Source organism: Dasypus novemcinctus, chromosome 3 (assembly GCF_030445035.2).
Source record: "Dasypus novemcinctus isolate mDasNov1 chromosome 3, mDasNov1.1.hap2, whole genome shotgun sequence".
Taxonomy (NCBI): domain Eukaryota; kingdom Metazoa; phylum Chordata; class Mammalia; order Cingulata; family Dasypodidae; genus Dasypus; species Dasypus novemcinctus.
The window spans coordinates 149,981,694-150,224,372 of record NC_080675.1 but is presented as its reverse complement, the minus strand read 5'-3'; the positions used below and the strand labels follow the sequence as shown (position 1 = coordinate 150,224,372).

Sequence of the window (242,679 nt, the reverse complement as noted above, 5' to 3'; positions counted from 1 at the left end):
ATACAGTGGGGAGGCACCATTTTTTTTTTGCCTTGAGAGCCACAAGAGTCTAAAGATATACGACCCTTCTGATCACCTTCTCTACTAACCAGGACTGATTGTTGAGGATGCAGAGGGAAGTGGGAATATTTCCTACCCAGGAAAAGAGAGGGGGCTGTCAGAGAAGGCTAGAGAACTGTCTCTGAGAAAGTTTTATTTACAAGGCTTTTAGATGGCAGGCAGGAAGCTTTATCACATTGATCCCATCTGTGTTGCAACAAAAGCACTCCAACCAGGCATTGAACTGAGATCAGATGCCAAGACATCAGCAAAAAATTACAAGCCAAACTAAGAAAATGGAAGACAAGGCCCAAGAAAAGGAAGATATCAAAACTCCAGAAGAGACACAGGATTTGAAAGAACTAATTAGCAAGATGTGCACAAATTTCCAAAATCAAATTAATGAGTTGAAAGACAATACAGCTAAAGAGATAAATGACATCAAGAAGACTTTGAGTGAAGGCAATGAAGACTTTGAAATCATGAACAGAAAAGTAACAGAGCTCATAGGAATGAAAGACTCAATAGGTGAGATAAAAAACACATTAGAGGCATACAACAGCAGACTCAAAATGATAGAAGAATGAATGATACAAAGACAGAACAGCTGAAATAGAAGAGAGAAAAGAATGGAAATAATTGAGCAGGGGCTCAGAGAGTTGAATGACAACATGAAACACAACAACATATGTGTCATGAGAATTCCAGAAGGAGAAGAGAAGGGAAAAGGGCAGAAAGAGTGTTTGAGGAAATGATAGCAGAAAATTTCCCAACTCTCACTAAAGAAATGAACTTATATGTCCAAAAAGTGCACCATAACCCAATTAGAATAAATATGAATAGACCTACTCCAAGACACATACTACTCAGAATGTCTAATGTCAAAGATAAAGAGAAAATTCTAAGAGCAGCAAGGGAGAAGCAAACCATCACATACAAAGGACATCTGGTAAGAGTCAGTGTGGATTTCTCATCAAAAACCATGGAGGCAACAAGACAGTGGTATGATACAATTAGGATACTGAAAGAGAAAAACTGCCAGCCAAGAATTCTTTATCCAGCAAAATATGAAGGTGAGTATGAAATATTCACAAACAGTTCATAAAAAAGAATCCACCTTTGCAGGAAATATTAAAGGAAGTCTTAGAACCTGAAAGAAAAAGACAGGAGAGAGAGGCCTAAAGGAGAGTATAGAAGAAAGAATAGCAGAAAGGATACCCAAGAGTAAAAACATGGAAAAAGAGTAAAAAGACAGAAATAAGATATGACATATGAAAACCAAAGAATAAAATGGTGGATGTAAATAATGCATTTATAGGGATGCAGACTTGGCCCAGTGGTTAGGGCATCCGCCTACCACATGGGAGGTCCGCAGCTCAAACCCCGGGCCTCCTTGACCCATGTGGAGCTGGCCCACACGCAGTGCTGATGTGCGCAAGGAGTGCCGTGCCATACAGGGGAGTCCCACGCGCAAGGAGTGCACCCCATAAGGAGAGCCACCCAGTGTGAAAGAAAGTGCAGCCTGCCCAGGAATGGCGCTGCACACACGGAGAGCTGATGCAGCAAGATGATGCAACAAAAAAAGAAACACAGATTCCCGTGCCGCTGACAACAGAAGTGGACAAAGACGAACACGCAGCAAATAGACACAGAGAACAGACAAATGGGGTGTGGGGAGAAGGGGAGAGAAATCAATCAATCAATCAATCAATCAATCAATCTTTTTAAAAAATAATGCATTTATAGTAATATCTTTGAATGTGAATGGATTTAACTTCCCAATCAAAAGATACAGGCTGACAGAATGGATAAAAAACATGAGTCATCCATATGCTGCTAAGAAGAAACTCACCTTAGACCCAGGGATACAAAACAGTTGAAAGTGAAAGTTTGGAAAAAGATACTCCATGCAAATAGTAACCAAAAAAGAGCAGGGGTAGCTATACTAATATCAGACAAAATAGACTTTAAATGCAAAAATGCCCAAAGAGATACAGAATGCCATTATCTATTAATAAAAAAGAAAATCCACCAGGAAGAAAAAATAGTCATAATATCTATGTACCTAACCAGGGAGCCCCAAAATACATGAGGCAAATTCTGGTAAAACGGAAGGGAAAAATAGATATCTCTACAATAATGGTTGGAGACTTCAACACACCACTTACATCATTAGATAGAACAACTAGACAGAAGATCAACAAAGAAAGAGAGAACGTGAACAATATGATAAAAGAGTTAGACCTAACAGACATACGAGGAATGTTGCACTGAAACTCAGCAGGTTCTACACTCTTCTCAAGTGCTACTGGATCTTTCTCCAGGTTAGACCACAGGATAGGCCACAAGGCAAGTCTCAATAAATATAAAAAGATTGAAATCATACAAAGCACCTTCTCAGATCATAATGGAATGAAACTGGAAATCAATAATAGATAGGAAAGAGGTAAATTCACAAATGTGTGGAGGCTGAACAATACATTCCTAAATAATCAGTAGGTCAAAGAAGAAATTGCAGGTGAAATCAGTAAATACACTGAGACAAATGAAAACAAGAACACAACACAATTTATCAAAACTTATGGGTTTGGGAAGAGGATTTGGCTCAAAAGATAGAGCATCCGCCTACGACATGGGAGGTCCAGGGTTCAAACCCAGGACCTCCTGACCCGTGTGATGAGCTGGCCCATGTGCAGTGCTGATGCACGCAAGAAGTGCCGTGCCATGTAGGGGAGCCCCACGTGCAAGGACTGTGACCCATAAGGAGAGCCATCCAGAGCGAAAAAAGTGCAGACTGCCCAGGAATGGCACTGCACACACGAGAGCTGACGCAGCAAGATGACGCAACGAAAGAGACGCAGATTCCCCATGCTGCTGACAAGAATACAAGCGGACACAGAAGAACACACAGCAAATGGACACAGAGAGCAGACAACTGGGGGTGGGGAGGGCAGGGAAGGGAAGAGAAATAAATAAAAAATAAATCTTTAAAAAAAAACAAAAAAACTTATGGGATAAACCGAAGGCAGTCTTAAGAGGGAAATTTATAGCCCTAAATAACTTTATTAGAAAAGAAGAAAGAGCTAAACTCAAAAGATTTAACTGAACAACTAGAGAAACTAGAAAAAGAACAGCAAACCAACCCCAAAACAAGCAGAAGGAAAGAAATTAAGGTAAAGATTTCAGCAGAAGTAAATGAAACTGAGAACAAATACAGTAGAAAAAAATCAACAAAACCAAAAGCTCGTTCTTTGAGATCAATAAAATTGACAAGTCTCCTAGCTAAACTACAATGAAAAGAAGAAGATGCAAGTAAACACAATCAGAAATGAAAGGCAGGAAGTTAACGCTGACCCCACAGAAATAAAAGGATCATAAGAGGGTATTATGAGCAACTGTATACCAACAAACTAGACAACCTAGATGAAATGGACAAATTCCTAGAAATGCATAAACAACCTACACTGACACTACAAGAAATACAAGAACTTAACAAACCAATCATATTTAAAGAGATTGAATCTGTCATCAAAAATCTCCCAGCAAAGAAAAGTCCAGAAGCTGATGGCTTCACAGGTGAATTCTACCAAGCATTTCAAAAAGAATTTACACCAATCCTGTTTAAACCCTTCCAAAAAATTGAAGAGGAAGAAAAATTACACAAGACATTTTATGAAGCAACGTCATCCTAATACCAAAGCCAGATAAAGATATTACAAGAAAAGAGAATTAGGGAAACGGACTTTGGCCCAGTGGTTAGGGCATCCGTCTACCATATGGAAGGTCCGCGGTTCAAACCCCGGGCCTCCTTGACCCGTGTGGAGCTGGCCATGCGCAGCGCTGATGCGCGCAAGGAGTGCCTTGCCACGCAAGGGTGTGCCCCGCAAGGGTGTGCCCCGCGTGGGGGAGCCCCACGCGCAAGGAGTGCGCCCCGTAAGGAGAGCCGCCCAGCATGAAAAGAAAGAGCAGCCTGCCCAGGAATGGCGCCGCCCACACTTCCTGTGCCGTGACGACAACAGAAGCGGACAAAGAAACAAGACACAGCAAACAGACACCAAGAACAGACAACCAGGGGAGGGGGGGAAATTAAATAAATAAATAAATCTTTAAAAAAAAAAAGAGAGAATTAAAGACCAATCTCTCTAATGAATATAGATGCAAAAATTCTCAACAAAATATTTGCAAATCGAATCCAACATCATATCAAAAGACTTATATATCATGACCAAGTGGGATTTACTTCTGGTATGCAAGGCGGGTTCAACATAAGAAAATCAATCAACATAATATACCACATTAACAAATTGAAGGAAAACAACCACATGATCATCTCAATCAATGCAGAAAAGGCATTTGACAAAATCCAGCATCCTTTTTTGATAAAAACACTTCAAAAGATAGGGAAGAAGGAAAATTCCTCAATCTGATAAAAGGCATATCTGAAAAACCCACAGCCAACATCGTACTCAATGGGGAAAGTTTGAAAACTTTCTCTCTAAGATTGGGAACAAGACAATAATGCCCAATGTTACCATTGTTATCCAATATTGTACTAGAAGTTCTAGCTAGGGCAATTAGATAAGGAAGAAAAAAAAATTAAAGGCATCCAAATAGGAAAAGAGGAAGTAAAATTCTCACTGCAGATGACAGGATCCTATATTCAGAAAATTCTGAAGTATCCACGACAAAGCTACTTGTGCTAATAAATGAGTTCAGCAAAATGGTAGGATGGAAGATCAACATGCAAAACTCAATGTTTTTTTTTACACTAGCACTGAACAATTTGAGGAGGAAATTAAGGGGAAAATTCCATTTACAATAGCAATGAAAAGACTCAAATACCTAGGAATTAATTTAATCAAAGAAGTATAGAAGCAATATGCAGAAAACTATAAAACAATGCTAAAAGAAATCAACAAAAGCCTAAACAAATGGAAAGATGTTCCATGTTCATGGATTGGAAGAGTAAATATCATGAAGATATCAATCCTACCCAAACTGATTTATAGATTCAATGCAATATCAATCAAAATTCTTTCAGCTTACTTTACAGAATTAGAAAAGGCAATTACCAAATTCATTTGGAAGGGAAAGGGCACCCAAATAGCCAAAAGTACTCTAAAAATGAAGAGTGACATGGGAGGAATTTCACCTCCTGACCTTGAAACATACTATGCTCATACAATGCTCAAAACAGTATGGTACTGGCATAAAGGTAGACAAATCAATCAGTGGACTAGAATTGAGAACCCAGAAATACACCCTTACCTACACGGTCAACTGGTTTTTTGTTTTTGTTGTTTATTTTTTTATTTCTCTCCCCTTCCCCATGCCCCCTCCCCCCAGTTGCCTGCTCTCTGTGTCCATTCACTGTGTATTTTTCTTTGTCCACTTGTATTCTTTGTCAGCAGCACTCAGAATCTGTGTTCTTTTTGTTGCGTCATCTTGCTGTGTCAGCTCTCCATGTGTGCAGCACAATTCCTGGGCAGGCTGCACTTTTTTTGCACTGGTCGGCTCTCCTTATGAGGTGTACTTCTTGTGTGTGGGGCTCCCCTACATGGGGGACACCCCTGCATGGCATGGCACTCCTTGAGCGCATCAGCACTGTGCATGTGCCAGCTCATCACATGTGTCAGGAGACCCTGGATTTGAACCTTGCATCTCCCATGTGGTAGGTGGACACCCTATCCATTGGGCCAAATCTGCTTCCCTCAACTGGTTTTTGACAAACTTACCAAGTCCATGTTAATTGGACAAAACAGTCTTTTCAACAAATGGTGCTGGAGAACCGAATATCTATAACCAAAAGAATGAAAATGGACTTCTGCACTTCACAGGACTTTGTCAAAAGGGTGAAAAGGCAGTTGACTCAATGGGAGAAAATATTTGAAAAACACATGTCTGATACGGATTTACTACCCAGGATATATAAAGAGATGTTACAACTCAACAATAAAAAGACAAACGGCCCAATTTAAAAATAGGCAAGAAATCTGAATAGACATTTGTCCAAAGAAGAAATAAAAATGGCAAAACAACACATGAAAAAATGCTCAACATCACTAATGATTAGGTAAGTCCAAATCAAAACTACAATTAAATATCATTTCACACCTATCAGAATGGCCACTATTGAAAAGAGAACTACAAGTGTTGGAGAGGATGTAGATCGATAGGAACACTTATTCACTATTGTTGGGACGCAGAATGGTATGCCACTGTGGAAGACTGTTTGGCAGTTGCCTATAGACTTGCCATGTGACCCTTTAATACCATTACTAGGTATGTACCCAGAAAAACTGAGAGCAGTGACACAAACAGACACCTGCACACCTATGTTTATAGTGGCATTATACACAACTACCAAAGTTGGAAACAACCCAGGTGTCCATCAACTAGTGAATGGATAAACTGTGGTATATTAACTTGATGGAATATTATGCAGCTATAAGAAGAAATGAAGTTGTGAAGCATATGACAACATGGATGAACTTGGAGGACATTATGTTGAGCAAAGGAAGTCAGACACAAAAGGACAAATACTGTATGATTGCATTACTATGAACCAAACATATTGTGTAACATATTGTATAACTCAAAAATAATTTATATGTATCCAGAAAAAGAAATTAAAAATAGATACATTCCTGAATAGTTGCACAAATTGAATTCATATAAATCCAATTTTCAAAAAAAATTTTTTTTCATTTTTTAGAGCTTCATTTTCTTTCTGATCTTCAATAAACAATGGTCAGGGTTGAAAAAAAAAATCTCAAAGAATTCCCACGAAGAATTCCAAGGAACATTAGCTCATAATCAAAAATCAATCAACTCATGAGGAAACAAACCAGAAAGAGCAAGAGTCAGCAGAAACAGAAAATTTGAGAGACAGACTACAAATACTGTATAAAATGGAAATATAAGTTACAGAATAAAATAAGTAGTTTAATATGTTTAAAGAGGTTAAAAAGGATACTGAAAAGATGATGGCAGAATTTAAAAATTAACAAAATTAACTAGGTGTGCTTTGAGATGAACCAAATAAAACTTCTAGAAATGAAACCTGTAATATTTAAAATTTAACACTCAAAAGACAAGTTAAAAAAGCAGAATAGACAAAGTTGAAGAGAGAGTTCATAAATTGAAATGTAAAGCTAATAAAACTACCAAGAATTCCACAAAGAGTGATTAAAAGATATGGAATATGAAAGAGAAGAAACATGGAAAAAAATTCAACATTTAATCATGATAAACTCTTGGCAAAGAAGAATGAGATGGGAAGTGGATGTGGCTCAATGGATAGAACATCTGCCTACCACATGGGAGGTCCTGGGTTCAAACCCAGGGCCTCCTGACCCATGTAATGAGCTGGCCCACATGCACAATGCTGATGCCTGCAAGGAGTGCCGTGCCATGCAGGGGTGTCCCCTGCATGGGGAGCCCCACACACAGGGAGTGCACCCTGTGGGGAGAGCTGCCTAGTGCGAAAAGAGTGCAGCCTGCCCCTGAGTGGCACCACACACACGGAGAGATGACGCAACAAAAAGAGACACAGATTCCCGGTGCCGCTGACAAGAATATAAGCGGATACCGAAGAACACACAGTGAATGGACACAGAGAGCAGACAACTCGGGGGGGGGGGGGGGGGGGGAAGGGGAGAGAAATAAATAAATAATAAAATCTTAAAAAATAATAATTAGAGAGAACTTCTTCTACCCAATGAAGGACCTCTACAAAAACCCCACAGTTGTGAATAAAATTGTTTAAAAAAAACAACTATAGTTATTGTCATACCTTATGGTAAAAAACTGAATGCTTTCCTTCTAAGTTCAGGAATAAGCAAGGATGTTTGCACTCATCACTCATTCAACATTGCACGAGGTCCTAACCAGTGTAATAAGTCAAGAAAAAGAAATAAAAGGCACACATATTGGAACAAAAAATAAATAAAACTTTATTAGCAGAAGAGCATGGTTATGTCGAAAGTTGCAAAGAATCTACAAAATGGCTATGATAAATGAATTTAAAAAGTGTGATGGTTTGGAATTGTATAAACACCAGAAAAGCATGTTCTTAAACCTAATCCATTCCTGTGAGTATGGACACATTGTAAGTAGGACCTTTTGAAGAGGCTACTTCAGTTAAGGCCCAGCGTACTCAGGATGGGTCTTAATCCTCTTACTGGAGTCTTTTTATAAAAGGAATGAATATGTGTGTGTGTGTATAGAGGGGAGCGGAGAAAGAGAGAGAGAGAGACAGAGAGACAGAGAGAGAGAGAGAGCACCAAACAAACAAAGCAGCAAAACCTGGAAGAAACCAGCAGATGCTGCCAAGTGCCAAACCATGTGGCAGAGGAGTCAAGGATTGCCAGCAGTCAGTCTTCAGGAAGAAAGCATTGCCTTGACGATGCCTTGATTTGGGCATTTATCAGCCTCAAATATAAGCTATTAAGTTCACATTGTTTAAGACAACCATTTCATCGTATCTGCTTTAAGCAGCATAGCAAACTAAAACAGCAAAGTTACAGATTACATATGAAAATCACTTGTGTTTCTATATATTAGCAATGAACAATTTAAATGGAAATGTAAGAAATGGTATCACAATAGTATTAAAAATATGCAATACTTAGGTATAATTCTAACAAAACATGTGAAAGAATGGTATAATGAAAACAACAAAACACGTGAGAGAAATCAAGGAGACCTAAATAAATTTTTTTAGTTTAGAAAAATCAATATTAAGAGGTCATTTCTCCCCCAACTGACCTATAGATTTAATGCAATCTCAATCAAAGCCACAGTAGGCTTTTTCATAGAAATTAACAGGCTGATTCTAAAATATGTATGGAAATGGAAATGATCTTGAACTTACAAAAAATATTTGAAAAAAAAGAATAAATTTGGAAGACTTACACTACTTGGTTTCAAGATTTACTGCAAAATTACAATATTCAAGACTGTAGTAATCACGAAAGGATAGACACATAGACAAGAAAACAAAACTGAGAGATCAGAATCAGGCTCACACATATATGGCCAATTGATATTTGACAAAGAAATAGTCTTTTCAACAAATTGTGCTGAAACCTCAACCTACACCTCCCACTGTATTAAAAAATTAACTCAAAATGGATCATAGACATAAATGTAAAAGCTGAAACTATAACACTTCCAGAAGAAAATATACAAGAAAAATCTTTGTGACCTTGGTTCAGGCAAAAATTTCTTAGATATGACACCAAAAGCCAATCCATAAAAGAAAAAAATCAATAAACTGTATTTCATTAAAATTTGAAAATTGTGCTCTCTAAAAGACACTGCTGGGAAGTGGATTTGGCTCAACAGGTAGAGCGTCCACCTACTACATGAAAGGTCCAGGGTTCAAATCCAGGGCTTCCTGACCTGTGTGGTGAGCTGGCCCACGTGCAGTGCTGATGCGCACAAGGAGTGCCATGCCATGCAGGGGTGTCCCCTGCATAGGGGAGCCCCACACACAAGGAGCGCGCCCCTTAAGGAGAGCCTCCCCATGCGAAAAAAGTACAACCTGCCCAGAAATGGCGCTGCACACACAGAGAGCTGACGCAGCAAGATGACGCAACAAAAAGAGACACAGATTTCCAGTGCGGCTGACAAGAATACAAGCAGAAAGAGAAGAACACACAGTGAATGGACACAGAGAGCAGACAACTGGGGGGAGGGGGAGGTAGGAGAGAGAAATAAAAATAAACAAACAAACAAATAAATAAAAGACACTGCCAAATAGATGAAAAGGCAGTGGAAGAAAGCATTCACAGTATGAATATCTTACAAAGGACTGGTATCCAAAATATATAAAGAACTCTCAAAACTCAATAATAGGGACACAGATTTGGTTTAAGAGATTGGGCTTCCACCTACCATATGGGAGGACCTGGGTTTGATCCCTGGGGCCTCCTGATAAAGGCATGCTCACACAGCAAGCCAGTGCCCATGCAAGTGAATCATACAGCAACATGATAACACAAAAAAAGAGAGGAAGGGGAGTGTCAAGGTGAGGCACAACAGAAACCAGGAACTGAGGAGGTGCAATTGACAGGGAACCTCTTTCCACATCAGAGGTCCGCAGGATCGAATCCCAGCGGAGCAAAATGAGAAGAGAAGACAAAAAGAGAAACAGACACGGAAAATCACACAGCAAATGGACGCAGACAGCAAAAACAACAGGGTGAGGGAGAGGGAGAGGAAAAAAACCCTCAATAATAGAAGGGGGTACTTCTGGCTGTGGGGGCATAAAGAGGTTGACAAATTCTCCCCAAAATGAGTATAAAACTGGACAAAATTTCCAAAAAAAAACCTTTACAGTGTTCTGGAAATTAACTAAATGCAAAAAATAAATTGAAAAACATTTGTACAGGAAAAACTGCTAGAATTTTAGGTAAGAAAAGCAGGATTCTGCAGCCTTCATGCTTAGGGCTGCTCCCATTACTACCCAGTTCCGTCACAGATAGTTTTAACAGAGAAGGGGGCTGGTCATGAACGTCAGAAGCTCTGCTGCCTGAGGGGTAATACTTGAACTGAGTTAGAGGGTCAGAACTCAACCTGGCAATATTGCCAGTAAAAGTAGGAAATAAATGGGGAGAAAGTCACAGCTTTGCCAGCTTGGTTGTGGTGAGCAGCAGACCAGACAGAAATTTAATGGGAAGAGCCAGGAAATTAGAGAGCCATAGAAGGGATAAATTAGCATTCTTATATGATTGACTGACTAGAAAAGTATGTACATGCACAGGAGAGATCCAAGAGAGCCTTTCCACTCTAGTGAAAAGTGAAAGTCAAAGTAGCCCTGAGAACGAGACCAATTTTGCATGCGCTTCACAACCCATGCAGAAATCAATTGGCAGAGAGTGGAAACTTCACAAGTTCAAGGTATTTGAGCACAATCTCTGCCCAAATAATTTCCTGTCACTAAGCTATGAAGACTCACATCCAATCCCTAGGAAACCAGGGGAAAAAGGAAGAAAGGAAGGATAGAAGAAAGGAAAAAAGGGAGGGAGAGAGGGAGAGAGGGAAAGGAAGGATGCAAACAGGCATACAATCAAGCAAACAATTCCTAAGCAGAGACATCACCAGATACACAACACAGGGAAGTCCAAATCTGCAGTTTAAGTAAAGCAAAAAAAATTTTTAAACCTTCAGGAAATATAAAATCAGAATCCAGGGTTTCTAGAAAGTATTATGCATAAAAAATTAGGAGATGCACAAAAAACAAGGCAGTGTGACCCATAATCAGGAAAAAAGAAGCCAATAGGAAATGACTAATTAGGTGCAGGTATTGGATTTAGCAGACAAAACCTGCAATGTTCCTATTGTAATTATGGTAAATAATTAAAGAGAAATATTATGACAGTGATTCAATAAATAGGGAATCTCAATAGAGAAACAGAAAAAGTTTTAGTTTCTAAAACTTTTCATTAGATTGGAAAATCTTGAGCAGACTACTACAATAACTTAAATAAACTCAATACAAAGGCTGAACAGCAGATTTGAGATAGCAGAAGAAATGGTGAACTTGGGGGAAAAAATCGATAGAAATTATCCAATCTGAAGAACATAGAGAAAAAAAAATCAAAGAAAAATGAATACAGTTTGTGTCAGTTTGAATTTTGTGAATCCCAAAAAGCAAAAGATTATGTTTTAAACTACTCCATTCCTGAGGGGGTAAAACCCATTTGACTGGATTATGTCAGTGGGGCATGATTCGATGTTGAGTCTCCACCCTTTTGTTGGGTCTAATATAAAGGGAGACACAGGAAAAGGGGACCACCATGTTTGATCTGCCATGTGAAAGAGAGGACTGCAAGAAAACAGAAGCCCCCAAGAGGCTCACAGAGCTGAGGCCCAGAAAGAGACAAGCCCTATGCCCGGTTGCTCACAACTGAGCTCCAAGAGACAGTAGATTCTGGAGGGGAAGGCAGAAACCTCTGCAGAGATCGGTGGCCATCTTGCTTCACCATGTGGCAGCAATTCCAGGATCAAAAGTAGCAGACTTTGCATTTTTTAAACAAATGGAAAACACAATTATCAAATTTATCTGGAAGGGTAAGAGGCCCCGAATAGCCAGAAACATCTTAAAAAGGAAAAGTGAAGTTGGAGGACTCTCACTTCCAGACTTTAAATCATATTACCTAGCTACAGTGGTAAAAACACCATGGTATTGGCATAAAGATAGACACATAAACCAATGGAACTGAACTGATAGTTTAGAAACAGACCTTCACATCTATGGCAAAGTGATTTTTGACAAGCCTGTCAAGCCCTCCCAGTTGGGGCAGAACAGTTTATTCAACAAATGGTGTTGGGAGAACTGGATATTCATAGCCAAAAGAAAGAAAGAAGACCCCTACCTCACACCTTTTACAAAAATTAACTCAAAATGGATCAAAGACCTAAATATAAAAGAAAGAATAATAAAGCTCCTAGAAGAAAATGTAGGGAAACATCTTCAAGACCTGGTGGTAGGTAGTGGATTCTTAAACCTTACACCAAAAGCACAAGCAACAAAAGAAAACATGGATAAATGGGACATCCTCAAACTTAAACATTTCTGTGATTCAAAGGACTTCATCAAGAAGGTGAAAAGGTAGCCCAGTCGATGGGAGAAAATATTTGGAAACCACTTATCCAATAAGGGTTTGATTTCCATTCTATATAAAGAGATCACACAACTCAACAATAAAAGAGCAAGTAATCCAATTTAAAAATGGGCAAAAGATTTAAATAGCTATTTCTCCAAAGAGGAAATACAAATGGCCAAAAAGCACACGAAAAAATCTCCCATATCATTAGCTATTAAGGAAATGCAAATTAAAACAATGAGAAATCATCTAACACCACAGAGAATGGCCATTATTTAAAAAAAAAAACAGACAACAATAAGGGCTGGAAAGGATATGGAGAAATAGGTACACTCCTTCACTATTGGTGGGAGTGTAAAATGGTGCAGCCTCTGTGGAAGACAGTTTGGCAGTTCCTCAGGAAGCTAAATATAGAACTGCCATATGATCCAGCAATTCCCCTACTAGGAATATATCCAGAAGAACTAAAACTATGACACGAACAGATATCTGCACACCAGTGTTGATAGCAGTGTTGTTCACAATTGCCAAAAGATGGAAACAACCCAAGTGTCCATCCACCAATTAATGGATAAACAAAATGTGGTATATACGTATGGTGGAATATTATGCTGAAATAAGAAGAAATGAAATTGGGACATATGTGATAACATGGATGACTCTTGAAGACATTATAATAAGTGAAGAAAGTCAGACACAAAAGGACAAATATTGCATGGTCTCATTAATATGAACTAAATACAAATAATAAACACATGGAATTAGAACCTTGAGTACATGTTATAGGGAGATAAGAGGAGGGTTGAAAAGAACTATGGATGCTTAATGTACGTAGAAGTTTTAATTAACTTGACTGTGAAAGTGTGGAGATGGATAGAGTTGATAGTAACACATTATAGTGAGTAACAACTGGTTTATAAACTGGAGTGTGACTAAAAAAGGTAGTCTGGGGAAGTAAATGTCAATAGAAGGAAAGCTAAAGAATAATCTGACTGAATAACACAGTGAACCCAGAGGTGGCTGAGAATTGTGGTTAAGGGTACAAATGCAAGAGAGTCCTTCTGTGAGCTAGAGTAGATGTACATCATTATTGCAGGGTAATGGGAATATTGAGAAACATGGGAAAAATACAAATGGTGTGACCTATAGACTGTGGTTAACAGCAATACTATAATATTCTTGCATTAATGCAAAACTATACTGTGGGGTTTTTTGTTTGTTTTTTTTTAATTTTTTTAAATTAATAGATCACAAGGAATATACTGTGTTGATAATGGAGGTGTATGAAAAAAATGTGCCAAATGTATGCTATGGATCATGATTGGTGGTAATAGTCTGATGATATTATCTCATAATCTGTAACAAATGTTCCACCAAATGTAAGATAAGGACTATAGTTGGTAGACTATTTTGACAATGCTCCTGCAGAGTTTGCAACAAATGTTTCATGCCAATGCAAAGAGTTGGTGGAGGAGTGATGTATGAGACCCCTGTGTGATGTTATATATGTTTATTTTGTAAGTTTGTTATCTTTACTATACACTCATTGTTTATGTGTGTTCAAGTATGAATGATATACTTCAATTTTTTAAAAAAAGCTAAAAGAAAAAGTAGCTGACTTTGGTGAGAAAGCATCTCTGCTAATCCCTCTGTTGTGGTCCTGCAACTGTAAGCTTTTAAAAGCCAACAGATTTCTGGTACTCTGCATCAGCAGCCCTTTGGCAAACTAAAACACAATTTCAGAGACCTGTGGACAACATGAAGCCTATCAACAAACATGTAATGGAAGTCCCAGAAGGAGAATTGTGAGAGAAAAGGGTAGAAAAAAATGTTTAAAGAAATAATGGCTAGAAACATCCCAAATTTTATGAAACACCCTAATCTACAGAACCAAGAAGCTCAATGAACCCAAAGTAGGATAAACCACAACAAAACACATTATAGTCAAACTAATGACAGCAGAAAACCAGGAAGAGGAAATGATTCGTCATATATAGAAAAACAATACAAATAGTGGCTGACTTCTCAAAAACAATGGATATCAGAAGACAGTGAGACACCACATTCAAAGTGTTGAGGGGAAAAACACATGTTAAAAAACAATTCTACCCCCAGAAAAATTATTCTTCAAAAATGAAGTGAAAAATAAAGATATTCTTAGATAAACAACAAAGAGAATTTGTTGCCACAAGTCCCATGCTTTAGAAATAATAAAGTAAGTCCTTCTGGGGAAAGAAGTGATAGTAGAAGGTAACTCAAATCCTCAAGAAGAAATGAGCAGCATTGGAAATAATAAATATTTGAGCAAATATAAGAGACTTAAAAAATACTAAATATTTCTTTTAAAATATTAAATAAATTATTTTATATATATGTTTATAAAACATGTAATTATAATATATAACAATAACACAAAAAAGAGTAAATGGAGATAAACTGAAGCAAAGTTGCTGTATTTTAGGAGAATTAAGACAAAAGTGGATACTAATAAGTTAGGATTTAAATCCTCAAGCAACTACTAAATAACTTTAAAAAATAAGTAGAAAAAAATCAACAAAGAAATTAAAATAGAACACTAAAAATATTTGTTTAGCCCAAACCAAATCAGTAAAGTAGGAAAAGAGGAACAAAAATGACATGAGACATAGAGAAAAAAATAGCAAAATGGGTTAACATAAATCAAAATCATATTGATTATTACATAAGTATTATGTTGGAAGTGAGTTTTTCATAGATGCTCTTTATCATATTGAGGAAACCCTCTTCTACTCCTCCTTTGCTGAGTGCTTTTATCATGGAAGGGTGTTGAAATGTGATAAATGCTTTCTCTGCATTAATTGAGAGAACTAATAAATGAATTCACCAAAGTTGTAGGGTACAAGATAAACACACAAAAATCATTTGGGGGAAGCAGATTTGGCTCAATGGATAGGGCATCTGCCTACCACTTGGGAGGTCCAGGGTTCAAACCCAGGGCCTCCTGACCCGTGTGATGAGCTGGCCCACGTGCAGTGCTGATGCGCACAAGGAATGCCACACCATGCAGGGGTGTCCCCCACGTAGGGGAGCCCCAAACGCAAGGAGTGCACCCCATAAGGAGAGCCACCCAGCGCAAAAAATGTGCAGCCTGCCCAGGAACAGTGCCGCACACATGGAGAGCTGACACAACAAGATGATGCAACAAAATGAGACAGATTCCGGGTGCCACTAACAAGAATACAAGCAGACACAGAAGAACACACAGTGAATGGACACAGAGAGCAGACAACTGGGGGGGGGGGCAGGGAAAGGGGAGAGAAAAAATAAAATGAAATAAAAATAAATCAAAAACACATTTTAAAAAATCATTTGGATTTCTATACACCAGTAACGAACAATCTGAAAAGGAAATCAAGAAAACAATTCCTTTTACAATAGTATCTAAAAGAATAAAATATCTAGGAATAAATTTAACAAGGAGGTAAAAGACTTTGAAAACTACAAAGAACTGCAGAAATAAATTAAAGAAGACCTGAATAAATAGAAAGATACTCCACGTTCATGGATTGGAAGACTTAATATTGTTAATATGCTGTGATGGATTGAATTGTGTTTGGACATGTTCTTTGTCTAGTTCCACATTCTAGTGGTATGGACCCATTGTTAATACGATCTCGTCATGATGTTACTTCAGTTAAGGACGGGCTTTAATTGAAATTACTGGAGTCCTTTATAGCCAGAGTGGAAGTTAGATGGAGAGAAAAGCCACAGGGAGCAACCAGAAGCTGGAAGTCAATGGAATCTGGAGGAGAAAGGAGAAGACACCACCATGTGCATTGTCATATGATGGAAAAGGCAAGAAACCCCCCAAATTACCGGCCAGCCAGAAGATACCAACCCTGAGAGGAAGCAAGTCTTATAGTCACAGGAACCATGAGCGAATAAATTCCTGTTGTTAAGGCAAAACATTGTATAATATTTGTTTTAGCAGGTGGGAAACAAACACAGATGCCAATACTACTCGAAGTAATTTACAAGTTCAATGAAACCCCTATCATAACTGCTGCAGCCTTTTTTTGAAGAAATTGATAAGCTGGTATTAAAATTCGTATGAAAGGAATGGATGTAGCTCAAGCAGCTGAGCACATACCTCCCACATGGAAGGTTCTGGGTTTGGTTTCCAGTGCCGCCTAAAGAAAAACAAACAATGAGCAGACAATGAGCAAAAACAATGAGCAAACAAGGAGCAAACAGATGAGGTAGCCAACTCAGGGGAGCCGATGTAGTTCAGTGGTTGAGCGCTGGCCTCCCACATACAAGGTCCCAGATTCGATCCCCGATTCTGAAATCTCAAAAAAAAAATTTCACATGGAGGGGAGCAGATGTAGTTCAGTGGTTAAGCATCTGCTTTGCATGTACTAGGTCCTGGGTTCAATTCCTGGAACCTTCTAAAAAAAAATCATATGGAAATGCAAGAGACCTAGAATAACTAAGACAATCTTGAAAAAGAAGAATAAAGTTGGAGGACTCACACTTCCTGATTTACTACAGGGAAGCATTTGTGACTCAAGCAATTGAGCTCCTGCCTACCACATGGGAGGTCCATGGTTCAATTCCCAGTGCCTCCTAAAGAAGACAGTGAGCTGACACGACAGGCAGGCATGGCAAGATGACGCAGCAAGATGATGCAACAACAGGCACAAGAAGAAAAAACATAAGGAGAGACAACAAAAGTAGGGAACGGAGTTGGCTTAAGTGATTAGGTGCCTCCCTCCCACATCAGAAGTCCTAGGTTCAGGTTCTGGTGCCTCCAAAAGAAGCAAGAAAGATGAACAGACACAGCAAGTGCAAACAACAAAAGGGTGGGCAGAAATAAACAAATAAAATACATAAAGATAGACATATAGACCAATGGATTAGAAGTGAAACTCCATGGCCATGGTAGCTGTTGAGGGCAGGGAGAGGGAAGAAGAGATGTGAAATGGGAGCATTTTAGGGACTTGGAGTTGTCCTAAATGATATTGTAGGGACAGATGCTGGACATTATATATCCTGCCACAACCCACTGAATGTACTGGGGGAGAGTGTAAACTACAATGTAAACTATTATCCATGTGGTGCAGCAGTGCTCCAAAATGTATTCATCATTAAATGCAATGAATGTGCCACAATGATGAAAGACGTTGTTGATGTGGGAGGAGTGGGGAGAGGGAGGGTGGGGGGCTATGGGAACCTCTTATATTTTTTGAATGTATCATTTAAAATAAATAAATAAATAAATAAATAAATAAATAAGGAGATCATAGAATCAAAAAAAAGAAGTGAAAGTCCATAGATAGATCTACACATCTATGGCCAGTTGATTTTCAACAAGAGTATCAAGTCCATTCAAAGGGGAAAGAATAGTCTCTTCAACAAATGGTGCTGGGACATGTGCAAAAGAATGACTTTAAACTCCTCTCACCATATACAAAAATTAATTCAAAATGGATCAACAACCTAAATATAAGAGCTAATACTAAAAACTCTTAGAAGAAAATATAGGGGAATATCTTCAGGACTTTGTGGTTAGCAATAAATTTTTAGATTTTATTCCCAAAGCACAAGCAACAAAAAATATATAAATAAAATGGACATCATCAAAATTAAAATTTTTGTGAATGAAAAGACATTATCAAGAAATCAAAAAGTATTCTTGTAAAAGTGAAACTTAACCTAATAACAACTAATGTCTAAGAGTTACCTCATGTAAACCTCCTTGTTACTTCAGTGTGTCCTCTCTCAAAGCCAAACTCAGCAAATAAACTCACTATCTTCCCTTTGACATGGGACATGACTCACGGAAGAGCCTCCGTGGCACTATGGGATTACCACCAAGTGTTAACCAGTGGTGCATTTGGAAAAAGATCTTGACCAAAAGAGGGAAGCATTAAATACAAAAGAGTTTTTATGGCTAAGAGATTTCAAAGTGAGTCGGGAGGTCATTTCAGAGGTTACGCCTACGCACATCAGGTAGATCTCACTAACTGCCACAGTAAACAGAATCTCAAACAGGGGTGCTCCTAAGGGCTCTAGAAATGTCCAGAAACTATAGGTAAGGCACAAACTCATGAAACCAGCACCCTCGGTGGGCCTTATCCTGGAATATGATCATCTGTTTCCCCAGTATAACAGAGGTAGACTCATTTATAATTTCCCTACTCATGATTCTTCCACCCCTTTTATTCGAACCTAAAATTAGCACTATACCCAATAAATATATGTCTCAGAGAACTTAAATCTTCAGTCTGTTCATGTGCTGGTTGAGCCCTGAATCTCAGCAGAGTTGCAGCCAATACCTACTCTCAGGTTCATCGGACTTGCCCAGGACAACCAACAAAATGATGATGATGGACTGTTCCTGTCACCAAAAACAAAGAGTTATGTACAACTGCAAGCAAAAGAATTCCTTCCATCTGCTCCATAAGATCTAAAACTCCTCCCAGTCTGAAGCACAGTGGGCAACATCATCCCAAAAGCCTCAAAATGGAGGAATAAACAAATATAAGGGGGAATGGAACCACAGACCAAAGTAGACTTCTTAGTATTGTATAATAGCTGCTCTGTCACACCCCCACACCTTTCTTCAAAGTCAGGCTCGGGGGTCAGTGTACTGTAGACATTCTTAAATGAGTAGTGTGGTAGGACAGTTAGGGTAAGGGGAGGTTTGAATATTAGGAAAACAATTTTCTCTGCTATATAAGTTTTCATTACAAATCTGTTACAAATTAGAGATGATATTTTATATATCTTCACTGGAGAAGCTCTACATAGACTAAATTATTATTATTAATTTTTAAAGATTTCTTTCTCTCCCCTTCCCCGCCCCCCCCACCCCAGTTGTCTGTTCTCTGTGTCTATTTGCTGCGTCTTCTTTGTCCACTTCAGTTGTTGTCAGCGGCACGGGAATCTGTGTTTCTTTTTGTTGCGTCGTCTTGTTGTGTCAGTTCTCCGTGTGTGCAGCGCCATTCCTGGGCAGGCTGCAATTTCTTTCGCGCTGGGCGGCTCTCCTTACAGGGCGCACTCCTTGCGTATGGGGCTCCCCTACGCGGGGAACACCCCTGCGTGGCACGGCACTCCTTGCATGTACCAGCACTGTACATGGGCCAGCTCCACATGGGTCAAGGAGGCCCAGGGTTTGAACCACGGACCTCCCATGTGGTAGACAGATGCCCTAACCACTGGGCCAAGTCCACCACCTAGACTAAATTATTTTTCAGCATTGGAAGATAATGTGAAAGAGAAAGCCACACCTGGATGAGGAACTGGTCTCTCTTTTATTTAGCTTAGAAAATCTTCAATTTTGTTTCCCTGAGAAATGTTTGAGTCTGCTGAAAACATACTTAGGCCAATGCCTCCTATCCCTTCAGCAAGTCGTCATCTTTTTGCTGGTGGAGGGTCTTCCTCAATGTTGATGACTGCTGACTGATCAGAGTGGTGGTTGCTTAAGGTTGGGGTAGCTGTGCCAATTTAATAAAACAAGAGTAATGAAGCTTGCCATATTTCTTAACTCTTCCTATTGTGGAAGATTTCTCTGTAGCATGCAATGCTGGGTTTTTTTTCTTCTTCTTTTAGATTTATTTCTCTCCCCTTCCCCCCTGTTGTCTGCTGGGTGTGCCCATTCATTGTGTGTTCTTCTGTGTCTGCTTGCATTATCTGGTGGCACTGGAAATCTCTGTCTCTTTTTGTTGCATTATCTTGCTGTGTCAGCTCTCTATGTGTGCGGAACTACCCCTGGACGGGCTGTGCTTTTTTCATGCGGGGTGGCTCTCCTTGCAGGGCGCACTCCTTGCTTGTGGGGCACCCCTACACGGGGGCGCCCCTGCGTGGCACAGCACTCCTTGCGCACAGCAGCTCTGTGCGTGGGCCAGCTTACCACATGGGTCAGGAGGCCCTGGGGGTTGAAGCCTGGACCCTCCATATAGTAGATGGACACTCTATCAGTTGAGCCATGTCTGCTTCCCTCAATGCTGTTTGGTAGCATTTTGCCTACAGTAGAACTTCTCTCAAAACTGGAGTCAGTCTTCTCAAACCCTCATCCTGCTCTATCAACAAGTTGATGTAATATTCTAAATACTTTGTTGATGTTTCAACAATATTCACAGCATCTTCACCAGGTATAAATTCCATCTCAAGGAACCACTTTCTTTGCTCATTCATAAGAAGCAACTCCTCATCCATTAAAGTTTTATTATGAGATTGTAGCAATTCAGTCACATCTTCAGGCTCCAATTCTAATTCTAGTTCTCTTGCTATTTCCACATCTGCATTTACTTCCTCCAATGAAGATTTGAATCCCTCGAAGTCACCCATAAAGGTGGGAATCAACTTCTTCCAAACTCCTGTTAATGTTGATATTTTGACCTAATGTGAATCACAAATGTTCTAATGGCATCTAGCATGGTGAATCCTTTCTGGAAGATTTTCAATTTACTTTGCCAAGATTCATCAGAGGAATCACTATCTATGGCAGCTATAGCCTTATAAAATGTATTCCTTAAGTAACAAGACTTGAAAGTTGAAGTGATTCCTTGGTCCATTGGCTGCAGAATGGATATTGTGATAGCAGCCATGAAAAAAACATTCATCTTGTTGTACAGTTCCATCAGAGCTCTTGGGTGAATAGGTGCACTGTCCATGAGCAGTAATATTTTAAAAGATATCTTTTTTTCTGAGCAATAAGTATCAATAAAATATTCAGTAAACAATGTTGTAAATAGATGTTCTGTCATCCAGGCTTTGGTGTTACATTATAGAGCACAGACAGAGTAGATTTAGCATAATTCCTAAAGGGCCTAAGGATTTTTGAAATGGCAAATGAGCATTGGCTTAAACTTAAAGTCACCAGCTGCATTTGCCCTTACCGAGAGACTGTCCCTTGAAACTTTGAAACCAGGCATTGACTTCTCTCTAGCTCTAAAAGTACTTAGATGGCACCTTCTTCCAGTATAAGGCTGTTTAATCTACACTAAAAATCTGTTGTTTAGTGTAGCCACCTTCATCAATGATCTTAGTTAGATCTTCTGAATAACTTGCTGCAGCTTCTATTATCAGCATTTGCTGCTTTACCTTGCATTTTTATGTTAAAGAGGTTTCTTTCCTTAAACCTCATGAACCAACCTATTAGCTTCATACTTCTATTGTACAGCTTCCTCACTTCTCTCAGCCTTCAAAGAATTGAATAGAGTTAGATACTTGCTCTAGATTAGGTTTTGGCTTAAGAGAGTGTTATATCTGGTTTGATCTTCTGTCCAGACCACTAAAACTTTCTCCATACCAGTAATAAGACAATATCCCTTTCTTATCATTCATGTAACACTTTTAATTTCCTTTAAGAATTTTTCCTTTGCATTCACAATTTGACTGTTTGATACAAGAGGTCTAGCTTTTGGCCTATCTTGGCTTTTGGCATGCCTTCCTCATTAAGCTTAATCATTTCTAGCTTTTGATTTCTTTATTTAATTATTTTTAGTTAGGTCAGCAAAAATAATTTATTGGGAAAGGGGGGAAAGAACAGAGTTTGCTGTGAAATGGGAGCCAACACATTGAGATTTGGTGCAGGCTCCTCTAGGCAGAGATAGTGAGTTCTGCCTTGTATGGTTACCTTTTAAACTATTAATTATTTCTCCCCCTTGCTAATGCTAAGGGGAGGGGCCCCAGCTGCTACCGGTTACCCCACCAATGGTGGAGGGCAATGGTGATACCTGTTTGGATATCCAGGACCACGGGGAGGTTCCAGAAAGAGAAGGTCTCAGTGGGGTCTTGCAGCTGTGTTTTCTATTGGCCATGTTGTCAGTCATGCTGTGGCTCATCTTCTCCTTGTTTCCCAGGATAACATGCCTCAACTCCCCCCTCAGAGAGTTTACACTCTTATTCTTAAGGGGGTGCTTAGGGGTGATGGTCATTCTCTATAGTTACTTTCTGATGGTTAGGGCAATAGTCCCTGCCCGACAGGGCATAAACCTCTCTGGCTATTCTACTGAGGTTGAGGGAAGACAGGTCTAGCACTGTGGTTGGAACTGGATGAAATTCCTACATAACTAATAAGGCTTTGTTTCAGGACTTTTAACATGTTCTATATCCTTCTGCATATGATCTTTCTGTCTCCTGACTGGCTCGCCAAATTAAGATGGGGAAGTGTTGGATTCCTCTAGCTTCTGGCTATGTTGCATAAAAGAATTTAAGAACACACCAGTTTAGTTAGGCCAGTAAAAAGAATTTATTGACTTGCTGAGAAATGAGAAAGAAGGATGGAAATATGCACTGAGATTTGGTGCAGGCCTCTCTATGCAGAGAGATTCTCTAACTGTTGATTTAAAGCGAGAGACATGCAACTCTTCCATTCACTTTAACACTTAGAGGCCATTGTAGAGTTATTAATTGGCCTAATTTCAATATTATTGCATCTCAGGGAATAGGAAGGCCCAAGGAGAGGGAGAGATATGAGAGAATGGTTGGTTGGTGGAGCAGTCAGAACAGATACATTTATTGATTAAGTTTGCTGTCTTATATAGATGCAGTTTGTGGCACCCCCAAAACAATTACAAAACTAATATCAAAGATCACAGAACACAGATCACATAACAGATACAATAATAATGAAATTATTTGAACTATTGCAAGAATTACCAAAATGTGACACAGAGACATGAAGTGAGCACATGCTGTTGGAAAAATGGTGCTTGCTCAAGGCAGTGTTGCCATAAACCTTCAGTTTGTAAAATTGCTTGTATAATCTGAGCCTCCTCTTGACATAGAGGTGCAATGGACACAACCAATCCAATGTCCACATAGAAAAGGTGGCATTGGATTGAGAAAAGTGGACATGATGGCTGATGGGTATGGGGAAAGGCAGGAAGAGATGAGAGGTGGAGGCGTCTTTGGGACATGGAGCTGCCCTGGATGGTGCTTCAGGGGCAATCACCAGACATTGTAAATCCTCACAGGGCCCACTGGATGGAATGGGGGAGAGTGTGGGCCATGGTGTGAACCGTTGACCATGGGGTGCGGGGGTGCCCAGAGATGTACTTGCCAAATGCAATGGCTGTGTCATGATGATGGGAGGGAGTGTTGCTGGGGGGGGGGGAGAGGTGGGGTGGGGGTGGTAGGGTTCAATGGGACCTCATATATATATATTTTTAATGTAATATTATTACAAAGTCAATAAAATAAAAAAAAATAAAAAATAAAAATTGCTTGTATAAAAAGCAATATCTGTGATGCTCAATAAAGAAAAGCACAATAAAATGAGGTATGCCTGTATGTTAAGTGAAAGAAATCATTCAAAGACTGCATAATGTCGTTTTTTAGGAGGTATTGGGGATTGAACCCAGGACTTTGTACATGGGAAGCAGGTGCTCAACCACTGAGCTACATCTGCTTTCCAATGAGTTGTTTTATCATTTATTTTGTTTGTTTTTAGGAGGTACCAGGGATCGAACCCAGGACCTTGTACATGGGAAGCAAGCTCTCAACCACTTGAGCTACACCTGCTCCCATATAATGTTATTTTTTTAAGTTCAAGAACAAACAAGGTGGCGGACTTGGCCCAGTGGTTAGGGCATCCGTCTACCACATGGGAGGTCCGTGATTCAAACTCCGGGCCTCCTTGACCCGTGTGGAGCTGGCCCATGCGCAGTGCTGATGCGCGCAAGGAGTGCTGTGCCATGCAGGGGTGTCCCGCACGTAGGGGAGCCCCATGTGCAAGGAGTGTGCCCCATAAGGAGTGCTGCCCAGCGCGAAAGAAAGTGCAGCCTGCCTAAGAATGGTGCCGCCCATACGGAGAGCTGACACAGGATGATGCAACAAAAAGAAACAGATTCCCTTGCCGCTGACAACAGAAGCGGACAAAGACGACGACGCAGCAAATAGACACAGAGAACAGACAACCGGGGTGGGGGGAAGGGGAGATAAATAAACAAACAAACTAACAAACAAATAAATAAATCTTTTTAAAAAAAGAACAAACAAAACTAATCAATGGTAAAAGAAGTCAGAATAGTGGTTAACTCTTGGGTGAGTGAGTGTTGACTGGACAGGAGTAGGAGAGAAATTTCTGGTGTGATAGAAATGTTCTGTTTTCAGCTGAGTGTTGGTTACATGTATACAGAAATAAAATTCATCAAGCTATACACTCCAGATTTGTGTATTTTTCTGTGTGTAAATTATACCTCAGTAAAATACTAGTTGTCATTCACCCAAAAATGCCAGAAAGGTCAATCTACCAGAAAGCTATTAAAATTTAAAAGTTTAGGGGAGTGAATGTGGCTCAAGCAACTGGGTGCCTGCCTCCTACATGAGCAGTCCTGGGTTCAGTTGCCAGTACCTCCTGGAGAAGACAAGCAAAACAGCAAGTTGGCACAATGGGCAGGTGAGGTGAGCCAATGCAACAAGATGACACAACCAGGGGACACAAAGAGGAAAGATGATGAGAGACACAACACACCAGGGAGCTGAGGTGGTTCAAGCAATTGAGCACCTCTTTCCCACATGGGAGGTCCCAGGTTCAGTTCCCAGTGCCTCCTAAAGAGAAGATGAGCAGACACCAAATGCACACAGCAAATGGACACGGAGAGCAGACAGTGAGGGCAAAGCATGGGGCAACGGGAATAAATAAATAAAATAAATCTTTAAAAAAAACAATAAAAATTTTTAAAAATGAGCAGTGAGCAAAAACAAAACAAAACAAAAACCAACAAGCAGACAACAAGCACAAACAATGAGCAAAAAGAAACAAAGAACAAACTGACAAGGGAGCCATCTCAGTTTGGGGGCAGAGGTGGAATAACATTGTAAACAAATTAAATAAAACCATATTCATTTCACTTTTAAAAAGACAGATTAGTGACGTTACTGGATATAAGTTCAATATCCAATAAATAAAAGTAAAATGAATTTATAAACACACCAGCAACTAAGTTAGAAACTGTAATTTAAAAATTTACAATAGTAATGAAAAATATAAAGTTGGGAATAAATCTAACAACAGACTGCAAAACCTTTATGCAGAAGACCCAACAAAGTGGAGAACAATAACATATTCATGAATAAAAAGATTCAATACTGTAAAGTTGTTAATTCTCCCCAAATTGATCTATGGCTTTGTTACTATTTTTTTTAAAGATTTATTTTTTAATTTATTTCTCTCCCCTTCCCACCCCCTTACCCCTCGTTGTCTGTTCTCTGTGTCCATTCGCTGTGTGTTCTTCTGTGACTGCTTCTAGCCTTACCAGTGGCACAGGGAATCTGTGTTTCTTTTTGTTGTGTCATCTTGTTGTGTCACCTCTCCGTATGTGCGCACTCCTTGTGCGTGGGGCTCCCCTATGTGGGGGACACCCCTGCGTGGCACAGCACTCCTTGCGTGCATCAGCACTGTTCATGGGCCAGCTCCACACGGGTCAAGGAGGCCTGGGGTTTGAACCACGGACCTCACATGTGGTAGGCGGACACCCTATTCATTGGGCCAAGTCCGCTTCCCAGCTTTGTTACTATTGTAGTCAAACTCCTACGGAATTTTTCGCACATACAACCAAAATAAGATTAGCACCCAGATTCTATAAATCAATTAGAAAGACAAACAATTCAATGGAATAATAGAAATTTCCACAAAAAATGAACTGTATGAACAGGTATTTCACAGAAGAAGAAACAAAAATGACCTATTAAATATACGAAAATATACTCAACCTTATTAGTATAAAGGGAAATGCAAATAAAACCACAACTTACCCCTTCATAAATAAATGAAAATATACTCAAACTTATTAGTAAAAAGGGAAATGCAAATAAAACCATAAGTTACCCTTTCATACCAAGTAAAGTGGAAAAATATTTAAAGACTGACAAAACAAAGTGCTGGTGAAGCACAACTATCAAACACTGCTTTGGGATTAGAAATTAGTACAATAACTTTGAAGAACAATTTTGCAATATTTGGTAAAGGTGAAAGTTCAGATAGCCTGTGACCCAGCAATTCCACTCCTGGATACATATCCAGAGTATTCACAGCATTACTGTTTACAATAGCGAGAAATGGAAACACCCCAAATGTCAATTACAGTACAATGGATAAATAAATTGTGGTTTAATCTACAAGAGAATATTCTATTCTAGTGAAATAGAATGAACTAAACTCCATGCATCAAATGGATGTGGCAGGTGATATTTTCCAAAGATGGGCTCCGCAATATATTCCATTCCACATGCTCTTCTGTCTTTCCACAACTCCAATGACCTAAATGTTAGATGCTTTTGTTATGGTCCCACAGGCCTCAACTAACTGGAGAACAATATCATGTTAGTCTTTATTTTTGTTTCAGTCTATTTTCTCTGCATTGTTCAGACTGGGTAATTTCTATTGTTTCATTTCCAGTTAACAGATACTTTCTTTTGTCCTCTCCATTCTACTGCTGAGCCCATCCACTCAACTCAATTAAAAACTGTTTTCAATTTCAGTTATTATACTATCAGTTCTAAAATTTCCATTTTAAAAATACATGCCTTGTATTTCTTTGCTGAAATTTCTCATTTGTGTCAAGCATCATCACAATTGCTCTTTTTTATTTTTAGATTTTTAAATTTTTCTCCCCCCACCCCAGTTGTCTGCTCTCTGTGTCCATTCGCTGTGTATTCTTCTGTGTCCGCTTGTATTGTCAGTGGCACCGGGAATCTGTCTCTTTTTGTTGTTGTTGCATCATCTTGCTGCGTCAACTCTCCATGTGTGTGGCGCCACTCCTGGGCAGGCTGCACTTTTTTTGCAAGGGGCTGCTCTCCTTACGGGGCACACTCCTTGTGCATGGAGCTCTCCTACGCAGGGGACACCCCTGTGTGGCACAACACTCCTTGCGCACATCAGCACTGTGCATGGGCCAGCTCACCACACAGGTCAGGAGGCCCTGAGTTTGAACACTGGACCTCCCATGTGATAGGTGGATGCTCTATCCCTTGAGCCAAATCTGCTTCCCCATAATTGCTCATTGAAACATTTTATGATGGCTGCTTTAAAGTCTTCATCAAATAATTCTAACACCTCTGTCATCTTGTTGTTGGCATTTAAACATTATCTTTTTTCATTCAGTTTCAGATCTTTCTGGTTCTTGGTATTATTAATGATTTTCTAATGAAACCTGGACATTTTGGGTATTATGTTATGCAATTCAGTCTTATTTAAACATTTTGTTTCAGCTGGCTTCCTCTGGCAAAGGAAGGGTACACACTTTGCTAATGCCAGGTAGGAAGAGAAGTCCACTAACCTGGCCTTGCACTCTCTTTTAAAATTTGTAATTTCTTTCTATTTTTCTACTTATTTTACAATTTCACCTCAAAGATCTTTTTAACAGCTAAAAAAAGCCATTGATTAAACACTTTGGATAGATCATATGGTATGTGAATGTATCTCAATAAATCTGCTTAATAAACAAATAATTGTGCAAGAATAGCCAGAAATAGCAGCTATGTACAGCAGGGAAAACAGAGAGATTGAGAGGGGAGGAAATTTCCTTGTTTGTCTGTTTTTCATTTATTATTATTGAAATAATGAAAATGCTTTAATAATGATTGAAGTGATGAACACACAACTACATGATTCTACCAAATACCATTGATTGTACACTTTGGATACATTATATGCTTTATTAATATGTATCAATAAAATTGATTTGTTTAAAAAAAAAATAGGGGTAAGCAGATGTGGCTCAAGCAATTGGGTTCCCATCTACCATAGGGGAGGTCCAGGGTTCAATTCCTGGGACCTCCTGGTGAAGGCAAGTTGACCCACGTGGCGAGCTGGCCCAAGCAGAGTGCTGGCCCACACAGGAGTGCTGGCCTGCACAGCAAGCTGGCCTGAGCGGAGAGCTGGCACAGCAAGACAACACAACAAAAAGAGACACAGAAGAGAGACAATAAGAGATGCAGCAGACCAGGGACCTAAGGTGGCACGAGAGATTGAGCACTTCTCTCCCACTCTGAAAGGTCCCAGGATCGATTTCCGGTGCCACCTAAAGAGAAGACAAGCACACACAGAAGAACACACAGCAAATGGACACAGAGAGCAGACAATGGGCAGGGGAAAGAAGAAATAAATAAATAAATCTTTTTAAAAAATAGGGTGGGTGGGGGGAAAAATACACCAAATGTAAGATATGAACTATAGTTAGTAGTAATATTTTGACTATGCTCTTGCATAGTTTGTAACAAATATACCACAATAATGCAAGGTGTTTGTGGAAGGGTGATGTTTGGGACCCCTGTATGATGTTATGCATGTTTATTTTGTAAGTTCACAACTTTTACTATATACTAATTGTTCATGTATGTTCATGTATGAATGATATACTTTTTTTTTTTAATTTTAAAAAAGAAGTCTAGGTTCCCCACTCAACTTCTATTGACTCTTTTTTTGTTTTTTATTTTTGTTTGCTATCCATTCGTTCTTTTGTTCGTTGTCTTGCTCATTGTTTTTTCTTGTTATCTGCTCATTGTTTGTTTGTCTTCTTTAGGAGGCACTGGAAATTGAACCCAGAATCTCCCATGTGAGAGGTGGGCACCCAACTGCCTGAACCACATCTGCTCCCCCATTGACTCCTGATGCTGGGGTAGAAGTGTGTGGGCACTCATTACTGCTGGGCAGGGGTGGAGTTCTTCCTCCCTGCTAAGCCTTTACTGATACTTCCCTGGCTGGGAGTAGGAATGCCTTGTAGCTTCTATCCACGTGGCCTCCATTTACACCAAGTAGGGGAGTGGCTTTATTACTGCTGGCTTACTTTCTATGAAAAGTAAAAAAAAGGATGATTCAGAGGGCTGAACCAAGAGCCCAGAAAGCAGAGCCAAAAGCCATGGTGACCAACTTACAGACAGTAGGACAGAGGCCTAATCAAGGAACAACCAATACGTGCCAGGCTGGCTTTCATAATTGCTCTTAACCAGTGACACCAGCATGCCTCATGTTTCTTCCCTTTTTAAATTGGAGTGTCTATAACGGTTATGCTATGTTTTTCCCACCATTGTATGTTAGGTTTGTGGGGGGACAATAGCTTGTCTTTTTAGTTCACTGGTCTTCAGATTGAAAGCAATGATATTCAAGGAGCTTTGCTCAAGGAACCTGACCTGAGGAATCTTATTTATTTATCTATATATAATATATAGATATTTATTTTTATATATTTATTTATAAATATAAATATATATATATATATATAAGCAGATTTGGCTCAACTGATAGAGCATCCACCTACCACATGGGAGGTCCAGGGTTCAAACCCAGAGCCTCCTGACCCATGTGGTGAGCTGGCCCATTTGCAGTGCTGATGTGCGCAATGAGTGTTGTGCCATGCAGGGGTGTCCCCCACATAGGGGAGCCCCACGCGCAAGGGTGCGCCCTGTAAGAGCTGCCTTGTGTGAAAAAAGCACAGCCTGCCCAGGTGTGGCACCACACACACAGGAGAGCTGACACAGCAAGATGACACAACAAAAAGAGACACAGAATCCCAGTGCTGCCAACCAGAATCCAAGCAGACACAGAAGAACACATAGCAAATGGACACAGAGAGCAAAGCAGGGGACAGAGGGAATAAATAAAAAATAAATCTTTAAAACATATATATATATATATATGGGAAGTTGTGAACTTATAAAACAATCATGTACATGTGTGAAATTCCCATACAACACCCCTCTACCAACATACCACATTGTTGTGGAACATTTGTTACAGATTGAGATAATTGCATCAGACTATTAGCACTAACTATGGTCCGCAGCACACATTTGCTTTGTTTTTTCCATATCCCTCTATTATTAATACAGTACATCTTTGGTATTGATGCAAGAATATTACAGTATTGTTGTCATGGGTTACATTGTTGTATTTTTTCCATGCTTCTCCACATTCTTACTACCTTGCAATAGTGATGTACATTTGTTCTAGTTCATAGGACTTTCTTGTATTTGAACTATTAACCATAATTCTTATCCACCTCTGGGTTCACTATGTTATTCAGTACCTAAATTATTCTCTTTCTTTCAATTGACATTTACATTTCTTGACTACTCTTTTCAGCCACAATCCCATTTATAAACCAGCTGCATTAGTTCTACTCACTGTAATGTGTTACTATCAACTCTCTCCATTTCCATACGTTAACTATCAAGTTAATTAAAACTTCTATATACATTAAGCATCAGTATCCCTTCTCAACCCTCCTCCTATCTTCTAATAACCTATACTCTATCACCTGAGGAATCTTATCCATACCTGTACTTAATTTAAATGATGAGCTCCTGGACTTAAAGATGATGCTGAAATGAGATGTGACTTGGAAGTCTTGGGGTGGGATGGGATGTAAGAGAGATGTAACCTTTTGTAGACAGATGCTAGGCTGTGGCTGATTGTATTTTCTAAAGATGGCCATACAAATATATCTCCCATTGCACATGTGACATTGATACTCCTTCCATCTAGAGGTGGGGTATATGTCTCCTCCCCTTGAATCTGAACTCTGTGATTGCTTGACCAATAGAAACAATGGAAGTAACATTATGCCCATTTCTGGGACCAGGCTTTAAGAAACTCGCATATTCCATTCCTGTTTCTTGGGACATTCACTCTTCAAAATGAGCCACCATACTGTGTGTCAGCCCAGGTAATAAAGGTCATATGTAGGTGTTCTGGCCAATAGTCCCAGTTAAGTACCAAGCAATAGTCAAGTGTCAATCACAAAGCATATAAGTGAATATGCCTCTGTCAATTAACTATAAAGGGTCTGGAATTCTACCCTACTTATAAGCTAACAAGCTAGAATGTTACTGTGTCATAGATCCTGGCAGAAGATATGAGGCTCCTGGGACAAAAACAAAGAACTTTCTTACTGATGGTAAAAGAAGTAGCCAGAACTTTATGTTTGTATCAGGCTCTCCCTTGCCACCCCTCCACCCCCTCCAAGTACCAGTAGGTCAATGCAAAGGGCCCATAATAAATGTCTTCATATGCAGTGAGTTGAATTATAACAGAGGAACACCAAACTTGAGAGATTTACTGTTTTTATACTAAGTGAAATCAAGTCTTTTCTTTGTCTTGAGATTGAGGTTACCTCATCCCTCCAGGTTACTCACTGCAAGTACAGCACCAAAAAGTGGTCTGGGTAAAGAGAAGCCAGGGCCTTGCATTCTTCGGATAACCAGCAAGAATACTCAAGGACATTCAGGGCCCACAGTAGATTGCTTCTCCCGACAGCCTTCAAATGATAACAGCTCCCAGGCTTTTGAGTCTTTCCAGCTGAGGCCCTAGACATTATGGAGCAGAGACAAGCCATCCCAGATGTGGTCATCCTGACCACAGAGTTTGTGAGCATAATAAATTATTGTTTTCAATCCCTGAAACAATGGGTGAATCATTAAAGCATAGGATTTAGAGGGGAAAAAAAGTCATAGAAGAATAGAATGAATGTGGTTCCATTTACATAAAGTTCCAGAACAGACAAAGCCAGGCAATATGTTTAGTTCTGCAAGCATATAAGGTAAAACTATAAAGAAAAGGCAAGAAATGATTAATTCAAAATTCAGGATAACAACAACTTCTGAAGTAAAGGGAAGAGATATGATTTATTATTTGAACTATACATATATGTTATATAGGGCATAATCTTTTCTATATGTGATATATTCTAGAATTTTTTAAAAATTAAAAAACAGAAAAACCCAACCACAAAAAATTAAAATATGGTCTCTGTACTTAGCATATTTATAATATAGTTGAGGTCCTTAAAAACAACAATATCTACCATCTGTAGATTAAGCATTTTCTATGTGCCAGACATTGTGCTAAGCATTTCACATACATCATCTTATTTATTCCTTTTAACAGTCCTGGGAAGTAGATATTAACCTGTTTTATAGATGGGGAAGTTCACCTTCAAAGAGGTTAAGTCACTTGCTCAGAATTACAGATTAGAACGTGACAAAAATGGAATTTGAGCCCACATCCGTCTGTAGGACCCATATTTTTCAACTCCATAGTACCTGAATGAGGTTGAAAACAGTATCATTCATCTTAATCATGACATGTCACATACCTGCCACAGCTGTTGAAGTCTGACAGAGAACTTTAGATTCCAACAGGACAGGTAATATCTCTTGGGAGAAGCTTGTAGGAAAGGTGAATACAAGCGATGTAGTTCCTTCCCATCTTTAGTGCTATTTTTGTCATATATTTTGCTTTCATATATGTTAGAAATCCTATGAGACATTATTGTTGTTTTAAATCATCAATATTAATTTATAATTATATACATTTTACCCTTTCCTATGGCCTTCATCTCTTTCTATAGTACCATCTGAGATCACTTTCCTTCAGCCAAAAGAACTCCTTAAATATTTCTTTTGTGCAGATTAGTGACAAATCAAATTCTTTCAGCTTTTGTCCATCTGAAAACATGTTTATTTTGACTCACTTTTTTTTTTAGATTTTATTTATTCCCCCCTTCCCCGTTGTTTGATCTCACTCCCCGCTCTCTGTGTCTATTTGCTGTGTGCTCTCTGAGTCTGCTCATCTTCTCTTTAGGAGTCACATGGGAACTGAACCTGGGAGCTCCCATGTGGAAGAGAGGCACACTCAATCACCTGACCCACCTCAGCTTCCTGTTTTTTTTGTCTTCCATTGTCTTTGCTCTGTGCTTCTTTTGTTGGGTCATCTCGTTGCATCAGTTTGCTGCACCTGCCCACCGTGCCAGCTCGCCTTCTCCAGGAGGCACTGTGAACCAAACCTTGTACCTCTCATGTGGTAGGTGGAAGCCCAATCGCTTGAGCCACATCCACTTCCCTTTTGACTCACTTTTGAGGGATTTTTTTGCTGGGCATAGGATTCTAGATTTTTTTTTTTCAACACTTTAAAGATGTCATTCCATTGTCTTCTGGCTTGAATACTTAGCTATCAATTGTATTGTTGGTCCTCTTTTTCTCTTCTTTTTTTTTTAATGTGGTTGCTTTTAAGATTTTCTACTTTGTTTTTCATTGTTGGTAATTTAACTATGATAGGGCTAAGTACAGTTTTCTTTGTTCTTATCCTGCTAGAGTTCATTGATATACCTGAATCTGTGACTTGATATATTTCATCATATTTGGAAAATTCTCAGCCATTGTTTCTTCAAATATAACTTCGTCCTGATCTCTCTTTCTTCTTGTGGAATTCCAAGCATATACATTAGGCCTTTTGAACATGTCCCATATAGCTCATATCTCAGTTGCTTAGTTCCCCTATTCTTTTTTGCTCTCTTCTTCAGTTTAGTTTCTATTGACTTGTCTTTAATTTCACTTCTGCTGTATTCAGCCTGCTGTTAAACTCATTCAATGAGTTCATAATTTCAGATACCATATTTTGCAGTTCTAGAATATCAATTTTATTTAACTTTATAGATTCTAAATTTCTATTTAAATAATCTTTTCACTCATTTTGCCCATCTTTTGCTCTATTTTCTTTAACATATAAATCTTATTTTAAAAGCCTTGTTTGCTAAATCCAATATCTGGATCATCTTTGGGTCTGCTTATATTACCTCTCTATATTTTGATTGTCACTCTTCCCCACTTCTTTGCATATCTAGTAATTCTTGATTGCAAAGGCTCTGAATCATGTTAACTTTCCCTAAGGATTATTAGATTTTATTCTGGTAAGCAGGTAAATTACCAGTGGATCACCTTGATGTTTACACTTTGTCAGGGTAGGTCATTTAACATTTTCCCTTTCCCCTACGGCATAGCATTTACTCCCTAAGTGGTGAGTTTCCGGAGTCCTAACTAAAGACCTGGGGTGTTCACCCAGGCTCTGCCTGGGCCTGAAATTCAAACTCTCCTCAGCACTGAGTGGCCTCTGCTGTCTCTGCCCAGATCTCCAGGTTCTCAGTAGCTGTTCTCTGCAAGCCTTCCCAGAGTTTCACCCTGAACATGTGCAGCTTAGGAGTCAACCAAGGTCCCAAGGGGAATTTTACACAGAATTTTTTGTATCCTATACTCAAAATCCAATTGCAGATATCTATTTCTTTGGCCCAGTGAGACTGTCACTCCCTACTTGATTCACCTTCTTGCACCCCAGTTTGAAAAATAACCCCAGGGAGAAAACTGGGGTAAATATGGGGCTTACCTCTTGTTTATTCCTTCTCTCAAGGATCAGAGCCCGACATTGGCTACTGTCCAATGCTTGCACAAAGTTGTTGTTGTATATGTTTTATCCAGCATTTATAGTTGTTTGTCATGGAAAGGTAAGTTCAAAACCAATGACTCTGCCATGGCTGGAATTAGAAGTTCCTCCTTTAGAGATCTGAGAAGTTGAGCCTGAATAACTTGAAAGGCTGTGTATTAGTGAGGCCTCGAAGCTATGCCTGGACTCTGAGGCCATGCCCAGAAAACTAAAAGATGAAAAAGTAGAAATAATGAGTTCGTGGAAGCTGTGAGAAATATAAAAGCTGATCAAACAGGAGATGATGGTGAGAGAAGGGGACAGACCCTGAGGGAGTCAGGAAGTGCCATAGGACCACCTGCCATGCCCTGTTGTCTTGATCTAAACCCAACGCCACACTTCAGCTCCATGGTTCATGCCTGGATAAAGTCCATGTCCCCCTCTTAGGGTCCTGTGAGGCTCTGTCTTCCTTACTGACCACAAACCCTAAGCACCACCTTCCCCCAGGGAGCTTCTGCTCCGGCATCCAAAATGGCCTGGCAAAGACTCAACTCCCACCATCCCAACAGGTGAAGAAACCAAGGCACAGAGAGATTAGGTTAACTTCTCAGGACCATTCAGCAATTAAGTGATAGAAAGAGGATGAGCACCCAGGTAATCCAAACTCTTGAACCACTGAGCCCTCTTGCCTCCTATAAGCAAGTGCAGTATCAACCCCTTCCCCTGGAGGGATGCCTCCTGGACAGTTCCCAAGGCCTGCCTCTGAGCTCTAGCAGCCTATACCTCCCTCATCTCTCAAAGTCATGAACTGCCTTGGGCCTGGGCAGAGAGAGGGCAGTGAGAGGCCTGGTTATGGTCCCTGTTGTGTTTATGACACATTAGGAAACCTCAGGCAAGTTAGTGTCCTTTTCTGAGCCTCAGTTTCCCACAAATACTTGCAGAGTGTTTGTGAGCTGTTGAGAGACCCATGTGTGCAACAACCCTGGTTGCCCTATATGCCCAACAGCGCAGTGACTGCCATTGCCATTGCCATTGCCTTGGGATGGTTCCACAAAGACATGATGAGCAGTAATCCAGAAGACCCCTTGACTGCAGCAGGGAGAGCAGAGTGGCTGGGTGGAGGTGGGGGATGAAGTGCCAAGCCTCAGGTCTCCATTGGGCAACAGGGGCCTCTGTGGGTGGCTGGGAAAGAGAAAGGAAGCAAGAACAGTCTTTGGGCCTGGGTGGGAGGTCTGCCAACCAGGGGAGCTATGGGGGACACCCTGGGAAGATCTCAGAAGAGGACAGGGCAGCTCTCCTGGAACCATTCTTCATCCACAGGGAGCCAGTATCCCATGTCTATCAGTAGCACCTTATTTCTTTCTGCACGTCATTTGTCATTTGCATGGGACCTCATTTTGTATAAAATTCACAGTCTCTACTTATTCCTTCCTATTTGGGAAGGGGAAAGGTGGATTGTTAGCTAAATCCTCCTTGTGGAGTTTCATTTTAACTCTTGGTATGCTGTCAGGGTCCATTAGACCTAATTTTAAGCTTACAGGTTACTTTTTGAGTAGTTTTAACTATTTCTAAGGACAAATATTATATGATTTATAGTTTTTCATAGAGATCTTCCTAAAAGCAGAGAGAAATTTTCCTAATTATTTTTAAACTAGAGTGAAATTCATTCTACCTTGCGATTACCATGTGGGTCCATTGGGCCCTTTTATAAATCTAAAATACACTATGAGACCATAGGGATCTTTTTTGTTCCCTTATATCTTGAAACATTTTGCTATTTCATCATCCTAGGAAATATTTCATAATTACTCATCAGTTATTCCCAATTGTGGGAAAAATGACTAAAATAATAAGAAAACAGAATGATGGAATTGCCTAGAAGGATGATGCAATAGTGACCTGAATCACTGCTGTTAAAACCATCTTCAATTTCCTATTGCTTCGTCCAAAGCATCAGAAAATCTTCTAGAAGGTATCAAGTCTGGAGATATCTTTGTGATTTTTTTTTTTTTTATTACACAGTTGAGAATTCTGAATTTTTCATTTTCCTATCATAGTGGCAAAGAGAAGAAAATTAACAGAGGAAGACATTCCACAATTATTAGAAGGATCAGTAGATAAATGCAATGAGACAGAAAATAGCACTCTAGACTCTGATGATACGGGGAGATTGGCTGTATAAGCAAAGTCACAGACTACAAATCTTCAGATGATGATATCATAGATGAATTTTCTCAAACTCAAGAACTGTCCCCATTTTACTGGGTCAAAGAGAGGAGAGCCAGAGAGGAATGTTTTTTTGCCCAAGGTTACCCAGCTCTTGCTCTGCCCTGTTGTGCAAAGATTTGTGACAGAGCCAGCCTTCCCCATGGCATGCTGTAGGCACTACCCCTATAGGATGGGACAGAGCTGGGTCTTACGATGAGGAGGTATCCGAATCCCCCTTCCTGAATACTAGCTCTCGGCCCAACCCACCTGTGACCCTCCCTTGTGCTGTGGGGCTACCAAAGCTGTGGTTTTCCTCTGGGTGGTGGCTTATGTCTGCGGCTCACCCTGCACGCCATCCTCCTCTTTGCTAGGTCTCACTGACTGCCTAAAGCAGCAACCATGAACTGCCAAGCCCACTCCACCTACCCTCCACTCCCCACTTCAGCTGGGGCCCTAACCCCACTTCAGGGAGTCAACTGAGAGAGAACTGGAGAGGCTTCATACATCCATGAGACTTGATGTTTACAATGAGTTTTGCCTTTCACAGCATGAGTATAGATGTTATCCCCATTTAATAGATGGGGAGAGTGAGGCCAAAACATTTAGGGGTTTCTTTCAAAGCAATCTAGTCCTTCATTCACTCACTCATTCATTCAATAAGAATTCCTTAAAAGCTCACTAAAATTTTATAGGGTAGACACAGATATACACTGATCAGATCCTCCTTCAAGGAAAGACTTGTGCCCCAGCTGCAGAAGTACTATGGACACATAGTCTTTGGCTGTCATTCCCTCCAGAGCAGGGGTTCTTAAACTTTTTTGTTCTAAAGACCCCTTTGCCAGTGAGGTGAAAACCACTGACTCCTCAGAATGTAGGGGCAGAGAGTTTTATCACACTCAACATCAGAAGTCAGAGAAAATAAAGATAAGTTGATTTTTTTCCAATTCTAGCTCACAGACCCCCGGCTAAGAACTCCTGCTCCAGAGATTGTCTCAGCTACAGAAACTTCCCTCATCCAAGGTCATTCCTTTCTCTGGGTGGCCCAAATCCAAGAGCTAAGCCAGTGAAGGATATAAAGGCATAGCCATTTTAGCCCAGTGTGGGACTATGATGGGCCATTCCCATGCCAGAGCTTTCAGGTTGGGCCTGCATGGCCACTCAACTTTTCCCTCTGCCCAATTTCCACTTCCTTCCCCTCCTTTCTACATGATTGGTTTCAAGAGCTCTAAGTAATAAACATCTTGCATACTAAATTCTGAGTCAGTCTGCTTTCAGGGGAACCTGCCCTAAGACATCTGGCTTTCAAAGAGGTGCCAGTCTAGTGACAGAGACAGGTGCATAACAAAGCAGGGAGGAGAGAAGGGCCTGGGGTGACAAGTCACCAGAGGCCCAGAATGCAGGCTCTGGGGCTCAGGCAAGGAGGGTCTAGGAAGCTTTGTGCCTTGTGGGGTGGATGGACCCTAGAGCTCAGATCTGGGGAGAGGCCTCCAGGCAAGAAACCAACAGCCTTTTTCCACTGAAAGCCACAGCCTATGCCCTGTGGCTTGGAGGAAGGGCAGCATCCCTTACCTGTCTACCATGATTTTCTCAGACCCAGCCTCCTCTCATAAGCAGCTCCCACCAGGTTGAACCCTCTTCTAACCTCTCTTCCCAAATATATACTCTTATTGAGGATCTAGATTCTTCTCTATCTTAGAGCCTCATGGCCAACCAGGGGTAGCTGCCAATCTCCAGGGCTACCCAAGAAAGTTGCTCTGCATTCAGAGGACTCAGGAGTGATAGCAGATCCTTAGATCAAGCAGAGGAACCCCAGGATTGTGAGGAGCTCACACAGGATTGTGTGGTTCCAAATCCACAAAGGCAAACATGAGTAAGAGAGCAACCAGGTTGCACCCACCGTAGGACTGGGGAGTGTTCACACACTAGGTCCAGCATGTGCTTGTTAAGCCTCTGGAGTTGAGGAACTCATGACCTCACTCCCCCTCCCACCAGAGGTCCTGGAACTGGACAACTCCGATCGTTAGGAAGGTCTTCCTTCTCTGGAGCACTTCCCTCTGTCTCCCTGGCCCTTCCTCCAAAGCCCTTGTCTGACTCAAGAGCCATGGGGCCTGCTCCCTCTGCCCAAGACTGTTTGTAGCACCAGGAATCCATACCCAGGCCCCCTCTCTGCTCCCAATTCACCGTGGGATCTCAGAAAAGTTCCTCCGCCAGGGGCCTCAGTTCCCCAGCAGTCCAACACAGGGGGTAGAGGAAAGGAGCTTGTTTTTCAGCTTCTATGCACGCTGACATCTTATGACTTAAAGTTATATCAAGACCACAGTCCTGTTCCCTCTCTACTGACCCTCTTTGCCTTTTCCCAAGTCTTCCACTGCATCCCCACCCCAGCCTTCTACCTCTGCTGAGGCTGTTATGAGATGAGAGTGGTTAGGAGTGGGCCTTGCCTCCCACCTGACCCAAGAGGACTGCCTGGAGGAGGTACGGGTCACTAAGAGCAGGGCAGCAGCTATATGAAGCCAGTGCTCTGGCAACTTCTGGGAATCATGTTGGAAAAATACTGGCCTGGGGAGGGGTGGGAGTGAAGGGTCCAGAGTGGAGAACAGCCAGTTCACTCAGATTGGTGGGGTTACTCATTTGTAGCAGAAAAGTCTGAACAAGTGCTGTCCATGGCCAGACTCCTCTGTTCTGAGCAAGGATGACTCATTTTAGAAAATATCAACTCAGTGTCCATTACCATGAGCCCCACAATCCCCACACTCACACGGAAGGGCAGTGGGAGGGGACAGAAATGGACAGGGCATGGCTGTGGCTTTGAGTCTGGTGGGAAACTATGTCAGAGTGTTTAGCCAGGCTGCAGCTGCACCAACTTTGCCTCGCGACAGGATTTCTGCAGTACTGGGGAGACACTGCATTCAGCATCCACATCCTCTGGGTTAGGCCCAACTCCCGATTTGTGTTCAGTTGTATAAATTATTAAGGGAGTTAGTGGCAAGGGGTTGGGGCTCAGTCTGTGGCCAGGATGAGAGCTAGTCTGTGAGGAGATTGAGGGCTCAGTCTACAGCTCAAATTAAGGTCACGCTCCAGGTGGGGCTTTGAGCCAGGGAGACTGTAGAGTATCTGAAGGCAAAGTAGGGCAGCTGGGGAGAAGAGAGTTGGCTGCTAGGAGATACCTGGGCCTGAGGCCAGTTAGGTGGAAACAGGACAGGGAGAATTCCAACTCTGCCACTGACTGGCTGTGTGATTTTTTGGGGGGTGGGGGTGACTACTTCCCTTTTTGGGTCTATATTAGTTAGACAAAAGGGGTGCTGATGCAAAGTACCAGAAATCTGTTGGCTTTTATAAAGAGTATTTATTTGGGGTAAAAACTTAGTTACAAGGCCCTAAAGAGTCCAGCTCAAGGTTACTTCCTTACCAAACTCTGTTGCCACGTGTTGAAGCAAGATGGTGGCCGATGTCTATGAGGGTTCAGCCTTCTTCTTCCTTCTTAAGGCTCCATGGGTCTACCTTCCAATCTCAGCTATAGGCTGGCATAGGGCTCATCCCTCTTCCCAAGGTTCATTTCTTTCCGGGCTCAGCTGCTCTGGTCTCTTCATAAGATGAGCTGTAAACTATCAGGCAAATGACTCATCTCTCTTCCTGAGGCCGCAGGATCTCTTCCGGGTCTATGGAGCTTCCTTCCTCTTTTCTTACATATCTCCTTCTGCTTCCTTCACTGAATGTCTGTTTATATAGTCCAGCAAGGGGGTGTGGACTCAACCGTGAATGCCCTAATGATGTGATCGAATCAAAGACCTAATCTTAACATAATCAAGTAAACGTAAAACCTTTGAATTTAACACAATCAAAAGGTATCATGCCCAGAGGAACAGACTGGTTTATAAACATAATCTCTCTTTTCAGAATTCATAAATAATTTCAAACTGCCACAGGGTCTCTATTTCCTTGTCTGTAAAATGGGGTATTTATTTCTGCCCTGCCTAACAGCCATATTACCAATATGCAACTCCATATTGGTCTCTTTTGATTCTCATGAGAACCTTTATCTCAACTCCTGAATCTCAGGGTTGCTTATAAGGATGGGAATGCATTTATGAGTCAACTGAAAAAAAAATGGATAGGCTTGTAGGATTATTTTGTTCAGTCTTAAAAGGGAATTGGTTCAGAGAGGAAAATCTCAAAAGGGAATCCTCTTACTGTGATGGTGGTTTCTCCTCATATCCCTTTAAATTAATTTCTATTTTCCCAAAGTAATGTATGTACAGTGTTTACAGCATCAGACTGTGCTAAAGAGCACTCTCCTGCCCCACCCCATTCTGCTCTCCAAAAGCAACCACTTCAACTCATTTAGTTGTTTCTTCTGGTTTCTACCTCCTAAATAAAGCAGTTATTGCTATTTCCAGAGAGGTCCAATTTCGACACTGTTTCTTGACTCATGGCAGATACTTGTCACATGGCAGATGAGGATCACTTAAAACATGCCTTTCCCTGGGCTGTTCAATGTCATAAGACCACATTTCTTGGTTAAATCCCCAGTCAGTAAATAGTGCTCACTGCCGACTAATATGCTATGACTATATTTTCTTTTCAATTTAACTTTGTTTTCCCCTCAGAGTTAACTATCATCTTGTTTTTTTTTTTTATTTGCTTATTTTCTTTAACCCATAGTTAAGACTTTCCACATCCTTCAAAAGCCCTGTAAAACTATTCTCAATACACATTTTCACTATCAGTTCCAGTTCCTTTTTAACTTTTTTGTCCCTCTTGGTGCTTCTGGTCCCATCTAAACTGTAGCTTTCTAGATCAGTTGTATAGCTGTCATCCTGGGACTTCCCTTTGCCAACACCCTGAAACTTCTTTTCTTCTCTTTCCTCAAATGAAGCTCTGGTTTCCCTGGATTCCACCTCTTCTTCCTTGGTTTATGTCCTTATATGGGTGGAGCACATCTTCCAGTAGCTTCTTGAGAAAGTATGCATGGAAGATAAATTTTTTTCGAAGTCTTATACATCTGAACATGTCTATATTTTACCTTTATAATAAACACATACACTGGCTAGGTATAGAATTTTTGGTTGAAAATAATTTTTCCTCATATCTTTAAGGCATTGCTTAATGGACTTCTAGATGTTAATAATATTGTTGTCAAGTTTGATGTTGATCTGATTCCTGATCCTATGTATAAGAACTGCTGTCTCTCTCTGGAATCTTTTAGGATTCTCTCTTCTTATTAAAAAAAACAAAACGCTTTATTGAGATGAAATTCACAGATCATATAATTCATCCATTCTGAAGTGTACAATTCAATGATTTTTAGCATATTCACAAAGTTGCATAACCATCACCACAATCAATTTTAGAATATTCTCACCACTCCAAAATGAAACCTTGTATTCACTAGCAATCACTTCACATTTCCCCCAAATACCCCCATCCCTAGGCAATCACTAATCTACTTTCTGTCTCTTTATATATTTACTTATTCTGGGTATTTCATATAAATGAAATTATATAATATGTGGCCTTTTATGACTGGCTACTTTCACTTAGGAAAACGTTTTCAAGGTTCACCCATGTTGTAGCATGTATCAGTACTTCATTCCTTTGTATGGCTGAATAATATTCCATTGTGTGGCTATAAAACACATTCTTTCTTCATTCATAATTGAAACTGCTGGCTCATACCACTTCACACACATTTAGGATGGCTAGAATAAAAAAGATGAATAAATGTTGACAGTGATGTGGAGAAACTGGAAACCTCATACATCACTGATGGGAATATAAAATGGTGCAGCTGCTTTAGAAAACAGTTTGGTGGTTCCTCAAAAGATTAAATATAGACCCAGCAATTCCACCTCTAGGAATATATCCAAGAGAAATGAAAACATTTGTCCACACAAAAATCGTATATGACTGTTGTAACAGCATTATTCATAATAACTTCAAAGCATAACAACCCACACATCTATCAGTTGATGAATGGATAAATTTTTAAAATTGAATTGTATACTTTAAATAGATGAATTCTATAGTCTGTGAATTATATCTCAATAAAATTGTTTTTTTTTTTTTAAATAAGGAGAGAGGATGTAAATAGGACCTTTTGATGAGTTTACTTCAGTTAAAATATGGCACAGCTGAATCAGGATGGGTCTTAATTCCTATTACTGAAGGCTTTATAGGGAAGGTTACAGAGAGAGAGAAGACAGAAGGGAGAAGTAAGAAGCTAAAAGCAATGGAACCTAGAAGAGAAAGAAAAGCCAGGAGAGATTGCCATGTGACAAAAAAGCTAAGGACAAAGGATTGCTGGCAGCCATCCCCAGAACACCACAGTCTTCTGAGAGAAATCATCACCTTGATAACACCTTGATTTTGGAATTCTAGTTACAAAACCATAGGCTAATAAATTCCCATTGTTTAAATCAACCCATTGCATGGTGTGGCAGTTTTATATTATTTATTAATTCTAAAAGAAATATTGATTATGTTTGTAAACTGTTCCTCTGGCATGATATCCTTTGATTGATTTAAACCCAAAGGCTTTATGTTTCCTTGATTAAATCAAGATTAGGGTGTGTTGGGTTGAGTCCCCACCCCCTTGGTGGGTTATATTAATGGGCACTCAATTAAGAAGACAGAAGTAGATACACAGAGGAAGATACAGAGGACTAGACAGAACTCCATAGACATGGAAGAGAACTTGTCAGCTTTGATCCTGCAGCCCCCAGGAAAAGAGATGAGCCATTTGCCTGACAGTTTACAGCTGACTTTGTGAAGAAACCAGAGCAGCTGAAAAAAATGAGCCCTCCAGCCCATAGCTAAGACGGGAAGAAGCTGGGCCCATGGAGCCTTAAGAGAAAAGAGGAAGGCTGAACTCTCACAGACATTGCCCACTATTTTGCTTCAACACATGGCAACAGATTTTGGTGAGGAAATACTTCTTATGGTACCTTGGACTCTTCAGGGCCTTGTAACTGTAAGCATCTATCCCAAATAAATACCCTTTATAAAAGTCATCAGATTTCTGGTACTTTACATCAGCACCCCTTTGGCTGACTGATACACATGGTATTTGATTTGGCAGCCAGGAAACTAAAACAATATTCTTCTCAAAGTTTTATAGTTTCAGGTCTATGATCCATTTTGAGTTAATTTTTGTATGTGGTGTGAGGTAGGGGTCCAACTTCATCTTTTCCATGTGGATATCCAGTTTTCCCAGTAACATTTGATGAAAGAGTATTATTTTCCCCATTGAATTGTACTGGCACCCTTGTCTTTGGTTTTGTTGATGCTCTCCATTGTTGTTCTATTCCATATTTCATTTACCTCCATTCTAATCTTTATTGTTTCCTCCCTTCCACTTGTTTCATGTTTAGTTTGCCCTTCTTTTTTCCAGGATCTTAAAATGGAAGGTTATTCATTTTTTTTTAATTTAGGCATTTATAGCCATAAATTTCTCTCTAAACATTGCTTTAGCCACATCCCATAAGTTTTCATGTGTCTTAATTTTCATTCATCTCAAAGTAATTTCTATTCTCTTTTATCATTTTTTCTTTGGCCCATTTGTTATTTAGAAGTATGCACCTAGTTTCCACATATTTGTGAATTTCCCAAGCTTCTTTCTTTTATTGATTTTTAATTTCATTCAGTTGTGGTTGGTGTTTATACTTTCATTATTTCGGTGCTTTTAAATTTATTGGGGCTTGTTTTATGGCCTAACAAGTGTTCTATCCTAGAGAATGTTTCATGTGCACCTGAGAAGAATGTGTATTCTGCTGTTTGAGTAGGGGGTTCTTTGGATGTCTGTTAGGTCCACTTGGTTTATAATACTTTTTTGTGTGGGTTCAAATTACAATCTGGAGTCACTTGCCTTCAGCCTAAAGATTTATGTTAGTATTTCTTGAAAGTTAGGTCTGCTAACCTACAAATTCTCTCAGTTTTTGTTTATCTGGGAACGTCTTTATTTTGCTCTAATTTTTGAAAGCTAGTTTTCTAGACATAAGATTCTTGGTTGCTTGTTTTTTCTTTCAGCACTTTGAATATATCACCCACTGTCTTCTGGCTTCCAATATTTCTGATGAGAAGGTAACTGTTAATCTTATTGGAGTTCCCTTGGACATGACAAGCCATTTTTCTCTTGGGTTTGCTTGCTTTTTTATTTAGTAACTTAGCTGGACTATTTTTTTTTTAAGATTTATTTTTTTTTTAATGTATTTCTATCCCCTTCCCCACCCCACTCCACTTGTCTGCTCTCTGTTTCCATTCGTTGTATGTTCTTCTGTGTCCATTTGCATTCTTGTCAGTGGCACCGGGAATGTGTGTCTCTTTTTGTTGCGTATTCTTGCTGTGTCAGCTCTCCATGCGTGCAGCACTGTTGTAGAATTTAAGAGAAGTTCAATTATTTGAGTATAGAGAGGCCAGGACTCAGGAATGATTTTGAGAAGGAAAAATGGTTTATTGACGGCCGGCAGGACTCGGGAGCTTTTTGTTTGAATCCCGAGCCCCGAACAAGATTTTCAAACATTTTTTATACAGAGAGGAAAGGCCAAATGGTCCCTTTGTTTCAGTTCTCAATAGGCTTCAATTAGCATATATCTCTTTCACATCTTAGGTAAGCTTTTAGCATGGACTCCAGATATTCTAGATAAGCTTTTAGCATATTTACTTTTTGCATTTCCCCTAAATACTTAAAGTTTATAGCCCTTGCATTGTTAAACATTTCCTGGGACTGGAGCCGCTGCCACTGTCTCTAAGGGCAGGACTGCAGCCTCTTACCGTTCCACACCCACAAGTCAAACAACTTAGTTATCTCTGAAGAGACAAAGAGCCTTCCACCCATAGCCCACATCAGCACCACTCCTGGGTAGGCTTCACTTTTTTTGCATGGGGTGGCTCTCCTTATGGGGCACACTCCTTGCGCATGGAGCTCCACTATGCAGGCGACACCCCTGCATGGCAGGGCACTCCTTGCGCACATCAGCACTGCACGTGGGCCAGCTCACCACATGGGTCAGGAGGCCCTGGGTAGGCAGACGCTCTATCGGTTGAGCCAAATCCAATTCCCTTGGCTGGACTATTTAGTGAAGTCTGTTTCCCTCAGGGTGCGGTCTCTGATGTTACCCCTAAAAAGGCACAGCCTTGCAAATAAGCACTGCCACCCTGGGCCTCTCTTTGATGGTCACATTCCTTGATCTCCCTATTAAGCTGTCTCTGTTGGTATCACATCCAGCTTTTAACCTCCACTAATTGCCAAATGTTTGCTCTATTGGTTTCAACAATGCCCTGGGCATAAAATGCTCCACAGTCTGATCCAATTAAATTAAGCCCCTTTGCAGAGATAGTCTTTTGGCCAGTCTTTGAGATGTAGGCCAATCGCAAGACGGTCTTCTTAGCTGGTTCTTTCTGAGAAACTTCTAGCTAATCTAAGGTCTAGTATATTTGCAATCATGGAACTACTAGCCTTCTCTTAATTGCTTACCACCAATATCTCCATTGCTTTCAAGAACACCCTTGGGCTTGAATTTCCCCATACAATGTTCCAAATAAAATCAGTTCCCTGGAGTGAACTTTAGAGCTCTCTGTGCTTATGGCCTGGCTTTATCCCTAGACAAAACTTCTGTCCTACTGCTCTGAGGCTGACTGGCCTCTTTCTGTTAGAGTGACACCACTGATTTACCAGGATGTTGCATGGGGTGATAGCCTCTAGTGTTCTCAGGTTGCCTCTCCTAGCATTGAACCTCTGCCCTATGAATGAACAAGGGCAACGGTAATCAGAACCCCAGTATTCTCAGCCTGCTTTGCCTGGTAGAGCTTCCACCCTACCCTACTGGTGGGGACTGGGTAGAGGAAGAGAGCCCCTGTCTCTTTGGCCAATCTTGCCTGGAAAAGAGCTTCTGCAACATGGAGCTGGGTTGTGGGTCTGAGATATGCTGGTGATCTGACACTTCCAGGGAGATACTGTAGCCTTTGCTTGGGAGCTGGAGGAAGAAAAAAACATTTTTAACTGTACATGTCTGGAGTGGAGCTTCTTTCATGCTAGGCTTTGATGGATGAGGGAGGAAACAGGTTGTGGCTCACCAAGATTTAGCAGATTTTCTTGAATAAATGGTTCTTCATTTGCCGCATGCCCTTAGGGCAAATTTCCAAAGACTTTAAGGGTTTGTTTGTTAATAATAATTTTTATCAGTTATGGTTGTTTCACTGTGGAGACAATCTGCAGAGCTCGCATACCACCATTCCAGAAATCACCTCTTTAGGATTTTCTCTTTAATCCTAGTGTTCAATAATAAGCCTTGGTGGGAGGTTTTGCTTTGCTTTGTATTTATTTATTATGCTGGGCACTCAGCAAAATCTTAATTAGAGACTTTTGTCTTTTGGTTCTGAACACTTTTATTGTGTTATTTAAGTAACTTTCCCCCCACTGTCTTCTCTGTTCTTTCAGGATATTGAATCAGTCAGATGTTGAACTCAGATTGATCTAATTTATTTATTATCCATCTTTGTGTTTCTGTTTAACTTTGTGGAAGGTTTCCTTGACTTTATCTTTCTACCATTTCATTATTATAGTTTTCATTTCCAAGCATTCTCACTTGTTCTCTGTTTGTTTGGTTTTTTTATGGCATCCCGTTCTTGTTTTATGGATGCAATATCTTTTCCAGTCTAAGATTACCAGTTACAGTTTCTTTGAAGTTTTCTTCTGCTCCTTGCATCCTCTTTGTTTCCTTGGAATTCCTTTTTACTGTTGTTTTGGCATCTCTCACATGTTGGAGGTTTCTCTCAAGTGTCTGGAGACGGGCTCTTTAGTGTGTGATAGGATATCTCATCCTGAAGGCATGCTCTTGGCACCTGGAAAGCACTTTCCATGAAGGAGAAAGAGAGCCTTGGAGTCATACATACCTAGTTCAAATCTCAGCTCCACATCTTCCTGTTTTGTGACCTTGATTGGGTAAATATCCCCATTGTCAGTTACCTTCTTAGTAAAATGATGATGATACAACCTTGCAACCTCCTACAAAGGCATGTCAGTGGTTTCCTATCCTTGGACATGTAAGAATAGGAGGCAAAGAGATGTGGACTTGGAGAAGTCTGGAGCCTGCTTGCTCCTCGCAGGCTCAAATCATCCTTTCCCACACAGGAACAAATAAATAAAATAAGATTTAAAAATAATACCTTGCAGATCACACATGAATGAGTGCTTGGCACAGAGTAGACACTTAGGAAATGATAACATTCCCCATCTTCCCCTTTCAGAAGTTGATCTAAGATACCTCAGTTGACCCTTATCATCTGCATTGATCATTCTTGATGTGTGTCTCTTCCTTCTTCCTTTACTTCCCTATTTGGTCTCATGTACTCATGATCATGCCTCTTCTGATAATGGAGGGAGAGGCCATCAATGGCAATAAGACCTTGCCACTATGATACCTTAAGCAAAATGGTTAAAAGGGCATATTTTTGGTGTTGGGTGAATCTGGGTTCCAAGCCCTGAGATAACAGATATGATGTAAAAGCAAAGATTCACCCAGTGGCCCTGAGCCAGATGAGAAGAGACAGGAACAATTTAGTCTGAGGGACTTAGAGCCCACTCAAGGGAAAGACCCCCAGTGACAACTGGCATCTGGATCCTAGAAAACAGTAACTCTCTGCTTCTCCAAGAGCTAGAGGTTGTGTACTAGAGCAAAGATAGTCTTTAAGTCCCATGGACATGATTCTCCAAAATAGCTATTGGACTTCAGGCACCATACCCTCAAACTACTCTGCTCCCCTACCTCCCTCCAACTCTCTCTTGCCAACACCATCTTGCTGCTAAGCCCAGGCCAAGGCTCTGTTCCCTTGGGGGTACCATGAGTCAAGGGGAAGGAAGGGACAGGCTCTCCTAGGCAGGGGAAGCCACCGGGGGAGGTATAGGCCTACAAGTGAGAATCTGTGCATTCTGGTCTCTGTCAGAGCGTTCTGCACCAAGCACCTGACTTCAAAGGCTTCCCTGAGCTCAACCTGACCCTATTCCTTCAGCTCTCTGAGCCTACCATGATAGGCATTCAAGCCAGATCTGGCTAAGGATAGGAGCTTTCCCAGCCCCAAACTGTAGTCAGTGCCCTCTGGACAGGGTGTCCATACCCGTAGTTCCACTTACCTGAGCACCTTGCTGAGAATATCTGCCTCCAGGCCTGCATGCATCATTCTGGGGGTGGTAGATCACCTGAGTAGAACCAGTACATGTGGTGCTCGAGGCCCCTCCTACACTCCAGTGACCCCATCCTTTGTCTCTGTCACTTCTCCCACATTTCTGAGGGGCAACCAGACACACATTTTGGGACATGACTGGCAAACTTATACTCCTTCATCTAATGAGCCTCAAGGGGCACCTCCTAGGTGGGGCATTACACTGTGCTAGGTTCAGGTGGTGCAAGGCAAAACAACCAACAGGAGTGGTCCCTGCTTTCCAGCTAGTTAGAATGAAAGGCAACACTTGCAAAGTATTTACTTCTATAGCTGAAGGAGTTTAAAGAATGGAGCGATATGAACGGGATGGACCTGGGAATATTGTCTATGTTGATCTGGGTGGTGGCTACACAGCTGTATACACATGTAAAACCCATCAAGCTGGACACTTAAGATGTAAGGATTTTACCATATATCTATTATACTTCAATTAAAGAAAATTTTAAAAAGATGTGACTGGCCTTAGCCCCAGAACTCAGCAGAGTGGCCAAGTGCTGAACACAAGGCAGGTGGCAAGACAGTTGGAAAGGCCAGGTCTGGAGACCTGGAGGTGGCAGTAGGAAGGAGGCAAGGGCATGGGTTGAAGCCACTATCAAGAAGGAAGGATAGGGGGGTGGGGGATATATGGGGACCTCATATTTTTTTAATGTAACATTAAAAATTAATTTTTAAAAATTAAAAAATAAAAATAAATTTTAAAAAAAGAAGGAAGGAGACAGAAACAGATGTGGCTCAACCAACTGGGCTTCTGTCTACCACACAGGAGGTCCAGGGTTTAATGCCTAGGGCCTCCTGGTGAGGGCAAGCTGGCCCACGCAGTAAGTGGCCACACAGGAGTGCCACCCTGCATAGGAATGCTGCCCAGCACGGGACAGCTGCTCCACACAGGAGTGCCAGCTGATGCAGAGAGCTGATGTAGCAAGATGACACAACAAGAGACACAGAGGAGGGAAGCGGATTTGGCCCAACGAATAGGGCGTCCACCTACTACATAGGAGATCCGCAGTTCAAACCCTGGGACTCCTTGACCATTGTGGAGCTAGCCCATGCACAGTGCTGATGCCCGCAAGGAATGCCCTGCCACATAGGGGAGTCCCACGTGCAAGGAGTGTGCCCCCTAAGGAATGCCGCCCAGCGCGAAAGAAAGAGCAGCCTGCCCAAGAATGGCACCGCACACACGGAGAACTGATGTAGAAAGATGATACAACAAAAAGAAACACAGATTCCTGGTGCCGCTGATAAGGATAGAAGCAGTCACAGAAGAACACACAGCAAATGGACAGAGAGAGCAGACAACTGGGGGGGAGAGAAATAAATCTTAAAAAAAAAAAATTAAAATTAAAAAAAAAAAAAGGGACACAGAGGAGAGAAAATAAGAAGACACAGCAGGACAGGGAGTTAAGGTGGCACAAGAAAGTAATCACCTCTCTCTCACTCCGGAAGGTCCCAGGATCGGTTCCCAGAGCTGCCTAATGAGAATGCAAGCAGACACAGAATACACAGCGAATGAACAGAGAGCAGACAATGGGGAGAGTGGGGGCAGGGTGGGGAGAAATAAAATAAATCTTAAAAAAAAAAAAAAAAAAGGAAAGAGAATAAAAAATTTTTTAAAAAAACACAAAACAATAAAAAAAGAAGGAAGAGGGCCTAGGGACTCCCAGGCCCAAAGAGAAAATCAAAGAGGAAGAGAGCAAGAGTGAGAGTGCTACAGTATGAGAGCTATGGAAGCCCTCTCTTTAGGGAACAACCAGAGAGGACTGAGGCCCTCGCTGGGAGGTCTCAACGTATATGGAGTTGATGGAGAACTGGGGGAGGGATTTGTTGTCTTCTCTGGTATGTGGGATCTGCATGCTGTGGTACCCAGACCATATCCTGTTGGGCCCCTGTCCACCTCTACCTTCACCCACCACAGTCTGCCCCACTCACGACTCTCCTTTCAGTGCCCCCAGCCAGCCTAAAAGGACTTCTCAGATAGTGTCAGGGTTTCCTCCATTTACTCATCTCTGGCGGTGGTTCCAGGGAAGAGGGGCATGAAAAAAGGTACCCCTTTCCAAGTGAGCTGTCCAAGATACATGGAGGGCAAGTGACTTGGACCACTCTCCCCAGCACACATGGGATAGAGCCAGAGTCACCCAGACTCCTGAGAACCATCTGGCCCTGGTCTTTACACACACTGCACCTTCTACTCCTGCTCTCACCACCCTATTTGCTAATGCCTACACCTCCCTCTGAACTCAGCCTTGGTAGAACCTCCTCCTGGAACATCTCCTGATTCCTAAGATTTCCTTTGCAGGCTGGGAGGGGTGCCCTGCTGAGCTCCTGAGTACTTTGGGTTTACTAAGCTCTATTCTGTACCCTCTCCCTGGGTTGGTCTATCTGCTCATCCATCTACTTCACTGAACTGGAAGCACCTTAAGGGCAGGACTGGGTCTTATCCAGGAGAGTGTCTGGAACACAGGATTTGAAAAATAAACAAGTGGAGAAACATGATCAGCCCTTGATTATGCAGCTTATGTTTGCAGAGGGCTCAGGCAGCTGTACTTGTGTGAGGCACCCCAGATACCCCTTATCAGCTTTGCCTTCCTGTACCTGTTCACAGTTGGATTCATGCAGGTTGTGTGGTCCACCTGGCTGGCTGACCAGTGGCCAATTCCCCGTCCCTCCTGCCTGTAATGTAGTAAGTCAAGAGACTTCAAAGACCATCTGAAAGTAAGTCACCGGAGGTGATCTCTGAAAATGGTTCACTATTCCCTTGACCCAGAAAACCCACAAAATTATGCAAATCAAGAGGTTCAAATCTTTGTGTTCACTTTAAGAATACCCGAGAAACTGCCCAGGCCATCAAGGGTATGTATATTAGAAAAGCCACCAAGTATCTGAAAGATGTCACTTTACAGAAGCAATGTGTGCCATTCCATCATTATAATGGTGGTGTTGGTAGGAGTGCCCAGGCCAAACAGTGGGGCAGGACACAGGGTCAGTAGCCCAAAAACAGTGCTGAATTTTTGTTGCACATGCTTAAAAATGCAGAGAGTAATGCTGGACTTAAGGGTTTGGATGTAGATTCTCTGGTCATTGAGCACACCCAGGTGAACAAAGCCCCCAAAATGCGCGAGCGTACTTACAGAGCTCATGGTCGGAGTAACCCATACATGAGCTCCCCCTGCCACATTGAGATGATCCTTACTGAAAAAGAACAAATTGTTCCTAAATCAGAAGAGGAGGTTACATAGAAGACAAAGGTATCCCAGAAGAAACTGAAGAAACAAAAACTTATGGCTCGGGAATAACTTCAGCATACAATAAATGCAAATAGAAGTTAAAAAAAACAAAGACCATCTGAGCTTTGGACTGGGTTCTCCATTGTCTGTGCTATGGTCACTGACTCACCCCTGGAAGGTCAGGCTGCCTGGTAAACATAAACTAACTGCAAATCAGGTCTTCCTAGGTTCACAAACCCTCCTCATATGCATGTTTACGCACACCTTCTGCCTCTAATCTAGGGTATTCCTGCATTTCAGACCTCCACGGTTCTCTTCCAGAGCCCAAAAGGGACCAAGCTGGGGCCACAGTAGGATCTGTAGACCAGAATAGTCCTGGCCCCAGGATAGCTGCCATCCAATCTCTAGTGTTCCTGTTTACCAATCTTAGAAATGGGGCAACTCATTGAATGACTTTTTCTTAGAAAAATCCCAACCAAATCTCTGCCTTGGCCACGCCCCGCCCCCCCCCCACACACACACACACACACTGGGGACCCAGAAGATCAGGAAAGGCTGCAGAAGTCTCTGGGGCCTTTACTCTGCCCCAGTCCCTCCACCACACACTCACTCACCTTCCCCAGCCCTTAGTCACATGCCAGCCCTGGGAGAGGCCACACAGAGATGGAAGGGACAGCCTAGTAAACGGTCTGTCACACCCAAGCCTACCAACCAGCCCCATTTTCTCCAGTTGGTCTCTTCCCCTAGTCTTCCTCCAAAGGCCCTGGGCCCTAGGAGGTTGCATGACTTGCAGAAAGAGCAAAGGCTTTGAGTCAGCCAGAGCATCCCCACTTACTAGTTGTGGAAACTTGAGAAAGTTAAGTAGCCTATTTTGAGCCTCAGTTTCCTCATCAATCAAAAAGGAATAATATCCACCTTAGGGTTGTTAAGTGGATTGTGTTTTAAATGGTAGTTATTACTCTCCACCAATAACCCGTGGCTTCCAAGCAAACTTACCTCTGTATGTGGGGTGACCACACATCCTGGTTTGCCCAGGGTAGTTCTCGATGGCTATTATACTGATGGGTTTACTCTTTTCACTCTCAGAAGTGCCTAGTTTGTACAACAAAACACAGTCAGCTACCTGTGCCCTTTCTATACCCAGTTCAGGTCCAGCCTGAGTCAGCTATACCACCCATTTCTACTCTCCTCTCTGAGACCATGACTTCGTTTGTGATGAGGAGAATTTTTATACCCTTCTCTCCAAGCCTAGGGCTCTTAATCCTAAAGGAGGGTAGTAATACCTATCTGTAAGGATGGTTAAGAAGATGAGATGGGACAAGGAAGCAAAGCATAGCATCAGGCAGAGGCTGGGTACCAGGTCAATGTGTGTCTCTCTCCCATGGTCTTTTCTCCCTCTTTCCCATCACGCTGATTTTCCCAGATTACCCCCAGGAGTGGTGCTCCAGAGCTCAACTGCTCCCCTGCTTTACAGGAGAGTGATTTTCAGAAGCTGCTGGGACACAGGGGAGTTCCAGGTGATATATGAGCTCCTAAGCCAGGGGCCGGCCATGATCTCCCCAGAGAGTAAGAAAGGCTCTTCACCCCTACTCCCTCCATTCTCCACTGCAGGCCCTGAGGACATCTCAGCCTCTTCTTCCCTGTGGGTATATATGTGCTTCTGCCAGTGCTGGCTGCTTCCAAGTCTATCACAGGAGCTGGAAACCCTCACAGATGAAGGCACCTTTGAACGCTCCCTACTTTTGTAGGAATACAAAGACCTGAATGGGAGTCTGCTGGGCATCCAATCCTTGGCGACCTGCTATCTGGGGCAGCAGGCAAAAGGTAACTGTGTAATCTCATAGATAAAGCCACCATGAGACCAGCCCATTGCAGCAAGAAGACAGCACGCTTGCAGATAGACCTGGGCCAGCGCCTTGTCCTCTGAAGCAAGCCCTGAAGCTCAAATCTCCCATTTGCCTCTTGCCTTCATTCCCACCTACTCTGGGACATTCCTTTGCCATTAGATAACTGACAGCTCTTCTGGTCTGATTCTTTGCATTGCCTTCCCCCAGGTGGTGCCAAACCTGCCTTGTGTATATGCTGTAGAATATTTGGTTCCACCAGGAAGCTCTCAGTATAAACAGACTGTCAATCAGCGGGATCTGACTCCAGGGCTCTTTGTTCAGAGGCAGTTGCGTGACATTTCTGATTTTCATGCTGCCCTAGAAACCACAACGTGTGGATGAAGGAAGCCATGGGAGGAAAAAGATAATGAAGCAGCTACTAAATTGAGACTGAAAATGCAGGTCCCTGGTGGTGGTGGTATGTGGTGGAGGAGGTATTTCATTTCTCTGAGCCCAGGGAAGTAAATGTTTATGGGGTGGGGCCCCAGCTCTTCGGAGGCAATAGCCTGGTCGGAAGTAGTTGTAGGGTAGAAACAGAAAATCCTGGCACCCTGCCCTGGCTCTTTAACCCTCAATTTATAGATCCTCAACTATAAAATGGAATTAAAAATACCAGTCAACTCTATCACAAAGCCTTTGTGTTAGGAGGATAAAATGAGGTCAAGGAAATAAAAACTCGCAGCAATATAGAGAGAGCTGGAGGAGCACACAACCTGAATATAACCTGGGGCTCCATGTGGCTCGATCCTGCACAATCTCATTCATAGAAGCAAAGGCTGGCAAACAAAAGGAACTTAAAAAGAACTCCACAAAAAATAAAAAAAGAAAAGGAAGTCCAACCTTGGCTTGGGTGTTTGGAAAAACACTAAAGTGTGTCCACCTTACAACAACCCTCAGCCCATTCCTCAGAAGGCCTTTTCTCCCTCACTCCATCCCTACATCTTCTATCCCTTAGCTGTCATGGAGACTCTCCTGAGCCAATCCCCAAAGCTCACCCCAACTCCTGGTTGGCCTGCATGCCAACCTCTCCTCTCGGGCCCCTCTTAGCTCTTTATTTTGCAGCTGACAGAGCCTCTTACTCCTTGCCTTAATTTCTTTCCACTTTATTTGCCACAACAAAGGAGACCCTGGTACCACCCCAAAAAGCAACACTCCTTCCCCCTTTCTTCCCATCCCAGTTCTATATTTCAATCCATTTTCATAATTCCACATCACAGGAACCATGAGGGCACACTGAATGCTCCTGTGAGATCAGGAAAGAGAAAAAAATTCTAGTAAGAAAAGCAAACTTCTCTTTACTAGGTAGGAATAAAGAAAGGATAAAGGAGGGTAATACTTTTGTTAATAAACCTTGCACCAATATGCACACAATTGTCATTAAGTTCCCTTCCCCCAGCTACCCACAAAGGAAGTGGTTTTTACGTTTCTAATTATGCTGATTTTCCTTCACACAGGCACCCACTTTTGCACTCCCCTTCCCTTCCCTTCTCAGAAACCCAAGTGGCCAAGGCCTTCAGTACTGGGCCTGGATTCCCCTTCTCTGCATCCTGGCTTCCTCCCTGGCTTGAGCCTCTCAATTCCCCAATCTGTCCTGTGCATACCATCTAGATGATCTTTACCACACTTCACATTCACCACGTGCCTCCTCTGCTGAAGAACCTTCAATAGCTCCCAACTACCCCTGCACATGGGTTCTTAAGTTCCCACCTGGGGCATCCCACAAGCACATGGAAGCAGGTCTTCACCTTTCACATCCAGTTTTAACTACATTGGTCCCCCAATAAGCACAAGCTTGAGTTCTGCTCCCTCCACAAAACCCACCCTATTTCTCGCTTCTGAAGATGACACTTAGAATCTATGCCACACAGTCTTTTTAATTTTTGCTGTCATTTGATTATTTGAATTATTTTATAAACTTGAGTCTTCTCATACCACCATAAGCTCCTTGAAGCCGAGACTCAAAAGTGATCTTTTTCTCTAAGTTCATGACAAGAAAACCAGACCCATCTATATTCTGAAGACCTTGATGGAAATAACTAGATGACCCTGTCATTTTTAACAACTTCTGGATAAAGGACAGAAGAAGTCCTTTTTAAAATGTGTGTATTTATTTTGTGGTATATAATATAATCATCTGGTTCAAAATGTAAATGAAAAGTCTGCCTCCTACCCTGTTCCTCAACCACCCAGTTTCCATGCAGACAGGCAAACAATGGACTGGTCTTTGTTTATTTTTCAACAGGTATTTGATGCATATACAAGCCAAAATGAATATATTCTCCTTTTCTCACTCCCAACGCGCACTTTCTTTATACACAAGATAGTACACAATACACATTGGTTCTGTACTTACCTTTGTTTAACACTGCATCCCAGGGAGACAGATGTGGCTCAAATGATAGAACTTCCATCGACCATATGGTGGGTCCAGGGTTCGATCCCCAAGGGCCTCCTGACCCGAGCAGTGAGCTGGCCCATGTGCGGTAATGTCGCGAGCACAAAGAGTGTTGTGCTATGCAGGGGCACCCCCACGTGGGGGTGCCCCATGCGCAAGGAGTGCGCCCTGCGTGAAAAAAAGAGCAGCCCGCCCAGGAGTGGCACCGCACACACAGAGAGCTGACACAGCAAGATGACGCAACAGAAAAGAAATGTAGTTTCCCAGTGCTACAGGATAATGCAGGCCAACACAGAAGAGCACACAGCAAATGGACACAAGAGAGCAGACAACTGGGTGGGGGGAGGGGAGAGAAAGAAATAAAAAAAAATTGTTTTAAACAAAAAAAACACTGCATCCCAGAATTCTCCCCTATCAGCACAGAGAGGGCTTCCTAACATTTCCTGTGGCTGTGTAGTACTCCTATGTATGAATGAACCTTAATTTATTTAAATCTCCTGTTGTTAGACAGTGAGGGTGTTCCTAGTATTTTGCTACCATATACAGTACAATGCTGCAGTAAATAGCCTGGTTCATACTGTTATATCACATATGTGAGTTTTTCTGTAGGACAAATTCTTAGAAGTAGAATGGCTGGATCAAAGAGTAAGTTGTATATGTAATTTTGAAAAGATATTTCTAGATCATTCTCCAAAAAGGTTGGCTCTGGGAAGCAGACTTGGCCCAACGGATAGGGCATCTGCCTACGATATGGGAGGTCCATGGTTCAAACCCCGAGCCTCCTTGACCCGTGTGGAGCTGGCCCATGCACAGTGCTGATGTGCGCAAGGAGTGCCCTGCCACGCAGGGGTGTCCCCCCGCGTAGGGGAGCCCCACGCGCAAGAAGTATGCCCCATAAGGAATGCCGCCCAGCGCAAAAGAAAGTACAGCCTGCCCAAGAATGGCGCCGCACACACGGAAAGCTGACGCAACAAGATGACGCAACAAAAAGAAACACAGATTCCCAGTGCCGCTGATAAGGATAGAAGCGGTCACAGAACAAAAACAAACAGTGAATGGACACAGAGAGCAGACAACTGGGGGAGGGGGGAGGGTGGGAGGGGAGAGAAAGAATCTTTGAAAAAAAACCAAAAAAACAAAAAGGTTGGCTCAATTTACACTCCTACCAACTATGTATGAAGGTGCCAGTTCCCCCACCCTCCCCAATCTGATAGGGGAAAACTTGCATTTCAGTGTAGTTTGATTCACACTGCTCTCCCCTTGACTGCAGTTGAGTAGCTTTTCACATTTAAGAGCTATTTGTGTGTTTCTTCTGTGAATGCTGTTTTTATCCTCCAGTCCTCTTGTGTGTTCTTGGTCTCTTTCTAATTAATGAGTAGGAGCTCTTTATATACTAGGGAAACTAGCTCTTTGTGATATAAGTTGCTGATATTTTCCCATTTGTTGTGTGTCTTTTGACCTTGCTTTGGGGATATTGCTAGGTAGAATTACCCATTTTTCTATAGCAAAATTTATCAATCTTTGCTTTTATGGCTCCTAGGTTTTGTGTCTTCTCAGAAAGGAGCACCTTTCTTTATTTTGTCAGTACAACATGCTTGGAATGACTTCCCAGGAATAGAGATGAATAAGGACAACTCCTGTCCTCCACTAGATCCCAATTTGGGGATACAAAGTAAACTGACAATTACAATTCTGTGTAATAATAAATAGCAGGGGGCATGTGGGAAGCTGGGCAAGAACCAGTTCGAGTTGGCCAGAGAAGGCTTCCCAAAGGTACAAGTGGAGGCAAGGATAGGAGTCAGCTGGGTAAAGAAAAGCCTTCCAGTAAAAGTGATAAAAGTGGCAGCCTGTGCCTAAGTTGGATGGAAGAAGCAACCTGATCTGTTGAAGGTTGTCCAGTCTGGCAAGAGGATGAGTGTGGGAAACAAAGGCATGTTGTTTCCATGGAAGCAAGTTACTTCCTTGACCACTGAGTCAAGCTGTCCCTTATGATTATTGGTGCGGAGCACAGTCTTGGCTGGGTCAGCACACCTGCAGGCAGAACAATACATATAGAACAGAACAACCTGGGTAACAGGATTTATGAGTATAGTTACTGATTTTTATAATAATAGTTCCAGTAAGGTTTGTTGGGTTTTCATCAATCACTAGTTAATATAGCATGAGGTAAGGGTAATAGGTAACTTGATTTTGTGCTGAATGTCACGTATGTTAGGGGTATATATACTAGCCCCTCGACTCAATAAAGTTGTCTGATGAGCTTGAGAAATCAATGCTCTCAGATCCCCTGAACCCAATCTTTCTTTGTCTTTCATTCCCGATACCTCGGGTCACCGAACAAGACTCCGACAGGTGGCGCCCAGACATGGGGCTCGAGGCAGAGGATTCATCAAGGCACGGCAGCGTAGGATCTTCCACCTCTGGATCGGGAACGCGGAAAGCTGAAAAGCCTTTTTTAAGGTAAGGAGCGTCGAAATTAATTAACCCGGGTAAATTGCTGCTTCATATTATTAAGTTTTGCTTTCCGTTAGCATCAGGGTATGGGTAATCAACCAGGACGCTTGGAAGAATATTCACAGGTTTTGAAAACACTGTTGCATAGTGTAGGCGTCACAGTTAAGACTGCAGATTTGTTAGAATTGTTTGCTTTGGTTCAAAACCATTGTTATTGGTTTCAACTGCAAGGAAAGAATTTGATGAATGTTAAGCAGTGGAGGCAAGTAATGAAAGAATTGCGGAGAGCATATCAGAAAGGAGAGAATATACCTGTATCAGTTTGGGCCTTAGGACAGCATATTGCTGCTGCATTAGATTCTTTGCAGTCTGACAAAGAGGATGAGATTGTTCTTTTCTCAAGGGAGGAAACGGCTATGAATGATACAGGTAAAGATAGGAATTCGGAGGAGGAACAGGAAGAAGAGGAGTTATTTGAAGTTAGAGACACAAATCCATTCTTAACTAAATCCATGTTGGAGCTAAATATTTCTAAGGTAAACATATATCCTAATTTGACTCATGAGGTTCCTTCTGCACCTCCAGAACCTGGAAAAGTACCTAGTGGACTTTTCTCTACGGACATGCCTTATGTTCGTAGCAGCTTTAAGCCAAATCCTGTGCCTGTTACTCCATTAATGAGATGTCTTTTACTGGGATCTAGTCAAGGTGAGCCTCTGGCTATGCAAGCTGTAGCAGCTTTTCCTGTAACTATTCAACAAATTCCTCCTGATGCTGGACACTCACAAGGGGGTGTCAAGTTTCATCCTGAGCCGAAAACTTTTAAACTATTGAAAGATTTAAAATGGGCAAAGATACTGAATAATGTCCTTGTTAGTGAAATCAGGCTTGTAAGAAAACTCTCTGCTAAAGTGTTAACTAAGATAAGGAAACTGTTCTGGCAGCAACTCTGCAACCCCCCTGCTGTCTACATGACAATGTAGCTGTGGGCTAGTGGGGGTTAATAGAGTTAAGCCACTGAAAAAAGAGGAAAACATGGCAACATTGGTGTTCTGTTTTATTTCCATGCTAATTCTAATTGGGCTTATTTAACCAAGATAATAAAATCAGTACAAAATTTTTATCAAGGTTTAAAAAGGAATTTTCAGTTTTAAATCAATAGTTTACTCCTGAACTTCAAGTCTCAGTATAGTCTTACAGAGTAATAATCCAAAAATGTGTGTTAACGGTCTGTCTAAACTGCTAAATTACAGTTTTAACTACATTTATGCTGCTCAAGTTATCTTAACTGATTGCTGATAACTAATAAAAATATTTCCAAGCACAAGCTTGCATGTTACAGGTAACATGGATTCCAGAAGAAATCTGAAGAAGTGATATTTAAAATGTGATATAATGGAGAGTTTAAAAGCAGCTATACCAAGAAAGTAAGAATTTTGAGTTAACTGTAAACTGTATGTTTCTGTTACTGTGTTGTGATTGTTCTGTGTTTGTTCATTCAATGTCAGTGTATATTTTGATACCTCCGGATGGTAATATAAATTAATAAAAATTTATAAAAGAGCTCTATTCAAATGGCCAAAAATTAAATAAGCGCTTATATTAATACATAAGTTTAAATGTTAATAAGATCTCTACAATGATAAAAATTGTGAGTCTTGATTAACAAAATTACTATAAGTCTTTATAAAAGGTTGTTCTTGCCTAGATTGAAATGAATAGCTTATTTTTCTTCACAGGATAATATGAAGGATGTAAAACTTAAATGAATATTAAAAAGGTTAAAAGTTTGTGAGAATGCTAATTGAAATTTAATAAGTTTTTGCAAAAAAGTGTGTTTTGCCCTAAAGTAGGATGGCTAATTTTCATAAACTCTTGGAACTTAAATGTATGTGGCAAGTTATAGAAAAAAAAAAATTTTATAAGTTGAATAAAAGGTGTTTTAAAGTGTTATAAAATTAACAAGTTTTTTCTTTCCTTAATCCCTCTTTTAATTAAAGTTGTATGAGTAAAAGGTTTCTATAAATGCTTAAAAGTGTATAAAGTTACCAATATTTGAGCATAATATTAGAAAGAAAAGTACAATGTGGTTAATTATGGTTTTAATTATTATAAAAGAGTGTGTGTCACAGAAACAACCTCTTATCATAGATTAAAGTAACACTGTAGTATGCAGAAATCCCAAACACTGCTAGTTGCAAAAAGTTAATGTCCAGCTGTATTGCTATCACTTTGTTTTAAAACTTGCTAAGACTTTCTTTAGTGTCTTCTTAGACAGATCAAGCCGGCTGCATTCCTCTATCTGTAAAAAATGCAACAATAAACTTTTGCAGTGCTTTTCAGGGCTATGTGCATAGCCCAACTATCTTGTACAGTATTTAATATAGTAATAGTAATAAAAAAGCAGCATACGTTACTTCTTGAAAAGAACAGGCTTGGCAGACTCCATTCACGTCTGCTCAGCGTACTGAACTTGCTGCCATCATTAAGGTGTTAATAATATTTAAGAAACCTTTGAATATTGTCTCTGATTCTGAATATGTATGCCTTACTGTTAAGCATACTGAAACAGCTCATATCTTTGTTACTGATGAATTATCTCAACTTTTTGCTGATTTGCAACATCTCATTAGATTATGACAGCATCCTATTTACATTACACATATACGTTCTCATACATCTTTGCCTGGTCCTATGACAGCAAGTAATGCTCGAGCTGATTTATTAGTGGGGTGTTTACAAAGTGCTCGTGATTACCATGCTTTAACTCACATTAATGCTAAAGGCCTGCGAGATAAATATCAAAAGTTAACAAGACTACAAGCGCAGGAAATTATCCGTATTTATTCTACCTGTGGACCACTGACAGCAGTGCCTTTTCAGGCTGGAACTAATCCCAGAGGCCTGACTCCTAATCAGTTATGGCAGATGGATGTTACTCACATTCCATCCTTTGGTAAGCTACAATATGTTCATGTTTGTATTGACACTTATTCTCATTTCATGTGGGCTACTGCTCAAAGTGGGGAACGGTTTCATCATGTTCGCTCACATCTCTGGTCTGCTTTTGCTGTGATGGGATGTCCTCTAAAAATTAAAACTGATAATGGACCTTCTTACATTAGGTAAATCCTTTGCTTCCTTTTGTAAAAATTATGCTATTGAACATGTAACCGGCATTCCCCATAATCCTACAGGTCAAGCTATTGTTGAAAGATGCCATCATACTCTCAAGACTATGCTTTTAAAACAAAAAGGGGGAGATGATGGTATGATATCACCTAAAGATCAATTGGCTAAAGCTTTATTTACCTTCAATTTTCTTAACGTTTATGATTCTATGACACCGGCTGAATGTCATTTTGGACATTCTCAAACATCCACAGAAATTGCAGACTCTGAGAATCAACCAGTATTTTGGAAAGATGTTTTAAGTAATGAATGGAAGAAAGGCAGGGTTAAAGTATGGGGGCGAGGTTATGCTCTTATCATTTCAGAAAATGGAGAAGAAATCTGGCTTCCGGCAAAAAGGATTAAACCTAGGACTGAAGAAGTGGAGTCTTCTACACATATGGATCCTACTGATAGTGAGTGAAACCGGCAATGGTAATTACACATATTGGCCTTATATCCCTAATCCCCCATTACTTCGAGTGTTAACCTGGAAAGATCCTTCTTTTCCTGTCTATTTGAATAAAACTATTATATTTCCTGGACCCATGGATGATAGGTTACCACTTAAGCCACGAGAAGAAGGACAAAGGATTTATAATCTCCTTCTTCCATTTGATTTCTGACCTCTTTGCATTGGCAATTGCCTACCATGTATGGCTGTGAAAAATAGAACTATGATCAATTTTAGCCATAATAATACTAAATCTTTGGTAACTTTATTCCCATCCTATCAATACCAAGAATATAAGTATCCAAGTTATAGTTGTCCTTAGAGGAATGCTGGTGATATGCAAAGATGGTATGAATGCCCTATGGGAAGAGGATCTGTCATTTTTAATGATTCCTATGGAATAGTTTGGGAAAGTGCCCCTATGGGGAATCCCAACAAATATAAGGACAGATTTATTTGGTATGGTATAAATAGTTTGGGACAACAAATTAGTAATATGCAGTATCCCTTTCTTGATTCCCTTGATTTGGATGAGAAAGTAATTTTTACCAAAAATAATAGTGATTGGAAAAATATAGGGAAATGGGTTCCTTTTCCATGGTGCAATAGCACTGGAATCCATGATCAAAAACAAATACGGAAAGTCTTCTTAGGAGTGGTATCTACTTCTGAATGGAAAGATAATAAAAGTATGGATGGACAATATTTACAATTAGATCAAATTCATCATTTTCAATCATGTGTCAGAGATCCATATGTGTTTGTGGTAGGGAAGGCTACCATTACTGAAAATGCTTTGTTCTATAAGGATGGCACTTTGTATACTTGCTTGTCTGAGAATATTTTACAGAATGGAGATATTATCACCATGGCTCGCCGAAGACGAGGAGTGTGGATCCCGGTGAAAATGAATCAGATGTGGCAGTCATCACCTGAAAGTCATCTTCTTTTCCACCTGGCTCAAGGACTGTTGAAATGATCTAAGAGATTTTTGGGACTTCTCATAGCTGGCATTCTTGGCCTCATTGGTGTCATCACTGCCGCTGCCACTGCGCTGTTGCATTGCATGAGATGGTGCAGACCCAGCAATACGTGCATGATTGGCACAAGAATGCAAGTGACTTATGGCATAGTCAAGAGCACATTGATGAAGGACTTAATAACAGAGTTAGTGATTTGGAATCTGCTGTTTTACACTTAGGAGATCAAGTTTATAATTTGAATTTGTTAAGAGGATTGAAATGTGATTGGAATGAAAGTAATTTTTGTATTACTCCTTTGGATTATAACATGTCTATGTTTCAATGGAATAAGATCAGAAATCATTTGTTAGGACATAAAGGAAATATGTCATTAGAAATTGAGGAATTGCAGAAAAAGATTTTAGAAATGTCTCATAATCAGATATACGTAGATAGTGATAAGGATATCTTTAATGATTTGATTTCACATTTGAATAAGTTTAATCCTGTTGATTGGTGGAAATCTCAACATTTCTTATCTGCCTTAGGAATAGGGATATGTGTATTAATCCTGTTGCTCATGGTTGTCGCTTGCCTGGGGAAAGGTGTTTGCCAGAGATTGCACCGTGTGGACACCATGGGACAAGCAAACAACATAGTACTTGCTAAAACTCTACAATAGTACCCCGAAGTCAGTGCGCTTGGCTGGTAGTCAGTGACGGGCAACTTGGCTAGCCTTTCAGTCAACCTAAGACAGGGACGTGGCCTTTCGCTGCCACGCTTCCCCAGGACGGGTAAGGCTGATTGTGCGTAGCCTCGACCTAAGACAGACATAGTCACCTTGACTAAAACAAAAAGGGGGAAATGTGGGAAACAAAGGCATGTTGTTTCCATGGAAGCAAGTTACTTCCTTGACCACTGAGTCAAGCTGTCCCTTATGATTATTGGTGCGGAGCACAGTCTTGGCTGGGTCAGCACACCTGCAGGCAGAACAATACATATAGAACAGAACAACCTGGGTAACAGGATTTATGAGTATAGTTACTGATTTTTATAATAATAGTTCCAGTAAGGTTTGTTGGGTTTTCATCAATCACTAGTTAATATAGCATGAGGTAAGGGTAATAGGTAACTTGATTTTGTGCTGAATGTCACGTATGTTAGGGGTATATATACTAGCCCCTCGACTCAATAAAGTTGTCTGATGAGCTTGAGAAATCAATGCTCTCAGATCCCCTGAACCCAATCTTTCTTTGTCTTTCATTCCCGATACCTCGGGTCACCGAACAAGACTCCGACAGATGAGAGCCCTGAGGGGGCTGGTGTGTGGTAAAGGGTGAGGCAAGGAAGGTAGGCTTAAGGGGCCAAGTGGTAGAAGGCCAGGTATACACTGCCCTGGAGTCAGGGCCTTCCCCTGAGGCGGTGGGAGGCGGCAGAGGGTAGTGGTCAGCTGTGAAGAGGAAGAGCTGGAGAAGAGGGCCCAGGGGAAGGCTGGGCCTGGCTTGGGGGCATCTGCATATGGCCTGGCAGTAGCATGGCAGACTAGAGAGGGTCTAGGCTGCTAAATGAGAGTAGTAACTGATTTCAGGGTATTGTTTTGTCAAATTTTAAGAATTCCACAAAAACTATCAAGGAAGCTAGCATTTCCTATCCAAGATGATGACAACTTTAAGAGCTTTGATGCTGGTAGGGAGAGCCGAAATTATCACTTCACTTCCACCCCAACATTCAGCCCTATGGCAGACAAGGTGAGAGACACCAGCCTCTTCCTTTTAGATCCAGTATGGCTCAGAAAACAACTGGGCTCCTCAGTCTCAGCTCCCCATCCCCAAACACACACCCCACATCCATCCAAAATGTACACCAGGGATGCAGGGCTGCCTAAGTGAGAGATGGAGAGGCACATCCCCATGGGAGGAGTCTCTAGGGGGCCCATATCTAAGGAGACATATCTTTCTAGCCAACAATGTGCTATGTGGCCACAGCTATTTTCAGATATGTCGGGCAGGGCTTGCAAACTCTGCTCCCATGGCCCGCTGAGGTCTTTTAAAACAGGCATTTTGTAGCTGATCTGCTTGGGCAACTGCTGCCCTAAAGTGCTTGGTACAGACCCTGGCATGCAGTAAGCATTCAGTTAATGGTAGCAGTTTCTGTTAAGACTGAAATGCTTCTGAGGAAAAGGAAAGGCGACATGGAGAGGAGAAGGGAAGTTTGAAACAACTTAAATGGAACTTTGGGCTTGTCTCTGCATTTCGACTGCCCAGGCTCTTCCAATGCCCCCGATCCCCAACCAGCTAGAGAGGTTGGCTCTAGATGCAACCATATTATTACATTTTCTTTAGTGCCCTAAGGCAATTAAATCCCAAATGGTCTACTGGTTAAGCCAAGTGTTATAGGAATAAAATCTCTTAGAGGCTGGCAGGAGGCCCTGGTTCTGCTCCGAGCACTTCCTGGGTCTCTTCAGGGCATGCCTGGGGCACCCCTGGCAAGAAGCTAGCCCAATCTCAGCTCCAAATCTGGCAGACAAGCCCCTCCCCAAAGAGGCCTCACCAAAAGGCAATTAGGTCAAAGGTGGGGCAGCTGGAAGACTTCTAGGCCAACAAGCCTGGCCTCCAGAGCCCTGATGAAGCCCACTTCCCTTGATCACAGGGCACAGACACCCAGACCCATAACTCAGGTGCAGCAAGGCTGAAAGGATGACAACAGAGAGGGGCCTGATTTCCAAGCAGGGTCTGACCCTGCTGGCTGTGTGCCTGCCACATTATAAAGGGCCCTGTCAGCTTAAGAGTCAGGAATTTTATTTTTCCCAAAATCAGATTAGGTCTATTTCAGTAAATGTTTAGGAAAGCCCCCTGTTCTGTATATACACATATCTAGTTGTAACTTCCATTCATTGAACATTTACAATCATCTCATTTCATATTCTCAAACACTTGATAGGGGAAAGCTTATGATACTGTTAAGGAAACCAAAGGTCAGAAAGGCTAAGCCCAGAGAAGGTCACGCTGCTAGTGAGTGGCATGGCCGGGATTTGAATTAGGGCAGTCTGGCTTCAGGATGCATTGCTCTTAACCACCCTGTGTGTGGGGACTAAAAAGTGCTGACAAATTCTCAGCTCTGACCCTCCCCCAGCCACACCTAATAAAACCCCTGATCTGAGGCCACAGACAGGATGGAGTCTCCAAAAAGTTTTATATTTTCCTTATTTCCCAGAGCCCTCGATCTCACAGTGTGGTCAGTGGGACCACTGATGGGTCCTGCCAACTTGCAGGTGTCCCTATGTGGCACCTGGACTCCCCACCAAAGAGTTAAAGCTCCAGTTAAGAGAAAAACTTTCCATACAAGGTAGGATCTCACGGCTTTATTGAATGATTCATCAATCAGGCAGCATTCCATCCAGAAAACAGAAAGGAGGTCCACCAAGGGAGTGGAAAGGGGAAGCTTATATAGGGCAAACGTGGAAGGGAAGAAATGCTCAGATTGGCTGATGTTAAGTTTCCATTTTACATATTTAACATACTTGTTACAGAGTGGGAAGCAGATACACAATGGTTAGCATGGTATGTCCAATCTCCGTCTACTGGACTGAAACTGGTTTATCACCAAGTGTTGCTTATCTGCAGTTCTGTAGCGTATGTTCCATTATTCCATTTTCTCAGAAAGAAGTTTTTGTCTTCTTGGAAAATCCTTTCTAGGAAAGGTGTCCTTCTAGCCATGCCAACTCTGACATTTTATTTTATTAACACTCTCAAGGCCTGGCCAGGGATGGGCCACTCTGGAGCTCTCCGGTTGTGGCTATTTCTAAAAGCAACTCCCAGATGAGGTATAGAATCAAAGTTTCTCAGCCACTCAGCCCTCGTCCCAGGAGCGCAGGGACAAGCTCAGGCATTCCAACACCTTGTTCCCTTGCCTGCAGCATCCACCTCAGGAGGTGGGAAGGGGCTCTGGAAAGCAGGAGTCTCCTACTGAAAGAAGTTGGGACCTGAGTCATGGGTCCAGTTTAACCTGGGGCAGGGCAGGCCTCTGGGGAGGCTTGAGAGTTGGTGCAGGCCAGACCCCCTTACTCAGCAAGTGGGTGAGTCTTCACTTCATCATGCCAATGTCCACTTTTCTCACTCTCTCCGCCTGAAACCATGCTGAGTGCAGAGGGACACGCAGATAGAAATCTTGGGTTCAACTCTGCTGGAGGCCACCATGCTGGGAGAGGATTTCTTTCACTTTGTTCACAATGGTCCCGACCTCCGCCATGGCCCCCAGACCTGGGAAGCAAAGTTCTGCTGTGGCAGGGGGCCCACCAAGTGAGCCAACAGTACTAGTCCTGCCCGCTCAGGCAGGGCGCTGGCCCAGAGACACCAGGGGAGGCAGGACCGGCTACACCTGAGCCAAACACATCAGACCCTTCGTGAGACAACCCAGGTAAGACCCCAGGAAAACTTATAGAAGCCACCCTTAACAGTGCATGGGCTGTGTGCCTGGGACTATACCAGGCACTTTGCATATTTATCTCACTACTCTTAACAATTCTGAGAGTAAGAGATTATGATTTCCAACTTTCAGGTGAAAAAGTTGAGCTCAGAGAATGATTTTGCCTGAGATCACAAAATGCTGGGATTTAAACCCAAATCTGACTCTAAGGCTGAGTCCTTTCCTAGGCCTTGGGCTATGAGCCTCGCAAAACCTCACCTTGGTCTCCGCACACCAGCTTCTTGGCTACACAGGGGATCTCAACATAGCCAAAGGCCTTGAGCTGGCCCACTTGCTGGGCGGTGATGGGGTGCTCCCACATGGCAGTGTTCATTGCTGGGCAGAAGAGCAGGGGCTTGCTGCGGTCCCAGGCCCGGATGACACAAGTCTGCAAAGAAGGCAGGTGTCCTGCTGCCCTGCCTGCCACCCTTCCCTGCCTTCCATATCTCAGGTATTCCAGGGCTCGGAATACCTGAGAGCTGCCTGTCTAAGGGAGCACACCCCTGGGTAGGGGGATGTGCCTCCTTGCTCCTCTCCACCTCCCCACAGGCTCTGGCCCACATTCCCAACACAAGACCAGCCACCTCCCCATAGATCTTTACTCCTCGCGTGCTGAAAGACCTCCTGGTGTCGAAGCCCATGCCTTCTCCACAGAGGGGCCACACCTCTCAGGCAGAAGCAGAAAGAAGGCCTTGTGGTCCAAGGAAAAGCTAATTAAGAACCAGATTTCTCACGCCTGGTGCCCATTCACCAAAACACCAGCTCTTCTCTAAGGACAAATAAAGCCTGTGAAAGCAATATTCAACACATGACAAAAACTCTCTTATACACAATCTCAGGAACCCTCATTGCATCCCTGTAAGGAAGCTACTGTTTCACAGATGAGAAAGCTGCAGTGCACACAAATGGTAAACCATGGCGTGAGGTTTGCCCACTGCCGTGTGCTCCTCCCGCCTTCCAGGCCATCCTGTTGAGTCACAGACCAGACAGGTTGTGGAAGGGACTATCCCACAGAACCCTTGGTAGTGTGCTTAAGAACCCAGGCTTTGAACTCAGACAGACATGGACCAGTCCTGGCTGTGCTCTTTAGTCTTACTCACATGAAAACACGGTCAAGTTATTTAATGCCAGGAGCTTCAGCTTCCTCACGGACGAAGACCAAACTCCCTGGAGAGCTGTGAGGTCTGAGTGTGAAAATGTCTACAAAGCTCCAAGCACAAAGCCTGGCACAAAGTACAAGTTCTAGAAACAGTAGTTCTTGTCATGATTCTAGGCAAGGGCTCCCTGGGCTAGGAGCTGCCTGGGGGAGAAATAGGCTCTGGGGCCCATAGGAGTGTGGAGTGAGTGCCTCTGTGTTCTGACAGCTTCAGGTGTCCTCCCAGGCCAAGGATCCCTTGTGAAGACAAGACTAAGCACCTCCTCCCCTGAGGTGGGGCTCATCTGGGAAAAGAGATGGGGAGAGTTCAGAGAACAATGCCATGAACAGGCCAGGCTAGTGCCTGCCACCCTCCATGTCCCTGACCTCTCCTGGGGACAGGGCAGGAGTAGGACAACAAACAGCCTCAGGATCTCGCTGCTTGCGTCATCTGAGACACCAGAGTCTGTTTCCCACCAAGTCCTCTCAATCCTGTAACCAGGCCATGAGTGCACAGTTTCAGTCCCATTTCCTCTTGGCCCAGTGCCCACCTGCTGCCTCTGTAGAAGTTATGAACATACCTCAAAGAGCCCCTTGACTGTGTGCAGGGATGAGGGGACTGGGGTTTCTAAGTGGCCTCAAAGTAAAGCACGTCAACCAGAGCTGAAAACCCCAATACCTCCACGTCACAAGTATATCTAACTTTCCCCACCTCATCTCAGAGCTCAGAGCTTTCTAGACAAACCACAGCTTCTCCAAACTGACCAGCAGCAGGAGGGAGGAAAGGAGGGCATCAGTTCCCACGGTCGGTTCTGTCTGGCCAATGCTGTGTTCAGCACCACTGCTACTGGGAATCCACTCGGGTAGGGGAGACTCAGGCCTGACTCCCAGTCAGGAGGCAAGCTTCCAGCCTGACTGGGGATCCAGGGAAGTCACCTTCTCTCTCTGGACCTGATTGCCTCTTTAGCACTAATGAGGGGCCAGGGCTGGCATGGAGCAGAGGGCACATCGAGATGGATGTCACTCAGGCCAAGGGCCTGGAGAACAGGGGCACAGGTTCCCGTCTAGCACAATGCTCCAACAGTACCTTAAGTTCAGAGCACTGTTAAGGAAAATGTGAAGAAGAGCGGAAGCAGGGTAACAGCCCTTTCAGGAAGACAAGGAAAAAACATGTACTGAGAGAGGGACAGGGCCACCAACTGAGCAGGACAACAGCACACAGTTATAAGATTTGAGATTCCTTGAAACATTTCTGCCTTTAAGAGAAACCCTTGAAGGCAAACAGTTTGGGGCTTGTCTTGAGAACATGTCCCTCTGCTCAGTCAACTCAATAGAAGGGAACACCAAGGCTTCAGATAGTAAAGAAGAAAAATGGAAACCAGAGCTTTTGCAAAGAAGGAACAAAGGAGCCCTCTGAGAGCAGGCCCAGGCCGGGCTTAACTCCCAGATGTCCACGTGCTTCATCATGTCAGCCGGCAGCTACTGACCAGCCTGTGGGTAGCTGGGAGGCTTGGTGAGATGGTACTGGTTACATATAACTCTGACCCACTTAGATGAGGTGGTCAGGACAGTCCTTCTGGATAATGCTGCCCCCAGGCTCTCCCCCTTCTCTGCACCCCCGTACCTCCCCTCCTGGTCACACATTTCTGAGTGTCTCTTCTTCCAGTCACCCTCTGCTCTGACTCAAATGATCTTAAATTAGCAGATTCTTCAGGAAAAGCAAGCATATAAGGAGACTAGTCTCAAGACTGACCCCTCCTAAAATCATGACCCAGTATCATTATTCACCTTCTTCACCAAATTAAACTCTGAAAAATTCCTGGCTGTTTGCAAAAGTAAAATTAATAATGACCTCCTATGCACAAGACATATTTATTGGATGCTAGGACATGCCCAGCACTGTGCAAGGAGCTGACTCCACCGTGGAAGGACCAAGAGGGCCCATGTAGGCATTAACACTGTACCACACACCAGAGCTCGTTCCCCTTCTATGGAGGGCTTCCGCCTGCATGAGTGATCCAAAGCCCCTCCTGAGTACCATGGATTCTGTGTGCCAGGCACACAGTAGGTAAGAGCTCAACAGACAGGGGTGGGAGGGGATCAAGGGAGTGGGAGGAGGGAGGAGAGAGCTCAAGCCTAATCACCCCAGGATGGTTATGTAAATAAAGGCAATTCCTCTTTAAGCGCAACAGCTTCCTAGGGTCCTTCAGGCCTACCACTTTATACAGCTGGGCTTCTGCTTCTGTCTGCTACCATCTATCAGCTCTCACCTTTTCTTTCTCTTCACTTCCCCTCTAAGCTTCCCTTACATATAGGAAAACTGCATCTCAGTTTTGTGGCTAAAGCTCTGGGAGAGATAAATGTGCATGAGACCCCTGAGGAGGTAAACACCCTTATCAGATGGCCCAAGTATAGATCCAGACCCTGGGGAGAAGGGAGAGCTGAAGGGGGAAGGTGATGGGGTTGGGCAGGAAGACCCATGTCCAGGGCAGCCCATGAATGAATGAAGGACAAAGACAGAGGGGCTAGGGGCCCAGAGCAGCACCTGTCTGAGAGCTGAGGGGCAGCTAAGAGGTGGGCACTCTCCAAACAGCACCAGTAAGTCAAGTCAATCCACCAGAATCAGGGAGGTCTGTCTGTCCACTTGTTGGAGACAAGGTGAGACAAGGTCAGGGGAAGGGAGGTCAATGGAGACTGGCATTCTCCCTGAGCAAGCCTGGGTCCTACAATAACAGATCCCTTAAGATAGGAACCTTGTACAAGGAACTCTGCAGCTCAGCAAACTGGAAGGGAGGGTCTGGGAGGGATGAGGACACCAGGGGGTCACTCACAAGCAAGTTGTCACAGATGCCACTGGCCACCTTCCCCAGAGTGTTGGCATCAAGAGGAGCCACTACCATGAGGTCTGCCCATTTCCGCAGGTCAATGTGGAGAACTGGGTCGGAGCGGCACTTCCATATCTGGCAGAAGGAAGTAAACAGGGTCACAGAGCCTGTCACTTTCTCTGTGTGGAGGGCAGGGTGTGTGGGGGGGGGGGAATCAATGTAGACTAGGTACATAAGTCAGGAGCTGGAGGGAAACCCCTGACCTAGCACTGCCCAAGTCCACTGCTGTTCCCTCTCACAGCAAAGCTGGCAGCTCTCGTCATGGAGCCAACAGCCTGAAAGAAACCAGGCCTGAGGAAACAAATGCCCCTTGTCTCTCCAAGCTATTCCCTTTATGGTTCGGTTTTCAAGAGAGCTGACATCTGGCAAGGAACTCCTGGACTGTCTGCTTGAGGCGGATGCTTGGGTTGTCCAAGCCAATGGAAGGACTCAGGCAGTGAGAAGTGGAGGGGGGTGGAGAAGACAGGACAGCCAGAAATGTTCTAGGGCTAAGAATGTTTTAAAATGCCTGGCAGGGCACCCCTGTGAGGCCCACACTCTATGTCTGGTGAATTGGCTGGTGCCCACCCCTCGGTGGGAGAACAGAAAACAGAGCCCAGCGGCCGTGGGAAGTGAGGCACTCTTGACAGCCCTGACACTGGGAGCCACGTGGACGAGGATGGTGGGAACAGAACTCCTCTGTGGTTTCATCAGCCCAGATAAGTACAAGGACACTCAACCTCAGGCACGGGGCCAAAACCGAGCTTTGCCTGGGGTGGGAGGAGACTGGGGCCTCCCAGAGGCCAGAAGCTAGACAGATGTTTTCCTCATCGCCTCTGCCCACAGGGCCCTGACCGCTGACTTAAGCCCGGCTTGTCTGCTCCAGCCGCCAGGACCACAGGCTGCAGGGAGCTGTCCTGTTGGTAGAAATGGGAAGGAACTCAGCCCTGGGACCCCCAGCACTGACCTCCCACTCATCAGCATCGCTGTAGAGGGTGACGGGAACATCCTGAGGACTGTAGAAGTGTTTGGCTCTCTCAGTTGTGATCACTGCTACTTCCAGCTGTCACCAAGTGGAGGCAGGGGGAGGAAACAGGAGAGAACATTACCAAAGCCACAGGCCCCGAGGCTGCCTAAGGCTTTCTTCCTAGGCTGGCTGTGGAGAGGGCGTCCCCCTTCTTGGCAGCCTGCCCATCTGCATAGCTACTTCCGCTGTCACCCAAAGGTCAGGCCCCACCAGGTGCCGGTTTCACTTCCCTGAAAGGGGCTGCTGAGGAATGAGTCACCTACTGCTGGTGTATATAAAGTTTTGTAGGCTTGGCCAAGGAGCAGAGGCAGGCAGATGACAAGAAGGGCCGTGGAGGGCCTGGCAGGCAGGAGGGAGACCCAGCCCACCCCAAGGAGGCTCATGGGTCCTCTGGGCCACACCATAGCCCTGCCCTTCGCAGGCCTGGGAGCTGGGGCTGTCACGTGGTATCTGCATCCATGCCCCATGCCCCAGCAAGAAAGTAGACAGAGCCCTTTCATGTATTTCTAGGAACAAGCCTCATGGGCTCAGGCTGCAGATAGGCTCCAGGAAAACCACATCTGTACATCCTACATGCATAGGGCAAGAACAAAGTTTACCTTCCCACCACCCATGAAAGGATTTACTGAGTAAATTAATAATGCAAATAAGGGGGGCACTTAACCTGCTTAACAGAACAAATGACAATGAGAAGCTGTACACAGTGGTGTGAAGGGCACTAGATGGGTTACTATCATTTGTAAAACAAGATTCAGAATAACATGTTAGCAAACTAAAGAGGCCCAGAGGAAGGCAGTGTAGGAAATCATGTATTTGGGGAAAACCACGAGTCAGGAGGGAACATTTATCCAGGAGAGGACAAGAGTTCGGGGTGACAAAGGCAGAATCAAATGACCAGAGTAGAGGTTCCAGGTGGAGATGTCTGAATCACAGCCAGCCTGCAGGCATATTTTGTTTGACCTGCACGGGATTATAAACATCTTTGAGCCAATATATACAAATCGGGAGATTTCACATATAAATTGCAATTTCCTAGCTTCTTTCGAAAACCTGAAAGCTCTGGTGATGCTGGACCCATGTTCCCACTAGATAACGACTCACTGGTGCTGAGTAACAGCTGCCCTGTTAGATGGGGCATGCCTATGCCAGTTCAACCCAGTCCCCCACCACTCCTTATTTTCTTTCCAAGGCCTCCTCTCCTCATTTGTTTCCTGCCAATTGTGTGACAATGGACAGCACCTGAAGCATAGCAGGGCTCAGGAGTAGATGTCTCTGAGAAGTAAATTGAAGATGACCTTTTTATCACCTATGGCTCTTCTGGGAGAAAATTAAGTTCTGAAGTTCCAGTTCTACTGGAGATCTTTCTGACTTGTATATTCTCCCTTTCATGGGCCCCTAAAATCTACCATCCACAGAACTTGTAACACAACCTCAGGAATGGAAGGGGTGTCTTAAAAGTCCTTTAAACCAAACCCCCACTTAGCCCTGGAGTCCCCTCTAGGACAACCCCGCCAGAGACACCCAGTTCCAAACAAGATGGCAAATGAGCAAGACTGCCACCTCCCTCTACCGAACACAACCCTGCAAATGCCACTGGACCAATACGGGGAGGTGGGATGGAACTTAGGTTCTTGGCCTCTTTATGAGGAATACACACAATAAGTTATAGAGCACAATGAGTTAGAGGTAATCATTAAAAAATAATGTATAGGGGAGCAGATGTAATGCAATTGGTTGAGTGTCTATTTCCCACATACGAGGTCCTAGGTTCAATCCCAGCAACTCCTTTAAGAAAAAAGCATTGAATTAAAATGGCAAAAGTAAATTCTAATATAATAGTAATTATGTAATAGGCTAAACTCCCTAATCAAATTCAGATTCCTATGTTGGATGTTTTTTTTTTTTTTTAAAGATTTATTTATTTATTTATTTAATTCTCCCCCCCCCCCCCCCCCCCACCGGTTGTCTGTTCTTGGTGTCTGTTTGCTGCGTCTTGTTTCTTTGTCCGCTTCTGTTGTGGTCAGCGGCACGGGAAGTGTGGGCGGCGCCATTCCTGGGCAGGCTGCTCTTTCTTTTCACGCTGGGCGGCCTTCCTCACGGGCGCACTCCTTGCGCGTGGGGCTCCCCCACGCGGGGGACACCATTGCGTGGCACGGCACTCCTTGCGCGCATCAGCGCTGCACATGGCCAGCTCCACACGGGTCAGGGAGGCCCAGGGTTTGAACCAAGGGCCTCCCATATGGTAGACCGACGCCCTAACCACTGGGCCAAAGTCCGTTTCCCATGTTGGGAATGTTTTTGAATCCAACAATATATTGTCTAAAACCACACATTTAGAACAAAAGGATATATAAAGGTTAAATTTTAAAAATGACTTTTCAGTTATATATGGTTGCTAAACTCTGCTGTCTCCCAAAAGTGCACTAAAATAAAAGTAAAAAAAAAAAAAATTTTGTCATAAGTATAAATCCCCAAGAAGGAAGAGAAAAGGAAAGAAAACAACAGCAATGAAGACATATCAACACATTTTTGGCAGATAGAGGCAGAAGGCACTAGCAGATTAGATTAGATAAAAACCAAGAACCTACAAAGTAAATGCAAAACAAGCCTATTAGTGACACCTACCCCAGGAAAGATTCTGGAGTTGGTAGCTGAGTTTGTCCCTGGCTAGCTCGGAAGGGAGTCATGAGGCAGGGCTGAATACAGGACACTAGCTCAACCTCTGGAAAAGGAACAGTTAAAGTCCCCCAGGTCTCCTCCCCCACCTCAGGCAATCAGATATATTCCATCTTTCAGGAATTTGAGTTGCCAAACTTGGGAACACTTGGTACAACAGAGGGCAAAGAAGCCCTGTAATTGCAGTGAAAATTTACAGGCCAAAGACTCTCAAACTTCTTCCCCCACTAGACTCTTAAGAACAAGGTCTATAAAGCAAGAAATTGGTAGTCTTTTCTGGAAAAAACATGATCCCAGGAGTAGGGGGCTATGTGTATGTAAGCATGTGTGTGGTAGGAAAGGAAACCTTCAGATACTAAATTTGGAGGTACTGTCCCAAAACATCTCACCCCCAGCTGAGTACCTGGCAAAGAAGCCCCTGACTGATGTGCCTCACTCCACAGACAGCTCTCAGTCAGCTTCTGATGCCCAAATAAGAGCTAAGGATTATCAGATTTTGAAGAAAGCCCTCTAGCAAGAAAAAGAGATTAAACAAACAACAGAAAATGGAAATGAACAGAAAATGTGGGGAGAAGAAAACTTAAAAATACAAACTCTATAATTAATATCCTAAGAAAAGAGATTGCACCCAAGAAACAAGAACCTAATGCTATTTTTAAAAATAAATAAATAATCAAGGGACAACAAAGAACTCCTGGAAATTAAAACTACAAATAGCAAAATTAAAAACATAAATTTAGAAGAAATCTTCCAGAAAGTAGAACAAAAATATAAAGAGAGATAATAGTACTACAGAAAAAAGGGGAAAAAAAGATAGGAATCAAAGAGGTCCAAAATCTGACTAATACAAATTCCAGAAAGAGAGAACAGAAAAAATAGAGGGAAAAACTATGACAGTAATAAAATGACACTTCCCAAAACTGAAGGACCCAGAGGAGGCAGCTATGGATTCTGCCTGTAGGGGTCTGAGAAGGCAATAAGGCGGCCCCACTGTTTGACTCAAGAAATTATCAGGTTCCTAGTACATGCCCGCAGCAGCTATACTGGTGGCCTTTCAGGGGTTTGCTATCAGCAAAAACTCCAAAGAGTTCTCTCTACCCAGGCTGCTATTAAGCCATAAACCCCAGACTGTACCTGAGCAGTTACTTTTCTGGTTCCAAATGTGGTCCCTCACACCTGCCTGGTAAATCCCACATTACCAGAGTTGCCGTTATTTGCTCAGTCTGTGGTATTCCTCCTGGTCTGCTCTCAGCCAGCCCCCCACCAGCATCCCCTTGAGACACTAATTCAAACCATGAATAGGGCAAGGTCAGGGGCAGAGACCTTCTGAAAAATCCCCAAGGATGTGGGGTAGGGGGAGGGCAGAATGAATGAACCCTTCCCAATACAATCATTCCCTAGTCATAAAGATGCTGACATCATCAGCTGATTCCATCAAAGACCTCACCTGAGTCCAAAAATATTTTGTCTAATATCTAAAAAATACAAATGGCATGGACTGTTCCTAGTGAACCCAGTCTAGTCCTAGTCATAACCATTTTCTTTTTTTCCAGGTGCTCACAAGTCTCGGCTGCAGTAATTTGTGGAGTCCTCCTCCGTTCCCTTTGTAAAATGGGACAACATTTAGCCATCTCCAGCCCCCAGCCCCTCTACTATTCTCCACACAACCACAACTTGGCGGCCTCAACACCCCGACAGAACTTGCCCAGGTCAGGAGATGAATCACCCAACCTGTGTTCAAGTCCCTCCTCCCATTGTTTGTTCTACATTTTCAAGCTCGAAGGAGAAGATGGAAACAAAATGAGACTCAAGGAATTCCCTCCCATCCCTTTTAGCCCCTTGCCACTGGCCTCTAACACCATTGTCTTGTTATTCTTTTACCAAACTACAGAACAACCCTCTTGGTCGTCCTGAGTTTTCCCACAAGCTTCAGCTCACTCTGGTGTCCTCCTTTTTTTTTCTTAAAGATTTATTTTTTATTTATTTCTCTCCCCTTACCTCCCCTCCCAGTTGTCTGCTTTCTGTGTCCATTCGCTGTGTGTTCTTCTGTGTCCACTTGTATTCTTGTCAGCAGCACGGGGAATCTGTGTCTCTTTTTCGTTGTATCATCTTGCTGCATCAGCTCTCCATGTGTGCAGTGCCACTCCTGGGCAGGCTGTGCTTTTCTCGTGCTGGGCAGCTCTCCTTATGGGGCGCACACCTTGCGCGTGGGGCTCCCCTATGTGGGGGACACCCCTGCACGGCACGGCATTCCTTGCATGCACCAGCACTGCGCTGTGGGCCAGCTCCACACGGGTCAGGAGGCCCTGGGCTTGAACCCTGGACCTCCCGTGGGGTAGGCAGATGCTCTATCCATTGAGTCAAATTCGCTTCCTCTCCTTTTCATTTCATTGCTTTCAAACCTTCCTCCTAAAGAGGATGTATTAGTCAACCAAAGGGGTGCTGATGCAAAATACCAGAAATTGGCTGGTTTTTAAAAAGGGTATTTATTTGGGGTAGGAGTTTACAGATACCAGGCCATAAAGCTTAAGTTACTTCCCTCACCAAAGTCTATTTGGAGCAAGATGGCTGCCGACATCTGCAAGGGTTCAGGCTTCCTGGGTTCCTATGTTCCTGGGGCTTGCTTTTCACTGGGCTCAAGGTTTCTTCCTTCCTGGTGCTGGCTTCTCTTTCCTCTGGGTGCTGACTTCCTGGGTCTTCTGTGAGTCCCCACCCACCAAGGGGTGGGGATGCAACGCCCTAATTATAACTAAATCATGCCCAGGTACAGATCAGATTGCAAGCATAAACCAATATTTCTTTCTGGAATTCATCAATTATATCAAACTGCCACAGAGGACTTCCCATGTAGACGAATCAGTCTCTAGCCTTACTCTGCCTTTGCTTCCTCACAGGACCATTTCTTGTCATTTTTGAAAAGAGTTTTCCAAACATCCTGAATCATTTTTCCATTTAAGAACATCCCCCCTTTCTCTATTCTGAAATTTGGAAAGCTGCTTCCTGAAGATCAGTACCCCCTACCCATTCCCAAATCCCCTGCCAATTCTCAAAGAAGACTACCTAGTGTAAGTCTTCAGGGCCTCCTCCTCTCTCTCATCTCTACCCTTTCTTTCCCCTTTATATCTCACCCACTCCCCACCCCCTAGGTCCCAAAGCCTTCATATTGTCTCCCACCCCACTGGCCCCTGGGGAACTCCAACTGGTGGGCCCTGTTAGGCCTCCCATCCTGGCCAACAGACCCAGCTTAAGATCCTCCCTCTAAACTCTTCCCCTAACCTCACAGTCAATCCTACTCTCTGGCTACCATGCTCAGGTTACAGTCACATGGTAAGGCCTGGGGTCAAGGTCTTCACCTAAAGGAGGATGTAGAGTGTGTGTTGAGAGGTCCTCCCTGATGCCCCTTCCCTAACTCAAAGTGAAGCAGCCTCCAGTCCTCGGTTGTGACTCTGACCCTAGTGCTGTCCGGCTGGCCCAGGCTAGTTTTTCAGGTTTTAGAGGGATGTCATTTGATCTGATTCATCAGCCCTACAGCCTTTGTTCTTTCATTTTATTTTCTTCTCTTTTTTTTTTTTTTTTTTTAAGGAGGTACAGGGGATTGAATCCGGGACCTCGTATATGAGAAGCAGGCGCTCCCCTTTGCATTTTCATTCACTCTGCCAAATGGTCCTGGGAGCCAAGAGCTGGGCACTGGGCCCAAACACATTTTTTAAAGAAAGAATGTTGTGTTATCTTGTGAGATACTAAATAACTCAGACTATTCATTCATTCACGTTGAACTTTTCCCAGAAAATGCAAAAGAGCCCTAGAAGGGCAGGAAACTCCTTGAGGGCAGGAACCCTCCTTGGGTTTCTCTGACACCCTCTTGGGTCCTGACCGAAGCAGGGCTGGGTATTAAAATAGCATCTCCCACACACTACAGGATTCCTGAAAGGCAGCTCTGTGCTTGGTCCCCTGCCCAGGCTCCTGCGAACAGTGTTTATATCTAATATTTTTAACCTGAACCTCTTTGTATGATGTGACCAAGGCTGGGCCAGGCCAGGCCCCATTATATAAGCTGCCTGCACTTTGTCTAGCATTTACAGAGATTCCTTCCTGAAACCAGCCGGGAAATCTGGTTTCCTTTTCTCTGCTGATGAGACATCACCTATCCCCATTCAGCAGGGACTTCTGGAGAGTCAGGGAGAGGAAATGCAAACCAAATTTGGCATGATACCTCCCCTTCTACTTTTAGACCCCTTGTCTGACCCAGGCTGCTTCTGGGGCAGATCATCAAAGGATCTTGTGAAGTATTTTGCAGCCCAACTCAAAACCAGGTTGTGAGTTGCCACCCTTGACCCCAGTGTGCAGCGGCCTTCCCATTCTCTCTCCAGGAATCCTCTGAATTTCTGGAGAAGACGCAAGGGAAGCCAAAGAGCTATGAGCAAAAAACTACAGGCTGGAATACTCAACAGCAGGGTTTCTCAACCTTGGCACTATGACATTTTTGGTCAGATAATTCTTTCTTGTGGGGAGTTCATTGTGAGATGTTTAGCAGCATCCTTGGTCTTTACCCACTAAATGCCAGTAGTTACCTTGCTCCAAGTCACGACAACCAAAAATGTCTTCAGGCTTTGTCAAGTGTCCCCCCGGGGAGGCAAACTCACCCCCATTTGAGAACCAATGCTCTAGAGCATCACCTAATCAAATTTTCTACAATTATTAAAAATGTCTCAAAAATGAAAAAAATAAAAAATAAAATAAAAATGTCTCTACCCTGGCGACATGGGGCTATTGAGCATTTGAAATGCAGTTGGCACGCGGACTTGGGCCAGTGGTTAGGGCGTCCGTCTACCACATGGGAGGTCCGCGGTTCAAACCCCAGGCCTCCTTGACCCGTGTGGAGCTGGCCCACGCGCAGTGCTGATATGCGCAAGGAGTGTCTTGCCACGGAGGGGTGCCCCCCGCGTAGGGGAGCCCCACGCGCAAGGAGTGCGCCCCGGAAGGAGAGTCACCCAGCACGAAAGAAAGTACAGCCTGCCCAGGAATGGTGCCGCACACAAAGAGAGCTGACGCAGCGAGATGACTCAACAAGAGAGACACAGATTCCCATGCTGCTGACAACAACAGAAGCGGACAAAGAACACGCAGCAAATAGACACAGAGAACAGACAATTGGGGCGGGGGGAGAGGAGAGAAATAAATACATAAATCTTAAAAAAAAAAAAATGCAGCTGGTGTGACTGAGGAACTGAATTTTTAATTTTCTTTCATTTTAATTAATGTAAAGTTTATCAAAACTTTCTATCAGCAACCTCTACAACAGCTTCTAACACCAAATACAAATACTATAGTAACTCAATTAATTCAATTCTGATTCTACCAGGAGTAAGGCCAAAGCCCAATGGTTTAGGGCTACCCTTCACAAGATTGGGTAGCCCTTCACAAGATTGGGTACTATTCGCAAGTTTGGTGACCCAGGCAACCCACACTTCTAACTAACTGGCTACAAATATGGGGATTCCCACTACTCCGTCAGGTTTAATAATTTGCTAAAACAACTCAAAGAATTCACTGAAAGTGCTATACTTATGATTAGTTTTATTATATTAAAAGGATACAAATAAGAGGAAGCCAAAAGAAGAGACACAGAGGGTGAGATCTGGGAGGACCTCCAATGCAAGTTTCTATCTTCTCCCACGGAGTCATAATGCATCACCCACCTGGCACAGTCATCATGTATTTTCTCACTCATGGAAGCTCATCGTGGCCTCGTGTGTCCTAAGTTTATAAAGGGTCTCATTATGTAGGCAAAATTGATCAAGTCGATGTCCACATGTTTGAGCTCAATCTCCAGCCCCCCTCACCTCTCAGAGGTTGGGAATGTCAAGCTGATATGATGTGGTTCAAACCCCCAAACCCCTAATCATATGGTTGGTACTTGTGGTATGGCCAGTCCCCACCCTAAGGCTGCAGGTGTAGTTGCCCCACCTTGTAACTATCAGGTATGGGCCTGGGCCCCCCATGAAAAACAAAAGCCACTCCTAACACAAGGAATTCTAAATATTGAGAGGTTGCTTCCCTAAGAACTGGGGATACAGACAGACAAGTTTTGTCATTATGCTGCAATTAATTTTAATTTAAATGTGACTAGAGGTTACCGAATTGGTTAGCACAGCTCTAGTATATACAAGTAAAGGATAAGCACCAGGATGGAAACCACAGCTGAATGGCCAGAGAAGAGCAGGTATTTTGAGTAGGGTATGTGATCATGCCCCCACAGGAGATTGAAGGGGATCCTAAAGAGGGATTAGCCACGGGCTTAACCTGAGAGAAGGCAAGGCAAGGAACTGGAGCTCTGGTGGTTCAGGTCTTTGGGCTGGCATGGACAGCAGGGACCCGGACATTGGGGCCTATTGGTGTTGACACTGGCAGTGGCCAGGGCACTAACCTGAATAAGGATGGCAGGCATCCTCTAGAAAAAAGGCCTCTTGGCCCAAGTCAGTCAGCACATAGGCGTGCAGAGCAATGCAGGAGGTGGTCCCCCTAATAAATACCCAAGGGAGCTCTGGTTTGCTAAGGGGGAATCACAATAGTGCATAATGATGTCTCAACTCAAGACGTAATCACTGGGCCTACTACATGCTATGGAGGATAGAACCGGTGAGATACAAGCTCTGCCCTCAGTAAGGGCTCAGTCTACAGTCTGTAACCCTTAACTATAAAGCCAGGCAGACTGACATAAGAGTCCACAATTTCCTGGGAATTCTCCAGGTCACTGCAATGGTTACCTTGAACAGAGAATGTTCCTGCTTCAGATCTGAACAACTCAAGTTCACTCACTGAATTGGAGTCAGGAAACTTAGCCTTAAGCACCAGTTCTGACTCACTGGGGGCCTTGGTTGAATCCCTCTTCCTCTCCAGCCCTGGTTTCTCTTCCAAACTATAAGCCATTTGGACCAGATGGTCTCTAGGGTCCCATCCAGCCCACTTACCATTGCAGTCCTTTTGTGACCCTTGCCCATTTCCACCAGGCTCTGTAGGGAACACCTACTCTATCATCTGCCTCCAGGTGGAGCTGGTATCTTGGACCTGTCAGCCTCTCCTGCCATTCAAGCAAGACCAAGCTGCAATCCTTTTTCTCCCCAACTTAAAGAAAGTTGACAAGAAAAAAGAGAGGTGGTCTGCAGAGGCTCTTGATAGGGATGAGGTTCTTGGGTGGAGGCAAAACAGCCTGGGGGCAGAGACCCTCTGCCTGAGCTGTGGGCTGCCTCTGAATAGCAACCTGAACAGTGTCCACAGCCACCCCCCAGAGCAGGCAGGTGGCCACACCAGGGAAGAAAGGAAAACCTCAAACCGGGTCCTTGTTTCTTTTGCTATATTTTTCTTTCAAGGAGCTCTTATTTAAAAAAAAAATGGGGGGAGGCTCTTATTGAAAAGTATATGGTTATAAAGAAGCAAACAAAAAGTAGGTCATAATCTTCTCATCAAAAGCCCCATTTACTTAAAAATAAGGTTAGAAAATTTAAATTGAACAGAATGGTACAAAATAAAAAATGAAAGCCTTGCTTTCTGCCACTTCCCTCCACAAAGGTGACCACTGGAGGCAGTGGTGGGAAGATGGTAGAGTAGGAAGCTCCAGAAATTAGTCTCTCCACCAGAACAATTATTAAACATAGAGGAACTCTCAGAATCAATTCTTTTGAAACTCTAGATTCTAGTAGAACACTACGCAGCATTTGGGGAACAGCAAGAGGAACAAGCTGATAAATTACAGTAAATACAAGTACATATTCACTCTCAGGGCAGTGGCTACCATTGCTCATCTCCCAGCCTTGCAGGAAGCAGCAATAATGTACTCAACCCCAGACTTTGCTGGTGCCAGGGTGGGATATAAAGGCCTAGTTCCCCAAGATGGGGAGAGGGGGATAAGGTCCAGTCACCAATCAATGCTTTTGATTAGCTACTTCAAATAACTGGGGGCCCAGTTCTAAAGGCAGCCATTATTTCCATGTACCTAGGGCAAAAGAGGCAGAGAAGACTTAAAGACAGCAACCTTCCTCAAACTAATGGAAAACAGTTAAAGGGCTGCATTTTCTGACCAGGTACCAAATCAAGAAAATGCAGCTTCAAAGAGCCATAGGAGGGGAGTGGCTGTAGCTTAGTGACTGAGCACTTGCTTCTCATGTACAAGGTCCTGTGTTCAATCCCTGGTATTGCCTAAAAGAAAAAGGAAAAATAAAAAAAAGGAGCCCTAGAAGTTCCTGGTATGTATGTACACACACACACACACACACACACACGGGCAGTGTGGAGCCAGCCCAGTGCTCCCTTTATGGGTCCCTGGCCTTGCCCTGGGTGAGAAAGACTGACCTAGGGAATACTCTCAGCTTGCCCCAAACACCCCACCCTCCCTGAATTTGCCCAGACAAAAGCAGCTTAAGACAGCAAAAGCAGTATAAGAAACAACCGAGTTGGAGAGAATGAGCCAAGGTTGACCTGCTTTAAGTCCTACCGTGGAGGGCTCAGAAGGAGAAGGTCTGTTTCCTGGGGAGTAAAAGGTATGTTCAAATTCCTGTAAACAGGAGAACTCCTAAAGCCAATAGAAAGTATAAGCCCAGGACAAGACACAGGCTCAGAAAAGACAGGGAGGACCTTGCACTATGCATTTGCCTTGGGCTGATAAAATAGACCTTAAGTCAAAAACTTTTACAAGGGACAAAGAAGATTATTATATACTGATAAAAGGGTCAATTCAATAATAAGACATAACAATTATAAATATATATGTACCTAACAGCAGAGCCCCAAAATACATAAAGCATTTTTGAAAGGTTTGAAGGGAGAAATACATGGCTCTACATTAATAGTAAGAGACTTTAATACGGCACTTTCAACAATGGGTAGAGCATCTAGACAGAAGATCAAGAAGGAAATAGGTAGCTTGAATAATATGTGAAACCAACTAGACCTAAAAGACATGTATAGAAAACTTCACCTCACAGCACAGAATACAAATTCTTCTCAAGTACACATGGATCATTCTGTAGGATAGACCACAGAACCTGTTAGGTCACAAAACAAGTCTCAATAAATTTTAAAAAATTGAAATCACACAATATATATTCTCTGTCCACAACAGAATGAAGCTAGAAATCAATAACAGAGAAAGAAATGGAAAATTCACACATACTTCAAAATTAAACAACATATTCTTAAACAACCCTGGGTCAAAGGTGAAATCACAAGGGAAATTAGGAAATATCTTGAGGTGAATGAAAATGAAAACACAACATAGCAAAACTTTAGGGATGCAGCAGGGCCGAGAGGGAAATTTATAGCTCTTTAAGCTTACATTAAAAAAGAAGAGCGAGCTTCAAATCAGAGACCTAACCTCAAAACTACAGGATCTGGTAAAAGAACAAACTAAACTCAAAAATGAACAGAAAGAAGGAAATCATAAAGATTAAATTAAATAGAGAATTTTTTTTAAAAAAAGAAAATTAACAAAACCAAAAGTTGGTTATTTGAAATGATCAATAAAATCAACAAACTTTTAGCTACATTGACAAAGGAAAAAAGAGAGAGGATGCAAAGAACTAAAATCAGAAATGATAAGCGGGATACTACTACTGACCCCAGAGACATAAGAAGGACTATTAGAGAATATTAGGAACAACTGTACACCAACAGATTAGATAACTCAGATGAAATGAACAAATTCCTAGAAACACACAATCTACCTACACTGACTCAAGAAGAAACAGATGATCTCAACAGACCAATGACTAGTAAAAAGATTGAACTAGTAATCAAAAACCTCCTAACAAAAAAAAGCCCAAGACCAGATGACCTCCCAAGAGTAATTTTACTAAACATTCCAAGAAGAAATAACACCAATCCTGCTCAAACTCTTCCAAAAGATTCCCTAACCCATTCTATGAGGTCAACATTACTCTCATACCAAAGCAAGATAAAGATACCACTAGAAAAATTACAGACTAAAATCTCTTATGAACCTAGATGCAAAAATCCTCAACAAAATACTAGAAAACTGAATTCCAACTGCGGTCACCCCTCGGGCTGAAGTGTGGTTTGCTGGCCTGGCAGGGGAGCGGCCGCGGTAGGCCTAATTCCGCTGCCCCCATAATAGGGTGGTTGGTCGGGCCCACCGCCACCCCTGAAGGAAGCTCGGCATGGGCGCAGAGTGCCCTCGGGTCTCCCCTTCTCGGCAGCCATGCTTCCGCGGCCGCCCCTCCTCCCAGATGGCGCCACCCGATGCCTTGTGGGGCGGCACCCTTCTTCTTCCTTCTCCCTGCGCAGGCGCAGGGCAGAAAATTCCAGCCTGCCCTTTTCCCTTCCCCCGACAGCAGCAACAGCCAGGCGTGGGCGGGAAACTCAAGTCTGCCCTCCACCCCAGCAACAGCAGCCACCAATCCCTAAACCCTGCCCCTTCCCCCAGCAACAGCGACAGCCAATCCCTAACCACCACCCCTCCCCCGTCCAGTACCGCCCACTGACCTTTCTCCGGCAACCAATCAGAACAGGGCATGGCTTCGACCAATCAGCCTTCCCCAGCCCCTATAAAACTGTTGCCTCTCCCTCAGTAAAGTGGACTTGCGTGTTTACCTTGTCTCCGCGGTAGTTCTTCTGCCGTGCACCCTCCAGTCCTGAGAGCCCCCGACAAGGGCCTGGCCTCCCTTGTCCCCAGTTCGTCGCCTGCTTCTCCGGGCGACCCCTTCGTCGCCGGCTTCGCCGGGCGACCCCGTCAGCCAAACCGCGCAACCCCTTGTGAGACCGATCCCTCGTCTGCTGCCGGACCGACCCCTCGTCCCAGGTGGGACCGACCCCTCGTCCCAAGCGGGACCGACCCCTCGTCCAGAGCTGGACCGACCCCTCGTCCGCAGCCAGACCCCACCTCTACCGACCGAGCAAACCGTCGCATCCAACAACACATAAAAAGAATCATACACCATGATCAAGTGGGATTTATCCCAAGTGTGCAAGAGGGGTTCAACATAAGAAAATCAACTTATGTAATATGCCATATTAATAGAACGAAGGGTAAAAAACACATGATCATCTCAATTGATACAGAAAAGGCATCTGACAAAATCCAGCAACCTCCTTGATAAAAACACTTAGAAAACTAGGAATAGAAAGAACTTCCTCAACATGATGAAGGGTATACATGAGAAATAGCTAACATCATACTTAACAGTGAAAGACCAAAAGTTTTCCCTCTAAGATCAGGAATGAGACAAGGATGCCCACTCTCCCCACTGTTATTCAACTTTGTACTATAAGTTCTAGCCAGAGGAATTGGCAACCAAATTGGAAAGGAAGAAGTAAAACTTTTCCAGTTTGCTGATGACATCATCCTATAAACAGAAAATCCTAAATATCCACAACAAAACTCCTAGAGGTAATAAATGAATTCAACAAAGTGGCAGGATACAAGATCAACATCCAAAAATCTGTAACATTTCTATTCACTAGTAATGAACAATCTGAAGAGGAAGTCAAGAAAAAAATTCCATTTACAATAGCAGCTAAAAGAATCAAACATCTAGGAACGAACCTAACCAAGGATGTAAAGGACTTTTACTCAGAAAAGTACAAAACTTTGCTAAAAGAAATCAAAAAAGATCTAAATAAATGGAAGGACATCTCGTGTTCAAGGACTAGAAGACTAAATACTGTTATGATATCAATTCTACCCAAAGCGACTTACAGATTCAACGCAATCCAATCAAAATTCCAACAACTCTTTACAAAATGGAAAACCAAACTATCAAATTTATATGGAAGGGTAAAGAGCCCTGAATAGCCAAAGCCATCCTGAAAAAAGAACAAAGTTGGAGGACTCACACTTCCCAATCTTAAAACTTATTACAGAGAAGCGGATGTGGTTCAACAGATAGTGTCCACCTACCATATAGGAGGTCCAAGGGTTCGATACCCAGGGCCTCCTGGCTCATGTGTGAGCTGGCTCATGTGCAGTGCTGCTGCACACAAGGAGTGCCAGCCCACACAGGGATGCCCCTGCATAAGGGTGCCCCCCACGCAAGGAGTGGCCCCTGCACAAGGAGAGCCGCCCCGCATGAAACCACAGCCCGCCCAGGAGTGGTGCCACACACACAGAGAGCTGACAAAGCAAGATGATGCAACAAAAAGAGACACAGATCTCCAGTGCCACCTGATGAGAACACAAACATACAAGTGGACACAGAAGAGCACACTGCAAATGGACAAAGAGAACAGACAACGGGGCAGGGTGGAGAATAAATCTTAAAAAAAAAACCAAAACCTTATTACAGGGGAGCGTCTATGGCTCAAGTGATTGAGTCAATGCTTCCCATGTACAATGTCCCAAGTTCGATCCCCAGTACCTCCTAAAAACAAACAAAAAAACAACTCTTATTGGGAAGCAGGTGTAGCTCAGTGATTGAGCACCTGTTTCCCATGTACAGGGTCCTAGGTTCAATCACTGATACCTTCTAAAACAAACAAACAAACAAAACCTTATTACAGAGTCAGTAATCAAAATGCAACTGGCAAAAGGACAGATACATGGACCAATGGAATCGAATTGAGAGTAGAGAAATGAACCCTCACATTTATGGCCAACTGATTTTTCTAGAATGATGCTAAGCCCACTGAATTGGAAAACAGCAGTCTCTTCAACAAATGTTGCTGGGAAAACTGTTATGTCCATATGCAAAATAATACCTCACACTATATACAAAAATCTGTTGCTGCCTCCCTCCACCCCTCCTCCCAGCCTTTGTTATCTTCTTCTCCCAGTCATTGCTGTCCTTCCCGCCAGTCCCGCCCACAGTGCCAACATATAATCTGCCTCCTCCCTTAGCCACCGCTTACCTCATAGCTGCCTGCCCAGTTCCGCCCATCCCCTATCACCCCGTAGCCAACCCACCCTAGCTCAAACCCCTCCCCTACCCTGCACTATAAAACCAAGTGTACTTCCTCAATAAAGCAGACCTGCGCATAGACCTCGTCTCCGTGGTTCATTTCACCGAACCGCGCGTCCCCTGAGCCTTGAGCCGCCCGCTGCTGCCCCGGTCCGGCCATGGCGTAGGCCCAACCCCCGGCAGCGACCCGCCCGCGTGCCAGCGACCCACCCGCGGCATCGCAGCGGCGGCCAACAATTGGCGCCCGAACAGGGACTCCGCTCCCTTCTGTATGCGGTGGAGCGACATCTTCATGTTCCTGTTTGGCCGGCCAGCCGCTCGACCTCCCGCACGGGACCCATCACCGTCCTCCCGTGCCGCCGCTCAAGGTAGGGACTCTCCGGCGCTGTTCCCTCCCTCTTCGCCATCCCAGCCCACCCGTGAACCTAATCCGGCCCTCAGCGACAGCGAGTCTACCCCCCTCCTAAATCCTCCGTCACAATGGGAGCCTCTCTCTCGTCCCGCCAAGTCCCTCAAGTACGTTTACTCGCGGCCCTTTTAGAAACTCACCACGTGAAGGTCTCTCTCCGTCAACTACAGCGGTATTGGGACCTTCTCCTGCCCTTTAACCCTTGGCTCGTCACCTGTGCTCTCTGGAGCCCAGAGACTTATGAACGTTTAATTCAGCGGGTAACGTCCGCTATGGAGCACGAACGCAAGCAGTTTCCCCCTGGCCTTATCCCGGCTCTCGTCGCTATCCGCGCCTGTCTCCAAGGTGTGCCCTCCCCTGCCTCCGCTCTCGCCTGTGAGCCTAGCCACCCTCTCACTTGCGACCCTGATGGAGACGACGATACTCGCTCTCTGCCCGCCCAGCTCGAGGCCGCACTTGAACTGAATCCCCCCACAGCCTCTGATCCAGACCCCATCCAAGATGGCGACCTTCCGCTTTCTTCCTCCCTGACCGCGCCCTGCAAACAATGCCAACATGGCGCGCTTCCTCCTTCTTCTTCCTCTGCGCCGTCTTCCCGCCTTTACCCACCTCTTCCTGTCTCGTCACCATCCGGCCCCGCCCCGGATGCCTGCCGGCCGCCATTTTCCGCTAAACCGGAAGAGCCTCCGGCGCCATCTTGGCCTCTGCCCGGAAGTGACGCGGCCACCCCGCCATCTTGGCCTCTGCCCGGAAGTGACGCGGCCACCCCGCCATCTTGGCCTATGCCTGGAAGTGACGCGGCCACTCCGCCATCTTGGCCCGAGTCCGGAAGTGATGTCAGGCGTGACGTCTCTGTGCCGCCATCTTGGCCAGTCAAAAACACAGTTACTGCCGCGCCATCCTGGCCGGCGCCCGTTAGCACTGCCAATGCCTCACCTCCATGGCCCGCTTCATCTCCCGCCTTCCCCAGCAATAGCGGGAGCATCGTGAACCCCCCTCCGCCGGCGTACGACACCGCCTTTCTTACCCCTCGCCCTCCCCCGCCTATTCCTCTATTCCCTCAAGCTTCCCCTTTTAAAAAACAGAAGGAGCAAAAATCAACTCAAAATGGATCAAAAACCTAAATATAAGAACCAAATCTATAAAACTCCTAGAAGAAAACATAGGGAAGCATCATTAGGACCTTGGTGCTAGGTAATGGTTTGTCAGACTTTACAACCAAAGCACAAGCAACAAAAGAAAAAAACAGATAAATGGGACCTCATCAAAATTAAAAACTTTTGTGTATCAAAGAACTTTATCATGAAAATAAAATGACAACCTACACATTAGGAGAAAATATTTGGAAACCTCATATCCAGTAAGAGTTATATTTTCAGAATAAATAAAGAAATCCTACAACTTAACAACAAAAAGATAAACAACCCAATGATGTGTATCCAAAGAGGATAGACAAATGGAAAAAAAACACATGAAAAGATATTCAACATCATGAGCTATTAGGGAAATGCAAATCAAAACTACAATAAGCTATCATTTCACACCTATTAGAATGGCCACTTTAAAAAACAGAAAACTACAAGTGTTGGAGAGGATGTGGAGAAATAGGAAAGCTTATTCATTGTTGGTAGGAATGTAGAATAGCGTAGCCACTGTTTGGCAGTTTCTAAGGAAGCTAAATATAGATCTGCCATATGAATCGGCAATCCCACTACCAGGTATCTACTCAGAAGAACTGAAAGGAGGGACAGGGAAGCGGACTTGGCCCAGTGGTTAGGGCATCCGTCTACCACACAGAAGGTCCGCGGTCCAAACCCCGGGCCTCCTTGACCCGTGTGGAGCTGGCCTACGCGCAGTGCTGATGCGCGCAAGGAGTGCTGTGCCACACAGGGGTGTCCCTGCTAGGGGAGCTCCACGTGCAAGGAGAGCGCCCATAAGGAGAGCCACCCGGTGCGAAAGAAAGTGCAGCCTGCCCAGGAATGGCGCTGCACACAAGGAGAGCTGACACAACAAGATGACGCAACAAAAAGAAACACAGGTTCCTCTGCTGCTGACAACAACAGAAGCGGACAAAGAAGAACATGCAGCAAATAGATACAGAGAACAGACAACTGGGGTGGGGAGGGAAGGGGATAGGACTAAATTAATTAATTAATCTTTTAAAAAAAGAAAGCAGGGACATGAATAGACATTTTTACACCAATGTTCATAGTGGCATTATTCACAACTGGCAAAAGATAGAAACAACCCAGGTGTCCATCAAACGATGAATGGATAAACAAACTGTGGTATATACATACGATAGAAAATTATTCAGCAATAAGAAAAGATGAAGTCATGATGCATATGACAACATGGATGAATCTTGAGGACATTATGTTTGAGTGAAGCAAGCCAGAAACAAAAGGACAAACATTGTGTGACTTCATTAATATGAGCTAAATATAATAAGCAAACTCATGGAGTTAACACCTAGAATATAGGTCACCAGAAGATAGAATGAGGATAGAGAATGGAGACCAGAGGCATATTTTGTGAAGAATTTGTAATAAGGTCGATTATAAATGTTTAGAAATGGATAGAGGTGATGAGAGCACATTATAATAACTGTAATTAGAAGTATACTGAAATATGGGTATGATAGTGGTTGAAAGGGAAAGTTTGAGGTCGAGTATGTCACTAAAGTTAAAGGATGAAACATGGGACTGTATAGCACAGTGAACCCTCTTGTGGACAATGATTGTGGTTACTAGTACAAGACTGTTTTTCCATGAAACAGAACAAATGTACATTAATATTATAAGATATTAACAACAGGGTGATATAAGGGCAAAAATACACCTAAGGGAAACCATGGATTTTAGGGAATATAATATATTAATATTTTCCATTAATTGTTTTTAAAAAAAAAGAATTATGTTAAGTGAAAGAAACCAGACACAAAGTACTACACAAAGTACAATACACAAAGTACTAATGTATGATTCCAATTATATGAAATGTAAATATAAATCAATTTATAAAGATGGAATTAAATTAGTGAAGAAGGATAAAAGGATTGAGAGGTGACTGCTAAGGGGCGTAGAATTTTTCTTTTTGGAGTAATGAAATTGTTCTAAAAATTTTTGTAGTGATAAATGCACAACACTGTGATTATACTGAAAGCCACTGACTGTACACTTTGGATAGACTGTATGACTATATCTAACTAAAACTGCTAAAAAAAAAAAAAAAAGAAACCTATACTTCAAACTCTGCCCTATTTTGCCTATACTGATAGTACGATATTTAATAAATACTTTAAAAGTTAAAAAAAAAAAAAGAGGCAGCACCTACAAAAAAAATAGTGACAAGAGGCAGACAAATAAAAAGATGGGCAAGGGAAGCGGATATTGTTCAAGCAGTTGGGCACCCGCCAACCACATAGGAGGTCCTGGGTTCAGTTCCTCGTGCCTTCTAAAGAAGATGAGCAAGACAGTGAGCTGATGCAACAACGAGATGACATGAGATGACACAACAAAGAAACACAATGAGAAACAAAAACAAGCAGGGAGCAGATATGGCTCAAGTGATTGGGCACCTCCCTCCCACATGGGAGATCCCAGGTTTGGTTCCTGGTGCCTCCTAAAAAAAAAAAGAATATGAGCAGGCACAGAGCGCACACAATGAACAGACAGAGAGAGCAGACAGTGAGTGCAAACAACAAGGGGTAGGGGTGGGGAATAAATAAATAAAATCTTAAAAAATAAAATAAAAGATAGGTAAAATACTTGAATTTAGGGATCCCAGAAACTCAAAGAGGAGTAGGATCTAGAAGTGGGGGTATGAGCTCTGGGAAGTCATGTCCTTTTGGCCCCACAGGGAAAGGCTTGGCTTGAGGGCAACCATCTAAAATATGGGGTCTAGGGCAAGGCCCCCATTGCCACAAAAGGACAAATACTGAATGATCACACTGACATGAAATTATTAGAATAAGCAAATTCAGAGTCAGACACTAGAATACAGGTTACTAGGAGACTGGGGTGGGGATAGGGAATGGAGAGTTAATGCTTAAATTGGACAATTTTTATTTGGGGTGACAGAAAAGTTTTGGTAATGGATGGTGGTGATGGTGGTATAACATTGTGAACCTAATTAACAACACTGAAATATATATGTGAATGTGGTTAAAAGGGAAATTTTAGGTAGAATATATGTAACTAAAATAAAAAATTTTAAAAAATCTATAGGACTGTACAACAAAATGAACCCTAAAGTAAACCATGGACTAGAATCAATAATATAGTTATAAAAATGTCCTTTCATCAATTGCAATAAATGTACCACCTTAATGCAGGGTGTCAATGACTGGGCAGTGCATGGAACTCTGTATTTTATGCAGAATTTTTCTGTAAACCTACAACTTTTCTAATAAAAAGAAAAAACAAGAAAACAAGGCACTAATACAGATATATGAATATAATGATATTATACAAAAGGAGTCATACTATATACCAGGGGTTAACAACTCTTTCCCGTGAAGGGTCAGATAGTAAATATTTTAGACTTTGTTGCAAATATTCAATTTTGTAATGGCACAAATGCAGCCAGAAACACTATGTAAATGAATGAATGTGGCTGTTTTCTAATAAAACATTATGGCTGTAATATAAAAATTAGAATTGTGTTATAATTAATTTCTATTATATTAGAATTATTATTTATATTTATAAATGTTTGATGCTATACCATTTCTTATAATTGATCATATTAAATCTAAACTGGCCTTGCACTCTCTTTTAAAAACTTACAATTTCTTTCAATCTATTTTTCTATTTTATTTTACAATTTTACAATAAAGTTATTTTTAACAGCTTTAAAAAAGGCATTGATTATACACTTTGGATAGGTCATATGGTATGTGAATATATCTCAATAAAACTGCTTAATAAACAAATAAATAATTGTGCAAAAATAGCCAGAAATAGCAGCTATGTAAGTAGGGAAAACAGAGAGATTGAGAGGGAAGGGGAGGAATTTCCTTGTCTATTTATTATTATTTTATTATTATTATTGAAATAATGAAAATGTTTTATAATGATTGACGTGATGAACACACAACTATGTGAGTATACCAAACACCACTGATCATATACTTTGGAAACACTGTATGCTTTATTAATATATATCAATAAAATGGATTTTAAAAAATGGAGTGGGCTGGGGGAAAAATAAACCAAATATAAGCTATGGACTATAGTTAATAATAATATTTTGACGATGCTCTTGCATAGTTTGTAACAAATGTATCACAACAATGCAAGGTGTTGGTGGAGGGTTGATGTGTGGGACCCCTATGTGATATTATGCATGTTTGTACTGTAAGTTCACAACTTTTACTATACTTACTGTTTATGTATAAATGATATACTTCAATAAAAATACATTTGAAAAAGGATAAGAGGAAAAAATGTAAAAAATATGTTGATAATCATGACTAGTATGATGGTATCACAGGCATATACATATGTGAGAAGTTATCAAATTGCATACTTAAATATGTTCAGTTCACTGTATGTCAAGAACACCGTAATAAAGCTTTAAAAATCGTTAAAAAAAAAACATATGGACACTGAATTTTGCATTTCATATCATTTTTATGTGTCACGAATTAGTATTCTTCTTTTGACACTTCAAAATATAAAAACCATTTGTAACTCTCAGGTAAGAGACTGATTTGACTTGTGGGTCCATTTGCCAGCCCCTGCTACACACAGTAAATGGCTCTGCACCTTGCTTTTTCACTTATACCTTGAGGACATCCCAAATTAGCACACAGAGATTCACCCCATTTTTCTGAACCGCCACTTAATAATCCATTGGGAGGCTGCACCATAACTGTTTTACCAGCTCTCTATTGTTGGACATTTGTCTATTTGCAGTTTTGTTTTGCTCTGAAATTCTGAACAATGCTATGATCAGCACTCTTGGTCTTAATGGTGAACATTCATAAACCATTCCACAGGGTTCGAGTCTATAGATGCATCAAGGGCTGTGAACACTTTAAATGTCTCTAGATAATGCCAAAAGGTCCTCCAGAAAACCAGAATTTTCTTCATTCTGTTTATGAGCAGGGTCCTCTCTCCCTCACCCTTGGCAGCCTTGAATGTCTTAGTGGGCATTCAAGAAATGTATTCTTCTCTAAGCACAATGCCTGATGACTCTCTTGAGTAGGAGACTCTCTCTACCTCCAGAAATCCCCTTTCTGGCTCTCAGCCCTGCTGACAGCTCCTTGGCAAAGCTAGAGGGCTCTTCCCCTCCCGAGTTTGAAGGGTGCTGGGTAAGGCTGCCAACTGAAGGGCCGAAACCACGTGAGCTGACAACTCAGATGTAAGCGCTGCATAATTACATGCCCATTATGGAACTGCAAAACTCCCTGAAGCCCTCCTGACTCCCAGACCTTCTCTCAGGCTGCCTTCAAGTCCTAGTCCTTTCCCGCTCACATTTAGAACCTTCTAACATCAGTGTCTGAAGAACCCCCGGAGATGGATTATTTGAGAACTGCCCCCTTCATTACACCGAAAAGAAAACTGAGACCATAAAGAATTGACTTGGGGAAGCAAATGTGGCTCAAGTGACTGTGCTCCTGCCTACCACATGGGAGGTCCTGGGTTCAGTTCCCGCTGCCGCCTGGAGAAAACAAGCAAGACAGCAAGCTGACATGACATGCAGGTGTGGCAAGCTGTCACAACAAGATGACACAACAAGGAGACATAAAGAGGAAAGAATGGGAAACACAACAAAACAGAGACTGAGCGCCTCTCTTCCATCTGGGAGGTCCCAGGTTCTGTTCCTGGTGCCTCCTAAAGAGAAGATGAGCAGACAGTGAGTGGACACAGAGAGATGACAGTGAGTGCAAACAACGAGTGCAAACAATGAGGTGGGGGGGGTGTTGGAATAAATAAATAAATAAAAATAAGAACTGACTTGCCTGGGACTGGGCATCGGAAATCCTCTCAGCTTAGCTGCCTCTCTGAGGGAGGACTGGATCACAATGTCCAACTCTCCTGACCCCAAATAAAGATGCGAAGGCTTCTATATTATGGCTACCCTCCTACACTGCTGGTTGTACAGCTAGACCTAAATCCACCCCTCTCTATCACCTCCTGACAGTCCCCTCATTTGGTTGTAGGGTAACAACACAGCTGTCTCAAGGTCAGAGGCCCTCCCGGGTGCCTGGACACACCGGTGACTCAGGAATAGTTGTCAGCCAGGAGCTTAGAATTGCTCAGCTCGCTGTAGCCCACACCCCAGCTGCTAGTTTGTAGTTGACATATGGGCACGCCTAAAGGAGCGCAGGGGAAGATCTGAGAATATGACCCCAAGACTCAGCAGGCAGAGTTGAGAATGACTGCTCCAAGGAACAAAGACTGTTCCTGGGGGTGACTCAGACACGGGGCACTGGAGAGATCAATGCCACCAGGGAGTGTGGTGGAGTGCTCAGGGGACAGGTCACAGCCTCAGCTGCCTCAGGGCCAACACACTGCAAGCCCAGCTCACCCCCTGGTTACGGACCCTCCCAAGGACCCCACAAAGCCGAACTAGGCTTGTTAGTGAGCTGCCTACCTGCAGGGTAAAGGGATGAGGGGGAGATGGGTGAGAGGGATGCAGACCCCCACACACAGCGAGGAGGAACAGGGCTCCCAAGTTCTTCCTCAATACCCCACACCATGTGGCTGGCCTGTAGAAGATGACAAGGGGAAAGGAGGGGGGGAAAGACAGGAAACAAACACTGTTAAGTGTTTCCTTGTGCCAAGCACTGCAACTAGGCATAAGGGCACAAGAGGACAAACTGCTTTATCTGTATCCCTTCCCCACCCAACAGCTCCTGGAGCCTGACAAGGGATGGAAGCGGTAATCACCCCCATTTTGAAATGTAAAAGGCAGACTCCAAGAGGCTAAGTCAGGGGAATCCTCCCTCCAGGTTCAGTGCCCTTCCAGCCACCAGGCCTTCCAGGCTTGGCCTGTTCCCCAAGGGGGCTGGGACTAAAAGCCCTGGGGTAGGCGAGAGAATCTCCCTGCTCCAGGCAACCCTTTTCTCACACCCCCACAAATGCTGGCTGCGTGGGATGGGAGGAAGCGGTGGAGTTGCCATTTCCTCTGCTCTGAGGCTGCCCATCTGTTTCCTGGGATAGGCCTCCTCACCCCTACCCTGCCCCCACTCCGGAAACTCACTCACGCTGGGGCTATGGGAAAAGGGAACTGCACAGCTCCCTCCCTCACTCCCCAGGGGGCATGGGCAGAGGCTGCTGCTGCAACCTCTCCAAGGCCTCCCACCCCTCAGAGTTCCAGCAGCTCAGCTCCTGCGGTTCCGGGCACTGGAGGCAGTGGCAGGCCCCAGGTGCCACAGCCTCAGCAGCACAGCACTCAGCTTCAGAGGGGCCATGAGACCTTCCTACCTCCACACTGCTGGCCTAGTTAGCATCCCTGGCAGGCTGCTTAACTGATTATTTCAGCCTAGGGGGCGGCGTGAGGGGGTAGAACTTGGGTAAAAAAGTGAAACAACGTCCCATTCCCTGCCTGTTGTACCCACAGGATCATCTATTAGTGAGCACTGCCCCCTGCTGGACACACGCCCTGCATTGCGTACTGTGCAGAGATGCAAAAGGGAAAACACTGCCTGAGACCCCAGTGGCTTAACACATCCCACAAAAATGAGAGTCCAACAATACCCCTTCATATTCTTAAAAGCTATCAGACTCAAAAAAAAACAAACAAACAAAAAAAAAATCTTTGTTTAGTTGGTTATATCTATAAATACTATGTTAGAAATTAAAACAGATAACTAAAATATGTATTAATTCATTTAAAATCATAATAAAATCATTAAAAAAAAAAGTGTCCACTAACACCAACCAGTGTTAAAGGCAACCTATGTTTCAACATCAAATAAGTAGTTTAAAAGAAGGGGAGCAAAGATACATGGAGTGGCAGGGAGAGAAGGCTTTTGAGTGAAGGGTTTATGCAGAATTTGGAAAGGCAGAAAGGAGCTGGTAGGGCAGCACAGCTTCTAAGCAAAGGCCATCAGGGTGGAGGGAGGAGGCAGCAAGACCTACAAAGGGCTTTGGACACCAACTAGGAAGTAAGGCTGTTGCCTGTTGGCTTTCACACTGCTTAAAGCCATGGAGCTTCTCCCTCAAAAGAATCTGTCCCAGAATGCCAATACTTTAAAAAAGTTGAGGTCATCTGCCCAAGAACAGGGGGCTAGAGCCTTCCTACAATCCTCTAAACACTGTGGTGGCCCATGGACATCTCTGAAGACCTAAAGGAGCAACAGTTGAAACCAGAGCTGTGGATAACAGACAGCCACTGAGGTTTCAGTGCATTTGAGGGACTTTTTTCTAACAAGTGCATTTATCTAGCAAGGCAGGCAAAACAAAGCAAGTGTTCAAGATAGGGGGTGAGTGGGGGATAGAGGAGCCTAAGACAGCCAGCCCTCCTCCCACACCAGGACCCCGGGGAAGCTCAGGGTCAGTGTATGGGAACTAAATCCTCCATTTACTAATGCCCCTTGTGCCCTGTCTATGTGATCTAATCTAGCTCCAGATTATACTGTGACCTTGGTCTCTGTCTCCTATGTCCCCCTCATGCCAAGGCACACAGAGGACCTCCATAAACACTCACTGTGATTAAGAAAAAGAAAACCCCATCCACTGCACAGAAGTGGGCTAACCTCAGGAAGCCAAGGCTCTCTAATTCAAAAGGTTGCCTTGCTGTCTAAGGAGGATACTCACCCCAGGAATTTCCAAAAGGCCTGACACCAGAAGAGGCAACTTCAGGGCTGCGACACTCCCAGTGACACCCACAAGAATGTGGAATTTTCTCTCCACCAAAGGTGCAGCAGCTTGACTAGAGGGCCTTGGCTCCATATGGGGGTCCAGTGGCTTCAAGTCCTGGAAGTCTGCCAGTCCTGGGTTCTGTAAGGCTCTCAGTCAGGAATCAGGAACTAAAAGCAGAACAAGGAGTACCCCATTCATTCATACATTCACATACCATGTTAGACTCTAGGCTGGACAGCAGGCTGCTGAGAGGGTCATCAGCCTCAGCTTCTGAAAACAGAGTGTGATGAGAAAGTCAGGCACCCTCCCCCAACAGATCAGTTACAAGGTAATGTGACAGTTGACAGTGTTGTGAGGAAGGTCTACACCAGGTGCTGTGGCTGCCCAGGGAGTGGCTCTGTCTGTGGAAGTCAAAGACCAGTTCACAGGAAAGATGACATTCAGCATGAGCCCTGAAGAATGAGTAAATGGTTTCTAGAAAAAGAAGGAAATGACTTTAAAAAAAAAAAAAAAAAAAGGAGCAATTTTGTTTAAGTTTAAAAGAGGGTGACAGGTTTGGGGAACACGGAGTAGCTTAGCAGCATGGCTGAAAGATGATATAAGTAGTAGCTGGTGGTAAGCCTAGAAAATCAGGTCAAGGCTGGAGTATGGAAGGCAATGAGGGCCAGAGTACAGCGTTTTCATTTTATAAAGATATTGGTTGTGCTGGTGCTGGTGCTGATGCTAGCGCTAACGACAGCATGGAGGAGGTACGAGTGGTAGAGAGGCTGGGGTGGTGGTGGGGGAATGAGGAGCTACTGTGATGGGTCAGGATAATAGACCAGAAGAAGTGTCAGGAAGGGATGGATTCTAGAAACACTTGTGATGTAGAATCCTTGGCAACAAGTTGGGTTTTTGTGCTCCAGGGAGCTGAGAGATTAGCCTCCCTGTACAAGGGTACTTCAGGCCAGGTACCATCCTACTAATCAAAGCTAAGGAAGAGTCAAGCATAAGGGCATGCAGGCTGCCTCACAAAACCAGGAGGTCACTTTCTTCCTCTAGTTCTCAGATGTTGCTAGAAATGAGTGCTCATGACAATATGGCAGATGCGCACACTAAAACCTACACTCTGGTAGGCTGGGTCAGCAAAATGTACTCTCTACACCACAACAATCCTGGAGTACCAATTACGTCTAGCTCTGGGCAAAGGAACTGTGAAAGAAAAAGCCACTGCCTTCAGAAGTTATACCTGAAACCATGTGTCATGGATCCTTCTTGGGTACACATTGACTCAATTTGTACCTCAGTTTCCTTACTTCTTCCCTTTCAACTTACTCCACTTCTACAAATGAGCTTCTTGCAGTTAAGCCCAGATCTCATTTGTTAATCCCCAGCCCAATTTCAGACATTTGGTAGGTCCCCAACATCTACAAATGAATAATCAATTGTTATCCTCTGAGGTCATGTGGGGTGGGGCAGAGGACAGAAGCCTGTTCTGTCAGTCAGGAGCCCTGGACTCCTATCTTGCTGTGTAACCTTGAGTTATCACCGTGCTTCTGAATTCCATTGTGTGACCTTGGCCCAGGGTCATTCCTTCCCTTAATCTGTCAGCTTCTCCTGAAATTGCAGCAGTAGGATCAGGTGATCCTTGGAGCTCCTTCCAGCAGAAACCTTCTAATTCAAAGTTCAAAGACAATAGTAAAGGACTCTCTGTACAAGACAGAAATTCTAGAAGATGCACTCAAAAGAGGCAAAATCAGCAGAGGGAGGGAACCCGGAGGCAGACCCCAAGGAAGGTATGCTAATGAATTACTCTATGGCTCCTCTCTGGCTGGGCTCCCATGGGCGCAACCTCTTCAATCCACAGGCCCCTTGCTCCCTAGGGCCTCTCGGCCCGGTATTTGCCTATGACATTCAGCACACACCCACATGAGATGAGGATCATGTTTAGGCTCCATTACCTCCCTCCTACCTGGAACCGCCTCCTCAAGGCCCAAATCTTCTCAGCAGACGTTAAGCACAAACGAGTACCCTAGAAAATTCCATTTGCCAGCATTCTCAATCTCTGCTCAGCTTCAGGGCCTTAGCCAAAGTCACGCTTGCCCTGAGTTTGAGAACTGAGTCTTCCCTAGGGTCTGGGGAGGCCTGTTAACAACTGGCAAGGGCAAAAACAAATCAGCATGCTTACTTACGGTTGATGATAGAGGCACATTCTTGGTTCTCCAGGGAAACCTACCTGTCAGCAATCAAACCCTGACCCTGTCCCACACCAATCACCTGGTGCTAGGTCAGGGGGATTCCTGCAAATCCAGAAGCTGAATTACTTCTCTGCAGTCCCTGAACTTCCTCCACATCAAGCTGGTATCATTCCTTGGGAATGGGCTACTGAAAACAATCAGTTAAATTTAGGGGAGGATTCCACACTGGTGATTTCAACTGCCTCCCCACAGGAGGTAGTAAAGTCCAGTACACACTACTTTGCCTGCTGAGAAAGCTTTGCCAAAGACCAAAGCCTACCTACCTTTCTAGAAAAAAAAAAACGGGCACCAGTGGTAGAGGGATAGCTATGTACTTAAGGAATAGAAATATTAATATTTAACCAATATTTGGAGTCAAGGCCAAATCAGTTCAACCTGCAGTTGCAGGGTGACAGCTGCCAGTAGTTCTTTGTGATTGCTCTCAAAGAGGATCAAGTCTCAAACCAGTAAGTCGATTACTATATCTAGATCCTGTTGGAGTCATCTATTTGTACTGCCAGAATGGGCTCTGCTGGACTCACAGGAACACCTGAATAGTAGAAGGAGCTAGCAGGCAGGCAGGTGAGCTATCAAACTGAAGGCTGTGTTTTTTGAACCTCAAGCTCCCAAGGTGCCAGTCATGCTGATAGGACATAGCCAGAAAGATGGCAACCCTTCTATCCTTTAAAAAGACAGGGATATGATATGTGAATAAAACTGCATTAGAAAAATAAATAATAAAAAGAGTCAAAGAGAGTGAGGAGCCTCAGCTTGTGGCTGGCTTGTGATGTGTAAGTCTTCTCTGGTGAGTTTAATTAAGAGCAGAGATTAAGTAAAGGTTTCAAGGATACCTGCCAATGACAATATGGGCAAATATGGAGCCAGGGCAGACCTAAGCCTAAAAAAGAAAGGTAAACAAGGCCAGACCGGGTGTAAGCCCAGACTAATACAGGAATGATTAGGGCCTCAGGGCCTAGGATAAAGCAGAACCAAATGGGGATGGGGTGTGGGATATGTGGTGTGGTGTGGTATGGTATGGGGTGTGTTGGGGCAGGTAATGGCAGGTGCCAGGAATCTATGATCCATTCTCTCTCCCACAAGACAGAGTCTGAATCTGTTAGCCTAATATAAGAGCCATTTACTACTGGCCCCAGGCATCTGCTTCCACCTCTCAACACACTCTACTCTCTGTCCCAACTATAATGAGCAACTTGGGAGCTACCCAAAGTGCCACCCTTCCCTAAATTCCAAAGAGGCATTAAAAAGGAGGCCCATGCTCAGAAGGGCATTTTAAATCCTCTGACCCCAACCTCCAACCCCAGAAAAGGGACAGCGCAAGTCCTTGACATTCTGCTGACAGACTGCTCTACCTTCAAACCAGAGGCAGGCAGGCCTGACTCTGCTGCTGCTAGAGTCCAGCTTAAGCAACCCCCCTTCTTAAGTCCACAAGTTAGGAATGTACAGATATATAACAACATATATGTATATGTATACATGCATAGGTATTATATATCTCTATATCCCTATGTGTATTTTTTTTATGCTACTAAAGAGGTAGAGACTGAGTACTGCCACCTCCAATCCACTGGGAGAAATGCGGAAAACCACGGTTCCTAAACACCCACACCTCCCCAGTTTGAGAACCTCTCCCGCCCATTATCAGGCACGGGTCTCCAAACATTTTGAAGGGCAGCAGGAAGTTCTTTCCTGACAAAATTTTGTCCTCTAATTTTTAAAGGCTATTCAGCACTTTCAGTTGGGTCTACGGGATTACTCTGACATCCCAGGGCTTTTCTATTTTACCAACTTTAAAAATACAGTTTGTACTATAGGCAACTCCTAAAGCTTTTTGGAAGCAAGTTCATGATTTGAAAAAAAAAAAAAAGGGAAAAAAAGGGGGGTAGGCGGAAACGGTGAACGTGGGGAATTGAGATGGCCCCTGAATAGTCACAGTGCAACACAAAGTTGTAAGGGGAGGGCACAGATACAAATCCCCCACCTCAGGCTTCGAGGTGGTCCCTGACATGACAGCTCTAGGCGACCCCACGAGCACAGGTGGAATGGTAAATCCCACAGGCTCCACAGTCCCTAAAACCAACACACACACACACATAAAGCCACGAACCCAGAGACGCGAGCAGGCCCTCTCTCGTTTACCGCCTGCCGGGCAGCTAGGACCCACCCTCGGACTCCCCTTCGGCTCCGCACCCGAGCCAAGGGCGTCTCAGGACAAACCTCAAATCTCGCGGCATCTCGGTCGCTCCTCCCGCAGTTTCTAACTGGCGCGCAGTCTCCTGGGAGCTCTGGCACGTTGCGCCGTCGCGCTGCTTTCTGGGAGTTGTAGTCCATTTCTTCTGAGAATCGTAGTCCGCTAGGGGGATCCTTTCCCTGTTTGAGCTCGCGTCGGATCCTTGTTTAATTGTGCAGCATCGCTCTCCCCACACCCGTGTCCTCCCTTCTGCCCCACCTCCATTCCACACCTACACACTTCTCCTCACTCGTCACTTTACAGTTTTACCGAGCCTTTTCTATGTTTCAGAAATAAGTCAGATGTTCCTGCTCTTGAGAAAAACGGGGACCTGGAAAATTACAGGGTAATAAGTCCTCACTGGGGAAGGCAGAGAGGCCTGTGGACGCAACAACTAGGGTCATGGAAGCCCTCTCAAAGGAGTCACTTGAGATGAATCCTGAAGGAAGTCCAGGAGTTTAGATGGAAAGAGGACCAGTCAGCATTCCAAGTGGAAGGCACAGCATTAGCAATGGTACAGCAGCAGGAGAAAGCATGAGGTACACTTTCCTTGCCTTCTTCATTCTCTAGCTTTCACAGGCCCCAGGACCTCTTGGCTGCTCAGTCAGTTGTCTTTCACCCAGGATAAGAGCTGACGTGGGCCCTGTGTGCTCTGCCTCTGCCCTTGTCCTGAGGAACCATCTAGACCACACAGCCCCTCAACCCCCTGAGTTGGGTAGACTGATCCAGCCTACTCCTACTTTCTCCTCAGGGGACTCTTGGGGAACAAAGAACTCTTCCTAAGAGACAGGAGGCCTTTTTGGCAATTTTAAGACTTTTTGAGGCTTCCTGGGAGAAAGAACCACATAAAGGAGTATGGCTCTGGCTCCAGGGAATGATAGGTTACCCAACCCTGACCCACCATACCAACATGTCCCACCCCCGTGGTGAGGCTCCATGCAGCCACCATGCAGGCCCAGATGAAGACATATGACACAGCAGGAGACACAGCGCCAAATGCTCCCCTTTATTATGGTTTACTCAGTTACCACGGACAGATGTGCTGGCTCAGGCAAGTCAGCTGCCAGCTGGGGAATGATCTGTCTCTCCCAGAAACATGGAGGGGCACTGGGCACCAGAATAATGCAAAAGCAGGTCACTGGCTGGCCGCAGACCTGAGGGTCCCCAGAACTGACCTGGGCTCTGTCCATCCCATCTCCAAGCCAGGCCACCCAGCAGAGATGAATCTGTGCCCACCCTCCATTTTCATACTGGTCCCCTCCCCAGGAAAGTGCATAGTTGCCTGGAGATGCAGCATCCCAGGGCCTTGGCAAGCTGGGCCACAAATAGGTAACAGGCCTTCCCAAGGGTGGACCCAGAGCATGGCCATACAGGTCTAAGCCAAGGAAAAGCAGGTAATCGGTTGGAGGTGGCACCCAACAGGTCATGGATACTGTGTGGGAAGCTGGACTACAGGCTTCCTGGAACCACCAAAGAGACGAAGGGAAAAGCAATCAGAGGTCTGGGGGAGGGGAGAGGAAAAGGGAGGGAGAACCTGGACTTAGCATCCCTTTTCAGTACTACAGGCTGTGACAACTGCTTTCCAGAGAGAAAGTTTTAGTAGGAGAGAGCCAATCACACATTTTGTGGCCTAAACCAGAGACCATTAGGAAGAGAATTTTCCAGGACCCATGGACTTCCCTTACAGGGAACTGAAATACGTAGAGCTCAACACTCAGGGCAACACCTGAAAGCCCAGTGTTGGGTTCCAAGCTGAAGCCAGCCCAGAGTGGTCAAGTAGGATTTGTCTTTTCAGGCCAAATATTCCAGATGGGCTTCTGATGAGAGAAGGGGAAGGAGGTCTTCAAGGTAGGGGATGGGGACCCCATTCTCCTCCAGTCCTCAGACCAAGCGGGGGCCTCTACCAGCAATGTTCTCACACTGCTTGGAACAGAACAGCCCCACAGGCCTGAAATGGCTTTCCTGGAAGGGGAAGGGGGTTCTGAAAGGGCGAGGAAAGGCCAAGAACCAAGTCCAGAGGGCAGAGAAAAGCAAGTTAACTTGATTTTTTAAAAAGCCAGAGAGCTTCCAACCATCCTGCCTCTCTTGAAATCCCCATTCAGGCCATTATGCTGTGGCTAGGATTAGGCCTATGCTTCTGCCTGGGCCTTGGGTTGAGATACCCAGCTGGGATAGGAGAGGCATGCTCCCCGTCACTGGCCCTGCCTGCCTTCATCCCTGACCTTCCTCCAGGCCTCACCCTGAGCCCCATCCCTTCTACCAGACCCAAGCAGGATAGCTACTTTCCCAGGAATCCAGTGCTCACTCAGAGATGCCTAGAGTCCAAACCCAGGAGGCTCGGGCCCTCCAGACCTCACCCAGGGACCAATAATTATTTACAGGACCTCTGATCAAGCTGTACCTTTATACCTGACAATTGCCTGGGTGCCACCCTGGGGAAGGCAGTGGGATATGCCCATGTGGATGCACCTGGCATATGGTAGCGGCAAGGTAGGAGGGGGAACTGACCTGGAGGGATGGGGGGAAAGGAGAGGAACTCAGGAGGGCTCTGGGAAGAGAAGGAAGGGAAGACAGAGACAGAAAAGGGCAAAAAAGAGCCTGCCCTGCAGGCCAAGCTCTTGGAGTCAAGGCCTGCCCCTTCCTGTCCACTCCCTCAGAGTCAGGTAACCTAGGTGGGCTCTGCAGTTCTAGCTATGTGCCCCTCCCACATCAGGGCTAAGTTCCAGCTCCTGGGTCAGATCAGTTTCCTTCATTTGGAGAATGGGCTCAGTCTTAGAAGCAGATACAAGTGGGGCACTCAGCTTTGAGGAAGACAAAGAAAAGCCAAATGAGAAAGACCCTGGGCAAGGGGAAATCCCACAGAAAATCTGACAGCAGAAAGGAGGGGAGGGGAAGAGGGGGATTGAGGGAGGAGGAGAGCGGGAAGGATCCAGAAAGAGCAAGAGAAGATCCCCTACCTGTCCCCATCCTCCTGCATACCACCATGAATGCTAAATACTGTTGCTTCCCAGGAAGATCCAAAGTGGAAACAGTTTCAACTCATAACCCTGGGAAGGAGGCCAGGCTTTCTGTTCTGCCAGGTCTTCCCCTTCCCCATGAGGAGTCCCTGGGCCAGTATCAGTGGGGAGGGGCATCCTGGTGGAGGGTGGGGGCTGGTTTAGTTCTAAACACACATCTAGCACCACAACAACAGAGACCTCCACTTCACACTATATCACAAGGGGACATGGACGCAGCTATCACCACATGGGACAGCTCCATGTGCAGCCCGCTGCTCTCAATGCCAAGAGCAGAATCTATAGGGTAGGAGGAGGGGACAGACATATACACACACATATATATATATATATATATAACTCTGATTCTTTGTACAAAGTAGGGGAGGAGAAAAGGGAAGGAGGAACCCTGCTTGGTCACCACAACAGACAATGTGGCTTGAGCCCCCTGTCCCACTGGCCCCCTGGCCCTGCCCTCCGGCAAGCTTGGCTGGCTCACATCTCATTGGAGTACGTATAATTGGGGGTGGCGGAATACTGGGTCTGTGGCTGATTCATGGCACCCTGTGCTGCCCCCATGGCTGCATTCTGGGCTGCCTGCTGCACATGTGGGTTCTTCCATGCCCCTGTGGTCCACTCCTCCTGGGCTTTGCTGAAACTCCCCCCACTGCCACGGTAGAATTTATGAACCTGTAAGAGAAGAAGCAAAAGCAAGGGCTAAACAAAGGGAAGAGGCAGCCCTTCAGGGAATAGAGGGGACCCAGAAACAAATAAAAAAAGTCAGCCTTCCTTCCCCACCTACATCCTTGCACTAGTGGGAAAGTCCACCAGGCATTTCCAGGGTGAGGCCCTCAGAGGACCTCTGCATACACCGTAACTTGGAGGACAAGTTGTCATAGATCACAGCCCTTTCCCACAGCTACCCTCTTACCCTTGAAGTGATCACCTACCATGCTGAGGGCAATGAAGGAAAAGACAGCCACGACCGTGAACATGATGGTGGGAATGAGCATCACCACCGCTGAGCCAACATTCGTTCCGAAGAAGGAGATGGTGGCAATCCAGCCGCTGCAGGAAGAGGCCAGCTGTGGGGCTGCCCAGGCATGGTGAGGTGTACCCCAGAGCCACCCCACTGGGGCAGCGAGGAACCACCCCATTGCCACAGGGAGGGAGCGTGTCACTGGATGCAGGGGACTATCTTACTATACCCAAAGCACCCGTTGGTGGTTTTGGGAGAAACCTTCCCAGTGACTGAGGAGCAGGAAGCTCCTCAGACACAAAGCTTTCCCCTAGGTAATTCCCACAAGTTCTCCCACAACTCCTTTCTCCCCTGCAACCACTGCCAGGTTCTTCCCCTCTCATGCTATGGCTGTGTCTACTGCACTATCCTGAATCCTCACGCTTTCAATAACTAGTCACTCACAGTATCCCCACAAGATAGGAAGTTTAGCACACAGAGGCAAGCTAAGGACACACCCAAGGGGCCACCCGTACCTACCCCAGGCCAGTCCCTTGCCTCTTACCAGACGCCCCAGCCTGGGATGCCCACAGCCTGGATGATGCTGATGACCAGCTGGGCCATGAAGGTGAAGAAGAATGCCATGAAGCTGAAGGAGCTGTCAGTCCTGCAGCAGAGATGACTCCTGTCACTAGGCAGAAGGCCAGGGCTTCCCTGCCTTCAAGGCTACCAAGCTATTGCAAGTGAAAGTAAGTGCATAATGGAGAGAAGCCACATAGAAGTCTTAAATGAGGAGCCAGAATGAGGCATCCTTACAAGTTTCCATGTATTAGGCTGTATGTGCAACATGACACAGGAGAGATCTTCCCCATGAATGGACCTCCCATTAGTACATGGATGGATTGCCCCATTGGCACAGAAATAGATGGTTCCATTGTAATAGGCATATATGACCCCATTGTCAAAGGTATAGACAGCCCCACCAGCACCAAGACAGCTAGCTCCACTGATATATGGATGGATGGTCCCATTGGCTCAGAGAAAGACCCTAGCATGGACAATTAGATTGGCACAAAGATAGTAGCCTAAGTGGCATAAAGATGGATGGTCTGATTGGCAAAGAGATTTAAGGTCCCACTGGCATTGAAATGGATACTTTATTGGTACCTAGACAGATAGCCTTGTTGACACATGGAAGAACAGTCCCATTGGCACAAAGATTAAAAACCCCATTTGGCACTCTGATGGACACCCACTGACACCAAGACAGCTAGCCCCACTGATATGTGGATGGGTGGTCCCTTTGGCATGGAAGGACTTCATTAGGATGACCTCATTAACACATGAATAATGGTCAGTGGTACACTGATGGCTAGTCTGTCAGGTACAAGGATGGGCAGCTCCACCAGGACAGATGGCCCCACTGGCAAATTCAGTATGCAACTGCCTCGGGAAGGTGACACTGGAAGGCAAAAATAGGTTTGGTTTCTACATTGCCCCAACCCAAGGATAGAGAGAGAAGGGACAGCACTAAGAGGCTCTTACTCCCTACCCTCTCACCCGAGCCTGAAGCTCCCTGGAAACCCAAGCCCTACCTGCCAGTCTGAGCCAAGGGTAACAAAGGGAAAGTGAGTTTGGGGGATGGCAAAAGGGAGATGAGAAAAGATGTAGAGAAGAGACAAGGGAGATGAGCAAAGAGACAGGCTAGGAGCTGGGGTCAGCAGGTCAGCACCAACCACTTACTTGAAGGCCTTGTAAATGGGCCGAAACCAGCAGACGTAGGAGCAGGGTGTGAAGAGGATGAGCCAGAGAAAGGCGAGGCCAAAGTTGGTGGCTCCCCCGCCTCCGATCAGCCACGCGAGACAGCCCACCAGGTTCACGGCCAGCGTGACGCTGTTCACTGCAGACCCAGGAGCCCATGCACACACACAGACAGACACCAGACACACACCCAGACACCCAGAGCCACACCAAAATACATGAACGCCCAGACATAGACACACAAAGACCCATAATTCAATGCAGATCCACAATCAAACACATGCAAATAGACATAGACAAGCACAGAGATGTAGATGCACATGAATATGCATAGACACAAACACATACACACACAAACCACATACTCACAGATTCACACCCACAAGAAGATCCACAAACCCATATCAATAAATACATGCACAGCCCCATGCAGAACACACAGACACGAGACATACACACACACACACACAGAAGGAGTACAGACTGTAAGAAAGAAAGCTGGGAGCTCAGACCAACCCCCTCCCCAAACCCACTCCTGAAGGGTGCTGGAGTAATTTGGAGAACAGAGGCTCCAGAGCAGGAACCCAGGCTTCAGCCCAGCAAGCCCTTTCTGACGTCCCCAAAGCCTCAGGGTGGTAGAAATTATCTTCTTATAGGAACAGCCTTAGCCACTGACCCTCCCCGACTCATAACATCACCAACTCTAAGACACAGGAAACCCCTAAGAAGGAATATAAGAAGCCTCATGGAAACACCTCTTCGAGTCATTTTGCCATCTGCCCTGCATTTAAACGGGGCAGGCAGTGGTGGTTGGGATCTCAGTCTTCATTGAATCCATTTCTTAGTGATCACACCTCCTTCTCCAAGAAATCTTACTTCACTCCTGAAGCCTGATTCATCTCCCATTCCTCTAACTTCCTGGCCCCGAACTGCTCTCATGGTTCCCCAAGTACAAATCTCAACCCATCAACCAGACTAGAAGCTTCCTAAGAGCAGGACCTAGGCTCCCCCCTCTCTTTCCCACATAAGCTAGCCAAGCCTAGGAATCAGAGTATCACTGAGTCACAGCCAGCAGGGACCTCAAAGATCCTTCATATTAGAGATAAGAAAACCATGCTGGCAGTAACACACACCCATGTCTTCTGAATTCAGAGCACTCCCTTTCTCAAACATCATGCTGAGTCCTTTTAGGGCTCCACAAAGACCTGCTGAACAAATAAATAGACAAAGGAAGGTAGACTTAATCTTGGTTTCACATAGCTAGGCTCTATGGTCCTGAATGCTGCATAGAGCCCTTAAGTATCTCAAGGGTTTTATACATTTCCTAGGTACCTAATGAGGATTTAGGCTGATATTTTTAGTCCTTAAATCCAGCTTCTGGATGAAAGCTTCTGCCCTTGGAAGTAGAGTTGCCAGAGCCCATGGTCAGGCAGAGTGCTCTCCAAGTCTGGCCTGGCTAACAGTCCTATCACCTGTGCAGGTATGGTCACCCCAAGGACCCTAACAAGGAAGGACATTTCTTCCTGTGTTTTCCAGTTGTATTACCTCCTCTGTGACTCACCCATCCCTGTTCATTGCCCCAAAATCTCCTTTGTGTTCTTACAGATTTTATTTGCACTTTACATAGAAAAAAATGAACCCTTAGTTATATTGGTCAAGATCTCCCTCCAGCTCACTCTAGTGCTCCTGCTGTGAGTCTACTACCTCTTTGAAATGAGAATCTATTATCTCGGCCACCCATTCTCTGTTCATTAGCTTTTTTTTTTTTTTTAATTTCTCTCCTCTCCCCTCCCCAGTTGTCTGTTCTCTCTGTCTATTTGCTGCGTGTTCTTCTTTGTCCGCTTCTGTTGTTGTAGTGGCATCATCTTGTTTCTTTTTGTTGCATCATCTTGTTGTGTCAACTCTCCATGTGTGTGGCACTATTCCTGGGTAGGCTGCACTTTCTTTCACGCTGGGCAGCTCTCCTTACGGGGCGCACTCCCTGTGCGTGGAGCTCCCCTACACGGGGACACCCCTGCGTGGCCCGGCACTCCTTGCGTGCATCAGCACTGCGTGTGGGCCAGTTCCACATGGGTCAAGGAGGCCTGGGATTTGAACTGTGGACCTCCCATGTGGTAGACAGACACCCTAATCACTGGACCAAGTCCGCTTCCCTGTCCATTAGCTTTTTTTTTTTTTTAATCTTTACTTCTTTCCTTGTCCAGCTTATATTCATAATTCATTACAATCATTTTTCTGTCTCCTCCCCTGCCCTGTCTTCTGGTCACTTTCTCCCTTGATGAACACAACACCATCCAAACTGAGCTAAGTGCCATTAGAAAAAAGTGACATAGTAGGGAAGCCTGGTTGGTCTATAAATTCATGGTAGCCAACCCCAATTGGACCCTGAGAAGGGCTCAGAAATTTTACCAGATTTCTTTGAACAGTATCCTCAACCTCTGTCAACAAACATGCTGTTATCCTGATCCCATACTCCTCAAAGCTCCCACCCCGACTTCTATATCATATGTGATGGAGAAAAATGGAAGCCAACAGGGGCAATCTCATTTTCTTCCCAGCATCTAAAGACTTATCACACCTGCCCATTCCCTTCTTTTTCTCACTTTACCATGGGGGAAAGGTTCTTCCACTACCTGAAGGTCAAGACCAGACTTGAAACTCAAGGCCGGACTTGAAACCTAATCTGTCTATTCCCTAAGTCCATTCTCTTTCTACCAATGCATGAAAGATTTAGCTTCAAAGGCAGCATTCTTTGCCACCTTCCTGGAATAATCACTTCCCTAGGTAAGTATCTTAACTGCAGCCCTAACCCAAGGCAATATCACACATGGCTGTGGTCACACTAAGGATGTCTGGGCTCCCTGGTACCCAGCATAGGACAGCTAGCCTCCCTGCCTCTCACAGGCCTCTGAGGTTTCTTCTGACCAGCATGGGTAGCCAAGACACACTCTGCCAAGATGACACTTTTCCCACCAATCTGCCATCATCCATCAGAATCCAAAGCTTTTAAACGCTTGACCTCAAAACCTTAGAATGTTAGAACTCTAGACTCTTGAAGCACAGACCACACAACAGAGCTACATGGGACCATAGCAATTGCTGAACCAATGCCCTCTTTCCACAAATGAGGAACCTGCTACTTGGAAAGTGGCAGGACCAACCAAACTTGATCCCATCTTTCTCAGCTCCCAGTTGAATGCTCTTCTCTTTGAACAATTTTCCAGAGAAAGCAAGAAAAATGAGGCTTTGAGGGAGGGATCCCTCTCTGAATCTAGAATCCTGAGTTAGGCCCTGATGGTCACCAGAGGAGCAAGAAGAGGGGATTACACTGCAAAAGGAGACCCCCACCCAATTGCTCTGTGAATGGAGATGGGGAGAGGTAAGGCCTAGATGGGGGATTGAGGCCTAGCTGGGAAGTTTGCTAGGAGTTAGCCAGGGAAAGATTTGGTGGCTCATGCAAATGCTGCAAGTGGGGGTGAAGGCAGAAGGTATGCAGGCATCCCACCCCAATGTCCAGCACCCACCAGTGTTCCTCCCTCAGCCACCCCACCCTAGTTCACTCCCATTCCCATAGCACTCACACATCCAGAGGTAGTAGAGGCGCTTGGTCATACTGAGATGCTGGGGAGGGATGTCTGCCTCGAAGTCTTGGTAGAAACATGGCTTCAGGGGGATGAATTTGGGCAATGGGGGGAAGTTGTTCACTTTCTCTGTGGGGGATGCACATTGCATGTCATGACCTTGAAACTTCCCCTCCCCAATAATCCATGGCCCCATTATGATCACTCTTTCCCTAGCCTGGGCTGCCTCCTCTGCCCCTGTGGCCACCACCCACTTTGCTATCCCCACCCAGCAATCCCTGCTTTGCCAGCCATACTCAGGGGATCCCAAAGTAACCAAAGGTCCTGATGCACTGTCACTGACTCTTAGAAAAATAAAAAATAATAAAAAATGCTAAAGGACAGATACTGCATGACTGCATTACTATGAACCAAATATATTATGTAACATATTCTATGATTTAAAATATATATATGTATCTAGTACATTTAATTGAGAAATGTATGTTTTTACTCAACTGTGTTTTTTTAATTTTTTGTTTATATTTTTAATTATATGTACAAAATTTTAAAAAATAATAATAATAATAAATGCTGTTCATCAGGGATACACCACCCTCCTCAGTGGAAAAGCAATTCCAGACAGAGGAAGTGGGATGGGAGTCCAGAGACCTGAGTTCCAGCTTCTACTCCAACATTCATGTTCTTGGGGATGTCACCACCCCTCACCAGACCTCTGTTCATACAGTGGGGTGCAGGTTAGGCTAGATGGTACCTACAGGTGCCTCCAGCTCTGGAAAACAGCATTCTGTACCTCCAAGCTTTTGGAAAACAAAGAAGGTCCAGAAACCAGAAGGAAAAGATCTCAGGGTACTGGAGAGCAATGGTGACAGGGGACAGGGGCTGAACCACCTGTACCAGGCTAATCAATCAAACACAAAGTCAATAAAACAAGTACATCAAGATGCTCAATCCCTGGTCTCCAGCGTCAGAGATCTAATGGTGGGCTAGACAATATCATGTTGGATTCTTAGGTAGACAGCCTCAGTGGGGAGATTAGGGAAAACCTGGGCAAGAGTGCAGGAAAAAACCCAGCCTCCCAAACATGGGAGAGATGAAGGGATAGGGAAGAGGGCCGCCCACCCTTTGCTCACTTTCACATCCTGCCCACATGCCCAGGCCTGCTCCTTACCTGCCATGATGGCACCCGCTGGCCCAGCAGCCTGCCCTCACCTATTTGTCCTAACCTGGAAAGAAAGAGAAGCCAGAGAAAGATGAAGGTCAGGGCCCACCCATTCCAGTCCCTTTCTCATCCCCAGCTAGGCTGATTGCTCTCTGGGGCAGAACCAGGGGCTCCCACTTCACTGGCTCCCCTAGTGAGCTGAACCTACTGCAGGCAGCCCCCCCCCCCACTTCCCAGGGCACCATTCCACCAGCCACATCCCTCCAGGCTTGAGGCACAAAACCCATCCTCAGAAAACCCCATCCGAGGGTGGGGCAGGAAACTGGGAGGGGACCCCATGCAAGGAAAGTAAAGTGACAGAGAAGGCCTCAGGATCCAGAGACCTCTGAAAGAAGAACTTCTATTCCCTGACCCCGAATACAGGCTGAGCCCTGGCCTCAGTCATAGGCTGAGCTCCCCTCCCTCCTGCTTTCCTGCCTCCAGCCACCACTTACTTGGTGAGGGCTTACGATGTGCCAGGCACAGGGTAGACAGCATGAGTAAGACAGACACGGTCCTTGCCCTCTACATGAACGAGTCAGTAACCTCTGCAGTTACTAATATAATAGGAACGTCTGGCTGCATATATCAAGGTGATCTAGCCTCATCTGGGGAATCAGAGAAATTAAAAGTAAGGGAAGGGGAAGCGGCTATGGCTCAATCAGTTGGGCTCCCGTCTACCACATGGGAGGCCCTGGGTTCGCGTCCCAGAGCGTCCTTGTGAAGGCAAGCTGACCCGTGTGCCGCGGAGAGCTGACGGCCCGTGCGCCACGGAGAGCTGGCGCAGCAAGATGACGCAACAAAGGGAGACAAGCAGATACAGAAAAAATGCACAGCGAATGGACACAGAGAAGAGACAGTAAAGAATGGAATAAGCCACAAGGTGGGTAATAAATAAATAAATCTTTTTTTTTTCAAAGTAAGGGAATGTATAACACAGTGAACCCTAATGTAAACAATGGCATAATTATAATAATAGTGTTTCACCAATTGCAACAAAGGCACCACACTAATGCAAGTGTCAGTAATAGGGAACGCTGTGTGAAGGGGTAGTATATGGGAGCTCTATTTTCTGCATGATTTTTCTGTAAACCAGTAAGTTCTCTAATTAAAGAAGGAAGGAGGGAGGGAGGAAAGAAGGGAGTGAAGGAGCAGCATTAGCAGGGCAGAGCAGCCTTCTGGGCAGAGTGGAAAGCATTACAACAACCTTGACAGCAAGAAGGAGATTCACACCTTCAGATTAGGTAAAGGAAGCCACTGTGGCTAAAGCAAAAAGTGCAAATGGGGGAACAATAGGAAATGAGACAGGACAGGCTAGGTGGGCAGGGTGTGATTCTTGAGACCCTTAGGAAGCCATGTGAAAGGGCCTACGGGAAGTGGATTTGAGGGGTTGGGAAGAGAGAGGTAATCAGGAAAATTCCTTGCCAGCTTAAGCCACTGAGTGGATGAAGGGGCTATTTACTGAGATGAGGCACGGTGCCCTGGGCAAGATGAGAAGATGCATTAAGACATGCTGAGTCTGAGATACCTCAAACCAAGCAATATAGCTTAGCAGGAGGCCTGGGCTGAGACATACATTAATTAATTATTGGGAAGTTAAAGTCAAGGTAGCAAAGGAGCAATCCCTTGGAAGAAAGATAACGTTGGAAGAATACAGAGAATCAAAAACAGAAAATGATGCATGAAAACAAACACATAACGAACCATCTGCTGTTTTTTTATTATAAATGACAATAAAGTATTAATTCTACCCTTTAAAAAAAGAAAGAAAATAATCCACTACCAAGTACTAAGGCAATGCAACATTTAATTGTTAAATGCAATTGCAATTTGTGCATCTTTCTTCCTGTATTATAATTCCATAAAAAGTTTGGGCAATTATATTTTTTGCCCTCCATGATATGGAATCAAATACAGATATAAAAACCCAACAACATCTCCCATAAAAAGAAAAAAGACTGGCTTGATTAAGACACATGATATTATATACATACACAGTTGCATTTGATGCAATAGTGTATAATAACAAAAGATGGGAAACCATCTATACATCCATCAATAAGCAACTGATTAAATAAATGGTACAGCCATAAAATGGTCTGCTCTGCAGGGTTTTTTTTTTTTAAGTGCTCTTTAGCTATTAACACACACACACAAAAGGAAGACGTTCTCTGGGTACTGATATGTAAAGATTTCCACAATTACTAGTAGGTGAAATAAGAAAGATGTAGTACAGTCTATATAATATGCTACCTTTCATATTTAAACAAAGGGAGAATAAAATAAAAGTATTTCCTTTTGATGTAGCAATCCTACTTCTAGTTATTTACCACAAATAAACAACAAATGTACATTGTTCAATGTGACATTATTTTGCAAACATACAATGTTGGAAACATCCTAAATGTGACTGTTTAAATAAACTATGATATATCAGGCAATGAATACTACACAGAGGTAAAAAAGAATGAGTATGGCCTCTTGGAACTGCTATGGAATGACTTACAGAATATAATGTTAAGTGAAAAAAAGCAAAGTACAAAAGTGTGTATAGTGTATGCTATCTTTTATGCAAAAAAAGAAGGGGAAATAAGAGCATGAATGTACATCTGCTTAGTTTGCAAAAAGAAACGCAGGAAGGATAAATTAGAAACTAATGAAATGGTTACCTACAGGGAATGGATAAGACTAGGAAGGAAGGGCTAGAATGAGTAGTGGGTCTTCCCTGGGTATAGTTTTTTTACATAATTTTGTGCATATAATGTCTTATATATTCAAAAACTTAAACCAGGAAAAAAAGCAAACTATAAAATTGAAACAAATGAAGCTAACCGTGTATTAAACTAATAATACAACCATACAGAAAAAAATTTTAATCACAGTACTCTGTGTTCTCTGAGAAGGATATATCTCAAGGTCAAAAACAATTGGAAAGAAATGTTGAATTTGGTGGTAGTCCTGGTATGGTGAGTCTGAAACTATGCCATATATATTGTAGGAGAGTGAAAATGAGTCAATGTGTTGATGTTGGTTTCTCATTGTGAGAGCAGAAGGCAGAATATGGAATGTGGGAAGGTGAGGACGAGCCCTGTAGTGTTGGTTCAAATTGAAATTATCAGTATGAGCTCATGATTAGAAAAATATACATGACTGGTTCCAAGTCAGGGCCAGCAAATGCAAGGTTCCTAATGGGAACATGTCAAAGGACAGAGGAGCCAGTTTGAAGAGACAAATTTGGGATAATTAGTGAATCAAAAATAATAATGAAGGCTGATAGAATGAGACGTTTCAGAGCTCCATCCCCCCAAAGAGGCTTTGAACAACCAGCAAGAACTGGCAGAAACATCTTTCTCAAAGCTCTAGAAAACAATTAAAGAACTGTAGTAACAGGGAGAGTGCCAAATCAAGAAAAATGCTACTTAAAAGCAGTAGGATAAACAATAATAAAAATTTAAAAATAAAAAATAAAGTAGTAGGAGGGGAGCGGGTATAGCTCAGTGGTTAAGTACCTGCTTCACATATATAAACGCAGGTTCAATCCCCAGTACTTCGTAAAAAAAAAACAAAAACGCAACAGTAGGATTGTAACAAAAGTACCACACTAAAGCAAAGTGTTAATAATTGGGGGGGCGGGGTGTGAATAGGACACTGTATTATTATATCTATCTGCAAACCTATAACTTCTCTAAATTTTTTTTTTAAAAAGCAGGAGAATCAATGCCAAAGATGTACTATGTTGATAATGTGGGGTATGGAAAAACCAGGTGGGATGGGGAAAAATACACCAAATGTAAGATAAGGACTACAGTTAGTATTACTATTTTGACAATGCTCTTGCATAGTTTGTAACAAATGTTTCACAACAATGCAAGGTTTTGGTGGAGGGGTGATGCATTGGGACCCCTGCATGATGTTATACATGTTTATTTTGTAAGTTCACAACCTTTACTTATAAATGAATAAATAAATAAAGCAGGGGAGCGGGTGTAACTCAGTGGTTGAGCACCTACTTTGCAAGTACTAGGTCCTGGGTTCAATCCAAGCAGTAGGATCTTGCGGCACCTACCTCACCCCTCCCCCACACGTTTCAGTAGGCGCTCCTAGCACAGACCCCTGGTCCCAATTCTGTAGAGAGCAGAGTAACCCTTGTGCACATACTGACAGCATATATGACTGACCCGATCCGTCTGGTAGTGGCCTGAGGAACTTGCCATCCCAGAACTTGCCATGCACGTAGAAGGCAGTTAAGGAGCTCTCTTTACAGACTGCTTTGAGAGAGCTGTCAAGTTGTGCTGCCTGGGGCAAAGCTGTAGGACATTTCACGTAGTGTCCTCGACCATGAGGAAACTGTTTCCTAGGGAAGAGGGGACATTCATAACCAAGTAAAAATCAGGGCATTCCTTGGGCCACACATGCATGCCCAAGACAAGATGCCTGTGTAGAAAAGACTGGGCAGGTCCCTATGTTTTGGCCTCAAGCTCTTCTCTAAACTCATTGTATGGATAAGTTCTGAAGGAGAGTACTCACACAGATCAAAAAATGAAGGAAAGAAGGGAAGGAGGGAGGAGGGAGGGAGGGAAGGAGGAAGGGACCACTAAAGAGACAAAGACAATTAAACACACTTAGATCCTGATGGGATCTAACAAGGGAGAAGAAAAGGCTCAAAGGGACACTACTGGGACATATGAAAAAATTGGAATATAGACTATAAGTTTTATATCAATGTTAATTTCTTGAACTTGGTAACTTCACTTAACATGGTTATAAAAGTGAGTATTTTTGTTTACAGGAAATAACTGTTCAAAGAGCATGCTAATAAATAAATAGATACATGGATAGAATGATACAGCAAAGGTGGCAAAATGTTAAAATTGGTGAATCTGGGTATCTAGGGAGATGGGGTATATTGGAATTCTCTGCATGGTATTAGTATTATTTTTTGTAACAGTCCTGTAATTTTGAAAGTATTTCAAAATAAAAAGGTAAACGCTAATAATGATGATGTTAGTAATGAACTATAACATACTGAATTTAAAAGATAATCTATACCACACTAACGAAAGAAGTTGTTGATGTGGGAGGAGTGGGTGTGGGGGGGTGCGGAGTGGGGTATATGGGAACCCCTTATATTTTTTAATGTAACATTTTGTGTGATCTATGTATCTTTAAAAAAATAAAATAAAATGGTGAAGAGAGACAAAAGAAAAAGTCTCATGGGGAATAATAAATTTTAAAAATGTTTAACAACAATGCAAGGTAGTAGTAGGGAGTTATGAGAGTTCTGTATGATGTTATATATGTTTGTTTTGTAAGTGTTAGAGGTTTGCAATAATTAACAAGCTGTAGCTCAGTTTCCCCTGATATGCATGGCACTTCCCCACAGGTTAAATAAAGAAACCACATAGAGACGGAAGTAAAGGGAAAAGGAAACCTTCCCTACCTACCTATCAGAGGGAGATAAAATTCCTACAGAACAAAGAAACATCTGGTCCTGCAGCATTCCAAGAAACTGTAACTCCCTAACCCACTATCTTCTAATCACTGTCAGGGAAAGTTTTCATCTCTAGGGCTTCCTATTGGTCCCTGCACTTCATTCAGACCCTCAACCCCCTCCCACCAACTATCATTTCCCGGCCTAGGAAAGTTTTGTATAAATTCAAATCCCCCCTTCCAGGAGTGAGCTGGAGTCTCTTTTCAGACCTCCACCATGCTGGTGGGGGGGTTGAAGTCTGTTCTTCAGACCCCCTCCGTTGGGAGAGCTTCTCAATAAATCTTTGTCTATAGTCATTTCAGTCTCCATGTCCCAGTAAGCACTATATTTTCTCCAACAGTAAGTTCGCTTATTGTTTATGTATGTTTATGTATGAGTGATATACTTCAATAAATTTTTTTAAAAAGACAATCCATGAGTTCATATTGATACTATTTTTTTTTTAAAGCAGGAGGAAGAAGTAAAAGTTCCTCTTTGCAGAAGAATGCTAGCTGTTGATGTGCAAGGAGTAATAGAATTAGAAAATTGGGAAGCAGATGTGGCTTTTAAGCAGTTGGGTGTCAGCGTACCACATGCGAGATCCTGGTTTCAGTTCCTGGTGCCTCCTAAAAAGTAGACAAGCAACAACAAACAGACACAGACAGCAGAGAGCAAGAACAGACAACAAGGGGTGGGGGGAGAAATAAATAAATAAAAATAAATCTTAAAAAGAATTAGAAAATCTTCCAGTTTTACAATCACTAATGTAATAGCGGAGTCAGGCAAGGATCATCAATGGCTGCTAAAACCACAGTGAAAGATTGGTGGGGAAGAGGAGGATCACTGAGTCTCAAAGACGATTTACTAATCACAAAGGGGAAAGGGCACTCTCACTGGGGAGAAAGCTGACAGTTGCTTCCTTAGCCAAGTGATCAAAATGAACTTCACCAACAATGGGAAAAACTGCCATTATGGTCTTCCAACATGATGTACCAAGTAGGGCACAATATCACCTATTTAGTAATCCTACCAAAATATGTTTAACCTGAATCTAATCATGAGAAACAATCTGACAAATCCAAACTGTGGGGCATTTTAAAAACAAAACTACCTGGACTGTTAAAAAAAAAAAAAAAAAAAAAAAGCCAATATCCCAGAAGAAAACACCCAGAAAGCACAGGAGACTGCTCTAAATTAAAGGAGACTAGGAAAGCAGACTTGGCCCAATGGATAGGGCATCCGCCTACCATATGGGAGGTCCAAGGTTCAAATCCCAGGCCTCCTTGACCCGTGTGGAGCTGGCCCATGCGCAGTGCTGATATGCGCAAGGAGTGCCCTGCCACGCAGGGGTGTCCCCCGCGTAGGGGAGCCCCACACGCAAGGAGTGCACCCCGTAAGGAGAGACGCCCAGCACGAAAGAAAGTGCAGCCTGCCCAGGAATGGTGCCACACACAAGGAGAGCTGACGCAACAAAAAGAAACAGATTCCTGGTTCTGCTGATAAGCATAGAAGCGGTCACAGAAAAACACATAGTAAATGGACACAGAGAGCAGACAACTGGGGGGAAGGGGAGGGAAATAAATAAGAAATTTTAAAAAAATTTTTTATATAAATAAATAAAGGAGACTAAAGATACCTAGAAACAAAAAACAATCTGTAAACCTCATGTGGATCCTTAGTCAGGGGGAAAAAGCTATAAAAACCAGCACTGGGATAACTGGGGAAACCTGAATAGGATCTGTAGACTATATGATAATTACATTTCTTAGATGTCTTGAGGTTATGTAGGAGAATGTCCTCATTCTTAAGAAATATGGGCTCCAGTACTTTTTTTTTTTTTAAAGATTTATTTTTTATGTATTTCTCTCCCCTTCGCCGCCCCCCGCCCCCCAGTTGTCTGCTCTCTGTGTCCATTCGCTGTGTGTTCTTCTGTGACCACTTCTATCGTTATCAGCGGCACTGGGAATCTGTGTTTCTTTTTGTTGTACTATCTTATTGTGTCAGCTCTCCGTGTGTGTGGTGCCATTCCTGGGCAGGCTGCACTTTCTTTCGCTCTGGGCGGCTCTCCTTACGGGGCACACTCCTTGCGCGTGGGGCTCCCCTATGCAGGGGACAACCCCGCGTGGCACGGCACTCCTTGAGCACATCAGCACTCCTTGCGCACATCAGCACCGCGCATGGGCCAGCTCCACACGGATCAAGGTGGCCCAGGGTTTGAACCGCAGACCTCCTATGTGGTAGACGGACGCCCTATCCATTGGGCCAAGTCCGCTTCCCTCAGGTTCTTAAGTGGTGTCTCAAGCTTATTTCAAATGGCTCAGAAAAAAGAAATGAGAGATGGATATAGATAAAAACAATGCATACATGGCAAAATGTTAATAATTGGTACTCTAGGTGAAGATATATGGGTATTCTTTGAACTTTAGTGTACGTATGAAATTCTTCAAAATAAAAGGTTGGAAAAAGTAAGAATAATGTCAGTAATGGATTATAACACACTGAATGAAAAGAATGCACAAGTCCATAATGAAATACAAAAGAAAGGCAGGGAGAGAGAAAGTTCTAAGAAATACAGGAGGAATAGATTCTTTTTAATTGCCATTGTCTAACCCCTATGTAAGGCAAGGATCATGAATGGCTGCTAAAATAATTGGGTGGAAGGTTGTTGGGAGAGACAAGAATCATATAGTCTGAGTGCCACACCCATCCCCAGATTATCTGTTAATCACAACAGAGAAAAGGTGCTTCTATTAAGAAAGGATCTTGTCCTTAACCAAGTGGCATTTCCAGTAATGGGACAATTAGACATTATGTGCCTCTCACTGTGATGCACACGGACACAAGACCATCTATGTATTAATAGTATTGTTGCCAAAAATGTTCAATCTGAAAATAAGTATGAAGACAAAATCTGGCAAATCCAGATGTGGGATGATCTACAAGACAAATGTCAAAGTTATGAAAGATTTTAAAAAATAGGTAGCAAGATTCATCTAAATTAAAGACTAGGCAGCAGACTTGGCCCAGTGGTTAGGGCGTCCGTCTATCATATGGAAGGTCCGCAATTCAAACCCCGGGCCTCCTTGACCACTGTGGAGCTGGCCCACGTGCAGTGCTAATGTGTGCAAGGAGTGCTGTGCCACGCAGGGGTGTCCCCCACATAGGGGAGCCCCACACACAAGGAGTGTGCCCCGTAAGGAGAGCCGCCCAGTGCGAAAGAAAGTGCAGCCTGCCCAAGAATGGCGCCGCACACACGGAGGGCTGACCCAGCAAGATGAGGCAACAAAAAAAACACAGATTCCCGTGCCGCTGACAACAACAGAAGACACAGCAAAGAGATACAGAGAACAGACAACCGGGGTTGGGGGGGGAGAGAAATAAATAAATAAATAAATAAATATTTTTTTAAAAATTAATTAATTAAAGGAGACTAAAGAGATATGTAACCAAATGTAGGGGGTGATCCTTTTGTAGATCCTGGATTTTAAAGTCACAACTAAAAAGGACATATTTAGGACAACTGGAGAAATTTGAAAATAGACTGCATAGATGATACTGTCATTGCTCATTGTCAATTTCTTGAGTGTTGTGGTTATATAGGAGAATGTCTTTGGTTTAAGGAGACAGATGCTTCAGTATTTACCAGTTCATTGTCTTGACGTCTGCAACTTACTTTTTTTTTGAGTTACCAGGACCAGGGATTGATCCCAGACTTCATATGTGGAAAGCCCACACTCAACCACTGAGCCACACAGACTCCCCTGAGTTGGTTTTTCCCTTTGTTTGCTTGTTGCTTGTTTTTTTGTTTTTTAGGTGGCATTGGGAACCAAACCCAGGACCTCCCCCATGTGGGAAGCAGGCACTCAACTGCTTGAGCTATATCCACTCCCCTGCAACTTACTTTTAAATTGTTCTCCAATGCTACACACATACATGCACACACATACAGAGGTAAAGCAAATGTTGCAAAACTTGCAAATATTGCAAATGTTAACAATTGGTAAATCTAGGCGAAGGGTATAAAGGTGTGAAATGCACTATTCCTTAAACTTTTCTGTAGTTTGAAAATTTTCAAAATAAAAAGTTGAGGAAATATAAACATATATATTATATATTTGTATTTGGCAACAGAAGCACAAAGAATCCCCAATAAGATACAAAGAAAAATATAATTATGGCTCCCTCAGGGACAGAGGAACTGGATGGATGTGAAGCAGGCAGAGGGAAAACTTTTACTATTACCTTTTTACCACTTTTATTTAATCTAAGACACTATTAATTTTACAATACATCACTATTTTATTTACCAAAAGAAAGAAAAAAACATTGTCAAATTGTAATTGCAAGGTGCCAGAAATTTTAAGACCCAAATGTTAAATGTTTTCAGAAATATAAAAACGTTCTTAGAGTTGATGAAATATGGGCATCTTTTTTTGAATTTTGAATAGTGTAAGGATATTACCTGTTCAAAAAAAAAACTTTTTTTAAAGAAAAGCCAAGCAGAAGAGGATAAGCCAGCAAAGAATGAAAAGAGCAGCCAATGAGGCCGGAGGAAAACCAGGAACATGTCAAGTCTCCAAAGCCAGAAGCAAGTCTTTCAAGGAGGGAATGGAGAAATGTGACAAATGCTGCTGAGAGTCTAGCATGAAAAGGACTGGACTGAAAAGTCTTCACTACGCTCAGCAACAGTGAGTCATCTGTGACCCCAGCAACAGCTGCTGTGGTGGGAGTGGGAGTAGCAGTCAAATTAGAGCAAGTTGAACAGGTAAGCTGACAGCAGGTGCGCTGTTGTTTGAAGAAGCCTGGCTAGGAAGAGAACAGAGACAGGTTACTACCTGGGTGGGATATAGGGTCCAGGAAGGACTGGGGTTGGGGCTCAGGGGTTGTTTATTTAAGATGAAAATAAGCTAGAGGCGTGAAGGGTCTCGAGAAAAGTTACAACTGATGTACAGACAGTTTAATTGCTAAAGAAATGCCCTGTAAAGGGGAGAGGCAGGGAGTCTGGTGCAAGGAAGTAGGATGAGTCTCGATCAGAAAAGGTGGGAAAGAGAACAGGATACGAACAGACACAGGCAGGTTTGAGGCCTTTCCCGTGTATCTGCTTCAATTTTCTCTTTCATATAGGAGACAAGTTGGAGGCTGAGAGGGAGAAGGTAGGAACAGAGGACCCAGCTAAGTCAGCTGCCAATTACAACACAGCCTGAGAAGTACTCTGGGACCACAGGTACAAAAAGCTGTGGGGATATCCAGGAGCACCTCCCTGGTCCATCCTGGAGAAGCCAGGGAGGACTTCATGGAGGAGGTGCTATCAGAGCTGAGTCCTGAAAGACAAATAGGTGTTGGCCAGGGAAAGAGGGAGTCAGGAAAGCATGTGTGAAGGTCAGAAGAGCAATAGCATGGCATATTCAAGGACCAGAGAGAAGCAGAGTGAAGATGAAACTCAAAGTGGAGGGAGGGACAAAAAAAAAAAAAAAAGTGGAGGGAGGGAAAGTGGGAGGGAAAAAGAGAGAGGCAAAAATAGGGTTGAAGGGTGAGAAACATCATCCTGGCCTGAAGGCCATGGGCCGGACTTGGACTTTTATCTTGAGAACCATGGGGGCGACTGAAAGAGTCTGTTCTTTTTAAATATATATATATATATAGCCTCTACTAAATGAGGTAGTGTGCAAAGCAGGGCCTGACCTGTGCCAAGGCATTAGCAGCAGGGTGAAAGGGTGGAATTCCTCCCTTCTAGGAGTGATGGCAACAGAGGGGGAAGTCTGACTTCCCCTCGGACATGAGACTCTGGTGAGAAGAGTGGGAAGTCCTGCCAATCTGTGGACTTCTGGAGGCTAACCAGTGCAGGACAATCTCCTTCCCACCACTGCCCCCAGCCCACTTGTCCTCTCCCTGAGGGCAACAATGTTATCAGTTTCTTGTGTATCCCTCCAGAGATGTTTACCCATATAAAAGCAAATATGTATACTGAAGCACAGTCATGGGCCACACTTTAAGAAACTTTGCTGTAAGCAATGGGAGAGCTGGGGGGTGGGGATGGGGGTTGAGCTGCCGGTGGCATGGTGATGGCAGGGGAAAGATGTGGTCTCCAGTTCAAATAGGTGATGGATGGGATATTGGTAGGAGCATAGGGAGGAGAGCACAATTCAGATGTGGATGATAAGACATTGCACTAGGGCAGCAGTTGTGAGGCTAGAATGGTAGGGACATATAGGGAGAAAAATGTGCATATAGCCTCCACTAAATGCTACTGAATTGTACACTTTAAAATGGCTAAAATGACAAATTTTGTTATGTGTATTTTATCACAATAAAAAATAATATATATTGCCTCAAGCTTTTTAAAATATGTTAAACTATGTATATGGAAAAAGAAAGTCCTCCCAAAACCCATCTTCTCAGAGGTCACCCCTTAGCAGTCTGGACTTTAGGTTTTGGGGTTTTGTTTTTCTTTTCAATATATATGAAAGTACTTATGACAGAAAGTGAGATCATTCTATGCACGCTGTTTTATAATCTGTTTTTTTCCTACTCAACAATATCTCAAGAAAAGTTGGCAAGGCAGTAGAAAGCTGGAACCAGAAAATGGTTAAAATCCTGGGCCATGGGCTCCTGGAAGGTCATGAAAGGGGTGACACTCATAGGATACAGAAAATGGAGGTGTCAGAGAACTAGAGAACTAGAGGTCTCCTTGAGGTCACAAATCAAGAAAACAGAAGTTAGATGGTAGTTGAAGAAGAATCCTGGAGTGTAGGGTTTAAGGTTTCAGAGGTGACCATATGCCAATGATGACCAGATTCAGGGGATGATTCAGAAGGGGAGGCTGATTGAGGCACTGCCTCCCACAAGACAATGGGACAAGAAGTGGGAAATTATGATCCAACGCTGAAGTGATCCAGGCAAACAAGGAAGAGGGAGAGGGGTTATTAACTAGAGTATAGGAACCTCAATGAAGGAGGCTCCTCCCTAACCCTGGCTCTAGCCTGACCCCTGTCCCTAGTCATAGGCTGTCTCCTAAAGGTGAGCCCACAGTTACAGAGAAGGCAGTGTAGCAAAGGATGGTTAACTCGGTGCAGAAGAAGCCAGAGCTCAGAACCAGGGCACAGAGCAGAGGCTGCCTCATTTGTGCAATATGGTTAGCCCAGAGAATTGAGGGTGTGGGAGAGCTGCAAGAGGCTGGGGACAAAGGGATGGAAGGCCCTTGGCTCTGCTCTTACTTCACAGTTAGTCTTTTTACTTATGCATATATGTATATATGTGTGCATGTGTGCATGCATGTGCATGCGGGGATGTGTGTGTCTTGGAGAAGCAGCAATGACTGGCCTCTGCAAACCAAAGTTTTTAGACTGCAAAAACAGAGAAGTAGCAATTTGCTCCTCAAATGAGAATCTTGCAGAATGTGTATGGTTGTTTCTATGTGTGCTACATACCCCCCAAAGATGTAGACCTAAAGAAACAATATGATAGCAAATATTACCTGGTTTTTGCACACATATTCCAAACTGTAAATTATTCCATTTCTTATTGTGAAGCTGCGAGGACAGAAGCTCTCACAGATTAGAGAGTAAGGCCCATGGTGGACAGAAGCCAAGCCTGGTATCATATCAGGTCAGAGACCTGGGGCTAGTTCCAGGGCTTCCTACTCATCAAATCCTCTTCTGTCCAGCATGAGCCCCTCATCCCTGGCAAAGATATGGTCATTTTCTTCTACCTGCCCAGAGCCTATCTGCTAAGATGGGAGGTTCTCCCTCCTACTCTACCTCTAATCCCACCCCAAGCCCTACATTCCTAGCCAGGAAGTCCAAGAACTATGAATCATCCTCAGAAAACAGTACTCTCCTGGCCACACCATCACAGTCCTGCTAATGACTCTTCACTAGTCCCCTATTGAAGATCCTGAGTGTGGCACTCAAGGCCTTGTGCCAATCAGCTACCAACCTCCCTCACCCCCCATCCTTTGCTTCTCTACCAAGATGACCTGCTTCCTATACAAGCCAGCTTCATGTAGATCATGCCTAGCTGTGTTTTACCCTCACAACTCTTTTCAATGCCCTCAAACCAGCAATCCTTTCTGCTCTAAAGCCATTCTATTCCCTTACATCCCACCTCTAGCTTTACCAGACATCTCTGCTCTGCAACCCATAGCTTAAAATCTGAACCAGTTATTGGGCACTAAGTGCTCACACATTCTCATCCCATCTCTTCCTCATCCCTTCAAGATTAGGGGCTTCCAGGCGAGAACCAGCACAGGGAAGGGCACAGATATGGTCAACTCATGTAGACAATTAAGACTTGGGTGCCCTCCCCCAATCAGGCTTGCATCCTTCAATCCCACTGTACCATACTTCCTCCAAGAAACCATCATAGACTCCAGCCTGGGGCACAGAAAGTAGTGCAGCCTCTAGCAGAAATGCTCTAGTGGAGGAGTAGGAAGGAAAGGATAAGGAAGAGGGAGAGAAACTAACCAGGAGGGATGCTCTAAACTAGTACAAGCAGCTTCCTCAAGGGAGTTCAGTACTTAGACCTATTAGTTCATCCCTAGAGAAAGATATTGGCAAAGAGAAGCCCAGAGAGGGGAAGCAACTTGTTCAGAAGTGTGCAATATGCCAGAGAAAGGGTTAAGGAAGCAGCCCAGTACCCAGGGCCCCTATCTGGAGCACTTTTCCCAGGACCCACTAACTCTCCATGGGGTTTGCTAAACCTATGATCCTCTTTTTGTAGCTCACTCAGGAGAGACAGTGCTTCTCAGAAGCTTTACACTGAGGTTCACCAACCCCCAGATCAAACCTAAACTACCAAGACCTGTGTACCCCCAAACAAAAGCTCTCTGCCAGTCATGCCCCTGCATTCCCCTGACTCTCCCACCCCCTGGGCACAGTCACATGGCTGGGCTCACAGGCTGGTTGCCCAAGAGCTGTGCTTAATTCCACTGCCATGTCTTTGCCTGTATGTTCCCCCTAAAATGCCCAGTCTTGCCTCTCCTCCCAACCAAATCTCACCTTCTCCAGAAAGTCTCCTATTTACTGGATTTTGCCTCCCTTTCTCCTTGAGTCATGGCAAGGTCTGGAAAGTCTCCCTGGCCCTCCCTGATCTCCCCATCAGGGAGCTAGGGCATTACAGATTTGATCCACCTGAGATGGAGGGTGGAGTCTCTACTACATTTCCCCAACCCCCAAACCAGGAGCTCCTCCAAGTAGGGACACTGATCGGTTCCCAGACACCTCACCACCATCCTTGTGACCTACTCCTGCCAGCCTGGGAATGTGCTACATCCGGCGCCCCCAACGCACCACCCCAAAACCTTAGTGGAGCCCGGGCTGAAGGCCAGTGCATTTAACACCCCCCGCCCCGCCCGCAACCCTGAAGCGGCTCAGACCTGGAGGCCAGGCAGCAACACCCAGGAGAGGAAGCTGGGGTACAACCTGGGTTCACCTGCAGTAGCTTCTGGTGGGGAAGGACCCGAAGGAGGCAGCAGGCCTCCACCGCCCCCATCTCCAGTCATCCCCATCTCCGTCCGCGCAGCCATTCCCGGAGGAGGAAGCCGGCAGCCAGGAAATGCCAGGTGGGGTCCGCGGGTGGAGGGGATGGAGGGCCCGAGGCCCAGGCTCCAGAATCCAGAAGTCTGACGTCACCCAATCCCCGGGTTCCCTCTGCGGAAACTGGGGATGGGGGAATCTGCGGGCGCCTGGTGCGCTCTTCCCCCGCCCCAGACAGGGAAGGTGACCTCGAACTCCCATCTTTCCAGTAGCTTGGCCTGCCCTCAGCATCCAAAGGTGGAGAGAAGGGGAGGTGGGGGTAGAAAGCTGAAGCCGGAGACCTCCTCTCAACCCGTGCCCTGCTTCCCTACAAAACCTTCCTCCGGGTCCCCAGACCCGGGACTCACCCACCGCGGCCGCTCGACAGCCGAAAAGCCGTGGAGCTGGGATGCGATGCACCCAGCGATGCGGCGCGGAGCCGGCCGCGAGCAGCGCGGGGGCTGGGAGCTGGCAGCGAGCGCGCGCTCGCCTGGGGCCGGCTCCTCGCGCGCCCGCGCCGCGGCTGCCTGCGGAAGCCGCTCTCGCGATATTTCCAGTCCCTCCCCTAGGGCCGCTCTTCCTGAGATCGCGAGAAGGAAGACCCGACCGTCCCCACACCTTCCAGGAGCTGTCCGAGGTGCTAGTTCCCGGGCTGTGACGGGATCAGGTGGTCGGTGGGCACGACGTGGATAGGAGCACAGCAGAAGTGAAAGGAAGATAACTCGAAATGGGAGAATGGGACCAATCGTCAGAACCTCAGTTTCCATATCGGTAAACTGGGAAGAATAACCTTCCATGCCAATCCCAGGAGGCTCTGGGACGTACATGAAAGAGCTTTGTAAACAGGAAAGTGTGATGACTGATAGGCGTCTTTCCGATCCGCAGGTCAAGGATGACAAAGAGAGGATAGAAGCTGAGAGATGAGACAAGGAGAGACAGAGAATGACAGAAAGAGACATGGACACACAGATCGTTGAAAGACATAAAAAGGCAAGAGAGGAGAGCCACAAACATAAAAACATAGAAACAGAGAGATACAGAGTCATGGAGAAATCAAGACTTGGAAAATTTTTTGAAAAAGACATGGAAAAGACACAGAAAGGATGACGAAATGAGAAAAAGACAAGAAATAGGGACAGTCAAACTACACAAAGGAATAGAAAGAAAGAGGGTGAGAAAGAAAAGACACAGAGAAAAAAATGAGAGAGATGATTATATGCAGAGAGAAAAACCTAAGACGAGTAGGGACCAGAGCAAATATTTTAAAACTCAAAATTACGGCAGGTTGAGAGAGACTCACTTGGAGAGCTAGGGCTGGAGGTAGAGATGGGTCTGGGGTGGAGGACAAGCTTTTATTGAGTGTGTGTGTGTGTGTGTGTTTACATAGTAAAGCACTTGTGGGATCTCCAAAGTCACTCTCTGTCCACCTGCCAAGGTCTCCAGCCTTCCGCAGTGCCCCCCACCCACACTATCCTGGGCCTGGAAAGGGGCTTCAGTGGTTAGGAGACACTGCAAGGATTCTTTGCCCAGAATAAGAGCTCTTTGTGTGGTTCCAGCCTGCCTGGAGTGGAGCCTCACTCCCACAGCTGGGATGGAAAGGGGGCGGGGGTGAAAAAAGGCAGACAAGAACAAGTGCAGGAGAGGAAAGAAAGGGGAGAGAGCCCCAGAAACTGTGGAGAGCTGAGCAGGAATCATAATCGAGCTGTCAGGCCACCTTTCCTGTAGGGAAGAGCCAGGGCTACAGGGCAGGGCAGCAGAGTTCTGCTGATGACTCTGTTCCTCGTTAACCCGCACATTCTTGGACCAAACACTGCTCTCTGTCCTCACATGGTGCAGACTTTGACTGATTTGCAGAGCTGTGGGGAGGAGCCAATGAGATAATGAATGGGGAAGACCTGTGGAGGTTACCAAGCATGGCCCCTAAGATCAGAGAGGTAAAGTAATCTACCCAAGGTAATAAAATGGATGCGGCTTAGATTCCTAAGGCTTTTGTAACAAAGGACCACAAATGTAATGGATTAAAACAACAAAAATGTATTTTTCTCACAGTTCTGGAGGCTCTAAGTCCAAAATCAAAGTGTCAACAGGACCATTCTCCCTTTGAAACCTGTAGGGGGAAATCCTTCCTCACCTCTTTTAGTTCCTTGTGTTTGCCAGCAATCCTTGGCATTCCATAGCTTGCAGCCATAGCACTTAAATCTCTGCCTCAGTTGTCACTTGACTTTATCCCCTGTATTTGTCCCTGTGTCAAAATATTCCTTTTCTTGTAAGGATACCAGTTATATTGGATTAAGGCCCACCCTAATCCATTTGACCTCATCTTAACTATTCACCTCTTCAAAGACCCTATTTCCAAATAAGGTTACATTCACAGGACTGGGGGGTTAGCACTTGAATGTATTTTGGGGGGACACAATTCAACCCATAACAGGAAGCTTAAGAAGTGGAACTGCTAGTATCTTAGCAGTCAATGAGATAGAATGCAACAATGGTCTAATGCCGAGATGATCCCAGGAAGCATTAGTAAAGGAGTGGGGAAGTGAAACAAAGAGGTGAAGGAAAGAAATAACGAGGTGCAAAAATAAGCAGTTTACCACTGTGGACAACTGGGTCAAGCCTGCTAAGGACTTGTGGGGACACAACACAAAACATAACACTGTTGTCCCACCAGAAGAGTGAGGAAACTGAGGGTTCCTTCATTAGTTGAGGGCTGCTCCTGACACTTCTAGCCAGCCCTGAGTACCTTCTGAGCAGAAAAAGAACTTCAAAAAGCAAATGCAAGGGGCTTACAGCAAAAAGCCATCAGAAATAACTAAGGAGATATAGGGAGAGCACCAAAAAGTAGCATCTACTGTAACCAAAATCTAACCCAGTCTCTCAAACCACCTCACACTGTTTCCAGGATAACCCATTAGCCCTGTGGAAGTTTGCAATACGGAGACTCCCTTCTTAAGACAGAGCCTCCTGATCTCTCTATCTTCCTCCACGCTCCCGGTCTTGTGAGGTGCCAAATCCCTGACACTTAGCACACATATCCAGTTATACAGCATTGTATATCCAGTAACATACTTTCTTGTCTGCAGGGCTATGACAGTGTCAGAAGAGCACACCAGTTCCCTCACCACCCAGATGGGCAACCCTAAGGCTCAGGGAGCTCACTCTAAACTCTCCTTATAGTGCCTCTCCCCTCCCCTCACTCCACTCCCTGGGTGAATCTTTCCTCCCCAGCTAGGCTGGAACTTCTCCAAGACAACCCACAGAATAACTTGATAAAGGACTTGCATCCAGAATATATAAAGAAATTTTATAATTCAATAATAAAAAAGACAAATGGGCAAAGAATCTGAATAAAAATTTCTCTAAAGAATATATATAGTGGCCAACAAGCACACGAAAAGGTGCCCAAAATCATTAATCATCAGGTAAATGCAACTCAAAACCACAATGAAATATCATTTCACACCAGTAGGATGGCTGTAATAAAAAGGGCAAATAATTGGGAAGCAGATTTGGCTCAACTGGTAGAGCATCCACCTATCACATGGGAGGTCCAGCGTTCAAACCCAGGGCCTCCTGACCCGTGTGGTGAGCTGGCCCACACGCAGTGCTGATGCGCGCAAGGAGTGCCATGCCACGCAGGGGTGTCCCCCTCATGGGGGAGCCCCACACGCAAGGAGTGCAGCCGCCCAGTGCGAAAAAGTGCAGCCTGCCCAGGACTGGCACCGCACACATGGAGAGCTGATGCGGCAAGTGACACAACAAAAAAAGACACAGATTCCCAGTGCTGCTGACAAGAATACAAGCGGACACAGAACACACAGCGAATGGACACAGAGAGCAGACAACTGGAGAATGGGGGGAGGAGGAAGGAGAGAGAAATATAAAAAATAAATCTTTTTTAAAAAAGGACAAATAATCATAAGGGCTGGTCAGGATTTAGAGAAATTGGAACCATCATATATTGCTGGTAGGAGTGTAAAATGGTACAGCCACTTTGGAAACAGAATGGTAGCTCTTCAAAAAGTTAAACATAGAATTACCATTTGACCTAGTAACTCCAAGCCTAGGTGTATACCCAAGAGAAATGAAAACATATGCCCACATAAAAACTTGAACACAAATGCTCATAGCAGCATTATTCATAAAAGGCAAAAGGTAGAAATATTCCTCAAAAAGTGAAACATAGAATTACCACAGGACCCAGCAATTTCATTCCTAGGTCTATCCCAAAGAGAAATGAAAACATGTGTTCACAAAAAGATTTGCACAAGAAGATTCATTGTAACTTTATTCATAGTAACTGAAAACTGGAAAGTCATCAGAAAGTCATCAAAAGAATAACAAATAAATTGTCATATATTTTTACAACAAACCATCATTCAACCATAAAGAACAAATGAACTGGGAGCAGATGTAGCTCAAGTGGTTAAGTGCCTGCTTCCTATATATAAGGTCCTGGGTTCAATACCTCCTAAGGAAAAAAAAAAAAGTGGATGAACAACTGATGCATATGACAATATGAATGAATCTCAAAAACATTATGCAGAGCAAAATAACCCAGACTCTCCCTCAAAATAAATACCTGCTATGTAATTACCCTTATATGAAGTTGAAGAACAAGAAAATTAATGTCACAATAGTGGTTTCTGGTTGGAGAAGGAGTGGATTGACTGGAAAGAGTCAGAAGGGAAATTTTGGGGCGGGGGGAGGGATGGAAATATTCTAGATCTTGTTTTAGGTGGTAGTTTCAAGGTATATACAATTTTCAAAACTCTTTGAGCTGAAAACTTAAGATCCTTCATTTTATTGCATGTAAACTATAGCTCAGTAAAGTGCTGTTAGTGTTGAAAAGAAAAAACATGGAGGTCTCCATGGAAGCTTGAGTGTAGGGAACCAGGATAATTCCCCACTTCCAACTTCTTGCCACCTCTCACTGCTTCCCTTCTCCTGGTGGTGCCTCCAACAGACCACTGGGAGGCACACATGTCTGCAGTGACTAACGCTCCTGCAGAGCTATTTCTCTACCACCTAATGTGCCCTCCCTAAGGCCAGAGGTGCTGAGGACCCTATACACAGACCATCTTGACCACCACCTAGTGCAGCCTAGGCAGCAGCTGTGAGAGCAGAATCCAGAACACTGCCCACTGTTCATTCGTCAAGTAAGAACAGGAAGAGTGACTCCGGGAGGGTCCATTTCAAACCTGCTCCCAGTAACTGCCAGAGAGACAAAGTGTCCTTCCCCAGTCCCAGCCTGGACTGGCTCTGTTAGCACTGGCTCTCTGCACTGACTGAACCCCTGGATGCCAAATCCATCTTCACCTTCCAGACCCCTTAGCAACATGGCAAGCCAGTCGTGCTTTTACCTCCACTGTTTCCCTTCCTCCTCTTTAGCCTGACACCCTCTCCCCTCGGCACTCTTTTAGTTTCCTTGTTGCTAAAGCAAATACCATGTAGTGGGTTGGTTTAAACAATGGGAATTTATTTGCTCACAGTTTTGAGGTTGGGCAAAGTCCAAACTTGAGGTGTGATCAAGGTTATACTTTCTTCCTAAAGACTGATGACTGGGGCTGGCTGCTGGCAATCCTTGGACTTAGGTTTTCTGTCACATGGCAATGCACATGGTGGTGTCTTCTATTTCTTCCAGGTCCCCTTGACTTTCAACTTCTTGCTTCCCATGGCTGCTCTCTCTCTCTTTATCTCTCTCTCTCTCTCTCTGAATTTTATTCTGTTTATAAAGGACCCCAGTAATAAAATTAAGACTTATCCTAATTGAGTTGGACCAAACCTTAACTGAAGTAACCTCCTCAAAAGGTTCTACATACAATGGCTTCACACCCATAGGAATGGATTAAGCTTAAGAACTTAGACCACCACAGCAACCTTGTCCCCTCCCAAATCTTCCACCACCTCCAAGGTACCCAGCACTCCCAGAACTCTACGACTAGTCTGAATTATCTTCTGTACTCCAACTCCATCCCAAACCATAACTCCAGGTCTTTTCCTTATATTTGTTCTTCCTCTTGTGATCCTGCCTCCAAAAAATGGCCTCATCACCTGTAATAAGATACGTTGATATCATGTACCTCCTGATATGAGTCATTGATTTCCATGGCATTCTTACCAAAAAGTGTTTAATCACTATCTAATCATGAGAAAACATCAGACAACTCCAAATTGAAGGACACTCTACAAAACTGGCCAATATTTTTCAAAAATGACTCCACCAACCCTTGGTCAGCCAAACCAGACACCTGGAAATTAAACATATCGATTTTGCTTCCCCATATCTTCAGAATCAAGCCTCCTTTTTGCATCTTCATGACCCTTCTGAAGCTCCTTTCTGCTCCTGTGGATGTATGCCCCCTCCCTGGTTTGGCCCACAGGAACTCCTGACCTCACTCCTGGCCAATTTTTTTTTAACAAATAAATTTTATTGATACATATTAATAAAGCATAAATCCATCCAAAGTGTACAATCAATGGTATTCAGTATAATCACGTAGTTGTGCACTGCCAACTTCAATCATTTTTTGAGCATTTTCATTATTCCAGTAATAATAATAATAATAAAAACAAAAAACAAACAAAAGTCATCACTTCTCAATCTCTCTATGCTACCTCTTCCATACATAGCTATTATTCTGTTTCCTTCTCTCTAGTATATTTTTAGCTATATTTTGTAAAAACAGTCTTGTATATGTAATATCACCCATATTTGCATTTTACATGAGGTTTCACTGTTATAAAATCCCATGTTATATTTTAATTTTCCTTCTAGTAAGATACATGTCCTTAGACTTTCCCTTTCAACCACAGCCATTCCCATATAATAATAGCTCTGCTAGTCACAAACACGATGTGATCTCACCTTTTCCATTAACTTCCAAAGATTTATAAACTACCTTTTAACCAATTCTGCACAGATTAACCCTTAACTTTCCATTCTCTACCCTCATTCTATTTTCTAGTGACCTATATTCTAATTATTAATTCTATGAGTTTACATAATATATTTAGTTCATAATAGAGCAATCATTCAGTATTTATCCTTTGTGTCTGGCTTGCTTCACTCAATATAATGTCCTCTGGTTTCATCCACACTGTCATATGTTTTGCAACTTAATTTCTTCTTACTGCTGCATAATATTCCATCGTGTGTATGCACTACAATTTGTTTACCCATTCATCAGTTGTGGCTCCTGGCCACTTCTTCAGCCTCGTGGCTTACACAGCCTCCCCCACAGGCACTCTAACCACTCAGAGCTGCTTGTAGTTCTAAGAATTCTGATTTTCTTTCTGCTCCATCTGCCCAGAACACCTTCCCTTCCTGTTACCCAACTCCTATCCTTGCCCCTTTGCCCAGAAATTCCAGCTCTTCTTAGGACTGGGGTCCAGAAGACCCTGCTCCTTTGCAAACTTTCAAATAAAGACTGGTCTTTCCCATCCCTCCAAATACTACAGACCCAGGAGGAACCCCCCAGAACTACTGCCTGTTCATTTCTCTCCTGTCCTCAGGCATACTACACCCTTTGACTGTTATGCCATGACTTTCTCACCCTCCAGCCCTCATTTCTGCTGTCTACACCTAGGTCTTTGCTCATACTCTTCTGTCTAGCTGATTCCTGCTCATCCTTCAAGTTCTCACTTAAGTCTCCCTTTCTCTGGATCCTCCCTAGACTTAAATGTCTCTGCTAAGCACTCAGGCCCCCCCTCCTGGTCACCCAGTGCAGTGCTGTGTTGCTGCAAAGGCCTGGCTCCCTATGAAGCTGTGAGTTCTGGGTGGGGGTGGGGAAGCAGGCTCATATCTATATCGCTCACTGTCACCCCATTAACTGTCTCAGTGAAAGGAGACCTTGGTCCAGTGGCAAATGGTAACTCTCCAGGGTAAACTGTATGCATATATATATATATATCATACAATTACTAACAATTTTACAGAGATAAAAGAGGTATAACGCGCAATTTACACATAATAAAATATACAGTACTCTTTATTACAAATTCCTTTCAGCCAATTAATTCTCACAGAATGCTTTTTGTTGATTTTTGCTGAACTCTAGTATCCAAAGCCAACCTGTAGGGGAGCTGGTGAGGTTTGAGTGCCTGCTTCTCATGAAACCGTGGAGGCCATAGAGGCCTGGGTTCAATTTCTGGTACCTCTTAAAAAAAAAAAAAAAAGCACAGTCCAAAGTCAACCTATGGTTGCCATTGATGAATGAGTGTAGTGCCTTCATGAATGATATTTTCATTTACATTAAGGAGTAAGACAAAAATGAAACAACAAAGACATATATCATAACTTCATTAGTTTTGCAATGGCATGAATGACTTCTTTGCTGAATTGGATAATAGTTTTTGAATGCTGGAAGAATACATCCTCAGTTTTTTGTGTTATTCACAATGCAATGACTTCCAACATGAAACACTTTTTTTTTCTTTCAATTAAGTGATCAGCAATGCATATTGTCTTCATTTCAGGTCAGTCCCAAAAGATGAATGAAACACTTTTGAGTTTAATCTGTATTAACATTTTTTCCATCACTTTCTTAAGTCTAGATAATTAACAAAACAATAAATAAAGTTCTATATTTGTAATGTTCGCTAATCTCTGTTATAAATACTTCTGCCGTGACTGATTTCAAGTTACCAACATGATGCTACCGAATGCACAGTGGGCAGAGATGTGCATGGCACACTGTTTTATAGTATTCCCACTGTATAGATACAACAAACTAATAACTTCAAGCGCACAGACACTAGTAAAATATAGCAAAATAACTAGAAAGTGACAAGCTTTTAATATTTATTACCTTGGCTTTAATATACTTTATGTAATTGTAAGTTTTTATAATTAGATTTTTAATAATGCTGTGTTTAATAACCAGCTTGTAAAACTAAAAAATTAACAATTGGTTCTTCTGGGCCATCATGAGCTGCTTCTAGGACACCACTACTTTGGCCCCTGGCCCCCAACTTCCACTTCGGGCCCAATTTTGCCTCTATTCTAGGAGATTTCTGAGTTCATTGCATAACTCAAACTAATACCTCAGGGTTGTGATTCCTTCTCAACTCCCATAACTTTCTCCTTCAGCCACTCACCCGCTTCCACAGCCTCTCAATAGGAACTGTTCCACCCAGGAAATGCATCCTAGTTGCTCACTTCTGCACTGCAGCCTCCTCCCCTTCCAGCCCTTTCAGCGCCCCATACATGGTCCTTCACCCTAGAGAGACATCGTTCCCTGAGCCCTCATTTGGCCCCTGTTCATCAGGCTCCTCCTGATCCCAGGAACAGCATCCCCCTTGCTCATCCTTCTGCGGGATCTACATTCAAGCCGTTCATCCTGGACCTATAGTAATTATACAGTACAAAACCAAAAAAAAACCAACATTTAATATTATCGTCTCAGTAGAAGCCCTTAAAAATGCACTCGAGAGCAGCCTCTAGCGCAAGATGGCGCCGTGGTCCTCTCTATCGCTGTCTGAGGCAACGCCAAGTCACTAGGGTCCGCCGTGTTCAGCTCCGCGTGGCTCCACGAGTTAGCAGAGGCTGAGCCCCGCGGGTGCGGTGCGGCGTTTATCAGCGAGGCTGCCGTGCGGGGTAATGCCGCGGGCTGGCGTTATTGCCCCACCCCAGTGTCAGCGCCGTCGCCCGCATCCTGGGCCTCACCGGCCTCTACGGCTTCATCTTCCACCTGCTTGCTTCCATCCTGCTCTCCCTGCTCCTAATTCTCAAAGCGGGAAGGAAATGGAACAAACAATTTAAATCACGAAGAGCTCAGTCTCTTCCAAGGCCTCTTCGCCTCCGTCCTGCTCTGGACCTTCCCCCACCGCCTGTTGCACGTCCATTGCAATGGGGGCAGGGATGACTTTTTCTTTTAAATCAAATTGGGAAGACTCTTACTAGAAATTAACACCGTGTAGACTTAGTTTTTAAATTGTTGAACTCGCTGCTTGTTCTTTAACGTTATAATTTATATCTGAAGACAAAGAGCCTTCAGAGGAAATGAAGCGTGAGACACTTGGTGGAGTTATTTTCCGCCTTCAGGCATACTCCCTGTCTGTCATAGGTGCAAAATCACCAAGTTTTGACTCCTGGAGAGCTGGGACTGTGTTTTAGCCTTCTGTAATTTCTTTTCATTTATATATAAACCATCTAGAGCAGGGCCGCCAGGGCCCAGAATAAGGAGAGGATTTACTGTTAACATGCTAAGAAGTAATATTAATTAATATTTATTAAGAGTTCCCTATATGCTAGGCACTTTGCCTTGTACTTTACACCCATTATTGCATTTAAGTCTTGCATCTATGGAATAGATGTTGTTGTTATCTCCCTGTAGATGAGAACCTGTGCCAAGGAGGCACAACTACGAAAGAGGCAGACCTGGCATTCAAATGCAAGTCTCTTAATTGCTCTTACTCTATTGGAGTGGTATCCTGTCACAGCTAGCTGTCTTTTCCATAATAAAAAACAATTAAATTTAAGCTTATTTTTCTAAAATATTTCTAATAAACATTACACTGAGAGTGTTGGGGCTTTTAAGCTACACTTTGGGTTTTATTAGAGTATAAATGCTTTGTGTATGCCAATCCATGATCCCTTATTTTCAGAAGAGGACCTGAAAGCCTGCATGAAAAAAAAAAAACTCATTGATTTAATCAAGAAATAAGTATTATTGCATTTGATTATCATAATGAAAGGAATGCATTTAAGACCAGGAATTGGTCAATTTAAACAACAACAACAACAAAGTCAGTTTAAAAGGAGATGCATTTTTTAAAAAAGAATGCCTAGGGAAGCGGACTTATCCCAATTGATAGGGCGTCCCCCATGGGAGGTCCATGGTTCAAACCCCGGGCCTCCTTGACACGTGTGGAGCTGGCCCATGTGCAGTGCTGATGCACACAAGGAGTGCCCTGCCATGCAGGGGTACCCCCCCACCCCGTCTAGGGGAGCCCCATACGCAAGGAGTGCACCCCATAAGGAGAGCTGCCCAGGATGGCGCCGCACACATGGAGAGCTGACACAACAAGATGATGCAACAAAAAGAAACACAGATTCCCGGTGCGGATAAGGATAGAAGCGGTCACAGAAGAAGATACAGTAAAATGGACACAGAGAGCAGACAACTGGGGTGGGGGGGAAGGGGAGAGAAATAAATAAAAAATAAATAAATCTTAAAAAAAAAACCTAGTTGGACATTTTATTTTAATTTTTAAAATATAAAAGTATATATATTTATATATTTGTCAATCTTTTGTTGTAATGCTAAGGCTTTTTCTTTGAGTATGGATCTTTCTATGGTAATTCCACATTTCTTTTCTTATATAACAACACCCATAACAAACTGTTTAGAATTCCAATTTCTGTAAAGTGGACAAGAGCTTTAAGACACTTGCAGAACAATCTGAGTGCAGGTTCTTGAGTTGCTATAGAATTTCCCCCAATCTTTTATAGACTCAACAGCAATTTGTTTTTTAGAGTCCACCTTTTTTCAAATCTTTTAAAAGCAGTCAACTTTTCTAGATCATAGAATAACAACTCATTTTCCTTTTGCACTCATATTTCTATGGTTTCATTGTATTAAATTATATAATTACAATAAGTACAATAGGCATAAACAGGTTTGGGACACCAGGATGAGGTTAAATATATAAGGAATTTATTAGTGAAAATATCTGTTAGAGAAAATGGGACGGGAGCTGGGAGAGATTGTGAGAGCCATTAGACCAGGTTACAAATGACCAAGAGTGAAGGAGAAAGGGGATGAAGGAAGTTGGATGGAAGCGTTTTAGACTGCAGTGCAGTTCGAAGGAAAATTTAGCGAGGCTGCTGGGGAGTCCTCCAGCCAAACTCACCTGTCTCTCATCCATTCCAAGAATGGGCCTACCTTAGTATCCCAAATATGCTCAGTCATTGCTGGCAGCAGCCCATGGGACACTTGGTCCTGGTGCAAAGGCAGCGATGAGTGCCGAAGCTGGTGCCCTTGGTCAATTACGTTCATTCACTGCAGTCAGCAGTCTGAGAAGCCATTCTCACAGCTGCCACAGGTAACAAACACCTGAATCCTTGTGTATCAGGTATGGATTTAGCTTGGCTGCATGTAACAGAAAACTCATGTAACAGTGGCTTATCAGGAAAGATGTTTTCCACACTGTATTATTAGTCAGCCAAAGGGGTGCTGATGCAAAATACCAGAAACTGGTTGGTTTTTACAAAGTGTATTTATTTGGGGTAGGAGTTTACAGATACCAGGCCATAAAGCATAAGTTACTTCCCTCACCAAAGTCTATCTGGAGCAAGATGGCTGCTGACGTCTGTGAGGGTTCAGGCTTCCTGGGTTCCTACGTTCCTGGGGCTTGCTTTTCTCTGGGTTCAAGGTTCCTTCCTTCCTGGTGCTGGCTTCTCTTTCCTCTGGGTGCTGACTTTCCGGGTCTTCAGCATCAAACTCTAACATCAGAATTCCCAGCTCTGTTCTTCATTATGCCTTTTATCTGTGAGTCCCCACCCACCAAGGGGTGGGGACGAAACGCCCTAATCTCAATAACTCAATCATGCCCAGGTATAGATCAGATTACAAGCATCATCCTATATTTCTTTTTGGAATTCATCAATTATATCAAACTGCTACACACACATAAGGAGATGTCCAGGAACACATGATTGCTGAAGATGGCTCAGTGACTCTAAGGTTCAAGTTAGAGGTCTCTGCAATTTTTTTGGCCTTTTCCTCAGAATTATGATATGGCTTCTCGACTCCAGCCTAGTGCTGCATTCCAGATAGCTAGGAGGAAGAAGGGTAAAAGGACAGTCTGCCTTCCCATTCTCATCCCTGCTTTCCAGAAAGCCTTACCCATCAATTTCCATTCAATTATTTCTTATTGGTCAGAACTATCATATAGCAATTCCTGTTTGACAAGAAAGGCTGGGCACAGTGCCTCTTACAGTAAAACCAGGGTTGTGTTAGTAAAGACGAGGAGAAGAATGGATGCTGAGGAGGCTTCCAGCAGTGTCTACCACACTAGATGAGCACAAGCACTCTACAGAGTGGCTTGCTACCAGCTGAATATGTTCAGGGTACTGTAAGCTTCATTTGTGTTTTGTTCTGCAGCAGCAACGGAGAGCATCATCTGATGACTCAGTGTCATGGAGGTGTTGATAAGCACATATGCTAAGTTAGTTTTCTTTCTTTAGAATGTGAGCTCCACCAAGTAGGAACTTTTCTGATTTTGTTCACTACCATATCTCCAGCACCTACAACAGAGCCTGTCTGGAAATAGATTCCCAATAAATAATTTTTAATGAATGAGTGATTAATAACAGTGTTGTTTTCTTCCCTACGTAGCCTTTTAATAAACTCCCATCACCTAATATTCTTAAATGTGGAACCTGAAAGCCCATTGGGGATAATTCTTCCCAAGTACTGCCCATACCGTTCGCTCTCAGGAGGATAAATATCCTAACACATCCCTCTAGCCTTTCCTTCTTCCTACTTTTCTTAGAGAAAGCCATGTCTTTCTAGGCTAAGGCCACTTCTCCTAACTGTTCTCTGATTCCTATGCCTCTTATCTCCTCAAAAATTTTGATCCATCACTTATTCTCTTTCCTCAGTGCTGTCAACGTCTTCTTCTCTTTCTTCTTTTTTTCCTTCAAATCTCTCCAAACAAAAAAAATAAAACCATTATCCCTTCATCCACAACCCACTCAAGCTATTGTTTAACCCCTATTCCTTAAATGATTTGAGCTACTTCCAAGGTAGTATGTGAACAAGGCTGTGTGCTAAAAACTCCTTTATCAGCCAAGGTTTTTGGCTATAAGTACGCAAAAGCCAACTCTGACTAACGTGAGCAGCAAAAGTATTAATATCTATTGGGAAAAAATATTTATTGGAAGGGTATCAGGTAGTTTATAAAACTAATTCCCTTACTCTGATCCAAGACCCATCAATTATAACTCTGGTCATTACTTGACCTCCAATGGAGGTTTCCACACCATGGGGTATGATGATTCAGAGGATGTGGCTGCCAGGCCCTTTGGCAGGTCACGTCTGGTTTATTCTTCAGTCTTTTGTGAGCTAGATTGCTATAAATCAGCCTCCCCATTCATGAATTGTTAATTTGGTGACTATTCATTATTTAATAAGAAAAAATACTATTTTAATATATTTATTTTATATATATTATAATTTTCCTGGCTGATATATATTTTTAGAAACTAAAGCTAATTTGGTTTAGAAATAGACTTTTCACTTTTGATTTCAAGGATCTGGCTGCTTTATTCTTTTGTTATTATACATAATTTTCTATGAAAATAAAAAACATTGTAATGCATATTCCCCCAAATACTAGTAAGAATCTTTTTGAACCAATTAAAACAATAAACAGAAAATATCATATATGACTATTCCTGGAACATTTTGGCCATCCCTGAACTCAGAGAATGATGCACAGGCTTTGTTCCTCTATTGGTGCATGGACTACCATGCTGCTGGACTCCTTGGCACATCTCAACTCTTCCCCTGGTCTAGGCCCCTCAGTTTCCTCCCAATCCCCACATCTCAATGGGGCTACTGGGGATCTACTCCAAAATCTCCAACTCTGTAGTGGGGGAAGCAATTTTGCCTCTCTACTTTTTATCCTTTCCAACTTTCTGATCAGTCTCAAAACCACTTTATACTCTTAAAAACTATGGATAGGGGGAAGCGGCTGTGGCTAAATCAGTTGGGCTCCCATCTACCATATGGGAGGTCCTGGGTTCCCATCCCGGGGCCTCCTTGTGAAGGCAAGTTCATCCACAAGCTGCAGAGAGCCACCCAGCCCGCAGACGCCACAGAGCTCTGACTCAGTAAGGTGATGCAACAGAAAAGAGAGACAAGCAAAAACACAGAAGAGCGCTCAGTGAAAGGACACAGAGAGCAGACAGCACACAAAAAGCTACAAGGGGGGGGATAAGAAAAAACAAAACTATGGATAGGGGAGCAGGTGTAGCTCAGTGGTTGGGCACCTGCTTTCCATATTCAAGGTCCCAGGTTCAATCCCCAGTACCTCCTGAAAATAAAATAAATAAATAATACATAAATAAATAATTGATAACCTCAGAGAAATTTGTAAAATTTTTATTTTGGTATCATATATACAAAATAACATTTCCCATTTTAACCTCTTTCAAGTGTACAATTCAGTTGTGTTGATTACATTCCCAATGTTGTATGACCATTGTTACCATCTATTACCAAAACTTTTCCATCACCTCAAACAGAAACTCTAACCATTAAGCATTATGGAAATTTTTTAATGTGGGTTATATCTATCAATATTTATTATATTATTAATTAAAACTGAGAATAAAATATTTATGCATTCATTTAAAAATAACAATATAGGGTGCCTAAGAATTACCTCCTGAGAGCCTACATGTTGCTTAAATGTGGCCACTCTCTAAACCAAACTCAGCATATAAGTGCATTACCTTCCCCCCAGGGTGGGACATGACTCCTGAGGATGAGCCTCCCTGGTGCCAAGGGATTACTACTAATCACAAGCTGGTAAGGCAACTAGAAAAGGACCTTGAAAAAAAGGGGGAAATGGTAAAGACAAATGCGTTTATATGGCTAAGAGACTTCAAAATAAGTTGGGAGGTCATCAGGGGGGTTGCACTTACGCATATCTCAGCAGGATCCCAGGAACAGCCAAAGTAGATACAATCCAAAGTACTGGTGTTCATGAGGGCTATGGAGACACACAGGTTCTATGGTCATGGCGGATGGCTCTGGAGTTCGGTGCCTTGCCAGTGAGCCCTACTTTGGAATTTGTGCTCCTGAGTGTGATGGAGCTGGACTCAGATGTGACCTCTCTACACATGCCTTTCCTTTACTTTTACTGAAGCTGTGGTTGGTGCTGGGGTTGGTGTATGCTCAGGAGACTTGAATCTCTGGACTGCCCATGTGTCAGCTGGGCCCTGAGCCTCAGTAGAGTTTCAACACCTACTTTCCAGTTTGTTGGACCTACCCAAGTCAGCTAACAGGGAGGTGAGGATGGTCAACAACCACACCAGGGAACTGAGAGAGTCTATAACTGCAAGCAGGAGAATTGCACTCACCAGCCATGTGGGATCTAAGCCCCCTCTCAATTTAGAGGTGGAGTGGACATCACCATCTGTAGTAGTTTGATATGGTAATGGATTCCAAAAATAGATATTGAATTATGTTTGTAATCTGATTTGTACCTGGGTCTGATTGAGTTAAGATTAGGGCTTCAATTGGGCCACGTCATTAGGACATTGAGTCCCCACCCCTTGGTGGGTGGGGATTCATAGATAACAGGCATGGCAAAGAACAGAGTTGTGGGTTTTCTGATGTTGGAGTTTTGATGTTGGAGTTTGATGCTGAAGTCTTAATCTGGAGCCCTGGGGAAAAAGACAGAGCTGTTCGCCTGATTGTCTATAGCTGACCTTGTGGAGTGAGGCAAAGTCTAGAGAGCCTCATAGTCTACAGCCGACCTTGTGGAGGAAACAGAGGAACTGAACCCAGAGGAACCCAGAAAGCCTGAACCCTCACAGATGTCAGCAGTCATCTTGCTCCAACATGTGGAGACTTTGGTGAGGGAAGTAACTTATACTTTATGGCCTGGTAACTGTAAGCTCCTACCCCAAATAAATACCCTTTATAACTCCCAGCAGATTTCTGGTGTTTTGCATCAGCACCCCTTTGGCTGACTAGTATACCATTCCAGGGTCCACAGGATGAAGGAATAAAATATGGATTAGAGTGGACCTACTGGTATTCTATAGAACTATTGTGACTCTAGCAATGGGAGTAATTGTATCATTGATGTGGGGACAGTGGCCACAGGAGTGCTGAAGGCAGGGAGAGGGAAGAAGAGGTGTGATGGGGGCCATTTTCAGGACTTGGAGTTGTTCTGAATGATTTTGCAGGGACAGATGTAAGACATTATAAATCCTGCCATAACCCTCTGAATGGACTGGGGGAGAGTGTGAACTACAATGTAAACTATAATCCATGCAGTGTAGCAGTGCTCCAAAATATATTCACCAAATGCAATCAATATGCCACAATGATGAAAGAGGTTGTTGATGTGGGAGGAGGGGGGTGTGGGGGGTGTGGAATGGGGTATATGGGAACCTCTTGTATTTTTTAATGTAATGTTTTGTGTGATCTATGTATCTTTAAAAAAAAGACAATACAAAACTTGCTAAAAACATTATAAAAAGAAAAAATAAATGAAAAACAAAAAAAATTAAAAAATAAAAATACAAACATTTCATATTAACATAAGCAACATATTCTTATGAAAAATAACTACATATTCAAGAAAAAATAGTGAGAAGGTGGAATTGTTTTCCAATTTTTGCAGATTTCTTTAATGTCTGCCTTAATAGAAGAAAGCTAGAGTCCCATATCTGCTTGTGCATTGAATCTGTGCAGTATTACATATCATGTGACTTTTGGAAAACTCCACTGTATGCTCATGAAAGTATAAGAATGGAAAGGCAATTACTGTCTTGGGATTGTTATAAAAATAATTTTGGGCGGCAGACTTGGCCCAGTGGTTAGGGAGTCTACCACATGGGAGGTCCGCGGTTCAAACCCTGGGCCTCCTTGACCCGTGTGAAGCTGGCTCACGCGCAGTGCTGATGTGCGCAAGGAGTGCCGTGCCATGCGGGGGTGTCCCCCCCGTAGGGGAGCCCCACGCACAAGGAGTGTGCCCCGTAAGGAGAGCCGCCCAGCGCAAAAGAAAGTGCAGCCGGCCCAGGAATGGTGCCCCATACACGGAGAACTGACACAAGACGTCGCAACAAAAAAGAAACACAGATTCCCGTGCCGATGACAACAACAGAAGCGGACAAGAAGACACAGCAAAATAGACACAGAACATACAACTGGGGTGGGGGGGAGAAGAGGAGAGAAATAAATAAATAAATAAATCTTAAAAATAATAATAATTTTGATCTCTCACATCCCCCAAGAAAGGGTCTTGGCAACTCATGGATATCCTTGGACCACACTTTAAGGACCACACTTTAAAATCTGTCATTCTGGACCATGTCCAGAGGTATGCGACGGCTTGCTCGGTCGGTAGAGGTGGGGTCTGGCTGCGGACGAGGGGTTGGTCCCACTTGGGACGAGGGGTCGGTCCCGCTTGGGACGAGGGGTCGGTCCGACAGCAGACGAGGGGTCGGTCTCACAGGGGTTGCGCGGTTCGGCTGACGGGGTCGCCCGGCGAAGCCGGCGACGAACTGGGGACAAGGGAGGCCAGGCCCTTGTCGGGGGCTCTCAGGACTGGAGGGTGCACGGCAGAAGAACTACCTCGGAGACGAGGTAAACATGCAGATCCACTTTATTGAGGGAGAGGCAACAGTTTTATAGGGGCTGGGGAAGGCTGATTGGTCGAAGCCACGCCCTGTTCTGATTGGTTGCCGGAGAAAGGTCAGTGGGCGGTACTGGACGGGGGAGGGGTGGTGGTTAGGGATTGGCTGTCGCTGTTGCTGGGGGAAGGGGCAGGGTTTAGGGATTGGTGGCTGCTGTTGCTGGGGTGGAGGGCAGACTTGAGTTTCCCGCCCACGCCTGGCTGTTGCTGCTGTCGGGGGAAGGGAAAAGGGCAGACTGGATTTTTCCGCCCACGCCTGGCTGTTGCTGCTGTTGGGGGAGGGGAAAAGGGCAGACTGGATTTCTCCACCCTGCGCCTGCGCAGGGAGAAAGAAGAAGAAGGGTGCCGCCCCACAGGCATCGTGTGGCGCCATCCGGGAGGAGGGGCGGCCGCGGAAGCATGGCTGCCGAGAAGGGGAGACCCGAGGGTACTCTGCGCCCATGCCGAGCTTCCTTCAGGGGTGGCGGTGAGTCCGACCAGCCACCCTATTATGGGGGCAGCGGCTTGGCCTGCCGCGGCTGCTCCCCCGCCAGGCCAGCAAACCACACTTCAGCCCGAGGGGTGACCGCAGAGGTATGTTGCTGACCTGTCACACCCAATGACACCCATCATTTACTCACTTAAATATTTATTGAGCACCTACTCAGTGCCAGGCACTCTTCTGGATGCTGGAGATGTGACCAGGCACAAATTGAAGTGGGTACTTGGTGTGTCAGCTATTTTTTTTTTCAAGATTTATTTATTTATTTCTCCCCCCTTCCCCTCCCACCTTGGTTGTCTGTTCTCTGTGTCTATTTGCTGCGTCTTCTTTGTCTGCTTCTGTTGTTGTCAGTGGCACAGGAATCTGTGTTTCTTTTTGTTGCGTCATCTTGTGTCAGCTATCTGTGTGTGCGGTGCCATTCTTGGGCAGGCTGCACTTTATTTCGCGCTGGGTGGCTCTCCTTACAGGGCGCACTCCTTGCGCGTGGAACTCCCCTACATGGGGGACACCCCCGCGTGGCACGCCACTCCTTGCACACATCAGCACTGCACATGGGCCAGCTCTACACAGGTCAAGGAGGCCTGGGGTTTGAACTGCGGACCTCCCATGTGGTAGACGGATGCCCTAACCACTGGGCCAAGTCTTATATTCTAGTGGAAGGAGACAGGTAATAAACAACAGGCAAATAAAGGTTATGTTGGCAATAATAAAACTTATGATGAAAACTAACCCAGAGAAAGGAGTAGAGATTGAAGGACTGTTATATTAGGATAGTCAGGGAAGGCCTTGCTTGAGGAGGTGACATCTGAGCAGAGGCTGAAGAACATGAGGGATAAGAGGGTAACAAGCATTCCAGGTAGAGGGAGCTGCAAGTGCAAAGGCCCTGATGCAGAGTGTTTTCATCCTGTTTAAGAACCAATAAGGTGGGCTTGAATGGAATGAGTGAGGGGGAGAGTAGTAGAAGAGGTCAGAGAAGGGAGGAATGTTCAGATTCCAGGTATCCTTAGAAGGGATAATGATTACTTCACTGACTTAATATCCCCCCTTTAAGGCTACAGCCGATGGTATTCTCCAAAAATATGCACAGGACTGTTTCTGGTCCCACATGCTCTTTTCCATCAAATGATGGCGGCTACTTCCTTTCCCTTCAAGCTAGGCAGGTGTGATGGTTAGGCTATTGTGTCAACTCAGCCAGCTCATTATGCCCAGTTGTTTGGTCAAGCAAGCACTGGTCTAACTGTAATACAAGGGCATTTATGGACTTTAGTCACCATTGACTTTACTGCAATGGTAAATCATAGACAGCTGGTTATAATTACATCAATCAGGGAAACTGCCATCAGTAATGAGTGATGCTTAACCCAGTCAGTGGAATCCCTTAAAAGGGGAAGTGATTCCAGCATTGGGAGAGAATTTTCCAGCTCATCTTTGGACAGCCAGCATCTCCCAGAACTTGTCAAGAATCTTCATTGGACTTTCATCGGAGCTCCTGGTTGCAGCCTGCCTGCGGAATTTGGACTTGTGCATCCCATGGCTGCATGAGAGACTCTGATAAATCTCTCACTATCAACAGATATCACTTGTTGATTCTGTTTCCCTAAAGAACCCTGACTAATACAGCAGGGCATTGACTACCTTGATGGACAGAATGCAGCAGAAATGACACAGTACAAGGCCAAAAGCTAGATCATAAAACATGGTATCGTTTGTGCCTGACTCTCTCTCCCCCTCTGTCATGAGACACTCACCCTTGAAACCAGCCACCTTGCTGTGACAGAGCCCACACTAGCCCAAGCAGAAAGACCACACGGAAAGGCCCATGTGAAGATCTGAGGTTTTCAGCCAACAGCCAGCAACCACCACCAGATGTGTGAGTGTTGAACAAATATTCAGGGTATTCCAGCCCCCAACTTTTGAGTCTTCCTGCTGAAAGTCCAGACATCAGAGAGAAGAGACAAGCCATCCTGACTGTGCCCTGCCTGAAGTCCTGACCCACAGAATCTGTGAGCATAATAAATGGTTGCTTTATACAACTAAGATTTGTTAAGTTATCATGCAGCATTTGATAACTGGAAGAGCAGTCCAAAGAGATCTCCAAAGAACAAACTAATCAAGACAAGCATGATTAAAATCCTGCAATGGTTCCTTAGGCTACAGTCAAAACTGGCGAGCCCTCAAAGCAATTAAAAGAGCCCAACAGTCACCTGGCCTTCTTCCCTCCATGGAATGAACTGAGCAGCTTTGGGATTCAGGCTGATGGATGGAAGCAGTCCCAAAATAGGTGAATAAGAAGGCAATAATCATCGGTTAGGTGTGAGAAGTGCCTAGTTACTGATATTCTTCTCTTCAAATGAACAGAGGCCATTTAATATCAGAGAAAGCCTACTTGCCCTCACTCTAGTCATGAAAAGCCTCCAGTTTTGAAGGGTTTCCAGGTGAATTTCTTAAAATTGCTCTACAGACATGTTATATTTTAAAAAACAAAAATTAGTTGGTGTGGTGGTTTGGAGCTATCTACCCCAGAAAAACATGTTCTTAAACTTAATCCATTCCTGTGGGTGTGAACCCATTGTAAGTAAAACCTTTTGATGAGGTTAGTTCAGTTAAGGTGTGGCTCAACCCAATCAGGCTGGGTCTTTTTTTTTTTTTAAGATTTATTTTATTTATTTCTCTCCCCTTCTCCCCCATCCCCATTTTCTGCTCTCTTGTGTGTTCTTCTGTGTCTGCTTGCATTCTCAGCAGCACCAGGAATCTGTGTCTCTTTTTATTGTGTAATCTTGCTGAGTTAGCTCTCTGTGTGTGCAGCGTCACTCCTGGTGGGCTGCGCTTTTTTCATACAGGGCGGCTCTCCTTGCAGGGTGCACTCCTTTCGCATGGGGCTCCCCTACACGGGGGACACCCCTGCCTGGCATGGCACTCCTTGTGCGCATTAGCACTGTGCTTGGGCCAGCTCACCACACGGGCCAGGAGACCCTGGGTATTGAACCCTGGACCCTCTATATGACAGGCGGATGCTCTATTAGTTGAGCCACATCTGCTTCCCAGGCTGGGTCTTAAATCTATTACTGGCATCCTTTATAAGCATAATGAAATTCAGACAGAGGGAGGAAGCCATGGGAAGCAAGAAGCTGAAAGTCCACGGAACCCAAAAGAGAAGGGAGAGTCCAGGAGAGGCAGCCATGTAACAGAGAAGCCCAGGACCAAAGATCACCAGCAGCCAGTTCCAGAACACCAGTCTTTAGAAAGAAAGAGTTGCCTTGAAAATGCCTTGATTTGGACTTTTCCCTAGCCTCAAAACTTTGAGCTAATAAATTCCCATTGATTAAGCCAACCAATGCATATTTGCTTGAACACCCAGGAAACAAAACCAACTGATATGTTAGATTACCCACGGAAATAGTTGCCAACAATTCCTTCCATCTCTCTACATACTTGCTACATCTTCCACCAGGAGATGGAGTCTATTTCCCAGCACCTTGAATTTGTCCTTGACCTGTATCTTGGAATGCAGAAGAAGTGAAGCTATGGGACTTCAGATCCTAGCTGTTAAGAGGCCTTGCAGCTTCTATTTTCACCCTTGGGATCAAGTCACTCAAGAAAGAAGCTTAGTTGGGACGCGGATGTGGCTCAAGGAATTGGGCTCCTGTCTACCATAAGGGAGGTCCAGGGTTGGATACCCCGGGGCCTCCTAGTGAAGGCAAGCTGGCCCATGCAGGAGTGCTGGCCTGAGCAGGAGTGCTGGCCCATGTGGAGAGCTGACACAGCAAGATGATGCAACAAAAAGAGACAGAGAGGAGAAACAATAAAAGATGCAGCAAACCAGGGAGCTGAGGTAGCAGAAGAGAATGGGTGCCTCTCTCCCACTCCAGAAGGTCCCAGGATTGGTTCCAGGAGCTGCCACCCAGTGAATGGGCACAGAGAGCAGACAAGGGGAGAGGTGGATAAAAAAGAATTTGGACTAGACTGTTGAATGGTGAGAGACCAGTCAACAGCCAGCCCGCCAGCTGTTCCAGCCACCCCAGCTGAAGACCAGACATGGGAGTAAAGCCATCTTGGTGTTCCAGCCCTAGTCAAGCTCCCAACAGAGTACAGCCATGTAAGTGACCCTGGCTAAACACCAAGTGGAGCAGAAGACCTGCCCAGCCAAGTCCTGCCCACCCATAGAATCTGTTGAAATAATAAATCATTATTTTTAGCCACTATATTTTAGGGCGATTTGTTACCCAGCAATGGATAACTGAAACAGTTGACAACATTTAAAAACCTGAAACTGTCACATAAAAACAGGAAAGTTTTAGCTTCTTTTGTGAAAAAGTTGGTCCTGCATAGCTCATTTGGACTTTAGGGCAGAATCTGAAAGTTTTGCTGACAACCTAGAGTGAAGATCTGTGGGTATAACCAGGAAACTACTTCAGAGAGGGAGAGGCGCTGTCTGTTTCCAAGACTTCTCTTGGGAAGAAATGACAGGAGCTGGTGAATCCAATCATAACTTCATTATCTCTCCCAAGGTAGGTTCACTGGGCAGGTCATTAATCAGCAAATATGCATAATTTCTGGGCAGAGAAAAAGAGTTCTCATAGGAATTTTGCAAACAAAATGAATTCTTTTCTCTTGTTGAAATACATAAAATTTATCTTCTGGGAAAGTATGTACAGGGTGCTTTGTGATTTCCTTCAGAACAAAGCATGGCAGAAACCCTTGATTAGCTTCATCTTTTGCAAGAGGAGGGAAGGCATAATTCATTACCTGGTGGCAGCAGGGGACCCTCATGGCCATAAGGGTAATTTGACCAAGTATTTCCCTGAAACTAGAGGAGCCCAGTTCAGCCAGCTTGGTTTGGGGGCTCCATCTCTCCCCTCCCATTGGCTGAGGGATGGGGTATCAGGTGTGGTATGTGAAAAGAGGGGGCTATTGGCAGGAAGAGGTGATTGAGTAAAGAGGGAACTATTTCTTGGCTTCTTCCCAATTCTCTAGACCCTAGGAGCCTCTGCAGCAATAAAATCACATTGTTGAAGGGAAAAAAAATCACATTGTTTATCATAAGCCTGACTCAACATGATGCAATGGGAAAGGGGCTCTGTGAATGTAAAATTCAGAAAAGCTGACACAGCCACTCCCCCATTGAATGAAGCAGAAAATGTTAAATCACACACATCAAAATAAAATCACTAGGTCTGCATTCCTGCCTGGCAACAAACAGCTGGGCCCAAACAGCACTGTCTGTCCTGTGGGGGTTGTCATCCCCACTTCCTGTGCTGCCTCCCTAGTTTTTACTTTCTCCCTCCCTCCACAGGCTAAGCCTTAGCGTGCAAACTTTACTGCTCACTAGCTGAATACTGGGCAAGAGATTTGCCAATCTCTGAAAAGGCAGGAGTAGGGTGGGAGGTGTGGGCAGGGGTGAAAATCTCATGAAGGTTGAAGGTTCTAGAGGGATGACTTAAGGTAGCTACTATTATCATCATTTCCATTTTACAGGGGAGGAAACTGAGCATAGAGAGGTTCCATAGCTTGACCAAGGACATGGCCGGCAAGTGGCAGAGCAGGGATTCAAGGTTAAGCTTCAGGTTCATTCTCTTAACTACTCCACCAGTTGTTTCTGGGTTAAGTTGTAAAACTCAGTGCACCCCTAAGGGATCATTGTATAATTCTAGGAAGGCATAAACCAAGCAATTTAGCACTGCCCCAGGTCAGAGCTGGAGGAGGAAAGGTGGCCCTGGTGTCCCCAACCCCAGGCAAGCACCTGGAAGAAAAACACACAACCCCTGGCATTGCATTATGACTAGCTGGGGAGGGCTTGGTTACAGCTGGTGGCTTTCTGCCCAGCTTCCCCTTCCTCCTGCAGCTGGTCTAGTGCCATGGCGAACAACAGAAGCCCTGGAGCTGGCCTTTCTGATTTTGAATCTGGTTCTACCTTACTTGTGAAATGAGTAGTAGCTACCTCACAGTATTTGCTCCAAGTATGAAATGAGTGAGTACATTTAAAGTGCTTAGTTCATGGGAAGCAGATTTGGCTCAAGGGATAGAGCATCCACCTCCCACATGGGAGGTCCAGGGTTCAAACCCAGGGCTTCCTGATCCGTGTGGTGAGCTGGCCCATATGCAGTGCTGATGTGCATAAGGAGTGCCCTGCCACGCAGGGGTGTTCCCTGCGTAGGGGAGCCCCACGCACAAGGAGTGCACCCCATAAGGAGAGCCACCCCACATGAAAAAAGTGCAGCCTGCCCAGAAGTGGCACCGCACATATGGAGAGCTGATGCAGCAAGATGATGCAACAAAAAGAGACACAGATTCCCGGTGCTGCTAACAAGAATGCAAGCGGACACAGAACACACAGCGAAAGGACACAGAGAGCAGACAACTGGGGGGCGGGGGGGAATAAATGAAAAATAAATCTTAAAAAAATTAAGTGCTTAGTCCAGTGCCTGGCACGTAGTAACTGCTAACTAAACTAAACTATTCCCTTGCCTTATCAGCCCTATACCTTCCTTCTTTCTCAAGGTTCCTTTGTTTGCTTCTAATCAACTCTCCTCTCAGAATTGGATGGAGGTGAAAGTGTGGCCTCATCTTTAGAGAGCAACCTAATCCAAAGATTGGGAAGCAAAAATGAGGGATTTCAGGCATTACGACAGGCTTTTGGGGGCAGAAACTCTCCTGGAAACATTCACTTTATCCAGGCTTTGTTTCATTTGCCTCAGAAGTCTGGAAGGAAGATGTGGGGACAAGTGGTGACACCAGACTCATAAGGAGATGGGGAAGGCACTCCCATCCCTCTGTTTGCCTCTGCCTATCCCTCCCCAAACCACACTCCTCCCTCATTGTAGGCCCCACACATCCCCTCTCTTCTCCTTCCAGGACTTAGGTGACTTGGCCTGCCTGCTGGGAAAGCAATTTTATTTCATGCAAGATTAATGGCTCTTGTCCCCAAATGACACCCCTCACTGGGTCTGTAGTGCAAACCCCTGACTCCCCATCTGTGGGGCCAGAGCCCAGACAGGAGCAGATGCGGCCATGGCTGGTAAGGGGACGCCTGGGTCCTGTTCCTGCTGGCCCAAGGGGGAAAGCAACAGGAGTTGTGAGGTGACTGCACTAGGGCCAACATAGAGAGCTGAGAGGGGAGCTGGATTCAGAGCGCCGCCCCAGCACCCGGAACTCAGGAGAACAGAAGAGGTGCCTGGCCTGGCCAGGGACTCCCTGGGGCCCCGTTTGCCTCCCAGGCATCATTTGCCTAGCAGACTTAACTGTATAGCGATCGGACACTCAAATTCCCACTCAACTCTCAGGAGAGCCCTGAAAGAATAAATGTCTGCTCTGAAGCCCATGATCACAAGACCTGAAAACAATCTCAGAAAATGTGTCATTCATGCATACAATTAACATTTATTAAGTGCTTGCTGAATGCCAGGAAATAATCCAGCTCTTCTGATTCAAGGCCAGTGCTCTTTCCACATATCTGCTTCGATACATTGATTCCTACTTCCCTCCTTTCTTAAATTTACCTCCCGAACACTCCTCTTCTGTTGTAGTTTTGAAATACCTACAAGTTCTTCAACACTGCGATCATCAAGAAGTGGAGCCTAATTTGCCTCCCCTTGAATGTGGACTGGGCTCGCTTCCAGTGAATGGAATAAGTGGAAATGATAGTGTGTAACTTTGGAGGCTGGGTCATAAATGGCACTGCTTGTTCTCTTGCTCTCTTTTGGATCACTTGGTCTGAGGGAAGCCAGCTGCCACGTCATGAGCAGACCTAGGAAGAGGCCCGCGTGGTGAGGAACTGAGGCCTTTGACCAACAGCCATGTGAATGAACTTGGAAGCTGAAACTCCAACCCCAGTCAAGCCTGCAGATGATGACAACTGCAGCCATCACCTTGAATGCAAGAGAGACCCTGAGCAAGAACCAATCCGGTACTCTGCTCTTGTATTTCTGGCCCTCAGAAATTGTGTGAGATAATAAATGTTTGTTGTTTTAAACTTCTGTGTTTCCAGGTAATTTGTTACCCAGCAATAGATAACTAATATATCTTCCTCATTGGAGGAATTCTCTCCCTTCGAAGCCAATCCATGCCTTTACTGGGGAACTCAAGTTATTTAAAAGTTTCTTTCTCTCTTATTGTAAGGTGAGGTAGTAAAAAGAGTCAGAGTGCCTGGATTCAAATATCTATGGTTGCTGCTTTCTAGCTGAGGTACAATGGGCAAGTTACTGAGCCTCTCTGGGTCTTTCTACATCTGTCAAATCTTCCTTTTTAGAAGGAACATTATAAAGATAAAATCAGGGAAGCGGATTTGGCTCAACTGACAGAGCGTGTGCCTACCACATAGGAGGGCCAGGGTTCAAACCCAGGGCCTCCTGGCCCGTTTGGTGAACTGGCCCATGTGCAGTGCTGATGCATGCAAGGAGTGCCATGCCATGCAAGGGTGTCCCCACATAGGGGAGCCCCACGGGGGGGGGAGGGGGAAGGAGAGAGAAATAAGTAATCTTTAAAAGAAAAAAAGTGGGAAACAAAATTGGCCCAGTGGTTAGGGCGTCCGTCTACCACACGGGACGTTCACGGTTCAAACCCCGGGCCTCCTTGACCCGTGTACAACTGGCCCATGTGCAGTGCTGATGTGTGCAAGGAGTGCCGTGCCACGCAGGGGTGCCCCCCGCATAGGGGAGCCCCACATGCAAGGAGTGCCTCCCATAAGGAGAGCCGCGAAAGAAAGTGCAGCTTGTCCAGGAATGGCGCCACCCACACAGAGAGCTGACACGACAAGATGATGCAACAAAAAGAAACACAGATTCCTGTGCTGCTGACAACAGCAGAAGCGGACAAAGAAACAAGATGCAGCAAATAGACACAGAGAGCAGACAACCGGGGTTGGGGGGAGAAGGGGAGAGAAAATAAATAAATAAATCTTTTTTTTTTTTAAAGTGAATCAATTCACTGTTTAAAAAAAAGATCAAATCAAGGGTGGAGTGGGTGGAGTGCAGTGGTTGAGCACCTGCTTCACATGCATGAGGTCCTAGATTCAATCCCCTATACCTCCAATAAATAAATAAATAAAATCGAGGAATCAACCTGTGTGAATTCCTGGCCCGATGTTGCCACTTGGTGGGTGTCTGAATTCCCTCTGGTTCCCTCTTACATTCCAGGGGGCAGGGGCAGTTTATAAAAGAAGGCTTCGACCACAGAAATCTGTTCCTGGCACCACTGACATGGCCCCAGTTGGACTGGGACTAGGACTTGTGGCTTTAGGAACTCTGAGTCTTCTTCCAGTCGCAGGTCCAAAAGAAGCTTTGCAGAGCCAGGGCTGGTGCTGCATTGGCCAGGCTTGGGCCCTAACTGCCACCCTAGAGGCTTCCAGTTTGGGAGGGTGATAGGGGTCTAATTTGCCACTCACCACTCCCTAACAAATTAGGAAAACTGCTATTTCCATGGCTTTCCCATTTCCTTTCATTTTCACCAGCTTTCTTTCCCCTTATCTCCCTTTACTTTTTTATACTTATTTTAATCACATAAAGAATATTTCCTAAAGAATTTACCAGCCAAAGTTCTAAGTTCTAAGTACCAGCCAAAGTTCTAAGTGTTTTCAACACTAGTCCCATTTGACATATGGGAAAACCAAGGCAAATTGCCCAAGGTCACACAGAAGCAGAAAGAACCTAGCGAAGCTTCAGCATCATGGTCAGTACTTCACTGACAGTTGGAACACTCGACTTAATTTTGTGTTCATATTCATTAGTCCTTTCCTTAGGACTCTGGATCCCGCCGCAGAGGTAGCCGATGTCAGTGTGCTGTCTTCTTGTAATAACATATACATACATCTGTGAACACAGACACACGGAAATAAATCGTTCGGGGATTATTTTTTTGTCTTGTCTTGCTTTAAATATTCAGGATCCCACTGTGTGTACAGGCAGCACCCGGCTCTTTTCACAGAACCTCTTTACTGCCCTCACACGTTTCTAACCTCCCCGGGGTGTGCAGCGCAGATGTGCACGTTTACTGACCCACCTTTCCAGAGTTTTGTCCTCTACTCCCCGCTCTCCCGTGCCCGCCTCCTCCCTGGGCCTTGTAGCTTCACTGCCTTCCTCTCTTCATTCTGCTCCCTACCCGGGTGTCTCCTCACATACTGCCTCCTTCCTTATATCCTGTCCCCTCCTCTAGCTCCCCTCTACGCGAGTCCCCGCCTCCCCCGCAGCCTTTCTCCCCTTTCTCCCAGCCCACCGAGTTTGCCCCATTCACTGCCCCCACTCTGGCCCCCACTCCGGCCCCCACCCCAGCGTCCGCCAACCACCCCCTCCCATATCTTTCTGCCCTCCCTTCCACCGTCCCCACCCCTGTCCTCACCCCCAGTCACCCCGGTCCAGCTGGGCGCGCAGCCGGCAGGCTACGACGCTCGCTGACAGTATAATGAATGGCTTCAGTGGTAATTAGCGACCCCGCGGCTAATCACCATGTGCATTTACATTTTAAGTGCTGCAGAGGGAGTGGGGAAGGGGAGCGCACCCGCGAGAGGAAGCGGGCTCTTTCTGGCTCTCCCTTCCCTGACCCCCCAGGCGAGGCAAAGGGGGGGCCCGCCCCAGGAGGCCGCACCGCAGAGCGGTGGGGGCGACAGCGCCCTAGAAAGCACGCCTGGGCCGACCCAAGACCACCCCTCTCACCCTTGGCGACCCCGAAACTGCCAGGCCTCTTCCTCCAAACTGCAGATCGCTGCCTACATCGCGTCCACGGGAGGGCTCGGCCCGGCCAGGCCTGCTCCCGGGGACCGACAGCTGGCTCGCTCCTTCCCCAACTAAGAACGGTCCCAGGCGCCCGGGGCTTTTCCTCAGGCCTGGCGGAACTGCCGCCCGGGTCCTGCCACCGCCACCCGGGCGCGGCCACCGCCCGCACGGTCTCGGCGTACCCCCGGGCTGCGTGCCTCGGGTGCCTGCGGCTGTTCCTCGAGGGGCCGGCGGCTGCTGGGGCCGGGTCGAAGTTCAGGTTCGCAGGAGAATGCGACCCCGAGGGCCCCTGGTTCCGGCCAGCGAAGCGAGAGGTCCAGGAGCGGGTCAGCTCTGTCGCGCGGGTTCACGGGTCCAGCGGTTCCAGCCACCTCCAGGGAGGTGATTGGGGTCAGCTCCAGCTTCCGAAGAGCCAGGGCCGAGGACTGGGAATCACTGGACCCCCGAGGCGCCGAGAGCAGCCGTGAGGAGGGCGAGTGGACCCTGGCAGCCCCTTCCTCAAGACAGGGGCCCGGCTGCCCCAGGCCCCGTCGCACGCCCCCCCCCCCCCCCCTTCTTCCCGGGTTTGCCTCCCGCCAGCTCTCGGTGCCCCAAGCCTCCGACCCTGTCGCAGCCCGACCCGCCGCGCTCGTCCTCCACCCCCAGCGGACCAGGTCTGCCCACTCCGGCAGTTCTGACTGTGGAGATGTGGCAGGGACGCTACGAAGAAGGGCAAGCCCCCAGGGCGCTTCTGGGGAGCTTCCATCTCCTTCTCAACCCCCTTCCTCCCGGCAGCAGTTATTCAACCCAACGTCACCCCGGCACTGCTCATCTCGCCTGCAGGGGACACGGGCCCTCTTTCGGTCCTGTGGAGTCCCCGGAGAGGGGCCTCGGGCAGCTTCCTAACTCTCCCAAGGCTTCAGCACCCCCCTTCCTCCCCTCTCCCTCTCCAAACCTGCCCTCGCCCAGTCTCCTCTTTGAAAAATGACCGCACTGGGCCTCAGGGGGGGAGCCACGCTCGACTGCCGGCGGATTCCACCTGGAGGAGGAGGGATCCACCTCAGCAGGGAACAACGCCCCCTGCACCTACCCGGCCTTATCAGGCGGGAGCGGAGAAGCGTAACTCTCCTTGAGAATGGGGACCGCCTCGTTCTCTTCCCCATTCACCTCAGGGAACACCCTGGCCCACAGCCTCACTCCGGGGGTCCGGTAGCCTCAGACTCCGGTCAGGCGTGGCGAGGATGAGACTTGGGTCCCCGCCGCCCCGCGAAGCCCTCGCCGCGACGGAGCGGTCCAAGGGGAAGCGCAGAGTGGAGACGGAGCGCGCGCCTCCTGCACTCTGCTGACAGCGCAGAGGCTGTCCTTGAAGCGACCAGACCCGCTCCGGAGCGGAAGCGACGCGGGGAGGGTCCCCCCTGGGGGATAGACGGGGAGAGGCCCCAGTGGAGGCGCCCGGACATCTCTCCCCGGGAGGGGACTTAGAGGCAGCCTCGGGTTGGAACCCGGAAGGGCTCCCGACGGACTCGGCTTGAAGCAGCATTTGAACCGCAAGCGCAGTATTTATTTAGGGTGCGGGTTTCCGAAGGTTGCCTCGGGGAGGGCTGATGGTGATTACAAGAGAACTTCGCCTCGCAAGTCAACCCCGGCGCCTCCACCTTGGCTCTGTAGCGGAAGACCGCACCGGGGACTGCGGGGTACTGGAGGCTGGAGCGGGGGGCAGCGGGTCCGAGGTAGGGGCGGGGCCGGGGGCGGGGCCGGCCGGGGGGCGGGGCCTCCCAGGCAGCTGAAGTCGCCCACACTGGGAGCCGCGAGCGCGGAGTGGAGCGGCGCGCACTGAAAGAAGTGGAGGCTGAAGATCGCGCAGTCCCAGCCCGCCCGCCAGCGTCTACGCCGCCCCCGCACCCTTACCCCTGGCCGCCCTTGCCGGGCGCTATCCGCAGCCATGCAGCCCCGGGGCTGAGACGGCCCCATGGCGAAGCCCTCGTCCCCGCGGTCCCGGCGACTACAGCGCATGGAGAACTTCCGTAAGGTGCGCTCCGAGGAGGCGCCGGCGGGGGGCGGGGTCGAAGGGGGCGGCCCCGGCTCTGGCCCCTTCGCCGACCTGGCGCCCGGCGCGGTGCACATGCGGGTCAAGGAGGGGAGCAAGATCCGGAACCTGCTGGCCTTCGCCACCGCCAGCATGGCGCAGCCGGCCACGCGCGCCATCGTCTTCAGTGGCTGCGGCCGGGCCACCACCAAGACCGTCACGTGCGCCGAGATCCTCAAGCGCCGCCTGGCGGGCCTGCACCAGGTCACGCGGCTGCGCTACCGGAGCGTGCGCGAGGTGTGGCAGAGCCTGCCGCCCGGGCCCACACCAGGTCAGCCGCCAGGCGAGCCAGCCGCCAGCCTCAGTGTACTCAAGAACGTGCCCGGCCTCGCCATCCTACTTTCCAAGGACGCCCTAGATCCGTGCCAACCCGGCTACCAACCCCCAAACTCCCATCCCGGGCCCTTGTCACCGCCAGGCGTGCCGTTGCCCAAGAGGAGCCTGGGGGAGCCCTCAGCGGGAGAAGGCCCAGCGAAACGGTTGCAAACTGAGCCAGGGTCTGCGGGCGAGGACCAGACGGTCTGAGAACTTCGGACCTGTGCCCAAAGGGACTGGATCCTATCCCCAGCGCCATCACCTTCAGGCACACCTCCAGCCTTTCCCACCTCCGCCCCCTGGAGCCCACAACCTGGACAGGAACCTCAGACTTGAGCAGGGATCTGAGGAGGCGAGAAGAGGGCTCCAGGAGCAGCAGGAGAAGATCCCCGACGACTCCAGGGAAGCTTCTTGGGGTAGTGGCCCCTCCACCTGTGTTACCTGATTGAACACATGCGACTCCACCATCAGCTTTTCTGGCATCTTCTTTAGGAAGGGAATGGCAGACACTTGGACTTTTAGCCTTCTCTGGATGCCCAGGGTTTAAAGGCACCCAGCATCTTGAAGGGAGTCAAGAAGAGTTCTTGGAATCAACACCACCCTTGGCAGAGGAGGGATGGGGGTAAGAAACTGACTACTTGAGGGTAGGGAAGGGTGGGATTTTGTGGGGTCCCTATTCTGTCCCCTCCCCCCACACACACAATTTCCCTTTTAGTTTTCCTTCCCCTGCTTCCAAGGTGTATCCTGAGAGCATGCTGGCAGGGGTGTCCCTGTGGGCCCTAGCTCTGTTACATGCTGGCTCAGAGGGAAACCCAGGACAGAACTCTCTGTGCCTCTTCCCCCACCCCCAAAGCCAATGTCTTGCTTCCAATAAAACAAACACGAAAATGGCTCTGCCCTCAGATTTTTTTCCTAACCACCTGCTTAAGCACAGACAGCCCTGGTCTGCCCCCTTGTGTCTCAGTCCCTCAGCCTGGCATCCTTGGCCTTTGGAGTCTGCAGGATCAGGCACAGAGCCTGGACAGCCTACGAAGTGTGCAAGAGACACACCGCCAGTCCCTGGCTTCCCCTGTCTCCCTCCACCACCCTCTTCCTTGCTGGTTCTGGTCTCAAGGTCTTGTGGCCAGAAGGGAGCCTGAATCTCCCTTATTCAACACTAAGGAAAGGGAGCAGCATACTGATTTTCTGGGAAGGGAGGAAGGGGGTAGCCCTCCCCACCCCACCCCCACCCCCCACTGTGGCCTCTAGGTCTGCAGTCTCCTACCAACAGACTGAGCCTTACCCAAGAAGGCTGGTGCAAAGCACCCCATTCCCATGGGTGGGCCCTCTTCTTCACTGCCCTCTCTGAGAAAGGACGGTGTACCTGGGGGGAGGAGAGAGGCTGAACACAAATCCACTGCTGGAAATTACTATTCAACAGAGAAGCTGGGACTTGGCTGTGAATCACTGCAGCCTCCCAGATAATCAGCGGCTGCCTCCAGCCAGGCACAGCTGGCTGCTGAGATAAGGGCTTCACAAGCCTCTGCCCAACTCCAAGTCAGCTGAGGGTGGGGTTGCTGGAAGAGCACTGGCGTGTAAGAGCACAGATCCCCGGAATCTCATAAGCAGATCCCACCCATGCAGTAACCCTGCAAAGGAGATTATGGGGAAGAAGGTATTTGCAAGTCACTTTGCTGGCAGAACCCTGAAATAAATCCTTCTTCTGGGGACAAAATGTAGGTTTTGCAGCTGACAGAAGGGGCTCTTTAGGGAGTTGCCCACCCTCCCTGCCCCACGATGGCTGTGCTTAAGCTTTGGACCAGGCATCCCTGACTCTCTTCCTGACTGTGGCTCTAGTTGCCCTCCCCAGGTTTCTGTTCTTGTTGAGTCTTTGGGGAGGACCAAGGGACTTGGGTGTGCTTGTCTGACACTGGCATGGGCAGCCCAAACTGGGTGTAAAGAATGTAAACTTTCCTGATACTAAGGTGCCCTGGGCTGGCACTGGTCTTAATCATTCTAAAATAAATTATAAGACTTGAAAGAGAATTTGCAGGGCAGAAGCTTAAGGGGGACTGGTCTTGATTCTGGAAAAGAACCACTTTCCAATACCTTTAGTGGTCTGAAGTACTGAGTGCCTGGTCACCAGGAGTGTGCAAGCAGGGGCTGCTACGGTCTTGACTGGGAGGGGAGGCTGCAGAGGCAGTCAATTCTGGTAGAAGGTTGGGTCAGTAAGCCCCTTCCAGCCTAGAAACTTGTTGGGGGGAGGATTGGAGAGAAGGGAAGTAGCACATTGTTTCCCCAGGATTAACATGTCCCCAAGGCAGGCTAAATTTCTGTCTCTCAAGTCAGAAAAGAGGTCATGAAACACTTTATTTTTTGCATCCTCTTTCTTTCCTAGCAGGTTCAGATCCCAAGTTGTTGTTTTTTTAATTTTCTTTTACAAATAAAAATTCTTATTTGTCACCGTTAGAAGTCTAAATTTTAAATTTTAAACAGATTCCTGGACTGTAGTTATATCCATCAATTTGTTCAACTTTAGTACCTGTTTCATCTTCAAAGACTTTTCCAGAAGTACTACCTTCACCATGAAGCTCCGTGAGTTTTCTCAATTCAAACCTGGGCTTCTTCAGCATTCTTACTTTTCTAACACAACATGGAGATGATAGATTGCCAAGCCTTTTATATATCTTAACAATGCTGTCTGGGATTGATTTATTGACCACTTCTTTCAAGTAACTGTTGGCACCTCTTGGGTCATGATCTCCATCATCTTCTTCAGGATTTGGCAGGCTTGTTGGTGCTGAGTGTAAGAGGTCTACTGAATCTGTTGCATTTTTTAGTAAAAACAACACAGAAGAATAGAATGCACATGGCAAGAGGCAGCTGGGGCTGGGGTACCAGGTGGGAGCCAGGGTCACAGGAGCCTCCCTGAAGAAAGTGGGGAGCCAGTGGAAGGCAGGGAGTGCGCCAGTCTGGTTGGTGTTTGAGAACCACCCCCCTGACACCTGCATATGTGGGAGGTCGATCTGGGAGGCTACAGGGAGTTAAGTGATAAGACAGTGACAGTGGGAATGGAGATAGAGGAAGATCTGTGAGCTACCTGGCTTAGGTAGGATTTTACACCATTACAGCCAGGAAAGGAGAGAACTTCTCCTTGTGACATTAACCTTAGCCTGTCCAGGACTTGGCCTGCCCTCCTGGCATCCTAGGGAACATGCTGTCTAAGAGATAATAAGCAATGGAGGGATTTTGCGTGTGTGAGTGTGACTGTTGGGGAAGGGGAGTCCCCTGTGTGGCTTTGGGTTCCACAGCTCCAAATTGGTAAAAGCTTCAGGAACTGTCATCCATCGGTCTTGAATCCGCCAGGGTGTATTCACTGAGGGAAGACCTGGCCAGACCCACCCTGTCTCCTAGCCCCCACCCTTTAGTTCTGCAGTTTTGTTCCCTATATGCCCATACTGGCCACTAGGGACGCTCTAGTTCCCTCTCTTTCACTGAGATGTTGCAACACCTCCAGGTGTCCAATAGAGGGATAATTGAAGAAAGAAAAGTAATAAAATTTAACGACATGAAAGTCTCCTCGGTGCCACCAGGATTCTTCTTCTCAGAGCACAGATCTCAGTTTGGAATTGTGCCCTCATTAGTACGATCCTTCGGTTGTCTGTCACCCCACTCAGCTTTAAGCCTGTGATTGAATGGATCCTGCCTTCCCTGCCACCTGCCCAGCTCCTGGCATACAGGAAACCATCAGAGAGTTGTTCACTGGTGAATGAAGATTTGCCGAGCCAGGTTTCTGAACTATTCTGATGCCACATCTGAGTCGTTAGTTGTACAGTTCTGAAAACAGTGGCTGAAGTTGCCCCTGTCTCCACCTGCAACTTACCTCCCTATCCAGGCCCCTTGTGTCCCCCCTGCCCTTTGGAGAAACTAGGGTCACCATGGGGATCGAGTTTGTATATTTGGCTTGCAGATTCCAGTGTTGTTCCTGACACTTGATTATCGTAGGCATTTCATTACCTTCAGTGGGAATAGAGAAGAGGAATGTGGGGTATTTGCCAAAGCTCCTATTATTAGAATTTCCAGCCCTGAACAATGGGAGGGTTTGCACTGTGCAGACTTGTCCCAACAAATGTAATACCCTAGTTTTGTACTGAGCAGATCACAGACTTTGGACTGTGACTTTGGGCAAGTTAATTCTCTGAGCCTCAGCTCTCTCATCTGCAAAATGAAACCCAATTGTTGTGGGGATGAGAGATAATACCAGGTATTCCAGCCTTGACTCATCGTCAAAGTTACCTAGAGCACTTTTATTAAACAAAAAGATATCCTGGGCTGAACTCCAGACTTACAAGATCAGAATTTCCCAGGAGGCACTTGGGAATATACGTTTTAATAAGATAAGCAGGTGATTTTTTTTTTTTTAGGTACTGGGGCCAGGAATTGAATCCAAGGACCTCATAAGTGGGAAGCCAGTGCTCAACCACAGAGCCACATGGGCTCCCCTGAGTTGGTTTTTTTTGTTTCTTTGCTTGTTTGTTTGTTTTTGTTTTTAGGAGACACTGGGAACTGAACCTGGGACCTCCCATGTGGGATGCAAGCACTCAACCGCTTGAACCACATCCTCTCCCCTTGCAGGTGACTTTGACCGTTAATCAAGGTTGGTTATTCCCTGAAATTTATATATAATCATACTCATGTTGATAAGGGAGACATAAAATTAAATCCCTTCTATTTTCCTTCACATTCAGCCGTAGTCTGAAAACATTTCTGGGGAGAAACTCATTGTTAAAGAATTGCTGCAAGCTGTCCCCGAGAGGTGGTGCTGGGAAAGAGAGGCTGTGGGCTCAGGGAGGATTCCTTAGTAGAGTGGATAAGGGCCTCCAAGCACAAAGCTCTCAAGGCTCCATTTCCTGACAGGAAACTGAGGGAATGGAGCCCAGCTCAGAAACCAGCAAAAACCTACTCTTCTTTCTTTCTTTCTTTCTTTTTTTTTTTTTTTTTTTTGATTCTTCCAGAAATATTTTCTGGCAATCTTTTCATTTATTTTTATTCTTTTTTAAAAAGATACATATTTTTAATTTATTTTTAAAAGACACATAGATCACAGAAATGTTACATTAAAAAATATAGGAGGTTCCCATATGCCCCACTCCCCACACCCCCTTTCTTTCTTAAAAAAATATAAGGATGTGCAAATATGGAACCTTCATGCCTTGCTGGTGGGAACGTAAAGTGGTGCAGCCATTTTGGAAAACAGTTTGGCAGTTCTTCAAAAAGTTAAACATAGAATTACCATGTGACACTCCTAGGTATATACCCAAAATAACTAAAAATATTTGTCCACCCAAAAATGTGTACATGAATATTCATAGCAACTTTATTCATAGTACCCTGAAATGGAAACAACCCAAATAGCCATGAACGATGAATGAATAAACAAGATGTAGTATATCCATATAATGGAATATTATTCTGCCATAAAAAGTAATGAAGTACATAAACAGATATATAATATATCTTTGGTATTAAGATTTCAAGCAATTAAGGAAAAAATTGTCTAAAAAGTCTCAAAGAGGGAAGCGTTAATAAAAAGAAGAGGTTGAAAGACTGCTTTCAACAATCATACATATTTTAATAAACTAAGAGGAAACAAAAAGGAATGAAGTGGTGATTTAAATTAAACATGGATGAACCTTGAAAACATGCTAAGTGAAAGAAGCCAGATGTATTGTTTGATTCCATTTATATGAAATGTCCAGAAGACACAAATCAATAGACAAAAATAGATTAATGGTTCCCTAGTGCTGGTGAGTTAGAGGTAATGAGGAGTGACTGTTACTGGGTGTAGCAGTTTGATATGGTATATGAATTCCAAAAATAGATACTGGATTATGCTTGTAATCTGATCTGTACCTGGGCATGATTGAGTTACTGAGATTAGGGCATTGAGTCCCCACCCCTTGGTGGGTGGGGACTCACAGATAAAAGGCATGGGAAAGAACAGAGTTGAGGGTTTCTGATGTTGGAGTTTTGATGTTGGAGTTTGATGCTGAAGGCTTAAGCTGGAGTCCAGGGACGTAAGCTCACAGAGGAAACAGAAGCAAGCCCCAGGAAGAAAGGAACCTTGAACCCAGAGAAAAGCAAGCCCCAGGAACATAGGAACCCAGGAAGCCTGAACCCTCATGGACATCGGCAGCCATCTTGCTCCAGATAGACTTTAGTGAGGGAAGTAACTTATGCTTTGTGACCTGGTATCTGTAAGCTCCTACCGTAAATAAATAACCTTTATAAAAACCAACCAATTTCTGGTATTTTACATCGGCACTCCTTTGACTGACTAATACACTGGGTATGGGGTCTGCTTTAGTGTGCCAAAGGACTGCCAATGCAAAGTACCAGAAATGTGTTGACTTTTATAAAGGATATTTATTTGGGGCAAAAGCTTACAGTTCCAAAGCTGTGAAAAGTCCAATTCAAGGCACCATAAGAGGTGCTTTCTCACCCAAGCAGTTGCCACATGTTGAAACAAGATGGCAGGCAATCTCTGCCTGGTCTCTGCCTTCCCCTATGGGCTGTACCATCTCCTAGAGCTCAGCTGAGGGCAACCAGGCATAGGACTTGTCTCTTACAGAGCCTCTTCTCTCAGGCTCCGGGCTCCACTGCTCCTTCCCAGTTTCAGCTTCAAACTATCAGGCAAATGGCTCATCTCTCTCCCAGGCCTCAGCTGCTTGAACCTCTCCTTTCTGTCACATGGCAGGATCAAAATAGGCAGAGCTCTTTCAGTGTGTCTCTGTTTTTTATCAGATCCTGCAAGAGGGTGGAGACTCACCCTGAGTCACGCCTCACTGAGGTAGTCCAATGGAAAAAGTCTCACACTTTTGTGGATCAGTCTACAAACATAATCTTTCTCTTTTGGGGATTCATAAAATTATTTCGAACTGCCACAGGGTCTCTTTTATATTTTTTATATTGTGGTAATGTACATAAAATTAAAATTCCCCCCTTTAACCACTTTTATGTATACAATTCAGTGATATAAATTACATTCAAAATATTGTGCTACCATCACAACCAACCATTACCAAATTTTTTTCATCACCCCAAAGAAACTCTGTACTCATTAAGCAATATTTAACTGGGTACATTTCATTTCAGGGTAAACTGAAATCTGTTTTCTGTCTTTATGACATTACTTATTCTAAGTATTTCATATAAGTGACATCATGCAATATTTGTCCTTTTGTGTCTGATTTATTTCACTCAACATGATATCTTCAAGGTTCATTCATGTCAGAACTTCATTTCTTCTTACGGTTTATTAATATTCCATTGTATGGGTATACCACATTTGTTTAGCCACTCATCTGTGAATGGATATTTGGTTTGCTTCTACCTTTTAGCTATTGTGAATATTGCTGCTATGAACATTAGTGTACAAATATCTGTTTGAGTCCTTGCTCTTTTGGATTCTTTCAGATATTTATCTAGAAGTGGAATTGCTTTGGTATTTCTATATTTAACTTTCTGAGGAACTGCCAAACTGTTTTCCACAGTGGTTGCACCATTTTACATTCCCACCAGCAACGTAAGAGGTTTCCTATTTCCCCAGAGTTTCCACCAATACTTATTTTAAATAATAGCCGTCATATTGTTGGGAGGGGCCCAACTGTTTGTGGTTTTGATTGGTTGCCCCACCTGTTGGCTTTCAGGGGACCAATGATAAAGCCTTTTGTTTGAAAGTATCTGGAGCCCCCCTTGACCCTGGAAAGAGTTCCAAATGGGGTCTTGTGGCCAGGGTCTCACAGGATCTTTGTGACAGGCTTCTGCTCAGGAGGTTTCTAGGTGGGGTCTTATGGCCCTGTTGTCTGCCAAGCATGTTATCTGCCAGGTCTCAGTCCCTTCTCCCTTCCACTATACTGACCTGCCTCAACTGGACAAGCAATATCTACCCTGTCTCCTGACAGAACAGGGGGAGAAGGTGGCCCCTATACCACAGACCTCCCCTTCTCGCTCTGCTGCAGCATCTTAGGGGCAGGGCCCCACCTGCCCACTGCCTCTTTTCCCCATGAAGAGTATTTTGGGGGAGGGGAATATGCTTTGCCCACTTTTTAATTGGGTTTCTTGTCTTTTGGTTGTTGAATTGTAGGAGTTCTTTATGTATTTTGTATATTAAACCCAAAGGGTAGGGCTTCTTTCGCGGTTGATGAAAATATTCTGGAGGGGAGTGGGTGTAGCTCAGTGGTTGAGTGTCTGCTTCCCATGTACAAGGTCCTGGATTCAAACCTCAGTACCTCCAAAAAAAAAAATCTGGAATTAGTGGTGACAATTGTGCAACTCAATGGATATACTAAAAACTTCTTAATTATACACTTAAAATGGGTGAATTTTATGGTATGTAGATTATATCTTGACACAAAGTATATAAGCTTTAATGATTTTCTTGTTATAAAAGAAGTAATTTAGAAAGTACCAAAAAAACATGAATAAAATACATGTCAACCATGATGTCATACCTTAGATCTTGAAAACTTAGACCTTAACACCTTAGACACTGATAATGCCTGATTTGTGTCTTTCCAGATGTTTTTCTGTGCCTGGATAAAAGAAGTGTGCTTTATAAAATAAAATGTGCTTTTATTCTTATTGTTTTGTAAGGGCTTTTTTTCACTTAATACTGTATCATGCACATCTTTCTTAAACAACGCATCGGCCCAAGTCATTTTTTTTTAAAGAGCTATCTAGTATTTTATTGTTCAGATTAGGCATCTTTAAGCTGGTTCAAATGTATTATTACAAACCAATGAACATCCTTATTCATTCGTTGGGAGGGATGTATGTACCATTAGAGCTCTCCTACCCCATTGGTTGGTGGCTCCACAGGATCACTTTCGAGGGCTGCCTCCTCCTGCCACCCTTTTTCCAGATATCTAAATGATCCATTTGGTGTATTTACCCACCTCCATGCCTTGTCCTTATCTCACAACTTACCCTGCCCTGGGAAAAGAACATTCCACAACAGGAAAGCACTTTAGAGAGCAAGTTACCATTTATTGAGCTCTTTCTATGTGTCGCCTAGGACACAGTGTTTTACAGGCTTTATCTCATGTACTCTTCCCAACACCTATTAGGTATCTTCCATTACTTTTCTCATTTTATAGAGGAGGAAACAGTGTTTCAGGGAATTGGAGTAACTTGCCCAAGGCATATGGCTACAGAGCTATCATTCAACAGCAGTTAAGAGTGTTGTTTTAGTTTCATAGGCTGCTCAAGCAAGTACCATAAAATGGGTCGGTTCAAACAATGGGAATTTATTTGCTCACTGTTTGAGACTAGGAAAAAGTCCAAATCAAGGTGTCATCAAGGCAATGATTTCTTCCCTAAGACTGACTGTGGGGCTGGCTGTGGATGATCCTTGGTCCTTAGCTTGTAACATGGCTAGGCAAATGGTGACATCTCCTGCCTTTCCTTTCTGTTTGCAGCCTGGTTCATGTTCAGCTTCTGACTGCGCCCTCTGAGTTTCCTTCTAAGTCTGAATTTCATTCTGCTCATAAAGTGCCCCAGTAATAGGATTAAGACCCATCCTGACTGAGAGGGGTCACACCTTAACTGAAGTAATGTCATCAAGAGGCCCTGCTTACAATGGGTTCACACCCACAGGAATGAATTAAATTTGAAAAAAAGAATTTATTCTGTTACCATACATACAATCTAACATTTCTCCTTTTAATCACATTCAGATATATATATTTCAATGCTGTCAATTATGTTCACAACATGCTACCATAAGAACCTGTTTTTCTGGGGTACATACAGCTTCAGACCACCACAAGTGTCATTCTCTCAGGTGCCGTCTCTTAGTCATCTCCATTTTCAGGGCAGTCTAGTAATAAGCTTCCCAACACTGGAGGTGCTCCTCCCCTCTGCACACTTCAGAGGAAATGCATCATCCTAACTCTTCCAGGGTGAAAGCACTGGGCTGCAGCAGGGAGCTCATAGGCTGGTCGTCTGGTGACAGTGACTTTTTTTTTTTTAATTTATCTCTTCGCCCTCGTTGTTTTGTGCTCACCATCTGCTCTTTGTATCTGTTCATCGTGTGCTCATCTTCTTTTTAGGAGGTACTGGGAACCAAACCTGGGACCTTCCATGTGGGAGAGAGGCTCTCAATGACTTGAGCCACCATGGGTCCCAACAGTGACATCTCTTGAGGCATCAGAAGTCCAGCTGTTGCTTCTCCAGAGGGACAGCAAAGGATTTCAGGGCAGGATATGGCAGGAAGAGACAAAAGACCCTAAGGGCTTTGGGTGAGAGCCAGAATGTCTGGTCTGAAACTATCACAGAAGGAACACCTTCCAGAAGCTGCCAAATGGTCTGAGACCTGGAGGTACATCTTGGGGAAGACTTGGGAAAAAGCAATGTCCTCCTACCTAAGCGATGCAGTAGATTGAAATCTAAGCTGTCCCCCAAACTTCACGTTCCTGATGTACATGCCTTATATAATCCACTACCTTGAATGAGGGTCAGAACCTCTGAATTTTTTTTTTTTAAGATTTATTTTTTATTTATTTCTCTCCCCTTCCCCCCCACCCCCAGTTGTCTGCTTTCTGTGTCCATTCACTGTATGGTCTTCTGTGACCACTTCCATCCTTATCCGTGACACCGGGTATCTGTGTCTCTTTTTGTTTATTTTATTTTTTTAAAAGATTTATTTATTAACTTATTTCTCCCCCCTTCCCCTCCCCCACCCTGGTTATCTGTTCTCTGTGTCTATTTGCTGCATCTTCTTCTTTGTCTGCTTCTGTTGTTGTCAGCGGCATGGGAATCTGTGTTCCTTTTTTTTGTGTCATCTTGCTGTGTCATCTTGTTGTGTCAGGTCTCCGTGTGGGCGGCACCATTCCTGGGCAGGCTGCACTTTCTTTCATGCTGGGCGGCTCTCCTTAGGGGGCACAATCCTTGTGCGTGGGGCTCCCCTACATAGGGAACACCCCTGCGTGGCACGGCACTCCTTGCGCGCACCAACTCTGTGCATGGGCCAGCTCCACACGGGTCAAGGAGGCCCAGGGTTTGAACTACGGACCTCCCATGTGGTAGACGGACACCCTAACCACTGGGCCAAGTCCGCCGCCCCTGTGTTTCTTTTTGTTGCGTCATCTTGTGTGTCAGCTCTCTGTGTGTGCGGCACCTCCCATGTGGTAGACGGACACCCTAACCACTTGGCCAAGTCCGCTTCCCATCTGTGTCTCTTTTTGTTGTATCATCTTGTGTCAGCCCTCCGTGTGTGCGCCATTCTTGGGCAGACTGCACTTTCTTTCACGCTGGGCGGCTCTCCTTATAGGGCGTACTGCTTGCACATGGGGCTCCTCTACATGGCGGACACCCCTGTGTGGTACGGCACTCCTTGTGCATACCAGCACTGCGCATGGGCCAGCTCCACATGGGTCAAGGAGGCCCGGGGTTTGAACCTCGGACCTCTCATATGGTAGGTGGACACCCTATCCGTTGGGCCAAGCCCGCTTCCCAGAACCTCTGAATTTGATGGGATATCATTCCCAGATTAGGGTACCTATCATCTGACTGTGTAAATCAAGAGTCAGATTATCCCAGGTGGGCTGACCTAATCAGGTGCGGTCTTTAAAAGAGGATGAGGTGTCAGAGAGACACTATTCTGCTGGCCTGAAGAAATAAGCTATGATATTGGAGGGTCTATGAAAGGGGCCATGTGACAAGGACCTGAGAGCACTAGAAGCTGAGTGGTCCTCAGCTGATAGCTATCAAGAAAAAATGGCATATTAGTCCTACACCTGCAGGGAATTGAATTCTGCCAGCAACCTAAATAGAGTTGGAAGAGGACCTCAAGTTCCAGATGAGATTACAGTCCTGGTCAACACCTTGATTTCAGCTTTGTGGGGCACTCAGCAGAGAACCCTGTTATGCCATGCCTGGCCTTCTGACCTGTGGAAACAGGAGTTAATAAATGGATTTTCCCCCCCAAAATGTCCCCAGTGCTTTAAAATACAATTTTCCTTTGCTTACTTCCCATTTTGACTCTGGCAAACCTTGGATGAGCAAAACTAATTCCAGTTTAGTCTCACTGAGGTCATCGAAGCCTCAGGGAATCTGGTTTTTCTTATGAATTGCTGCTTTTAGGGACATCAAAACTCTAGATGAGGTCCCCACTCCCAGTCCTTGGCTGCTGGACTGGAAGAGTGGACATCCAACTCTGAGGGTTGAGCATTCCACCAAGCAGCAAACACCTAGAGTCACAAGAGAAAGCAAAGTCACTAAAACAAATGGAAGGACAGGAGACAAGGGTGTCTCAAGTTTGCTTTCCCCTGAGCCAACGGGGGCAGAAGTTGTCATTAAATAACAATGAGTAAAGGCAAGGGGTGAGGATAGACCTGAAGTAACCATAAACATAAACAATCTCAGTTTATAATTACCATCACAATAGATGAAGTCTAAGGGCTAAGAAGCTAGTTAAAAAATAACCATAGGGAAGTGGACTTGGCCCAATGGATAGGGCATCTGCCTACCACATGGGAGGCCTGCGGTTCAAACCCCGGGGCCTCCTTGACCCGTGTGGAGCTGGCCCATGCGCAGCGCTGATGCGCGCAAGGAGTGCTGTGCCATGCAGGGGTGTCCCCCACATAGGGGAGCCCCAAGCGCAAGGAGTGCACCCTGTAAGGAGAGCCGCTCTGCGCGAAAAAAGTGCAGCCTGCCCAGGAATGACGCTGCACACACGGAGAGTTGACACAGCAAGATGACGCAACAAAAAGAAACACAGATTCCTGGTGCCACTGACAAGAATACTAGCGGACACAGAAGAACACACAGCAAATGGACACAGAAAGCAGACAACCTGGGGGGAGCGGGGCCAGGGAAGGGGAGAGAAAAAAAGTTATTAAAAAAAAAGAGCTAGAGACTAATCGTCCCGTGACTTGCTGCCAAACAACCTCAGGGACCACCTCTCCCTCCCCCCATACAATCTCAGGGCCTTCCCAGGGTGGAGAAGGAGCAAAACCTCAGGGCACACGAGGGTGGGGCTTATATCTCGCTAACAAATGCATTTTCAGTTTCTAAGGCATTCTTTTTTTTAAGATTTATTTCCCCCCTCACTCCTCCCCCGCCCCTGCCCTGCTGTTTTTTGCTGTCTGTGTCCATTCGCTGTGTTACCTTCTGTATCTAGTTCTCTTCTTTGTCTTCTCATCTTTCTCCTCTAGGATTCTGAGGAACTTGATTCTGGGGAACTCTGATGTGGAGAGAGGTTCCCCATCAATTGCGCCACCTCAGTTCCTGATTGCTGCAGCACTTCACTATGACTCTCCCCTTCGTCTCTCTTTTGTTGTCATCATCTTGCTGTGTGACTCGCTCACATGGGCACTTGGCTCACCAGGCAGGCACTCTCGCAGGCACTCGGCTCACCGCGTGGGCACTGGCTCACCGTGCAGGCATGCTTTCTCTTCTTTTTCACCAGGAGGTCCCAGGGATCAATCCTGGGTCCTCCCATGTGGTAGGCGGAGGCCTTACCACTTGAGCCACATCCGCTTCCCTCAAGGCATTCTAAAGCATCTCACAGACCCAAAATGAGGACAGCAGTGGTTAGATCAAAAATTAAAAGGAGTTAACTAGGGATCTAAGGAAATAATACAGTGGGTGATAGCCATTCTGAACTTACCAAGAGAGCCTGGTAAACTGCCAGCAGACTCTTTCTTGTTTCAGGTCACATGCCCAGTCAGGTCTCAGTGGCAGTTTTACCCACCACCCTTGGATCTACATGGTGTGGGGACTTGCCCGTCACCTCTGGAGGGGGAGCTGGAAGTCTGGGCAGACCGAGTTTATGTCCTGTGGGAGCCTATCCAAGAACCCCTTTAAAATGGCAGAACCAAAAGAGGGCAGAGACCGGCCTTAAAACTCACCTGTCTATGGCAAGTGTTGGGGAAAACCTCTCACCTATCTCTCTCCTGGCAATGGCTTGCCAAATGAAGCCAGGAAAGCATTGGATTCATCTAGGTTGTTTGCTATGTTGCATAAAAAATTTTAAGTACCCTCCAGTTTAGTTAGGCCAATAAAAAGAACTTATTGGGAAATGGGGGGAAAGAACAGAGTTGGCTGAGAAATGGGAATGATAGAAATACACACCAAGATTTGATGTGGGCCCCTCTAGTCACAGAGAGCCTGGATTGTTTTCTCAACCTGCTAAGTGTGTGGTAAATTGTCATGCAGACTTCTGGGAAGATGGCAGACTAGAACGACACAACACTCTCTTCTCCTCCAGAAAAATAGCTAGAGGACAGACTGAAACAGCCTAGAAAAAGAACTTCTAGTGTTTAGGACACCAAGAGAAGGCTGGATGCTGCCCAGAGGAAAGGGACAAAGGAGGGAAATCATGACAACAGAACTGTGAGTTGAAACCAAACTGCTGGATCCATCCCCCACACTAAAGGCACTTTAGAATTCTGGGGCCTCTAGGCCTGCTACTACAAACAAAGGGGGCTCCAGGGATCTACCACCCCAGGAAAGGGGAGAGAGAGGGACACAGCCTAAGCTGACTCAGCTTCTGACCCACAGATTTGGTCCAAATTCCACCCTTGCAACTTCTCTCCTAGCTGGGACTAATTGTGGAGGACACCCCAGGAATGGGGAGACAGAGGGACATGGCCTAAGGCTGATTCAGCTTTTGACTCACAGATTTGGTCTGCCTGTGTCCCAGGAGCCCTTCCAGGCCAGGTGGGGTGCACCATTGTTTGCCTTGAAGCTGCAAGAGGCTAAAGATATTCAACCCTGCCGATCTCCTCCACTACTAACAGGGACTGATCGTTGAGGACTCAGAGGGGAGTAGAAATATTTCTGACCTAGGAAAAGGGAGGGGTCTTCCAGAGAAGGCTGGAGAATTGTCTCAGAGAAATTTGAATTACAAGGCTCATAACCTCCAAACAGGAAGCTCTATCACATTCTGCCAGTCTGTGTTGTAACAAATACACTTCAACCAGGCATTGTACTGAGAGTTGCCAAAGAGCGCCATCTGCTGGCAGACCAATGAAGTGAATGCAAGAAAATTTAAAATGAGTAGGGGGAAGCGGCTGTGGCTCAATTAGTTGGGCTCCTGTCTACCATATGGGAGGCCCTGAGTTCACGTCTTGGGGCCTCCTTGTGAAGGCAGGCTCACCTGCCAGCACTGCAGAGTGCCACCCAGCCTGCCAGCACTGCGGAGAGCCAACTCAGCAAGGTGACACAACAAAAAAGGAGACAAGCAAAAACACAGAAGCACACACAGCGGATGGACACAGAGAACAGACAACAAGCAAGCCACGGGTGTGTGTGTGTGTGTGTGTGTGTGTATGTAAAAAAATAAATAAAGTTAATGTTGGGGTTTAAGATATATTTAGGGGATTTGAATCTCTGGACTGACAATGTGATAGCCAGGTCCTGAGCCTCAACAGACTCCAGCACCTACAATCTGATTTATTGGACTTACCACACTCAGCTAAGATGGAGTTGAAGAAGGACAACCACCACACCATGGAGCCTAGAGTGATTACAACTGAAAGTGGGAGGATTGCATCCAGCATCCATGTGGAATCTGAGCCTCCTCTTGACATAGAGGTGCAATGGACACAACCAATCCAATGTCCACATAGAAGAGGTGGCATTGGATTGGGAAAAGTGGACATGGTGGCTGATGGGTATGGGGAAAGGCAGGAAGAGATGAGAGGTGGAGGCATCTTTGGGACATGGAGCTGCCCTGGATGGTGCTTCAGAGGCAATCACCGGACATTGTAAATCCTCACAGGGCCCACTGGATGGAATGGAGGAGAGTATGGGCCATGATGTGGACCATTGACTATGAGGTGCAGAGGTGCCCAAAGATGTACTTACCAAATCCAATGGATGTGTCATGATGATGGGAACGAGTGTTGCTGGGGGGGGGGGGGGGAGAGGTGAGGTGGGGGGGTGGGGTTGAATGGGACCTCACATATATATTTTTAATGTAATATTATTACAAAGTCAATAAAAAAAAATTTAAAAAAAAAAATAAATAAATAAATAAAGTAATAAGTAGGAGAGGCTTTTTCCAGCCTCTATAGCCTTCCTCCCCAAGGCCCTAGGAAGTGGTTCTACAACAAATTACTAGGTCCAGTGCCCAGTTGTGAGCAACCAGCAGGAAAATTCTAACAATCCAGGTTTAGCCAAGTATCAAAGAGCATTGGTAACACACAGTCTTCTGCCACTAAATCCCTACAAAAGAGAAAGAAATTGAGCATCTGAGTAAACTAAATCCTAATCAGATGCCTAGATATCAGCAAAAAATTATGAGCTATACTAAGAAAATAGAAGACTTGGCCTAAGAAAAGGAATATATCAATGCCCCAGAAGAGATGCAGAATTTGAGAGAACTAATCAGCGAGATGCACACAAATTTCCAAAATCAAATAATGAGTTGAAAGACAATATTGTCAGATAAATTACATCAAAAAGTCATTGAGTGAGCACAAAGAAGAATTTGAAATCCTGAACAGAAAATAACAGAGCTCATGGGAATGAAAGACACATTAGGTGAGATCAAAAACACATTTGAGGCATACAACAGCAGACTCGAAGTGATAGAAGAATAACTGATACCAAAGACAGAACACCTAAAATTGAAGAGAGAAAAGAATGGAAAAATTGAGTAGGGGCTCAAAGAGTTGAATGACAACACAAAACACAACAACAGACGTGTCATGGGAGTTCCAAAAGGAGAAGAGAATAGATAAGAGGCAGAAGGAGTATATTAGTCAGCCAAATGGGTGCTGATGCAAAATACCAGAAATTGCTTGGTTTTTATAAAGGGTATTTATTTGGGGTAGGAATTTACAGATACTAGGCCATAAAGCATAAGTTACTTCCCTCACCAAAGTCTATTTTCACGTGTTGGAGCAAGATGGCTGCCGACATCTGTGAGGGTTCAGGCTTCCTGGGTTCCTCCCTTCCAGGGTCTTGCTTCTCTCTGGGTTCAAGGTTCCTTTCTTCCCAGGGCTTTCTTCTTCCTGGGCTCAGTGTTCCTCTCTTCCTGGGGCTTGCTTCTCTTTCCTCTGTGTTCTTACTTCCTGGGGCTCCAGCTTAAGGCTTCAGCTCAAACTCTGACATCAAAACTCCAACATCAGAAACCGCCAACTCTGTCCTTTGCCATGCCTTTTATCTGTGAGTCCCCACCCACCAAGGGGTAGGACTCAATGCCCTAAGGACATGGTCCAATCAAAGCCCTAATCATAACTCAATCATGCCCAGGTATAGTCCAGATTACAAACATAATCCAATATCTATTTTTGGAATTCATAACCATATCAAACTGCTACAAAGTGTTTTTGAGGAAATCATAGCTGAAAATTTCCCAACTCTCACGAAAGAAATGAACTTACGTGTCCAAGAAGCACACTGTACCCCAATCAGAATAAATCTGAATAGACCTACTGCAAGACACATACTACTCAGAATGTCAAAGATAAAGGGAAAGTTCCAGAGCAAACCATCGTGTACAAGGGACATCCAGTAAGACTTAGTGCAGATTTCTCCTCAGAAACCATGGAGTCAAGAAGTCAGTGGTATGATACAACTAGGATATCGAAAGAGAAAAACTGCCAGCTGAGAATTCTTTATCCAGCAAAATTGTCCTTCAAATATGAAGTGACTATAAAAGATTCACAAACAAACAGAAACTAAGAGAGCTCATAAAAAAGAATTCAACTTTGCAAGAAATAGTAAAAGCCTTAGAACCTGAAAGAAAAAGACAGGAGAGATAGGATTGGAGGAGAGTATAGAAGAAAGAATAGCAGAAATGATAGCCAAAAGGGTAAAAAGACAAAAATATGATATTTGAAAACCAAAGAATAAAATGGAGGAAATAAATAGTGCATTTACAGTAATATCATTGAATGTGAATGGATTAAACTCCCCAATCAAAAGATACAGGTTGACAGAATGGATAAAAAAAACATGAGCCATCCATATGCTGCTTAAAAGAAACTCACCGTAGGTCCAGGGACACAAATCGGCTGAAAGTGAAAGGTTGGAAAAAGACACTCCCCACAAATAGAAACAAGAAAAAAATCAGGGGTAGCTATACTAATATCAGACAAAACAGACTTTAAATGCAATAAAAGTTATAAAAGATACCAAAGGCCATTATATATTAATAAAAGGGGCAATCCACCAGGAAGATATGACAGTCATAAATATCTATGCACCTAAACAGGGTGCTTCAAAATAGATGAGACAAACTCTGGGAAAAGTGAAGGGAGAAATAGACATCTCTACAATAATCACTGGAGACTTCAACACCCCACTCAAATCATTAGATAGAACAACTAGACAGAATATCAACAAGGAAACAGAGAACTTGAACAATATGATAAACGAATTAGACCTAACAGACATATACAGAATACTGCATCCAAACTTAGCAGGTTATACATTCTTCTAAAGTGCCCAGGATAAACCCTATGTTAAGTCACAATGCAGCTCTCAATAAATATAAAAATAATGAAATCATACAAAGCATCTCCTCAGGTCATAATGGAATGAAAGTGGAAATCAATAATAGACAGAAAAAAAGTAAATCCGTAAATGTGTGGAGGCTGAACTACACACTCCTAAATAATCAGTGGGTAAAAGAAGAAATTGCAAGTGAAATCAGTAAATATAGGGAGACAAATGAAAATGAGAACACAACGTATCAAAACTTATGGGATACAGTGAGAGAAGTCTTGAGATGGAAATTTATAGCCCTAATTGCCTATATTTAAAAAGAAGAAAGAGCTAAACTCAAAGATTTAACTGAATAACTAGAGAAACTTGAAAAAGAACAGCAAACCAATCCCAAAGCAAGCAGAAAAAAAGAAATAGTAAAGATTAGAGAAGAAAAATATGAAATTGAGAGCAAAAAAACAGTAGAGAAAATCAACAAAACCAAAAGCTGATTCTTTGAGAAGATCAATAAAATTGACAAACCCCTAACTAGATTAATGAACAAAAAAAGAGAGAAGATGCAAATAAATACAACCAGAAATGAAAGGGGGGAAGTTACAACTGACCCCACAGAAATAAAAAGAATCCTAAGGGAATATTATGAGAAACTGTATGCCAACAGACTAGACAACCTAGATGAAATGGGCAAATTCCTAGAAATGCACAACCAACTTACACTGGCATTCCAAGAAAAATAAGAACTTAACAAACCAATCATATTTAAGGAGATTGAATCCATCATCAAAAATCTCCAGCAAAGAGAAGCAAATTGGCTCAAGTGATAAGGCCTCTGCCTACCATACGGGAGGACCCAAGTTCGATCCCTGGGGCCTCCTGGTGAAAAAGAGAAGAAAGCGTGCCTGTGTGGCAAGCCAGTGCCTTTGTGGCAAGCCAGTGCCTGCGTGGCTGGCTGAGTGACTGCACGGTGAGCCAAGTACCCATGCAGTGAGCTGAATGCCTACACAACAAGCCAAGTAACCATGCGGGTGCCCACATGGCAAGCCAAGTGCCCATGTGGTGAGCTGAGTGCTCATACAAGTGCCCACGTGCGTGACCGTGAGTTGAGCCAGTGCCCACATGATGGGCCGAGTGCCCACATGATGAGCCGAGTGCCCATGCAGCAAGCTGAGTGCCCACACACTGAGCCAGTGCTCACGCAAATATGTCATGCAGAAGATGATGACACAACAAAAGAGAGATGCAGGGGAGAGTCGAGATGAAGCACAGCAGAGACCAGGACGGAGGTGGCACAATTGACAGATAACCACTCTCCACATCAGAGGTTCCCAGGATTGAATCCCAGTGAATCTGAGAGTAGAAAAGAAGACAAAAAGAGAAAGAGATACAGATCATCGGCTAATGGACACAGACAGGGGAGAAAAAAAAAAAAGCAAGGCAGAGGAGGGGGAGAGGAAGAGAAAAAAAAGAAAAAGAAAAAGAAAAAAACTAAAAACTTCAACAAAGAAAAGTTCAGAAACAGATGGCGGGAAGCGGACTTGGCCCAGTGGATAGGGTGTCCATCTACCACATGGGAGGTCCGTGGTTCAAACCCCGGGCCTCCTTGACCCATGTGGAGCTGGCCCATGCACAGTGCTGATGCGCGTAAAGAGTGCCCTGCCACGCAGGGGTGTCCCCTGTGTAGGGGAGCCCCATGTGCAAGGAGTGCACCCCGTAAGGAGAGCCACTCAGCGTGAAAGAAAGTGCAGCCTGCCCAGGAATGGCGCCGCATACACAGAGAGCTGACGCAACAAGATGACACAACAAAAAGAAACACAGATTCCCATGCCGCTGACAACAACAGAAACGGACAAAAAGAAGAAGACACAGCAAATGGACACAGAGAACAGACAACTGGGGTGGGGAGGGGGGAAGGGGAGAGAAATAAATAAAATAAATCTTCAAAAAAAAAAGAGAAACAGATGGTGTCACAGGTGAATTCTACCAAGCATTTAGTAAAGAACTAACACCAATCCTGTTTAAACTCTTCCAAAAAATTGAAGAGGAGGGAAAATTACCCAACACATTTTATGAAGCCAACATCACCCTAATACCAAAGCCAGATAAAGATACTACAAGAAAAGAAAATTAGAGACCAATCTCTCAATGGAACATAGATATAAAAATCCTCAACAAAATACTTGCAAATCAAATCCAGCAGCATATCAAAAGACTTACACATCATGACCAAGTGGGATTTATTCCTGGTATGCTAGGCTGGTTCAACATAAAAAAAAATCTATCAATGTAATACACCACATTAACACATCAAAGAAAAAAAAACATGATAATCTCAATCGACACAGAAAAGGCATTTGATAAAATCCAGCATTTTTTTTAAATATAAAAACACTTCAAAAGATAGGAAAGAAGGAAAGTTCTTCAATCTGATAAAAGGCTTATATGAAAACCCATAGCCAACATCATACTCAATGGGGAAAGGTTGAAAAGTTTCCCTCTAAGATCAGGAACAAGACAAGGATGCCCACTATCACTATTGTTATTCAATATTGTACTAGGAGTTCTAGCTAGGGCAATTAGACAAGAAAAAAAAAATTAAAGGCATCCAAATAGGAAAGGAGGAAATAAAACTCTCACTATTTGTGGATGACATGACCTGTACTTAGAACACTCTGAAATATCCACAACAAAGTTACTTGAGTTCAGCAAAGTGGCAGGATACAAGATCAACATGCAAAAATCAGTAATTTTTTTAAAAATTTTATTTCTCTCCCCTTGCCCTCCCCCCCCCCCCCCCCGTCAGTTGTCTGTTCTCTGTGACTATTTGCTGTGTGTTCTTCTTTGTCCTCTTCTGTTGTCATCAGCGGCCCGGGAATCTGTGTCTCTTTTTGTTGTGTCATCTTGCTGCATCAGCTCTCCTCCGTGTGTGCATCGCCATTCTTGGGCAGGCTGCACTTTCTTTCATGCTGGGCGGCTCTTCTTACGGGGCACACTCCTTGCGCATGGGGTTCCCCTACGCGGGGGACACCCCCGCGTGGCATGGCACTCCTTGTGCACATCAGCACTGTGCATGGGCCAGCTGCACACGGGTCAAGGAGGCCCGGGGTTTGAACCATGGATCTCCCATGTGGTAGGCAGACGCCCTAACCACTGGGCCAAGTCCGCTTCCCAGTAATGTTTTTGTATACTAGTATTGAACAATCTGAGGAACAAGTCAGGAGAAAAATTACGTTTTCAACAGCAACAGAAAGTCTTAAATACCTAGGAATTAATTTAACCAAAGAAGTACATGACCTATATGCAGAAAGCTACAAACCAATGCTAAAAGAAAATTTAAAAGGGAAGTGGATTTGGCTCAACTGATAGAGCATCCATCTACCATATGGAAAGTCCAGGTTTCAAACCCAGGACCTCCTAACCTGTGTGGTGAGCAGGCCCATGAGCAGTGCTGATGCATGCAAGGAGTGTCATGCCACTCAGGGGTGTCCCCCGCGTAGGGGAGCCCCATACACAAGGTGTGCGCCCTGCAAGGAGAGATGCCCCATGCAAAAAAAGCATAGCCTGCCCAGGAGTAGCGCCACACACACGGAGAGCTGATGTAGCAAGATGACGCAACAACAAAAAAGAGACATAGATTCCCGGTGCTGCTGACAAGAATACAAGCAGACACAGAAGAACGCAGAGCAAATGGACACAAAGAGCAGACAAAGGGGGGGGGGTGGGGAATGAAAGAAATAAAAAATAAATATTAAAAAATACATTTTTTAAAGACCTAAACAAATGGAAGGACATCCCACGTTCATGGATTGGAAAAATTAATATGAAAATGTCAGTCTTACCAGAAGTAATTTATAGATTCAATGCAATAGCACTCAAAATCCCAACAGCTTACTTTACAGAATTAGAAAAGGCAATTACCAAATTCATTTGGAAGGGAAAGTGCACCCAAATAGCCAAAAGCATTCTAAAAAAGAAGAGCGACATGGGAGGAATTTCACTGCCTGATCTTGAAACATATTACAAAGCTACAGTCAAAACAGCATGGTACTGGCATAAAGATAGATACATCGATCAGTGGAACTGAATTGAGAACCCAGAAAGAAACCCTCACCTATATGGTCAACTGGTTTTTGCTAAACCTACCAAGTTATAATGTTAACAGGACTAAACAGTCTTTTCAACAAATGGTGCTGGGACAACTGGATATCTATAACCAAAAAAATGAAAGAGGATCCCTATCTCACTCCCTATACTAGAATCAACTCAAAATGGATCAAAGACCTAAATATAAAAGCCAGGACTATAAAACTACTACAAGATAATGTAGGGAAACATCTTCAAGACCTTGTAGGAGGTGGTGGTTTCTTGAACCTTACACCCAAAGCCCATGCAACAAAAGAAAAAATTAGATGAATGGGACCTCCTCAAAATTAAACACTTTTGGACCTCAAAGGACTTTGTCAAAAGGGTGAAAAGGTAATCAACTCAATGGGAGAAAATATTTGGAAATCACATATCCAATAAGGGTTTAATATCCAGGATATATAAAGAGATGTTACAGCTCAACAATGAAAAGACAAATGACTCAATTAAAAAATGGGCAAAAGACTTGAATAGATATTTGTCCAAAAAAGAAATACAAAAGGCAAAAAACACAGGAAGAAATGCTCAATATCACTAATGATTTGGGAAATGCAAATCAAAACTACAATGAGATATCACTTCACACCTATCAGAATGGCCAATATTAAAAAGATAGAGAGGGGAAGCAGACTTGGCCCAATGGATAGACCATCCGCCTACCACATGGGAGGTCCGAGGTTCAAACCCCGGGCCTCCTTGACCCGTGTGGAGCTGGCCCGTGCGCAGTGCTGATGTGCATAAGGAGTGCCCTGCCACACAGGGGTGTCCCCCGTGTAGGGGAGCCCCATGCGCAAGGAGTGCACCCCATAAGGAGAGCCGCCCAGTGCGAAAGAAAGTGCGGCTTGCCCAGGAATGGTGCCACACACATGGAGAGCTGACATAACAAGATGACGCAACAAAAAGAAACACAGATTCCTGATGCCGCTAATAAGGATAGAAGCAGCCACAGAAGAACATGGAAAGCAGACAACTGGGGGTGGGGGAGAAGGGAAGAGAAAAAAAAAAAAGACAGAGAACAACAAATGTTGGAGAGGAAGTGGTGAGATAAGAACACTTGCCCACTGTTGGTGGAAATGCAGAATGGTATAGCCACTGGGGAGCACTGTTTGACAATTCCTAAAGAAGCCTAATATAAGGAAGCGGATGTGGCTCAAATGATGGAGCATCTGCCTACTGTATGGGAGGTCCAGGGTTTGGTACCCAGGGACTCCTAACCCATGTGGTGAGCTGGCCGATGCGCAGTGCTGATGCGCACAAGGAGTGCCGTGCCACACAGGGGTTTCCCCCATGTAGAGGAGCCTCATGTGCAAGGAATGCGCCCCTCAAGGAGAGTCACCCCATGTGAAAAAAGCACAGCCCAGGAGTGGCACCACACACAGGGAGTTGATGCAGCAAAATGACGCAACAAAGAGAGAGACAGATTCCTAGTGCCGACACAGAAGAACACACAGCGAATGGACACAAAGAGCAAACAATGGGGGAGGGGGAAGGGGAGAGAAATAAGTAAAAATAAATCTTTAAAAAAAAAAAGAAGCTTAATATAGAGTTGCCACGTGACCCTGCAATACTACTACTGCGTATAACCCAGAAGAACTGAGAGCAGTGACGCGGACATCTGCATACAGATGTTCATAGTGACATTACTCATGATTGACGAAAGTTGGAAACAACCCAGGTGTCCATCAACAGAATGGATAAACAAACTGTGGTCTATTTGCACAAGCGAATATTATGCAGCTGTAAGATGAAATGAAGTCGTAAAGCATATGACAACATGGATGAACCTGTAGGACATTATATTTAGTGAAGCAAGCTAGACACAAAAGGACAAATACTGCACATTTGCATTACTATGAACCAAATATATTGTGTAATATACTGTATGATTTAAAAATATTATAGGTATTCAGTACATTTACTTGAGAAATGTATGTTTTTATTCAACTGTTTTCTTTTTAGTTTTTAATTATTTATAATTTCAGTTATTAAATTTACAAAATAAAGTTAAAAAGAAAAGAAAGGAAAAAAAGTGTCATGCAGCAGAAGAAAACTAATTTAAGTAATGAGGGCTCAGAATCCATTGAAAGGCCAGCAAAGACCATCTTCCATGGGCAGTGGGGGGAGGGGGAAAAAACAGTTTCTGGAATCAGATAAATCTGGGTTCACATCTAAACCCCACTATTAATAATGGCTGCATGATTCTTAGGCAAGTATCTTTGAGTCTATTCTGTCATCCATAAAATGGATATTTATCTCACAGTGTAGTTATGAGGCTTAGATAGGATAATTCATGGAAAGGATAGGATATGGATAGGATAGTTAGATAGGATAGTTCATGGTTGGGAAGTGGATTTGGCTCAACTGATAAGAGCGTCCGCTCAGCACATGGGAGGTCCAGGGTTCAAACCCAGGGCCTCCTGACCCATGTGGTGAGCTGGCCCACGCGCAGCGCTGATGCATGCAAGGAGTGCTGTGCCGTGCAGGGGTGTCCCCCGCATAGGGGACCCTCACATGCAAGGAGAGCACCCCATAAGAGAGCCGCCCCATGTGAAAAAAGTGCAGCCTGCCCAGGGGTAGCACCGCAGACACCAAGAGCTGACGCAGCAAAATGTTGCAACAAAAAGAGACACAGATTCCCGGGCTGTTGACAAGAATACAAACGGACGCAGAAAAACACACAGCAAATGAACACAGAGAACAGACAACTGGGGGTGGGGCATGGGGGTAAGGGGAGTGAAAAAAAAAAGTTCATGGCATACAATAGCCACATCCTAACCGATAATTATAATTGTTTTTTTTAAGGATTTATTTTATTTATTTCTCTCCCCTTCTCCCCCCCCCAAGTTGTCTGTTCTCTGTGTCTATTTGCTGCATGTTGTTGTTTTTGTCCACTTCTGTAGTTGTCAGCGGCACGGGAATCTGTGTTTCTTTTTGTTGCGTCATCTTGCTGAGTTAACTCTCCATGTGTGTGGCACCATTCCTGGGCAGCCTACACTTTCTTTCGCACTGGGCAGCTCTCCTTACAGGGTGCACTCCTTGCGCATGGGGCTCCCCTATGCGGGAGACACCCCTGCGTGGTGGGGCACTCCTTGCATGCATCAGCACTGCACGTGGGCCAGCTCCACACAGGTCAAGGAGGCCTGGGGTTTGAACTGCGGACCTCCTATGTGGTAGATGGACGCCCTATCCACTGGGCCAAGTCCACTTCCCAAGTGTTTTGTTTTAAAACACTTCAGTAGCCGGCTATAAGAAAGTGGGCAGACTCTGACATCAAGGAGACCAGTTGGGATTCAGTTGCAATAGACTCTAGTACTTTCTCAATTATGAGAACCCTGATTCCTGCTCTTAGAGATTTGATGAATATTTATTTTTATTTTTATTTTTTTATGAATATTAATTGAACTGCAAAAATAGTTTTCCCAGATGTCCTTCAGTTAGGTTGATGGGAAGGGGTGAGGGCTGGTGCTTTGAAAAGAAAAAAAATTTAATCCCTTTAGCAGTCAGGGTCATATCCTCTAAAGCCACACTGCCAAGGAGGGAAACGAGAAGGGCAGTTGTTGACTCCCCAGGGAGAGGGTTTTGAATGTCCATCCCTTCTTTCCACAGCGGGGTCTAGGGATAGAGAATGAGGGAAACCCAGACAAATGAGACCAGTTAGTCAAATCTGGATGGCAGGGAAATATTTCAAGACAGGAAAAGATGCCCCCACTGTCTGCCCAGGAGCTCAAAGTCAGGATGTGGTTATTCAGACCAGATTATATATAAGAGCCTTGGAACTTGCCCAACACCATTTCAAAGCTATCTATTGTAGATCCCTTCTACAATATTGTAAAGCCTCCTGCAGAACTGGAGTCAGGTGTTTGGCTAAAAACATCCAAGTGGGAATCCTTGGAAACGGGGATGTGAACAAAAGAACCTCGACTGCCAGCAAATAATTTATGAGCCTGGTTCATTATAGTGGTTGGTCTCATTTTTCAATGCTTGCTGGTTTGTGAGATAAGAATAGTTACTGGTAAGGTCGTTTAGATGTAAGCGGTCCTTTCCCATTTATTCTCCTTGGGGGTAAGCCAGGAAGGTAATTCTTATTAAAATCTGTCATTGTTATCGTTCCAATTTTGAGGCCATGGAGTAACCTCCTGAACCGGACTCGAACCATTGATAGACTCTACTGCTGGACCTTTCCTTCCGTCCATCTTCGCTCCATGACAGCCGCTGCAGGTCACGCGACCAGAGACGAGGCGGGGCGGGGCACCGAATGTCCTCAACGGCCGCCGTAGCCTACTCAGGGCCGCGTGGTGCCTCCTCCTTTCGAGGCGCAGGCGCCGCAGTGGGCGGGCCCACGCGCTCCGCCCGCCGTGCGTCGTTGCGTGAGTCCGTCCCCTCGTGAGCTCCGGAGCGGCCCGCGCGCTCACGGCCGGCTTCTCTTCAGCCTTGGCTTGAGCGCCGCCATCGCCGTTATGCTAGGCGCTGCTCTACGCCGCTGCACTGCAGCCGCAGCCTCCCGGGCCGGCCTTCGAGGCCGCCTACACCCCGCCCCGGCCCACGGCTCCGCCGCCGGTAAGGTCCCTGCCTACCTCTGCCCACGCCCGCGTGTCCTTGCGATGACCTGGCCCCCCGCAGCCACTAGAAGGCAGGCTCCCCCCGCGGCCTAGCCGCTACCTGTCGTGCTGGCGGCCGAAACCGGTGATCTCAAACCGTCCCCACCGCCTCCTCGAGTTGTGGAGGACTCGAGGTCGCGCCCCTGGGGCTTCCCAGGGCGCGACTTCCTGTGTCGGGTACGGCGAGCGGGTCTGGGGCGGACCTGCTGCGGTTCTCGAGGAGGGGGCGCAGTGCTTCTGCGTACCGCCGCACCTTCCCGCGCCCGCTGAACCCCTTCGGTTCCCTGGCGGTGACCGTGCCCCGGCAGTGACCCCGCGTACCTGCCTGAGAGCGGCCGCCCCAGGCCTGCTGCGCCTGGGCGAAGGTGACATTGAGCCGCCGGGCGCGCCGCTTGGGGTGGTGGCCGGGGTGGCCTCCATGGGGACCCCGGCACCGCCGCCTCCAGTGTCTTTTGAGGACACAGTATATTTCCATGTGGGATACAATACACTTTTTTTTTCTTTTTTAATCTGGCATTTCTTTCTCTGTTCGAGTTTTGTGTGTCACCTTCACAGCCCATTCTTTTATTTTTAGCAACTGCTGTGCCGCTTTCTGTTTCATCCACGTTTGAAATAGACTCACTTGTGCGGTTTCCTGAGATTTGGAAATATTCATAGATCTTATGTTAGTATTGTTGTTTCTAAAATCGGGGGATGGGGGGCGGGGGCGGTGGGGTTGAATGGGACCTCATATATTTTTTTAATGTAATTAAATATAATAATAATAAATAAATATTTAAAAATAAAATAAAATAATAAAATAAAATCGGGGGAACCACCTACCCAGCGATACTGGGTTGTTCAAACATGGGAAAGCTTCATTTTTCCTTAGGATTTTTCTCTCGATTGCCTGACTGGTGGAATGTGAGATGTGCTGCTAATTCTTACCTCTTATTTCACCTTCCCCTTGTGTGTTCTGGGAGAGTTTGTGTCCAGCACTGTACTGTAATCACAATAACCGCACTTTAACCTTTGTCCATGATGGTAACATATGGTACATTATGTAGTTTAAACATTAGGAACTCAGAAATTCAAACAAAGCTAATAACTATTCCTTCGCTGTTTTGATGGTTTGGTTACATGCTTCAGAACCGAAGGCATGTGTCTCACTTCATTCATTTCAGACTATAATTTATCGTAGAACATTAAGGCCTGAATGCACTTTAGAGACCATGGACACCATCTTATTTTTCAGATGGGGAAACTGAAGCTCACCTTGTGACATTAATTCCATTATTGTGGTGGAACTCTTTTTGTTTCTTAGCTGTAATTTAGTTTAGCCCATCCTGATGTTAGTCAGAATTTGTTTTTTCTCTCCTTTCTTCTCTAATTGCTATAGTGATGAATACTGTTTAAGTTTTTCCATATAAATAGATTTTGAGGTGGTTTCTTATTTCTTCAAAAGAATTGTTCCTTTCTTTGCAGCCTGGGGAAACATCACAAGTTTTTGGCAAACTAGGTTAAGGAGATTCCTCTTTTCTTACTAAGTTTCAACATAGTGGTTTATCTCCTAGGCTTTCTCTTCCCCACCCTGAGTATATTTCGCAAACAAAAAGCTCTATTTTAGAGGTGTTAGTCCCATACACCTAACTCTGCCACAGGGAGGCAGTATTGGTTAGAAGTAGTATCAGCTACTTTCTAGCTGTTGGCCTTGGGCGTGTTAATTTTTAATTTTTGCATATTATAGATGAGGATTTATTACTACTGTGAGACAGAAGAGGTTTTTTTAATTTTTTTTTTTTAGGAGGTACTGAGGATTGACTTCATACCTGAGAAGCAGGTGCTCAGCCACTGAGCTATCCACTCCCCAATGAGAGTTGGTTTTTTCGTTTTCTTTTTAGAAGGTACCAGAGATGAACCCAGAATCTTGTACAACCACTTGAGCTACACCTGCTCCCCCAGAAGAGGTTTTATGTAACCTAAAGTCAAAAGGATTAAGGTTCATCTAAGAGGCTATTTAAGGTCAAAAGAGAGTATTTGAAAGACCATTGAAGGGGGTTGACCTGAGGGGCCTCAAATTTACTTTTGTTAAGTAGCAGCCTAGATTCCTTAATGGCCCATGAAGAAGTCTCCAACTTGAAATAGAATTGTTTCCCAATAACTGCTGACTTAGGTAATGATGTTTTAAATAATGGTTGGGTTCTTAGTCAACCCTTAAAAACCTATGCAGTAGTGGTTCCTACATCCTTGCCCTGAGAACTAGAAGAGTGGGAGGAGTTTTCTCTTTCCCATTCTTGGTGCAGAACTAAATTTAGGCAGCACTTTTTTATCACATTCCCGCCTTCTTTTTTTGCTCCACTCCCCCATCTCCAGGTTCCCTACCATTTGGCACCCCAGGGTGCACAGTCTTCTCTTAAGGCAAAAACCCTAATAACCCTGCCTTGGAACCTGTTAATATACACTCCATATTATTTGCTTCCTTCCAAAATGTCCATTCTTTGGGTCTTGTCCAAGCTGATGAGTTATTAAATGGAAAACCATTTACTTTAACTAAAATCTAATGGATTGAGTCCCTTAATTTTTCTAAGTATATTAGCTTTTTATACTTTTATTATTATTAAATAGAGTGCTTAACAGAATGCTGAAAAACAGTGTTAGAAATAGCTTTTTAGATTGAGGCCCTAGCACTGGTCTACTCCTCTAACTTGTCCCTATTTTTCAGGTTTCTTCCCTTTTCCTACTCTAGAACCTTCAGATTGTTTTCCAAAAATAGCTTGCCTTGTGTTTTAGTTTTCTAAAGGCTGCCAAGGCAATATACCAGAAATGGGTTGGCATTTACAGTGGGGATTTATTAACTTACAAGTTTACAGTTCTGAGGCCAGGTAAGTGTCCAAATCAAGAGCTCATTAGGAGATGCCTTCTCCCGGAGCTGCAGCTGTGGGCAATCAGGCCCGTGGCAGTGTCTGTTCATCTCTCCCTTCTCCTCCCAGCTGCCTGGTTGATTTCAGGTTCTGGCCCTTGGAGCCTTCTCTCAGCTTCTGGGCATTTCTGTTTGTGTCTCTCCCTCTCTCTTTTATAAAGGACTCCAGGAAAAGGACCAAGACCCACCCTGGGTTATACCCCCACTGAAACAGTCCAATTAAAGGATTCAGCACTCATAGGAATAGGCCAGTTTGTGAACATAATTTTCTGGTGTCCACAAAAGACTCAAAATTACTACCGCACCTTAGAAGCCTCCAGTCTAGGTGGAAATGCCATCTTAAGTGGGGCTGGTATGTGGGTATAGGACAATATCTGGGTTGTTTACTTCAAAAAAACAAAATATTAAGCATTTGGAAGGCATGGCCATAGTTAAGAGAATAGATCCTGCTCTACCCATTACTAGAGTTAGGAATATAATTTAAATCCCATAGGAGAGTCTGTTTTTGCCCTCCTGGAAGGAATGTATTTTCCCAGTGCATGATTTGTATTCTAAACAGTTGTTTTATAAAGGGTTTTTGGGAACACAACCAGTTTGTAATTTAGAATCTAGGAGGAATGTGATCAGATCCTTGAGGGTAATTTCTTGATCTCCTTAATTGGATCTGCAGTTGCTGTTCATCTTTTTCACAGGAGACAAAACAAAGCTACCACACAATCTAGTCAAATCCATGCCCAGCAGTGAGCAAAAGGAATGGTTATAATGAAACATTTACTTTTCAGGGTGGAAGGAAAGGTAAACTTAATAGTTAACTCTGGGAGGATACGGATGTGACTCAAGCAATTTGGCTCCCATCTACCATATAGGAGGTTCAGGGTTCAATGCCCAGGGCCCCTTGGGGAAGGCAAGCTGGCGCAGCAAGATGATGCAACAAAAAGAGAGAAAGAGGAGAGACAATAAGAGATGCAGCAGATCAGGGAGCTATGGTGGCGCAAGAGAATGACCACCTCTCTCCACTCCAAAAGGTCCTAGGATCAGTTCCCAGAGCCGCCTAATGAGAATCTAAGCAGACACAGCAAAGAATATACAGTGAATGGACACAGAGAGCAGATGGGGGAAGGGAGGAGGGGGGAGGATAATTAAATCTTTAAAAAAAAAAAATAGTTAACTCTGGGGAGGGAGTACACATACACTTCTGTGTTCTGTGCTGTTTGGATTTTCCTTGAATTTTGAAATTCCAAACAAAGTGGGAAAATTATTAAACTTCTAAGATCTAGATAATATATTAGGTGTGTTACATAACTGCATGTAATCTATACAGATTTCAAGAATTAGTATTATTTATATAAAAAAATGAGCTGAAATTTATTAAGGTTACCTTGCATTGGGTCATGGTCAATAAATTGTGGAATCAGGATTAAAATCCATGTTTGTCTCTCCCTAAAGCCCAAGCTTTTTCACCCTAACCATTGTGCCTCCCAAGAAGGAAGCTCAAGTCTAAAGAATATTAATATATTGCACTGCAGCTCAACAAGTACTTGTGTTTAAAATACATTTTAAGTATCATGGAACTATCAACCACAAGAGGATTTTTTTGTCTAATGAAAGAGTTTAAGTATATTGAACACTCAAAACTACATTCTTCAAAGGTAGTGACAGTAATAGGTACTACTTTTCCTTAGAATACCCGGAATACTGCATTAATAAAGTTGAGTATTGATGGATTAAAACAGGAAAAGAGTTTAAAGTGTTTGTACTTTGCTTACCTAATTCAAAGATAGCAAAAGAGGTGAGAAGAAAGGTTAGAATAACTGAAAGTAATGCTCTTCAACTCTCACTTGTTCCTAAGTCAGCATGTTTAGGTCTCTGGAAAGATTAGAACTTGTGTTGTGATCTTGCAGGACTAATGACAGATATTGTGGTTATCATGCTATAGTTTCAAATGATAATTTAAATGTGAATCCTTTTGCTTGACCTAACAGCAAGCAAATCTACCCCCTCTTCTTTTTTTCCTTTCTCCTTTCATATTCGTCTATTTGTGTGTCCCCCACCCCCACCCCTGCTAGTTATTGCTTTAAGGATATATGGGATATTCCTAACATTTAAATTTCAGATTCTGAGAACTGCAGTGATCAGAAGTTTCTGGGTTTTTGTTGTTTTTAAATTTTTTTTAGAAGGCTAAAAATAACAAATATAATTTGAGGAATGTTTTATTTCTATAATAGGATTTCCATAAAGAGATCAGTCAGTATTTTTAGATAAGGATTACTATGTAACTACCATTATTGAGTGCCTACCAGCTGCCAAGCCCTGTGCAAGATTTTACTGGCTTTCATATTTAATCCTCAAAATCTCCTAAGGTAGTGATATCCCCATTTTATAGAGGAGGAAACTGAAACTTGAGATAATTTTCCCAAGATCAAATGGTATGAGAGTGAAGAGCCATGCGTTGTCTGACCACTAAGCTGTGCTGCCTCCTAAGATCCAAAGGTAAAGTTTTCCATCACCCCCATTCCTCTCCCTCCCCGCACACACACAGACTGTTTAGAAGGAATCCAGATTTCCTAACTCGTAATTCAGTGTCCATTTGATAGGCAGAAAGAAAAAAATGGGGAGACTTTTCTTACAGTATTACAAAGAATAATTGAATTGATTGGGAGCAGAATGCTAAAGGCAAGAAAAAACATGAATATTATCCAAAAAGTACATGCTAAAAGACCCTCCTCCCAAAGGGAGTCATTGATAACAATTTCAAGCTAGGATAGAAAAATAAAAATAATTTTTAAAAAAATTTCAAGCTAGAGGAAAAGTTTATAAGCATACATATGTAATATTTTGTTTTATTTGCCCTTTTTGTTTTGGCTTTTTTTTTTTCATATTTTATTATCATATTTTATTGTATGACCAGACGGTCCTTTTTTTTTTTGAAATGAAATTTTTTTATTGTTAAAGATACATAGATCACGCAAAATGTTACATTAAAAAATATAAGAAGTTCCCATATACCCCATTCCCCACCCCAGCCCCACTCCTCGCATATCAACAACCTCTTTCATCAGTGTGGCACATTTATTGCATTTGATGAATGCATTTTGGAGCACTCTACACCATCTGGATTATAGTTTACATTGTAGTTTACACTCTCCCCCAGTCCATTCAGTGGGCTATGGCAGGATATATAATGTCCTGCATCTGTCCCTGCAATATCTATCATTCAGAACAACTCCCAAGTCCGGAAAATGCCTCGGTATCACACCTCTTCCCTCTCCCTACCTTCAGCAATTCCCATGGCCACTGTCTCCACATCAGTGATACAATTTCTTCCATTGCTAGAGTCACAGTAATTCTATAGTAGAATACCAGTAAGTCCACTCTAATCCATATTTTATTACTCCATCCTGAGGAGGATATATATTACATACATATATAATATTTTATTTGCCTTTGGTTTGTTTGTTTTGGCTTTTATAAAGGGTATTTATTTGGGGTAGAAATTTACGGTTACCAGGCCTTAATTGCTTTTCTTTTATTTTCTTTTTTAAGATTTGTTTGATTTATTTCTCTCCCCTTTCCCTCCATTGTCTACTCTCTGTGTTCATTTGCTGTGTGTTCTTCTGCATCCGCTTGCATTATTAGGTGGCATTGAGAAAACTGCATCTCTTTTTTGTTGTGTTAGCTCTTCATGTGTGCGACACCACTTCTGAGCAGGCTGCACTTTTTTCACATGGGGCTGCTCTCCTTGCTGGGCACACTCCTTGTGCATGGAGCACCCCTGCATAGGGGCCAGTGGGCCAGTTCACCACACGGGTCAGGAGGCCCTGGGGATAGAACCCTGGACTCTCCATGTGGTAGGTAGATGCTGTCAGTTGAGCCATGTCCGCTTCCCCTTAATTGCTTTTCTTTGCTAAGTTTTAAAGGTGTCTTTTCATATCAGTACATGAAATTTATTTCATTTGAGCTGCTGAATGATTGTCCTGCCATGGCATATATAGTTAATTAAAAACTTAATGCACTAGATATGTGAAGCACTAATTTTTACATTGAAATTATTGCTCTTCCTCCATTATAGCTGTCCAGTCAGTTCGCTGCTACTCCCATGGGTCACATGAGACAGATGAGGAGTTTGATGCTCGCTGGGTGACATACTTCAACAAGCCAGATATCGATGCCTGGGAATTACGTAAAGGTAATTGGAACATAGCCATATTTTAGTGTGGAAATATGAACTGCTATGTAGTCTTCCATCACTTTGTTGATAGAAACTATTTTGAAAACATGCATCAAGTAAACCGGTACCATCATGCAACTTGCAATAAGAAAAGTTTATAGCTTCCCAGGTATTTCCTATAAAGCCGGGTTTTAAAGCAAGCACTATTGACATCTAGAGGGGCACTGTCCCGAACGTTGTAGGATGTTTAGCAGCATCCTTGTACTCTACCCACTAGATGGCGGTAACATCCCCTTCCCCTCAGTTGAGACAACCAAAAGTGTTTCCAAATATTGCCACATGTTCCCTTGGTGACAAAATCAATTGTTTCTGGTTGAGAACCACTGCTGTAATGATAATGTCAAGATCAACAGAGTTAACAGTTTTGTACCTTTCAGATAATTTGCAGAAGTGGTTATTTGGTTCTCTTCCCCTTGAGGTAACGATTTGGGGGTTTTGTTTGTTATTTTAATTCTCAGTTATGATTTGTCTTGCCCTGAATAAATGCCTACTAATAGTATAGTAAGTGAGACCTTATTTTTCCTAAATTGCAAATATAGACTTAACATGGTTATAGCAATAATAACTGGTCACTAATTTTAAGTGTAGGATAATATATTTCAGATCAAGAATTCAGCCTTTGTGATACTATTTTCTAGCATTGTATCAATCGATGTTCTTTGTTTAAATATTTTAAACTAAATAGAGGCAAGAAACCTAAATGTTTCAAACCTCTCTGCAGGAAATGTAATGACAGCATTTTGCTGCAACCAGGGAATTTCTTACTGAAGTAGAAGTAATGAAAAGAACAATACTGTGTTCCCATGAAAAGAATCTTAAATTTTATGATGTGTCATTTTGTGCAGAGCTGTAACTAAACATGCACAATTGATTTCTGGTTGAATGTTTGAGTCTAAACTATCATATCTCCTTAATGTCTTCATTTGGGTTTTATTAACTCTCCTTAAGCATTTCTCTGGCTATTTTAGATCATTAGTTTTGCTTTAAAGAACCAAAGTACATACATTGTACTAAGAGTTAAAAATAATGAGCTGAAAATTTCCTCTTACATGAAAAGAAATCTGCTAATTGTTATGAAAATAGTGTTTGCATTTAAGAAAAATTCTTGGAGGGAAGCAGATGTGGCTCAAGTGATTGAGCTTCTCTCTACCATATGGAGGGTCCTGGGTGCAATATCTGGGGCCTCCTGGTGAAAAGCAAGACAGTGAGATATACAATAAACCAGGGAGCTAAGGTGGCTCAAGTGATTAAGTGCCTCTTTCCTGTGGCAGAAGGTCCCGGGATCAGTTCCTGGTGCCTCCTGAAGATAAGACAAGCAGACACAGAAGAACACGCACCGAATGGACACAAAGCAGATAGTGAGGGCAAGCGCCAGGCCTGTTGGGGACAGGGAGTAAGATAAATAATACATAAATTTTTTTTCTTTTTTTTCCTATCTGGTTGCGTCATTGTCTTTTTAGTTTGTCACTGTGCGGCGGGAGGGCCTGCACCTCTCCACGCAGGCCTGGGACGCTTCTTTTCTTTTTTACCAGGAGGTCCCAGGGATCGAACTTGGGTCCTCCATGTGGTAAAAGGGAGCTCAATTGATTAAGCCACAGCCACTTCCCAAATCTTTAAAAAAGAAAAAGAAAACTCTTGGAGATGTTTCCTTAATTTGCATGCTGCTATGTTGCTCTTCACAGTAATAACTCTGTGATGATGTCATCTAGAATTTGCTAAAGGCAGATTCTCTTCCAGATAATGGAACAGAGACCCAAGCAAGACAAGATCACATGTCCATGGTCTAGTACAAATGTAGATACCTAAATTGTAGTTTAAATGAGAACATTCCAGGTTGAAACAGCCCTTCTTTTTCATCTGACAGGAATGAACACGCTTGTTGGCTACGATCTGGTTCCAGAACCCAAAATCATTGATGCTGCTTTGCGGGCATGCAGACGGTTAAATGACTTTGCTAGTGCAGTACGCATCCTAGAGGTTGTTAAGGTCAGTGAAATAACAATATTAAAGATATGCTGGAGTAGTTGGGCTGTTGATCAGGTATTAGTATATTCTGTATTATTTTAATTCATTAAATAACCTAAAATATATAGCTAGAAGTAATGTACATTGCAGGTTTTTCTGGAAGGCATTTTGGCAGCATTTATCAAAGGCCTTAAAAATTGTGTATGATACCTTTTACTCTGTGTGAGCATTTATTCTAAGGAAATAATTAAGGGTGTACAAAGGTTTAACTACGAGGATATTCATCTCTATAGTGTTTATGACAAAAGAAATTAAATACTAGTGATTTCTTAAGATGGGACTTCCCAGAACAAGTTATCACTATACAACTATTAATGTTGTAGAAATATGTTTAATATTAAAAATATTCATGGTATATTAACTGGAGAGCATTATGAAATGTTTTTTGTAGTATAGCCACTCCCATTTTATTAAAATATATTTGTAGATGGGAAGTGGATGTAGCTCAAACGATTGAGCACCTGCCTACCACACAGGAGGTCCCAGGTTTGGTTCCTAGTGCCTCCTAAAGAAGACAAGCAAGACTGCAAGATGACACAACAAGAGACACAAGGATGAAAAACAAAATGAGAGGCTCAACAAAGCAGGGAAAGGAGGTGGCTCAAGCAATTAGGTGCCTTCCTTCCACACAGGAGTTTCCGGGTTCAGTTCCCGGTGCCTCCTAAAAAGGAGGAAGAGCACACACAAACAAACATGCAAAACATGCAAAACAACAAGGGAGTGGGGAGAAATAAATAAATCTTTCAAAATATATGTAGGGAGCAGATGTAGCTCAAGTGGTTGAGCATCTTCTTCCCATGTACGGTTCTGTGTTTGATCCCCAGTACCTCCTAAAAACAAAAACAAACAATTGAAGAAACCAGCTCTCATTGGAGCAGATGTAGCCCAGTAACTGAGAGCCTGTTTCCCATGTACAAGGTCCTGGGTTTAATCCCTGGTACCTACTTAAAAAGAAAGAGGGAAATATATATATATGTATATGTATATGTATATATGTGTGTGTGTGTGTGTGTACACGTACGTACACATATGAAGGAGGGTATATACCAATTCCACTTCCCCTAGTTTGATTGTAGTTTCTGATTTTTCTGTAATGAACAGATATATTGCATTTGAAATAAGAATTTTAATTTTTAAAAGTACAATTAAGAAGACCTAGAATTTGCTAAAGCCAGAAAATTACTTGCCACTTTCTTAGTCTATTTGTCTTTTTAATAGCCCTGAGGAACCTTGCAACAATACAGGTATAATTATGTGTTATGGTGGGTAGTCATCAAACCTCTTTCTCCCTGGAAATAAGTAGTCTCTAAATATAGTTTTCCATGAAAAACAATGGCATGGGGAAAAAATTCAAGGTCTGTAAGGGGGAAGTGTGACATTATTTACAATGAGTAAGGTAATTAAGGGTTCTGTAGGCTATCAATCCATTCAGCACCTGTAGTTAATTCAGTTAGAGTCTCAAATTGGAGGCACATTTAAAAACTTTCCTGTGTTAATTTAATTCTTGTTGCCTGCTGGGTATGTTTAATTACCTTAACAGAATTTTGTCATCACCACCTCCTTTTCTAGTAATTCACAGCTTGAAAATGTTTTTCTGGATTTAGTGTAATTGTTATAGTTATTCTTAGAGTATACTAAAAACCTACCATAATTCGTACCTAAATTGCCCTTTTTATTGAACAAACGTATTAATTTAAAAGTAGGTGACCTGTATTAATTCTATGCTACTAGCCTTTGCATATAATTAAAGCATTTTCAAATTCATTTTGTTAACAGAAACAGCTTTTCAGAGAGCTAAATGTGAATATTCTCTTTGCCATCAGGACAAAGCAGGACCTCATAAGGAAATCTACCCCTATGTCATCCAGGAACTTAGACCAACTTTAAATGAATTGGGAATCTCCACTCCAGAGGAACTGGGCCTTGACAAAGTGTAAATTCCCATAGGTAAGCTAACAGTACAAGAGACATGACACTGAATAAGGCAGGGGAGAACTGGAGGGAGGATAAGCTGGAAAAATTTCAGTGCTCTCAGATACAGAGTACTTTTCATGTCCTTATTAGAGATAGTGGTCATGAGTTTATAAAGAGAGAGTACCAGTGATGATAAAATTTAAGGAACTAGAATTGTAATTATGTTGTAATTGTCCTCCTATTGGTGTAAAGGCAAATAAAAGTTTCCTTTATTTAAAAAATGTTGGGGAGTAGTTGTAGCTCAGTGGTTGAGTCCCTGCTTCCTGTGTATGAGGTCCCGGTTCAGTCTCTGGTACCTCTTCAAAAAAAAAAAAAGGGATAGGTAGATATATATATATTTCAACCATAAAGAATAGCATAGAAAATAATGTAATGAGTTCATGTACCCTCACTCAACATTTTTCGATATCATTATTTTGCCATATTTGATTCAGGTCCATCCCCGTCCATGTTCCCCCTCCCCTCCCTGTCCCCTAAGAAGTGACTCATTTTACTTTGAGCTGAAAACACCCTGTGTACCTTTCCCTCATTCCAGTCCCTTACCTCCCCCAACCTAAAAGTAATCCACTATACATGAGGTATTCATCATGTATGCTTTTTATATTTATTTATTTTTAATATCGGTTTTATTGATTTGATGGTGATGATTTTGTTTGCCCAAGTTAAAATTTAATAGTCCAGGAAATGTTTGCTGCTAGATAATAAAAACTTATTTGAAACCTTGTTCTCTCTAGGAAGATAAATTAGGTAATGAAAACAGTCACACAATTGGCTGGGACAGGCAATAATCAGGATGCAGAAAATCTTTTGTAAAACATAAAACGTATACACCTTGATTTTAGCCAGCGTAAACTTTATTGGACATAAGGATTCCAGAATTGTAAGACAATAGTTTTATAGTTCTAATTGTGGTAATTTGTTAGAGTGGCAACAGAAAACTAATAAAACAAGAAGAAAAGATTTAAAAAGGAAAAAAAAAATGTATAAACAGTAGCTCATATTTTATTTAACAAACACTTAGTTTTTATAACTCTTACTGTGTGCCAGGCACTGTTTCAAGTGCTCTGTTGTAAATATCAACTCATTTAATTTTTATAACAGTCCTGCGAATTATTTGTATTGTAGTTATTCCCATTTTACTGATGAGGAAACAGAGACTGTTTGTCCATGTTCACACAGGTAGTTGTGGAACTTGGATTTGAACCCAGGTGGTCTGGCCCTAGAGTCCATTGCTCTTACTATGCTGTGCTTCCTGTGTAGGCATTAAGTTATAAGGCATTTATTAAAGGCCATACTCCTATTTCTCAGAGCTAAATAAAGAGGCTTAAAGAGAGATTTGCTCCCTAAGAGTAAGTTTATTTTTCAAAGATGGAGCTAATTTATCTGTAAGTTTCAACAAAACTTCCATTAAGAAGCTAATGTATCCCTCCCAAGATGAACCAGTGAGCCTTGATTGGATATCTTTAGTGAACACCAGTTGAAACAATTTTTTTTTTTTTAAACTCAGAACTCAAAAATTCCCTGTATTTAGTCTTTCTAATTGTGTTAAACAAACAACAGAAAATGCCTGAAGTTGTGAAATCTACAATTGTGCTCACTCTTTAAAGCTTGTTTTTTGGAGCAGGAGTCTTTTTATTTTTGTATACCCTACCACCATCACTGTCACACAGTCACCTCACCTTTGTAATAAATGGAAAGATATTTTTGTGTATGTGTTATTAAGGATTTCTGTGAGTACTTAGACAAAACCAGGTGTTCAGAATACAAGATTTCCTAGTTATATCTTTGAAACTCTTGCCCATGGTTCTTGTGGGCTCTAAAGACATCTAAACTCTCGGGCTTAATTTTAATTTTATCAAGTATTATTCCAAGGGCACAGAAATATTTATTATATGGGATATGTTCTAGCTGCAGTAACATATTTAAAAAAAAAAAAAAGGCAACTTCCCATTGTTCTTCTGATTGGTAAAGATGACTACCTTAGTAAATCTAAATGTTAAAAAAGCCACAAAGCCATGCCCCTGTGAGTTGACTGTTCGGAGGATTTAAGTAAGAGCAGAAGAGTCTGCATCCTGGACTGTAGCTCTAAAGAAAGTTATTGTTAGATTTCTGCCTTTTCTTTATCCTTTCTGGCTAATTCTTTGTGTTTTCTCTTACAGATGGTCTTCCCAAGAGTTTATTGATGTTGCTACTTGATCATAAACTGTCACCTGGAAATATTAATGATAACATTAATGATAACATATTATCTTATTCAAACAACTTTTCCTTTATTGAATACCAAACCATGTCATGGTAACTTGGACCTTAATAAAAGGGAAACGAGTTTGAACTGAAATTAGATATTGTTCCATGTGTTTGTATCAAGAAGCAGAAAATGACATGCTTTAGGGTCAGTTGGTTTTATGGTTTCATTGCCTTCTTATGGACTAAGAGACTGATTCAATTTTCTGGAAGTCATCTGACCTGAAAGTCAGCTCCATAAACATTTTGGGTTCTCTGTCTGGTAAATTAGGTGAAGGCTCGAAGTGATTTATATAGTATTTTCTTATTGCCAGGGCCAGCCAGCACCCTGGTTATCTGTGGGGTTGGATCAAATTGTGTACTTTCCGAAACAGGCAAAATAAAGTTTAAAAGTGGTTAGAGTGGTCATTGAGAAAGTCTTGAGGGTGTGCTGTGTGGTAGCCAGCTTCTCTCTAACTATGCCCCTCTTAGTGCTCCTTCTCTTCCCTCCCTGTTCTTTCCTAGCAGTATTAGCCCTGGATATCAAAGCATTTGCTGGGTAGATTTGGAGGCTTTTGGTTAAAGAAGTGAGTAAGTGGGTTTACTTCTTGAGAGAATTAATAAAACACAGAAATCCTATTTTACTTTAGAATCCCTATGATACTGGAAAATGGCTATTGGATAATGTTCAGGTTCTAGGTCTAAACGATTTCTTTATGGCAAAGGGTGTCAAATTCAGATCACACTGTTAGGGGGAAGAGGATTAATATTAGGCTGAAATTCAGATGTCTTCTTGCCTAAAGCCATGTAAAGAATTATTAGTAAAATCAGTTTCACTAAGGTTTATTTTTTATTTTTATTTTTTTTGAGGTATTGTGATTGAACCCAGGACCTTATACATGGGAAGTAGGCACTCAACCACTTGAGCTGCATTTGCTCTCTCAGTAAGGTTTTAATACCAGGAACCCATTCTAAAAAGCTGGTCCCTTACCACAAAAGCCCCATCTCCTTTGCTTTTTAAGAAGTAGAAATTTGAAATATACTTTAACAGCCACATAGGTTTGTTTAATGTATAATTGGTAACCCATGGTTCTTAGGTTTGGTCTTATGTGGGCCAGCTCTTTACCCCTTATTTCATGTAGTATAGTGACCTAGTCATCACTGCTCTATTTTTCCTTCAGGTCCTTTTCATTTTGCTTCCCCCCAGAGAAGAACTCCAACATCGTCTTGCCTTAATAAATCCTAGAGGCTGGGTGGTGGTGGTAGGGATAAATAGAATAATCACATATATAAATACATGTTGTGGCAGATTTTAGAAGTTCTGTGAACATATATATGGCTTCAGTTAGACTAAAAGGTTTCTGAGGAAATGATTTTTTTTTTTTTTTAAAGATTTATTTATTTCTCTTCCCTCTCCTCCCCCCCCCCCCCCACCCCCCGGTTGTCTGTTCTCTATGTCTATTTTGCTGCATCTTCTTTGTCCGCTTCTGTTGTCAGCAGCACAGGGATCTGTGTTTCTTTTTGTTTAGTCATCTTGGTGTGTCAGTTCTCCGTGTGGGTGGGACCATTCCTGGGCAGGCTGCACTTTCTTTCGCGCAGGGCGGCTCTCCTTCCAGGGAGCACTCCTTGTGCATGGGGCTTCCCTGTGGGGGGGACACCCCTGCGTGGCTGGGCAGTCCTTGCACGCATCAGCACGGCGCATGGGCCAGCTCCACATGGGTCAAGGAGGCCCGGGGTTTGAACCGCGGGCCTCCCATGTCACAGACTCCCTTAATCACTGGGCCAAGTCCGCCGCCCTGGAAATGACATTTAAGTTGAAGCCTTAGAAGACTGCAGATGGTGTATTAATGCCTTTATCCAAAAGGTAATTGTATTGGGTGACACATTCCTTTGTATCATTGGGGTGGGAGGGTAGGTTTGCATGTGTGTGTATTGTTTGTTTTTTACAGCTCCCATATGTACATACATAATTACATTTAAATCTGTTTCTTAAGTTCCAAGATCTAGAAGACATAATAACTGAAAGAGAATGCAAAACTAGTTAATTCATCTCTGAGCTCAGGGGCATGAGAGGGGGAACACAGATTCACAGCTATCTACAAGGGTGAAACAAGTGCTATTAGGTCTTCATGCCACAAACATTGGTTGGTCGCCTACTATAATAGACCATTTTGCTAGGCACTGAAGGTAGAGCAGTGAAAAAAAGAGTGTTGAAGCCAGGAGAAATTGGAGGTAGAGATGCAAGTTAATTAAAGAATGTAGTTATAGCTTTAATGAGGATTTCTAATTAGGATGGTTGTAGTAGAAATGGAAAGAAGACATGAATTTTGAGAGAGATGTTAATTGGTAAAAAGGTGGGGATGAGAACTCTGGGAAGACCATTTCACAGAATTGACTATTGGTGCCATTCATAGGCAAGTAGGAGTCAGCAAGAAGAGGCACTTGGTACAGGGTGGAGAGGGTACTGAGTTTGATTCTGGACCTGTTACTGAATTTGCAGGTATCAGTAAGTAGGGTGGGCCTAGAACTTGAAGAGACTGAGGTTAGAAGAACTTAAGGTTTGAAATGGCAAAGGGTGTGAAATTTCCAACGAGGGCTATTTGGAGGCATATGTGAGATAGACCGAAGGCCAAAACTGTGGGAGGCCATACAATGAGAGGGAGAGAGGAGAGTGTAAGGAGGTGGTAGAATGGATGATAACTAAAGAACAGCTTTCCTTTTTCCTCATTCAGTTTATTTCAGATATTTACGAAAGTAGAATAGTATAAATTCCCATGTACCCATCATTTCACTTAAGCAATTATCAGTTCATGACCAGTCTTTTTTCATCGCCACCACCAATATTTTGGGTCAAATCTCAGAAGTGTCATTTCATCTGTAGTATTATAATATATCTCAAAGTTTATCTTTTTTCTTTTTAAAATAACCACAATAAGGGAGGACTGTTGAACTTGTTTTTTTAAAAAAAATTTTTTTAAGTTTTAGTGGTGGGCTTTTTTCCTTCAAATAAAAATATCCATTCTGTTTTTCCTGATTATACGTGTTCATGGGGGAGGGAATGGAGAAAAGTACAAAAATGTAAAAAAATAAAACTTGAAATTCCACTATCCAGTTATAACTAGTAGCATTTTAGTGACCATCTTTCCAGACATTTTTACTAATATATTTTTGCATCTGTACATGTATATATATTTCACATGCTATTTTACAAACCTCTCTCCCCTTTGCTTAGTGAAGATAGTTCTTGAAGATGGCTTTCTATGCTGAGAAATCTGTCTCCTGCATTTGAATGGGGCATAACATTCCATTGGGTGTTTCAAATTAGGTGATGTCTTTTATAACAACTTCATTAAGGCAAGACATATAGTCGTGTGCAAATTTTGTACAGCTTGAACTTTTACATGTGTATACCTGTGAAATCATGGGTGGAGGGCTTTTTATTCTTAGAGAAGTTGTAGGTTTACAGAAAAATCATGCATGAAATAGTTCTGCTGCTTTGGGGCTGCCAAAAAAGAGTTCCCATATAGCACCCTATTAACACCTTGCATTAATGTGGTACATTTGTTACAAATCATGAAAGAATACTTTTATAATTATCCTGTTAACTGTAGTCTGTCATTTGGATGGAGGACTTTTAAAAGCCATTTTGTGAGGATTAAATGAGATTTAAGTGAAGTAGTTAGCTTTCAGTTAATTGAGGGAGGTCAAGGTCAAATTGCAGGAGGTTGAGGAATGACCATAGGCAGTGAGGGAAGAGGAATCTGAAGAAAGATGAAATCTCATGAAGGTGACTTGAAAGATGGTGATGGGTGAAGAAGACACTGGCATTTCTCTTATTACAGATTTACTATTACTGGATAGAACTGGTAGCTGGAAAATGGTGGTTACTCTTTCCTTTGCATCTTCACATCTATTGAGATTTCTAAATTTTGTTTTTGTTTAAGTCAATTATTTGATATTAGGAATAGGCAGGTGTTGTGATAAGTTGTTTTTGTTGCCGTTGTTTAGGTACTATGGGCTTGGATTGAACCTGGGACCTCATATGTGGGATGCTGGTGCTCAACCACTGAACCATATCATGCTGCCCTGAGTTGTTCTTTGTCGTTTGTTTTGCTTCTTTACTTTTTTTAGAAAGCACTGAGAACCAAACCCAGGACCTCTCATGTGGGAAGCAGCCACTCAACAGTTTGAGCCACATCTGCTCCCATGATACTGTAAATGCTGACTTTTAAATCCCTTAAGGGCTTTTTTATATCTGCACCTTGGACTGCAAAAATAAGCTCTGATTTATTATTATTTTTTTAAGATTTATTAATTTATTTCTCCCCCCTTCCCTCCCAACCCTCCCATTTGTCTGCTCTCTGTGTCCATTCATTGTGTTCTTCTGTGACCGCCCCTATCCTTATCAGCGGCACTGGGAATCTGTTTCCTTTTGTTGCATCATCTTGTGTCAGCTCTCCATGTGTGCAGCATTCTTGGGCAGGCTGCACTTTCTTTTGCGCTGGGCGGCTCTCCTTGCAGGGTGCATTCCTTGTGCATGGGGCTCCCCTATGGAGGGGATACCCCTGCGCAGCACGGCACTCCTTGCGTACATCAGAACTGTGCATGGGCCAGCTCCACACAGGTCAAGGAGGCCCGGGGTTTGAACCGCGGACCTCCCATGTGGTAGACAGATGCCCTATCCATTGGGCCAAGTCCGCTTCCCAGCACTAGCTTTTAAACTACTCATTATATATCTCCTTTTTTTCCTCTAAGACAGGGATGGGCAAACCATGGCCTGTGAGCCAAATCCAGTCATACTAACTACTTTTGTATGACTTACAGACTAAAAATTGTTTTACATTTTTAAATGGTTGAAAAATCCATAACGCAGGTTGAGACATTTGGTGTATGTGCTTGGCTGAGGAGCGAATGAGGCGAAGCTACCATCTGTGGGATAGATTATGACTGAACGCCTCTAAGTCAGAATACCGCCCAGGCGGAACAATACGGCAGCGCCGTGGCCCCTCGGTTGGCCTCGGATGGCCTCGGATAGCCGGTCCCCAGCCGTCCCCGCCGGCAGGCCGTCGTGTGTCGGGACTGGGGTCCGGTGCCGAGTGCCCCTCGCCTGGGGAAACGGGGCGCAGCCGGAAAGGGGGCCGCCCCCTCGCCCTTCACGCACAGCACGTTCGTGGGGAACCTGGTGCTAAACCACTTGTAGACCACCTGCTTCTGGGTCGGGGTTTCGAACGTAGCAGAGCAGCTCCCTCGCTGAGATCTATTGAAAGTCAGCCCTCGACACAAGGGTTTGTCCGGGGGCTTCATGCCGCTCCTCTCCCGCCGGCGGAGAAGAGGAGCTCGGCCTCGCGCGTGCCTTGCACGCTGGGCCTCTCCCTCCGGGTCGCGGGCCAGCCGCTGGGTCGCGCAGAGGCGCTCGTCCCGCGCGTCCCGCTCGTCCCGCCCCGTGGCGTCCGTGCCTTGCCGCACCGTCTCTCCGCCACCCCGCCGGGGGCGTCCCCGGTCTGGGACGGGGTGGGAGAGCGACGGGCCTAGGCGGTGGGCGTCGCGGGGCGGCCCGCTGTCCGTTTCCCAGGGGGGCTGCGGACCGGGGGCGGGCCGCGTCTGCGCCACGGCTCTGGGCCGCCGCGGGGCCGGAGCTGGGCGGCACGAGGCCCTTGCGCTCTTACTTTTTCCGCTGCAGACGTCCGGGTCGACCAGCAGACGCGGTCGGCACCCTCGGGAGTCCTGAAGGGGGTAGGACGCCTGGGGTGGGGGGAGGGGAGCGCGGATTTGGTCTCTGGCGGCCTATGGGCCGGCTAGACCAGCTGTCTGTCCGTCCGCCTGGGGGAGGCGGGGAGGGGAGCGCGGACTTAGTCTCTGGTGGCCTACAGACCGGGTAGACCAGCTGTCTGTCCGTCCGCCTGGGGGGGGGGGGGGGAGGCACAGACTTAGTCTCTGGCGAAAGAAAAAAGAAAAATCCATAAAAGAAATATTTCATGACACAAGAAAATGATAAGAAATTGGCAATTCAGAGTCCATAAAGTATTGTCTGTAGCTGCTTTTGTGCTTCAGTGGCAGAGTTGAGTATTTGGGACAGAAACCCCATGGTCCACAAAGTGAAAAATTAGGCCGTTACAGAAAAACTTCTTGTGCAGTTCTAACAACCTTCCAGGTGATGCTGATGTTGCTGTTCCAAGGATCACCATTTAAGCAAGCCTTGGACTGCTGGGTGTCAAAATCAGTTATAAGTGCTTGTGAAAATGCAGATTCCTGGGCAGTACCCACCAGACATTCTGATTCCTTGGCCATCATTAGTAACCTGTAACCAGGAGATGAGGTGATCTGCCTTAATGCCACTGCAAGTGAGGAATCATTCTTTTTTTTTTTTCTTTGTAATTCAATTTTTTTTTAATTGATTTTGTAAAAATGTTACATTAAATATATATATATATATATATATGAGGTTCCATTCAGCCCCACCCCCCCCACCCCACCACTCCCCCCACCCCCCAGCAACACTCACTCCCCTCATCATGACACATCCATTGCACCCGGCAAGTACATCTCTGGGCATCTCTGCACCTCATGGTCAGTGGTCCACATCATGGCCCATACTCTCCCACATTCCATCCAGTGGGCCCTGGGAGGATTTACAATGTCCGGTGATTGCCCCTGAAGCACCATCCAGGGCAACTCCAAGTCCCAAAGGTGCCTCCACATCTCATCTCTTCCTGCCACTCCCCATATCCATCAGCCACCATGTCCACTTTTCCTACTCCAATGTCACCTTTTCTCTGTGGGCCTTGGATTGGTTGTGTCCATTGCACCTCTATGTCAGGAGGAGGCTCAGATTCCACATGGATACTGGATGCAATCCTCCTGCTTTCAGTTGTAGGCACTCTAGGCTCCATGGTGTGGTGGTTGTCCTTCTTCAACTCCATCTTAGCTGAGTGAGGTGAGTCCAATAAATCAGATTGTAGGAGCTGGAGTCTGTTGATGCTCAGGGCCTGGCTATCATATTGTCAGTCCAGAGATTCAAATCCCCTAAATATATCTTAAACCCCAACACCAACTACAATTCCAGTAAAGTAGGATGAAAGTCTTATGAAAAGAGATCCCAGTTCCATCACGCAGAAATACCAGCTCCAAAGAAGGGCCATCTGACATGGCAGTGAACCCTGTCTGCCATGACCATAGTACCCGTGGGTCTCTTTAGCCCTCAAAGGAACCAATACCTGGGGATTGTATCTACTTTATCTGTCGCTTAGACTCTGCTCAGTTGTGCATAAGGGCAATCCTTCTGACAGCCTCCAGACTCTTTTTTAGAGACTCGTAGCCATATAAACTCATTTCTGCTTTCCATTTCCCCCTTACATTAGGTCAAACAGCATTTTAAAGTCATGTTATTATATGTAGACAGGGATATTCTGCTGATCCGCATTGAACCTTTAATTCAAGGTCATTTTGTAGTTCCATCTTTAGCTGGTATTTGGTAGTGATCCCTTGGTGCCAGGGAGGCTCATCCCCGGGTGTCATGTCCCACGTTGGGGGGAAATGCACTGCATCTACATGCTGAGTTTGGCTTCGAGACTGGCTACATTTGAGTAACATGAAGGCTGTCAGGAGGAAATTCCCAGGCACAGTGCTGCTCTAGGCCTTGTTCTTATTTCAGGCATATAGGCTCACAAGCATAGTCATTAGTATCATGCTCTCACTGTTGGACCCTCATTCCTTCCTGGTCCTTACCGTTGCACCTGGGGGCTTGCTGCTGTTCCCCTAGGGACCACGACAGAGCACCCCCGGCCAGGAACTCAGTACCCCCCCAGCTGTAGTTTTTAATTGTTGCCACTATGAGTATATCCAAACATTACCATGCACCCTGGGCTTATGCCCTGTACAGCTCGCTGTCAGCCATATATCACCTGTCAATAGTATCCTATACCAGTATTCCTCCACTGCCATTGTTGAACCACTCTGTGATCCAAAACTTCCTGAAAATTGAAGTCCAGTATAATGTCAGGGTCCCTTACTAGTAAAATGGCATATAGCGATGTGTTTAAAGGTTAGATATAGAATACGTGTTGACTTGGAAAAATTCTACATCCTATCTTTTTTTTCCCCCTAATTATTGAACTTCTCTTCACAAGAGCCCTAGACCACAGTAATTCATATATACAATATACAGTACTCTCCCACATCTACCATTAAACCTTTTCCCTTCCACAGCAATATTCTTATAACTTATTCATATCATATTTACTTAAAGTGATGTACAGACTCTGAGACAATAGCTTTCAAACAAGGTGACATCTGTGCTTACATTGTATTCCATACTTTAGGATATACATTTTTAGGATATAAATTTTTAGTTATCCTATGTTTTACATTATGGTTTACTTTATTGGTCTGTCATCCCCTATATGTTTATGGTGTAATATTACATGTTTTATATCCATCCTTGTGTACTCTCGTGAAAGTCCTCTCTTACCCCACATTTACTTTGGTTCCACACATTTAACATCCATTTTCCCATCCCCTTGGTGCCCACAGTGACAGCCAGCCTCCGTTTCCCGAGAAGCCCCGTCCAGAGACACTTGCAACATTGTTCAGGGCCTAACTTGCTCAATTACCCCAATGCCCTGGGAGCCACCCTTTCTCTCGAGAGATACAGTTCCCTCTATCTGATGGCATTAGTCTTCCCCAGGATGTGGGTCCACCCCCACTCTCATTACTTGGGTTTCTACCCAATGGTACCACCCACTCTGGCAAAATGAGCATTCAGATATGAGTCCGTCCCGCATCCGACCATCCCCTCCGAGCATACTAAACAGGTAACCCTCTTAATTATGTTTTGATATGATTTTCTCAGCATTTTACTCTCGACCAACACCTGACACTCTCCTATGCTCGTAAGCTACCCTTCCCTCCCCCCACTTTTTGGGCAATATTACCCATCCGCCCATCCCCAGCCCCCCTCAAACCCGCAAAGCCCCACCCAAAGGCAACCCCTTACCCCCATTTTATCTCTTCTTTGTGTTCATATTTACCGCCAGCTCATCATAAATTCCATCCCTGCAGACGTCGGCTCATATCCTTCCTCCACCCCCCGATTTCCTGTAAGCCTATCGTTCAGTCTCTAGCTCTCTGAGGCAGCTTTCTTATTTCATATCATTGAGTTCATGTAGTATTTGTCCTTCAATGCCTGGGTTGCTTCACTCAACATAAGGTTCTCAAGATTCATCCATGTTATCACGTGTGTTTGTAGTGTGTTTGTTCTTACAGCCGAGTAGTATTCCATTGTGTGTATATACCACATTTTATTGATCCACTCATCTGTTGATGGGCATTTGGGTTGATTCCAACTTTTGGCGATAGTGAACAATGCTGCTATGAACATTGGTGTACATATATCGGTTTGTGTCCTTGTTTTCAGTTCTGCTGGGTATATACCCAGCAGTGGTATTGCTGGGTCATATGGCAAATCTATGGTTAGTTTTTTGAGAAACCGCCAAACTGTCCTCCAGAATGGTTGGATCCTTCTGCATTCCCACCAGCAGTGGATGAGTGTTCTCCTTTCTTCACATCCTCTCCAGCATTTGTATTCTTCTGTTTTTTTCATAGCTGCCAATCTTATGGGAGTAAGATGGTATCTCATTGTAGTTTTGATTTGCATTTCCCTGATAGCTAGAGATTTGGAGCATTTTTCCATATGCTTTTTAGCCATTTGTATTTCTTCTTTGGAGAAGTGTCTGTTTAAATCTTTTTCCCATTTTTTAAATGGGTTGTTTATCTTTTTATTTTCAAGATATAGGAGTTCTTTATATATGCAAGTTATAAGTTTCTTATCAGATATATGGTTGCCAAATATTTTCTCCCACTGTGTTGGCTCCCTTTTTACTTTCTTGACAAACTCCTTTGAGGTGCAGAAGGATTTAATTTTGAGGAAGTCCCATTTATCTATTAGTTCTTTTGCTGCTCGTGCTTTTGGTGTGATAGTCATGAATCCATTTCCTATTACAAGGTCCTGTAGATGTTTCCCTACACTGCTTTCCAAGGTTTTTATGGTCTTGGCTCTTATATTTAGGTCTTTGATCCATCTTGAGTTGATCTTTGTATAAGGTGTGAGATGGTAATCCTCTTTCATTCTTCTACATATGGCTATCCAGTTCTCCAGGCACCATTTGTTGAATAGGCCACACTCTCCCAGTTGAGAGGGTTTGATGGCTTTATCAAATATTATATGGCTATATATGTGAGGTTCTATATCTGAGCTTTCAATTAGATTCCATTGGTCTGTGTGTCTCTCCTTATGCCAATACCATGCTGTTTGCACTACTGTAGCTTTGTAGTATGTTTTGAAGTCAGGTAGTGTGATTCCTCCAATTTCGTTTTTCTTTTTCAGTATGTCTTTGGCTATTCGGGGTCTCTTTCCTTTCCAAATAAATTTCATAGTTAGTTTTTCTAGTTCCTTAAAGAAGGCTGTGTTGATTTTTATTGGGATTGCATTGAATGTGTAGATCAGTTTTGGTAGGACAGACATCTTAATAATATTCAGTCTTCCTATCCATGAACAAGGAATATTCTTCCATTTATTTAGGTCTTCTTTGATTTCCTTGAACAGTCTTGTATAGTTCTCGGTATATAAGTTTTTTACCTCTTTAGTTAAATTTATTCCTAAGTATTTGATTTTTTTATTTACTATTGTGAATGGTATTTGTTTCTTGATTTCCTCCTGATCTTGCTCATTATTGGTGCACAGAAATGCTACTGATTTTTGCGCATTGATCGTATAACCTGCAACTTTACTAAACTCATTTATGAGTTCTAGAAGCTTTGTTATAGATCTCTCAGGGTTTTCTATGTATAGGATCATGTCATCTGCAAATAGTGAAATTTTGGCTTCTTCCTTTCCGATTTGAATGCCTTTTATATCTGGTTCTTGCCTCAGTACTCGAGCAAGTACTTCTAAGACAATGTTAAATAGGAGCGGAGACAATGGGCATCCTTGTCTTGTTCCTGAGTTTAGAGTGAAGGATTTTAGGATTTCTCCATTGTAAACAATGTTGGCTTTAGGTTTTTTGTATATACTCTTTATCATGTTAAAAAAATTTCCTTGTATTCCAATCTTTTGGAGTGTTTTTATCAAGAAAGGGAGCCGTATTTTGTCAAATGCTTTTTCTGCATCTATAGATATAATCATGTGATTTTTTTCCTTCAATCTGTTTATATGGTGTATTACGTTGATTGATTTTCTTATGTTGAACCATCCTTGCATACCTGGAATAAATCCCACTTGGTCGTGGTGTATAATTCGTTTAATGTGTTGTTGGATACGATTAGCAAGTATTTTGTTAAGTATTTTTGCATCTAGGTTCATTAGAGAAATTGGTCTGTAATTTTCCTTTCTTGTGGTGTCTTTGTTTGGCTTTGGTACTAGGGTAATGTTGGCGTCATAGAAGGAGTTCGGCAATATTCCTTCTGTTTCGATTTTTTGGAATAGTTTCAGCAGGATTGGTGTTAGTTCTTTCCGGAATGTTTTGTAGAATTCACCTGTGAAGCCATCTGGCCCTGGGCTCTTCTTAGTTGGGAGATTTTTAATGACTGATTCTATCTCTCTGCTTGTGATTGGTTTGTCAAGACCATCAATTTCTTTTTTCATCAATATGGGTTGCTTATGTGTTTCTAGGAATTTGTCCATTTCCTCTAAATTGTCATTTTTGTTGGAATATAGTTTTTCAAAGTATCCTCTTATGATAGTCTTTATTTCTGTGGGGTCAGTGGTGATATCGCCTTTCTCATTTCTCATTTTGTGTATTTGCATCTTCTCTCTTTTTTTCTTTGTTAGTCTCGCTAAAGGTTTGTCAATTTTGTTGAACTTCTCAAAAAACCAACTCTTGGTCTTGTTTATCTTTTCAAGTGCTTTCTTATTTTCTATTTCATTTAGTTCTGCTCTTATCTTTGTTATTTCCTTCCTTCTTCTTCCTGTTGGGTTACTTTGTTGTTGTTTTTCTAATTCCTTCAAATGTGCAGTTAGTTCTTCAATTTTTGCTCTTTCTTCTTTTTTGATATATGAATTTATGGCTATAAATTTCCCTCTCAGTACTGCTTTTGCTGCATCCCATAAATTTTGGTATGTTGTGTTATCATTATCATTTATTTCAAGGTAGTCATTGATTTCTTTTGAGATTTCCTCTTTGACCCACTGTTTTTCTAAGATTGTGCTGTTTAATTTCCACATCTTGGTGTGAAACCTGGGCCTCTGTCCCTTGCAAATTTCCAGCTTGACTCCGATGTGGTCGGAGATATTGTTTTGTATGATTTCAATCTTTCTGAATTCATTAAGCTTTTCTTTGTGGCCTAGCATATGGTCTATCTTGGAGAATGACCATGTGCACTTGAGAAAAATGTATATCCTGCTGTGTTTGGGTGTAATGATCTATATATGTCTATTAGATCCAGCTCCTCTAATATACTGTTCAAATGTTTTGTTTCTTTAGTGATTCTCTTTTGTGATGTTCTGTCCAAGGTAGATAGTGGTGTATTAAAATCCCCCACTATAATTGTAGATGCATCTATTGTTTCACTTAGTTTTTCCAGCGTTTGCCTCACGTATTTAGAGGCACCCTTGTTAGGAGCATAAATATTTATGATTGTTCGATCTTCTTGACAGATTTTCCCTTTCACTAAAATGTAGTGTCCTTCTTTGTCTCTCACAATTGTTTCACATTTATAGTCTATTTTGTCTGATATTAATATAGCTACTCCTGCCTTTTTTTGGTTACTGTTTGCTTGTATGATTGTTTTCCAGCCATTCACTTTCAATCTCCATGCATCTCTGGGTCTAGATGTGTCTCTTGTAGACAGCATACGGATGGGTCTTATTTCCTTATCCAATGACCCAGTCTGAATCTTTTGATAGGTGAGTTTAATCCATTGACATTCAGTGTTATTACTTTCAAGGAATTATTTGTGTTAGCCATATATTGATTGGATTTGTGTTTGTCATATTTTGTTTGTATTTTTTTTTCTTCTATTTTTGTCTTTTTTCGTTGCTCTTATACTCTCCTCCAACTGTGCCTGTCCTGTTTTTTCCTTTCTTCCTGCAGAACTCCCTTTAGAATTTCTTGAAGGGGAGGTTTCTTGTTGGGGTACTCTTTCAGTTTCTGTTTATCTGTGAATATTTTGAACTCTCCATCATGTTTGAATGCTAGTTTAGCTGGATAGAGTATTCTTGGTTGGAAATTTTTTTCCTTTAGTACTTTGATTATATCATACCACTGCTTTCTTGCCTCCATGGTTTCAGATGAGAAATCAGCACTTAATCTTATGGAGCTTCCCTTGTATGTGATGGTTTTCTTTTCTCTTGCTACTTTTAGGATTTTCTCTTTGTCTTGAGCATTGGATAATTTGACAAGTATGTGTCTTGGGGTGGGCCTGTTGAGGTTTATGACTAGTGGAGTGCACTGTGCTTCTTGGATATGTACATCTGTCTCTTTCAGTAGATTTGGGAAGTTTTCAGCCATTATTTCCTGCAACACTCCTTCTGACCCCTTTCCCTTCTCTTCTCCTTCTGGAATGCCTATAATACGTATGTTTGAACGTTTTGTAATGTCGTTCAGGTCCCTAAGTCCTAGCTGGATTTTTTCTATCTTTTTATCGACCCCTTCTACGATCTGTTTGATTTCTGATGTACTGTCTTCCACATCACTAATTCTCTGCTCTGCCTCTTCTAGTCTTCTGATATTTGCTGCAAGTGTATTTTTGATTTCTTGAACTGTGGTGTTCATTCCCATCATATCTGTTATCTTTTTGTGTATGTCTGCAATTTCCCCTCCGAGTGTTGTCTTCATGTTGTTAACCTCTTTCATTACTTCATCAAATTTGTCGGTGATAAATGTTCTGAAATCTTTCATTGCTTGAGTGAAGTTCTGCTCCCCTTCCTGATTTTTAGTTTGTTGATTGGATTCAGCCATGTTTTCCTGATTGCTGGTTTAGTTTGTAGGTTTTTGTTGCTGTCTGGTCATCATTTTATCTTGACGGGTTTAATCAGTTCCTTAGCTTCTTTGTCTAGTCTTGGAGATTAATTAGCTGTTGTTTTTGCGTAAGTGTTATATCTTCTCTTTGTCACTTTGTTCTTCTTATTCTAATTTCTTGTTGCTGGTTAAGTTCACTTTAAAGGAAAGTATTAGTGCCGGGGAAAGGTAATTGTGTAAGCAAGGAAAAAGTGTGAAGTAGTATTGGTGATATATGTTAACAAAGCAAGATTATGAGATCTGGGAGGATGGAGGTTAGATTCATGTAAAATTGTGTAGAGTTATAGCAGTAGGTAGAGTACCTCTTATGAGGTAGCTGACTGAATATGGGAGGAATATGGTATGCGCTAAAAAGCTATTGCTTTCATGAGAGAGGGAAAGAGAAAAGAAAGGTAATAGTTTCAAGAGTGGATAACAGACAGATAACAAAGCAAGGGTATTAGGAATTAAGAGTTAGATACTTTGTGGATCAAAGAAAGGGAGATGGGAGGTGGAATATAGGAGAGACAGTAGATGATGGCGGATATCAAGATGTAGGGGAAAGGGGATAGTGTAGGTAGCCTAAATCAGTTCACACAGAAATGAGGCAGTGGAGGATGAGAAAACCCAGCAAATGTGAGGTGTTCCCTGCAGCACCTTCCCACCAAATCGATGTCGACACTTCCTGCCCTGCAAAAATCCCAAAAAAGCCTGGTCCCGGAGAACCTCCAGTGGTGCCCAGCTGCCTCTTCCCAGGAGAGAAGGCAAGGCAAGCTCACTCAGCCACCATCTTACCGGAAGTCCCAGGAATCATTCTATTCTCCCTGTTGCTTGGGCTCCAAATTTGGAGCATCAGACTCCACTCTTTCCCTCCCACCCCACATTCAGTCTGTCAGCAAATTCTGTTGGTATTTCCAAACATACTGAGATTTTCTTTAAAAGACTAGCAAACAGACATGGGGATGGGCAAATAGATGAAACAAGACTGGTAAAATGTTGGCAATGGTCAAAGCTAGGAGTTCATTTTATTATCATTTTCATGCATATTTGAATTTTTCTGCAATTAAGGTATTTTTAAAAAACAAGCCTATGGGGAGTGGATATAGCTAAGCGGCTCTAATATAAAATGCTTTCCAAGTGCACAAAATTCTAAGTCATAAGGTGTGTTAATAAGAGGCATAGGGCTAATCTACAGGTGAACTTCTTGCCCCATCAAGATGAATTCCCTTCCCCATATACTATACACTAGTCAAATTGGATTGACTAATGCACTAGCGCTAGAGAAAGTAGGCACATTTTTTAACTTGATGGACTCTGGCTCCACCTAAAAGATGATGATGGTAAATACTGTTACTTTAAAGAAGTGGATCCTTCCACAGTTTGACTTGGGTGGGCAGGGTTTCTACCCTAACAGAATGGGGCCTCTAGCTTTTTGTTTTCCTATTCTTTATTTTGAACTTTTTCAAACCAGGTAATGGTTTGCCACATCTGCTTTATACATAGTAAATATACATTTCTTTTTTTTTTCTTTTTTGGCCCAGCTATTTGAAAGTAAGTTGCAGGCATGACAGATCACCCCTACATACTTCTGCAGATGTTTCCTAAGAATAAGGACTTTCTCCTGTTTAATCACAATACTGTTATACTTGAAGATGTTTTGGATAAGAAGAGTTTATTAAGAATTCATGGCCAGTTGTGTTGTAGAATGCCCTACAGTATTTTCTGGATCTGCTAGGTTGGTTGGTTATTAGAATCTGGTTAAATAATTGGAACTTCCAATTATATCCGTTCAGAAGGTACATGAGGTCAGTTTGTCATAGCTTTTCTTTTCTTAAGATTTATTTATTTCTCCCCACCCCCTTGTGTTTCACTTGCTGAGTCTGTTCATCTTCCTTGTTTCTTTGGGAGGCGCTGGGAGCCAAACCCCGGACCTCCGGTGTGGGAGGGCTGTGTAATCACTTGAGCCACCTCTCCTCCCTGCTTTGTGGTGTCTCATTCTCTTTTTGCTTCCTACATCTCTCATTGAGTCATCTTGTTGTATCTGCTTGCCATGCCTGCCCATTGCATCGGCTCGCTGTCTTTAGGAGGCACCAGGAACCTCTGCTCCCTGCTTTGTTATGTCTCCCATTATGTTCTTTCCTTCTTGTGTCTCATGTTGTGTCAGTTTGCTGCGTCTGTCCGTCCCTTTCCCTCTCCTGTCTTTAGGAGGCACCAAAATCCAAACCAGCGACCTCCCATGTGGTAGGTGGGAGCCCAGTTGCCTGAGCCACATCCACTTCCCTGTCCTAGCTTTTTATTACATCACCCACCAGCTGATGGAAGGCAGAATATAATGTAGCAGTCAGCTGGGAAAATGGAGTTTGGATTCAAATGTTTAAATCCCACTTCTATATAGCAACTGTATGACTGTGGATAAGTTTCTCATCCTTCCTCTGCTGCAGTTTTCTTATCTGAAAACAGGAGCCACCTTGCAGTGTTATGAGATTGAATAATTAGTAAGATTATGTCTTATTTATTATAATCATTTTTTTAATGGTTGTGCTTGGGCCAGGCTCAGGCCAGGCCAGGCCTGGCCATTCTTACCTAAGCTTCACTATGTTGCTACTGCAGTTTTTCCTATATTCTTAACTGGACACTGGGAACTTATCTTTACTGGCACAGGGAGTCCCTCTTCATATTTTGCAGCGGCATTGTTCAGTTTGCCCAGTTTTGAGTTGTTTTCCTGCATTTGGGAAGTTTGGACACAGGCAAGTGATACTCTGTGCTGGGTTTGGTTCAACAGCTGTGGCCATGACTGGCTTTCTCCGCAGCATTTTAATTCTAATATCACCTTGTTAGAACACATTCTATGCTCTGGAAGTAGATTCTGCACATTTCTTTGTGAAAACTTAAGAGAATGTCGTTTAAGACACACCTGACAGTTAAAAAAAAAGACAACAGGCTTTTGAGGCAGTCATGGATTCAACTCTCATCCCCTACAACTTAGTGACCTTAGGCAACTCATTTAACCCCTATGAACCTCAGTTAACACCTGAGTTTCCACCTATGTGAAGTGAGTGTGAGTGCCCTATGAATGCCATAGGGATGTGTGAGGTTTGGGAAATAACTTCCCTAGAGGGGGGTGACATGAACTTTTGTGGGAACAAAAGTGGGGCACGTAACCTGGAAACCCAGATGGTCTTGCTGATTCATGGGCCTCATCTGTCAGTTAATTGTGTTATACCAACAATGGGAGAAGTTGAAGGTTCCTTGGGATGGAGTCTGAAACCAGGTGAGAGAAGGAGTGCTGAGGCGGGAGAAGAGAATCTCAGAGGAAAGTGGCAGGAAAATAACTGCTGCTTCCCATCCCTTCTCATGACTAAACCTGGCCAGATACTGGCCTATTTGAAGGGCCTGAAAATCAAGATGGAATCCTTTGCTCCTAATAGCCAAGACCCTCTCCCAGAGAATCCATAACACCCACCAAAAAAAGAGAAAAAGAAGGCTGGGAGTTGGGGGTAGTTCTGTTCACCATTAGGTCTGCAGGGCCTCGCACAGCACCTACCACAAAATAGGAGACAATAAAACTTTGCCGAATGGAGGGGCTGAGGGTCCCCAGACCTAGCAAGGAGCCAGCAGTTTCTCCCGTTAGGACCTGTGGAGGAAGAGTGAGGAAAGGATTCTGTTCTGTGTACCATGGCAGTTCTTGCCCTACAGCTTTATCCCCTTACATCCTAAGTTTTGGGTTTTTTATTTTTTGGATGGTGTGTGTGTGAGTTTGTTTCTCTTGAGTTCCTAGTGAACGTAAGTGGCAAAGGGCCCATACCCAGGCCAAGACAACTGGCAATCAGAATTTTTTCATGAATAAAATGAATTTAGACTATATATCTCTGAGTTCCCTTCCATTTCCAAAACTACATGATTTGAAGTTAAAAATTACGGGGAAATGGGGCATTCATTCAACAAATATTTATTACTATGACATGCTAGAAACAAGGGATACAAAATGAATAAGGCTGTCTGCCTTGGTAAATGCTAAATGAGAGAATAAAATAATCCCTAGGATACTCTGAAAGTTTGTAATAGTAGGTCACATCTCTTGAGCATTTACTATAAGCCAGGTACCATTCTAAGCACTTCACCATTTATTTTATTCATCCCCCCCCACCCCATTGTCTGCTCTCTCTGTCCATTTGCTGTGTTCTGTGTCTGCTTGCATTCTTGTCAGCCACACCAGGAATCTGTCTCTCTTCGTTGCATCATCTTGCTGCATCAGCTCTCTGTGGGGGGGGGGGGGCACCACTCCTGGGCAGGCTGCACTTTTTCATGTGGGGTCGGTCTCCTTGAAGGGCACACTCCTTGCACGTGGGGCTCCCCTATGCGGGGAACACCCCTGCGTGACACAGCACTCATTGTGCGCATCAGCACTGTGCATGGGCCAGCTCACCACATGGGTCAGGAGGCCCTGAGTTTGAACCCTGAAGCTTCCATGTGGTAGGTGGACACTCATCAGTTGAGCCAAACCTGCTTCCCACTTTGATATTTATTTAACCTCACAATAATTCTGTTAGAAAAATACTATTATTATCCCCATTTCTCACCTAAAGAAACTGATACATACAGAGGTTAAATAACTTGCCAGTAGGGAAACAGACTTGGCCCAGTGGTTAGGGTGTCCGTCTACCACATGGGAGGTCCGCGGTTTAAATCCCGGGCCTCCTTGACCCGTGTGGAGCTGGCCCATGCGCAGTGCTGATGCGTGCAAGGAGTGCCATGCCACGCAGGGGTGTCCCCCGCAGAGGGGAGCCCCACGCGCAAGATGTGCGCCCGTAAGGAGAGCCGCCCAGCGCGAAAGAAAGTGCAGCCTGCCCAGGAATAGCGCCGCCCACACTTCCCATGCAGCTGAGGACAACAGAAGCGGACAAAGAAACAAGACTCAGCAAACAGACACAGAGAACAGACAACCAGGGGAGGGGAGGGAATTAAATAAATAAATAAATCTTTAAAAAAAAAAAAAAGAATAACTTGCCAGTAAATGGCAGAGATTTAATCCTAGAAAATCTGACTTCAGTGCCCAAATTTTCAATCAAATGGATTAACAAAGCACTTCTGATGGGACATAGGGAAGGTCATCTATGAAGGTACTCAAAATATTGATACAAAATCCTTGTAATTTTATGATACAAAGTGTATTTTGATCACATTTGCTTTGACCCTTGGTAAAGTCCCCATCAATTTAAGAGGCACATGGCTGGAGAAAACCCTCTTCTTTGGAGGGAGTGACCTGTGTTCAAAATCCAGGTTTATGGGAGTGGGTGCAGCTCAGTGGTTGAGCACCTGCTTTACATGTGCAAGGTCCCGAGTTCAATCCCCAGTACCTTTTAAAATTAAAAAAATAAAATTCCAGGTTTACCACTTAACTGATGAATTTAACTAAGTCTTAGTTTCCTTTGTATAACAGGAATAACTACCCACTTCATTAGACGGTTGTGGGGATTAAATATTAAATTGAGCCATTGAAATAGCTGTTTCTGGGGATCAAAAACAGTAGAACAGCTTATGCACCAACCTTCATGCTTCTGAGCTTCTGATTTTTCAAAAACTCCACCTCTAAATTCTTTTTTCCTATTCTGCTTAAGGCATACTTCCGCCCAACAGTTTGGGTGACCCTGGGGACACAATGGTTGCACACTTGACCTACTTTGTGGAGGCTAATAATTAGCCTTGGACAGCTCGTGGTATCTGGCAGTTCCTATGAGGATCCAGGGCTTCTACGCAGCCAGCAACAAGCACATCCCTTGGGGACAGAGAAGTCAAGAGTTTTGACCTAACTCCATGCCCTGCCACACACAGCCTAAGAGCGCACTTTCATCCTTCTTTCAAGGGCTTATTTTGCCCTTATTTGTCACTGTAGGGCAGGAAGTGGCATTGGGTTCATTTTTTAATGTGCTAACAGGCCTAGAGAAAATCAAGCTTCCTCCCAGGTCTCAGGAACCGCACGGTATTGGCGTCAGGGCAATTAGCCCAGATACTGCCTCTAGTTGTCACCTCCGCAAGTCCTTAAACCTTTCAAGCTTGTTTCCACTTCTGAGGGGCTAATACCTCCCTCTTCCGCGGTGGCACTTTTCAACTCCACCCAGGTTCTCCCCAGTTTGCCGTCGAATAGCTCTTACCGTGGGGAAGACTCGCGAGAACCGAGAGCGGGGGCGCCGGGGTGTAAAGGTTCGCGTGTGGCAGGCTTACACACGCGGCCCTCCACAAATATCAATATTTGATTTCGAGTAGAGAAAGAGCTGGAATTAGACATTTCTAGACTCAGACAGACTACAAGCTCCACAATGTGCTGGAAAGGAGGGACTGAAATTATCCAGCTCCGCCGCAGGCCGGAACGGTTGGGCCAACCCCTCAGCAGCAGAAGCCGGAAAGCACCAGGATTGGACGGCTCATGCTTGGGCGCCGCCATCTTGCTGAAGGAGGGGCTGCTTCCCAGCGGCGGACGGCTCTTTAGCCGAGAGGCGGACTGCGTGATACGACGGGGCGTGGCCAGGCCATGGCGGCCGCGGAGCCTGGCGGGCGTGCGGCGCGGGCGTCGGCCCCCAGATCCCGGCCTCCCGGAGCCCCGGACCGCGCCGCAGGAGCTGCAGGGCAGTACCCCGGACGAAGCGGCGGCGAAGTCCTCCGATCCGGGGAGCGGACCCCCGCGGCTGTGGAAAAGCGGGGGCCGTACATGGTGACGCGGGGGCCTTCCATTCAGGCCAAGCTGCGTGAGTGCGGCCCGATGGAGGGTCTCTGCCCTGGCGGGCTGTCGCGTCTCCTGGGCGGGCTCCGGGATCCCCGCTGGGCCTTGTCCCCGGAAGGAAGGGGTTAGGTGCAGCTCACTCCTGCCGCCGAAATTCTGTACGGAGAGAGCTGCCTCCGGGCATTCGGGAGACACGGCGGTGGGGGGAAGACCCCGCTGACCCGGGTCTTTTGACTTCCAGAGAAGCATCGGGACCTGGCCAAGGCCGTTCTGCGGAGAAAAGTCATGCTGGGGGCCTCGCCGAATCGCCCCGATTCTTCAGGGAAAAGGTCTCAGCAGGCGCCACCTCCTCTGTGTCCCGCAGCGTTCCGAAAAGGCTGTAGTCCTCAGGAAGGGAGGCACAGTGGTCACGTTCAAAGCCGAGCTAGCGATTCCCCTGATGGTGGTCAGGTTCACTATCATTAAAATAAGAACAACCTTTTCTTATCTTTTTAAGAAAATGACATGTCAGGGAAAGGGCTTTGGAATAAGGGAGTTCATTGAGTGCATAGGATCATTCATGTATCTGAGAATCTAAGTTAGGGAAGAGTACAGTGCCTGGGATCCCCAGAAGTGAGGATGGATTGCAGAGTGGAAACAGCCTGTGTAGTACCTTTTTTTTTTTTTTTTAACAGAATGGTAAGCTCTTACAGCTGGATAGGACTTAATCCAGTGCTTCCTCTTACAAATAAGAGCTGAAACAAAGAGGTCAAAGGATTTGCCCAAGAGCTTGCAGTTTTTCTGTTTGCTGGTTAAATAAAGAGCTTAAGGTTCCTACAGGTGACTTTTCCAGAGTCAAAGGGAAGTGTGCTTCTCCCCAGAACAACAGCCAGATCCATAGAGCTGAAGGCAGTGGTGGCTATGTGACCAGACCAGGTAGAAAAAAGTGTGTAATGGGGTAGAAGGCAAGTCAGGAGTGGGCCAGGACACTGGCTTTCCTTGTGAAAGGTGGGTGCTTTCACCTATGCTTGATCTCTCCTGCACCCTTTCCCCTTAGGTCCGTGAAGTTTAACAAAGGCTATGCAGCTCTTAGCCAGAGTCCAGATGAAAACCTGGTTTCCCTCGACTCTGACAGGTGAGTGCTCCACTTGGAAATTCCCTTTGGGGAATGACTTGGATGGAAGTGCAGTCACTTGGTGCCCTTCAGTTGTTCCGTTTCCTCCAAGGCCCTTCATGCACATCCCAGGGCTGTCTTCTGAGCACTAGCCCTTCCTAGGATAGCTTGGTTAGGGCACTTGTAGATGCTTATACTTTTTTTTTTTTTTAAGATTTATTTGTTTGTTTATTCCTCTCCCCTACCCCCCCCCCAACCCGGTTGTCTGTTTGCTGTGTCCGTTTCTGTTGTCAGCAGCACGGGAATTTTGTTGCATCATCTTGTTGTGTCAGCTCTCCGTGTGTGCGGCACCATTCCTGGGCAGGCTGCACTTTGTTTCGCGCTGGGCGACTCTTCTTACGTAGGACACCCCTGCGTGGCAGGGCACTCCTTGCGCGCATCAGGACTGCGCATGGGCCAGCTCCACACGGGTCAAAGAGGCCCGGGGTTTGAACCGCGGACCTCCCATGTGGTAGACGGACGCCCTAACCACTGGGCCAAGTCCGCCGCCCTATACTACTCTTGAATTTGAAACACCATCCTTCTGTGGAGCAAATCATCCTGCTCTCTTATGTTTACACTGTGAGAGTGACCCTGTCCCTGCCAGCAGATTCATGGCCTGAGTTCTGTAGTGTGTGGTCTTTGCTCCACAAATCCCCCAGACCCCCTTGCATGCTTGCCACCTTGGATTTGCAGCTGTGTTCCACAGGCGTACCCCTGAACTGCCTATCGTCTTCTCTTTCTAGTGATGGGGAGCTGGAATCCAGATACTCCTCCGGATATTCCTCTGCAGAGGCAAGTCCAGGGCGCCTTTCTGCACCAATGAGCCAGGCGGCCCACAGCATCACCACCAGTGCCAACTGCTTGCCTAATGCCTGCTGTGTGCATAGCACTGTGCCAGGCTTTTGGTCTGTTCTCTGGTCTTCCATTCTGCCCTCTTCCCCCAGCAGGGGTGTAAGCACCGAGGACGGCTGTTGAGAGTCCAGGCCATTGTAGATCCTCAGAGCTTGAAATGACCTCAAAGGTCTTCTCGTCCAGACTACCACTTAGAAAAGGAATCCTTTGATAAATTCCACCTACTTATTTACTAGCCTCTGCTTCCTAGAATGCTTCTTGTAATTGGGTACTCACTACCTCCAAGAAACTTTGCTGGCCAGCCTCTCCTCTGTGCACCCTCCCCTCCAAAAACAAAACAAAACAAAACAAAAAACCCACAACATACACACAATTCCTTCTTTGGGGAGGTCTTCAACAAGTCTTCCTTAAAATTTGCAGTGTCTCCTGCAGCATGGATACACTGGCCTTAGGCCCACCCTCTGGTGTCACGCAATGACTATTCTCTGTTCTTTTCACTGTCTTTTATCTGAGGTCAGCATTCCTCTCCTTCCCCTCTCATGCTCCACCAAGGTTGCTTCCAGGCCAAACATCTGTTCCTTCAGTGGTTCCATTATGGAAACACACCAAGATACTCCTGGGCCATTCTGATTGTCTTAGAAACACAGGGGCGTAAAGCTGACTTGTGTAGTTCAGTGCCTTTCATAGAGGTGAGGTGCTTGGGGCATGATTATGCTAATATGTACTGCTGGATTTTCTTTTTCTCTTGGAAATCCTTGGCCACCCTCTGAGTTTCTGCCAAAGAGAACAGAGGTAGTCTTTAAATTGTGTCCTTCTTGAATGCTTGCATGTTTAAAATTGCTAAAACCAACCGTGATTCAGAGGAAGTCCAACAGTGTTCCCAGTCTCGTTTATTTTCCTTTTGCTTGCAGAACTGGTGAAGCCTCACTGACAGGTTTCACCTTGTAGGGATCCAGTTGTGCTGGCATCGAAGGAAAACATGTCTAACCAGCAGTAAAGACAGAGCTGCTCCCCACCCTGTTCCCCTGTAACCCACAATCTGCTGTAGCCCATTGTTCCCATATTCTTTAGCTCTGCTAGGGCCCAGTCTGGGTTGCCAGTGGAAACAGTCATGACATTGACTTTCAGCAATAATCTGGAATCTGGTATTTTTGTCAGATCCCTCAGGACTCTTTAGAGCAACTTCTCTGGGGAGTCAGTGACAGTGCAGCTTGGACAGACTGCCTTGCTCTTGGTGAGGCACACCTAAGAAAGGGCAGTGCTTCCTCCTCTAGGCTAGGGATGTGTGGTGCTAGCCCGGGGCTGCAGCACAGACAGGGAACCTGACAAAGCAGGGGTTTTTAACCTTTTTTGTTCCACGGACTCCTTACTAAGTCCATACTATACTGTATACTATTTAATGTATCACACCTGCACCAATACATCTCCACAAGAGTAATGATGTTTTGAACTTCAAGCTCACAGAGCCCTTGTTAAGAACCCCTGTGGTAAAGAAATGTAAGCCTCCGTTTTAGGCAGCAGTTATCTTCGTTTTGCAGCCAGGCTTACGCTTCCCTCCTCTTGCGCTCTTAGCAGGTGAACCAGGATGTGAGCCGGCAGCTGCTCCAGGATGGGTATCACCTGGATGAGATGCCAGATGATGAGGACTTGGACCTCATTCCCCCGAAGCCCATGGCCGCCTCAACGTGCTCCTGCTGCTGGTGCTGTCCTGGGGACTCATCCTCCTGCACCCTCCAGTAGACATAACCCCAGGTGGATGCTCCAAGATAGGAGACCTGTTCACCATGAGGCCTGCAGAGCTCTTTGGCCCTTCATAGTCACAGTAAAGTGGGAACTGCCATCAGCCCCAGAATCACTGGGGGTACTGATGCCCTGGGAAGGTCACCGACTTGCAGGTAGCCCTTACTGGTGCTTCTCAGGCCAGAGAGCCCCCATTTGGGCTGCAGGGAGATAGATGGAATTCTGCAGTTTTTCTCTGTTGTGGGAGCAGTGCGGAGAAACCGCTTTAATAAGAACAGATAACAGGAATTATGGTTCTGATGGTGGGTGACAAAGTTGGTTATGAAAAACTTGTCATTATGCTCTAGGGCAGGGAGAAGGAGCTTTTGTGCCCACTCTGCTGGACAATGCATATATGGAGGCAGAAAATAGCACTTTATGGCTTGCAGCTGGGAATATTGACAAAGGCTTTAACCATTTGGAACCAGTTCAAGAAATTCCATCTGGTCCCTCCTGTCCCCAGCTCTAAGATGGGTATAGGTTTGGCCTTCAAGAGGCATAAAGCAGGACCCGTTGGTCTTCTTCAGGCTGTGCTGTGAGGCTATGGCAGGGATTGTAATGGGTTGTTTAATGACAGCAGGATCATGGCTTTCAAAATGCCCGGACCTGGTGCGTACCCAAGTGGTCCAACTGTATGAGTGGATTTAGTTCATTCAAGTCAGCCCTTCCCTAGAGAAAAACTGCTGCACCATGCACATGTGTATTTATATTTCCTTAAGCATTACTCTTAACGTTTGTTCTTGGCAAATTTTCACCACCCAGTCTTTGTGCTCAGGGTTGGGATTGGGGACCAGGACTGGGCTGTCCCCAGAAGCCTGCAGTTTTTGTGTTTACCAGCAGAGGGAGCTACAGGGAGCAGCCTGGTGCTTTCCTATTTGTTTAACTTTCTAAATTTGGACTAGTAGTAGTGGGTGAGAGGTATACTGGGGAAACTGTGTGGGCTTTGGCCCAGACTGAGGCTCACAGACAGGATGGGGAAGAGGGGAATAAGCCAGCTTACGAGGCCCCTGCCTGAGGAGACCAGTCTGCCAGTGCAGAGCGCCTCCTCTCACCCCAGCCTGGGCTATCAATTGCCTTCCAACCCTCCATTTTCTTCTGACCACAGCATGGGCCTCAGTAGGCACTGGCTCAGAGTGGGCATTACAACAAGCCTCCAGGTACACAGCAGCCTCTTTAGCCCCCAGCCCAAACACAGTAGTAGACAGGCCATACTTCCCCTGTAATCCTCATTCAAGAACATCCCTTGCTGCATCGGGCTCTCTAGAATTTAGTTTTTTTTGCTTCACCCAGCAATGTGGATGGGAGTAGACAGGGTTTCCAGCCCAGTCAGGATTGGGGTTTGGACCCCACATGGGAAAATGCCAGTCTTTTGTTTCACCCAGCTGCTAGAGGCATATGGCTCTTCTTGCTTTTCTGTTGAGGTGATTGGAAGACAGAAAGTCAGATAAAAAGAAAAGGCCTTATTTGTCATTTGCCAGACTACTGTCCTCAGGAGGGTAATACCGTCAGGGCTTGATTGGCATCTACCTTTGTGCTTTTCTCAAATCCTGGGAGGTTGAGGGGGTATATGGTCTCCAGGGGACTGTAGCTGCTTTTATTCTACTGGCTAGCAGCTCCACAGCAGGGAGTCAGGTTGGGGCCTGGGAAACTGAAGAGGTTATTCTGTTCTGGAATGGGACTCTGTGAGCTCTACCCTGGTGCCCAACATTCTTAGCACTTTGTGCAGATGCCTGCAGCGAGGAAGAACATCTCCATTCCGAACCCCTTCACCCATCCACGGAGACTGACCAGACCTTTCTGGTTTCTGCAAAGGTGAAGTGGGACAAAGAAAGGGCTCAGATGTGGTAGGGGGAGGAAGAATCCAGCCACAAGATGGCTGTGGAAGCCAAATGGTAGAACCCCTTGGGGAGGGGGGGTAGGACAGAGTAGCTGGGGCATTTGACAGCTCCTGCGGGCAAAGATGGCAGCAGGACCCCAAGGCCATCTGGGCTGTCTTGTTGCTATAATCGACAATGGCATGCTTGGCCGCAGCTGTCCCTGAGGATATTCCAGAGCTGAATGACCCTGTGTGGGAGGCATTTCCTTTATGGAAAAAAGATGCAGGTGTCTGAAGCAGAGAACGGTGTGCAGCAAGGCAAGTTAGGAACAGCTGTTTGGGGACAGCAGCCATGGGCCAAAATACCACCAATAAAGGCACCAAGGTACCCAGAGCCAAGCTGCCTTAAGTCAGGGTACTGGGTGTTCTACATGTGAGTCCCCTGGAGGAAGTACCTGGCTTGCTTCACAAGTGAGGGTGGCACCAGATTGTGTTTACACAGGACTCTACAGAACTCTATGGCTTACCCTTCTACAGCTCTAAGTTTATATGAAGAAATGCCATCCTGCTAGATGAGCTGTGTATATATCTATGTTGCAATAAATTTTTTTTACAAAAATGTCTGGACCCGTCATTGCCCTTCTGGATCGTGAGATGAGAAAAATAGCCTAAAAGCCCCAGGTGTGCCATACCTATCCCTGGAAGCCCCTTTCTGCAGCTGTTTGCAATGGATGTCATGTCCAGGCCTGCTTCCTAGGGAACCACAGTGGAATAAGCCCTTACACATCATTTCTCTTTAGAATGGGTTCCTGTAGCAAACCCTTTCTTCTCAGGTCTTTATCATTCTTTTAACTAAAGAAAATCTGGAGGCCAAGGAAAAAACAACAGATTGGACAGAACTTTTTTGAAGCTGGTTTCCTGTAATTCCAATAGGAGGAATCTATTTTGGTAGCAGCCCAGAAACATTGTTCTGTGCAAGTCAAAATCCTTACCCCATGGGAAACAGACTTGGCCCAGTGGTTATGATGTGGGCTACGGGTGGGAGGCTCTTTAGTCTCTTCAGAGATAACCTTAACCTAAGCTGTCTGTCCTGACTTGTGGGTGTGGAATGGTAAGAGGCTGCAGCTCTGCCCTTGGTAACCATGGCAACAACTCCAGTCCCAGGAAACAGTTTAACAATGCAAAGTCTATAAACTTTAGATATTCAGGGGAAATGCAAACCAAATGTGCTAAAAGCTTATCTAGAATGTATGAAGTCCATGCTAAAAGCTTACCTAGGATGTGAAAAATATATGCTAATTCAAGCCTATTGAGAACTGAAACAAGAACCATTTGGCCTTTCCTCTCTATAAAAGGGACTCAAAAATCTGGTTCGGGGCTCGGGATTTAAACAGAAAGCTGCCGAGTCTGGCCGGCCGTCAATAAACCATTTTTCCTTCTCAAGATCATTCCTGAGTCCTGGCCTTTCTATACGCATTTTTCCTTCTCAAGATCATTCCTGAGTCCTGGCCTTTCTATACGCAAATAATTGAACCTCTCAAATTCTACAACCGTTAGGGCATCTGTCTATCACATGGGAGGTCCGCGGTTCAAACCCCAGGCCTCCTTGACCTGTGTGGAGCTGACCTATGCGCAGTGCTGATGCACGCAAGGAGTGCCCTGCCACGCAGGGGTGTCCCCGCATAGGGGAGCCCCACGCACAAGGAGTGCACCCTGTAAGGAGAGCCACCCAGCACAAAAGTTAGTTCAGTCTGCCCAGGAATGGCGCTGCACACATGGAGAGCAGACACACAAGATGACGCAACAAAAAGAAACACAGATTCCAGTGCCACTGACAACAGAAGCAGACAAAGAACACGCAGCAGATAGACACAGAGAACAGACAACTGGGGGGGGGGGGAGGGAAGAGAAATTAAATAAATAAATCTTTAAAAAAACCCACAGCAAAGAGCTGGTGGCTTAGGGCTCTGCTCAGTCTGAGGTGAAAGGATGTAAGATCACAGGTCAGAAACCTGAACAGCAGCACTGGCATCTGTGCAGCCTCTTGTGTCTCATCCTTGGAGCATGGGCACTAAAAGTAGATAGATGGGAAGCAGATTTGGCCCGATGGATAGGGCATCCGCCTACCACATAGGAGGTCTGCAGTTCAAACCCCGGGCCTCAGTGACCCGTGTGAGCTGGCCCATGTGCAGTGCTGATGCGCGCAAGGAGTTCCCTGCCACATAGGGGTGTCCCCCGTGTAGGGGAGCCCCACGTGCAAGGAGTGCGCCCCGTAAGGAGAGCCGCCCAGCGCGAAAGAAATTGCAGCCTGCCCAAGAATGGTGCCGCACACACAGGAGAGCTGACACATGATGATGCAACAAAAAGAAACACAGATTTCCAGGGCCGCTGATAAAGATGGGAGCCGTGCTGCTGATAAAGATGAGAGGGGTCACAGAAAAACACACAGTGAATGGACAGAGAGCAGACAACTGGAGCAGGAGGGGAGAGATAAAAAAAAAATCTTTAAAAAAAAAAAGTAGATAGATGCCTTCCCAGGAATCTGCCAGCTTAGAAAATGTAGGTAGGGTTATCCTCATAATGAAAATTGGATCCTCTTCTCCCTACATGCCTATAATATACCATATAATGATTGAAGTTGCTCTCAACATCACTAACTTCTTCGGTAAAGGGCCAGATAGGCAATAGTTTTGGCTTTGTAGGCCAAAGAGTCTCTCTCACAACTACCCAACTTTGCCACAGCAGCCTGAAAGCAGCCAGAAAGGATGTAAATGAGTGGGCATGGCCAGATTTGGCCTGCTACCCTCAGTTTGCCAGCGTGTTTTAAGGCCAGCTGTGACACAGGAGAGAAGAATGGACTGATGACCAGTATATCCTTAGACCCAGCTTCCTCTGTGCAGAGCTAGAGGGCCCAAGGCCTGCCTGCAAGCTCCACACCTGAGGCTGAAGCTCCCTCCTCCCACTCCCTCCCAATAAAGGGCTCCCAAGTCCAGCCTGTTCCCCAGGGAACTGTTTCAAGCAAAAACTGGACAACATCTAGGAAGAGCTCTGTAGCTCACTTCAGGGACTAGAATACCAAAAACTGTTTTTCACCCCATGACCTCAACATACAAGATCTTTAATTGCTTTGATACAACAGGAATGAGGAGCAACTCTAGCCCACAGGCCTACCTTTCGCTTCCTCTGCAGCCAGCTGGGAACCACAAACCTGTTTGCAAATAGCAATTACCTAGGCTCTTGCTGACTGATGCCGGGCAATACTGGCAATAGATTTTACTAGGCAGCCTAATGCTGAAGGCTGGAGCACAGCTGCAGAGGCGTGGTGAGTGAGAACACAAAGGGTGTATCAGCCCTTAGTCTTCACACTGGCCCTTCCAGAAGAGTACGGTGTAGCCTGGGTTTTACCAAAAGTCACTACCTTTTAGCTCACTCCTCTACCTGAGCATTCTCCTCCCTGCTCTTCCAGGGTATACCTGAAGAGTTCAGGGCAGGGAACCAGGGTTAGGGTGGGCCTAAAGAGGTGAGGCTGGTCAGGATTTAGGGCAACTGGTGAGGAGAGCTGGGAGGTTGTGACCCCTACAGCAGACAGCAGGCACGGAATATCAGCAGATCCTTAGGCACAGTAAGCTTCAGTGAGACAGGCTCATTGGCCCCAATGAAGAGGACTCCACCACGTTGCAGGGGGATTGTTGCCTCGGCTGTGGGCGTGCTGGCTGTCACTGTCCCCTGCACCACCAGGAGGATGCTAGCAGAGTCCAGGGCCAAGACCTCGTATTCAGTGACAGAGCCAGGGACCTAGGTGGAAAGAAACAGTAGGGTCGGTGCAGCGCAGACTCTGGCCCTGTCAGCTCTCAGGAACTAAGGACAACCGTAAGGGCACTAAGAGGGAGAGCTCTGCCGCCTTCCCCCAGTGCTCAGACTCATTAGCACAGAGGCCCATGCCTGTTTCCTGGCAGAGAGGGCTGGGCAGACCCTGTGGCTGCCCCCCCCCCCGCAGGAGCTTGACAGGAAGGAAACCCAGCTCCAGGCTGCTGCCAGCCTCCAGAGCTCCCCCAGTGTGGTCCTTGCCAAGGTTCCCCCTCATGCCACATAAAGGACACCCACCTTACACCCCCCACTCACCTCAATCTTCATAACTGTGAAGTCTGGCACAGGGGGGTCATAGATGAAGAGGTAGGGGTCCTCCTGGCTCTGTTTTGGGCAAAAGAGCCTGTCCTTGCTGGGGGTGGGGGTATAGCTGAGCATTTCACACAGGGTTGGCACGTCGATGAACTTGGGTGTCAGGCCGGCGCGCACCGTGTTGTCTGAGCATGCCATGCACTCCACGCAGTCTGGGGACAGACGGTTAGCATGGCCTAGCTGAAGGAGTATGCCTTGGAGCTTGGCTCTCCAGGGCTGGGCCTCCTAACCTGAGCTCCATGGACCCCCTGAAGATTCAGGTAAAAATGCTCTGTGAATCACATTCTTTCCAGGGGAGGGGGGTGAAGAAAACAGGTGGCAGATCACCTACCGCTGCCAGGGGGAGTCATATTAATCCCTGGGAGACCCTGAACCCTCCACAGATTTTGTATTTTCTCACTAATACCAGAGAATCCTAGCATGGGTGAGTAAGCACCAAATCAAAACGTGCCACCCTTCTGTAGCAATGTGCATATTTTAAAATAAAAATTTCTGGGTAGATAGGATAGCCATGCAAAGGCAGTGTGATACAGGGGCAAAAATACCTATCCTGGATCCAGTATAGCCTGGGTTCAAATTGTGGTTCCCATACTTAGTAGCAGGGTTGAACATCCAGTATCATGATGTCACAGGTTGGTGTGGGTTCTTAGGGAAAGTTGCTTGCCCACCCTCTCTCCCTGTTGACTGGATGGGGAAAGAAGGCTGAGGGCATGGGAGTGAAGCTTACACTGAAATGTGGCTCACCTCCTTTCAGGTATGCATGGGGCACATTGGCCTCCAAAAACATGGCCTCCCCGGGCTGCAGGTTAAGCAGGTTCAGGAAGTAGATGGCAAAGCAGCCGATATCACCGGGGTACTGATGGTGCAGCTGCAGTAAGAGCTCTCCATAGATGTTCTCCATCTTGTTTCCAGCAGCCACTGAGGGTCACAGAGCACCCCAACACCGTTAGGAACACTCAGTGGTGTCCACAGGAAGAGCACCTGCCTGTCTATGTGCCCACTGTATTGGGCACCAAAAGGGCTGGACCAGTTTTTTGTTGGGGGGGGGGCCGTCTTGTGCATTGTAGGATGTTTAGCAGCATCCCCGGCCTCTACCCACCAGGCACCAGTACCACCTCCCCCGTCTTGACAACCAAAAATGTCTCCAGATTCTTGCCAAATGTCTCCCCTGGTTGAAAACCATTATCCTAGGAGCTCGAAATCTAGTTAGGGAAATAACCCAAAAGGAACCATGTAGAGTGACTAACTGTCCTCGTGAGTCCTGGACTTGCCTGGTTTTAGCAGTCAAAGTCCGACATCTTAGGAAATCCCCCAGGAAAACTGGGATGGTTGGTCACCTCAGATAGTCTTCAGGAACAAGATATGTCCAAGAGACTGACCATGGGAGGAGTGGTGAAGGAAAGCTTCTTGGAGAAGCGAGGGTATGAGCTGGGTCAGGCTGAATGTGCAGAGAAGCAGGGAGGGTATTTGTAAATAAAAGCAGTGTGTACGAGGTGCAATGAAGAGAACTGCTGATGCTTACTCTGCTAAGTACTGGGGACACACACAGAGATCAAGGAGACAGATTCCCGGCTTGGTGAAACCCCAAGTTTTAACAAGTGTGCACATGACAACATAGACCCATAGAAGCCAAGCGTTCTAAGTGATTATGAACAGGGTGTTATGGGAGCTCCAGGCAGGAGTAATCGGTTCTGCTTTAATACAAGAAACCCTAAAGCCTTCTGCATGAAAGGAGAGAAAATATAAAAAATAAACATCAAGGATATGCTTGGGTAAAATGACCAGTTCATTGTGGCTAAAAAGTGGTAGGTGAAACATGGAGAGATGGAAGCAGAAGAGAGGTCAGGGGCCACCTGAGAAGGGGCTGGGACTGCCAGGCTAAGGAGTGAGACTTCACCCCGTGCCACATCATCTCATAGCTGAGAGTCGTTCTGCCTTGTGTCTCTCATAGCTTATGTTGACTCCCCAGCCCCAAAGGGACATGATCACGGCCATCACAGTCATTTCCTGAACACAAGTTAGCACAAGGGCAGGCACATAGCAGGTATCCAAGGAAAGATCTAATGATTGAGAGCTCTGGGCCTCATGACTTTGGAAGAGAGAGAGGATCCTTTTGACCACTTCCTATTCTCTAGCCCCAAATGCAAGTCCATCCAAGTGAGCAGCTGTAGGGCATCCTAAGGGTCTCCCAGGCCAGTCTGCCACCAACCATCCAGAGAAGACAACCAGTTAGGAACTGGCCCTCAAGTCTAAGGCCTTGCTCCACAAAGATGGAAAGAAATGCTAAATCACCAACAGGCCATCTAAGTTGGGCCCATTCTAGTGTTCCACTTGGGCAAAAGAGTTGAGAACACAGGCTACTGTCTGCACGAGGAGCCCAGACTGGGAAACTGCACCCACCCAGATCTACAAACACACCCACCTTCCTGGGAGATCCGCTTCACCAACAGGTTGAGCTGCTCCACCACCACCTTCTTCTCGCTCTTCATCAGGTGGGAGAAACAGGTTTTCAGAGCAGAGGCCACAGTTTGAGAGTCATGGCTCATACTGTGCTTCAGCTGTTTTGCTGCATCTTCTCCAATCAGAAAGTGGAACTCAGGGACCACTGCCAGAAGGCAGGCCCAGGGCCCATGTCAGGAAAGGCAGGATGGAAGTGGTAGAAATGAGGAGTTGGAGGAGGTCTCCCCATCCCACCCCTAACCAAGGAGCCAGGCTAAGGAAACTTTGCAGTGAAAAGCAACTGCTCACTACCAGCCCTAAGTGACCACACCTGAGCCTGGTCCCATAGGCCTGGCCTGCTGACTCTAAGAACTGCTTCATGAGGCCAACCAGCCCCTCAGTTCCTGTGACATTCAGCCTCTGTTCTTGGCCATCATTCCCACTCTGGCCCAGGGTCCCCATGCATCCTGGGCCCAATACACATGTACTTAGCATTTTGCCCAACCTTACTCTTCAGAAATGTCACAATCTCCTCAACCGGCCGGAAGCCACACAGGCCCTGGAAGGAGGTCAGGGCAATGGCTATCTCTGGCTTGTGGTTGGCATCGGGGTAGTGCTCTGGAGCCTGGCGATGCAGCTTCTCTGCCAGCTCCTGTGGGGTGGCCAAAGGACAAAGAGGATGGTCAATGCACAGCCATCAGCTAGCAGAACACCAGTCCCACCCAGCCCATGCTCTCTACCCTCCCCAGTGGCCAGATGGCAGTGACTTCCTGCCATTGGCAACAAGCCCAGGCTTGGGCAAGGCACCATGCAGAAATCTGGGTAGAGGGGGCAAACTACGGGAGAACTGGCGTGGACTTTTAGAGGCCTGGCCTGCAAGTCAGGAAACTCAGGCACCAGACCAAGCTCTGACAAGGCAGACAAAAGACTCAGACCACACATAATGTGTGACTTTGGGCATATCCCTCCTCTCTCTCCCTGGGTCTAACTTTACCCATCCAAAATGAGGCGTTTAGACAAATGACTGCTCAGGCCCTCTCTCGGGGGTTTGTACAGAAAGACTCCATGAGAGTGGGGCTGAGGCAACAGCTAGGGAACCTGCATACCCTGGAAGGCAAACTCTCCCAGAGACCTAGGTGGGAAGCTGGCAGATATGAATGTAACTAGGCTGGGTAAGAAAAGCCCCAGAACAAGTTGCCCGGGTATGGGTTTGAAGAAGCTCCCAAAACACGGTGGTCAGCTGTCTACTTAGACTTAGCTGTCCAGCATGTGTCACTTAGCATCTGGCCTTGCAGAGCTAAATTGGGAGTTGTCAGGCCTGGATTTAGCTTTGGGCTGGAGCCTGGAATGGGTGGGGCAGAAGCAGCAGGAAATGTCATGGGAGGGCCTTGACATAAACTGGTCTCTATTCTGACCTTTGCACCTGCTGGCCCAGTACCTTGTTAGGGTGCGCCTGGATGGACAGGGCCGTTTCAACTGAGAGCACTTTGAAGAGGAAAGGCAGCTGGCCATTAAATGTATCTTTGACCCTTGACCCCAAGCAGTCCTGGTTCTCAGTAATCCACTGGCTTAGGGTCTTCTGTGGGATGCGGTTGTCAAGGATCTTGGAATCTCCCCGGCGGTGGGTCCCCATCCATAGCTGGAAAGAAAGGAAAACTTGGGAGGTAAGGGGAAGGAACCTGGTACCACTAGCCTGCCTACCCCAATCCCAGTTACTCTGTGCTCTCCACAGGGAAGCTGAGTCAGTGACATGCTCACATCATCACCAATTTATAGGGAGACAGCAGACACACCCCAGAACACCAGGAGTCAGGGGATCCAGGGTCTAGTTCAGTTTGTGCCACTAACCAGCTCCAGGGTCTTGGGCTAGTTATTTCTCTTCTCTGAGTTTCAGTTGTCTCATCTGTCCAATGAGGAGAATGATACCTGTAACATCAAGGTCACTGAAGAGCCATGACTCTCAAATGGCTCTGCAAGGAGTTAACACTCATTTATTCCAGGCTCAGAAGCAGAGACTAAAGTCTTTCTATGCTTTGGTTTTTTTCTATCAAATGAGCAGAAGTAAAAAGTGCAAAAGTTAGTTAAAAAAACACAACAGAATAAACAGGGAAGTGAATGTGGCTCAAGCAGTTGGGTGCCAGCCTAACACATGGGAGATTCCAAGTTCAGTTCCTGGTGCCTCCTAAAAAGAAGATAAGCACAAAACGAACAGACACACACCATAGCGAGCACAAACAATGAGATGGTGGCGGGTGGGGGGGGAATAAACAAATTTAAAAAAAAAACAACTCTCCATTGGCAAAGAGTGTCCCCCAAGGCTGAATTAATATCCAGTTAAGTACTGAGAGTTTTGGGAGGAAGAATACTGGAAATCCACCATCTCGATCCATCAACCTGCACTGATGTGAAGAGCAAACGGGCCATCCCACCTCACTCCTTGTTGCCCCACCCTCCCAGCTGATCCACCTGACTTGCCAGAGGTCCTTGGTTCTCTGAATGAAGAGGTCCCTTTCTACTGCCTGTGGATGGGGTCGGTTTAAATACAGCCCGGGTCTCACCTCTGCGTATGGCTTGTCCTCTGAGATCCGAGCCTGTGGGTCGCTGCTGGCCAGCAGCTGGGCCACTTCGCTGTTGGAACCCATCTTCCCCCAGGAATACTGCTGCACCACACAGGCAAGTGGGAATACTAGGGACATAGAGGATACCTTCAACACCACTCCTCAGTCCTGATCCTAACGTCCCAGGGAAATCAGTCAGGAGCTGGGGGTTTTGACTGGGGACAGAGTCAAATAAGGGGCTCCGAGGACGGTAGGTGAGGCTCTTTGCACACCTCAATATTCACATCTGTAAAACAGGCACTAAGCGTCTTCTGCTGGCGTGAGGTGAGCTGCCTTGAGGTGGCCGGAAGGGGAAGGGAGAAGCCCATAACACGGCATCCCTTTTCGAAGTGACCCACCCGCGACCTGGGAGAGCAAAGAGCCCTATCCTCGAGACCTTCCCTCGAGGACGGCACTAACAGCTCCCCAGGTCGCAGGTGCCTCCTTCCTTGTCCAGCGCTCTTCCTTTAGAGGAGCCCCCGGGGTAGGATCGACGGGGCAGATCAGGCCGGAAAGAATTTCCGGGCACCTCCACCGACCGCTCACCTCGTTCAGCTGCCATCCTCGCCGTCTAGGTCGTGGGTAACCGCACGTATTCCCTTCCCGACAACACCCGCGACCCTCGCGCCCAGAGCTTGATGGGAAATGTAGTCCCTAGAGCGCCGTCTTGGGACCCGTGCTCCTTGCGCGGCCACCCGAAGTACTTGATCAGGAGCTCTGTGGGTGGCGGTTTACCTCCCCACCCTCCGCCCGCCCAGGGATTCCAGCCCGCAATCTTGTGTCTCAATATTTATTCATTCATTCTTTAGTCGAACACATTTATTGAATTTCTCAGGCAACAGCCTAGGAGGAGGGCAGCCATCGGGAGGGGCCCAGGAGCACAGCAGCCGAAGCTCCAGGGGACCTGACTCGACTCCCCACCCCACACATACACTGGTACCTACAGCCTCTACCATACTTGCCCTGGGTTTTCTCTGTAATATTCCATCCAGGTATGTACATCTACCGCGCCTTCAGTGCCCTGGTTCTGATAGATCAGCCTGCATTTCAAAAGAAGCCTCACCATACAATAAAGGATAACAAAATGGAAAACACAAGAATCACTCAAACAACACAGCCTGTGTATCTTCACCCTAGGAATATCTCTCCTTCTCCTTATCCCCCCTCTCACAGCCACGTGAACTTTTTGGGAGAAAAATCAGTTCAAGTATAAGGGATTCTCAGAGCCCCCCTACCACCATCACCACCACCACTGAAGTCAGAGCTAGGATCATTTCTGCATAGTGCCCCCATGCAGGGAAGAAAGAACTCAGATTGACAGAAATACAGAAGTAACTGAAAAGGAAACTAGTCTACTTGGAGAACCTAGAATCTTCTTTTTTTTTTTTTTTAAGATTTATTTTATTTATTTTTTGTCTTTTTTTTTTAATGTTACATTAAAAAAATATGAGGTCCCTACTCCCCATCCCCCTCACCCCATTCCTCCCCCCATAACAACCACCTCCTCGATCATGTGACATTCATTGCATTTCGTGAATACATCTCTGAGCACTGCTGCACCTCATGGTCAATGGTCCACACCATAGCCCACACTCTCCCACAGTCCACCCAGTGGGCCATGGGAGGACATACAATGTCCAGTAACTGTCCCTGCAGCACCACCCAGGGCAACTCCAAGTCCCGAAAATGCCCCCACATCACATCTCTTCCTCCCACTCCCTACTCCCAGCAGCCACCATGCCACTTTCTCCACACCAATGCCACATTTTCTTCAATTACTAATCACAATATTTCATGAATAGAATATCAGTAAGTCCACTCTAATCCATACTCTATTCCTCCATCCCATGGACCCTAGAATGGCTGTGTCCACTCCACATCCATATCAAGAGGGGGCCTAGATTCCGGATGGATGCTGGATGCAACTCTCCTGCTTTCAGTTGCAGGCAGTCTTGACTCCCCAGTGTGGTGGTTGACCTTCTTCACCTCCATGTTAGATGAGTGGGGTAAGTCCATTAAACCAGAGTGTAGGAGTTGTAAGTCTGTTGAGGCTCGGGGCCTGGCTATCACATGGTCAGTCCAGAGATTCAGGTCCCCTGGGTATATATTAAACCCCAGCAACAACTACAGTTCCAGTAAAAGTAACAGGAGAGACTTGTGGACAAAGATCACATCTAAGTACAGCTCCATTGCACAGAAACACAAACTCCAAAGTAGGGCCAACTGAGATGGCACTGAACTCCATCTGCCATGACCATAGAATCTGTGGGTCTCTATAGCCCTCAGAAGAACTAATACCCGGGGCTGTATCTACTTTATCTGTCTCTGGGACTCTGCTGAGGTGTGCATAAGGGCAACCCCTCTGATAACCTCCCAGCTCTTTTTGGAGACTCATAGCCATATAAACTCATTTGTCCATTCCATTTCCCCCTTTTATTCAGGTCAAAAAGCATTTTTAACTCCTGGTATTATATGTAGATTGAGATATTCTGCTGGTCCGAGTTGACCCTTTTATTTAAGGTCATTTTCTAGTTACATCATCAGCTGGTACTTGGTAGTAATCCCTCGGCACCAGGGAGGCTCATCCCCAGGAGTCATGTCCCACACTGGGGAGAAGGCAACACATTTACATGCTGAGTTTGGTTTCAAGACTGGCCACATTTGAGCAACACGGAGGCTCTCAGGAGGTAACTCCTAGGCACCCTGCAGCTCTAGGCCTTACTCTTATTTCAGGTGCACAGGCTCACAAGCATAATCATTAGTATCAGGGGCTCATTGTTGGACCTTCCTTCTTTTTTGGTCTTTGCTGTTGCACTTGGGGGGGTTGTTGCTGTTCAAGAACCTAGAATCTTTCACCTTCACCTCTTGCTCCTCTCTGGAGTAGAAGTGATCACACTTTATTATTTAGTAATAATCTGCTTTCATTAGACTTACTAGATCCTATGTCTAATTCAGCTTCATATTTCTGCCAATATCTAGCTGCGAGCTCAAGCTAAAACAGCAGCTGATATTTGTTATGCACTGGGTACTATGCTAAGCACTTTTCAATAATTCTCCCACTTCATTATCAAGACAACCCCATCTTGTTAAGGAATAAAAAGCATAACCTTGCAAAATTATCTAATGAGCCACTCCTGCCCCCCACTTCTGTAAATCAGCCCGTGAGAACATGGCCTTGCAGGAGACTATCAAACAAACCACTTCCCCCCCCCCGCCCCCCCGCTTCTGTAAATCAGCCTGCGAGAGCATGACCTTGCACCTGCCTTCTGCTTCTATAACCCCGCTTGCAAAATTGCACCTAGCAATACATTAGCCAATGAGTGAAAGCCATGCCAGTCCCGTATAAAATCCTATATAAACCTATGAAAACTGAAAAACGGGACTCAGAATTTGGAGATTGATTCTCCTCTGGGCCCGTGCATAATAAATCTGTTCCTCTGCCTCTCTGAGAGCCGTTTGGAATTTCTGCCACTCAGAACTCCTGGCTTTGCTGCAACAACCTGATAAGTACTGGTATTAGCCCCATTTTGGAGATGAAAAAAAGAAGTTTCAGAGAAGGAACTGGTTCATATCCATAGCTCTCCAATGTGCAATACCTCCTCTCATTTACTGAATGAATAAGTAAATGAATGGTACGTCTGTCACAGGGAAGTGGACAGACCTTAGGGGATCTTCAGAGGCAGGTGGGTGGATAGGCTTCACACTGGTGACAGTTAAGCACATTCTTTATTCACCAGCCCAGCACTGGGCTAGGTAAGAACAAGGAGGCAGGACAGACTCATATCACTACCTGTCTGTTCTTCCCTCAGGCTTCAGTTGGCAAGAATCTCCATAGGCTGCTCTTGGAGGGGTGGCTATGGGGGTTTTAAGGTGAGAATTTTTTAAGGCAACACACATATCCTCCCATTTAGGGACATTTCCTGGAGAAAAGTTGAACTGAACACTAAAGGAGAGTTGGGATTTGGATAGGGAAGAAGAAGGTAAGAGAACTGAATGGGGGAAACAGTAAGTATTTACGAAATGCCTACTGTGTGCTTGGTACTAAGTGTGCCTGGTACTAGAAATATGACAGTGAGCAAAATAGACCCTGTCATTGCCCTCAGGAAGCTTACAGTCTAGTTGGGAACAATAAGCAAATAACAAAACAAATAACCACCTATAGAAGTGTACAGTTACAATCTGCAATAGGCATGATAGAAGAAAAGTATGGGATAATGTGAGAGCGTGTGATTGGATCTCTGATTTAACCTAGGGAGTGAAGAGGAGAGCTTCCTGGGGAAAGGGCATCTAAGCTTGGATTCAAAGGATAAGTAGGAAGGAGATGACATGGGGAAGATAGGAGGCATGGTTTAACAGCACGCCAGGTATTGGGAACAGCTTGTACAAAGGTCCTGAGGCAAGAAGGAACATAGGAAGTTTGAGGGACTGAAAAGCCACCAGGCAGGCTGGAATGCAAGGGTGTGGGAAGCAGGAGGGGTGGGAAAGAGAGATGGGTGAGAGCAGATCCTGCAGGATCTTGTAGCCATATTAAGAATTTGGACCCTGGGAAGCAGATGTCACTCAATTGATAGAGCTTCTGCCTACCATATGGTATGGCCTGGGTTCAATATCTGGGGCCTCCTGGTGAAAAAGAAGAGAAAGGATGCCCATGCAGCAAGCCAGTGCCCACATGAGTGCCTGCGTGAGTGCCCACGTTGTGAGCCAGTGCCCTGTGCAAGTAAGTCATGCATCAAGATGATGACACCTCAAAAGAGAGACAAGGTGAAGCGTAGCAGAAACTAGGAACTGAGGTAGCCCAATTGACAGGGAAACTCTCTCCCCATCAGAGGTCTCCAGGATTGAATCCCAGTGAATCCTAGAGGGGAGAAAATAAGAAGAGAAGCCAACACAGACAGCAAAAAAAATCAGGGTGAGAGGAGGGGAAGGGGGGGAAATAAATGAATCTTTAAAAAACAAACAAACAAAAAAGAATTTGGGCCTTTATAGACATTGAATTTAAAGACTATAAACAGAGAGTTCCAAGATAAATTTGTCCCCTTTAAATAAATCTCTGGTTACAACATGAAAAATAGACTGATGAGAAATTAAAAAAGAAAAAAGACTATATAAGGTGATGAAAGAGGAAGAGAGACCAATTACCAGCCCTGTACTAGTCCAGGGTAAGAAATGACAGTGGCTGGGTTCGTGGCAGCAAAGATGAATAAATAAAGCTAGAGATAAGATGAATAAAGCTAGAGATACACGAATAAATGTGAGTTTGTGGAGGAATGAATCAGCCACCTCCCACAAGGCTGGGGGCTCTTTTGCTTCACTCCCTCATTCACTTAATAAATGCTTGGCAAAGTTCAAATCCCAGTCCTGGTCTTAAAATTTTCTATGTCCAGGCGTCATCTTCCCTAAAACGGGGAAACTGCTGACATCGGGCGAGCTCTGCTGGAGTCGGGGATAGCTGCGTCTGTCTCAGAGCTCGGAGCTTCTGAGGAACTCTCTGCTTGACCTCCACCTCCAGACCCCTCTTCTAGTTCTGCGAAGGTCTCTCGGATCAGGAACTCCAGCCCCCACTCCCGCCAAAGTAGGGTCACACTCCAGGCCCCTGCCTGGGACCAGTGCAGTCTTCCCGAACTTGACCTCCAGGAAAGGGAAGTTTCCT

At 44.6% G+C, this 242,679-nt stretch overlaps 6 protein-coding genes, 1 long non-coding RNA gene and 2 other non-coding genes across 20 annotated transcripts; 5 read left to right on the top strand and 4 right to left on the bottom strand.

Annotated features, from left to right (window-relative positions):
• The first annotated feature begins 48,041 nt into the window (after window positions 1-48,041).
• Window positions 48,042-48,172, top strand: LOC111759158 (small nucleolar RNA SNORA38). The gene has a single exon (XR_002793241.1). It is a non-coding gene; the product is annotated as a small nucleolar RNA SNORA38 (small nucleolar RNA).
• A 10,313-nt stretch (window positions 48,173-58,485) lies between these two features.
• Window positions 58,486-65,044, top strand: LOC131278034 (uncharacterized). 5 transcript variants are annotated; one of them, XR_009185150.2, is made up of 3 exons: window positions 58,660-60,643; window positions 62,100-62,172; window positions 62,714-65,044. It is a non-coding gene; the product is annotated as an uncharacterized lncRNA (long non-coding RNA). The 5 variants fall into 5 exon arrangements; XR_009185149.1 differs by having other exon boundaries at window positions 58,661-59,222; window positions 60,559-60,643; window positions 62,100-65,044; XR_009185152.1 differs by having other exon boundaries at window positions 58,486-59,222; window positions 62,100-65,044.
• Window positions 65,045-67,149: 2,105 nt separating this feature from the next.
• PPCDC (phosphopantothenoylcysteine decarboxylase) lies at window positions 67,150-103,620 on the bottom strand. 3 transcript variants are annotated; one of them, XM_071214297.1, is made up of 7 exons: window positions 103,446-103,541; window positions 99,319-99,374; window positions 99,060-99,242; window positions 73,234-73,329; window positions 72,234-72,362; window positions 68,487-68,655; window positions 67,150-68,062 (listed from the first exon to the last, which is right to left on the bottom strand). In XM_071214297.1, the coding sequence occupies exons 2-7, from the start codon at window positions 99,319-99,321 to the stop codon at window positions 67,977-67,979; spliced, it is 666 nt and encodes a 221-aa protein (XP_071070398.1). In that variant the 5' UTR covers window positions 99,322-99,374; window positions 103,446-103,541; the 3' UTR covers window positions 67,150-67,976. The 3 variants fall into 3 exon arrangements, with proteins under 3 accessions (XP_071070398.1, XP_004473530.1, XP_004473528.1); XM_004473473.5 differs by lacking the exons at window positions 99,319-99,374; window positions 103,446-103,541 and adding an exon at window positions 103,556-103,620 and having other exon boundaries at window positions 99,060-99,271; XM_004473471.4 differs by lacking the exon at window positions 99,319-99,374 and having other exon boundaries at window positions 99,060-99,271; window positions 103,446-103,558.
• Window positions 103,621-104,559: 939 nt separating this feature from the next.
• SCAMP5 (secretory carrier membrane protein 5) lies at window positions 104,560-129,681 on the bottom strand. Of its 2 annotated transcripts, XM_004473469.4 has the most exons (8): window positions 129,416-129,591; window positions 114,521-114,673; window positions 114,036-114,090; window positions 112,865-112,993; window positions 109,266-109,422; window positions 108,088-108,189; window positions 107,515-107,632; window positions 104,560-107,254 (listed from the first exon to the last, which is right to left on the bottom strand). In XM_004473469.4, the coding sequence occupies exons 3-8, from the start codon at window positions 114,040-114,042 to the stop codon at window positions 107,060-107,062; spliced, it is 708 nt and encodes a 235-aa protein (XP_004473526.1). In that variant the 5' UTR covers window positions 114,043-114,090; window positions 114,521-114,673; window positions 129,416-129,591; the 3' UTR covers window positions 104,560-107,059. The 2 variants fall into 2 exon arrangements, with proteins under 2 accessions (XP_004473526.1, XP_023438875.1); XM_023583107.2 differs by lacking the exon at window positions 114,521-114,673 and having other exon boundaries at window positions 129,416-129,681.
• A 7,810-nt stretch (window positions 129,682-137,491) lies between these two features.
• LOC111759159 (small nucleolar RNA SNORD2) lies at window positions 137,492-137,554 on the bottom strand. The gene has a single exon (XR_002793242.1). It is a non-coding gene; the product is annotated as a small nucleolar RNA SNORD2 (small nucleolar RNA).
• A 22,872-nt stretch (window positions 137,555-160,426) lies between these two features.
• Window positions 160,427-169,617, top strand: RPP25 (ribonuclease P and MRP subunit p25). The gene is made up of 2 exons (XM_071214296.1): window positions 160,427-161,617; window positions 165,528-169,617. Exon 1 carries the CDS (start codon window positions 160,564-160,566, stop codon window positions 161,203-161,205), a length of 642 nt encoding a protein of 213 aa, XP_071070397.1. The 5' UTR covers window positions 160,427-160,563; the 3' UTR covers window positions 161,206-161,617; window positions 165,528-169,617.
• Window positions 169,618-187,907: 18,290 nt separating this feature from the next.
• COX5A (cytochrome c oxidase subunit 5A) lies at window positions 187,908-201,638 on the top strand. Its single transcript, XM_004473467.4, has 5 exons — window positions 187,908-188,133; window positions 195,143-195,259; window positions 197,166-197,287; window positions 199,150-199,273; window positions 201,460-201,638. Exons 1-4 carry the CDS (start codon window positions 188,034-188,036, stop codon window positions 199,261-199,263), a joined length of 453 nt encoding a protein of 150 aa, XP_004473524.1. The 5' UTR covers window positions 187,908-188,033; the 3' UTR covers window positions 199,264-199,273; window positions 201,460-201,638.
• Window positions 201,639-221,734: 20,096 nt separating this feature from the next.
• FAM219B (family with sequence similarity 219 member B) lies at window positions 221,735-228,433 on the top strand. 2 transcript variants are annotated; one of them, XM_004473466.5, is made up of 5 exons: window positions 221,735-222,257; window positions 222,474-222,561; window positions 223,269-223,346; window positions 224,111-224,159; window positions 225,795-228,433. In XM_004473466.5, exons 1-5 carry the CDS (start codon window positions 222,044-222,046, stop codon window positions 225,957-225,959), a joined length of 594 nt encoding a protein of 197 aa, XP_004473523.1. In that variant the 5' UTR covers window positions 221,735-222,043; the 3' UTR covers window positions 225,960-228,433. The 2 variants fall into 2 exon arrangements, with proteins under 2 accessions (XP_004473523.1, XP_004473522.1); XM_004473465.5 differs by having other exon boundaries at window positions 225,792-228,433.
• A 2,478-nt stretch (window positions 228,434-230,911) lies between these two features.
• On the bottom strand, window positions 230,912-237,645 carry MPI (mannose phosphate isomerase). 4 transcript variants are annotated; one of them, XM_012531007.2, is made up of 8 exons: window positions 237,576-237,645; window positions 236,991-237,118; window positions 235,871-236,071; window positions 234,938-235,084; window positions 234,416-234,476; window positions 232,738-232,911; window positions 231,937-232,145; window positions 230,912-231,609 (listed from the first exon to the last, which is right to left on the bottom strand). In XM_012531007.2, the coding sequence occupies exons 1-8, from the start codon at window positions 237,589-237,591 to the stop codon at window positions 231,391-231,393; spliced, it is 1,155 nt and encodes a 384-aa protein (XP_012386461.1). In that variant the 5' UTR covers window positions 237,592-237,645; the 3' UTR covers window positions 230,912-231,390. The 4 variants fall into 4 exon arrangements, with proteins under 4 accessions (XP_012386461.1, XP_004473517.1, XP_058150493.1 ...); XM_004473460.3 differs by having other exon boundaries at window positions 234,416-234,598; window positions 234,943-235,084; XM_058294510.2 differs by lacking the exon at window positions 237,576-237,645 and adding an exon at window positions 236,281-236,358 and having other exon boundaries at window positions 234,416-234,598; window positions 234,943-235,084; window positions 236,991-237,090.
• Between the last annotated feature and the right edge of the window lie 5,034 nt (window positions 237,646-242,679).

Bases quoted from the DNA above. Each gene is read 5' to 3' on its own strand.
- COX5A (XM_004473467.4), top strand. From the start codon at position 188,034: ATGCTAGGCGCTGCTCTACGCCGCTGCACTGCAGCCGCAGCCTCCCGG. The intron at 188,134-195,142 runs GTAAGGTCCCTG...CCTCCATTATAG, and splicing joins GGCCCACGGCTCCGCCGCCG to CTGTCCAGTCAGTTCGCTGC. The intron at 197,288-199,149 runs GTCAGTGAAATA...CTTTGCCATCAG, and splicing joins GCATCCTAGAGGTTGTTAAG to GACAAAGCAGGACCTCATAA.
- FAM219B (XM_004473465.5), top strand. From the start codon at position 222,044: ATGGCGGCCGCGGAGCCTGGCGGGCGTGCGGCGCGGGCGTCGGCCCCC. The intron at 222,258-222,473 runs GTGAGTGCGGCC...TTTGACTTCCAG, and splicing joins TTCCATTCAGGCCAAGCTGC to AGAAGCATCGGGACCTGGCC. The intron at 223,347-224,110 runs GTGAGTGCTCCA...TTCTCTTTCTAG, and splicing joins GTTTCCCTCGACTCTGACAG to TGATGGGGAGCTGGAATCCA.
- MPI (XM_004473460.3), bottom strand. The intron at 236,072-236,990 runs GTGAGACCCGGG...CTTTCTTTCCAG, and splicing joins AGGACAAGCCATACGCAGAG to CTATGGATGGGGACCCACCG. The intron at 231,610-231,936 runs GTGAGTGGGGGG...CTTTCCACCTAG, and splicing joins TCACAGTTATGAAGATTGAG to GTCCCTGGCTCTGTCACTGA.
- SCAMP5 (XM_023583107.2), bottom strand. The intron at 109,423-112,864 runs GTGAGTGCTATG...CTGGGTCTGCAG, and splicing joins CCTCTACTACCTCTGGATGT to TGAACAGCGTCACGCTGGCC. The intron at 108,190-109,265 runs GTAAGTGGTTGG...TCTCTGCTGCAG, and splicing joins CCCATTTACAAGGCCTTCAA to GACTGACAGCTCCTTCAGCT.
- RPP25 (XM_071214296.1), top strand. From the start codon at position 160,564: ATGGCGAAGCCCTCGTCCCCGCGGTCCCGGCGACTACAGCGCATGGAG.
- PPCDC (XM_071214297.1), bottom strand. The intron at 73,330-99,059 runs GTGAGTATCCTC...ACTTGGTGACAG, and splicing joins GCCTTTTGGAAATTCCTGGG to CTGGAAGTAGCAGTGATCAC. The intron at 68,656-72,233 runs GTGAGTGACCCC...CCTTCTTTGCAG, and splicing joins GCATCTGTGACAACTTGCTT to ACTTGTGTCATCCGGGCCTG.